Source organism: Thunnus thynnus, chromosome 13, assembly GCF_963924715.1.
Source record: "Thunnus thynnus chromosome 13, fThuThy2.1, whole genome shotgun sequence".
In the NCBI taxonomy this organism is placed as follows: domain Eukaryota; kingdom Metazoa; phylum Chordata; class Actinopteri; order Scombriformes; family Scombridae; genus Thunnus; species Thunnus thynnus.
The window spans coordinates 18,078,490-18,366,847 of NC_089529.1; the positions used below are offsets into that span (position 1 = coordinate 18,078,490).

At 38.8% G+C, this 288,358-nt stretch overlaps 7 protein-coding genes and 4 long non-coding RNA genes across 15 annotated transcripts; 8 read left to right on the forward strand and 3 right to left on the reverse strand.

Moving 5' to 3' along the window:
* Window positions 1-34,883: 34,883 nt before the first annotated feature.
* drd1b (dopamine receptor D1b) lies at window positions 34,884-39,684 on the reverse strand. Its single transcript, XM_067608465.1, has one exon. The coding sequence runs from the start codon at window positions 37,723-37,725 to the stop codon at window positions 36,334-36,336; it is 1,392 nt and encodes a 463-aa protein (XP_067464566.1). The 5' UTR covers window positions 37,726-39,684; the 3' UTR covers window positions 34,884-36,333.
* A 17,683-nt stretch (window positions 39,685-57,367) lies between these two features.
* On the forward strand, window positions 57,368-89,381 carry rad50 (RAD50 homolog, double strand break repair protein). Its single transcript, XM_067608466.1, has 28 exons — window positions 57,368-57,474; window positions 61,530-61,667; window positions 61,932-62,015; window positions 62,333-62,484; window positions 62,598-62,786; window positions 62,873-63,077; window positions 63,236-63,364; window positions 64,377-64,542; window positions 64,800-64,858; window positions 65,232-65,366; window positions 65,977-66,183; window positions 66,569-66,751; window positions 67,048-67,205; window positions 67,300-67,475; window positions 68,099-68,336; window positions 70,428-70,617; window positions 70,997-71,123; window positions 72,894-73,087; window positions 73,411-73,521; window positions 74,040-74,132; window positions 74,334-74,447; window positions 75,279-75,406; window positions 75,669-75,770; window positions 75,997-76,119; window positions 86,037-86,122; window positions 86,223-86,365; window positions 86,634-86,767; window positions 88,219-89,381. The coding sequence occupies exons 2-28, from the start codon at window positions 61,539-61,541 to the stop codon at window positions 88,403-88,405; spliced, it is 3,942 nt and encodes a 1,313-aa protein (XP_067464567.1). The 5' UTR covers window positions 57,368-57,474; window positions 61,530-61,538; the 3' UTR covers window positions 88,406-89,381.
* A 5,552-nt stretch (window positions 89,382-94,933) lies between these two features.
* LOC137195827 (uncharacterized) lies at window positions 94,934-105,602 on the forward strand. 2 transcript variants are annotated; one of them, XR_010931169.1, is made up of 5 exons: window positions 94,934-95,550; window positions 95,787-96,592; window positions 98,825-98,865; window positions 104,124-104,274; window positions 104,631-105,602. It is a non-coding gene; the product is annotated as an uncharacterized lncRNA (long non-coding RNA). The 2 variants fall into 2 exon arrangements; XR_010931168.1 differs by lacking the exon at window positions 94,934-95,550 and having other exon boundaries at window positions 95,737-96,592.
* A 785-nt stretch (window positions 105,603-106,387) lies between these two features.
* Window positions 106,388-127,978, forward strand: LOC137195828 (uncharacterized). Of its 3 annotated transcripts, XR_010931171.1 has the most exons (6): window positions 106,388-106,791; window positions 112,093-112,235; window positions 114,377-114,544; window positions 124,844-124,905; window positions 125,924-126,025; window positions 127,883-127,978. It is a non-coding gene; the product is annotated as an uncharacterized lncRNA (long non-coding RNA). The 3 variants fall into 3 exon arrangements; XR_010931172.1 differs by lacking the exon at window positions 106,388-106,791 and having other exon boundaries at window positions 111,431-113,441; XR_010931170.1 differs by lacking the exon at window positions 106,388-106,791 and having other exon boundaries at window positions 111,431-112,235.
* pou4f3 (POU class 4 homeobox 3) lies at window positions 109,237-111,443 on the reverse strand. Its single transcript, XM_067608471.1, has 2 exons — window positions 111,248-111,443; window positions 109,237-110,867 (listed from the first exon to the last, which is right to left on the reverse strand). The coding sequence occupies exons 1-2, from the start codon at window positions 111,365-111,367 to the stop codon at window positions 109,929-109,931; spliced, it is 1,059 nt and encodes a 352-aa protein (XP_067464572.1). The 5' UTR covers window positions 111,368-111,443; the 3' UTR covers window positions 109,237-109,928.
* rbm27 (RNA binding motif protein 27) lies at window positions 115,922-140,112 on the reverse strand. 2 transcript variants are annotated; one of them, XM_067608469.1, is made up of 21 exons: window positions 139,931-140,112; window positions 138,401-138,519; window positions 137,045-137,172; window positions 136,624-136,703; window positions 135,214-135,425; window positions 134,425-134,760; window positions 133,395-133,622; window positions 130,863-131,039; window positions 129,777-129,923; window positions 129,369-129,522; window positions 128,591-128,744; window positions 127,848-128,081; window positions 127,310-127,441; window positions 126,378-126,503; window positions 126,101-126,175; window positions 125,787-125,963; window positions 125,288-125,392; window positions 121,808-122,035; window positions 121,520-121,603; window positions 121,230-121,349; window positions 115,922-118,800 (listed from the first exon to the last, which is right to left on the reverse strand). In XM_067608469.1, exons 1-21 carry the CDS (start codon window positions 139,987-139,989, stop codon window positions 118,699-118,701), a joined length of 3,177 nt encoding a protein of 1,058 aa, XP_067464570.1. In that variant the 5' UTR covers window positions 139,990-140,112; the 3' UTR covers window positions 115,922-118,698. The 2 variants fall into 2 exon arrangements, with proteins under 2 accessions (XP_067464570.1, XP_067464571.1); XM_067608470.1 differs by lacking the exon at window positions 130,863-131,039.
* A 218-nt stretch (window positions 140,113-140,330) lies between these two features.
* On the forward strand, window positions 140,331-164,518 carry LOC137195824 (leucine--tRNA ligase, cytoplasmic). The gene is made up of 32 exons (XM_067608468.1): window positions 140,331-140,499; window positions 140,884-141,005; window positions 141,452-141,539; window positions 141,687-141,767; window positions 142,498-142,635; window positions 143,185-143,346; window positions 143,568-143,680; window positions 143,908-143,971; window positions 145,195-145,283; window positions 145,445-145,670; window positions 146,012-146,099; window positions 147,127-147,203; window positions 147,410-147,463; window positions 147,603-147,743; window positions 148,294-148,371; window positions 148,582-148,667; window positions 148,931-148,996; window positions 149,230-149,312; window positions 150,260-150,398; window positions 150,959-151,171; window positions 151,994-152,051; window positions 152,441-152,504; window positions 153,902-154,085; window positions 155,101-155,191; window positions 155,475-155,615; window positions 156,453-156,593; window positions 158,775-158,885; window positions 159,131-159,241; window positions 160,500-160,604; window positions 161,740-161,835; window positions 162,460-162,592; window positions 163,428-164,518. The coding sequence occupies exons 1-32, from the start codon at window positions 140,494-140,496 to the stop codon at window positions 163,631-163,633; spliced, it is 3,555 nt and encodes a 1,184-aa protein (XP_067464569.1). The 5' UTR covers window positions 140,331-140,493; the 3' UTR covers window positions 163,634-164,518.
* A 1,205-nt stretch (window positions 164,519-165,723) lies between these two features.
* Window positions 165,724-169,784, forward strand: plac8l1 (PLAC8 like 1). Its single transcript, XM_067608472.1, has 5 exons — window positions 165,724-165,856; window positions 166,260-166,466; window positions 167,080-167,306; window positions 167,550-167,686; window positions 168,035-169,784. Exons 2-5 carry the CDS (start codon window positions 166,441-166,443, stop codon window positions 168,164-168,166), a joined length of 522 nt encoding a protein of 173 aa, XP_067464573.1. The 5' UTR covers window positions 165,724-165,856; window positions 166,260-166,440; the 3' UTR covers window positions 168,167-169,784.
* A 35,474-nt stretch (window positions 169,785-205,258) lies between these two features.
* On the forward strand, window positions 205,259-213,719 carry LOC137195026 (glutaredoxin domain-containing cysteine-rich protein 2). Its single transcript, XM_067607105.1, has 5 exons — window positions 205,259-205,669; window positions 206,158-206,341; window positions 207,298-207,407; window positions 210,444-210,671; window positions 212,482-213,719. The coding sequence occupies exons 1-5, from the start codon at window positions 205,613-205,615 to the stop codon at window positions 212,653-212,655; spliced, it is 753 nt and encodes a 250-aa protein (XP_067463206.1). The 5' UTR covers window positions 205,259-205,612; the 3' UTR covers window positions 212,656-213,719.
* A 58,539-nt stretch (window positions 213,720-272,258) lies between these two features.
* LOC137195027 (uncharacterized) lies at window positions 272,259-273,477 on the forward strand. The gene is made up of 3 exons (XR_010931051.1): window positions 272,259-272,494; window positions 273,012-273,175; window positions 273,275-273,477. It is a non-coding gene; the product is annotated as an uncharacterized lncRNA (long non-coding RNA).
* Window positions 273,478-283,850: 10,373 nt separating this feature from the next.
* On the forward strand, window positions 283,851-287,217 carry LOC137195028 (uncharacterized). The gene is made up of 3 exons (XR_010931052.1): window positions 283,851-284,180; window positions 285,501-285,677; window positions 287,000-287,217. It is a non-coding gene; the product is annotated as an uncharacterized lncRNA (long non-coding RNA).
* The last annotated feature ends 1,141 nt before the right edge of the window (window positions 287,218-288,358 follow it).

Sequence of the window (288,358 nt, forward strand, 5' to 3'; positions counted from 1 at the left end):
TTTTGTATCATTACGTTATTATGAACCCCCAGAGAGAACCCCACTTCCTCAGTCTCTGCAAGCTGTTACATAACAGAAGGTGTATTGACTGCATAAACTAAGGAACAAAGCTCATTTTCACATTGGACTTCCAAGAAAATCAGTTTCATGAAAATGTTATTTGGCGTTTGCATTACCTTGAAGTAACGTTCATTCAACATTTTTAAGTTAGGTTAGTGGTGTGCACATATACTTTCGGGACCCAACCAAAATAAATCTGATGATAATCATAACTGGTGCAAAGAAGCCTGTGACCTATAATCGATGTGGCATTGGATGCTCAGGGTAGGGCCCACAGTAGAAAGTGGGGAGGGCACAAACTGCATAAATCTTTTAGAATGCGATCTGCCTTTTTGGCTAAATAAGGATCATTTAGCATAATTTCCTCAGTCAGGTGACATGCAGGAAACGCATGGAAAAACATTTTGATTTGCCATTTAAAAAGGGCATCCAAGAGAGAAAGAGTAGGAACAGCTGCCCACTATTCCACCCCCCTATGCACACCACTGGCTCACATAAGGAATGAGCTGGGTTCCCATTCCTTGAGAAGTATGGTGCTATCAATTCTGACACATAGCCTTCACTCTGATGCATTCAATACCTAAGGGTTGAAATTCTAAGTGATAGTAAGTTCATTAGACAGGGATATGGAAGGCAGAAAAGAGGGGAGCATAGAAGGGAGTACAGAAATAAAGAGTGATGAAGGGACTGAAGGGACTTAATGAACCTAAAAGACAGACAGTGTACACTTCAAATGAAGGCCAAAGAATGAGGAGAAGGTCATGTTTCCTAATGGGAAGACCTTTAACTCTATGCAAATGGTTGATGTCGGGGCAAAAAATTGGAGGAAAATATTTCTGGCCTCTTACAGGCATTGTCTTCCCATTGAATGTTACTGTAGCTGCACAGCCTTCAGAAGGTATTCAATACCCTTATCGAATTATACCAGGGCTCAAATTTGCAATAAAGCACATTTGGCTCCTAAATGCAGTTTCCTTGGATATGCCTCACATCTTGGCACATTTTGAATTTGCCATTCTCCTTTGTATATTACCTGAGGCTCAGTCAAACTGGATGAGTATTATCTGAGAATGGCTACTATTCTGAGGTCATTCTAACTATTTTCAATGAAAAAGAGTGAAAAGGGGAGTCTGTACTCCAGCCCAGACACTCAAGCACTTTAACACTGTTTTTCTTTCAACAAATTTCCTGGTTTTATTGAGCTCTATGCCTGGGGTCACTGTTCTGACATAGCATAAATGTTAGAATCATTCCCTCTATCCTAATACAATAAGCCAACATCTCCAGCTCTTATGATGCTGCATCACAGAGGTGATTGCATTAGATGGGTGATGAACTGTGTTCAGTTCCTGCATTGGTGTGCTGTTATCTGCAGACCTTATACAGGCATATGGGCCTTTTTCACTCAAGACATTTTGTCATGAGGGTTAAGGAATGAAAACAGTTCTGTAAAACGTCATCTCTTTCACAAGAGGACATGTACTGGTGTACCTCTGCTCAAGGAAAAGAAGTAAAGCGAGAGAGAAAGTCAGCAAGATTGACCACTGTGAGAGAAAGACTACATGAAGACAGAGATGGAGTCAGTCTAAGAACATCCAAGTAGGGGTTTAATTTCCCGTGAGGGGGAGCTGCTGGGATCCTGTGGTCCCCAGTGCATCGGTCTGGGCTGAAGAGAATTCAGTTTGACCAAATGAAACCAAATGAAAACCCCATGGTGACAGACAGGCTAATTAATAACTGATACCCAAGGTCTCAGATGCCCTCTGAGAGGTAAGATAGATACCCAAGGTACAACTAAGATCAACTAGGATACATACAATCAGCAACCAGACTGTATTTTCCAGTGTGTGATGGTGATGTGGATTGTAACGTAAGTCTGTCAGTATAAGACTAGCTGTTAGCAACTACATTTTAGCACACAGCTGCTGTGGGTTCAGATGTTGATGATCACGGAAATAACGTAAGCCAGAAGCACAGTGAGGGATGTCACAACAATAACCCCATGTGTAAGAGCACAAGCGTAGCGTGAGCAGCAGCAATGAGCGCCCCTCAGCCATCCCACTGCCTGAAAGACGTTTGAAGGCAGCTGTCACAGCTGTCAATCATGACGTCACATCCTCTTTATATATTGTTGAATAACTATTTAAAAACAAACTTAGCAGAAAAATTAGCACTTGAACAAATATCAGCGTGATAAGAACTACCTAAAATGACAGAAATTTATTTGACATGCACTTTGATTTCTTAGTTTGGCTCATGTCCCATCAGCTCACTCACTCACTGTTGCTGCTGCTCTGCTAAACGTGCTGCTCACGCTATGCTTATGGTCTAGACACTGCACAAGTGTTGAAGTCTGTTCCTTTTCAAATAGTGTTCCCTCACATTACAATAGTGTGGTACCCTCACTGTTCAGATATCAACAGAACTGAATGCACCAGCGTCCTGTAATTACCGCTTGTGGCAGCAGAAGCCACTGTTGCTGCTGCTCAGCAGAAGTTACATAGTCTTGCTTTAATTACCATAATGCTCTGAATAAAATCTAAGAGTCAGTCAACATAGTGAGACTCTCAAAGTTTCTTCAGCGCCTCAATAAACTGGATAGATTGCTTGAGAGACAGATTGCTTGAGAGTAACACAGAACATATGAATTATCCCAACATATGACTACTGCTTACTGTGATCTGTCTTAATGTTTTATGCCTGGTTGGTAGGATTAATCAAAAGTTTTAGCAGATGCTACATTTGTCTTTGTTTAAAAAGAAAAAACATCAGGATGAATTGATGAGTTACAAAACTCATCAAGTTTTATAAAAGCAGCAATCACCATAATATGCATGTCGGAGCACCATTTCTTTTCCTCAGAGGAGTGCAGTTTCATTTTTGTTTTTTTAGAAAGCGTCACAGTGAGGAGCAAAGTACATCTGTTCAATACGTGAGTGTCTGAAAACTTGGCAAACTTGTATAGCTTTCAACAGAATTAAAGGATTAGGTTCTCTTGGAGGTTGCAAAATTAAACTTCTTACAACACTCCTTAGCAGTGCTAATGCCATCTTGATTGCTTGTGTCTGAGTCTGAGTGTTTCACCTTGAAAAAAAGTTCAAGGCAAGAACTCAAGAGGATTCTTGTCATTTCAGTCTTGTCTCAACAAACATCTCAGTAATATGCCTGGACACTGGATTTAAACACCTTGTTTATTTCCCTGTTTCAATTTATGTATAACACCAAGCATAATGGATACATAGAGGATTACCTTTAACGTCTTTAAAAGCCTTTAAGGAGCCACTCAAATATTTCAATACACATATCACCTTGACAAACTATTTTCAGTCAAGCCGGTTTCAGAAATGTTTCTCATTATTACAATCCTGCATCAAACCCAACTTATTTTCTTCATGTTACTACAGACTAGTCAGCAACTATAATCAACAGGTCAAATGAGACAATAATTCTACCTGTCGTGTTTACTTCTATTCAAGTCGCCTGAATCCTACAGTATACAACATATTTTTTCAATATCAAGAGAGACATTAGACACCATTTACACCTACAGTAACATCCTCAATAGATACAGGCCCTTTGAATTACAGGATCCCTCTTTGCAGTCAAGAAGCTGCTCTGCAGTGATGCGACTGCAGATAAGGTGATGATGGTTATGCTTAGTCTCCAAGGCTGAATGACTGTATGACCTTGAAAGATCAGCATCCAGCAGATGATTGGTTTATTGAACTTGGGAATGATGCTGATTTATTCTGTCTTTATTTTAGATTAGCAGTTTGAATTGTTAAACAGTGCAGCATTATGAACAGCAATGGCAGAGAAATACACAAACACGATCTGCTATCAGTACATACAATCATAGTCTCATGTTACTTGCAACATTAAGACATTATGAGGGAAACATCATTAGCAGACCCACAGGGAAACCCATGAGTCACAACATGTTTATGATCAAGACATCCTCAACCACATTCCTGAGATTATATCATCATTACTAAACACATCAAATCATGTTTAATATCTGTATTTGGCCATATGACATATGGCATTAGGATTCCTCAGAGACAATGCTCACTGAACAGCTAATGTGAAAACAGTGTTGTTTAATGTATCACCAAAACAACTGTTGATGATTGATATTAATAATTTGTATAACATGTTGCTGAAAGTAATCAGTTAATGTGTGAGCAGTCTTATTTATTAACCCAATCCATTATACCACCAGACTCTGTATAGGATTTCAAAATCTTCTCCATAACATTTTTTAATCACATTCCTACAGGACTAAGGCATCTAGACCCCAACTCTCACGCTCACACTACAGTTTTGTTCTTTTCTAAATTTAATCAAACTCCAGAAACAGAGAGGTGACCCCATGAGTTTATAAGATTCACTGGGGCAGCTGAAAATGACCTGCTCTCTGATGAGTATCTTACTGTACCGAGTATGAGGCTTTATTTATAGCAAAAAAGAATTGCTGTAACCAACACATCTATGTAGACTCTATTTAAATTTGCCCACTATCTAAACCAGACATGGTTGACAGATACACATATTTTATCTGCTTTTCCTGCTTAAAGCTTACAGTAAATTTATGTATCTTTAGCAGTTTTCATTATAAATATATATTTAATATCAATCATCAACAAAGCCAAACTTACATTGTTCAGTTCAGTGAAATATATTTCAAATGTGGTACAAGGGCCACTGATTGCAACATGTATAAACCTGGAATACCATTTTTCTGTGAAAAAATAGGTCACAGGAGCCTGCTGACAGTTGTGCTTTCCTCTTGGGTCGAGCTCAGGAGGAAAATAACTGATATTTCAGCTGATACATGTGGACTGATGTTAAAAATGGTTAGTCTAGGACCGGTCACAAGAGAGAAAAACATGTTTAGTCTAATTTATTTTTAGGTGATTAAGTGTGTTTCTTCTGACAAGAAGCATTATTGTTGCTAGGCTCTAGGGTCTGCACTGCAAATGTGTTCAGCTCATATTTTTATATTAAACATTTTCAATATAGATACTGAGCAGGTTGTGACTGTACCACGCACGAATCAACAAGCTGCCTTACAGAAGGAACCTGACTAGTAAGATCTGGTTCATCTAATTCAATTTGTCCCCATATGGGATTACAAAATAGGTTGTTTTAGTAAATGGCTACTTATCATTCTCACAACACAAACACAATTGAATTTGTGTCATTGAGTGTTGACAACTTGTGATGAGTGCCTGATAATATTCATGAGCATTCACAACATATTAAGTTAACATTATGTCCAAGTAAGTTAAGCTTGCTATGCACTCAACACATATTGTCACATGAAAAATATATGCATTGAAATCCATTTGCATTAACCTTGTTGGGAAGCCAATAAAATGTAATTTATTATGCATGTAAGTTATTTCTATCAGTCTGTTATGTGTGTGTGTGTGTGTGTGTGTGTGTGTGTGTGTGTGTGTGTGTGCCTGTCTGTGTTATTTTCAAGTGCCTATCTGGGATAAGAAGGACTACTATCATTATACATTAATGTTTCGCAACAGCGGCCCATACCATTACACCTAGAGTAATAAAAAACACAGGGGGTGGTGTACGGTTGTAATAATTTCTGTGCATGTCTATGTGTGTGTGTGGGTGGGTAGAGAGCAAATAAGAGAGAAAATGAAGGACAGCATGAAAGATGGAGAGGGGGAAGTTAAAAGCCTGAGGAGTCATACAGAGTGCACAGATGCTAGTTGACATTAGAGATAAACCTCTGATCTGCCCCGTCTTCCTTGTAGAACAGGACTGATTTGCAAGCCTGTTCACAAGAGGGAATGACTAAAAAACTTGTATATATCATAATGACCCAAATAAAGGAAACAATGTTGAAAAAACACAGGATTTCTAAATATTCCCAGCAGACTGGTTCTTTGATCATTGATCCAGTTCTTGTGGATAATTTAGAGTATACTGTAGCCTTAATTTTGGTAGGCTAGTTAGTTTTTACCTGTCTAGATTTAGTAAACTCCAAAAAAAATTACCCCGGATGAACATACAGGAGTTATCTGCTGGCTCATGTTTTGCTGCCAAAGTAAATAACTCAACTAAAGAATGTGATTAGATCGTTTGTTGGAGAAAACAGTTGCCGTTCTCTAAAATTCAGCTCAGTGCTCTGCCTCAAAAAACAGCAGTTTCCCAAAAACAAACTCAGCCTATTCATCATAAATAAATTGACCAAAAAGATTAACATGAGGCGATTTGTCTGCTGTTTTTGACCTCTGCAGTGCTACCCTTTTTCCTGACTTTGTGATTACTTTATTATATTGTTTTTGTTATGGTACCTGAAGATTCCCTGGTGTTTCCCTGTTTTTCCCCATCCCTGTGTTTCCAGTGCTCCCCTGTCTGTCTTTCTCTGGGTGCATCCCAAGTCTCTTAAACTGCATCCACGTTTCCCTCACTTGTGTCTTTTCCTTGCGTCTTAGTCCCTCCCACCGTGGATGCAAGGAGAGACGCCGGAAACCAAGCGAGGAGAGAGGAAACAAGGAAATTTGTTTTAAGAGACATGAGACATCCTCTCCTCTGAAGCGTCATGTGAAGCGACGTCCGTTTCTGATGACGGCGACAGCTGATCACAGCTGGATCAGCTGTCAGTCGGCTTTAACAGAAACTTGTGTCTGTACACATGTGCACTGTGCTAATACTAATAAAGGTTCACAGTTATCACCGCTAGAGCAGCTGTTTCCTCTCTGCAGCCTGTTACCTGTTTAACAAACACCTAAATTAAAACCTGCATTCTGCATTTATACTGTGTCCTGCTCAGAGGCACAGGAACCATTTCTACTTGCAGAATGCGTTTATACTATTTATCGATTATTTGCATCTGTATTTTTTGATAACCCTGATAGTGAATTCATCATTATAGATCATTATAGATGTGTTTAACTGTTATTATGGATAAAATTAAAGTCAGGAAGAGTCTGTCTGTCAGCAAGAAACAGTTTAATGGAGGAAATAACATCATTTCACATTTCACATTTCCTACACACCCAGCCAATGCTAGGGTGCTCTAGTTCTTATATAGTGTTAGGGAAGTGGTCATACTAGTCACTCTTGTCACTCTCTACCTCATGGAGCCACCATTTCAGGCCTGCCCAAAAAATCCTGAACACAGAAATGGTGAAAAGCAGTTTAACAGTCTAACTCCACAATTCAGTGCTACATAGTTCACAGTCTTCTCACATGTTTTCAGTAATTATTTTTTAACATGTATAATGTGTTTCAAAAGAAATCCATGACTTTCCCTTACACAGACTTTAATGTCAAACCAACATTTTAGTGTTTATGAGGGTTACCAATAACAAGCTTGATATGGTAATTATGTGAAGTTCTGTGCGAGACTGATCTGTAGATTGCAGTGACTAACAGAGAATAAGCTTCACAGTCTCGCTCAGTCTTCTTTGATGACAGCTTTTACAGCTCTTACTCTTGCAAGTCACACTGTAAATGTGACAGTTAACATAGACTGGGATAATGATGGATTTGGAAGTGATATTTTTTTTTTAAAGTGCTGTGCAAATGCCAAGATAATTAGTTAGTACTACTGAGCAAAATCCTACGTTAAAGGTTAGCAGCAACATTTAGCAGTAACTCTCAGAGCTTTACAAACATAAAAATGTATTCTTTTATTTAATGGCTATAAAATCTGTTTAATGTATAGAGGTGTTGATTCTCCCAACTGTCCATCTTACTACATTTCTCTCTGGGCTCACACGACCTAAAATTAAGTAAAAACCCAACTTTGTGATACCCAACCTCTCCCCTATTAGGGGTCACCACTGCCACTGCTGATAAAACTATTTGAGCTCTTTTAATAAGGCAGCAGCAGAAGAAAATGTAATTCAGATGAGTTTTTACTGGTGGATAATCTCCTCTCACAGCTCATGCGCTTCGGGAATTGAATCAAGCACAGCAAGAGCACTGCTAGCCAAGCTCAGCCTCCCTTCTGCCTCCCCCAGACTCCTCACAGTCTCATCAATCAAGCTTAATCACTTCCACTTAAACAAGGCTCTCCTTTATCCCTGTGCTTGGTAGCTATATAAGCCAGGGAGTAAAAGAAATTACATTGAACTGGAAATCCATGAACTGATTGTAGGTGGATTAGTGGTCTGGTAAGATATAAAACTGAGACAAAAGTACTCAGTTTGATTTTATATTTTAGTCACTCCTGTTTCAGTTAAGAGGACATATGTTAGTTTATTTGGAAACACAAAAAGGCTTCCTGATAAACAACATATAATCCATAAAATAGTGACTCAATAAACTCAATAACCCAATAAAAATAACAGTTATAAGGACAATATTGACTAAGGCATGGCAACCCAACAGCACAACACATCCAGGTTACATGTTTAGTGGCAATATTAGCCCAATGAACATGCATGGTAACTTTTTTTGACAGTTTAAGCATTAATCCAGGATTATGTGAAGGCATGCTCATGGATCAAAAAAGGTCATAATGTTCCCACAATGTTCCTTCTAATCTCTGAGGATTTTAAGAAGTTCCCCTCAGCAAGTTTTTGCTTTACTTCTTTCATTACTGACCATTAACTCACCAGGCAAATGCAATCTCAGTAAGTAAGGATAAGGGTAAAGAAAAGCAGGGCTCTTTGAGATGACCCCAGCTCAAAGCTGTATGCAACAAAAAAATACCTAGAACTGGGTTCAAAACCTGATACTTTATCCAGCATGGATTCAGCAGACCCAGCAGGTGGTGGACCTCTGAGTTGTATAACTCAAAGGGTGGAAGGAAATAAATGGTAGCAAACCTGGTACAAGTAGTTAAACAACAGACTTACAGTTAGCAGTGGATGAAGCTAGAGTCTGACAAACAATTAAGGTAAGGCAAGACGGCAAGAGTCAGAGAAGGCAGCCTGTCTATCCACAGTAGCAGATAACAAGATGACTAAAGGTGGCTTTAGATTGTGCAACAACAACAATCGTGTAAGTTTATTGCATGTCACATCGAGACACCAATAATAAATTTTGGTCACAATCTGTGTTAGACTGCACAATATTGATTTGAGGGATGACAGTTGTACGCTGAATGTGGGGTGAATCATAGCACTACAATGTAAATAGAAAAAAGTATATGAAAGTGGAGAAATAGTGTATTTTCCCTCTGAACTTTATTAAAAAAATGTGTCATTTCATGTCAAATTCTGATTGGTTTGTTTGTAGGTGTGGGTCATAGCAGAAGTCATGTTATGAGAATTTGAATTGTAATTGTCAGAATTTTGCCACAGGCTGTCTTTGCTCGCCAAAGCTCCAAATTGTGTGGTTGATGGACACTGTTTTGGATTGTCAACCAAACATTTTACCATGTTTCCCTCATGAATGTTTACTTTCATCTCAGACAGCCCGAAATTGCACAGTGTAAAGGGGCCTTTAGAGGAATGGGCAGACATGCAGAAACGGCTGGAACTGGGGCAGTGGTGCTGAATGACAGCCAAGAGATAGATGTGGCTCAATGAGAGAATGAGGGATAGATACACAGGGAGGAACAGGAACAGGTGATAGACAGAAGCAGGAAACTCAAGAGGGAGTGGTGGATAGATGAGGAATGGCAGGACCGGGAAAGTTCAACAGTGAATACATGGCCCATAGGGGGAAGGAAGAGAGTATGAAGCTGCAGAGGAGGGCAACAAGACAAATCACCATGTCCTTCTCCTTATTGAAACTTGGTAAATACTGATATTGGAAAAGCTACCAAACACCCAAAGACAAGTCATTATAATGTATATTTTATGTAAACTTGTGTATTTGCTTTACTTATGAACGGAGAGTCAAGACACTTTAAGACTTTTGTTTAAATCATCAAGAGCAATTGGTGACTAAACTAACTGAGGGGAGAATTACAACGGATCGCTGAATGCACAGTGCAAACAAATTGTAAGGTAATAACTGACTAGATTATGACTGTATAGCAAATGTGTTTATTGGAAGAAACCCCTGAACTTTCCATTAGCATAATATGATGGATAGATGGCAACAAACATTCCAGTCCTTTTGGTACAACAAACGTGGAAGCAGTACTTTGTGATTAAGCCATTCCGCACAGTATCATGTATGATTCATTTAAGTGACTAAATCTTATCAAGAAAAAAAAATCAAACAGCCCAGTCAAGATGAGTTAGAAATTGGCATTTCGCCAGAGGAGATGGATATTATGGAGAAAGCACTGCAGGACTACCCTTGAGAAGTCCTGGCATGATGTCAATATAGCTCAGGTTGCAGTAACAGGTTGCTATTTTTGTCATTCACTTGGCCCATTCCATCCATTTCTTCAACCTGTCATTCCCCTGTAACTCATGTCACATATATCACCCTGATGCCAACATTAATCTATCGGCACTCTCTTTCTCTTTTTATCCATTATGTCTTTTACTCTTTGGCTGTCTCTTTCTCAGATAATATTAATCTCTGTAATGAAAAAAAAAACACATTGTTTGCAAATACTGACGTCATTCTTGGAGATAATGTTCTACAGTTTGTATGTCTCACAGGCTTTGCTCTCTAGCCTACATGATGGACTTGTCTAGGCTGAAAAAATTGTCTAAAAGGCCATCTGCTATGAGCATTATCCAGGACAAATGGACAAGACAAACAAAAGAAGGATGACCACTAAATTCCAAGCTCATGTACAAACTCTCTTGCCCCCAACATGACACCTTGGCAGGGCAGAAAGCCATCACTAATAGAGTTCCAGGAAATCATGTAACTGTAGCTGTAAGACTGAATAATGCCTCTATTGTCTGGCTATATATCTGGAACTGAACATGTATAATTAATTTATGATGATATTGTTGTGAAGCTTTTAAAGGAGTAAATCTGCCTCGTAACAGATTTTATGAGGCAGTTTTATAGTCTTGAGAGGATAGGAGTGAAATCACATTTGGAGTGAAGTAAAGTTGCTGTATGCTGAGAATAAAACAGGAACATTTATACAAGGAGGAGATTTATGTTGGCTTTGACCTGACTGGCCAAAGTAGTATGTGCAAATTTCAGTGCAATGCTGTGCAGAGGTTAATGGGCAAGTCTTTAAAGCCCATTAAAGAGCTTTGCCCACCCCATAGTAGAGTCACAAAGTATAACTTTTGATTTCTTTCCAGGACTTGCCTGGCATTTCGCTGTGTGGAGACATAGTATTCCCAGCTAAGGGAGAAGCTGTATTTATTATCAAACCTATCTCTCCATTCCTCTATCCATCTCTTTGACCTTGCTGTCATCCTAACTGGCGCTGCATCTCTCCATCTTTCTTTTTTCTTTGTTTTTGTCTGTTTGGTCTTAGTTTCTCTCTTTTTTCCACTCACACACACACACACACACACACACACTTCTATGTTTATCTTGTGCTTTTCATAGATTAATGTAGAGATCGATTAAAATCAAAGGAAATCAAATTAATTTAATGAATTCAGCTTGATTGAGTAAAGATAAAACAAGGAGACTTGTTTTGAACAGCATATAACACAACACAGTACCAGAGTCTCCATCAAAGTCTCTGTCCAAAATGTGATTATTGTTGACACAGTCACAGGTTGTCCTTTGCCATTTTTGATTGGTTGCCAAGTCTCAAGAAGGCAGGTATTATCTAATATGAGCCTGTCAGGGAGCAGTAGAAGAAAAAGAAATTGTGGCATACTGCTGATAACTCTCTTTGTTGAGACCATGATGGACAGTTTATGACAACCCTCACCGCTGAAGTATGTTGGTTTAGGCTGAATCCAAATGTCTGATCTCCAGACTTGCAAACTGAGCTCTCGTAGACTTCAGTTGTACGTACCTTGACATGTTCACCATCATCACGTCAAGTCTGCAAGGGCGCTAGGCTGCGAGAGGTTAAACATGCACTCTGAGATGGGACTTAAGACTTCCAGTGTTTCCATGATGGAGATAAAATCCTCAACTGAGGACTTTCACATTGTAGATGGACAAAAACCAACCTTTGCCTGTCTAACATATTATAATAAACAAATCCAAGCTATTGAGCTCTTGAGAGGACATTCTCTGATTTGGACAGCCCTCAGCAATCACAGACTTCCAGGAAACATACCCGCAAAGTCTAAGTCTAAGTGCGGTGAAGTCCTGACATTTGGATTCAGCTTTAGTTTCTGTCTACTTGTTAACCTAAATGAACTGAAACCAATGTAGAGCTCAGTGCACGGTTGGTGGCATGAGAGGAGATTGTCGGGCCCAGCTCCAACCACTGGTTGAGTGAGGGAGTTCAGGTAAGGCCTGCATTCTTTCTTGTTGTTAGCAACCAAAGGCATTCAGCATATGTTGTGGCCTGTTAGCTGGTGTAGCCGTAACGCTTACTAAACATCATTTTACCAATACTACCTGTGCCATGACTCTATAGCCAATGCCATGCCACAATACATTTTTATGGAGAGTCCATTGAAATAACCAATTTGAGGACATCATCATATATCATACACCTTTGTGTTGCTTGTGTGTGTGATTACTGAACCTCGAAATAGCTTGGCACATTGGACACCATCACTGTGGGGCCCAATGTAATGTTTGTTTGTCATTCAGTCAGTCTTTTCACTGCAAAACAAAAGAAATTATATGATGTGCCTTCACAGTCTCTGCACAGTTAGTTACAATCATCTCTGTACAACCAATAAATGCTTCTAAAATTTCTGAAGCAATGTGCCATGACCTCAAGAGACTTTTTGAATTTTTGACTCAAATACCATGGTGTGCTGCGTAAAGCAAAAAGTAGGAGGGCTCTCAACATGAATGAGCAATGGTGAGTGTCTGCATGCATGTGATAGAGGGGGAGGCAGTATGCCACAGTCAAAAAGTCAGAATCATGCAGGGTTTTAAACACCATGCAAAATAAATATATCAGAAAGCAAAAAGGAAATGAATTGCCTTTAATTCTTCTTTTGTTATCTCTTCTGTTAATAATTTATGATTCCTTTCATGCCATTGTACATCCTTTAATCACCACTTCTCTTCTTTTAATCAGCACCTTTCTCAGACTATCTAAGTCTTTGGTTTCATTGTTCCTTCCAGCTCTTATATTCTTCTTCCTTTAATTGCTTCCCTATCTTCTTCCTCCAGCACAACCCCTCCTTTATTCCTTTTTGTCTCTCTGCAGTGATCAGTGGGTGAGTGATTCATGTCTCCCAATGACTGTGGCCACTCCTTGACCTTGTTTGCATGTTAAATCAGTATTTCAAGCTCCCATACATGCACACACACATAAATACACACACAAATCAAGACATAAAGGAGACGAAACAGAAAGGGGAGAGACAGATGACAGAGAGACAAACATGGTGTTAGTCATTCGCATATGTCCTTGTAGGCTTTCGTGCCCTTTTTAGTTGTGTCTTGTTCTGATTAACATTCCAAAATCGTTTTGTTTTGTTTTGTTTTGTTTTTGCCTTTGTGGAAACAGGCAATCTGCACTCTTCAAGTTTTTTTTTTCTGTATTGAAAAAGAGAGAGAGTGTCCTTGCTGGATTCTTGGACAGCACATCTTTGTCATCTGTCACACTTTCTATGGCCAGTTTCCCATTTCTAATTAATGCTGCATTCACATGGATTCAGGCAGATGGTAGATGGCAAACCGGATATCATTTTAGTGGACGAGAGCAGGAAGGTAAAATTGAATGAGGCCGGCAGAGAATACCGGCAACCTTGCAGTAGACAGCAGTGCTGTCAAAAGTAAAATAATTTAATTTTTTGTCATCCTCTGCAACAGAATTTACAACCAGATGTTACATAGCTCCCTCACACAAGGAGAAAACATGGGCGATCTGTACAATGAGAAGCTAATAATTTTGGTGCAACAAAGCCTGGAATTATACGATCAGAGTTTGAAATCCTACTGAGATACTACAAGAAAAGCTGACATATGGCAGGCAGTCAGCACAGAGCTAAGTGGAATACCAGGTAGGTAATATCCCAGCAAACATTGAGACATTGAATGACCATTGTGTAAACATCCAATCAAGACGACCCATTATGGTTCAAAAATAGCTCCAAAATGAAAGTTCTGCTGACATCCAGGACATTACCTGGCCATCAGCTGGATGTCAAAATATGTTGTTAACATCAAGGAGCCTATTCCACTATTCTGCTGAGGTTTATGAACACAGCGTGCATTCTGCAGCTTTATAGATCCTATATGTCCAGATTAACAACTTCATATGCTAGGCTACAGGTTCTGAAATGGTCCGACCAATATCCTATCTGTTATACATCTTAACAACATGTCACTGTCAAGATAATCCTAAGAAATGATATATAACCAAACATAGAGCAAACACATTAAGTAACTTAGTTAATACAAGACATATGCATCATTTTACAGAAACATACTGAGTCAATATTGATGTGCAACATTATTTTATTTGGATAAACAATACAGAAAATTATGATCATCAAAAGTACAGCTTTTTGCAGATAAATAACTGTTTGAATTCTTAATGCTTCATTTCATTTGATGCACTTTTCTCCAGTTTCCACTGAGGCACTGGAGGCTAATGCTAATGCTAATGCTAACTCCAGGATGTAAACAGCCGCTGACAGTCCTCGTCAAAATTCTGTGAGGAAAAATGATTGAACTCTGACATGAGTGTTATAGAACATATACGCCAATATAAAAGCAAACTTACCCAACAGCGTTATTTCTGCAGTTTCTGTCCGCAACCATTTTTAAACCAAAATTGGACCAGACCAAATATTCATCAGGAGAAATTGACACTTCCACATATCTATATTCCAAATATGTACACATCCACTAAAAAACAATTTGACTTGAGTTTCATCATTTGCGTTTCATGTGCATGTTGCTGTTTTTGGCATTCGACCGGAACCATTTTTTGGCCGCGGACACGACGTCACTGTCAAAACAATGTTTGCTGGGATGGTAATATGAATAAAATAACAGACATGAAATAATTTTATTTAATACATTTTTTTTGTATTCTCTGTAAATAATATGACATCACCATAGCAACATATCGTCATGCATGTTTCATTTGCCTTTTGTACACTACTAATCCCTATTATCTATTGTAAAGACATTGCTTTGTCTCTCACCACAGATAATAACACTGCTAATCACATTTTGACATCTCCAACAGGTATTGTCCACAAAGTCAGCATCCTAGACAACACGGAGGAGTCCTCTGATGCCTTATAATGACTGCCATTATTTGGCTGTATTGCTTTCCATTGAGCCATCTTTCTAAACTGTCGATATCAGTACTACAGCTGGCACTTGAGCCAGAGAGGAAATCCCATGATAGGGCTGATCTATCGGCACACATGATTGACTAAAGCTACAAATCAACAAAGGCTTTGGCAGCCCTGGTGTATCTTGGGATTCAAAGGTTTACTGTACAGGTAAAGCCACTGTAAGTATACCATTAGCTAGGAGGAAAAAACACATGTGCGAATTCTTTTCTTAAGAAAAAAAACAAAAACAAAAGAACAGCTCTAAGCTATAAAAACTTACCCCTCATGTGATCACAGACCTACAGTTAACATTTGCCTTTTCATCAACCCTAACCACAATCTTTCCTTCACCTTAACTAAGTGTTTTAGTGTCTGAACCATACCATACTTGCATAGTGTTTCTATTTTTCTCAAGTTGTGATATAATGCTTTCTATTCACTGTTAGTTTATAATGATGCTAAGGAAGAAAGAAATGATACACAGCTCATGCTACCTGATTTTCAGAGTTATTAGGTGCAGAGATCACATACATTTTGAGCAAAATAACCTCCTAATGAGAATTATTGGTTTATAAGAGAAATTAGGAGAAAGAGTAAAAGACACACAGCTGTACTTGGACATCCTCATTCACCTGATGCACACTGGGTGCCACTCTTATGAACTTCACCATAGTCTGTCTGCAGCTATTGCTCTTTGCTACACCTGGCTTCACAAAACTAACCAAAAAATGGCAGTTGGAGTTAACTGGTCTCACAAAGATGAAGATATAAGCCTGCTCAATTCAGTCAAGCTAATATATTTTATGTATTTTATATAGCTTATATATATTATATTTTTTATTTTATATTGCTTATATTTAAATTTTAAATTTTATATAGCTTATATATATTCTTATACTGCTATATACTAAATGGCTAATAAAATCGAGTCTGATTTTGATCTGTAAGTGGGTCTATCATTACTACCACATTAAATCACACGCTGATTTTTCTCAATTATAATAACTTTAACTATAGCCACCCAAAAATGGTATGAGGTAATAAATTACCTGCTATGCAAATGGAGGGCAAATGTCTCACACAATGGAAGCAGAGCTTTGGGAAGCCACATTAGCAATATAAGAGTCAGGAGGATTGCAAAGGTAGGCCATTCCCTCTGCAGAGAGTATATGTCTCTGAGATAATAAATCATTATCAAAAAAGGGGGCTCTGAGGGGCTCTTGTCTGTGTGCCAAACTACAAAACAAAGTCTGCTGTTAAGTTGTTTTTTATGTGGCCACAGCCACAACTCCTTCCAAAAACTGATGGGCAGATTTATGTGTCAGTTTTACATAGGAAATTCTCTGCCCCTGGAGACCAGACGTAAAATAATGCAAATGACATTTATATGAGCTGTAGTGAAAAAAGAAACATGATTTAGGCCTATACACAACTAAAATTAGATTCTTAGATAGGAAAATGGAGCATAATATCTGATTACTATAACAGCAAACAAACAGGGGTTATAGTTCGTGCTCACTGAGCTTAGATTTTAATTTGATGTTCAGCAAACTGTGAAATGACTACAAGTTAGCATCTGCATTCTTATTTTAGCTGGACATGTACGTGTGCATTTTGCTGCATTTACCTCAACACCATCTCTACCCTCCACATGCTTCACTCTGCTCTTTCTACCTAAATATGTCAACTGTGGTAAAATTAACTTATTTTTATGATAACAAGTCACATGAAAACTGCTAAGGTTGTTTGTCATACTTCAGAGCAGCAGCATAAAGGTCAAGTGTGGGTTATAAAGAGCAAAGGCTCTTCAAGCATCTTCAATTATTTATATGAGAGTCATGTTCATCACCGTGTGAAACAGTGTGCAGTAAGTGCACACATACACACATCCATGCATGTATGCAAAGGGACCAAGGACCACTCTCCGTTATGCTTTTTTCTGTTGCACTGGAGATTTGCACAAGGTGAGAACGTCTGACAGCCAAATTTGTGATATAATAGCCAGTATGTCATTCCTCTTAGATTTTATGTTTAGTGGCAGTGACATTACACAAGATCACAATGTTTCCATATGTTTTATTTCATCTATATTGACTGATGTGCTTCATGTAGTATTTAACAATAAATCGACAGCCATTTTTAGCATTTGACCAAAGATCCAAAATATTTACAAGAACAAAGAGGGTTGATGGGAATTGGGGTCTCCAGTTTGTATAAAATACAAAGGTATAAAACTTTAATCACAACTGTTTCCTCTTCAAAACAAAACTTTAATAAAATAGCTCTCATAATCTGCGGATATTGTACACCAGGAATAACCCTCTGGTGGCTACAACATTTCAAACCAATAGACAAACCAACCCAGGACTCTTCCATAAGACTTGTTTATTTCAAAATATTTACACAGAAAAATTAGATGAGGAAAAACTAAAAAGTATCATTTGATGTGATAGAAGCACACAGAAAGAACCTCTATTTCAAAGAAGAAAAACTTCAGCAGCAGTGGAATGATTGAACATGACTTGTTTTATTTTCTCTCTGCTGGGTACTGCACACTGTGCTTGTGGGTTTTGATAAAGGAAGCTGTCATAATAGATGCTCAGCAAGATTTACTCACAATAAGAAAGCTGTCCTGTCACAGCAATTAAGCCTGTTCTTTGCCGTGTCTCTGCCTAGAGTTTTAAATTATGTAAGCCTTTGTCACAACAACACCTCAGAAATAACGCTGTGAAGACAGTAAACCCAGCCAGGAACCGACAGTTCATGGAAGTAGCCAGTGAAACCTGAGAATGCTTTCTATCTGCTTTCAACACAGTGATGTTATTAGACATTATACTAAGCTGTATCAACATGTTTTTTAAAGAAGCTTATGTAGATTAAAAGTGATGTTTTCCTTTAGTTACAGTTTCAAACAATTACTGTACAGCTAGTGTTGCAGTGTATCGTATTGGCTTTGACCAAATCACTGTCTGTTTCTGCCCACACAGTTGGTTTATGTAGCCATATGCATGGCGCCTCTGAAGATAACAAAAACTGATTTTTTTTTCTCAAGATTGTATTATTTAATTCCTAATCTTAATTAGATATACATGTTTTAAAAAAAACAATGGGATTACCTTTCTTGTTGTGAATTATTTAATTTTGTGGATTACATTCCTAAACTGATCAATTAGCCAGTCAATCAGTCATGACTGGTGGTATATTAGAATACAGTTACCCAATTAGCTGACCTTGTGGGCCAGCAGTTGGTCAAGCAACCTCAATAAGATAAGATTATGAAGAAGCCCCAGTTAACTGATCTTGATTAAGATTACTTATCCTGATTATATCGTGCAGTTGGCTTCTTTCAGGTGTGTGACACAAGGTTACATTCATAAGTTAATCTTTTCCCACTCATCAAGGTTACTTTTTATACATTTCTGTCTTCTCTACTTGTAACTGTGTTGGCCTAACATCATGCTGCCTTTATTAGAGGTACTCGCTGTAAATACCATAATTAATAATGAGAAAATATCTATGCACTCTGAAATGGATTTCATCCTATACAGGAAGCACGTGCTGCAAGCTAAGTAAGCAATACTGATAAGTTTAAGTAAGAAAGTGTGATTTGAATTCCTTATTTGGAGAAAAGGCAATTTTCTTTGGATTTACTGATGAATATATGATAAGAAAATGTTGAAAAATTCAAGGAAGATGGATGACCAGAGGATGTGCTTGGTGACCTTGCCCAAAGGCATCAACAACAACAAGCTGAGTATATGAAAAAACTCCATCAGTCTTTCTTGTGTGTTGTTCATGTTAGTCAAGGAGTTAATCATGTTGTAATTTATAGTTTCCATTGTTTCCCATTTCCAGCTTCACATTGTCAGTCCTTGGCCAGCTGTCTACGGGAGAACAACACCACTAAACTATTAATTAGTATTAACTCCACAGACAATGCCAGCTCTAGCCTAGAGAGATCTGACCACCTCAAGCAAGGGAACAAAAACATGTCTTGATGATATTATTATTATTCCTCATATCCTCTTTACCCCTTTAAAAGCAGACATATTAATACAGTTTAATGGCTTAATAGTCCAGGCCCTTTGTGGAAAAAACTTGCCAGGGAGGCAAAAATATACTGAATGTCACATATTATTATACAGCATCCCAAATTTATTACACAGTATACCACATATGGTTTCAAGAGAAGATGAAATTCAAATTACATGTACAATGCATCAACAAAAACTGGAGATGCAATGGATGTATTCCTGTATATGATGGCTACAGATATTTTTTCTGAAAAATAACTTGTAATGAATCTTTCATTTTGATTTTGATGTTCATCTCACATACATAAATGTAATAGGTCATCCTGACCTTCATGTAGCCCTTCAGCCCACAGATTCATATCCAGTCTGTTTACATACAGTATGTCTGTTAAGAGTGTGCTAAGTGGAGATGCAGATGAAGGAGTGGGCTGTGTTTTTTCACACAGGGCTGTTTTTCTTAATGCAGATTAATGGTCTGGATGGTTCATTGAGAACTGAGTGAAAAATCTCAGTGGGGTATTTTTGACTAATTGAATAATGTATTCTCTGAGAAAAACAATGTACGCTGTATGTAATATCATTGTCAAGGGGATTTGAATTAAAGAGGGTTTGAGTGTTAGGGTTTGAGTCCAAAGAAGAACACACTGGCTATGCCTCAAGAGGTTTGGGCATAAATCATAATTTAAGAATGAAAAAGGTAAAGAGGAGACGGGTGCTCAGTGTAGCGTGGGACAAACAGCACTGGTCAGGAGCAGATAAATGGCAGCAAACTGCACATAGTTACACAAAGATATGCACTGATACCAGTAGAGTGATACATCCAACATACAGACATGCATATGTGAACACACGGTTATCCCACCATAATGCATTCTCACAAACTTGACCCACAGAGATAAGGTGATGATGGAAAGTGGTGTAGGTGTGTTTGGCTGGACTGGGGATGTGACCTCACCAGATCGAGGTTGTTAACAGACACATAAGACAAAACAATGGAGAGAGCACAACATAATGAATGAGTCCCACAAGTCCAAACCATCTCAAGTCTAGACAATAAATGAAATGCATGTTAAGAGGTCAGTCACTTTTCCCCATTGATAAAGCCTCATTCACACAGAAATGCATGTAGTCCTGTTTCTTGTGCATATTTCAGCCTTCTGCAGTGCATCATACACTTTACAGTCATGCTCCACCTCTGAAAGAAGTACCTCTCTCACAGTCTAGCACTGATCCAAATCTGATAGAATTTTTACTTTCTTTGTCTTATATGTTGTTCCAAAGCCACATACTTTATATGAATATGATAGTGACTTTTTTCTCTTAAAGAAAACATTGAATCTCTAAATGCTTATGAACTGAAACATATATGCATGTTCATGGCAACATATACCTCTGCCAGAAGAGTTTTGGAATCTAGATATGTAGAGCCACATCAGTTTTCATCAGAGTGCAACTGGCCTCACCCTTTATTCAGCTACAAGAGACTTTTCCACATATGAATGTGAAATCCTTGCAAAAGCCACTTTATGAAGAGCAAGAGATACAACACAAGGCCCAACACGTTTAGTGATTAGATGAATGAGATGAAGTAGGAGGTAAGAGGAGAGAGAGGAGAGACTTAAAATAAGAAGTTCATGTTCTATGTTTGCTAACCGGCAAAGTTTGACATATTATCACCTTTTTAAGCTGAAGGCAGGCTTATTAGCAAGTAGTTGCCTATTTAAACATCCAGCAGACACAGAGCAACGTTAGCTTTAATTTGTAGTTGTGTTTGTGTCAACCTGATAAATGTAAGTTCAATATTTACTCTCTTTTTAGCTCTCCAACAACTCCTGAGGGAAATATCTGGCTCATTAGTTGATATATGCTCCACTAAACTCTCAGTCCATGTCTAATAAATCTTTCATTCTCAATGATCTAATTACATCTCATAGCCTTGATTTCATACTCCTTACTGAGACCTGACTTAAACTTGGGGAGTGTTGCCCTTTAGTGGAGCTCTGCCCACACAGTTATCATGTTCTGAATGCACCTAGATTAACAGGCCGTGGTGGGGGCATTGCAGTTGTCTTTAAGCATCATCTCACTTGAACTTCATTCAGTTTTGGTACTTTCAACAGTTTTAAAATTGTATGTGATAACCCAGTTTGCTGTGTAATCATTTATCGACCCCTCAAATTCAAATATGGGTTTTCTCATTTAATTCTCTGAGCTACTGTCCTCTCTTGTCCTTACATTTGATTGGGCCATTATAGTTGGTGACTTTACTACTCATGTTGACAATCCTTTTAACTAATTTGCCACAGATTCTTTAAACATTTCTAAATCTTTTAAGCTTATGCAGCATGCCTCTGGCCCCGTACATAACCGCAGGCACACTCACATTTAGTTTTTACTCTGATCATGTCTCTTAATTCCATGAGTTAGTTTGATCTTGTCTCTGACCACAGATGTCTTTGTCTTTGATGCAGCCTTACAATAACTCAGAAACGTGTAATCCACTCTTATGTCTTTAATTAGCAGTCCACAGCCATGTTCTCCAGCTGCTTTTCTAGTCTGGCAAATTGCCTCTCATTTCACCAATATTAATGACATAGTTAGCTGGTTCAGTGAATTGTGTATATCAGCCCCTGACTGATCCATACACTTCCAGGGCTGTCCCAATTATTAACACAACCACTTGGATCAATGACAACATCAGACAGCAAAGAAGACAATACAGGAAAGCTGAACGTAGTTGGAAAAAATTTAAAGTTGAAGTTCACCACCTCCATATGAAAGACTTATTGATTAAACTAAACCAAACCATTAAAGATGCATGAGCTGCCTACTTTTCTGGCCTGATCAATAGTAATAAACACAACCCAAGGTTTCTGTTTAGTACTATCAACCAGCTTATAAATCCCTTTCTTCCTGCCTTTCCCAACTCATCTTTTAATGACTGTGAAAACTTTTTTTTGTTGACAAAATCGATGGTCTGAGGTCAACTTTTCCCCTGACTGTTTTACCCCCCACCCGCTTCTTCTGCCTTATTTTAACTGTCCTCCCTCCATGATTGCTAAGCAGCAACCAAAGATTGGTTGTCTTTAAATTTCATCCACCCAAACCCTGACAAAACAGAAGTTCTTTCAATTGGACCTGGTAACTTTGCAACTGCAGTTGATCAGTTTATTGGTCCATTTCATTCAAATATCAATTCTATAGTATATGACTTTTGACCATCATGTTACTAAGCTTGTCCAATCCTATTTTCTTCAGCTAAGAAATATTGCAAAAATCAGATGTATCTTGTCTTCTTTGGATCTCAAACTATTAATTCACACCTTCATTTTCTCCCATCTAGATTATTATAATCCCCTCTACTCGTGCTTCAGTCAAGCTGCTATAAATAGTTTACAGTTGGTTCAAAACGCAGCTGCCAGGATAATAACCAGAACTAGCTGTAGGTCCCATATTACCCCTGTTCTTGCATCCCCTCACTGGCTCCCCAATACAGAATAAACAAGATCCTGTTGATAACATATAAGACCCTGCATAACCTTGCCCCCATTACATCTCTGATCTCCTCATTCCTCATTCCACTTCTCAACTACTTCGTTCCTCAAATCTTGGCCTTTTATCCATCCCCTACTCCAACTGCAAGACAAAAAGTGACCACACCTTTGCAGTTTTAGCCCCAGCCCTCTGGAATCATCATCCCCAATATGTCAGATTTGCTGAATCTTTGGAGTCTTATAAGTGACTTCTAAAAATCCATCTTTATAGGCAAGACTTTTTCAAGATCTCCATCCCTGTTGTGTGTTTTTGTTTGTTTTAGTTTGGTCTGTTTTTCATTGTGCCGTGTTTCATATTGTAATTCATTTTGCTTTATTTATTTATTTGTTTATATTTTCTGTGTGTGTGTGTGCGTGTGTGTGTGTGAAGCACTTTGTAACTGTGTTTTAAAATTTGCTATATCAATAAAGTTTTACTTACTTACTTACTATATTCACTTGCTTGTTTCTTGTTAGCGGCTCTGTCTGCTGTTTGGTGTTGGAGATGTAGTGTACAGTGTGTTTTTAGAGCTTTTTTTACTGAGAGAGTGAAGCAAAACAGTGAGGTTCTGGGAGCAACAGAGTCAGTTTATAATTCTTTGTGTGGTCATCTCTATGTAATACTTTATGTTAACATTTATTTTTCAATGCGATTTTTATATAACCATCACACAAGTGAAGAATATGGTCAAAGAAAGCCTGAATATGTCAACACTCTAACTTATAGTAACATATACTTCTGGATCTACTTTGCCCTTTATACAAAGTCTTCCATTCTTCCATTTCTGCTTATTTGCATTAATTGCTGAGGTCTCACATGTTAACCCACTGTCTCTCTCTGTTCTTGCACAGAGGCAGCCACCAGTCCATGCTGACCATAGCAAAATTGATAGCAGAGAGAAATTCAGTTGAAATTGATATCAGTGGAATGACTATGCAGAGTCAGAGCCAATGCATAAAACAGAAAATTCAGGCATAAGAATTAGCAATTTTTTGCAAAGTATGTGCTCTAAGTAAGTTTAAACATCGTTTATGTTTGGCAGAATATATCAATATCTGTGGCTTTATTAATTTCTAGCTCTCATTTATATTTGTTTCGTTTATTTATTTTTTTGTGAAATGACTTTCATGCCCATCTGCAATGACTTCATGGCCCACTAGCAGGCTGCAGCCTTAATTTGGTGAGTCACTGGATTTATCAATGCTGTAAAAACCTGTTTGCAAGTGAAATGTTACACCAAAAACTTTAAATGCAAGTTGTGTATGAGCAGCTTTTTATAATTAGGCAAAGTTATATAGTTATGCAGGTTCAATATGCATACCAGGCTCAGAGTGAGGATATGGCCTAGATAAAGAAAGGCAGTAGAGTGTGTTTATGAATAAAACAGTATTGTAACAAGAATGTAAAACTTTGCTCCTTAAAACCTGAGTTCACAGAGATAGAGTGCTTCCCTCTGCCCTCAGTTTGCCAGGACCTGGAAGGTTGAACATCTTTGTTTTGTCCTTTTCTTTTTTTCTTGTCAATGGTTTTGATCTGCATTTATTCTTCCTCTGGGAACTTGAGACTTATTTACATGCCCTCACCTTTTTATGTTCTTCAGTGTACCTTAATTACATAACTTAATGTTTTACAAGAGTGAGGTAGTCTTACTGAGGTAATAAAAATGCCTGGCTTCATCCATTTCTTGATGAGATAAAACACCTCACACCAGAGGGAATGTGAGTCACTCCACTGCTTGAGGAGAGGAGAGGGGGGAGAAGGAAGAACAGAAGAAGAGGGGTTTGAGAAGAATGATGAAGACAATGGGGGAAAAAATCAGGGATATGTTTGAAATTAGCGTAGAGGACAGCAGAGGGGAGAAGGTTGGGTTAACGTTTTGGCTCTAAAACATCAGCAGGAAGCCATAAAATGTAATTTAGCCCATTAAAGTGATGGCACTAACACATTTTGTTTGTGCTTGAAAAAGTTGGAAGAAGAATAAAATAAAGACATTTTCTTCAACTTCAAAGAGTTGAGTGGGTGTAAGAGTATTAGAGTTAGTGAGCTATTTATATGCCTATGTACTTATTTGGTTACCTAGGTAGTTTGGGCTGTGTAATTGTAAGTATATTGTTTATGCTGTCAACACTAATAAGGTTAATGAGCTAAATGCAATTTTCGTCATGCTAATATGCTCACATAGCAGGTACAGTGTTTACTGTGTTCACCATCTTGGTTTGCTGTGTTATAATTTGTGATAGTTTTTTACGTCTTTTTCCTTCTTCTTCTTACTTACTTCTAATTACTTCTTAAAACTTTGGATGACAAGAGACAATAAGGAGATGAACATGGAGCAGTAAAAACATCATTAAGAAGAGTTTGAATACCTGCAAGCAACCCAGAAAAAAACTGTGATAAGACAGGTGTTTGTGTGTAAAATGTGTGCAATGTGTGTTTTATGTATAAAAAACGATAGAAACAGTATGTATGGAATAGATGTCTGGACACCCTTGAACTAACGGCTTCAAAATGGCTCATCACAGCGAAACTAATGGAAACTACTACTACTGGAAGCTTGACACAAAGGAGATACTCCTTTGTTTCCAGCTTCAAAACAGAATCAGCCCTTGCGCCTGAATCAATAATAATGAAAACAAGGGTTATGATGGTTCCTTTAAAATAAGGTCAGAGTAACTCTTAGATCCCTTAAGACTTGACATGATATTTCAACATTATATTTTTTTACAACATTATAATGTTGTCATCTAACCATAGTGGGGCTATATTTTCTTTTTTTTTCTTCAAGGGAGCAGAGTCAAGCAGTTACTATAAAAGATGCCCCTTATCCAAATTTGCCATACATAATACTTGACTTAATCATTACATTTATGGCAATCGCCCTAGTCATCTTTTGGATAATAAATTAAAAATGAATGACCAATTTATAAATATAGCAACTGTTACATCAGAAACTGGGACCACATTGTTGATTAATCAAAGATTTTGTAATGTCTATAGACAGCTGTATACTTCACATAACAATTCCTCAGCATAGGATAGACAGGGACAATTATTTTGAGAAACTAATCTGACATCACTGTCAACAGCGGAAGCTTGTATATTAGGGGCCCCTTTATCTCTTGATAAACTTAAACAATCTTTAGGAAAAATGAATAAGGGTAAGCCACCTGGAAGTGATGGCATTCATCTGCAGGTCCATTTAAAAATTTTAACCCTTTTAGGACCACCACTGTTGTAGATGTTTAATATTGCTATTCAGAAAGGATCTTTTGGAAGAGATGCAAATACAGCACTAATAACACTTCTTTTAAAAAAGGATGAAGATCCAACCAGTTGTGTTTACTACTGCCCCTTATCTTTATTAAATGCAGATATTAAATTATTTTCAAAGACATTTTCAAGCCATCTGGAGAACCACTTGCCTAAATTGATTAATCCAGACCAAAGTGGATTTGTCAAAAAGCGCTTATCAGCTGACAATTTACATCATCTACTACATATTCTGGATGCTTCTGATAATCTGGCATCATCAGCTATATTGTCAGTTGATGCAGAAAAGGCCTTTGACCATCTTGAGTGGCCTTTTTTTATGGTCTACATTGAACCATATGGGCTTGAGGTCAAATTTTATCAACATGGTAAAATAAAAACCTCTCAGCCAGTGTAGTCACAGGTAACATATGCTCTCCTCCCTTTGAAATAAGCAGAAGCAGTCGTCAAGGAGATCCAATCTCATCAGTGTTATTTATTGGAGCCATTGGCACAGTCCATTAGGTTATCTCCTAAGTATCACACCAATAAAAAAAATCTACCCAGCACCATATATCCTCATTTGTTGATGACATCTTGTTTTTTTTTTCTGAAATAAAGCAATCTCTTCAGTACATCCTCAATATCTTCGAACAGTTTAGCTATGTGTCTAGTTACAAAATAAACTGGACTAAGTCCTCTCTATTACCTTTGAATTCAGGGCTACATTTCTGTAGTTATATGTTACCGCTAGCACCCCCTCTGAGATATTGGGACAAAGTAGTAGTAGTATTATTACTAGGTTTTTATGGGGGGGCAGACGCCCAAAAATAAAACTGGCAAGCCTACAAAGAAAGGAGTTAGGGGGGCTATCAGTACCCAATTTTAAATTGTATTTCCAGGCTTTCGTCCCTTAAAAAATTGGTTTAATGGCAATACTTCAACTCAGTGACTCAATATTGAGTAAGGAATTTGGTGGCACCAGTTCCATTGATTGGCATTTTGATTACAGGTCTTTCTGTTAGAAAATGTAGACTTAAGTATGGTCTAATAAGAGTTTATACAATTCAAAATTTGCAGAAAATAGAAAAGATATATAATTGGAAATCTAAATGGCATGCTAACACACCAATATTTTATAATAGCTTATTAAAGTCTGCGGGACAATATTTAATCTCACTTCAATGACATAAAATTTCCATGGCTTAGGAGACATTATGAATGATACTGGTTTAAGAAGCTTTCATGATTTGAGGGGAACATACAAATTTTCATCCAGCTCCTTTTATTTATATTTACAATTATGTTCTGGTATATGGGCTGCAAGTATTTTGACTGACAGGCAACGTATCACTCATCCAATAATGGATTTAATAAAGAAACTATCAGGATTAGGATGTCTCTTTAATTTATAACACTTTGTTTGAACATACACAGACCCCATTAGTGATAATAACAATATGGAATAAAGACTGCTCTGAATCATCTATAGACACGGCCAAAGTTTGGAGGAATGCCTCTCGTCTCAACAAAATCCAAATCATAAACTAACAAACCTAAACTTTACATATCAAATTGATTTGACACCAGCGTTTTATGATGAATATAACTGCCTCTCCAAACTGTACCCTATTTGAATCAAATGGGGACATTTTTACATATCATGTGGGAATGTCATCAGTTAGAAGTTTCTGGGGACGAATAACAAAATGTTTCTCTGAAACACTTGGTTTAGAGATCAACTACTCTCCAGAATGTATGTTATTGAATGATGATTCAAGAGAGCAGAATTTTAACCACACTGAAAGACAGCTGTTGCTATCAGCATGAACTGTTGCTAAAAAGATGTTGGCGGTTAGATGGCAACCACCGCATACTCTTTCTATTCATCAGTGGAATCTCTTTAATAGAGATTTTATCTATAGAGCTCTCTGTTGCTAGGATGAACAGGGCAGACCAGGTTATGCTCAAGGCTAGGAAGGAGGTACTCAACACAGCTAGAACCATTACATAATTTTTTATTCTTATTTTGTTTCTTTATTTACTTTGCAATGCACTGTTAGGAAATATCCTGCATGTATAGTGGAATTTAGAGAAAGACCCATGAGGATGGGGTAGGAGCGATCAAAGGTGCAGACGTATGCTTTCCGTCTTAGTCATAATGTCATGGCTGTATTGCAACCAAAATGTTAAGTTATGAATTTATTAACAGAAGGAGGAACAAAGGTATATATTTAATTTGTTTTATGATTTCCTGTTTCATTTATTTACCTGTCTATCAATTCCTTGATATACCTATATCTTATGTTATTGACAGAAGTTGCTTGTTGATATACACCTGCAAATCTTGTGGAAAATAAAATAAATAAAAAATTTGTCACAGAAAAAAAATTTAAAAAATGCCACAGCCCCTCAGTGTTGAGCAGAGGCACTTGAGTAATGTTTGAAGTAGCTGTCAAAAAGGCCTCTGAGAATTTGCTGGCAGAGATAGAGGTAAAGACACAGCTCAAGGATATGTTCCTATAAATGGATTGCATCAAATGAAAAGATGCAATAAGATGAATAAAATCAGACCCAAGTCCCATGGGCAATGGGTGATAGACAAGGCTATTACAAAGAACACAAATCTTAAGCATAATCAAGACCAGCAGTTCAGTGATCTGGGTCTTGGGTATCTCTGATGGATCACAGAGGAAATGTATACCAGCATCAGAAAACTCTGTGGAACAAATGTAAATGCAAAGTTAAAGGACATGGAGTTTTTGAGATCAATTGTCTAGATTGCCACTACTCCACTACCATAGCCACATGACCTGAATAGTTTTTGTCAAGCAAAATATATTTCTATATCTAAGTATCTAAATCTGAAAGCAAACTGTTTTAAAGCAAAGTGGCCCATATAGTGACCATGACCCGATACCCCCTCACTGTTTAATTTGCAATGCATGCAGCAGTACGTGTGCATCTAGCAGAGAGCTAGGAGGAATGAAGAAGTGCTGAATTAACATTCAAAGTAGCATCAAAACTGCATGAGACAGAGAGTATTGGAGGGGAATTGACAAATGGAATGACTGAATTTAGCTACTAGCCTGTTGATAATGCTCTGGGTGCTTCTTTCTAACTGGCCAAACAACAATCTGTACCTTTCATTACCACTGAGTGTAAGCTTTATTCATTTGAATTGTTAGAAATTACTCACTTGTGCACACCAGTTATAATATTTCAGCCCTGATACACTGTACCCCCTGAGCTCTTAGAGACCAATGGCTATTGAGAAAATTGCAATCAATTCTAAAAAAAATTCTGTTAGACCAATTGCCTCAAAATAGACATTTCAGCCGCTTGGTCCATCTCTATCAAATTTGTCAGCACATGTGGTGGGCTCTGAATTTCAGAAAGGGTGCTGCCTGCTGTTTCTATTAAGTTGAGACTGAGCAAAGGAGCTGAATGAGTGTTAGTGTAGTTACATAAGCACATTACAGCAGTGCGCGCACACACACACACACACACACATACAAGAACAACACTATGTTGTGTTTTTTCTGCCTGCAGTCTATCATTAACCTTGACTGTATTTCCACTGTGACCCCACTCCTGCCTCTCTCTCTCTCTCTCTCTCTCTCTCTCTCTCTCTCTCTCTCTCTCTCTCTCTCTCTCTCTCTCTCTCTCTCTCTCTCTCTCTCTCACTCACTCTCTGGATCAGGATAGGTTAAATATCAATAAACAGGGATGATACAGGATGTGCCAGTATTTCAAGAGTGCTGGGATTTCATGGGATTTAACTCAATGGTTATTTTTTGTTTTTCGACTCAGACCATATTAATATTTAGTTTCCCATAATTTGTGCATATAGCATAACCTAACTGATAGCTTTAGTTCTCACAAACATACAGTACCACTCTGCCACAGCTTCTCAGTGGACTTAATCACAGTCCAACAGGGAACTGATCAGGCCTTCAAACAAAAGGACACTCACTCAAATAGGACACTCACGGGATAGTCAGGCATGTCTCAATATGTTCTGTCAATTTAAATGATCGCAAAGCTACTTTCAGGTTTCAGGTTCTGCTGAATTCATGTCTCTTGTCTCTTCACCAGAAGTTGTACTAAATAAATCAATTTAATCCTGATGGAAAACATACCTTGCAACCCTCTTTACAGAATATAGAATTGTTAGAATTTGACTGCAGAACTCCTTGTTTACTCTCAATGACAACTACCCCATGGATTTGTGTTTGAGCCTATCAAGAGAAACTTCGGCAACATAAAGAACTTTTTAAATATCAAATGAAGGGACAATTCACTATAAAATTACACTCCCATAGATAAGAGTTAGGTTGAGTCCCTGTACAGTTTGGGAAACTTTCTTTTTCCTTTTTTCAACCACTGTTTCAGCAAGTAATTTAAATGTTGCTTAACCGATTTGGCTCAGTGACTAAGAGTGTGCATAACAGATGTGCGTACCTAACAAGTTTAAATATTGGCAGTGTACTCAAAATAGACACAGAATTGAATTTCTTACATTCAAACAAGAAGTAAATAAGAAAATTGTCAGGGCACTCCAGTCTTAGAACCTATGTGCACTGAGGTAATCAAATCGCTGTGCAGATCTTCTTATTGGCTGCCATTTTGTTTGCAGAAACATACTAAATATCATCAATCTGAAGTGTTCTGTTTCCGTTCTGTCGTTGCTCTTGTAACTACCGTGCAATTAAGAGCACATGATAAACTGATGTAGTGAGTGTAATCAATATGTCACTTAGGGAAGGGAAGGGAAACAATCTGATCAATGCATGTGTAAACATTTACATTACACACATACTGTATGTGCAGTATGCAGAAGGACACTTTTTAATTACATGAGAATACAAGCAATAGAAGTTTAAATGTTTCTTCTCTTTAACAAACTAAGAGCCACTGACTGCAATCTTGAGTTGTACAAGCTCTACTGTCTTGATCCAATTTGATGTTGAAATGACTCCAGAAGTAGGCTATGTGTGTGTGTGTGAGAGAGAGAGAGAAAGACTAAATCAAACAGATGTTAGTTGAAGCAGCACTGGCAGCTATGGAGCAATCAGCCAAGGGTCCGCTGCAGTTCTGTTTCTGTGTTTTTTCTTCTGATTTCATTGACTACACACAGTAGACTGCCAAAACTTAAAAAAAAAAAAAAAAATGTTGGTCAGACCAATCTTTAGGTACATTTCCCGATTTCAATTGACCCTTCTTTAATGTATATCGAGCAAACGCATGGATGTGTGAAATGAGATTAAGCAATAGACTGATCTGCTCACCATCCATTCCTGCCTTACTTTGTTCACCAGGGACCTGTAAAGCAGTACTTTGAAGTATAACTCAACGGTCAGACAGTTTAACCCCGAGGTCATGGGTTTTGTCAAGTCTGTCTAAGGAGTCATACTGATTTTGATTTTATTTTTTGCCTTTAGGTCAAAAGCTGAATAAACAAGCTCCAACCAAGCGAGGTGAAAAGAGATTAATGATCATGACTCCAGTCTTTATGAGATAAAATAAAAAGGTGGATAAATCATAGCTGTGGGCTGAATCCAAATCAGACATTTATACATCGCACATTACAAGGACAAATCTAAGGTTGCAGTGCTTGTTTTGATTGGGAATCATTCTTTTCAGTGATGTGCAGCATCAATTAACAACCAAGAGGTAACATAATAAAAATTAGCTTATTTTCCTTTAATTTAGTGGGTTTTTGTTGTTGAAAAAACTGTGTGTGGGTTGGTGCCCGCATTTAAGTTAACAAATGAGGCGAGGGAGAGAGTAGAGGAAGAGGACATGTCAACTGTCAAGTGGCTGTCGGGTTATGTAAATGCGGGGCGAAGGCAGGAACACAGCGAGGACACCGCGCTCAGGGAGCTGGAAAAAAATATGCGTCACTGTTCATAATCAATCTCCATCGATCCACTGCAGCGACATGATCTTCCAATACCAACTCAGTGTCAAAGGTACAACACCACTCAGATCCAGACATCCCTCTCAAATGAACACAACTCATTGAGCACAGATGAAAAAAAAAATACATACATGTTTATTTTACAAGAAGGGCACATTTTTTTTGTACAAACTGTAAACTAAATACTGTAATAATTCTGAGGATTATAATCTTTGACATCACTTTCATGAATGAACACCAGAAACATGTAAAGAAATAAATATATAAATAGTCAGTGACTGTCGCATCTTACTGTAAAGTAAAATCCCACAATGGAGAAAACATACAGCATGTAAGTTTGCTAAACACATTAAGGATTTTTTTTTTTAAGATAAAAAGCACTTGTGTTCATCACAACTACATTTTGAACATCATTGTACAATACTCTATCCCTGCACTCCCCAACCCTAAATACTGCCATTTATTTTATTTTATTTTTTTTTACATGAAGCTTTGTCACTGAATTGATGTCGAGGTAGGGACTCCATCATTATCCTATAAAGTTTAAGTAAGCTGAAACAACATAACTAAAAAAGCTTCCACATTCCCAGGGCCAGGGATTGTTCTTTGGCCCCTACGTCTGCTGTGTCTCTTGGCCCCACCGTTGTCGTCAGAGGAGGGATTCGTCATATTTGCTTGAGTTGTCATAAGTCATGTAACAACACTGATTGAGAGACCCAGTACTGTCACCAGCTCCCCAGAGCAACTTGCCGGGCAGTCTAGAAGAAAATGCTCTGGATCAAACAAAACATTTCGCTTGTGGGACTGTTTCCTGACATCGCTCTTCTCCGAAATCAAAGCAGTGGCAGCTGCAAAGATGACTCACCAAGTTGACAAGGTGAGGGCTCAGGGGGTGTTTACATGGAGCCAAAATACAGCAGAGATCATTCCAACTCTCAGCTGGAGGTATGTTTCTGTAAATGTATACATACAGCATATACGAAAGACATCTGGTAAACCTGTAAATGCCAATGACGTCACAACAAATGGCAGATTAATCTCTATATCATTAAGAATACCCCATTCCAACCCCCTCCTCCCTCCCTGAATTTCAGCTTATAAAACACTGGATAAATCACAGCATAAGTTACAGTATAGCCACATTCAGCCAAAAATAAGAATTTTGGCAACAATAATAATAAAAACAGTAACAGTAATAATAATAATACAGCCGGGTGGGGCTTTGATTCGGCTCTTTGACTCAAACTACAGAGCAGAAACTGTAGGCCCTGTCTGATTAATAATAAATTCAATCTGTGTTAACATCGGGAACACTCATCAAGTCGACAGAGGCAGCCAAGAGAGAAGAGAAAGAGATAGAGAGAAAAGGAGGGTAGAGGATGAGAGCGGAGGGGGACCAAATCTTCCCCAAGGCAGTTCTCTTCCATGTCCATTCCCGAAAGATTATATGCAGTTCACATTTCATCGTATGTTTGAGCCGGCTTGTGTTTGGAAATAATAGGGGAGTAAATTAAGATGAACTGGTGAAGAGTGAAAAGGGAGGGTCACCGAGCTGATATGGCTGAGAATTTCTAAAAGGCATAGGTCAGAGGGTGGAGAGAAAAGGAGGGACAGTAAATTGTGGCACTTCAAATAGGATTCTTTGAAAAATGTAATTAATATATAATAAAATATAGCTAATCCAAATTCCAGTTCATAAAACTCTGTTTTAAACTCATGGAACAGCAGGAGCCAAGGACGGGGAGGCAGAGAGGACAATGAGTTGCTGCTTTTGTGTAACAAGCCAAGCCACATATTGAGTTAAAAGCACCCACCCCCCCTTTTGTTGCCATCTAGATAGCATTGGATTTTCCAGAGCAGGAAAATCAAATGCTTCGTTCAAGACCAATTGCTTTCTATTGGATCAGCTCTCCCTTTCTCTGATGTACGACAGTTTCATGCCTTCATGGACACACACAGCACATGGTGGACGTTCAGCACACAATGTCAGAAAGCATGTTGTTGAGCATTTTTTCCCCAGCAACACAGAGGGCTAGCTGTGTAGACTTCGACTTGAGTGCTAATTATGTGTGGCCTTGATTATTATGTGTGCCACATGTAGGGTTTTTGTTCACTTAAATTCCTCAAACTCAAAGAAAATTAATTAAACCTGTAAAAAAGAACAGTGAACTATTTAACATTATGATTATTGATTTATACAATAATGGTATAATATGCCATTTTGGGCAATTTCCCTGCATTTTTTTTTGTGTGTGTCCTTTGATTTCAACTTGTGCTAATAAATAAAACTTAAACTCAAACTTGAATGCAAAATTATCTTTTGTAAACTTACTATTGTAAAATGTGAATGTTATCATCAGTGCAAGGACTGGTGCTAAGCACAAACCTGACAATCTGACAAAAAAAATAATGAAAATGTGTCAGGTAGCAGTATTTATACAGTAAAACTGTAAGAAGAAGAGTGACAACTTGTGAGGAGTATTGCATAGGGGCTAACTTACTCAAAAATGCTGATTTCATGCTGTGTTGTTTGTTTGTTTTTTCATCATTACAATGGCAGATTACCAGGAGAGAAGAGGCAATAAAAATATGTCCAATATCTTGAAGGTAATACTCACATGGTGGTTTATCTTGGACTCCACCCCCGCAAACAGAGCAACTGTCACACTGCATGCTCCACATTGCCGCTACAGCACAGCATGGCTCCCAGCATGAACAATTTACAAAATCAGATATCTGCAAGTTTGCAAAAGGTCAGTAAGTGTCACTTGCATTCCAGCTGAGTGATTTCTGCCGCTGCTGCTCCGCCCCCTCTGTCCAAGTGCAGGAGTTTTAGTTTAAAGATTTACATTTTTGGTTTTTTTTTCAATTATGGACTGACAGCGTTTGCCAAAAACAGAATAATTAGTGCCACTTTAAGTGGATAGAGTTAAGACTTAAAATGGAGGGCTGCCAAAGGAGATAGTGAGAGGGAAGCAGACAGAAAAAGAAAAAACACAATGTGAAGGCATGATGCAGGTGTAAAGGACCGTGCCTATTTAGGGAACAGTAGAAAGGAGAGAGGAGGGAAGAGGGAAGAGGTTGACAGCGCTGAAGAAATAAGGGCAGCACGAGAGAGGAAGGGACTTTGCTGGCTGAAGAAAGGAGAGCAGGAAAATGGCAACGAGAGGAGACTAAAGGTTTGTTGAAGAGAGGCAGAAAGGGGAGACAAAGCTAATGAAAGTAGGGAGAGAGGAGAGGAAATAGAGGAAACTTCAGGTGATCCATTCTGATCTGTCCCAGGGGAGCAAGACTGAGGATGGATCAGAAAGGGATACTCAGGAAAGAGACCATAGGATATTGTTAAAGAGTGATTTTCTCTATCGCCCTCTCTTTCTCTGTCTGACACACACATCAGTTGGACCTCTGATCGCATCACGTTTTTTAAGGATCTGGAGATACTGCAAAAGAATATGGTCAGGGTGGCGTGAAACATTTATAGATATATGACAACTTGGCCTATGGTGTCAAAATTCAAACTCAAATTACTTTTCTATTCCTTATCATTTGGCTTATTTGTGGAAAAAGTTGAAGATTCATTTTATGTGCACCATTATATGCCCCCTGGCCTGTTTTAATTTGAATCAGAACAATGTTACTTTGGTGTTTGAAGTACTTTGAACTAAAACACATTACCACTGCAATACAGGTATTTTAATTTTGCAATAAAATTACCATTAGAAATTGACTGAAGAGAAATAACTGCATTAAACAACTAATTATACGGTACCAAAACCAATTTATCCACATTGTTCGCTCTTCCATGAAACACATACAAAGCACCTACCTACAAGACATTTTGCTAATAGTTACTATATCTCCCTCCACTGTATATACTGTGTTTAAGTCCTTCCAGGATAGTGTCGGTACTGTACAGTATACACATGCAGATGTATACATCTTTGTAAATCTAAAAAAATGTATACATGTGCACATAGCTAGTGTTCTGCTTTAATATTCACAATGTCAACATTTATCATCAAATGTGTCAATTTCATCAATAAATGCTGAAAGTATTTTGCAGATAGTTATATCCAGGATAAAGTGCCTTTACTTTAAAACATTCTGTAGGTTTTTCCATGTAGATTTTTGTTGACAGTCTTAAGGTCCTGTATATCCCACTCATTGTGTCGCTGTCAGGCATGTTCTTAGAGATGTCTGTCTCTTTTGTTTTGTTTGCTGTCCTCCTGTGTATGTTTTCCTTCCCTTTGTGCGTACATACATGCCTCAGAGTATTCTGATCCATCCACCTTTCTCAACATGACAGTGCTTTATGCTGTCCGTTCTGTGTTATGGGATTGATCTTTTCCAGCGTGACCTCAGTATCGCTGTCTAAATTCCCAGAGATGGCTGGGGAGAGTTTTTCCATGGCGTTGTTTACCATCCCCACCTCGATCTCCCCCACACATCCGTCCTTCTTCTGTAACTCCTCCTCCTGACACAGGATGCTGTGGGGAATCACACAGCTGGCTGAGTGGTTGCCCTCCTTTGGGATGTGACTCTTGGGCTGATACTGACAGTTGGGGTTCGAGGTAGGGGCGCCCATGTTGTTGTTAATACTGACGATCTCGATGGCGTTGCTCCCCGGGCAGAGCCGGTGGCAGCCCAACAGGATGGAGAAGGCCTTGCGGAAGTCAGCGTTGAAGGCATAGATGATGGGGTTGAGCGAGGAGTTTGCCCAGCCGAACCACACAAACACATCGAAGGTGGTGGAGCTGATACAGGGGAAGTCAGTGGTACCGTCCGGCAAGTTCGGCTCACAGAATGGCACCATGCAGTTAAGGATAAAGAAGGGCAGCCAGCAGCACACAAACACTCCCATGATGACTGAGAGCGTCTTTAAGACTTTGGTTTCTCGTTTGAACGACATTTTGAATGAGCTCTCACTGTCTATGTTCGAACTATTCCCCATGCTGCTGTGACGGTTTTTGGCACTCTCAGCTGCCCGCTCCAGAGCAGATATTCTCCGTATCTGTTTCTGGGCGATGCGGTAGATCCGGGTGTAGGTGACGATCATAATAGCCACAGGGATGTAGAAGCTGATAAGGGAGGAGGAGATAGCGTAGGTCCTGTTAAGGCTGGAGTCGCAGTTGTCAGGGGGCAGATCGCCAGGGTATGTTCCATTCAGCTCTGCGTAGCTGGTTGTCTGAGCTTTGTGCCAGTTGAGCTGAACAGGAATGAAGGAGATGAGAACAGACAGGGTCCACGCCACACTGATCATCAGACACGCCACTTTAGGGGTCATCTTGCGTTCATAGCGGAATGGGCTCGAGATGGCCCAGTATCGGTCCACACTAATCACACACAGGTTCAAGATAGAGGCAGTGGAGCACATGATGTCAAACGCCACCCAGACATTGCAGAAGGCGCCAAATGGCCAAAACCCCACAATCTCTGTCGCCGCCTTCCACGGCATTACCAAGATAGCTACCAGAAGGTCAGAGATGGCCAGGGAGATGACAAAGAAGTTAGTGACCTTCGACCGCAAGTGTCTGAACTTGGTGACAGCAACACACACAAGCGTGTTGCCTAGCAGCGTGGTGAAGATGAGGAGGGAGAGGAAGCATCCTGTCAGCACACGTTTGGACGAGTCTCTCTCTGGTAGCAGCTGCTTGCCATCTCGAACCGTTGAGAAATTCTGATCCATTGTTTATATTACACTGCTAATAAAGTGAGAGAGGGGGTGGGTGATGGGGGTGTCAACAGTCACCCCATCACATCCCCAGCCTGCTGCAGCTGTGCCTCTCTGGGGAAGGGTTTTAGACGGACGGCGTAGCTGGCGGAGAGGTCAACTGTCTCGGCACCAGCTCTCCCACAGACTGGGTCATCCATAGGCTCCTTGTCACAACCACCATCCTTGCACAAGAGCTGCTACAAATATTTCAAAAACATCTCTTCAGAAATTTGCCCCCCAAAAATTCTTGTTCATAAATTCCTGGAGCAGCAGTACAGGCAGCAGACATTCTAGTTTGAAGGAAAGGAAGAATATTCCAGCCGTGGTTTGCAATTATTTTTCCAATCAGCTCTGTAGTCATAAAATAGCAGCAGTAAAAATGATATTAAAAGAAAAGTCCTCGTTCCTTTTTTTCTCCTCTTACTGTATGCCTCAACTGTCAAGCCCTCAGCGAAAGTTTCACATCATATTGTTGCAGAGCTGTTGAGCAAACAGAGGCTTGCCCAATCATTAGCCTTATATACCACCTCATCAATAACTTCTATTGATGGATTTCGCCCTGCGTTTATCTGATTTGTTTAATGATCCTCGAGGCGTGTCCGTGTGGTTATATTGGTGCCTGTATTGACGCTGATCCACCCCGACTGCTAGATGTTGTATTTTATTTTTTATGTCTTTGAATGCAGCTCCCTCTTAGTAAATGCCACAGTCTCCAGCCAACATTTCCACCTGAGTGGCGAGCAAAAAAAATATAGATTGAAAACATCATTCAAAAGTCTCAACTGTCCATTTTGATATCATAGACATATATAATAAATGTCTAATTCGCAACATGTAGGAAAGCACATCAATGCCACAGCTCTTTTTACACGGACATGCCGCTGTAATCCAGATGCGAAGTCAGTTTTTTTTTCTTTTGGTTTAGTTTGCGTGCCGATACGAAGCCAAACGACAAATCAGTTTGGAAAACATTCAAGAGGTATTTTGGCCACCCACCTAAATTATCTCTGGCAGTGCAATCCCTGGATTGAGATCCACGTCTTTGAAACAGAGGCGCATTTTATTTTTCTTCTAAATTTTATACAGCGTGCGCTCCGCTCTGTGGATGTGGACAGCTCAGGACCCGCGGCAACGTCTTGGGTTGGCTTGAAAATATCAAATGAGCTCCGCTAATTGAACAGACTAATAAAAATATTCAGTCCCCCAAAATCCACATCACTTCGGCATACATCCAACTTGTATCTTGGTACCAAGTGAAGGAGAAGGAGCTCACCCTCTCTGCGCTCTCCTCCATGGGAAGTCACTCACGCTCCCCCCCTGTTGCGTCGGTCCTCAGGTGTTTTATTGGTCCTTATGCTTTTCTTTTTGGGGTCATCCTTTGTTGTGCAACATTCAGTTACCCTGTGATGTGTCTGCGGTCTGACTAGCCGGCGGAGAGTGATGGGAATGAAACTCTGGTCTCTCCAAGACCGTTTTCATGCGCGCTCCTCTCTCTCCGCTCAGCTGCTTCCTGCTGCTGTGCGCCACGGTCCCTGCCACAACTGCTCCATCCATCCAGGGATGCTGTGAAGGGTGAAGCCTCCCAAATTCACGCTATAACCCACACCTTTGGTTTGCTTAAGAGTTTAGCCACACAGTCTATGATGACAAAACTTACGTTACAGCAGTGTCAAACTGGGAGAATCTACAGGAGGGAAAATCATGATTTTTTTTTCGGTTTTTAAATTGATTTATATCTGAAATCTGACACCAACTAAATGTCAGATTTTTGTGACTTTCCCATTTACCAACATTATAGGCTGCAACATTAACTCACTTTTACAGATTACAGTACTAATATTGATGGTATTCCTGTCATCTGCTTTCACTTTTTTCTTTGACTTGACCTAAGCCGACAAAAAATTGAATATCACCGATGTAAAGACACAAAAAGAAAAGAGACACTAAAAATGAAGGTGCCATGATGTCCTGAGATGAACTTGTAGCCAGCAGGCATGCACACAGAGGCACAATGAGGCCATCTACTGGATGCCAGATTGCAGGAGATTGTATGAGAGTTGGAGTTGAAGAGACTGAGTTGCAGCTCTGTAACGTCACATCATTAACATGACTAAACAACTCTGAATTAGACTAGAGTCCTATGAGCCACGCTGCAGCAGGAAGAACCATGAATTAAGAGAGACACTGAGTGTTGAGATGTGTGTGTGTGTGTGAGAGAGAGAGAGAGAGAGAGAGGTAGATTAATGCTGTCATGGTGTTAGCTGCCTGGTTGGCCTGGCCAGTTTGAATATTAACTATTTAGCGAAATCAAATCCTCAATGGAATCCGTCCCCCTGTGTGTGTGTGTGTGTGTGTGTGTGTGTGTGTGTGTGTGTGTGTCTTTTTGTGTGTCTGTATTTGTATGCGTACATCTATGACTATGCATGTCTGTGTGTGACCGTGTGGCATATGTGTGTTTACTGTGTGTTTTTTCTACACATGTAATATGTGTATGTGTGTGTGTGTGTGTGTGTGTGTGTGTGTTTGTGTGTGTGAGTAATGCATGTAGACAAGCCAAGTGTAAGAGGCCTGGCAGACACAACGCCCACATTTCCCTGTAGCACAGAGCCAGGGTGTGCGTGCAGCCGACAAAGTTCAAAACAAGACCACGTCACACACAAACACACACACACACACACACACACACACACAGACTCGCTCGCTCACTCACTCACTCACACACTCACACACACACACACACACACACGCACACACAACCAGCCATGCAGGGTAATTTATGTCTGCTCCAAAAAGCAAACAAAATAGAATAGAATAGGGCTCCAGAAATGTCTTTTTGGAATGACTTTGTGATTTTTCACCACATATGTAGATGGGTCACTTTATTTGTCCTTGAATTTTTCTGAACACGATTTCATATTTTTGTCACTTCTCCATTTGTGTTTCTCTTTAGATGTCCTTTTTTAGAAGCATTTTAACTGAGCATCTTTTGACATGTCTGTTGGTTTAATTGAAATTAATGCAATAAGTTTCCTAATCAATGTCACAAAACTTTGGTTAACTTTTCATGATGCCCAGAGAGTGTGACACCTCACCCCCTGACAGGAAGTTAATCGAGTGACTATATTTGCCATTCTGCTGACCCTATTCCTGCAGGCAATGAATTGAAAGAGATAACCTACAAACTCTCTGCAAAGCTTTCTCACCGTGCCTGTGTGGTACATGCTGATCTCTGTGGGGGGAAAGTGCCATCTTTTAATTTTCAAGGATTCAACCTAAACCCAGTTCAATTTTGAAATATTACCACAAGCGGAGATTCAACCATTCAAATCAATATGGAAATGCCAAAGATTTATGGCTGTCGGGGGACCAAAATCTGCAGGGGCCAGCTCAAAGATTAAATTTTGGCACTCACCACAAGTTTCATAATAGACTTGCATATTGAATAACATTCAGCCAGCAATAATCTACACACACACACACACATACATTCGTATTAATGCTATCATAATGAATGCTGCCAGAAGGGATGTGTGAAGCCAAGTTGCATCATTCAGCGCAGCACAGATCAATGTACTGTATATAAAAAGTGGTATTTAAGCTCTAAAGCAAGTTCCTTAAATTATAGCAGATCTGGTATTGCATAAAGACATTAAAGGCACATTCCTAATATACCAAATGTTAGGCAGTTGCCTTCATTTGAAATTCAAATCTGGTATTGTACATTTACAGCACTTCACATTTACCAGAGGCAGACATTTGCCATTTCTCAGTAGCAGGAGCCTTGTTATTTTTTTCTACAATAAGTAGGGCAATTACTTCAAAACAACAGATAAAGAGCATCCTGTGATAGAGATCTGGTTTGAAATTCTGTGTACAGTAATATCTGCATATGTATGTGAAAATGATGTGGCCCTCCATCTAATCTATTCAGTATTTCATGCAAAGTTAGTTATATAATCTAGTGTTTGAAAAATCAGGGGGAAACGGCATCAACAGGATGGCTGGCTGACATCTATAACCAAAGTCAAGTGAGCAAAACAACCACAAACACAGTCAGAAGCATTTTGGCAGAGACAATTTATCAACAAAGTGTATACAAAAATAAAAAAAAGAACAGCAAGAATGTTAACATCTCATCTCAGACTTGACGTTTGTGTCAAAGCTGTATTTGTTCTTCGGTTTAGTACAAGAAATCTCATTTAAACGACGAAAATACTTCTATCAAGATGAATCGCTGCAAGATGACACCGTTTTTCAAGCCTGTCAACAGCATTATATTATTCACTGTGAAATGGCCAACTGAAAATAGCATTAAAAACACAAACAGTCAGACATTACTGAGTCATGCTTTTCAGATATCTTACTGACATGTTTGTGGGGCATTGAGCAGCTCCCATGTGTGTGTTGGTGTATGAGTTTATGTGTGAAAGGTGAGACAGAAAAAGAGTCAGGGATGAATAGGAGACTAATCTGCAACAGATGATGTCCCGCTCTGACAAAAAAAAAAAAAAAAAAAACCCAGTTCAGGGCAAAAAATTAGCACCAGCCACCAGCCAAATGCTGTTAAAATATGTAAGTGGCTGTTAGATTTGCTTCGCTCGCCAGCCAAAGATTTAAACATTCACTAGCCATTTGGCCGGTGGACAAAAAAGTTAATTTTGCACTCTGCCCCAGTTTACAGACTGACCCTCTGTCTTTCTCACTCTCTCATAACACAAACACAAACACACACACATGCTCTCTCTCTTCCAAATCCTCTGACATCCATCGGGTCTCAGGCACTCATGGTTTTATGTCCCTTTTCTTCTTCTCATTGTCTCTGTCTTTGTATCTGAGGATAAAAGACTCAGTGCAGTTGATGAAATCTGGACCATCTGTCACCAGTTTCATTTAATGAAGTAGGTTTATAAAGATATGGGGCACCAGTCACGCAAAAAGGTAATCTCTTAAGTTACTAAGCACACGCACACGCACACGCACACGCACACGCACACACACACACACACACACACACCTCTCCGTCTATCTATCTTTTTATCTGCTGTATCAATCCTTCTAGCCAACTTTAAGCAGGCAGCCTGCCAAGAATGAGACTGTATATCACATTCTTAAAGAAATACAGTCGCAAATTTGCTCTTATTTATTGAATTATGTGACCAGTATTCAGTTTCAATTACATATATGTCATTACAGTGCAATAGTAATGGTATATTCTAACAAGCATGTATGACAGACTGTACGATTTGTTGTATCCGTCAAAATCAGTAACCGATGGAGTTACTGTAATCCTGTCATGCAGATTGCAATATGTTTTGTTAGATTATTCTGCAACACTGCAGTGAGATTATCCAGTGCAGTGTGATTTAGAGAGATTATTTTTTGACAGTCAGGTTTCTTGTTTTTTAGAAAGTAAATGGCACACAGCCTTGTTAGTATACAGTAAACGATGTATTGCAAAAGTTTTCACTGCTTTTGTTATGCTGTTATTTCATTTCATGTCATAATGCATCATTTTGAAGCACTCTAGAAAATCTAGGTGAACGCTTTAAAATAAAATTACACTGTAGTTTGCTAACTCTTCTTCAACCCTCTTAATAGTTCCTTCTAAAGTGCCAAAGAAAAGCAGAAATGGAAAATTTCTCATCTTTAATGTCACATTTGGTTGTGTTTAAACTAATAATTCTGGTAAAAAGGTTTTATTTTCCAAACTTCACAATTTTTTTTTCTGCCAGCAAATCTAAGACCATCCTCCCTTGATGGCACTACTTCAGATATTTAGATGGTGGTGTCACAAATCCAAAGAGATTGAATATGACCGTGCAAACCTGACTTCTGTTCATATGTTCTGTTTCATATGATCTACAAATTTGTTTTCACTATGAATTACATGATTTGACTGCCTGTATCAGAGTTTAACTGACATGTTTTGTATGTTCTTCAATCAGTTTTTCTCCTAAGGCATACCATATCAATTTCACCAAAGCATCAGACAACTAAGGGATGGCTTTTTCTTTTTTCTTTTTTTTTTGTCTTGATCTTGTTATGGCAGCCTGGCAGGAGACCAGCACCTGTTTTGAGACTAATTGAAATTATATGGCCTTCTTTTAAATTTTAAATGCTAAAGGGAATTGATTAATTTCTGTTTTATCTGTCTACCTTTGTGTCTTTTGCTCATTGTCTCACATTCATGCATGTACCAGGATTGCTTCCAGCCAGACACTTCACTAAGTATCGCATCCTTTTTATCAAAAAAGCTTTGCAGCTCATCTTAGAAGCACACAGCTTTAAATCCAAGCTAGTCCAGCTTACATTCTGCTGTAGAACTGAAAACAAAATGTTTAACCTCACTTAAATCCAAGTTAGGGATTTTCTGGTTAGGTACTGTATGTGTATGTGTGATTTGTTATAGCTGCATTAATGAAGGAGACAAGTATGCAGTGCTAAAGCCATTAGACAGTAAACAATGATTAATGAAGCATCTTAACATCTTGTGCTGTTGAAACCTTCTTGACAAATTCAATATGTCTCTTTCTAATAAGGATTTTGAATGTGGCCTCTGGCTGTACAAACTAAGATGTATGAAATCTGTGCCTCTTAGCTGTGATAGCTGAGGAGAAGCAGCCAAGGGGTATGATCAGCAATGAGCAATTAAAGGAGAAAAGGCAACACTGGGCAGCCATTTCATGGAAAATGCAGAATTGGAAATGGCACCGAGTGCGAACAAGTTTTCCTAAGATGATTGTCACAGATGGTAGTTTATTACGACAACAGAATGGAAGTGAGTTGTGCCGTTAGGAGCTGGAAGTATATCAGAGAGAGAGAATAATTGCTCCATCTGAGAGTCTGAGCTGGTAGCTGGATGAGCAAATCAGCTTTAGAAACAAGCTGTGATCTGTGATCAAGCTGTTGCAGGATCACAGTACATACCTGCATGCTGTCACCGAACTTCTAAATACTTTGTGCAGCTTTCCACTAAACTAAAGTAAATGACATGAGAGAAGCTTTGATTCAGATTCAGGTTATTGCCAATATTTTATCAATTGATGTTTGATGTAATATATACAGCACATGGACTTCTAACAACTACTGAACCCAAATTGAACTTTATAAAGTGTATGGTAAGAAAGGTAATACTTTGATCCCACTCAGGGAAAGTAAAATATGGAGCAAGAGGTATAAATTTGTACCTCATCAGTTTTATTTGTATTAGCTGCTGTTGAGACTTGAAAATATTTAAACAAGCTTGTCATTCCTTTGCATTCATCCATCACAGTCTCAATGATAGTATTGTTTCTGATCTGGTCTGAACTGACTCGAGGGAAGGGAATGAACCTAGCTGGACTCTGGAGATCAAAACATCACTCAGAAAGACATCAATACAACTGTTTTCATCTACTGCTGTGAAAGCCAGACTTTCATCAATGCTGTTGTCACTCTCCTGCAGAAAATCTGATACCGGCCATCACAGTATGCCCTGGAGTATTGTCTTTAATAAAGCTTCAGAGGAACTGTCAACACCTGTATGCTTAGTAAGATTGATATCTACAGCTAACAAATATGTTAGTAAAATCACCAAAAAGATGTCAGTAACTTGACATGTATGTGGGATGGTGGATCCAGAGTGACATCATACCACAGTGAATGATGTTAAATGTTCGCAAGCTGACTGCCTGGTTTCACAAACTCCAATAATCGTTGTAATCACTCGGAACTTAAAATGCAAATAGAGAAAGGCATTTCCCCACCATCAAATAATTAATACATGCAGGAGAAATCATGTGCAACAGACAGTAATTTAATGCTACAGTGGAAAATTAGAAGTGCAAGGAAGCATGACAAATGAGCTTGTGCATTATCTTCAATAACTCATTGAGAGATTCTCCTCACAACTAAGGTGCAAAATGTCTTCTACTATTAGTGAGGTTAGTTTAGTATACTTTTGTGTTCAGAAAACGTTTTTAATTATTTATTTCCAAGCACATCTTTTAGGTGCTTAACCTTAGAATTAAGATTTAGATGCATAAACATAGAGAATGAAAAAGCATATTTTTAAGTTACAAGTTTGAAGGTTACTCATTACATACATGTGAAATATAAATATTTCCTATTTGCGTGGTCAATGTCAAGTGTACAAACTCAAGTAATGTGCACAGTTAAAGTTTTTTTTGGTTTTTTTTCTTCTAATTGATAGTATCGTGCTTGTAATCTTGGCAGTGTAAAGAGCTGGGTGTAGTGCTGCTGGTTTATGAGGCATACCTGCTCCTTTACACTTGGATGACAAATACCAAAGTGATAGTCCCTTGTGAGAATGGATTCCTCTGGTTCTCTAGGTTCTCCTGGATAAAGACAATTTCTCAAGAAGAACACAACCAGACAAGACACCAGTCTCACAGTTTGAGAAGCTCTGATCCCTTTGGAATGAATAATCACTTAAAGATTCCCTCACATGTATTCAATCAATCAATCAATCAATCAATTTTTATTTATATAGCGCCAAATCACAACAAAAGTCATCTCAAGGCACTTTTCACATAGAGCAGGTCGAGACCGTACTCTTTAATTTACAGAGACCCAACAATTCCCTCATGAGCAAGCACTTGGCGACAGCGGTAAGGAAAAACTCCCCTTTAATGGGTAGAAACCTCAAGCAGAACCCAGCTCTTGGTGGGCGGCCATCTGCTTTGACCGGTTGGGTTGAGAGAGAGAAAGAAAGAGGGAAAGGGGGGGGGACAGAATAATAACAATCATAACGTCATCACCAACAGCAACAGCCAGGGAAGGATGCCAACAGGACTGTGAAGGACCGCGAAGGCTCGGCCCAGAACCCAGGGTTTCCTGCGAGATGAGAAAGCACAAAAAAAAAAAAAAAAACTCCGGGAAAGAAGCAAAGTTAGTGACATGCATTGATGTTACATGAATGCATACAGATGGAGAGGAGGAGGAGAGAGGAGCTCAGTGCATCATGGGAAGTCCCCCAGCAGTCTAGGCCTATAGCAGCATAACTAAGGGCTGATCCAAGGTGAGCCTGGTCGGCCCTAACTATAAGCTTAATCAATTATATTAAGACAGATAAAAACACTCTGCTTGGAGCAAGTGTGTCTGTGTATGTGTTTCCCACAAAAAGTATAATTCCCACTCCTTAAAATGGCATCTACTCATTCTCCCTCATTAAAAAATCCAGAATCTATGAATATGAAAATATTTTTCATTGCAAAAGTTTAGCTGGACACAAGATGTCTCCTACTAAACTTAAAAGTCCGTTCTCGGTGTATGTGTACTGGAGGCTCCAAGTTTCCATATCACACTTGTATGGGTTGATATTGGACCACGATTTGCTTCCTAAGGGGTTGTGATGTCACAAGTCTTGCTCGTAGGCCCACCCCTAAAAATCTGATTTTCACTGAGTTCAGAGAAACTTTGCACTTTCAGCAGATAAATGTGAAAACAGCCTTCTAGTGTCAAACTCTGCACATACATCATTCTGCACAGTGAAGCTCAAACATTCAACTGTAGGAACAAGAAGAAAAACATATTTTTGAGTGAAGGGAGACTTTGAGATTTCTCTTGAGTTAATCACTTACTCACTCTTCCAGTAATATTAATAATGATACTATTTATTTAGAGAGTACATTAGAAAAGTCATTCACAATGAGGTTAATCACATGTTAGATATTGGACACTATACTTAATGACTGTAAAATCATATGTATGCGCTGTGTGGGCAGTTGCTTCTAGCAGGATTGTCAGGTTTACCTGTGACTGTGATTCTGCACACATGCACTGACATACAAACACAAAAACACAACGTTATCAGTGTTTTCCCTGTTGTTTCTCTTGTACTGATAAAGAATTAATGACAAACAACAAACAAACGTGTCATTTCATATGATACAATGAACAAAAAAAACAGAGAATCAATGAGTGCCTCAGATCAGCAACAGTAAGAGCCAGACAGCAAGACACTGTAGCAAAGTCACCTCTGTTGTTCATAATAATTGCTCCCTCTCTAGATGGCTGTCTTGGGTGAGCTCACTTGGCAACTTAACCTCGGCTGATTTTACGCACCAGCTCATTCTCCATCACACGACTTCCATCAAAGTGGTGCATTGAGCTCGCAGCTGAGATAAGGTAAAAAAAAAACTAAAAAAAAAAAAAAAAAACGATACAGCAAGAGATTCCAACAACAATGGGGCCTGAGGCATCTGCTTAATACAGCCACACAGTGTTTCTGTTCACCAAACCATGTTTGCAGCCTTTTTGTTGACAGACTTGAAATCCAGACTTGAAAACGGCCTAGCTGCCATTCTGTTGCAAAAGAAAAGTACTTTTCTGTCACATCCACAAATATAGTGAGTTGAGAAATGTGTCATTTGTAGTCATTTACCTCTTGTTTGTGAAAGTATATTAGCCAACTGTATGGTTTAATAGCAGAACAATGTATTCAGTAGTTCATCTGAGCAAAATGCATCCTTGGAACAAGGTACAGTATATCCACAAGTTCTGATCAGGACTTCAGAAAGGTTAAAGCCAGCTCTGAATCACCACACAGCTGAGAATCGATTGTGACAATAATGGAATTCACAGTGACAGATTACTTTACTCAAGCACATTTCAAATCTGTGGATGGCCATTTTCACAATGTACTGAAATAAATGTAAACCAACCGCTGCTTGAGAAGTAGGAAGATCTTTAAAAAATCTTAAATCATGAGATATGTTTTAGAAAATGGTTGGCACTAAATGTAAAATAGACACGATTAGTATTCAAGGGGATAAAAAAAAAAAAAACTGGCCATGTCATGCATTGTAAACAGTCTATTGATGTTTTCAGTCAGAGGAGTCTTTCTCCCTCCCCATCTTTCACCCCCTTTTCCCTCCTCCTCTCTCCCTCCTTTTCTTTGTTGCGGTGGTCCGGTTGCTTACTGTTGTGCCATTGATGCCGTGTATCTCCTGACACCACCACCCCTCAGTGATGGGAGGCTAATTTATCTCCCATTACCAGGTCCAGCACATGTTCCCCCCTTTTCATCGTCTTTGTTTGCCTGCGTCTGCTTCACCTGCTCTATCTCTGTCTGCAGTGGTCTCTCTGTGCATGAGTAGCTGGTGTCATAAAGGCTTAGAGAGAATATGTGTAATATGTGTGTCCATTTCTTTCTAAGCCTCTGTTTTTCTCATTCAACAAGTAATTTGTATATTATCAGAATTATACTGACCATTATGTATTGGGCTGTTTGCCACACATAAATTTTCTAGTAAATGATACATTTGTCAGAGCAATAATTCAGTCAGGTGCTCTGGGATTCCAAGTCCCTGCAACAGGCCTTTTTCTTAGAGGACATGTTGACTCAGGTGTAACTAATAACATTAATATTGTCTGCATTCCATTTAGCCATGCCATTTCCAGTCTTGGTATATAGGCTTTTTTCACAGAAGACATATTGACATGTCACAGAAGGAAAAGCTGTGGTGTGAATAATAAGATTAATGATGGCTGAATTCCATTTACGTGCTTTGGTTTCAGGGTCGTGGAATTTGTATGCTGGCTCACTGTCACTCTGTCATGGCTTACTTGGACACAGAAGATGCCTTTTTTCATGTATTTTGCAACAGCACACCTGTGCTTTTCCTATTTGACGAGTGAAACTGTCTGCTGTGAAAAAGGCATATTCTGCATGCTGGACATGTTAATGAAACAGAGCCATGGTTAATGTCATTAGTTACGGTTATGCTTTCCCTGCTAAAAAATGGTCATGAAAAGGGTTGATTCTGAACTTCTTTGTTTAGTGATAGTGTGCTGAGGCTGTCATTCATTATTTTCTTACTCTCTACCCAGCAGTAACTTCTGTCACCTCCACCTTTTCTGTTGTTATTAGAAGAGAAGCAGAGGAAGGTATCTGCTCTGTGGCGGTTTTGCTCTCTCTGTCGTAACTGATGTCTTCACAAGGCTTTTGTATATATTTTTTAAGATATTGAAGTCATTTCTTAGAATAACATTTGTTTGGGAATATGCAGACTACAACAAGTCTGACAAGTATACACATAATTGACAAATTGATCATGTATACCCAAGTCAAAATCAAACTGTCCAACAAGCTGTATAGTGCCACTCATCCAGGACGCTTCATCAGCTTCACCAACGGTGACGGTTGTTTAGCTTACTTTGATATCAAGTTGCCAAAATCTAGACAGATTTGTAGAAGGAAGGTTTAGGCTGATAGGTGATTGGCTGTTGGTGAAAAGCATTTCTTGTGTTTAGTGTTATTTTTATAAGGAATTGGTCTGTATGTATTTCTGTATCATTAACTGTAAATTTGCAAATTGAAAATGCAATGTGCGCTGTCTGTCAAGATTTTTAATATGTTGGGACCTGTCTCTCAACAGACCTCTTGACAATGACAGCTAGCAATATTATAAATGGCTGCATACATCAGTTCTAGGACCATGGTGCACTGGCAGGCTTACTGACACAACTAATTGTCAATGGAGTCATCATTAATGTCATAAATTACACCTGTGCATCGTGCTATGGCAAGTCAAAACCTCCACCATGATACTGCATATCTCTTCACAGTCTAACTTCTATCTAAATGAAATATACTGTATATATAAAAAACAACAACATTTCCATAATTCCATTTACAAAAACATGCATGTTTTAACAAGTACCCCACCAACTCCCAGTATGTGGTGATAAACCAGATGTCAAATCTAGATCTAACATTGCGTGTAGCTATAGTAGTGGCTCAAAAATCCTTTGGGTGATTATTATTATTTTTCTAGTGGTTGTCATAATTTAGAGATGTTCCTGCAACATGAAGCCATGCACCTTCAGAAGCCATGTGCCTGATTAAGTGTCATAAAAAGGGGCAGCTCTGTCAAATCATTGTGTTTTAAAGTTTGACTAAAGTAAATGTCACAGATCTGTCATTAAAGGAATAGTCTGGTATTTTGGGGTATATGATTGTTCACTTTTTTTTTTTGCCAAGAGTCAAATGACAACATAGTAGTCCCATGTTTGTATACTACATAAGTTGTACAGCCAGCAGGTGATTAGCTGTTAGCTCAGCCTAGCATAAAGAATGGAAGCAGGGGGAAATAGCTAGCTGGGTTCAAAGGTTAAAAATAAATCTGCTTACCGGCACCTTTAAAAATTCTAATTTTCTGTAAAATGTGATGCATTGCATTGCAGGACTGCTCCAGAAACATGTCATGGAGACTATGGAATTATTGATGGCACTATATAGTGCATAATTCGAAATTCAGAATTCAGACACTCAAATAAGATGGCAGAAGATATATAGAAGAAGAAGCTAATATAGCCAGCTGTTCTCCCCCTGCTTCCAGTCTTTATGCTAGGCTAATTGTCTCCTGGCTCAATAGATTTATATTTATGAGCTTGGTATCCATCTTCTCATCTAGCTCTCAGGGGGGCAGCAAACAAGCCTATTTCCCAACTATTTGAACTATTGCTTCAAAATAAAAAGTAATTGGCTCATGGCTTGACAAGTTTCAAAGAATCACATTAGTGTTACAGTTCTTTGCCCAGGTCCACACAATAGAAATGAGACTGATGCATTATGTATTGTACAGATTGCTGATGTTATGACTTTGGAATAACATTTTAGAAGTGATGCATGCAAAGTGAACAAGAGCGATAGTAATGCAGCCAATAGCTTTGGCACCAGGGTCATATTCAAGCACACTACTATAATGAATGGCTTATAGGCAGACCCTTGTCACAGAGAGATAAGAACATCTGCAGCTAATAAGATAAATAATACATTTATCTAATTCAGGTGTGCCAATATGCAAGCACTGTCAAGTATCAATTATACTGTCAAGCACCTAAATCAAACATAGCCATTGTTAATTTTATTGGTTGCAGCTGCCCATTATACAATTTGTGTGGATTTGATATGACATTGTTATTAATGTTGTGTGTCACACAGTAATTTATACTCGCCCCTGGCAAGTGCACATACAGAGACAAACACAAAGAGGAAACTTCAGTGACTTCATTACTGCCATTCACAACGAAAATCTATGTATTCATTATCCCCCTCCATCTCTTTACCCATAGCACTTGTTTTATATCCACCAAACCACTTGTCTTTCTGATTAGAAAGTCACCAAGAGTGGGAACACACTCAAGGGCATAGAAGCAAGAATACCAGCTTTTCTCTCTGATAAGCAGTTGCTAAGTGAGCAAAACAACTCCAGTAAGAGATATTTGTTGGTGAATTACTGAATAGATTTGACTTTATTTGGATGCAAAGGAAATCTTTGTATACAGATTAAATAAGAGTACTTGGATATGTTATGTGGGTAGAAATTGGCATGTGTGACATCATTTGATACTCGGTCCACAGCAGTGTACATGTCCACACTGTCAATAATCATTTACAAGCACTGTGATTGGTCTGTATATGCACCTGTGTCTTTTTTCCTGCCACTTATTCAGTGCTGAACACCTTTCTCTTTTTTCAACATATTCACTGATCTCATAGACCATCTCCTCTTCCAATATAATTTCCTTCTTGATAATACCACACAATTCACTTTTCCTCATTTCCAATGAATTTTTAATGTTCACATAATTTCTTTTGGTATCGAAACACTGTCTGCAATTTTGTAAAGGAAGGGGTATGCACAAAATAAATTGGCTCATACAATGTGTCATCTGAACACTTCCATCTCAAAAACTGCCTCCTTCCTCGAAGGCACTGATAGTGTTGCACTTGTTTGTACACATGAAAAGTGTCAGAAATAGTGTATTACTTTCACACATCCACACACCTGGCCAATCACAGTGTGGCATTGGTATGAATATCAGAAAATTGGTTCAGGAAAGATATCGAAACAGCCCCCCTATCTGAGGTCGGACAGGTGTGAGGGGAAGAGATTTCAGACATTGTCAGATGATTTGACATGAACTTCAGCTGAAGTATAATGATGCAATAACTCTGAAACTGACCGTCCGACAAGCATGCACACTTCACGCAGTGATTATCCAGGTGTGCAGAAGTGAGAAAGTAGGCTGGTGTGAACTTTTATCTCAAGTTTATTTTTTCATTCTTTACACAACTATTTCTTTCACTTTTTGTGTGTACAAATGTCTAAAACACTAGGAATATGTTCCAGGAGAGACTGTCTGCGGTTGTCCCCATTTGTATAAGTCATTGTGTCTCGCCCTTCTCTACCACTGCAGGCTTTTCAGCATAACTTCAAATGTGGCCATTTGGAACAGTTATTAACACTGGAGACGTGCTCCGACGACAATTTGTAGAAAGTAGTTTGAAGCGTACTGAACCTTTTAAAGTGACCTCTGAACTCCCTGCATAACCAATACATATGAAGAGAAACAATTGAATCTCCATGAACACATGAACATATAAAATTATTATTATTATTATCCAGCAAAATCTAGTGTCTTTGTTGACTTAAGGCATATTTAGCTGGATCAGGTCTAGATGTGCCTATCATTCATAATATTTAATCCTTGGCTGCCATTTTGACCCAACTTGAGTGATTAAATGTCTATCAAGGGAATATTTCTCTTCATATAACGGGAGTAAAGTGAAGTCAAAAAAGTGTTCAAAGGAATGAGAACAACAGAAACTTTTAGAGTGAACTGTCTTGCATTAAACATCTTAATGAAAATATTATTATTATTGTTTCTCAGATGACAACATTTCTTCCCTTTAATATCATAAAACATTCATAAAACATGTGAAAGAGGTCATTTGATTATTAGTCATTTTAATCTGTACATTTGCCACAGAAAACATGAAGCTGTTCTATTTTTATTTCTTATCCCTGTGAAGTGAAACCTATCGAGTTCTTTTTAGAGGAGACAGCCTACTCCACTGAAACTCAAACTCATTTTGACAATTCCTGACTGTGTGGGAGGCGCTGTGCCAGATATACACAAGCAGCAGGACTCTGAAATCAAAAAGAAGGAAAAAAATGTTTTAAGACATTCCAGCGCTTATCCTTTAAGGCCCTGAGCACATCATAAATGTGAAGTCAAACAGCTAAAAATGTCACTCTGACAAAGCCACACCAAGAAGTAACTCCTCATGAAAGAATGTACTGTGCTTGCTGAGAGATTCATACACAGATCAATATGTACTTATTTTGACAGGCATTGCTCCAGAGAGGTACAACTGACATGTTGTGATTCTTTTTTTTTTCTTTTCTTTTGAGTTAAAAGGTTTTCAGCCTTATTATCCAACATTATAAATCAGGAAATGGATGTAAAAAAGAAACAGCAGGGATGATTGTGTCAAGAAGGGGGCGAAATTCTGCTTTTCAGAACTCAATCTGTCTCTATTTTCGGCTCAAAACCATCTTAAGGCCACTAGCTGAAATGGGCCCGCCCCAGAGCACTCAGTGGGGTAGAAACTAAATCCAGCAATTCACTGGAAAAGAAAAACAGTTGCTTCACACAAAAAAATAAAAAACAATTATTAATCGCTTAGAAGGATTATTGTTAGTTACTGCGCTTTGAAATGTATAATTTTCCGTGAAATGTATCATTTCAGTCAATCACACAGCAGTCCACCCAGAGTGTACTCTGACTCATCATCAAATCAATGAGCTTTTCTTGTCTTTTGGCCTCAAGTCTTTTCAGATCAACTTTCTCTTTCAAGAATCTCACAGAAGCTTTCCAGTGAACGGACGTACTGAAGTTGACTTGCCATCCAGACACCTTCTCGGGATTTAATAAAATATTGGATATTGGCTGCAGTTTTTGTGAAAGGAGTGTATAAAATGTCAAAAACCAGACAGTTCAGTGAAAGGTAACTCTGTCAGTTCGACTGATGACTGCTGTTGACTGTTGGTCAAGAACATCTCATTTATCTTTTTAGAAGAAAAAACTGCTTTCTAATTCTAATTAATTATTTATGTTAATTTGTGTTACTACATCAACATTGTTGTCCCTCTGACTACTTCCTCTTGCTCCCTAGTGCCGCCTGTCTTTTCCACATCTTTCCCCTACTCTGTCCTTGCCTGCTCTCCCACCATATTTTGATGATAAGCAGGAGAGAACCAGCTGGTTCCCGGTTTGTCCGTGTGATTATCAAAAATGCCAAGTAAACCAATTCCATTAGCCATTTAGACAAGCAGGGTGACCGTGGGCATGTGGGATTAGGCTTTCACACTCAAACACATACACATATTAACACACAAATATACCACTAGTGGTCCAACGCAAGACACAAGGTCATGACATTTTCATGTCAGGACAGGATGAAAATAGAAAGAGGGCCATGAGCTGGACAGACTGAGGCACAATGAGTCAGTGGGCTGATAACACAGACAGACTGAATCAGTGGGCTGAAAGCAGAAGGCAGTTTGTGGGAGTGTGTGTGTGTGTGTGTGTGTGTGTGTGTGTGTGTGTGTGTGTGTGTGTGCTACATTCTTTAAAGGGGGGAGAGACAGGAGAGGAAGTCAGAGAGATGATGTTCTCAGGTTTTTAGGGGGTTAGCTGCAGGTGGTGGACACCAGTCCTGCAGGTCCCTGTGGATGTCTGCAAACTGTTCTTCAACCTCAAACACATGGTAAAAATAACTCCTGTGTCTTTATCCCAATTACTGTACATTTATTTCCTCCTTCCCTTTCTCACACACACATACACACACTGTTTCTCTGCTGTCTTACAAGTATATCCTTACTCATATCATCTGTTTTTTTATTCAGTTTATTTTTAATATTAAGTATGTGGAAGAAGAGTTGAGGGAAACTATTTGTTTAAAAGCTCAACATTTCTTTCCTTTGTCAATGTAAATGTTTACAGACCAAATTATACCAGTATGTATCGTACTGTTTTTACATTTGTGCTTGCAATTTATTGTAATTTGTTATGTAAATTCTTGAAATGTGTATTAATTAAACATATTCTCTTTACTGCTCTGTCAAGGCATCTCATCTGCATCTAACTGGCTTATAATAAGTGAAATACTGAAATGGCCAACAGCCTCACAGGAACTGTCACAGCAATACTCCAACAACAGACAAGCAATATGAGGAGAGGAGAAGAACACTATGGTGTGATTCATGAGGTTTGGCAGTGAGGTTTGGCAGCAATGACTTCTCCACAGGGAAACACTGTCCTCTTGTGGCAAATGTTTTGAATTGAGATTGTCAAGAGCATATAATAATGATAAGATTTTACGAGAATGAAAACTGAATGTGTCAAATTCAAAACAGACAAACCTACCTAGATATAGTTCAAGCACAAGCACTAATTTGTTTTGTGGCATTCAAAACTAAGATGGTGCCTTACTTAAACTTTTAAGCAACTATGCACTAAAAGATCAAGCATACCAAGACTAGAAAAGTTACAATTGCTTTGTAATCCTTAAATGATAAGGCTGATGGCATTCTATATTTTTTCCTATTGTCAACAAAGCCCATGACAATAACAATACCAACACTAAGTATAGTATTGCTCATGTAGCCAAAGCCTGACATGGCTCATTCATCTGTGCCATAGATCTCCATTGTTGTCCAAAAACTATTAAACTCAAATTAATGAGCTACACTGTCGCACTAAGTGACATGTTTCTTAGTAGTAATGGGCATGGACACTGTAGTTTGAGTATATCCCATATGCTGCACACCATCCTGCTGCCATAAATAATCCCTGGAGCACTGAATGTGTATTGAAAATACACTGCTGAAAATAGTCCCCAACAAAATGCACTATAGTCTTTACTCATGTTTTAGTAACATTTTCTGAAACTACAGTTCCCAGCTGTTTTAGGATTTATTTTGGGGATGAAGAAGCAGAAATTTTTCAAAAAAGGCTCCAAATGCAGATAATATTTAGATATAGTTATATTAGTATATTTAATCATTCCTCCTGTCCATACTGACCATTAGAAGATTCCTTCATAATGCACTTACAATGTAAGTGATGGGGATCAAATTCCAAACGCCTCCCTCTGTGCAAAAATGCATTTAAAAGTTTGTCTGAAGTGAATATTAAGCTTCATCCAAATTAGTCAAATCAAGTAGATATCTTTCAATGTCACAGTCTTTTCAGTGCAAAATTCCTTGTTTTTGTTACTATTCTGCCGACGCAGCTCAACAGGGAAACACTGTCCGAGGAAGCACAAAGAGGGAATTTGATGCTAAAAAGACTGTAAATGTGGCAGATATCCTCCTAATATGACTAACTCACACTGCTAAAGCCTCATATAAGATTCAGATAAACTTTTTAAATACATTTTTGCACAAAATGACTGATTTTGCCCCCCATTAGTTACATTGAAAGCACATTTGAAGGGGATATTAACAGCCAGTATGAACAGGAGGAATGATTACAGCGAGCAAAACCTCTTTCAGTGCTCATTTGGGCACCTGACTGTTGTTTTAAGACACATTTAAAGAACTGTACACCTATCCTTTCATAAAATAGATGAAAAGAACTGAAAAAAAGGAAAGGTTACCTCTGGTTGGAGTTTACCAGGCATCACAGAGAAAGATTGAGCTCGGCTGACCTTTTGTCATAGAAAAGGAATTAATAGCAGAGTTGATTAGTTGCTGTAAATGTGATTTGGCGGGGATGACCGTTCTATACGTTCACGTTCTATGTCCACGCTCCTAATCCCGGAAGTCAGGAGTCGTCGTTTGTACGTCACATATTGTCACATCCCCTACAGCGCGAAAACTGTACTTTCACATCTGAGCTGCACAACTGTAACAACACTCTGCTGTGAGTTGAATTCTTAGCATAAATACGACTGTAGACTACTGCTATTAACGAAAGGCATTCTTGTTTTACTCCATAGAGGTGCACTCTCTTGAACAGTGTGTTTGTTAGCTGGTACGTAGCAGGATAGCCAAACTTACGTTGTTAGCTAGCATGCTGACTTTAATGTGAGTAAGTAACTTTAGCTTCTCTCACATTCAACTCATTAACATTGGAAAATTAACGACTGTTAACTTGCATGAACAGCTACCTCTCAATACCGTATCCACGTGGTAATACAGACTATTTCGGTGTTTATGTTTTAATTTACAATGAAGTTTTGGAAACTGGGGGGTAGTTGTTGTGTGATTTCCCTTAAATATGTATTTTAACTTCATCAAGAGATCAGCATAGATGAGATGAGCCAGGCCTGCGCAGAATCAATGAACGGCGACCATAGCACAATGCACGCAGGTGTTACAGTGTATTTGGTGACCCATCAGATTGTGTGACCTGCAGTATAAGAAGAAGTACTCAGATACTTTACTTAAGTAAAACTATCAATACTACAATGTAAAAATACACTATTACAAGTAGTAATACTGCATTTAAAATCATGCTCAAATAAAAGTATAGTATTAGTATTATTAAGTAAGTATTACCAGCTAAATTTACTTAAAAGTACTAAAGTAAATACTAATTTTGCAGAAATTCAGACACATTTTCTGCAAAATAAGTACTTTTACTTTAGTATTTTAAGTAGGATTTTAAGTGCAGGACTTTTACTTGTAATGGAATATTTTTACATTGTGGTATTTATAGTTTTACTTAAGTAAAGGATCTAAATACTTCCTCTAACACTGCAGGTTACAGAATATGATGGGTCACCAAATATGGTGTAACACTGGTTAGAATTGTGTCTGACTTGGGTCTTGTGTCTAATTTACATCCCAAGTCCCTTAAATTGCATTCATGTTCCCTCACTTGCGTCCTTTCCTTGGATCTTAGTCCCTCCCAACCAGGATGCATGGAGAGACAGAAGGGGTGCTTTTAGGAGTTAGGAACCCCAGGTGTATCCTACGCGGAAGTTTTTTTACACCCCTTTGATCGAATGAGTTTATTGATTGGTCAGCTAACTGTTGTTGTAATACAGTAGATTAGCAGAAAACTACCTGTGGAACAGGAATGATGGCACCAACAGCAGCTGATCATATTTATTCATAAAATAAAAATGACCAAATCATAAATCAATCACAAAAACACTCTTCTAACTTTATTATTGTTCTTCATAAGCCAAAGGGTTCTCCTTTCTTCTTTTTGGTTTCAGTAGGCCTATATCTCAGCTCCTTCAGAAAAATATGATGCCAGACAGCTGCACGTCTCCTATAAAATCATCCTGAGCCTGAAAGGGACGACAGACTTTCACAGACTAGATAATCAACATTTTATTAAGACATATTCTGCAGGCTACAGCTGTTTTTGTTGCTCCTTTATGTCGATCGTGTTCTTTCAGTAATTAACAGATTTAAGTTGTCTATTTGTGTTTATTTATTCTGTGACAGACAGACGCTGCTATAGATCTATAATCAAATGGTAAAAATTGGAGCAGTTATCAGGTGTTTTTCTTCCAGCTATCACTATGTAGAAATTATTAAGTAAGTGTTAATTATTGTACATGAATTTTAAGTTTAAAATGTGACATGAAGATTCTCATCTGTACATATGTGCAGCTCTGACAGTCTGAATACTTAACAGATTGGCTAAAAGATATGTCTATTTCTGTTTTTCCTCCCCTCTTGCATTTTGAGTGGGTTTGATTTGTGTTTTATTTTATTTATTTGTTTGTGCATTACAAAATACTTTTTATACAGTATGCACACAAAGACATATAGGCACGAAACAAACTTTTACCTGCATATACTCAGCTATTCATTCATTTAAAATAAATAAAGATTTGTGCAGGAGAGGTAGGAAGCTAAAAGGTTATACAAAGACCTCTTGCAAAAACTCAAGACAAGATAAATTCCATAGAAAAAATAGTCATTTTGTTTTATTTGAATTTCTTCATTTCGGGAATGAGATGTGAATGAGTTTGATTCATCTGATGGCAGCTGGTGGTCGACATGTTGACTTCCAAGTAGTGATCCACTCGCTGCAGTGGTTAAATTTCTATGTAAAATAGCCTATTTAGCCTAATATTGGAGATTACAGAATAAATGCTGTTTTGATTATTACAAGGTACTGGGTAATTTTAATGGACTGTACTCTTATCATACAGAACATAATTAAGACGATGTTTAGTGAGTAAAGTTACTACAAGCTTGATTAGATTGATTTGATAACATTTTATTAAATCAGATGTAAATTTCTGTGACTTCCTGTATATTCTAGGCTGCTGGAAACTGTTCAACTTGACTGCAGCTCTTTGTCATTGCCCCCCCCCCCGCTGCTGCCACCTGATCCCGTTCACTTTCAAGTCGAGGCCCAGTTCATCTCAAACAAGCCTATTGATCTTTGTTAACTGATTGAAACTGTGCAGGGGACACTTATTTTGATTGTTCCTGTACTTGAATCTAGAGCCACAACAATTAGTGGATTAATCAATTAGTTGCCAACTCGTTTTGTGTCATTTTTTAAGAAAAAATGTCCAAATTCTCTAATTCCAGCTTCTCAAATGTAAACATTTTCTGGTTTCTTTAGTATTCAGTGACATTAAACTGAATATATTTGGGTTTTGGTTGGACGGGACAAAACAAGACATTTGAGGATGTCAATTTGGGCTCAGTGAAACTGTCATCAACATTTTTCACCATTTTCTGACATGTTATAGACCAAACAGTTAATTGATTTATAGAGAAAATAACTGACAGATTAATTGATAATGAAAATAATTATTAGTTGCAGTCCTACTTTAATCCTGTTTATAACAAAACCATAGGACATATGTGGATTAGAGGTGATATAGTCTTAACTGATGACAAATAAAACACAAAGTAATTTAATAGTAACATTTTTCACCCAGTTATTCCTAAACCGTTTCATGTCAAGACCCTGTTCACAGACACTGGGCCTGTTTCAGCCACATTCAGTGTCTTTTGCTACAGGACTTGACAAATGTTTGGACTGTGTTTTAAGAGATAGGAGCAGAGAAAGTGAAACCTCTTACCAATAACAATTAAATTAATATTGTAATAGTAAAAAGAAATAGTAATTTTGCTTGGTATCCCTGGGACACACTCAGTGGGAGTACTTAGGTCCCATTTTGGGAACCACAGGTACCCTATAAGTAATATCAAAGCAAACTCAACTGCCTGCTGTGCTGAGTTGTCAGACATAATAAAGGCTTTTAGCAGATGCATCACTGCACAAATAATGTACTGAAGTCAATGGATTATGCCAAGTGAATGTTAGACTGCCATTCATTCAAAATGTACAGGATAAACAACATGTGTTGCCCAACTGCCCTGGCTGTGTCCAATGCTTTTGATTAAAGATGAAACTCATACAGATTACATACAGAACTAACACAGTTGTACAGAGTAAATTGGGATGAGTTTAACTGTTGACCGAGATTGTTCATACTGTGGAGTTCTTACATACAAATGAGTTGTACTATCAATTGCTTGGTGAAAAACTTGTCAGAATTGTCTGCAGATCAATTGGTGTCCCCTACTGTTCTTTGATTGAAATACAGCCGCTCAAAAAAAAAGAGGAAAATTGTGTTCACTTTTTCAGCAAAGTACCTTTTAACAATATAAAGATTCTTTTGTAAAGGCATTTTTTGCTAAAAGAGTTATCAGTGTAAATTAGGAGATATAATGTGCAAACAAACAACAACTTCAAAACCCATAATCTGCAGTCAGCAGATTAACTGATATTTCTGGTAACCGCGACAAACCTGTTTGTCTATGTGGCTGCAGCAGAATTTTAAGGTGGTATTGCTCATTAGAAGTCAGCAATGCTCCACTGCTATATGTTCTTCAGCTAATCTCAGCGAAATACTTGGCATGGTCCATCTTGTTTTCATTGCTGCTACTGATTAAAGTTCAGTGTCTCCCTTTTTTCTGTTTTTCTTTCAGAAAGCAAAAATGTCGAAAATAGACAAGATGAGCATCTTAGGGGTGAGGAGCTTTGGGGTCGAGGACAAAGACAAACAAGTCATCTCTTTTTTTACTCCTCTGACTGTGCTGGTTGGACCCAATGGAGCGGGGAAAACGGTACGAGAACTTTTGAATGAGAGTAAAGGTTGACAGTAAAGCGTGACCTCTCGAGAATGAACAAGACAGTTGACAGTATGCCTCTGAGATCATTCAGAGATCAGTTCATTGGAATAAGACTTGCTGGTCTGATGATCTGTCCTCTTTTTTTCATATTTTGCAAGTGGCTACTGCAAAAGTTTGGTAGAATATTACTGAATGATAAATGCAACTCTCATGTTTTGATTCTTGTTTATTGTGACTCCTTTTTATTTTTGTTTTCAGACTATAATTGAGTGCCTTAAGTATGCGACATCAGGAGAGCTTCCCCCTGGATCTAAAGGAGGTGCATTTGTTCATGATCCAAAGGTGAGCTCACTCTGTTGTATCAGGGTTGGCACTGAATGAGTTTCAGTAGCTGAATTTATACATTTTTAGAGCAATTTTCCATAGGATGTCGTTCTTCTTGACTACTTTACAATTTAAATTCTTCTATAATAAGCAGGTTAGGTTATTTTACTCAGTCAGTGATGCATTGGGCATCAAAAGTTAGTTGACTCTTAACTCCTGTGCTAGAAATCTTTATCAGCATGTGCCAAATTCATCTTCTACAATCCTGTCTGATCTTATGTGAGATGTATCAAGGCGATCTATGTTAACTTAAAAGTCATGCTGTGTGATTCCAGGATGCCCATGAGACGGACGTGCGAGCACAGATTCGACTCTTATTCACCGACGTCAAAGGAGAGAAAGTGACCATCCAGCGCTCCATGTCCTGCACTCAGAAGGCAAAGAACTACTCCTTCAAAAGTTTAGAGCAGGTCATCACCAGATTAAAGTAAGCCCAAAGTCTGAAGTTTCTTGACCTATAAAAAAATCGATTTTTCTTAACTGATATTAATGTTACATAGCCCCTTTCTTTATGTGTGACCTCCATTGTCATTCATCCAGAGACGGTGAGAAGGAAAGAAGCTTGTCGTCCAAGTGTGGTGAACTGGACCGGGAGATGATTTCTGCACTGGGTGTGTCAAAACCTGTGCTGAATAATGTCATCTTCTGTCACCAAGAAGAGTCTAACTGGCCGCTTTGCGAGGGTAAAGCACTCAAAGAGAAGTTTGACTCCATCTTCGCTGCAACCAAGTAAAGCCAACTCATTCTTACATGTTCGTGTTTTTTTTCGTATATCTCCATTAGAAGGACTCTGTATCACGATCTCTTTCTCCTAGGTATATCAAAGCTTTGGACACGATGCGACAGCTGCGTCTCAAACAGGGCCAGACAGTCAAAGAGTGTCAGGTGGAGCTGCGCTACTTGAAGCAGAACAAGGAGAAAGCCCAGCAGATTAGAGACACCGTGGCCACAAAGGAGGCTCAGCTGATGGCCTCTAAAGACAACGTCCAGCAGATAGAGAACCAGATTGATCCACTTGAGGTGGGTTAATGATTGTGTGTTTGTGTTTTCTTTTCATCTTACAGCTGTAATCATCAAACATAGTGCATTTGACCAAACAAACATTTTAGATATTTGACTATGAAAGTTAATTGAAAGGTCTGTAGTACAACTGTCATGTTAATCAATTTCTTTTTCAGAATCGACTGACAGATATTGACTTTAAACTGGGGAAGGTGATGAAGCTGGACAACGACATCAAAGCTTTAGACAGCAGGAAGAAACAGATGGAGGAGGACAACAAGGAGCTGGAGGAAACCATGGAACAGGTAACAAGGAACAATATGTACATATGCTAACAAATATCAGTTTTAAATTTTTATGATGGAAAAATTGAAAAGAAATCATTTTATGGAGAGCTTTGATGGAGAGTTTGAATGGAAAAACAGATGCATGTAGGAGGGAACACTGGTTTCAGCACCAAAATCACTGCTCACCCTCCACTGATTGTGGAGGCTAAAATGTTTTGGGAAATATAACAAGAGGTTTGAGATAATTAAAGATGGATAAAAAGAATGAGAGGGAAAATGAAATGCATGAATGAAGATTAGGTTTAAAAGAGGAAATTGCAGCAAGTTTGTTTTTCTAACACTTGCTTAATAGTACTCCAGAGTCCACTCTGTAAGAAGTGTCATTATCCTAAATGGGGAACTAATAAAAAGACTGAAGATGGTGAATGAGGCTGTTGTAATTCTGTAATGACAAGCCAGTTCATCACTGGCCTGTAATGATATGAATGTCTTTGACAACAGTTTGATGTGTCTGCTCTCTGCCAAGAACGTCTTCCTTCCTTTTGTTTGGTACTTCTCATCCATATTCACGTGTGTTTTGAAGAGTGTTTGTTGTTGTGGGGAAGTGAAAGTGTCACTGAATGTGACAAGTGTCACAAACAACATGGCTTTCTGTTTCAAAAGTAGTTGTAAAACATGAAACAATTCAAATCAGAATGGAAGATCACCACGAGGTGCTTGTTTTGTGCTGTAAAGCAATTAAACATTTCCTGTGAAATAAAATTTATAGATGCTGTCAGTTTTGTGGCCAGTGATCTTGTTTGTTTATTTAAGGTGCACAAATTCTTCAAACTTAATGTAGTAATCATGTAACACTTGCATGTGTACACCTGTAGTAAGTGTATGATATGTTTTTAACCAGATCCATAAGTGCATATATTTTTATCACGGATGGCCCCTGTGGAGTCAAACCTCTGACCCTGACAGTTTGTAAATATGTACTCAGTGAGCTTCAGAGCCACACTAAGCCAGTGAACTGTATCTGCGGCAGGTGTTCCAGGGCTCAGACGAGCAGCTGCAGGAGACGTACCAGAACCACCAGAAGACGGTGAGGGAGAAGGAGCGGAGGCTGACAGACTGCCAGAAGGAGCAAGAGAGAGCTGGCCGGGAATGTCAGAGACTCAACAGAGTCAAGGCTGATCTCCTGGTAGAGCAAGGTACACTTACACCATTTAATTAATCAGGTTTTTAGTCTTACTTTTTTCTTTTAATAGCACACATTCTTGAATGCCCATGCACAATAGCAGAATCAAACCTAGAAGCTGGTTAGGACTCGAAACACTCCAACCTTGGAGGCCAGAAAAAACCATAGAGATTGAGAGATGGACATGTGGACAGACAGGTTCATAAAGAGAGATATTTTCAGAAGACTAAATAAGACTACTTAGCTGCTTTAATCTCACTCTTTTCACAGGTCGTCTACAGCTGGAAGCTGACCGCCACACTCAAAACATCAAAAACCGCGACACTCAGGTGAGAGAAAGAGGAAAAAAAACAACTGTGCATTTTACTGCATCACTAAACACACTCATACTTGTTTTATAGGGATGCACTTAAATCTTTGATGACATCTAGTTTCTGCTAAATGAATCTAATTAACTTCTGAAAACTCCCAACACAGACAGCCAACAATTAGTTTAGTTTTACTAATGGTCCTTTCATTTCTGCATGTACCGTAACTACTAAAGACTAAATATTGTTTCTTATACAGAGAAAAAAATACTTTTGAGAGGTTGACAATATGTTGAAAATTAAACTGTAACCACATATTAAGAATATTTTTGAAAAAATACACATTAGAAGTGCTCACATATCTCTTTCACTCACTTTCTCCTCTCTCTTGCAGGTTCGCTCTTTGTCATCCTACCTGGAAATGGAGGGCTATGACCGACCGCCCTTCACAACTCTTCAGCTTGAGAGCTTCAATCGTCATGTCACACAGAGACTGGAGCAGGAAAAAGAGACAGTCAGTCAGGTTATGGTAAGAAAACCTCTGTTTTATTTGTAAAACAACAAAGTCACACCATTTCTCCTCCTCATACTGGACGGGATGTTCAGAATCAATTAAGTACCACAATAGAAAGCATCTGTTTTGACCACACATATTTTATTTGATTGTCAGAGATTTAAGATATACATTTAAAATGTGCAAGGGTTTTGGAAACTGGGTTTGTCTATTAAGACTGGTAGTCGCGGCATAGAGATGTGGCTTCATTATGTGAATAGTATTTGTATATTTTTTGCAATGTGCTGGAACTCAAGATCAAGATCCAGTAACAAGGTTCCTAATTGTTTTTTCAAGTCGTCATTTTTTTCCAATCATTACAGGAAAGGCCTACAGATGACACACTGAGGCCAGACAGTTTTATACCTAAACATTTTGCACTGCCTGTGATGCAATATTTCTCAAATTATTCTTATCATCTTAATCATGCTGTTGTCTTAATCTAAAATGTATGTGTCAGTTTACATGTCTTTTAAATTTTAATTCTACCTGCAGGAGGATTGTCAGGAACAGTCAATTAGACCAGACCATGAATAAATGTGCTATTCATGTTCTTATACCTCCTCATATTATTCTTTCTACTCAGGCGGACCTGCAGGAAAAGGAGCAGCAGAAGCAGCAGTCCATTGATGAAATGAGAGATAAGAAGACTGGCCTGGAGAGAACAGTGGAGCTGAAGAGAGACCTGCAGGGAAAGAAACAGCAAGAACTGAGGAACGTCAGGACAGAGCTGCAGAGGCTGGAGGGTTCGTCTAGCCGACTGCAGGAGCTGGAAAATGAATTGGCAAAAGCAGTGAGTATACAAACTGTGGATATGACAAGGCTCTCTTAGGTAGTGTGAATTTGTGTTAGTTGTGTATAAAACAGTGTGTCTGCTTGTCTGTTGTTTTCTTTAAGTCACTCTCCTTTTCTCTTTCTGCTAGATAAGTTTTATAAAATACTGTACTAAGGACACCTTATATGTATACAAAAGTACGTGCATATCTTTCCAGGAGCATTAAAGAAGGATTTTTTCTATTAAGTTTCTTTTTCCTTTAATCATTTTTTTTTTTCTTTTACTTTAAGAATCTCTGTCATAATGTACTGTTAAACCAACAGATTCAACATACAGCTCCCTTTTATTCTTAAGGGTTGTGTATACTGATGGCACCACATTTTTTTTTTTTTTTTTTTTGCAGGAGCGTGAGCTGCAGAGCGCAGTGCAGAGCTCCAATGTGGAGGAGCTAAAAGTCGAGGTTGGGGAACTCCAGAGAGAAAAGGCTGAACTTGACCGCACACAGAGACAGCTCGACCAAGAGATGGCGATGCTTAACACACACACATCTGCACGCACACAGATGGACATGTTGAAAAAGGACAAGGTGATTCATAACCTATTTTGACTAGAAGGCAACTAGTGTTGAACATTACTTATGTTTCTGGCCTCAGACTTGTGCTTCTCGCACTTTTAAACTGTTGCAAAACATCAGAAATACAAACTACTGTACTCTACTATTACTTAATTCCTCTACCTCTGTCTTTGTAGAGGGTAATAACACTAAGCGAGTGACTTTGGTTGGTGGTAATTTAATGCTTTTCTTCTTCCCTTCTTCCTGCTCCTGTCGTCTTTTCTGTCTCTGTTTACTCTCCTCTCACCTTTACTCTTTTCTTCCTCCAGATGGAGAAGGAGGAGCAGGTACGTAAGATCAAGTCTCGCCACAGCGAGGATCTAGTGTCATTGCTTGGCCACTTTCCCAACAAAAGAGAGCTGGAGGACTGGATCTATACCAAGTCGAAGGAAGTCAACAGTACCAGGGACAGACTCACCAAACTCAAGTTTGTATGATTTATTTATATCTATTTACCTCTTTAAAAAAATCTCTTTTTGTGGCACTGACCAGTATGATGTTGTGGTTTTCATTATTCTCAGTAAGGACCTGGCATCAAGTGAGCAGAATAAAAGCCACATTGCTTCTGAGCTGCGTAAGAAGGAGCAGCAGTTAACCAGTGACGAAGAAAAGTTCTTCAATGTGTGTGGCAGTCAGGATCTGGAGCAGGACCTGGGCAAACTGCAGGAAGATCTGGAGAAGATATCCAAACAAAGAGGTGAAAGCTCTTAATAAAAGAAAATAAAAGATAACAAACACTAATATGAGTGAAGACTTGGGGAAGAGCTTTATGGAGAGTTGAGATGACATTTTGAGTGGAACAAAAAAATCGACAAATCAGCCAAGTAAGGCCAAGCACTCAGTGGATGACGAGACGTGTCCCAAAGAAATCCAGAATCTGCATGTTGCTGCTGCCCTGATTTGAAGGGGTCCATGTGCCTCTGTTTAAATTGTGCTCTTTATGCTCTTTACTTCATTATTTTGAGTTTAAAGTTGGTGACTCTGTCAGAAATCACTCCCTATTTGCTACGTAGGGTACTATATTCACCCTCTGCTATTTTATTTGATTGCTCTAAGGGTGAGATTTATGCACTATACAGTGCCCTCAAATATTCCCGCAGTGAAAAAGAAAAATGTTGTGTCCATAGCATGTACGTTACTTTTTATTCAGCATCCCACAATACAATGCTTGCTATTTGGTAGATCTGTGAATCTAACAAAACCAACATTATGTCAAGTGGGGGTGCTTTAATCCTAGTAGTAGTTCTCCTCGAGATATAAGTAGTATAAATGAAGATATAATAAATAAGTTCTCTCCTTCTCCACTTGTTCTTCTTATAGCCATGCTAGCTGGAGCCACAGCAGTGTATACCCAGTTCATCAGCCAGCTGACAGAGGAGAGGGAGCCCTGCTGCCCTGTGTGCCAGCGGATGTTCCCGTCAGAGTCTGACCTGCAGGAAGTAATCAGTGACATGCAGTCCAAACTACGCCTGGTGCCAGACAAACTGAAAAACACTGAGCAGGACCTAAAGAGGAAGGAGAGGAGGAGGGATGAGATGATGACTCTTAGACCTGTCAGGTATTGTGTAATATGTGTACCGGACTTTGGTATACAGAATTATCAAAAAAAAAAAATTGAATGCACTTTCAAATAGGGCTGCAGCTACGAACATCAGTATCAGTTCAGCATCAAACTCTCTGAACCTGACAATCCAACAAGCACGCCCTCTTGATTATACCCCTATCTATGATGACAGACTTTTTTCCCCACCTGTGGTCGTTTTTATAACGATTTCATTATCAATTCATTTTGTTTCATAAAGTGATAAAATGATTGCTGGACTTTTTAAACAGACTTGATTTTAATTGTTTCTTTTAATTGTGCAAATAATTACTACATTGTACTTTTAGTCCTGAGACCAAAAAATGATGAACAGGTGTCAAGCTCTACACTACCACAAGGAATCTCTAGCATAACACACAGTGGATGAACAGCACACTGACATGTCAGGTGTGCTCAGGAATGGTCTTCTGTTTTGTCCACAAATACATTTTACATCAGCTTGAGCATTATCTTTATTGGTGTATGTACCCATTAGAACATCTTGCACTAGGTTACATTAATTACGAATGATCAAGACAATTAAAAATGGTAAAGCAGTTAAAAAATCCCTCATGTATTCATTCAGTCACCTAGTCGTACCACACTAAAAATAGATATTCAGCTGTGTTTATTCAAGCAACATGACATGTAGAGAGAGGAGGATGAGTTCTCATCGGCTCGCTGGGGCTGTGTACCACATAATTGTTATACTGAATTTGATTTATAAAAATAAATAAATAACCATGAAAAATATGTGAAGGATAAAAATGGAATTCATCTTTTAAAAATGAAAACTGTCAACAAAGTCTTCTACTGCCGATTTGACAGACAGACTTTATTTTCATAGTTTTCCATAACCTGTTTAATTCACCTTCTTTCTGGAAAATGAGTGTCAATCTGTGTTTTTGGTAATTGGCCTCTTTACGCCATTTACACCATTCACATGTATGTGGAGTATAAATTATTGTTTCATTAAGTTATGAAGCAAAGATGTTATGTTCCTTGTGATTCGATGTCATTCATTTTCAACATGAAGAACAAAAAGTATTCAGTTGATTTTTATATTCGTTTTTATATTCAATTTAATATGAAATATTCAAAGGCACTTTCAGATCTGATTAATTTGTCTATATTTCTAGATTAGGAATATAAGACTGACTTCCTCTTGTTCTTCCCCTCCTTCCGTTTCTTTGTTAAAGAAAATAGAGAGCAGCTTTTATGAAGTGTACTCCACTAGATGGAGCTAGATTCTCATTTGAATGAGATTTTATCTTTTCATTCTCTTCTCTGTCCATTCATGACCCGAGGAGAACCCTACAGTCAAGAGTGTAGTGAACCAACAGCTACTCTCTTTTTATATCTAACCTTTCAGCAAGATGAGAGATATTCAAAACATCCATTTTATGAATTGAGCGTGAGTAAAGTTCATTCAAAAGAAACGAACATACAAATCGGAAGCATGAAAACACCATTACATAACAGTAGCTTGTAAAACAAAAGAAACTAAATACACACTGATTTAATTGACAGTCCTATTAGCTTGTTGTTCAGGGGAATGGTGAGCTGAAGTAAACTATTTATTTTATCTTTGACATAATGCAATGTTGAAAGCCTGATAAACAAACCAGAAAAACTATGAGAAAGATTACAGTGCTCTGGATCTGGATCCTGGATTTTACATGTGCCAATTTAGTGGAGACTTATCCAACTGCTATTCTCATGGTAGAAAAAGTCCCTCAACTTAGACTGAAGCATCTTAAGTTAACGTGATACATTGTCAGAAATGAGTTTGCTTCATTTATAGCCCTTATTTTGCTTGATGCTAGATGCATATGAAAGTGAAAGTTAGTCAAGTGTTTTAAGTGAACCTTTAGAGCAAAAATTGTAGATAATTTAAAAGGTTGTGTTGAAACTTGTGGGGTAACTCTAAAATTCTGAGAGGAAGTGGGGATTCATTCATCCATCCATCCATAGGTGAGCTTCAGAGATATCAGTTACCTGAATAACTGCAGGGAGTCAAAGACCTTTTACTCAAAGTATATTCCTTTTCTCTTTCCTGTCTCACAGGCAGTCCATTGTACAGTATCAGGAAAAAGAGTTGCCTGAGTTGAGAAACCGCCTGCAGAGTGTGAACAGAGAAATTGAGAGGCTTAAGAGCGATGTGGAAGAGCAGGAGGCTCGGCTGGGTACCCTGATGTCAGAGGAGGAAACAGCCAAGGCTTGCCTGCAGGACATAACTCTCATGGACAAACACTTGGTACCATTCTCCTCTCTATTTCAATCTCTCTAACCACCTATGTCTCTTTACATGCTGTGCACTCTGATATTCAATAAAGACACAGCCAGTACCTGCCTATGTTCTTTTAATTTTTCTTCCACTCTCTCTCTCTTTGAATCTTTCCAACGTCTCTCCTCTTTTCTTTTCCTTGTCTGCACCGCTTCTCATTTTCTCTGTTTTTCTTGATATCTAAGTTGCAAATAACAGCAGCATCAAAGAGGAAAAATGATTAAATTAGCACCTGAGTCGTAACACTCACGAGTTTTGGGTCATTAAGAAACATCACAAGAGACTGCATTCTGGAAATTGCTGTACACCGATTTCTTCACTTTAATGTAAACATTTTTTTTCTTTCCAGATGGACCTTAAAGAGGTGGAGAGGAAAATAGCTCAGCAAGCAGCTAAACTCCAGGGAGTAGACCTGACCAGAACCATCCAGCAAGTCAGTCAGGAGAAACAGGAGACTCAACACAAGCTAGACACCAGTAAGATGATATCACACAGGCATACCTACGTTTTTATACAATTTGCATCATATGTTGTAGTTTTTCCATCCCTGCTGCTTTACTACTCAGATGTACTGTAATTGCTGAGATATAGGGCTCATCTCTTTGTTTTGCTTTTACAAAGAGAGATGTTGGTTGTAATTTTGACACTGACTTTCATTTTCTCTTCTAAACTCAAAGAGAAATTAGATAGTCAAGTCAAAATGGACTTGTTTCAAAGCTTTGCATTGGCTTGTGTAATATATAAGACTTGTTTTATTTGTAAGTTGTAAAAAAAAACATCTTCTAGACACACAAACATATACACACATACGGAAAGACAAACATATACACATGTATAGGCAAATATAAGGAGATGTAAAGCCAACTATTGTAAATTAATAGTGTTTGAGATATACTCCTACTTGTCCAGTAGGTGTACAGGGGACATTTGTAAAGATGAACAGACATTACATAAAAAGAAGAGATGATCTTAGAGTTGGTCAATGATAAAAAGGATGGAAAATGTATAATCTCAGTATGACTTTCCCCCAAAAAACTGATGATTCCAGTTACCTGTAAGACCCTCGTTGAATAGTTGGTTTCTATTGAAAGCAGTGAACATTTTCTTTTATTCCACTTGCATCATTGTCCACAAAACACATTATAAAAGCTTGTAAGAAAATGGTCTAAGCTCAAAGGTCCACTCACTAGCTGTCTCTTACTAGACAGATGTTAACATTCTTCATTTCAGGGTTTTGATGGTCTTCGTTCATCAGATGGAGTTGGTTCAGGTATCATTACGTAACGGAAGTGTGGACTTTTGTTTACGTGATAACTCATGTATGGACAGAGCAGTGCAGACCAGAGACATCCTTGTTTTTAGCATTATCTATATAATTTTTATATATTAGTCTTGCTTCAAAAATAGGTGATATGTCTCAACAATGTGGATGTACTTTAGCCATTTAGTAGACGAAAGGTTCAGAAAATTGAGGAATGTGTTTTTCCTACCTTTGGCCACAACATACTTTTGTCAATAATAAACTCGGACAGTTGACAAATGCTTAAAATAGGTAATAATCAATTAAGTGATTGATTTGATTTATTGATTGGGACAGTGTGCAGTCTTAAATGTTAAAGATGCACTGCACTGGAGTTAGCTTGAAGCTAATTTGCATCCATGGTCACCCACAATCAAAACATACAACAGTACAACAGCAAACAGTACAAAGCAAAAAAAAAACCCCAAAAAACCCCAAACAAAAACAAAACAAAAAAAAACACACAGAACACACCATACAAAACACAAAATACAAAGCTACACACAACAGCAAATCACATAGACCCACAATGTCAATCAGAAACTAACAATGCAAACTAGACTCAGTGGTCACACAGCTGATTGGTCTTTAGTAATGTTTTTAGTTTGGCCTTGAAGGGACCAGCATGTTTTCTTTTATCTCTACATTATTTTTCATCAATTTTACATCAGTTACTGTATTTTCAATACTCATTCATTACATTTTTGTGTGACAACACATTTGAGAGCAGGGACCATTTTATAAATCTCTTTATAAAGCCATCATTAATCTATATATATAAAAACCTATGGTATACTTTGGAAAATCTCTACACTGATAAGCACTTGTTGGTCCCTAGCAGTTATTGCACAATTGTACATTGTTGACTTCTCATCAGGACTGAGATGGTAGTTGAAAGATTGTATTTTTTTTCTTTGCCTATTTGTAACCATTTGTATCCTTACAGCTTCCAGCAAGATGGAGTTGAAACGTAAACTGATCCAGGACCAGCAGGATCAGATTCAGATACTGAAAAGTGCTGTGAATGAGACGAGAGCAGAGAAACTCCAGCTGAGCAGTGATATGCAGAAACAGCAGCAGCTGGAGGAGCAGTGTGTTGAATTCACCACTGAGATACAGACCTTAACCAGGGACATCAGGGTACATTTTGTTGTTTTTGTTTATGCCAGCTTCTTCTTTCAAGTTGATACAAACCTATTAAGACCCTCAATTTCAGTAGCTCACACAAAAATATACAGGGCACAGAAATTTTTTTGAGTGTGGGGGACACAGTGGAATTTATTGGCCCCCTTCTCCAGTAGGTGTTGCAGAGATTCAGGTCTTGATACTGTGTATAGACATGCTATTTGTTGTAAATTTTCTTTTCGATGATACATTTTCATTTTATTTACATACAATTTATGTCCTTCAAAACAGTTCAGTGTTTTCTCTCCATCCCTATTTCTTACTTTGTGTCCATCCAGGACGCGAAGGAACAGCTGTCCCCTTTGTCTGCCGCTCTGGAGAAGCTGCAGCAGGAGAAGCAGGAGCTGGTGGAGCGCAAAAGGCAGAAGCAGGAAGAAGGGCAAGAAAAGGTGGACACATTCTCCCTTTTGTCTCTTTTCTGTGTTCTGAAAAATCAAATTTAGCAGCAAACTGTCGTTACACTGTCATGAAGCTGGACTAGAGAGAGAGCTTGTCCTCCTTTCTCTCTTATCTCTTTACTCGTTACTCCGTTTACTTTTGATTGAACTGGAACAGGTGACGATGGCTCTTTCCTGTTCTTTTCTGTTGCTTTTCCTTAACACGCAACCACTGGATATAATAGTGTAATTTTCAACAGTGAGATAACATTATTTTAAAAAGTTAAATCTACTGTTGTGGCTCTATAGTTAAAAAACTAACAACCAAATTAATGTAATGTCAAATTATCAAGAAATGTGACTGTAGTTAAGGTTAGGGTTAAGAGTGTATTCTGACAGTGATGGCAATACAAAAAATGGTAAGGATGGACTAAAAGCAGTTTGACAAACCTAAATGCCTTCTGCTACATTCTTTGGATACCTTTGGGTATCTTAATCTAGTCACTATTCTAACACTTTGTTACTTACAGATCGGTTCCATTAAAGAGAGAGTAAAGGCAATCGCCACCTTGGAAAGAGACATCACCAAATACGTGGATGAGGGCAAAGATGAATACAAAGAGGTAATATGTGTGCCACTATCATACTTGATACATCAGTTTTTCCAACTCTTCAATTGGTCATTTTGTAATGGACATTATTAAGCTAAAGCTTTGGAATAAAAAGGTAAATAAAATATGCAGAGAAGCTCAGGTCTAGTTGTGTTAGATGAATCATTTTGAAAGTATTCAACAACAACAATGACACTATTTATTGTTTTGCAGCAAAAAGAGTCTGAGCTTCAAGAAACCAACACCCAGCTCCATGAGGCTGAGAAACATAAAGAGAAGATCAACAAGGAGATGGGAAACATCCGTCAGGACATAGACACTCAAAAAGTAAAAATCATCATTATCTTCATTCTTATCTTTCAGTCTTGTTTTCTGCCACTTTTTAAAAGTAATTTCTAAGTTTAACAATCTCCACAATGGCTTATTATCGTGAAAGTGCCTAAACTACTCCACCAATCCAGTTACATTGTACTGGTTGGTGCAAAGTATGTCAATATTATATTGATATTGTGATATGAGACTAGTTGTTGTCTTAGATTTTGGATGTCGTAATATCATGATGTGATATAAGTGTTGCCTTTTCCTGGTGTTAAAGGCTGCATTACAGTAAAGTGATGTAATTTCTGAACTTACCAGACTGTTCTAGCTGTTCTTTTATTTCACTTAGTCATTATATCCACATTATTGATGATTATTTATCAAAAATCTCATTGTGTAAATATTTTGTGAAAGCACCAATAGTCATCCCCAAAATATTATGTCAATATCGATATTGAGGTATTTGGTCAAAAATATTGTGATAATTTATTAGGTCCATATCGCCCAGTCCTACTTTAACATTCCATACTCCATCCAGTTTTACAGTAAAACACCCAGTAGAGTCTGGATTTCTGGCACAACTGTTTGCAAGGTACATGATAAAGGAAAGCAATATGTAAGGGTAAAATCTCCAGTAAAATATGTAGCAGCTTTAAAAGCAACTTTGTCAGACTGACGCATTTCATCTTGTGGCCTTTATAAGGGTTGACCCTGAACAACACCTACCCGGCTCCTCTTCTATCATTACTTTGTAACCTACATTGTCCTTTGCCATTTAGTCACATCACGGTATTCAGGTAAGTTGTGCTTTGCGGGAACTAAACTTTTTTAATTTTTTAGGTCCAGGAGCGCTGGTTGCAGGACAACCTGACCTTGAGGAAGCGTGTTGAGGAGTTAAAGGAGGTGGTGGTGAAACACGAGGCTCTTATGAAAGACATGGGCAATATGCAAGTCTTGCAGCTACGCCAGTAAGAGCACTACATCGTTATTAATTGTCTGCCAGGTCAATCAATATAAAATAGTGATAAAAGCGCACCAAGCTGCACAAAGGTTAACTGGTCAAGACAGTCCCAATATCTTTTTACCTCAGCAGTGTCACACTTTGATTAAGAAAGGTTACTGTTGGATTTACATCTTGGTAGACACTCCAGTGAAATCAGGGTCACACCAGTGGTAATATGAGAAGTTAGTCACAGTGTTTTTACTTTGTTTCTTTCTGTGATTGTGCAGAGAGCGACGTGAGGCAGAACGCAAACTGGAAGACTTGAAGAAGAACCGCAGCATTGCATTGGGTCGTCAGAAAGGCTTTGAGGAGGAGATAATGCATTACAGGTGAGATATGCAGATCTATTGTTAACTTTATATAGTACATAGTTGAACTTCTCTGTAGTTTTTGGGCAAGAAACACACAAGTAATTGTTTCACTGCTTTCACATATCCAGCCCTCTGACTGCCATTACTGGTGAATTCTGCTTCATATTAATATTAATAATATAATATATTAATATGATTGTTTTTTTCATGAATTGAACTTGCTCTTTGAATTGATTGCTTGCAGGAAAGAGCTGCGAGAAGACCAGTATGAAAAAGCTGATGAGCGATACAAAAACAAGATGATCACAATGAGGACAACAGAGCTGGTCATTAAAGACCTGGATCTCTACTATAAGGCCCTTGATCAGTAAGTGTTACCCTAATATATACACACACACTTATAGCAGGCATTAACCACAAAATATTTCTCAATTCAATTAAAGTTAAACTAATTATGGATTCCAATGGAGCATAGGTATAAATGTAAGGGTGAGTGTTGTTTTTCTTTGTTTTGGAATGTTTTGAATTATAATCAACAGTTTTGTTGTCTGAACTAACAAACACAAAGCAATTACTAAGACAGTTTTCTCCCATAATTTTTATACTTAAGAACTCCAGCTGAAATCAGTTCCAGTGTAAGGTGATAAACCTTGAATCAATTTTACAATAATACCTTGAGATTATTGTATATTGTTTCATTGTATTGTATATGTACGTGTAGTGTCTCCCCTATAATTGTACAGGAGTACAAGTATAACCCCCGCCAGGCCAAAAAAATATTTTTTTTAATCCCAAAAATAACGCCAAATATCCATTCATTTGGAAATCAATAGGGTTTGGGAGTCTCTGTGCAATGCATGGTGCAGTGCTGCTCCAAAATGTGAATCAACCTCTGTGTCATTACTTGGTAAACACTTGGTAGTGTAGCTCCTTTAAGGAGTGGGGCAGTGTGTAGCAAACGTGCGGTTGAGAGAGAGAGAGCATGTGTGTGATGCTGAGGCTGCAGCTAGGGGAGTAACCCACCTACCGTCAGAGAGCAGGCAGGGAGCGGGAGAGTTTCTGTTGAAAACAAGCACCGAGACCCGGGGAGACATGAGAGTAGCTGCTCGCTAACAGCTACGTGTGTTTCCACAGAGCGCAGGAGGGAGGACAGACGTCTCACTCCGCTACTCTGTGCTGCGACTCTGCTGTTTCTGCAAACGGTCACAGAGCAGACATTTTAATTTACAATTGTAGTGTCTGTCATCCAACTAAGTATTGATAATACACTTAGTATTTTACAAATTAGACCCAGCTAGCCTGCTGCTGCCGCCACCCCAAAGCAGTCAACGTAGGGGAAATGCTAATGTGAATAGTGACACGAACTGAAACAGATCTGAATGATTTCATGATAAAACCACAGAGGCTATATGTGTATGCTACAGATAAGCAGAGAAAATATTTTATTATCAGAACCATTACATAAACCAACTGCACATGTTTTATTGTACTGCAGTGGTATTTGACTAATGTAGGTCTTATTTGAATAGTATCCATGAGTTTCACAATAAATTGCGAGACTTCTCCAGTACTTGTCAAAAGTTGTTGGACTGAACATTTGTTGTGAGAGAGATCAAAAAAATTGTGATTCACCAGATGAAAGTAGAACTTGTTGTGTTTTTAGAAACTTGGGCGTCATGTTTCAGTTACAATTGAAAAAAAATTAACTGTGTACCAAAAACAAAAAGGAAACGAAAATATTTAAATAAATCAAAGATAAGCTAGTGGTCTCGCATACGCATACGAGCAAAATGAGGTCAGTCAGTGGATTGCTGACTAGTAGTTCACTATATTATTATTATTGCAACTTTTTCTTCATCCTTTAAACTCACACGCTGTGGAGTTGCAACATAGTATCACAATACCAGATATGAACACATAAATGGCATCTCCACACACCACACTATGTGCCCCTACCATAGTGGGAATGTGGTGCAGAAGAAGCAAGAACAATACTGTAAATATGCAGAAGGAATAAAGACAAAGAAAAGCATGTCGTATATTAATTTACTTTGAATCAACAGCTCTAAAATTCATTCTTCCCATTGTATTGCAAGTATGCATACAAATGAGAACACTGCAGAATAATTGTATTGTTTGAAAAACAAAATAGAACAATAACACAGATTAGTAATTCACTTTTTTAAACAAAGCCAGTTACCTACATATGCTGTGTATACAGTACTGTATGCTGCAATTTCGAATCTTAAGTATTTAAGGATCACTCTCAGATACCAAATATGGAAATGTCATTAACTGCAATTTAGAATGATATTACAACACTTTATCATCTCTGCGAGACACTTACAAGCACTAAGCTTTGGTAAGACTTGGTTTCTCTTTAGCACAGCATTTGCCTAGTAGACATCAGTCCGTTGCACTCCTTATCCGGTCCTTTGAAGTTAGATCACCAAATCAACCACAAAGCTTTTTTGCTTGTTAATCAGAAAGTCAGCTACCTCATAGTGGGGAAACTGAGTTAAAATGATGATGTAAATGCTCTTGTTCCGGGCAGTTTATTTGGGGCATTTGGAATTAATCAGGTCAAATGATATTAATTTTGAGATATTAGCTTTATCTCATAATAAATAAGATGTTACCTAGTACAGCACAGTGGCTTTTGGCTATTGAGTAATAGCCTCAACAAGAGATACGATTTTAATAATTTCCATAATTATGAGTGTCTTAACTTGCTGTAGCAAGTTTAGAAGTTTAAGCTGATGACTGTTGATATCACTGTCTTTCTGACAATTGTTACCTGCAGATTTACTCATCTGTTACTGACCAGTGTTAATTTGTTGCATTGGCAAAATTTGCTTGTTAATATGCTCACTGTATACTAGTGTCTGTACTATTTATGCTTGCCCAAAATGGTTTTATGGAAGAGGAAATGCCACTCTATATCATTTTTGATGTTTGAAAAAATAAGTGTGTGGTCTGTGCCTTCTTTGCATTTCATAAAAGAGTAACAGAGTGGCAAGTCTGTTTCTACATAAACAATCTAGGTAATTACCTCAGGTCAGCTTGGTAATTGAGGCATGTAAATGACAGATAACTAGTGAACATGTTTGTTGGAAAGTCCCAGTTAAACTTCTCTTAAACACATTATATCATTGCTTTAAGATAATTACCTTAAAGTTCTGAATGTCGACATTCCATGTTTTTGGGCTGTGAAGCAGCTCACTCTGTCAGTCTGTAAAGCTAATGTTAGTGCAGTTAGCTGCAACTATGAAACTATTATAAATATATGCAATGCCACTTTTGAGTGTCATGATTACATTAGCATGTTATTGAATGTCCAGTATACCACTTATATAACAGTTTAATAATTGTATGTTAAAATAGTTTTATTTTTAAAATCATGTGTTGACCACAAATACAGGCCTGAAGCTTAATTTATAGAACATAATTGGCCCTGCTACATGTCATGTTAAAAAAATGAAAATTTAGCCAATTTGGTGCAGCGGAGTTTGATTGTCTACATTTGACTACATGCTCCTCTGAATCAAAATTGGAATCAGGCTTTATTTACCAAGTACATGTATATGTACAGTATCAGTCAAAAGTTTGGACACACTTTCTCATTCAAGTGAATGAACCTTGTTCATAGTGAATGAATCCAAAGCACCTTCATTCACTGCAAGTACAGCAAAGCAGTGAAAAAAAAAAAAGGGGTAAAGGCATTACATGTTTCCGCAGAAGTTCAGTTTCCTTTTGTGTAGGTGGACGACACAGGGAGTAAGTTACGTCAGTAGTCATCACTTTCAACTTTCTCCTACCTTCTTTCATCATACCATACTAGAAAGTGTGATGATAAATACATGAAGGGCTTGAAAAAACCTTCCTTTTCGTTATGTTTCATCGTAAATGCAATGTGAGAAAATCTAAATCATATCAAAACTCATATGGCAAACCATTCTTATTGTTCCTGGATGTATGGATAAGGTTGAACGAGACACTAGCTGAGGATAAATAATAATAATAATAATAGTTTTATTTATATAGCACCTTTCAAGAGCAGACGTCACAAAGTGCTTCACAATACAAACAAAAAAAGGAGGGGGTGGGGGAAGAGGAATATGTTTGCTTGTATGTCATTTATCTTAACAACAAAGAAGGCAAGAAAGTTGTTGCATTCATCAACTGAGGAAACTGGAACAGCAGGTGACGTAGAAGAGATAATGTTACTGATGGTGTCAAACAGGATTTTGCGATTACGTCATCTATTTGATGTAAAGTTAGAAAAGTATGTAGCTCTGGCATCCTTAACCATGTCATCAAAATCTGTTAAAAGTTATTTTAAATACTGATAGTGAACTTGTAGATGGGTGGATTTCCATAAACACTCTGTTCTATGACAGGTTCGTTTAAAAGAGAGAATTATGTCGTTCATCCAAGGGAAGGAATTAATCAGAGGACCCAATGTTGTCTTTGTAGGAGCAACTTTATCCAGGACTAAAAGACAGTGCTCATAAAAAGATTGTACTTGAGAATCAGCATCACTATTGGACATAATAACAGGAGTGTTCTAAAAGGCAGCAGAAACTTTGCCGCTAGAGATAGTGTAGGATACGAAAGTTAATTTCACGACAAGGTAAAATGTCCAACTTAAATGGCAAGTCAAATAAAACACAATTATAATCTGAAATGAAGAGATCCTCTGGAAAAAAAACAGGATCAACATTTAAACCAAGAGTGAAAACAAGGTCCAGAGTATGCCCTCTGATGTGTGTAGGGCCTGTTACATGTGAATGAGATTAAAAGACTCAGTGATATGAATAAAACTAGAAGCAAATTTATCAGAAGTGTCGTCAATATGAATGCGGTATCTTTGGTACACCACGTCTGGACAATAGAGATACCAACAACAAGCACTGACGTTGGATGCCACGCCTGGGTGTGCATGCCTGACCACCTGGGAGAATGACAGTGGTGAGGTGGAGCCCAACACTGAGACCTCCGTTGCTGGACATCTGCTGCTCCTGGAAGTGCAGATTATTGAGAGGGACCAGGCCGAGGATCCTTGTGCTTGGTCCGCTGAGAACTGGGGATGGTGGAAGATAGCAGCGTCCCTCTAGTGGAGGAAACTCCTGCAGAATCAAAATGTTAAACTTGTTGGCTAGTAGGATGTCCAGAGGCGGAGGATGGGGAGACAGGCGCTTTGCAACAAGTTTACCCTTGCAGGCTATAAATCAGTGCTCCGGTTTAGGTGGAGTTGAGCTCACCGGGGCCTTCACTCTACCCCCACTACTGAGAGACTGTGCCTCCACTGGGGCATGACAGAGAGTAGAGGTGGCCATTGTTTTGGGCTTTGCTCCCAGGAGCAACCACAGATCCTCAGGTTGGGCTGAAACAGCCCCGGGCTCTGGAACTATTGAGGTGATGGAGCCGGACCACAGAAGAGTGGGATTGTTGTCTCTGGTCACATTTAGGTTACTGCAGCCAGAGGAGCCCAGGAGTGCGAGGTGTTTTGCCTGGGCCGTGGCGACAGTGGAAAAGAACAAAACATGTTACTGTGTGTAAAGGTGTTACCGGTGATACACGGTGTTTGCGCACATTACTTGCCCACCACCACCACCATCATTTAGCTTTTTTTTATAGAAATAAAACCCATTTATTTCATTTTCACGTATCAGCGCCCATGTTCATCAAATAAAAAAACTCTAATTTGTAAAATACTAAGGCTGTATCAATACTTAGTCAGGCGACATACAATTATAAACTGAAAGAGTCAGCTCCATCTGCAGCAGCAGCAGCAGAGTTGCAGCACAGAATAGTAGAGTGAGACGTCTGTCTTCCCTCCTGCTCTCTGCTGTAAACACACGTAGCTGTTAGTGAGCAGCTGCTCTCATGTCTCCTTGGGTCTCTATGCTTTTTATTGGCAGAAAATCTCCCGCTCTCTGCCTGCTCAACCTGCTTTCAGTGTGTCTTTTTCCAGATGGCAGGCGGTTCTGGTTCTAAGTGGTGGTTGTCCTCTGGCTTGTCCTCACGTCTGTGTGACGATGCAGCCTCACCGTCACATACGCACTCTCTCTCAACCGCACACTCATTACACATTGAGCTATTAAAGGAGCTACTTGTATAACACATTTTAGTTTAGAAAACATCTTGAAATAATTTTTTTTTTTAAATCCTTGATGCTTAGGCCTGGCAGGGGTCAACTCAGGCTGCGGAAACCCTGCATAGGCGGCATGGAAGGAATGAGTGAGCCTCTGTAAGGAAGTGTGAGCTCACCGTCTCAGATACCATCTCCCTGTGAGAGCAGCAGCATAATTTACCCATATGTGTGGGTTAGTTAAGGCATCTGTGTATGCAACCTTATCAAGATTGCAAGCAGGCCTTAGCAGTCCTCCAGCAGTCTATATATCCAGGTCACAGTTTCTGTTTGAATACACAGAAAATGGTTTCATGGTGAGATGCTTTGATTTGGGAGTGGAAAATAACAATATGAAACTCACTCTCCCTCACTTTGCAACAAATTGTCGTGTGTGCATAATAGGTCAAAACCTTGAAGGCAAAGCAGTGACTGTCAAGTACTGTAGAATGACTGAGTCAAAACTGATCATCTGAGTGCGTCTGTTTTTTAATTGTTTGCTTATCAAAGTGAACCTATAAAACTGTGATCTGCAGACAAACAAAAAGCTTAAATCACATTTTATAACATGTAGACGTAAACATTGTAGTTGTCCTGTTAACTCCTCAGAAACAGCAAAATTTGCCGCTAAACCTCTTAACTTTTGTACTGAAGTTCTTCTTAACAATGTAGTACAAAGTCGAGAGGTTGTGATATGTAGCACAACAAGCTAGATGGTGACTAAAAATGTGATCACTGTTATTAGGTTTTGGAGCTGTTTCTAAACAAACTAACGGGACTGTAATCTCCGGGCCAAGGAACATATCACCTAGTTCAACTGTGTAGCTCATTGATGAGCTACACAAATCAAGCTGTGGATACAGACACAATACTTGTAAATAGGATCAATTAATCATTGGATTGGCTCTGCACATGAGATTTGTTAAAAAATAAGAAAAATATAGAAAATCGCCAGCCATATCCTTTATAAGTCCACAAAAAAGAATAAATAGTATCTTCCAGCTCTCTGTTCATTTCATTTAAAACCAAAAGACATATTTCACTCTCAGACATTTCAGTTTTGTTTGATATACCTAGTGTACAGCTTTCCACATATTCCACATAATACTGAAACAGAATGCATGTTCAAAGCAAGTTACCAGCAGGTTAGTGGGTCATAGATAGTGAGCAGTCACTGTAAGTGTGTGACATGGATGAATTATAAGAGCTGGATACCGGACTAAAAATGGCACCCATTCAGTCCCATAGGAATTGCTCAGCTCGCTCATACGCCCAAAAAAGTTTCTAGCTTCCGAGTTTGCTTCTGCGTTATGCGGCCCACTGAATATGGGCAGTGTTGTTTCCCCCGCTGGCCCTGCCCACAAGTTCCCGCTTGGCCCATAGACTTTACATTGTGATGACATCACAGATTTTTAAATCGCTTTTCTCGGCTCAAGGAAAGTTTTACAAATATAAAACCTTAATGGATCAAAAATTCATAATAGAAAGAGTCATAATTGACGTTGTTTGCAGTTCAAGGTGTCCTGTCAACAGTTTTACAGACATCTCTTTTAACATGGTGGTCTATGGGGAAAATGCTTTTTGGTCCGCAGGGGGATTTTTCGCTGCAATACCGCGAGTGGCCTCTGCGAAAAATTGGTTGCAAGGCTGAGTGGCGGCACCATATCCAGCTCTTCTTAAAACATCCATGGTGTGTGAACCAAATACTTTCTCTGGTGTTGATGTTACAAACAAAATTTCTGCACCATTGAAATATTGGTGCAAAAAAAAAACACTTCAATAATTCAATATCAAGTTTTCAAAACATTCAGGTAGTTAAAATAGAAGGATTGAAGTGTCATCTATTTTTTGCAGTAAACAGCAGAAAACCTGAAAACATGGTTGCAGTATCAGATAGCTCACTGCATATTAAACTCCCTGACTCAATCCCAGTCCCCATAAACTTAATACTGATGCCTGATGTGGAACTATTTTGTGTCTATGCCCAATGGACACGCTCAAAAGTAAAACATTTAGCTAGGGGTCTTAGGACCATTGTATTAGAATTGCTTGACAGTTGTTCATTTTCTCAATTTTGTTAAGACTGTATATTACACTTACAGTTAAAATATAGATTCTGGCATATTTGCAATCTCATATGTCTTCACCTACTTGTTTTCATCAAATATTTTGGACATAAAATGATTTGATAATCTTTCGTCATCTGGGAAGTTTCACTGACAGCAGCACTCTCTTTTTCAGAAACTCCCCTCCAACAAAGCAGTGGGTGTGTTGTTTCAGACAGACAGATGAGTTTAAAGATGCCCAAACATTTCACAGCATTTCATAATCATGAGAATTTTACAGATATGGAAAATTATCTCCGTCATAATGATTTTATCTTCTGGCGCAACACTGATTCTGAAAAAATCTTTAGGTTAACAGTTGAAACGTGCCACTTGCATGTATTTGATTGGCTGCACCTTACAGGATGACGCTGCATTGCAATGTGTAGCTTGGTCTAGCTTTTTTGCTGGACGACAAATAGTGGCTTTATTTAAATGAATGAGAGAACTGTTTTCTTTAGGCAGGGCTAATGTCGGTCTGAACGCAATTTTAGAGGCTTACTCAATGGCAAACTCAGTGGTGGCAATGAGGGAAGTGAAGTTCTCCCTACCCAGATTCATGCTGCAACCTCCCAATCATAAACATATATATAGCACTTAATCACAGTGAATGTAATTAGGTTTTTTCTAACACTGGTCTAAAGAAAAGTGCAGTGATTGTGTGCATGTTGTCTCCCACTCAGACATAGGATCATGAAGCTCCTTATTACTTTATAGTAGGCCTTCTAGTAGCCTCCCTCACTAGTTTTCTTATAGTAGGGACTCTCAGTTTATGAGGATTCACTACTCTAGGTAGACCACACTGAGTTGTGCTATTCAGTTTCTCAGAAATTTATATGAACTTCCTTTGATTGGCACTTTGATTTGTTCAAAATATTCTGTTGTGAACAAGATGTAGTTTTTGCCAGGAGATTAGCAAACAAAATCTGTGTATTCAACCTCTGACCAATTCACATCATATTATTGTCTCTTTGAAGTCTAATTCCAATAGGAAGTTTTAATCCTTGACTTCCGTCTGTTTCATAAGCAGTTCTGTAAGAAAGATACAATAGGTCAGATGTATGAATAAGGAGTCCTTTATTTGTGTATTCAAGCCATATATGGGCTGCAAATGAAGAGCCATTGGTTATATGTTATCACTCTGGTGTTTTCAAACCACATTAGAGTTTCTCGTCATTTTGCTAGATGATAGACAAAATGCTTCTCGGTATGCAGGAAAGCAACTTCCAGTTGGCGGGTGTTGTATCTTTGACATCAACATATATCTTTGTCATGTATCAGCAAACTTCTAAAACTTCATGATGCTTATACATTTGTGTCAGTTTGAATTGTGCAGTTTATGCGTGCATAATTGTGAGACACACACTGTGTGTTGCATGTGGGTTCACTTTTTAATGATCTGTGGTATTCTGTAAATGTCTTCCTCTGGGATACCTAGTATTAGGTAGGCTACATTTGGTTACAGTCGCACAGTTATTTCCTGTTTCACTGCACATTTTCCACTACCCCACCAGTTCAGGTCATTTTACTGGAACACTAGTTTGAATTGTGCAGTTTATGCGTGCATACTTGTGAGACACACACTGTGTGTTGCATGTGGGTTCACTTTTTAATGATCTATGGTATTCTGTAAATGTCTTCCTCTGGGATACCTAGTATTAGGTACATTTGGTTACAGTATTTCTTGTTTCACTGCACATTTTCCGCTACCCCACCAGGGCACATTAAGTGACACAAAACTGTGTCATGTGGTGTGACATATCATTTTATTTTTAGGTGTACATCTCAAAATGAAAGGCTTTATCCACAGGCTATATAATTTGGTTGACTTAGAAAAGTCAATATAAATTTTATATTTGATGTATAATGTGATATTTATAAAGACAAACTTGTCACTATATTCATAATCAAAATGGAAATGACAATCAGATAAAGTTAGACGTCCAACAAAACAATGTCTGGAAGATTCCTGACTTTTGGGAGGGTAAACATAGTATCTATTCCACTGTTGGGTTTATATCTGTGTTTACTTTCTGTTTTCCTTAGAACCATCATGAAATTCCACAGCATGAAGATGGATGAGATCAACAAGATTATCAGAGACCTGTGGCGCAGCACCTACAGGGGTCAAGGTGGGTCTCATCTAGAAAAATCTATAATTTGTATGCCGTACATAGTTTCTAATCCCTCCCTCTCATGATGCTTCCCCACTTCTTCTTACATCCTCTCTAGACATCGAATACGTGGAGATCAGGTCTGACGTAGATGAGAACTCGTCCGCTGGAGTGAGGCGAAGAGTGTACAACTACAGAGTAGTTATGGTGAAAGGAGACACAGCTTTGGATATGAGAGGACGCTGCAGTGCCGGTCAGAAGGTATGAGAAAATAATTACCGGTATTTCTCAAGTATTAGCACATATATCACATAAATAAATTTTCAAGTGAATCATGATGTAAGCAAGTTCAAAAACAGGGGGTGCCATACATCAATTTGAAATAGCACATAAATAAATAATGTCTGTAATACTTTTAATACAATAGTTTCTTAAGTTCAGGTCATTTTATTGGAACACTAGATATCTAGAGTTCATATGTTTGTTTGTTTAGTTCATTCCATCTTTCAAAATGTGACTGTGTGTCTAGGTGCTGGCATCCCTGATCATCCGCCTGGCTCTGGCAGAGACCTTCTGTCTGAACTGTGGGATCCTGGCCCTGGATGAGCCTACTACCAACCTGGACCGAGAGAACATTGAGTCATTGGCACATGCCCTTGTAGAGTCAGTACACAAGCACATACAATGTACTCATATACTTGTGGTGACCCTGACTGACATAATGACCCTGACTTCACTGTCATTATGTTACTCTCAAGATATCAAAGTTAGGTCTAATTAAGGACCTCACAATAACACACACAGTGAACGTGCAACACACTAGCTTTTAATATATAAGCATCTTCACCCGTGTCTTCAGTTGTTTTGACTTTAAGGCTGTTATCAGACTGATAAAAGCTCTGCAACAACAAATTGTAAAGGTCTGTTGCTATAGATACCATTGAAGATGAAGTACTCCAGGAAGTCTGGAAAAATCTGCCTGTGTCAGTGCTTAAGTAGCATTAGAGTGTTTCAGTTTAACATTCGACTGTGATGAGGCAAAAGTTGAGTTACAAACAAATTTTTTGCCATACAGCTCTGTATTATTGCCTTCTTCAGCTGTAGCCAGTGTCTTGTTGAAATTAATGAGGAGCCTGAGCTTTTTCAGAATGCTATTGTCAGTCTGAACTTTACTGCCTTAAGCCAATTACAAAAGCAGGGGATGTTATGAGGTGCTATCTAACAGAATCATATCAGTTGAAAAGCACAAATCTATAGTAAAACCATAAGAGATAAGAAATAATAATTTGTTCCTTAGTTAGGTTAGTTTAAAGTTACAACAAGGAACTTTTAACTGGTTATGAAACTCATTTTAAAAAAGAGAGCGAGCTGAGAGCACAAGGGAGACAGAGAGAACAGCGGTAGTCAAGGGAGCTAGAGAGTGAATGAAGAGAGCAAGTGGCAGTGCAGCAAGAACAAAGGAGTGACCTGAGACATAAAACGTTATTTTCTGATTGTTTCACAGTGGTTACATTCTAAATCACAAATAAATACACCCACACCTCTGCGCAACCCTATAGGAACGTGCCACATTGCCAGACCTGGTGTGAATGCAGCCTTACATGCAACCGAGGTGTATGAATGTAACTGAAACAAAGTTTACTTATCTTCACTATCGCCATATTACAGTGATTCATCTCACATAGCCATGAATAGATACATTACCTCACTGCTATGCATCCAGCAAACAGCTGCGTTTAAAAAAAAAAAAAAAAGAAAAATAGTAGTAAAAAAAGTTGCTCACTCTTTCACTCACTTCCAAAACAAAAGCATACGCTAGCTAAGATCTTTATAACACATGGTGGTGTTGCTCATGCAAAATGATGTCTTCATTCTGGGAAAACACAACCACTTTTGTCCACAGGGGCCCTAAAATAAACACAAAGTTCCTTGTAGTAAATCTAACTGACATGCCAAAAATTTTACATATAGACTGGGATGTACTGTATGTTTTACCAGTTGCATTACCCAGTAAAAACTGTCTAATGTGACTTATAGTGTGACTTGTATGAAATTTATATTGTCTTGCGTAACATGTACTTCCTCATCCCTATTTCATCTTGCTTGTTCTGCAGAATTATTAAGAGCCGCTCACGCCAGCGTAATTTCCAGCTGCTGATCATCACCCATGACGAGGACTTTGTGGAGCTCCTGGGGCGGTCCAGCTACATCGAACACTTCTACCGCATCCGTAAGAACCAGGACCAGAACTCTGAGATCACAAAGTGCAGCATCACCTCCCTCTCTTCCTACCTCCACTGAGCAAACCACTGACCTTTTAACAAACTGTTTTGGAGCTACAGAGAAAGCATATAGATCAGATTGCTTTCATTGGGTTCATCAAAGTTCATGTTCAGATCATTTTGTTTAGAAACAGGAATCTGCATGCATCTGCACCGCTGATAATACATGATAATACAATATTTCTGGGTTTTTGAAGCATGAAGAAAATCTACTTTCAAGTCAGTCCCATCTATTGATGCAATGGAAAATTACCTACAATTCTAAACTTACCCAAACCTGGATAATGTTCCTGAGATTTAATTTATCACCTCAACACAAAGTGCAGCCTCTGTCCTGTCTTTATCTCTGTCCCACTTGAAACTTGAAATTTCTCGAACATCTTTGAAATCATCCTGTGTTGATAATGTTTCTTGTTAAAGTCACTGTTCAGTCACTAAAACCTAATTTGTGCTCTACACTGTATTGCTTCTGCCTACAAGAATTCCATAAATCCAATACTTCCCAAATACATCTTCTGATCTCTCCTATTTAAAGGTTATTTGGGTGTTCACAACTGGGTTTAGTGGTTAGTTTTAGGATGGCCCTGCTGTTTGATTAGACATGAAAACACAAAAATATTCATATACAAACTGACACCAAAGGGTTAGGTTCCTTATCTATAGCACGAACAGCATCCAGACCTCAGTGTGACGCAGAAATGAAACCCTGAGTGAAACAGTTATCTAATTAACTCAAGCATGTGTAGTTCTGTTCATAGATATTCAGTTGTAAAAACCTTGCTTCAATTGTTAAAGTGTTAAAGAGACCTTCAATGGATTTTTACATCATCATTTTGAGCTTCCATGTGATGGCAGGCAGTGGCAACAGTAAGGTGTGTTATGCTTAAAGATGAAGTAATAATAATGCACTTTGTCGATACAGTTATATTTTCATGTTCAAAATTACGACTTTGTGAGCTCATAAATTTCTGTCATTAAAATACTTGTGAAGTGAATAGGCTATTATTTATGTCTGTCTGACTTTCCTTTCTTTACTATTATGACAAGAAGCAGTATCCGGTTCAGAGAAATATAGCTCAGTTTTGACGAAGTAGCTTGTCAACCACAGTGTAATCAAACATCTTATCTCAAACACACTGCAGACTCACTGCATTTGCTTTTTTGTAATGAGGGGAAAAACGCGGCCAAGGCGTGGGCAAAGCAAGTATAAATGTTGTGCTGTCAACTAAGACATCAGAACAAGCTGCAAGCTGACAATTGAGTGATCAATTCAAGAGCTTCTTGAAATTCTTGATATAGCCTCTTCCAGAGATTAACCACCACCGAGCTAGTATCATGAAGATGATGTTTCTGCTGGTATCTGCTGTGGCTCTGCTGGTCAATCCAGCTGTTGCCAAACCTCATCACAATGAATATAACCTAAATCGTATAATCGACCTGGCTCAAAAATACAATGACACTAAGGTAAGACCTCTTCTATTACTCACAACTGTTTTGTTGCTTGTTCATTTATTTTTGCAACAATGCATTTATCTTGTTCAAGCATTTTTGTCAGAAAGAAAGCCTGAAGTAATTATTTTTTCTGATATTTTATGCAGGGACTCTTTGTGGAGGATGTGTCTCATCTGGCTGAAGGCAGTGGCAGATGTGAGGTGAGGAGAGTGTTATGTCTTTGACAGTAGCACCAGTATTTATTGACGTATAGTCTTGTATCCACATAGGCACCAGAAAACACTGTAACTGAAGAGGACATTGTATTGAAAATAGCAATGGCCATTTTGAATAATTTCATATGTAGCTACGTTTATGGCTTGTTTTTAAAGGCTAATACATTCTTGCTTATGTTCCATACAGGAGAGGTTCTTCTGCAAAGTGCATGACATACTGTATAAACACAAAAAGGAGGAAAACGTGAAGGAGATTGTGAGGAACTTGAAGATGTTTATCGATAACCAAAATGTAAGAATCCCCTCTGACATCACATTTTAGGTTTAGATCTTATACTAAAGCAAATGCAGCAGCAATGTAGATGAACATCATTAAAAGTGCACTTAACCAATCTGATCACTTGTCTTTCAGTTTGAATGCAAAGAGGTAAAGGGGGTGAACTCTACAGGAACCACCATTCAAATTCCTAGTCTTCTGAAACATCTCACCACCTGCATCCAGCACAGAAACCTTGTAGGGGAAAAAACAAGCCGCCCATGAATACCTCCCAGACCTGCAACCCAACTGGCAGACAGTGAATAACTTGAGTCCACTTGAGGTCTTTTTTAATTATTTCTCCAAGAAGTCTTAAAAAAAGAGCTATTTATTGAGGAATATGATATTTGTCAGATATTGAATGATTTTATGTTGAAGTTTATTTATGCTTTAAAAAACAAACATACGGGTAAAATAAGTTGTTACTGAAATTGGGTTTTTTAAAATTGTGTTTTATTTATTTTATTCTTATATATATTCTGTTCTGCGTCGATTGCATGTCTGTCTGTCCTGGGATTTTTTCTTTTTTAGGAAGCTTGTCTTTATTCAAATCGAGGGTCTAAGGACAGAGGATGTTGTATAGCTGTACAGACTGTAAAGCCACAGGCAAATTTGTGATTTCTGATATTGGGCTACACAAAATTGAGTTGACTTGACTAGGAGCATCTATACACAGGACAATTACAAAGATTGATGTCCTCTGAGTTATCTTCAACCTCATTTATATCTGCAGTCCCTTGGCATGATACATAGCTAGCACAGTTCAAGAAAATACAACAGTTAACTCCAGCAAAATGTAATAGTCATTTAAAAATATTTAATCTTACCTGTCAGGTTAGCTGTTTTTAATCAGCATAGCAGTCACTATAGCGACTTGATGAAGTGTCTGTCTTCAGGTCTGAACTCAGAACAACTTTCCAAGTAGAAAAATGAAACAAGGAAGTTGTGACCCAGATCTAAGTGCTATCATATACATCTATATATTTATTATTTTTCATTGTATTTAACATAAGTTAATAAGGGTATTTTATATATTTGAATGACATATTTATTGTAATCCTATCATACAGCATTGAAATAGTTAGTCATCATTTGAAGGGTAGTTTTTATCATGTTTATTTTTATTTTTTGTGTTTTTGATGATGTGATTCAACAGATTCATTCCATCATGGTTGAACAACATTTAAAGTGAAGATTGTAGTTCTTTCATCTCTTGTGCTGAGAAATTACCTATTTTATATCTCTCTTCACTTCTTACACAATTTACACTTCTCATCTTTAAATGCATTATAATTGTAGCAGTGACCTCATTGTGTGCTAAGTGGCAATTCAGTGTTTTATAACCCAAATTTAACTCGATGTTTATTGAACTGAAGATGGATGTTTGTAATTGGTATGTACTGTGAAAAGCCTTGCAGAATGGAGAAATAAAAACGTGAAAAAAAATGCTAAATGACTCTTAGAATTTGTAGAGCACCCACTCCAGCTGATTGTTTAATTAGAGCCGCAAGCAGCGTTGAACGGGCCTTTGCGCATGTCAGGCCACGGCACAGTCGAAGGGGTTCTGTCAAGGGCATGTAGATGTCTTCAGACCAGGGCTGTTTTCAGACAGTGCAAGAAGGAAATAAACATCACTTTCTTTGTCCACTATCTTGCCAGCTGCTGGGGCTGCTTTGCTGCAATTTCGCAGCAGGTGCTATTCAGCCAGTTTTATTGCACTTCTATGTGACGTACGTTTAACTGTACATTGTTATGAGTACTTGCTGGACAACTTTAGTTTTTCACTGTTATCTAACATTGCATGAAGGAGTTAAATATCATTTCCTGAGTCCACTATATGGTGCTAGAAAACCACTGACTCAGTATTGAACAAAAATAAGCGTGATTATGATTTTTGCCATAATCGAGCACCCCCTAAAAACAACAGAAATTTTGATTTACATACACACACACACACACACACACACACACACACACACACACACTGAGTTTAAATATGTATGTGATAAATTGTAAATATATATGTAATGAATTGTTTTCTTTAAGGAACTGTTACTTGAACATTTTTCAGTGTGCTCCTAAAGTTATATGTGTGCCCCTAAGTTATTTTCATTTAGGAGCACATGTACTCCTTGAAAAAAAAGTAAGGATTGAACACTGCTGTCAGATGTGTAGAAACACTAAGTAACTGGGGTGTGGCGCAGTCCAAGGGCTTCCGTCACGGGCATGTAGATGTTTTCAGACCTGGGCTGACAGGTCTGACTTTACCCATACTCCACTTTCTTCCCTCCTTCTCTCTCTCAGCTGGAGAGGAGGATTGTAATAGTCTTCTTGTGAAATATCCTCATAAATCCCAGGACTTTGGCCAAATCTTACATTAAAAATCAAAGTTTTTTGTAGGAATTTTCGTCACTAATCCATTGATACAGATTTCAAAGTGGTCAGACTCATAGTTTAGACATCAGAACCATTTGTTTGACACAAAGTCCATGCCTAGAGATTGCCTCCCCATTGGTTTACATTGTAAGGTGTGATGTGGCACTACAACTTTCAGGGCTTATCATATCTAAACCGTTAGAGTTATTACAAAGTTTCTTATAACTTTTTTTCAGCACAGTGTGATAAGTCATGTATCAAAGTTTGAAGCCGATACCATTAACGCCCTAGGAGGAGATAGCGTTTATTCAAGGTCCAAAATTGGCACAAAGTCATACTTTCATGGGTGAATCATGGACTTCCTGTTGGATTTAGGTCAGGGGTGTCAGTGTATGATTTGTAGGTCTTGATGACATAAATAATTGAATTTTGGTTCGATCTCTCTACGACATTCCTACGGGCTGTGGCAGCCAATTTAGTGACATAGGTGGCGCTATAGAGCACATTTTGGCACTCTGGGGGTTCATTTTTACATTTTATCATATTTTTCACCAGACCTGATGTGCGTTCCAAATTTTTTGAGTTTTTGAGCATGTTTAGGGGGTCAGATTTAGGGATGAAGTGGCGGATTAATAAAGAAAGAATGATAAGAAAGAAACAAACACATGAAATACAATAGGGTCTTCGCCCCTTTGGGGCTCAGGCCCTAATAAGAAAGAAACAAACACAACAGATACAATAGGGTCTGCGCCCCTTTGGGGCTCAGGCCTTAATAAGCCCCAAAGGGGTGAAGACCCTCTTGTATCTGTTCTGTTTCTTTCTTTCTTTCTTTCTTTCTTTCTTTCTTTCTTTCTTTCTTTCTTTCTTTCTCTTTCTTTCTTTCTTTCTTCTTTCTTTATTAATCCGCCACTTCAACCCTAAATTTGACCCCCTAAACATGCTCAAAAACTCACCAAATTTAATTTGATAAAATGTAAAAATTATCCCCCAGAGTGCCAAAATGTGCTCTATAGCGCCACCTATGTCACTAAATTGGCTGCCACGGCCCGTAGGAATGTCGTAGAGAGATCGAACCAAAACTCAATTATTTGTCTCATCAAGACCTACAAATCATACGCTGACACCCCTGACCTAAATCCAACAGGAAGTCCACGATTCACCCATGAAAGTATGACTTTGTGCCAATTTTGGACCTTGAATAAACGCTATCTCCTCCTAGGGCGTTAATGGTATCGGCTTCAAACTTTGATACATGACTTATCACACTGTGCTGAACAAAAGTTATTAAAAACTTTGTAATAACTCGAATGGTTTAGATTTTGTAAGCCCCGAAAGTAGGAGTGCCACATCGCACCTTACAATGTAAACCAATGGGGAGGCAATCTCTGGGCATGGACAAACTGGGGCGTCTGACGTCTAAACTATAAGTCACACCACTTTCAAACCTGTATCAATGGATTTGCGACGAAAATTCCTACTTAAATATGATTTTTAATGTAAGATTTGGCCATAGTCATGGGATTTCTGAGGATATTTCACAAGAAGAGTACTCTGAAATCCTTCTCTCCAGCTGAGAGGGAGAAGGAGGGAAGAAAGTGGGGGGATGGGTGTCACGGTTAAATGCAGATCATTTTTGAAGGATACAGCAGAAAGGTCTATATACATACAGTACATTTATACAAACTTTGTATGAAGTTTGGGGTCAATATAATTTATTTTACAATAATTGTAGGTCTTATATGTATAATCGGTGGTGGGGATGACCTATGAGGGGAAGGGAAAAGTGGAGTGAGGGTGACTGTTAAGTGATAAAGTGCAGTAGAAAAATAAAATCATAACTAAATTTTGTAGCTCTGTACTGCAGGTTTTCCTCTATTAAGGCCTGAGCACCTAGCGGTTCGCTCACACTCTCCCTTCAAATATATAAGTATTTTTCTGTGTCCAGCTGCAGTTATTTATTGTTTCTACACATCTGAAAGCAGTGTTCAATGCTTAATTTTTTCTGAAGGAGCACATGTGCTCACAAATGAAAAATTTTGGAGCACACATAGAAATTCAGGAGCACAATGAAAAGTGTTCAAGTAACAGTTTATTAAAGAAAACAATTCATTACATACATATTTAAACTGTTTGTGTGTGCGTGTGTGTGTATATAAATCAAAATTTATGTTGTCCTCAGGGATGCATGATTGTGGCAAAAATCATAATCACGATTATTTTTCCTCAATATTGAGATCAGGTATATTTAACATGATTAGTTTTTGACTCTCATTTTTGCTGATTGGTTATGGTGATATAGCACATATTTTTCCCACTTGGCTGAGGACACTATTACACCTGCAATCATATATTGCACTAATGGTCAAGAAAGACAATATATGAGGGAAGAACTCAGGAAGACTAGAGTTTTTGGGCTCAGCATTATAACTTTAATGAACATGCCAAGTGAGTGGAGCAGCAGTGTTTTCGTCTTTTTGAGTTTATTATACGGACAAGATTAATGTGTAGGATTTAATTTTTGGTCCACAGTACGAAGCGTAGGGTGACTATAATGTAACTAATATGCTGGTTGCCAACCGCTGTTATAAACCAAAAAGATGAGAAGAAAAGGTATTTTCAAACAGAGTGATACATCCTGTCAGCCGACGGATTTACTATCTGTGCAACCAAACACAGCAACTCCTCCATGGACTGTTTCACCATGATGGTCCCGGTGTTTCTTCCGCAGGCTTCATTTCACTTAACTGACCGACAGACCCCCTGGTTCTTCCCACTTTAACCTGAATAACAAACCAGGGCTCGGTGGTCCGGTTGGATCCAAACAGAGAGCCGGGGCTGTTTTTTCAAACAGAGTGGTACATCCTGTCAGCCGACGGATTTCCTATCTGTGCAGCCAAACACAGCAACTCCTCCATGGACTGTTTCACCATGATGGTCCCGGTGTTTCTTCCGCAGGCTTCATTTCACTTAACTGACCGACAGACCCCCCGGTTCTTCCCACTTTAACCAGATCAACAAACCGGGGCTCGGCGGTCCGGTAGGATCCAAACAGAGAGCCGGAGCTAGCTGAGAGCCGAGCGGAGGCTAACTGGTTATGCTTCCTTCCGGTCATGCTGCAGCTAACGCTCTGTTAGCCTTATTAGCGTCGCCACTTTCTGTATCCGTCGTTTCAACTTTAAATCCCTCTAGCATTTCATATAGTCTTATGGTTGTAATTTGCCGACGCACAGTGTGCGAGTAAATTATTTTTCCACTTCGCACATATCTATTTTTAGGTACAAATGCCAGTGAAATACTCGCACTGTAGAGCCCTGTGACAGTACACATTTCAATCAAACTTTGACCAGGTCATGTGGGTTAAAAGTGCACAATTGTGATGACACAGTTGTGGGCAAGTCAGCCTTATATGACAAACATCATCCGATTCACATGAAATTTTCAAGGTGTGCTCTACAGTTGATACACAGCGACATGATGTTTATTTAATGGGTGTTTTCTAGCACCACATAGTGGACACAGGAAATGATATTTAACTCCTTCATGCAATGTTAGATAACAGACAACTAAAGTTACACGTCTTTGTCCAGCAAGTACTCGTGGCACCGTACATTTAAACATACGACAGACATGAAGTGTAATCAAGCAGATGTCCAGAGCCATGGAGACAAACTTTGTGATTCGTCAGCTTCCAGAAAGTCACAGAAAACGCCATTTTATGGACGTGATTGGTGCTACTGGTGGCTCCATTACTGGGCGTCGTGATGGCCTGATGACGTGTCATCATGCAAGCTTACAAAAACAGCCTGCTTGAGCTTGGCTCTTCCTACTTGGTCACACCGACATCGAGGTAAGACGTGTTTTCATCTCTGTTACCGTTGAGACTTGATGTTTCACCATGACAGAGGAAGTTGCTATAACTTTATTGTACATGCACCAGTCTGCACTAAACTTTACATGTTTGATAAGAGTCCCGGCCTGAACACGTCTACATGACAATATTTTATCAGTGATGCACCTGGCTGAAAAGCGCCCCCTACGAAATTGCAGCAAAGCAGCCCCAGCAGCAGGCAAAATAGTGGACAAAGGAAGTTATGTTTATCTCCTTCTTGCACTGTCTGAAAACAGCCCGGGTCTGAAGACATCTACATGCCCGTGACAGAAGCCCTTCGACTGCACCGCGGCCTGACGTGCTCAAAGGCGCGAGGGCCCGTTCAACGCTGCCTGCAGCTTTAATTTCTTTTTCTATACGACTAGTGTTGAAACACAATGAAACAGTTTGTTATTTATTTGAAATTGTTTGTAGAACCACTTAATGAGAGAAAACTATGTTTGCCCCTTGCCTTGGTTTGCATTACAAAATGAATAGATAGTAGATTTGAAGGTGTTTCCCCCTTCATCCAAGAGGCTTCACTATTGCCGATTAGCGGTCAGTCCAAAGTATTTTAAACCTATGCCTCATGTTTAAAATGACTCCTTTTCATTTTTAGCTAGCTTTGCTACAACAATAAAATAATTTGTCAAATTGGCAATAAATGTCGGCTTGCTGCTGCTTATGGAACATAATCACTGCAGCCATATGTGAATCATGATCCACGTATGGCTTCACATCAGCATGTAATACCAATGGTATGACAAATATTCTATCGTCTCCAGTCTTGTGCCCATTTTTAGGGCCTGAGCCCCAAAGGGGCGAAGACCCTCTTGTATTTCGTGTGTTTCCTTCTTATTATTTCGCCACTTAAACCCTAAATTTGACCCCATAAACATGCTCAAAAACTCACAAAATTTGGCACGCACATCAGGTCTGGTGAAAAATTTGATAAAATGTAAAAATTAACCCCCAAAGTGCCAAAATGTGCTCTATAGCGCCACCTATGTCACTAATATGGCCGCCACGGCCCATAGGAATGTTGTAGAGAGATCGAACCAAAAGTCAATTATTCATCTCATCAAGACCTACAAATCATATGCCGACACCCCTGACCTAAATCCAACAGGAAGTCCGCAATAAGCCCATCAAAATACAACTTTGCGCTTATTTTGAACCCTGAACAAACGCTATCTCCTCCCATGGTCTTCAAACTTTCATACATGACTTATGAAACTGTGCTGAACAAAAGTTGTTAAAAACTTTGTAATAACTGGAACGGTTTGGATTTTATAAGCCCTGAAAGTTGTAGTGCCACATCACACCTTACAATGTAAACCAATGGGGAGGCAATCTCCGAGCATGGACTTTGTGCCAAACAAAGGCTTCTGATGTCTAAACTATGAGTCTGACCACTTTCATACCTGTATCAATTGATTCGATAAGAAATTATCTACTGAAATGTGATTTTTAATGTGAGATTTGTCATGGGTTTTATGAAGATATTTCCACAAGAAGAGTACTTTAAAATCCTGCTCTCCAACTGAGAGGGAGAAGGAGGGCAGAAAGGCGGGGGGGTGGGTAAAGTCAGACCTTTCAGCCCAGGTCTGAAAACATCTACATGCTTGTGACAGAAGCCCTTCGATTGCGCCATGCCTCAAACAGTAAAGGATAGAAAACACATGTAATTTCAAGATTTGTAGGTCAAAGTCTCGTGACTCATTTAAAGTTCAAATGAAGTTTGTATCTAAAACTATGTGGAAACAGTAAATGTTCGAAAAAGTGTGGGTTTGCTCTCACTCTCCATTCAAATATATAAGTATTTTTCTGTGTCCAGCTGCAGTTACTTATTGTCTCTACACACCTGACAGTACACATTTCACTCAAATTTTGACCAGGTCATGTGGGTTAAAAGTCTTTATTTTTCTAAAAATAGACTTGATGAAAATTAGGAAGTTAATTTCTTTTACACACAAACTCATCAAAGGTTTTCCATTTATTTATTGAAATTAAAGTGAATGGGCCCAAAACTTGCATAATTTTGATGACACAGGGTTGAGCAAGACAAACATGTCTTACCCTGCAGAAAATTTTTATCCTCACACCGTTGAGATTTGATGTTTCACCATGACAGAGGAAGTATTCATGATAATGAGAAAGAGGAAGGAAATCAAGTCTTTTAACATCGTGATATCTGACTTCTGCTCACAGATCGAGGACGAGCATCTTAACAGACAACGTCCTTCTCTGTTGTAAGTAGAATATTTAGGGCCTGAGCCCCAAAGGGGCGAAGACCCTATTGTATTTCGTGTGTTTGTTTCTTTCTTATTCTTTCTTTATTAATACGCCACTTCAACCCTAAATTTGACCCTCTAAACATGCTTAAAAACTCACCAAATTCGGCACGCACATCAGATCTGGTGAAAAATTTGTTAAAATGTAAAAATTAACCCCAAAAGTGCCAAAATGTGCTCTATAGCGCCACCTATGTCACTAATATGGCCGCCACGGCCCGTAGGAATGTCGTAGAGAGATCGAACCAAAACTCAATTATTCGTCTCATCAAGACCTACAAATCATACGTTGACACCCCTGACCTAAATCCAACAGGAAGTCCGCAATAAGCCTATCAAAGTACAACTTTATGCCAATTTTGGACCCCGAACAAACGCTATCTCCTCCCAGGGCGTTAATGGTATCATCTTCAAACTTTGATACATGACTTATGAAACTGTGCTGAACAAAAGTTGTTCTTGCTTAATCTCCATCCCACTTAAAGCCAGAAACAGTTTAGTGTATACAAAATACAAATGTGTGTTATGCCAAAAGATAGGAAATTATACAGTAGTTTGTCATTTCAGTTATAACCATATGTTGGTCAAAATTGCCATTCTCTTGGTAAGCTCATAATGTTGCGTCATTTATTTACTTGTAAAACACCCATCGCACACCAACTCAAGTGACTGTTAGAATGTTTTAGTTCCTTATATGGCAACCAAACATATAGCTCCAATTCAGAATGTAATGATATATTGATAGATATAAAACATTTACATCAGAAAAGAAAAGGCTGGCAGAAGTACCAAATTAACTCAGTGTTCTGTGTTGCAGAATTTTTTGTAGATATATTGCTTCTGACTGAAAATGTGAGGTGATGAAATTTTGTAGTTCATGTGCTAAGCTGGTTGACTAAGGTAATGTAAGCGTTGCAGTTGTAAAGTAGCACCAGTATATTGTACTTGGGACACATACTTGTGTTTTAGAAATACTGAGGTCTTGAGTCCAGATTTCACAAGCAGAACCCCACCCACATGAGACTAGAGAAAGAGAGAGTATTGAAAAATAAATCAAAAAAAATATTTTCAGTTATATTTTCTGTAAATTGTATTGCCCTTATGTGGTGGCCTCCTCTACACAAAATGCAAAATCCTTAATATTTTAGTTTATTTACTTTTGGCTTAAAAAGTATCAAATTTTAAGGTCTAAAATAATTCCCAGAAATATTACTGAGGACATGACCTCAGTGGTAGCTACGATCCTGTTTGTTTGGGTCTATAAATTATCTGATAGTAACTGAAGGGTGATACGTTATAATAACGTCAATTGCAAAGTCCACAGAAGCTATAAAAATTATGCTCTCTGTAGATAATTACTTTTTTGATGTATTTGTTTTATGTAATCAATTATGTATTGTTTTATAATTTGAAATTAAATGTGACATGGGTCAGTTAAATACTTCTCAGTATTACATAACAATGATCTATCCTCCTTTATTCATAGTTTTGCACATATGCTCAAACCTTGTGCAAGGAAAAAGTAAGAACATAAAGCAAAACTATGGACTTAACTGTAATTAATAGACATATATGTTGGGAGATTTTAGCAGCATGTATTTTTGCTGCACAGCCTTTGCCTGGTTTATGTTTAAAAGCCAATACATTATTGCTTATGCTCCATACAGACATAAGTCCATCTGCAAAGTACATGAGATCCTTAAACAGAAACACTTTGGTCAATCGAAGGACAAGGAGGAGCTTGTGAGAACTCTGCAGATGTATAATAAAGGCAGTAATGTAAGAATTGGAGGCACTGTGTGTGCAGAAATCTCTGTTGATTAGTACATGAACAGTTGTTCAGCTGAGCAGCACTGAGATGCTGCTCATATAGTGTGCTGACACTGATAGGCGCGTCCTGATTGGCCAGCTACGTACATGCAAATTTCAGTGGGCGATTGTGTGCGTATGATTGGAAGACCCATAGAGTCCAGTAGAGGACGGAGCTTGTGTGAGATAGAACTGGAAGTTGATGTGGTCCAGACCTGAACGTGATCAAATAACCTGCTTATTTATTAATGTTCATTGTATTCAACAATGAAAGTTTTATATACTCGAACAGCATATTTATTGTTATTGTATCATTCAGCTATCAAATGCAATTCTTCTGTGTACACAAAAATAAATCTCATTGTTCATGAGCATGTATGCAAATACTTTTGGCTGTATGGCATTTTAGATAACTAAAAATTAAATATTCATGCTCATCATAGTAACTCACTCACTTAAAGTAACTGACTTCTTAAGAAAGTCTTACAGTGTTCTCAGTCATCTGAAGATCTTGAATGCAACTAAAATTTAAATGTATTCTTAACTGCAAAATAAATGAAACTGTTTCAAATTTAATTGAATTCAAATAGGTGAAAATATTTGTAGAGAGTAATTGTAGAATACAAAAATAAATATATGAAAATATATCAAATGAGCCTTAGAATTTTGAACTTGCTGCTTTAAACAACGTGATCAGTCGATTATTTACTTCATGGCCGTGGGGAACCACACAGTTAAGTATTTTGTTATTTATGTGTGTGCACAAGCACTGATGGCCTTTGAAAAAGCAATGCGGAAACGTTTAAAAGTTCAAATGATTGTTCAAATATTAATGATTCTGTAAATCATTCAGTTCACAAAGAACTTCTGAAGAACCCTGTTTTCGTGGAGTGCACTCAACCAATCGGGGCACCTCAGAAATACATTTCTGTAGATGCTCTCTGCCTGGCTGTGGTGAGCTGGTTCCCCGACTGACTGAGGAGCTCTCTGAGAGAAACATGTTTCACCACTCTTTTCCCCCTTGCCTTGGACAATGTAGCCGTCACTCTGTGACTTGATGCAATGTGAGAGCTATGGGGAGGATTGCTGTTGGTGGTGGTTGGGTCTCTGTGTGTCGTTCAGCTGTGTGTATGTGCGTTACTGAACCGTGGCTCCCTCATTACTAAATAAAGAGAATCACTCTCCTTTTCAACACTGCTTTTTATAGAACAGTTGGAATATTCCCAATACTTTGTATAACCTTCCCTCCCATGCTTTTCTTGAAGGACTTTCAAGGACAATAGACTCTCAGATCAATGTATTATTGTGCAATGAGAAGATAAACTTCTGCATGCTCAGTGGGTCACTGCAACGCATAGTGATTTTTTTTTTATAGACTGTTACCGATGGTGGACAATGTACAAGTAACACAAACACTATGTAAAAATACTCTCACAAGTAAAACTCCTGCATTCCAAATCTTATTCGAGTACAAGCAAAATTAACTTTTAGGTATGAAAAGTTACTGACACATAGGTGTGTAAGCAGTCCTTCTATGTTGCTAGTCAAGGGAAATCTCATTTAAACTGCTATACATATACTATTGATGACTTCCTAAATGAAAATGATCATACATTTTGGTTAAAAAGCACAAGTACGTCAAAACTGTTTAAAGATCACCTCCAGACATGTTTTATAATATATAAAAATACTCTGCGTGGGATCTCCTCCTTCTCCCTCATTGAAAAATCTATAAATGTGCAAATATTTTTTAACTACAAGACACAAAATGTTTCCTATTTGACAAAAAAAAGTCCATTCTCAGTGTAAGTGCACTGGAGGCTTCAAATTTCCATGTCACACTTCTGTAAGTTACACACTGGACCACGATTGCTTCCAAAACAGTTGTGATGTCACAAATCCTGCTTTTAGTTCAACGCCTTAAACTCAGATTTAAGGTGAGCACAGAGAAACGTTCCTCCTTCAGCAGACGAATGTGAAAACAACTTTCTGGTGTCAAACTCATCACACATACATCATTCTGCACAGTGAAGCTCGAACATCCAAGTGAAGTAAAATAAGCAAAATAAATTTTTAAGTGGGAGGAGACTTTAAGTAAAGTCCTTGAGTAAATTAACTTAATTGCATTCTACCACTGCAGAGAGCCAAACATATCGTTTAGAGATTGTGGATATACTATCATGAATAGTACCGCAGTGCACTGAATATCTAACCGAATAAGTAGAAACCGGCTGCAGTTGATATCCTCTAAAATCATATTTTCACTCTCTGATTTCTGGAATTATTGGATGGCTGAAGGAATGGTGTGTGCTTCTAACTCGTGCCATGATGACATGATCTGTAAAGTTGTTGTCACAGTTTAAATAACTAGCTTAAGGTAAACCCAGTAGAGTTAAGAGTAATGTTTTTCTGCAAAATCTCAATAAGTTACCTTCTTCTGATCCAGAAAACCTCACTGCAGAGATGCACAAGGAACACAAAAATATGAAGATCAGTAGCAACCTCAAAAATTCACAGTTACGCTTTGTAATAAAGTAATTTAAAGCTGTCATTGATATCATTTGGCATCAATAAAGGATAGAATAAAATTTTATATAGGTTTATTTGACTTAAGTTTTGGTTATAGAGAACATTATCAGCTACTAAATCCCAAGCGGTAATGCTTGCAAGTATGCAAATGAGCTAGAATCACCCCCAAGGCAATATAACCTGACCTGTTATTCAACCATATCACACCAGCTTTGTTCTTCTTCCTGATCTGATGGGATACAGCAGGTATTATGCTGTCAACCAAAGAATACTGACTGCGTCAAACATCTCTCAACAAGAGTTCCAAATCTTTTCTCAGTATCCAGCATTATGTAAACACACATCTCATCAGGTGTGTAAAAGGCCAAGCTGATCCTAGATGATTACACGTATTTAGAGTGGCTTGATAAATATCGTTTTGTTATGCTCTCTTCCTCCTTGATCTGTACACACACAGACATACGCACTCAGCGCTGGCTGCCTCTGCTGCTTCTTTTATTGTGTTCCTGGTCGATTAGCCTCGGGGCTGTCTTCGGGGCCTGGGACCGGTGGGAGCAGACGGTGGGGGAGGGCGGGTGGCTGCATCTGCTAGGGGACCTCCTTCAGGGGCCCCATTGTGGCCTGGCTCGGTTTTCATGTCTGTCTTCAAAGGCGCAGCCCCGTGGAGGGAGAGAAGGGAAGACAGTTCATTGACACTGGTGTTGCCATTGTTATTTTCTTGTGTGCCCTCACTCCGTACGCGGTACCTGGGGTGACGGAGCATGTCAACACCGAACTGCTTTTCACTACCTTGTTTACATGTTTTTCACCCTCAAGGCTATCACAAACGCAGAATGTACACACTCATTTTACTTGTTTTTTTTTTTTTTTTTTTTTAGCAAACTCTGACCTTTGTTAGCAGTATGATTGGAAAAAAATGTTGATGATTCATCTCGGTTTAACAAGAAAGAAGAAAACACACTCATATGTTTCCATGGCCTACTGTACTATTTATATTCTGAAGAGGACCCAACGAGGTTATGTAATCAAGTAAGTGCTTGTAAACCTTCTGTAACTCTATTTCAATCACCAATTATAGCTTCCTCCCACCTGATATTGCATTTACAGTATGTAAGTTATACAAAATAATATTGTTTCTTCTGCCCACACATACAGTCTTGGTCTTTGTGGTGGAGCAGACACATGTAACAATGGGTGGCAGCAACATTTTTGTAAACAAACCAAAAGAAGCAGCACTCTTTTCGTGCATGATTTGTGTTAAAGCCATACCACAATATCTGATATTTCAGTTTTTCTTGTGCACAAATTCAACATGAGACACATGTGGATTGAAGAGATAATTAAGAGGACTTGACTTTGGATTGGATGATGTCCCCCTTGTGCAGGATGGTGAAGCCTTCCCGTATCTCCTGTCCTCTGGCTGTGGGTCCTCCGGGCGCTCCTGCTGTCACAGCGGTTTAGTGTCACAGTGTCCGGGCCGGCAGGGACGCACTCACCTTGACAGGATCAACTCGGAAATAAAATGGCAGACATGTCGGCCGTCGGGGATTCTTTCTTTCTTTCTTTGGTCTTTTCTTTTCCTTCCTTCTCTATACATGTCATTTCTCTCTAGCTCTCCTTTCTTTTTTATCCATTTCTCTCCTTCCCCCTTGTTCCTTCCATCCATTCTTTCTTTCTTCCAACTTCCTTTGTGTCCCTTTCATTTCTTCCCTCAGTTTTTCCTCTCGTTCCTTATTTTGTTGTGCTATCATGTGTCCCTTTTTTTTCCTTAATCTTGTTCTTTCATCTTCTCTTTCTTGCTGTGACCCCTCTCTCTCCTTCTTCTGTTCTTTAACTAATTCCTCCTCACAATTCAGTACTTTTTTCTTTTGCTTTCTCCCTCTTTCCTCCATCTTGCTATACTGCAGCTACATTTTCTTGGAGAGGATTATTATGTTCAGCAGACTGTATGTTGATTATATCTTCATATACTGTAATCTGGGTTTCTGTGCAGACCTGCACCTGACCAGCTAAGTGCTTTGTAGAAAAAAAAAAAAAATCACGCCACAGTGAGTTATTTCTGGCTGGGTTAATCTTATTTCTCTGGGCACTTTGATAATGGAGAGGACTTGAATTATGAATGGAGTGTATAATACTGTTCTTCAGGCCTGCTGAATGAATTAAGCAAGAGCTTATAAGTGAGTTTCTTTGAGTGTCTCTGATATAATGCCCCCACGCCCCTCCTTTGTCCTTTCCAATCCCACACTCTTGTTTTGTATTTTTGGAATCAGAGCAAAGATAAACACTTCAGAAGAGCTCAGTCTGCGGTGGGAAAATACTGACAATAAAATGATATGTAAAATATATGCTGAAATGTAGACCACTCTCCTGTCATACCTTATAGCCAGAGGAGGGATCTTTCTCACTCTCCCATCTCTTCATGTGTGTGCATACATCTCAATAGTCTCTGCATATTGCATGGTGTGTTACTTAGCAGACAGTTTGACCTCACACACAGACTATGAGATGTTAAATGTTTCTCCATGGCAGAAGTTCATCGGCCTCCCTGCAGAGCTGATGCTTAGTGTGATAACGGGTTAATAATTATCTCATGTGAAGAGATGTTATTTCAGAATGTAGTACTGTAGTGTTTTAACTCATAAATAACTGAATCAATTTATTTGATAATATCTAAGTAACAGCTACATGGGCCAACATTTGGCTTTAAGTGAGCTTTAAGTTCAGAATGCTGTGAAGAAAATTGAAAATACTCAACAACTGTTGGCACATTTAGTTGTAACACCATATTTTCATTATTTAGGATTCATTCCAGTATTTGTTTCAGTATAGTATATTTTTGATTAAATAATTAATCTTTTAGCCTATAAAGCCTGGGAAAATAGTGAAAAAAATACCCATCACAGGTTACCTACAGGCCAAAGAGATGTCAGGCCAAAACCAAAAAAATATTCAATTTACACACAGAGAAAAGCAGGAAACATTCAAGAGGCTTGAACCAGTGAATTAAAAAATGAAAGTAGCAATACTAATTACAAATAAAAGTATACAAAATGACATTATGGTACACTGCAAAATGTACTGTACCAATCAAAAGTTTGGACACATCTCAAGGCATGTCCAAACTTTTGACTGGTACTGTAATTAAAATGCTAAAATAATGCACAAGTACCTTGGATTGTGCTTAAAACAGTACTTTGGTAAAGGTACTTAGTTATTTTCCCACTACTGATCTCCATTAGCTGAGGGAATAGAGAAAGAACAGGAGCTACAGATAGACAGCATCTCCCACTACACCTTTAAAAGACATCCATCATGCAGGCCTCAAGTTTCCAGAGAGTAACATAATCTCATTGTGTGTGTGTGTGTGTGTGTGTGTGTGTGTGTGTGTGTGTGTGTGTGTGTGTGAGAGAGAGAGTGTGTGTGTGTGTGTGTGTCTGTGTGTGTGTGTCCACAGGTAGCCTATGTGTGTAGAAGTCAGCAACAGGTTCATCCTGAGCTGGTTTGGCTTCTGATGATAATAGAAGATGACTAATAGAGAGCGCAGAGGTAGCTGTCTTCTTTTGCTCTGGTCACACTCATTTGTTGCTACTGGCATTGGATGAATTATTGAGTTTGGAGCGTCTTGGCTCCCACCCTCCCCTCACATTCCCTCACTCCGCTCCCAGGAATGACAGCCACAGTGTGTGTGTGTGTGTGTGTTACAGTTAGAGTAAGAGAAAGTGTGTGTATGTATGTGTGTGTGTGTGTGTGTCTGCATGCATTCTGCAGCAAATAAACACAGCTTTCATCCTCATTCTGTCAAAAAAGGTCTTCTTTGCATGGGAACATCTCAAGCAAACACACACACACACACTACTGTCTATTTCTATCACACCCCTCTTCACTTTTCTCTGTAGCTATCTTTCTCTTTCTATTTTTTTGGGATGTGTGTAGAAGGTTTTTTGTTTGTTCGTTTTTTTGTTTTGTTTTGTTTTTGAGGGCGAGTTGATTGTTTATTTCTCTCTTTAATTTCCACTCTTTCTCAGTTTTTAAGTTCAGTTTATTCATCATCAGTAGTTTGAACTATATATCAATTCATATTTGTTTGATTCAAAACGAGGTTCACATTAAAGGTAATACACAAATTTGCCCCGTAGACCAACTCACCTCCATTATTGCATGAGAAAATGTAATATACCTTTGAGCTGCTGCTGAATAATTGACGCGCCCTCAGTCGCCACATGCTGTTAACGCTCACAAGCCTTCAGCTCAACTTACCACATATCCAGTGCGTTATGATATCAATACGGGTATGACAAAGATCAATTATTCACACGGCGAGGCTCCTTTTTTTAACCTCACGTTTACGTCAGAAAAAACTTCATTGAACACGAAGACGCGGGACTTTTTGATGATCTAATCGGTGTCATTCTTAGAGGGAATAACGTAAAAATAGTTTCCAAATAAACACGTCATTAAAATGTGACACAGTTTAGAAAAAGGGCACATTAGTGGTAACAATAAACATTTGCATTTTAGCTCGTCTCCCCCTTCATAAATTACAGACTGCAATTAATCACCTCTCAACATCAAAGAGAATATTAATGAACGCGATGTAATTGCGGAGTATCGATCTCTCTCAGGGAAAAATCACACATCCGCAGGTCATGTTGACTGAGAGGTTTCCGGCGGAAGCTTTTTATTTTCAGAAATGTTTGGTTAATATTAAGAGAGAGACATAGTTCATCAGTGTGAGCCGATACTAGGCAGAGATTAAACAGGAATTATGAGTAAAATGACGGCCTATAGAGTCAAATACGCGGAGAAATAAGGGAAATGCAATAAAGAGGCATGCTTAATTTAAACGAAAATAACAAGACTTGCACAGGTTAATAATAATAATAATGATAGGCCCAATAATAATGATGTAAAATGGCAGGCTTGGCCTATGTTAAATGAACGATAACATTTTTGAAAATTGCACAATAATAAAGCAGGAATAACAGCAATAATAATAATAATGATAATAATAATAATTAAGGATAAATACTTACTTTGTCAAACGAGAAAAACAAACAAACAAGGAAACTAATACCATAATTTTCCTTTTTCCTCGGTCAACCTGTTGTGTATCCTGTTTTTCTCTCCCTGGAGTCACCAGAGTTCCCAGTCACACTTCTACTCCCAACTCCTCCACATTACTTCGTTTTATACCAATATATAATTAATATTGCATCATCATGACTTAATAATTTCAAAACCCATGCACGACATAACCCGGTGACACGAGGGCATCCATAATTAAAAACGGCACTAATTAGAGAGGAAAGGGGCCATTAGTGGCGTGTAGGAGACGCGAATTCAGCGGTGTGAAAATTACTGTGCAAATGTATTGTCCGCGGTGCTTATATCATATACGACAATACATATTTCATCCCAGTAGAGCTTTGGGAATTCATAAATAAAACAGTCGGGTGAGTTCCCGTAAAACAAACAGTTTACAAAGGTTTTATCGCCCATTGATGCGTTGATAAGAATTCATAATTTTCAGAGGAAAACGCTCTGTGTGCTTTTTCTCTTTCTTTTTTTAATGCCTTTTAGGCCTTGTTCAGGCCGTCGCCTCAGGATTAAAATAATACAATTTAATAAAGCACAAAAATAACAAAGTCGCTGCTTCAGAGGAATTTTAGAAAATAACCAATAATTTATTACGTTTAAACTTCACACATTTTTTTTTCCAAGTGAAATCAAGAGTGAGGATAAATAAATAAATAAATAAATAAATACTTAAATTAGGTGATGTAGGCCTTTATACTGTGTATATATCTGGGCTATATAAATATATAGCTCACCTGTAATGCTCCAAAAACATGTTCACATCAAAATACTCAAATATAGCAGCAGCCAAAGCCACACGGATGTGCTTCATATATGACAGTGTCATTTCCATTTCTAAATAAAGATAAACAGACTCAGTGTGTCATATACCATGTGAAAGTATTATTGTAGGTATTCTTTTTTTTTCTTTTGTGCGTAAATTACTATTACACAGTTCACGGAAAGAGCAGATTCGTTTGCAAAAATCGTGGTGTTGGTTTAAAAAGGTGGGTGGATTTTTGAATCCTTCATTCCACTAATGTCTGAACTTATGGATAAAAAAACTCCCCAAGATAAAACAGGTGAGAACACGGTTGTGAGCCAGTGATGTGGAGGATAAACTCTGATCTCAACCAATAATAGAGACAAATTTAACTATCTTTTCACACAATTGTCTTTTTTAAGAGACCCACTCTTCATTTAGCATTAGTGTAACACCACTGATAATTAAAACAGCCCATAAACTCCATTTTATGATTTTTTTCTAAAAAAAAAAGTGAGTTAATATCCCTGAATGTGACAAACAGTCAGGGTGGATTTATGCTGGAAATTCATGTGTGCAAGATACATAATCAACAACATAATAATCACCCCTTTCACAGATCTATAACACAGTCTTTTATAAGTCCCATTTCAATAACAAAATCGAAAAAAAGTGCAACAACGAAGAGTGAGTGACACGAAATGAAAAACTGAAGTCTTTTTTTTTTTTTGAGATAATCCCAGTGAGGAGCTGTTGATAAATCCCTGTTAGTTAGGCTACTTAGGCTATTATTAATCACTCGATCAAAAATGTAGTAGGCTATGTTATTCATGATGTGTGAAACTCAGTGCACCGCAGAGTATTTCATTCGTTTCTGTTTTTGCCGCTGGTTGCAAAACCACACTCGAACCACATTCTTTTTCAGGTCCAGTTTTTCGGCGATGGCCGCAATTTTTTCCGAGGAGGGCCGCGGCTGGATGGCAAAGTAAGCCTCCAGAGAGCGTTTCTCCGGCGCGGCGATGGAAGTGCGCTTTCTTTTCCTCTCGTTCCCGTTGAAAAGGTCCGGCTTGTTGCTTTTCTCCCGATACGCAGCCTCGGCTTCCTCCAGCCAGGCCTGGAGAACTGGCTTGAGCGCTATCATGTTGTTGTGGGACAAGGTGAGGGACTCGAACCTGCAGATGGTGCTCTGGCTCAATGACCCCACTCCGGGGATCTTGAGGTTGGCCAGCGCCGACCCGACGTCCGCTTGGGTCACACCGAGTTTGATCCTCCTCTGCTTGAACCGCTCGGCGAAGGCTTCCAGCTCCCTGGGATCCGACTCTACGTCGTTGACGCACGCCATGCCGCCGTGCACGGACAGGGAGTGAGGGTGGGCCATGTTGGCCATCGCCTGGTGCAGCTGCCCCATGGTCTGCAGGTGGTGGTGAGGGTGCTGGTGGTGGTGCGCCGGCGTCATCCCGGGAGGCTCCGGAGCACCCATCCCGGTCACGGCCAGGCTGGTGGAGAGGTGGTCCAGTAGGTCCCCGGCCTCCAGGGTCTGTCCGAGGTGGTGGTGGTGGTGGTGGTGGTGGGAGGCGATGGTGGAGGGTACATGGGAGATGGGCACGGTGGTGGAGGAAGAAGAGGAGGCTGAGGTGCAGGGGACACTGCTCATGGTATGGTAAGTCACGTCTGGTTTGAACGGGTGACTCTTTCCGTGAGAGACAATGCTGTCAGCAGCCGCCAGAGCCTCTGCCCGTGCCAGCAGGCTCTCATCAAAGCCTCCGAATATATTGCCCTGCAGCTGCAAGCAAGAGTGCGCATACTGGAGTCAGTGGGGAATTCTGTCAGGCAGCTCTCAGGATCTAAAAAACATTTTCCAAAGGCAAGCAGCGCCGAGGAGAGGAGAGAACCCTCCTCAAAGCGCAGGTCATAAAAATTAATATGAAAGCAAGAGCATTGCTTGAATAGACATGTGGATGAGAGAGGGGGGTGAGAAGAGGGGGTGGGGGTGGGGGTGGGAGGGGAAGAGGGGGAACACAGACAGAGGAGAGAGAGAGATATATATATCGGATAGAACAAAGTCCTGTCAAAACAACTTTACAGACATTTCCAGTGTGATATTGTTTCCCCTCCTCTCACCCCAGTATACTCCACAGCCATTTCCCCCCGACCTGTACGTACCTGCGGGGCGGGCAGACAGACTCTGCGCATGCCCTCCGAGCCTGAGTGCAGGCCGGGATACTTGGGCTCGTGCAGGGCCGGGTGCATGGAGAAATGCTGCTTGCCGTTCATGGTCATCATCCTCCTCCCTGCAAGCACCTCGCAAGCAGTGTGGCCCCTGACATGAAAGCCGGGGAGCGGACAGCTACAGAGCTCCTCTGCTCTCCTTCAACAGACTGAGCTGTTAACATCGGCAGCGCCTCCCGGCATCCCTCTCTCCCTCTTCCTCCCCTCCTCCTCCTCCTCCTTCCCTCCCACCTGCTCCTCTGCTCAACTTACAAGTTGAAAAATGTTGTCCTCTGTGCGCAAGCGTCGAATAATAAACTCAACCAATATCACTATAATATTCTATATTCTAGTGACGTAGTGCCTGTTTTATATAGAGTACTTGTTAATAATCATAACAGTCTTCGTTGCCTGTATTATCACTGCTCCTAAAAAGAATGGAGTTTGATTTGAACTCATTCACAAGTTTACGCACATATCGTTTCACCATTGTTACCTCAGCATATATTAAATATGTCATTAGAGGGCTACTAGGCTACTAGGCGTGTGTTAAAAAGCATAAAACATGACAGTTTACTCACTATAAAACCATGGATTCCTCCACAAGTGTTCCCAATCATGTCAGCACCATGGACAGCGCAGCACCACAGCGCTTTAAATGCAGGTTGCTCATGCGCTGTCCATGGTGCTGAAACCTATAATAGCGGATAGATAGATTCAATAAAAGATAAAACACACTGTAGGCTAATTGAACAATGGTTTTGGTGTTACGTGCTTCATATTGTGTCTAATGTCTGCAGGATGCTGACCAGTTGACCTAAAGGCCTTGTCCTGGTCTCCTCCCATGTGAACGCCCATCCTGAGGCTGCTTTTACAGACTTCTCATGTGGCTGCCTGGTTAAAACTCATGAAGCTGAGGTGGACGGGCCGAAAGAGGAGCCAGGTGGGCAGAGGCGAAGTGATGACACAGTGGGTCCATCCGATCCTGCCGGCCACCTCTCTGGTTCCCCAGACTCTGAATAATTTAGCAGCATGGTGGCAGGCATCCATTACCCCCGTTGGCATGTTCTTATTCATTACACAGATTAAAACAGCCAAGGTCTTTTTCTCACCATGTTAACCTGTTGCAGACTGGGGAGCCAAACTTTAAGACATGCATGTAGGCCAGCTTCTTTAATGGGGACAGGGAAGAGAAAACACATCTAAACTGAACTTTGATTTGTGCATTCTGCATTCTTTATAATTTCAGTGAAAATGATGAGGGTATCTTTAAAATTGTAGGCTAAGTTTGGTTGAGATCTTTAATCAAAGACAGAATGTTTTGATTTAATTGAGGAGTGTAAATGTGAAATGTTACTATAACAGTATCCTATAGGAAAAGGCCATAGACAAGAAGCTGTCAAGCAGCATGTTAGTCTGAATAAAGCATGAAATCCCTTTTCTCACCCTCTAACACCCCTCTACCCCTCGTTTTTCCTTAATAGCATAGCCGGGACCATTCATAATTTAGTGGTCATTGTTTACATCTCTGTCATCTGTTTGCTTTTCATACCCTGAAAATCACATCTGACATGTTTTTTGAAGAGCGCTGTCATCTTTGTGGCCAGATGTGACCGCCAGCTCTTCTCTTCTCACCCCCATCTGGCCTCCATACAGCTGCAACTCAACTCCAACAGATGACCTAAGTACTATCACGGCATTGTGATTCAGTAAAAGCTTAAGCAGCCTACTTTTGATTATATACTGGAAATTCCATTCATATATGAGTTTGATTTGCTCAAAAATAATATTTGTCAGTTTCTCAACTAATCTTAAATTAAAATATAGGCCTGCTTACTCATGTGTTTAGAAATCTTTAACAGCATAAAAAAAAAAAACAATGTCTTACATTTCACGTTTTTCTGTTTTCTGTCTATGCATAGATGTGAGTAGACTTCAAAACCTGGCTTTTAATTGTTTGGTTATTTCTGGTGAATACTGAAAATAACTCAGTGTATGTCCCTATCACCCTAACCCAAAACTGTTTTTATCCTACTAAAGAAGCAATATTCTAACTGCTAAAAATGCTCACACAGCAGCAGGTGAAATGACTGACTTATCGCAGTGTTTAATGATATGTGAGGACTTCAAGCGCCAATACAATACAAAGGTAAAGTGGCATAAAAGAACCTTGTAGTAGTGTAGTGTACACTCACCAGCCACTTTATTAGTTTATTAGGAACACATCTGCAATCTAATGCAATACAGTACAACAGCTCTGCCATAAATTCTACATTTACGAATCTTATACACTTTCAGTTTCTGTTGACGTTGTCAGAAAGGTGATAATTCTAATTTGTTTATTATTGAGGTGGTAGTGGGTGGTTGGTGGTGTACTGGAGTGCATTATATTGAAAAATGTTGCTAATATTTTGCCCCCCTCATGTATGTCACTATTCAATATGAACAAAAAATGTGATGCTGTCTTTTGAATATTATTTTCAATACATCCTCATACCAAAGCGACAGAATAGGTCTCCTTCCAGTGACTCCTAAGACAACATATGAGTGTTTTCAGCGCTCTCTAGAGGATGGATGGGGACCAGAAGAACGACCCATATGACCGTTTTATAATTATAATTATAATTATAATTTTTTTTTTTATGGTGATTAAGGTCTGGTTAGGTTTAGGCACAAAAACCACTTGTTGAGGATTAGAGAAAGATAATGGTTTGGACACACAGCGACTTGTGGTGAAAAGCACTGGTGAAATACACTCCTTGTGGGGAAAAACACAGCCAAGCCACGATTAGAAGCGGGAGGCGAACAGTGCCCCCCTGCAGCAAAGGCCACTTTTTGCCAACTATTTTGCCAATTATCTAGCCAACCCCCCTACCGGCCTCCTCCTGATAAGAAAGTCACCTTACATTCATGTCATCTGAACAGCGTCACTTCCCTGGGTCATAATTACAACGGCTACTAGATGCGTAAACGTATTATAATGTAACGTATTAGAACGGGCTGATATATTTTTATTTCTATTCTTATCTCTAAGTTGTCAAATTCTTTCCATTACTTTTGATTCATCTCTATATCTCTTTTCAGTTGTAATGGCAGGATTGGGCTTCCATATAGGCCTAGCCCAGTCTCCAGGAAGGAACAAACACTTGGTCACTATAGGTCGCCGTCGAGGCCTCGGCTCGAAATCCTTCCCCTGAGGACAACTGAAAGTTCTTGCTGAGACTCTTGAGTGTTTTCACTTGACTTCCTAAAGTAAGAAATGCTACTGTATTATTCAGTGATATTTTAATGTCATAGTCGCTGGTGTGGATTTATTTTTGGGGGCGTGGGAGTCAAAGTGAGTGTGCTTGACTCATAATATGACTTCTCCATAGTGGAGGAACACGACAGAAAGTAGACCATCCCATTAGATTTAATATGCTTATAAGTGTGTTCAAACCCCCAGAATAGCTTAATTAAACTTTCATAATGTAAAGTTTAATCAATAGTTACAGCATATGTGTGCCTTATTACCATTTGACCTAACTACTAATTCAGAGCCCTGGATTGATTGCTGGGATTGATTACACTATGGACATGTTTCTGATTGGCTGGCAGATGTCTCTTGAAATCACACAACAGAAACACCTCAAACATTGATCAGGTCAGGTCACCATCCTTTAAATCAGTGCTACTGGTCCAGTAAACTTACTTGTTCGCTGACTCTTACTGGTAAACTCGACCTAACCATGCAACCAACACCGAACAAACTTTAAAAAATGGATGATTTGAGCACAGCTTCTCTTTTTATTTATGGTATATGGCTATGGTATAGGTACAATAACGCACTCTGAAGTGTTCTAATATATGAGAATAACAGATGAGATGACTTCTTTTTTGTTCATGTTATTAGCTAATGAGGAAATCGATTGCATTCACAACAGATGCATTTAATGCAAGTTACTTGTTACACAGTGATTGCACACAAGTGATCTCTACTTAACGTTATGTTTACCGCTGTTGTCAAACACAGAAAACATTATCAAAACATGTGCAACTTCTGAAATGAGACATTAGACTATTTTATGATCATTATAATCACTGTGATTAGATAAAACAAGAAGATGAAGAAAGGTCCAAAGGGGCAAACACATTTGAAGCTTTGCGCCCCATGTCACTTTTAGTAAGGACACAATTAGATGACTTCTCATTTAAGTCATTTTTGAGAGGAAAATAAGGGATGGAAAATTAAGAACTACAAGTACCCGTTTTGGGCAACTTTAGTACATTCTACAACCAGTTAATTATGTTTTCAGTATGTTTTAATGCCCTAATTGTGCTCAAATACTTTAAGAAAGAGTAGCTTTCAGTTATAAGTTTTCTTTGAGCCTTTATTCCTCTCTAAAAGAATCTTTTGGGATTAAAGTTACTACTTTGTTGAGCAGCAAAGAATCAGAGGGGTTGGTTAGTAAGTCACACAGTAAGTGTGACATTTAAACAGTTACACTTCAAATGCTGTTCTCATGTGACCTTATGTAATTAAATGAAATGTAAGTATGACACTATAGTACTCTATTCATGCAACATAATCAATTTGCTGTAACATGCCTCTATGAAATAACACGCAAAATGAAGGAGACCACACAAGAGTTAAAGGTAATATTTTCTGGAATGCTTTTGCTTGCATTTTTCCCCCTTGCCAATGTTGACTTCTTTTTGGGTCAATTTTCTTTCTTTAACTCAAAATGTTTTTTGTTTTGTTTTTGTTTTTTTTCTCTCCAATTAAAATAGTTTTTTTTTTTTTTACTTGTATTTTTTTCTTTTTTCTCTCATCTTCTTACAAGCACCCCATTCCTCCATCTTTATTGGCAAAAGCAAACATGCTAGTAAATTAGAAATCCATTTTTTACAAACATAATACATGAAGAAAATACATCCACATCCTGCAAATATAAACAGTAACAAATCCAAAACTATTATCAATAAACATTTTACATTTTTTTTTACACTATTGTGATAGTAGCATACAGAAGATAGTACAAAAAGTGGGAGAGAGACCTTCTCTGAATCCTCACTTAAACAAGCAAGAACCCTGCCAGTATAGGTTTGTCCTTTTAAAACTGCCAATGACCTCATTAAAAAGAAAAAAAAAAAAAAAGAATCACACGAGTAAATCATTAAAGTACAAGGTGCCAAAAGAAAAAGCTTCAGCTTTCCATCGCACACCTGAACGTCACTGTGACTGGCACAGTGATGGTGGAGACAAAAACATGAATGCAAAGGTTTGAATGAGACAATGAGGTCACTGGCAGGAGGCTTCTCAGTTATCAGTCAACAGTGAGATATGCAATCCAAACAAGAGCGCAACTAACATTGTAGGTGGGAGGAAATAAGTTCGGCACCCTTTCACATGAGCACATTAAGGAACAAATGAGACGAATTCTGTTGCACCTCTATGAGCATTTTTCTCATTTCATTGCTACTCACAATATTTACATGTATGCAGATGTAAATACAGTGAGTAGATGTATATTTACATGCAGATTTGTATAAAGTAGTGAGACTGCTACAGTTAACTAATAAGTTAACGTCTCTCCTTGGTTTTGGTGTTATTCAGACTAGTTATGTTACTGGATGTGATCAGTTTAGTTGAATAATGATGAGCATACATCTAACAACATTTCATTAGGTGCATGTAAACAGTTATTTGTTTAAGGACAGCAACAAATATACAAATTTTAACTGTCAAAAATGTATCATTTTGCATCTAGTACATTTCCATATGACTTTTAATGAATTTCATTCCTCCCACCTTGAGGATTCTAAAATACAGTATACAGTATGTAAAGAAGGCAAAACACAAAAAAATATCGTCGTGAAAGGTGCACATTGTGGAAGCAGATGCTTGCATTTGTAGAGTGGATTTAGAGCACTGTCTGACAATATTTAGGTGCAGGCAAAGCTGCACTAATGCGCAAATAATATCTTGAGGTGCATGACTCCCAGTGCCTTTGTTTTGCGCAGCTCTGACTGTTTCCTTAAACGAAATGAGCTACTTAAATGACAAATTTAGTGAAATAACAATGTGGACTGGTTTTAACAAAAATGCACAGTTCTTGCGAATAAGCAGAGACGCTAAGCACTCTTGCTTGACCTTTTCTACCTGACACAATCTTGTCATTCATTTAAAATGACAAAAAAACAAAACTCAAAAAACAACAAAAAAAGTACAACAGTAATTTCTCTTTCAAGCATTTACAAAATTTACAAAAGTAAATCACAAATCTTGTAAAAATTCAGCCATTCGCTGATTGTGTAAGGCAAATTATATATATATATATATTAAAATCAACTGTTCAGTATTACATTCAAACACCTGTCTATGGATCTCACATTTTTGAAAATGGGTGATCTGATCCTTGTCCTGTCAGGCCCTTTGGATGACCAGGAGACAGAATAAAACAAGTGAAAAATGTCACACACTCTTAGAAAATGTAGAACACCCGTCTGAGTGTTTATATTTACAGAGTGGCACTGGTCACTGAGCGAGCAACAAAATGTAAGCGGGGAAAATTTGAATATTTACTACAAGACTGTATGTGACGTGCATGGACACGGCAATTTGTAAACATTTATTTGGGTTTTTCTATTGCACTGGTATCCTTCTGTACCTGCACTGGCTCTAATATGGTAATGGTACAGTATCAGCACCTTTGGGTGCTGGGCAGGCTTGGCTGTGTTCATTTATGGGTGCAACATGCACGAACTAGCATGTGTTCATGCCAGCACACAGAGCCACTGCCAAAAACATTTGGATCTTTTACCACTTTGGGCTTACCCATGCCAAAACAAACTGAGCGAGTGAATGGAAAACAATACCATACTGTGCCAATATCGGTACGACACAGTGTATTTATGCAGTGGAAAAATAAATAAATATCTCTCTGGTAGCAACAGAGAACGTACTATTAGTGATGGAATGGTTGTCCCTGCACTGAGGACAAGATTTTTCAAAAACTGGTGAGAAAAGAGCTTAAATACAGTATGTATAAAAATACCTATTCACAGTAGACACAAATGTTGTGCATTACTGATATTAATCATCTGGTAAGCACACTGAAACTTACATAGGTTTTTCTATCTATAAGAACAACTTAACATTTATCTTTCTCAGCAAAAGTGAGATGTTTTAAATAATTTTGTTTAGTTGAGGGATACAAAAACTGCAGATCCTCTAAAACTCTTTTGATGTACAACTAAAGTAAAGACATTTTTACTTCGATTAGAGTTTAAAATTACTTAGTTTGAAAATACTGAAAAGGAAAAAAAAAAAAAGTGAGTTCTGCTGTATTGATTTTATCCGCACGTCGGGAAAAAAATAACCACTGATTTTGCTGGAGAGCAGGTGATGACGAATCACGATGCCTTCATCGTCTCCAAGATCGGCTCTCATACTCGTCGTCTTCATCGTCATCCTCCTCCTCTTCTTCTTCCTCCTCCTCGCCAGGCATATAAGAGCTAGCTTCCTTCTGTTTGAATGAAAAAATAAAACACAAATCTAGTGTTTAGCTTGATGCATTTATGACATCAGATTCCTGAACATTTAAACTGATGAGATGAAGTGTTAAGGTCACATATTTGCTTCTTTCAGTCAGATAGGAGCAGACCTCTGTTGTGTCAGCGCTATATCACATGTGAGGAGGTTTTCAAACCTGGACCACTACCCTTCTCTTGGCACAACCTTCATGCGTGAGAGAAGTTAGTTAATTAGCTGGTTAGACTTCAGAAAATAGCATTTTGCCAACTTAGCTGTAGTTTTGAATCTTTCCATGACAAAGATTTTGTTCCACCCAGCCAGGATTGAAGCACGTCTGTAGGCAGTAGCTGGATTTATTAAGTGAAAAATTCAAATCTTTTTGAAATATTTAAAAACTTCACATAAGCAACAGTTGAGTGTTTCCACATTGACCAAAGTGCTTGCTGGTTTTGCTAAACTATCCGAGTAACCCTACTATCCCTTTCTCTCTGAGGATGATCATGTTGAATCCTTGTGGTGCTTGTAACACAAAAAGTGGTGGCTATTGCTAGTTAAACTGACTAATGAGTCACCCGTTGAGCTTAAAAAAAAAAAAAAAAAGGGTGGAAAACTTGCTCTACAGTCTTACAGTCTGAATTCTCTTCAGACTAAGTTAAAGCTCTTTGAAGCCCATGTTCTGACAAACTTGAGCTCTGTGAGAAAAAATGCATTCAAGTGAATGTGGACAGTCTATTGATGCAGCAGATGTGCCAACAAGGAACCTGCCTCAACTTTTTTCTGGTAATCAAATACATGCAAGTTCACATTCCTGTTAGATTTGTAACATATGTTGTATTTCTGTTGTTAACCTTTGCGACTGTGGCATAAAAGATAAAATGATTGTGGTCTGACAGGTTGTAAAATACTGTCTTAGAATATTATAAACCACTGTGCAGTGTTTTGCCATCTGTTAAGCCTTCAAACTAATGGATCTGTCACTCCAACTGGACTTCCTGGATTGTATTTTATTGTCTCATTGCTGCCTGAAGCAACATGCCACCAGCAGTGCAGCCCTTTGCATTTTTTTTTTTTTTAAATGCAGAACTGTTTTTCAGTCTGAATACCCACTAACTCAGGCTTACAGTATATGGCTGTGCATGCTGTTTCTGCTATTGTGTGACATGGCCAACTGGCACCACTTAGAAACCACTTCCTCGCTTAGAAACCACAACCATGTGTGTTTGTTGCAATGTGACATCTTGAAGTTGTTTGGATTATTTACACACTGTTCTTAAATTCATTTGCATGTAAAACAAAGCTTCCTAACATCCGTTTCTAATATTCTGTCACCCTCATATAAACAGGAGTGAACATAACATTACAAACATGTTTCAATATAATGAACTACAACACCTCTGACACAGCAACAACAAAAACTAGTCATCATAATCTTTACAAAGGAGGAATTAAATGCATGGTTATTTTTAGGCCTACAACTCACCAATATTTTCATTATCGATTAATCCATCAATTATTATCTTGATTAACTGATTTGTTGTTTTCTATAAAATGTCAGAAATGTCTGACTAACAGCTCACAACCCACAGATGTTCAGTTTACTGTCAGAGATGACTAAAGAAACCAGAAACCACAATTTTTTTCTTGAAAAATGACTCAAACTAGTTATCACTTATCAGTTGGTGAGTAAATTTCGGGGTTCCGGTATCCCTCCCCCAGAAAAAGACTAATCATTGCAGCTCTAGTTGTTTTACTGAACTACATTAGGTTGTCAAGGTGTATTTAATAAACAGGAAACTCAGCGTCATGGGCTACTGGTGCTCTCTAAAACACTTTTAGTTAGTGATGCCTCTCACGCAACAGGCCTATTATATAAAAATATTAAATTGAAGTCAGAAGGGCTTCTAGTGGCTCCGAGTGGATCAGCAGTCAATGGGAATCAAACCAAATCACTTAAAATGTCCAATCTTGCATAAACTCATATTTTCAGAATGATTATCATACACTTCTAAAAAAAAATTATATAACGCATATTAATGTGATGGGATCTGCCCTTAGGTCACAAGCAAGACTGCATTCTCAAAAACACAACCCTAACCATGGTTGGAAAATACAGTATGAGGATTTCACCTGACAGTAATGCAGTTTTACTCAAAGGGCTAACATGCTCTTAGTACTGAGAGGCTTGCCCTGATTTTCCATTGGGAGCTGCAGTGAAAAATTTAGAAGCACTGGAAAGAAATGTACAAGTAAAATCTGTGAATATAACTAAAACTTCCAAAAGTTTTCCCACTTAGAATTTTAAGTTGCACTGTACATGGACTTCGGTTTCTGGTTTCTAGGTGGCTGAATGTTATTAAATGAAAACACATGAAGCCATGTTGTAAATTAAGCGTTCGGCTTCGTGTGTGTGACGTGTCGTACCGTATTGTCCTCGTCTTTAGCCTCTTCCTCCTCTGGCTCTGTTGTGACAGAAGGCGTCTTGGGCTTGTACCAGGAAATCTGCAGCACTCGACCTTTGAACTTAGCTCCCTGGTTGGCTGCCTGGAAACAAAAGAAGAGGACAAAAGCAAGTTATATATAAAGCTTTCTATGATTTTACACCAAAACCAAAAAAAAACTTTTTAAATGTTACTATTTCAATGATTTCATGTGATTAGAGAGGGGAAAGCAGGGAGAAAGAGGCGGGTCAGATTTGGACTCTTGTGACTTACATTCTCTGCTTCGCTTCGTGTCTTAAAGGTCATGACGACACTGTTGGCGTCCTGGTCACGAAGATCCTCAATCTCACCAAATTTCTAAGAATAAAAGAGATCAGTGTGAATTTCAGTAGAATTTCTCAGTCATCAATTTGATTCTCATCATGTGCGGTTAATCAGTCTATCATCAGTGTGCATCCTCAATCAAAACGTCTAAAAGAAAGTTAAAACACATTTTTAAACGGTAATATTTTACTGTGAATTATTGTATTATTGCAGGGAGACCTCCTGCCTCGTTCTCACCACAAAGTGCGGCATTAGCTCTTCCTTCTCCTCCTGAGTGACACCTAGAATAGCCAAGGCTCTGGGTCTGTGGTCTACAACCATGCGGTTCACGGCCCCGCCGCGAGCCATCATCTCCCGGCTTCGGCCCCTGCCGCGGCCGACATGCATCGCGCCGGGCTCCAGCGCCATCTTCCCTCGGCCCCGACCTCGACCCGCTGGGGGCCGAATGAGACCTAGTCGTGTCGCCTAAGGGGAGACAGATAGGGAGGTTTAGTGTTATAAAGAAACTGACTGGCTGCTGCTTCTTTCAAAGCGCACACACACACACACACACATAAATACATGGGCGCCACATGGCAGTGTTAAAAAAATCATTAGAAACAGATGTGGAAAACTTAGCCAGACTGTGTGGCTTGCTGCTGTGCTGTTGCACTTTTCAATGTGAAAACAAACATGCCAGGAAACTAGGAGTGTTTCTTATTTATCATATGTGTAAAACAACAAAAATTCAGGCTTAGTGAGATAAATAAATAAGAATTTGCACAGTAAGTTGATGGAAAATCATAAAAATATATTATAAACTATTACAGATTTCCTTTTCTTCTAAGCTTAAATATTCCCTTCACACTTGTCTCTGGTCTCCTACTCTGTCACTTTCTGGCCTTTACCATTAGCTGTCACTCCTCCATATTTAAAGTGACATCTCCTTGCTTCTTAACCACTCCAAAACCTCACAACCACTCTCTCTTCCATTTGTCCCTCCCTCACTTCTCCCTCTAATTGTCATCCCACGATTTTTCTTACAAGGACCAACGGCTCAAACTTTAATGAGACGGGGCTCTATCAGTGTAAGACCTGTGTCTGATTTGGCTTCGTTAGCGGCTGTTCCTCTGGGCTTGCTTTAAGTGGCTGCAGTTTAATGTGCAGAAGGAGGGTAAGGTTGGGATGGATGGGGGGGGGAGGATATGCATTTTTAACTACCAGCTAATTTAGGACCCACAGGGATAGAGGAAAAAAAAAAAACATGCTAGGCAGGGTGTTGCTAACAAAAACTATGTTCTTGTTAGGCTGATCTTGTGACACAGCTGACCTCGTCTGTGTTTGTGCTCTGCTAGTTTAGATGGCAGAGGAGATTTGGGGCAAGTCTGAGCTGACTAAGTGTTGTCTTAGATGCAGCCTAGAGCTTTTTTTGGGAAAAAAAAGAAGACTTGAACAAACCAACTGAATATATTTTTTGCTTTCACAGAGCTATGTACTTTTTTTTCTGTTGTGTTGTAAGAAATAATCATCAACTCAAACAATAACATATTTACAACTCAAGATTCAAACAAATTTTTTTTTGAATACTTAATTCTTCGACATCTGAGGATTTTCCCCTCATGAATCAAAGAAAAACGTGCATGATTGCATGTTGTCCATATTGTACATATTGTTCTCCAGTGCCTTCATGTGCTCATCTGTAACTCAAAAACAGTTGATGCCATATCTGCCAATCATATATCAATACATGCGTAATTTCATTCAGTTTTCTGTTTTCATAAAATATGCAGATTTAATGATATCTCTGGAAAGACACTTTAAAACTATGGGAGGAGATACAAATAATGTTATCTCAATGATTTATAAGTAAAGTTGTGCATAATTATTTGTATGTCCTATAACTTTCGTTGATTGATAATTGTTATATTTCTTTACTTAAACTCGCAACAAATGGGTAAATATTGGAACATGTACAGTATATATCTGCTAAAATGACTACTAAGGACATTTTTTAAAAAAAATTAAAATACATGTATAAAAAGTAGAATAATGGCCTGAATAAAAGTCACAAAACCAAAGGGGGGGGGGGGGAATCTTTTTTTTCACTTTTGTGGACTATTTAAGTGACTAAGGAAGGAATCTAAATTAACCAAAAAGAAAGTATTAAAAACACTTCATTTAAGAGATTTTTGGCCACACAACACTGACATAAGTTTAAGTTGATATTGAAAAACTTGTTAGCAAACAGTTGCTTATTTATACATCCTGCAGATACATACATACATATCTTCTGATTCTGATCTCCACTAACTCTTGAGAAAAATGTCTGGTTCTTTATCTGCTAAATGCAACAGCAAGAGTCTAACTGTCTGTCTGTCATTTGGTGCTGGGCTGGTAGCATGCAGTGCATTTATCAGATCTTTTTTGCTGAAAACAATGCTGATGATTAAAGTTAAGGTTGGAGGCCATAAAACCAAAACAATGAGTTAAAAGATGCCAACAAGATCTGTACAGCTGACAGGAAGTGCAGAGGTGGGTGTCATTTTCAGTGGATTTGTCACTACAAGTGACCCCTTTCACATCATACTTACTCATGTGATCCATTGTTAATATGAAAATATTGATTAAAGGCACATTAATTATGTTTTATAAACAATCCCATAGATATTGTGTTGTATACAATACTAATACCATTCATTTTTAAAAATGTCAGTATTAAACACCGACTAACTGAACATAATTCACTTCGTAGTGCATTATTTCCTCTTTTCTACTTGTATACAATCAGACAGTACTGAGTGATATGAGTGATCTTGTCTAACATTTATCTGTTGTTGGTTCTTCTGGTGTGTGTGTGGATGTGTGTGTGTGTGTGTGTGTGTGTGTGTGTGTGTGTGTGTGTGTGTGTGTGTGTGTATGTTTGTTGCGATGAATGCTTGACTGATTTATTTTGGATCAGACTGCCGTCTTATCTGCCAACTTCGGAGGCATTTCCAGTTATCACTCCTCTAACCGAGCTCTCAAGAAAAATGCTAATAAGATACTGTCACTGTGCGTGTCTTTGTGAACCTGTTTGTGTCTCTAAGTTAGCTATCTTTTCAAATCGTTGTTCTGCGGTCACGTAATCTACTGTGTGCTTGATGTAACGTGGCTTGTTCTACATGGGATCCAGTAAATGACTATATCGCAAACATGGAGTACAAATAGTCACATATATTTTTAAGCCGCCAGCATGAGAACCGTTTTGGCGTTTCGTTTCTCTCACTTTCTTTTACGGTTCTCTCCCTCTAATAGGCACAAAAAACTCACTGGCCCGTCCATCCAGACCACTCTCCTGGGCAAGTGTGCGCGGTGAAGTGTGTGTTTTTCTATCTGACAGGTAATGGTTTAACTGTTAACAGCTAACTGTAGTTGTTGTCAACCTTGTGTTGACCAGAAGCTTCAAGTTCACAGCAACTACACTTCCTGCTTGAGATGAGCCAGGTGCTTCAGAATAAAAGCAACAGCGGTTCCAACTTCATTCATTTCATTATAACAGCATTTTATTTAACTTTATTTTGACGGTACTTTATTTAACTCTATTATAACAGTAGTTTATTTAGTAGTTTAGTATTTTAGTAGTTTAGAGGAGATTTAAAAATATTGAGATATATATTGTGTATCCGATATAGCCTTAAAAATATCGCAATATTATTTATAGGCCATATCGCCCAGCCCTAGTGTGTGCAGATGTATTACCTCCACCTGTAGCTGTCCCAGTTTTCTCTTCAGGTCTGTTGTGTCCTCTCCAGAGCTCATCTTCTTGTGAAAGTCCAGCTCAGCATCCAGTAGTTCCTTCTGGGCCTGATCAAATAACGTGAAAAATGAGAAATTGTTCTGTTCGCAGAATCAGACAGATTCAGAACAGACTTAGCAGCACAGTTTGCAAACATGACCCAGCATGTGAGCTCGGTTTACAAATAAAGCTGAAAATAGACATAGTCCGATTAACTTGCAGCCTTGGGGAGTTTAAATTTTTGTGCATTTTCTATTTAACAAAGTCAATCAGTGAAAAAATATCAAGTGAGCTGGTAGGGTGTATTTTGAGTGTTAATATCTACCAACCCAATTCACCCACAGTTTATACAGTTACAGTATCTCTGGAGCAAGTAAAGGGGAACGCTGTGTTTGATTGTCTTTGTTTAAAAAGGTGACAATACAGGCCATCATTTTCCCTGCTTCAAGGGCCTAAACTTACATCAGTCTTGGTCTTGGTCTGGTTGTGGTTGGGTTTGGCACTGGAGACCTGGGAGGCGGGGTTCATTTCATTCTGCAGCTGGGCGATCTTTTCCGTCAGCTCTTTCAGCGTCTTCATGATGTTGTCTCTTTCCGCAGGTTTCATCCCTCGGTTCTTCTCAAGACGGTTTATCAACGCCTGGAAGAAGAAGGACAAGCAGTGAGAGAGAGGGAGGAGCGCAACGCATGGACAGAGCACAGGTAAAAAGAAAGGGTGAGGAGGAGGAGGAGAAATGGCAACAGTTCAAGAGACAAATTAACAGGAACGGGTGTTACCTTCTGACACTCAATCTGTGTCTTTAACATCTCTTGCTTCTTCTTTCTCATGTCCTGCTGGAGTTTTAATGCCTCCTAAATAAAAAATAAAGACAATAAATAAAAAATACATTCACTGAGATTGAAAATACACTTGCTGTTTGTGGACATTTCATTTCCTAGACCCTCACAGTAAATGATAGCCTTCTTCACAACGGTGGCCCGAGAGAAACAAATAGCTGATCCTAGCTCTGCTCTTCTCGTACAAGTCATGTATAAAAAAAATTACGCAACATGCCTGTTTCTTCTTTAGGACTTCCTGTGCTTCAAGTGCTTTTCCCGTTTTCCCAAGGCTCTTTGAGGACGACTTGAGCGCTGTGGAAGTGTAGGGGCCCTTCTGGGTGTTTGTCAGTGCAGGCGCCCCCTAAGTGCAACAAAGAGCGAGAGATAGAGAGAGAGAAAGAGACACATTTAGGTCATCAGAATAAGCTTGTAGAACGTGCAGACAGACACAAACATGAAATTACTGCAAAACGCCAACACAAAACGCCATCACATCTCAGCATGCATGAAAACAAATTATTATTAATTCTCTTTTGCTGTCCTGATATGAGTGTCTTCTTGATATTCCACCTCCACTGTTCAGCTTTGACTAGTGCAGCAGCACTGATGACAGAGAACTGGCAGACAACAATCTCCCTGTTATCTGGAGAGATAGTCACTATAATATTATACTGAGAAAATCAACATGACGTTACCATTGAGTTGCTACAACAGAACATATGTTTACTATGTAATGATAAATTAAAACTAATACCGAGTTGGATAAAATCCCAAACACACTTCTACTTCTTCTATTACCACTGTTTATTTTGAAAGATTTTCACAGCGAGAATTATTAATATTTGTTCCAAGCAACCGTCATTTACTCAAAACAGAGCTGAGCTGTTTCTTCAACCACATTTTGACAAAATGACGACTGAAACAAAGCTACATTTTTGGTTGAGTATCACTTCAGGCTTTCATATAGTGAGAAAATCTACCAAAAAAGTAATTTGGCCAACTTCTCATAGATTAACATTATCTGTATTTCGCTGAAGAAATCGATAAGTGTGGAATTCAGAGCGTGTTAAAATAAATAATTTACTTGAAACAGCTATTTCACCCACATCTGGCATCACCTGACACACACACACACACACACACACATGCATAGAGACAGAGACGTACAGTGACAGCGTCTGTGTTGGGGTTCAGGCTGTCTGGCTTGGTTGTAGCTGTGGTCCCAGCTGCTGCTGGCAGGCGATGCTTGGGCACAGTCTTGTTCAACACGTAGGCAGCTGGATTGTGCTGCTTGATACCCTGCAAATAAAAGTAAAGGGAGAAAAAAATCTTAAATCTTATGTAGGGTTTCAGAAATGCGGTAAGACTAAAGGTGTCTACACAGGAGGCATTTCAGGTGTGTTTTTCAGTTGTATGTTTTGCACGCATCGGGCGGAAGAGATGCACATCTATTTTGATATATTTTTACGCTCTGACTCAATTTTTTTTCATTTTTATGTGTGCTACTAGTGATTGTGTTTTGGGCTCATAGTACGGCCAAAATGCACGACACTCAATACTGTGACTGAACGCGTCCTGTGAGGACACAGACTGAATACTGAGAGTGACTGCCCACAAACCGCATCCTATGTAGACACGTTGTAAAAGATTAGCATGAAAAGTTGAAATGACTTGTATAACGAATGTTCCAACTCCTCATACTTACCTTGTGCACGTTGCTGTGCTGCGGCCCCTGGTTAGGCACTGAACCTGTCACCTGGCTCCCCGAGCTCTGCTCCTGCTGCTGAAGCCCTGCGGTGTTCGTGCCGGGCTCGCGGTGCCAGTACACACGGATGAAGCGGTTGTTGAGGACCGCCTCTGTGCTGGATATGGCCCGTCTGGCTTCTTCGTTCTTTGTGTACTGGATCAATGCTGCCTCTGGGTCTCCGCCAAACACCACCTGGATGGAGAGTAGAGTGTGTATGTGATGGAACAAATCATTTTGCAGAGCTGAACTTCATGAGCCTGGTGCTGGACATTGAGCTACTTATTTATGTGCAACACATTCAATAAAAAAAAGAAATTGCTGCAACCACAATACCCCAACCAGTGGATCATTTAACACACAGCATTTACATTTCATTATGTTTAAAGGGGTTGAACTTTCTGTTGGTCTTCACTGTGTATAACAGTGCTAGCCATTTTCAAAGTTGTGTTGAGTGTAAAATGCTATGTAAACCATATGTGATACAGTAAATGTGACTTCCTGTTACATTTTGTCCTGCACCTGATGTAAATCCTGCACTGTATGTCTGTAATAAATCTTAATAAATGCTAAATTCAAATTATCATCGATAGACAAATCTAAGTTCTCCTATTCTCAAATTTCCAATACTTCTACCACTACCGATCTTGCCTTCACTTAGTTTTCTTCCCTCCCTTTGAAGGTTTACAAATGATGTATTTTACCTGGATATTGACGATGGTTCCAAACTTGCTGAAGTGCTCGTTGAGCTTGGTGATGTTGTTGAGCTCACGTGGGATCTTGCGCACCTCAAGCTTAGTGTTCACATAGTGATTCCTCTTGGGAAAACTGCTCTTATGTTGGTTGTTGAAGTTTGGCCTAAAACAGAGAGCGAAAGAGTGTGTATGTTTTTCTCACAAGAGGAAATACTGGAAAGCTGAGCGTCTCCTTCATACTCAAGTTCCTACAAGCTATATAACAGTTGAAAAGGAGGACCACATGTCAACCTGCTGGACACTCAGGAGGGATTATGGGTAGAGCCTTCGCAATGGAACAGCATCCTTGTCATGTAGATCTTTGCGTGCGCCCGCTTCCCACAACAGAGACAAAAGACAGGCTCCTGACCTATGAGTCAACTTGCCTAGAAACGAGGCTGACTTAGCAGTAACGGGAAATGTGACGAGGCACCAATTTGTTTGATCAAATTTCAACCGGCCAGCTAGTTTCTTCACATTTCTTTATAAAACAAGAACCTGTTCAGTGAAGGTATTAAGTGTCTTTGAACACCTTGAGGTCTCCAGGTACGGCTAACATATCCAGAGACAATAATGCATTTCAAAGCTACATGCTCAATTTCAAATAAAACAATCATTAACTACTCCTGTATGTAAACAGAAATGTTATCCAGCCTTGTGTGAAAGTGTTTATTTCTGTGGAAAGTCAAATTTTAATTTTTTTTTTTTTTTGGAGTGGAATTTTTTTAAACGTGTGTAAAATTCTTACTTTTCCATCCAGGGTTTTTTAGCTGCTGGTCCTTCGGCTGTAGTGGATCCCATGGTTCTCTTCCTATTGTCCTGCTCCGTGTTGAAACGGGACACATTACTTCCAGGAGTGCTGGCTGTAGTGGCAGGCTCTGTCTGGATCACTATGTTGGCAGCTTGAAGGTGTAAACATAGACACAAACCAGAAAAGTAATCATTATTAGGAGCTTTTTCTTTTCATTATATCCACCACAAATCTGTCCATCATCATTTATGTTTGGATCCTGCTCCCAGTTCATTAGAAATAAGTATTAACATTAATAACTTCAGTCATGCTCTTCTAATGAAATAACATCAGTCTGACAGCACCTACTGCCCAGGATTACTTTTGGGGGTGAGTATGAGTGCTAAGAAGGCCAATACTTGCTACCTCTGGAGCCTTGTCCTTCATTGGAGGTGAGGCCGATGAGGTTAGAGCGCTGGGTCTGCACGCGAGGAATGAACTGACGGTACTGGTTACGACCTGCTGCCGTCAGGCCTGGGGATTCTGGATTATAGCCCTCTGGATCATAGTTATCTGATGTGTAAAAATGAACACGCACATAAAAACACACACAAGCTGTTAATACGAAGCGATTTTCTAACAGTCATAAAAACGTGAAAAAAACTAAGAAACACAAAAAATGTACACGGAAGATAAAATTACACAATGAAACCAAGCAGTCCTACATAGATAAATAAATACTGCTTGGTAATCAATGACTTATCTAGTTCACAACAATCTGGTATAATATGTGATGAGTTTAAATTTATCCAATGTAGTGACAGCAACCTGTGACACTCTATATTAAATACAACTCTAGGTAGTAATTAAAATATGTAGCATTGACAAAAATATATACAAATGCACAAATAGATAAATTAAGGATAGACAAATATAGATAAATTAATATTACATCACACCTGACTGACACAAAAGCAAAATTTAACAAATGAGACCTTTCATGACAGTTGTGATTTTGGCTATACAAGTTGAATTAAGGTCAAAAACCTCAGTTTGTAATTAACTCAAAATAGACCCAATCTGTTTTAACTAAGCCCTAGCTTTTCTGTAGAAATGGAATTATTCATGAGCAGAATTATGGGAAAAGCGCTCAACACAATAAGACTTAAAAGAGCTGATGTTAATTGCTCGGAAATACTTTGTCTCTCAAGTTAATAAACAGTGCTGCCCTCTGGTCAACAGCTGTTACTGCAGCCTGAAGCGAGACATACATCACACCCATCATAAACTGGCATACACAACGATGTTACACAGAAACCAACTTAAAAAGAACAGGAAACAAAAACACCACAAAAAGAAACTTTCATTGACTTAATCACTAAGTAACTAAACTAATAAAGCAGAAAGAAAAGGGCATTGTTATAAATAAATGGAAAAATCAAATGATATTCCACAGCATGTCGCCTCCAAAAACACAGTCCCAATCGGAATAGGAGAAGCATCGCTGCTTACATTCAGACTGGACATATTGGGGACGAAGTGACACAGATGAAGACGAGCAGGGAGGAGGTGGAGGAGGAGGAAGAGTAGGCGGCATCCCTACGCCAGGCGGTCCAATAGGAGGAGAAGAAGCGATTGCCGATTGGTGGCTGGGGGTATCAATTCCACTGGTTGCTATCAGTGGAGGTCCTGAGGGAGACACAAGCCCAAGCTAATGTCTCAGGTACATCGCAGGCATGACAAGTGAGTCTTTAACTCTAGAGCAAGTACTGAAACTGTTAACTTTATTTCATGCCACACAAGTTGCTTAAATATGACAGTGAAGGTGGCAGAAAGTGGAAATATCTGTCCAATGCTTCAACACATGCTTCTCAATAAACAAAAATATTTTGCATCTGATTTATAGCAAAACGAGGGGAAAAAAAACAAACTTCAAGGGAAGAATGCCACTTCAAGAACCAATATGTTCAAAGCAACTCGTATTCATGCGGCAACAACAAAACAAAGGTATCTGAAAAGCTCCTGCAATGAGGAGTATTACTAGTATGTAGGGAGGGGAAATAAGATAAATAATTATAATAGTAATATTAATAATATAGTTTTCCTTTCATTTATTTTCTTCTTTGATGCAACTTAAACACATTCTAGCATTTCCACCATATAATTACAAAAAGTGCATTTGTGTTCTATATTAGGAATATAGGTAAGTGATAAGCAACATGATAAGCATATAATGCCAGTTGGCAGTGCATTAGTTACAGTACTATGCTCACTTTGGGAGACAGGAACACTATATTTCTCTGTAAAGTCTTCATATGAATACAGAAACCCTTCATAGTTAAATAGCTGCTTTACAAGCAAAATGTTGTCAAACCAATTTTCAAAAAATAATGATTTCTTTCTATGTGATATTGCCATTTTTCCATAAAAAACATTGGTGTGGACAACAGTTGTGCTTATATAGAAGGGACCAACACATAAGAGCTTGCCTTTGAAAGTTGGACAGTTTGGGGCAAATTAATAAAAAATTAAGACCACCTTCTTTTTTTAAACGGTAAGTTTGGGATAATATTCTACATGCTACCTGGATCTTTTAGAAATCTTTTGATCCAGTTAATTTGCATAATATTGTTAAATTGTTCAATATTGTATAATATTGAATGACAAAAAGTCCAAAACATTAAGACCTCCCTCTGTTAGAGAAATAGACAGAACCTCCCTTTTTACCTTGTGTGGCTTATTTTTTTACGTTAAAAAGCCTGTCTGAACAATAGGTTTTATGTTTGGTGACATCAAGGGAGGAAAAGACATAAGAGACTTGTTTTTGTATAATGGGCTGCTCAAGTGGCCCACATAGCGACCAGCCCACTGGGATTTCTCCCATGCTCCCGATGGCCAGTCTGACTCTGCCCCGGACTCTCAAGACAGATGTTGACCAGCCGGTCATCTCATGAGTCAGGCTGCTGGCTACTAGCAGCTGAGATGACAGGCTGGCAACTGACCAGCGGCTCCTCACATCTCTGAAAACGTCGGCGCAAATTTCCAAATCTGCATTATTTGGATAAACTGACAATATATTGGGAATCTAAATGGTTACTTTCTTGCCTAAAAAAGTATTAAAACTTAATAAAGTGACATATTAACGGTCCTACAGTAAAACCACAGCTTTTGGCCTGGCTCACAATCACCGCCATTTGATGCGAAATGCATCATGGGATACTTGGCAGTCCCTCAGTCTCGCTTCATCAGTCAGTGACTCAGTGATGGACAGACATTCAGGTTTGTAGGGCTGGCACCGCTGTTGCAGTCCAGCCAAAAAAAACAAAAAAAAAAAACAAACCCTTTTTATAGCTGAATGTGTAATCCATGTAAAGAGAGAGCTTTTCAGAGTTTTAGACATAACGCAGTCTCTGCAAGTTATGCTGATGAATGCTGTGTGCAGCAACACTTGATTTCCACAATAAAAACTTCTATATACAAGACAAATTAAAAAAGGTCACAGAAAAGAACCAAGGTAATGAAATTATACCATTTAAATTCACCATTTACTTCCACCGCTGTATATTTAAAATACATTTCTTGTCTGACCGCTCTTAGTCGGCTTTAGACACGGTTTTGGATAGAGTTTCATATTAAATTAAGGACTACTACGATTTCTGATCTGTCAAATTTGATCTGTGCACCACCACACAGTTAATATATTCAATTCATTAATTCATTCATTAATTAATTTTAACATATAATTACAATATTAGACTTAATTGGTGGTGGAAGCCAGAAAACGGGTAAAGAAATGTACCTTTCAAAACATAAACAGCTATGAGCATATTGATAAATTGACAAGGGAGCAAATTACAAGAGACATGGAGGCAAATTGTGTCTCATGGGGTAACCGAGTGCTTAGGAGCAGAATAACCAAAGTTGTTTTTTCCCACCCCCCTGCTGGGAAACATTTTGTCCCAGCTGTAGATATCAAAAGTCACCAGTCATTTTGTACAATTGTACAAACCACTGAAAGAATTACTGCTATCAAATTGTACTTACCAGTCATGGGGAAGACACCCGGTGGTGGTGGCTGGCCGTACGGGGGCATCGGAGGTATCCTGAGGGAAGGGGGTGGCTCAGTGATCGGGGGCATGGGCAGGCCGGCGGGAGTCATTACAGGTGGGGGCGGGAACGGAATCATGCTTGGTAGATTGACATCATCGACGATGAGAGGGTCATTGCCGTGGTCAAATGGGCAAAGGTCACCACGGACACAAAATCCTTTTTCTGTGTGAGAAGAAGAAATAAATATCATAAAATTGCCCTTTCAAATACTGTATATATGTACTCATTTTAGAAGTCTAGGACACCATAAACAAACTAGACAAACAAACAAAACAAATCTATTCCTCCAGGTACTCTTGAGTATGTATTCGTAACCTAATTCTTCTAAGGGATTTGGGCCCCTGGTGGTCAAGTACAGATTCAGAGAAAAATATGGTAAACATGAAGATAAGACCAAATGAAATAAACAAGACGAATGACTGTCCAGGTTCAAAACAGCTAAGACATACAGTGCATGTATTTACCCCACAGTCTCATTAAGGAACTGGGTCCCTAGTGGCTGTGTTTGAGCACTGTGACAAATAGTATGCTGCAGAGACAGACTGTAAGTTTAAACCCTCATGTGTCTCTGTGGAGAGGTGGGTGACAGCCTGCTTGCTTTCCTGGCTCTCACTGGGGACAAGAGCGGGAGCGCTTAACAGTGGTCATTAGTGATGACACTAAACAAGGCAATCAATAACCCTCGTGGGAAGATAATGATGGAGTTCACGCAATAGCCAGAACATACTTTATAATGACTACATCATATACTACAAAAATAGACTCAACATTAGTTTTGACTTTCACTCTGGTCTCAGTTTTCAATGCACATATAATATCTTCCTTATCTAAGTGCTGTACACTGCAAACTGCTATTAACAAATAAAAAGCCTCTGAGATGAAGGAAGGAATGTTTGAGCAAAGAATTGATAGAAAATATGTATAAAAAAAAGAAAAAGGAAAAGAGGATTCGCTCTGTTCCTACCATCGTAATCCCTGCAACGCTGTTTGAGTGACGCGTTCTTGTTGCTGAATGGCTTGCCAACATTATCTTGCCTCTGTGCGCCATAGTAGCCAGACCAGCTGTCTGTAGTGCTATCAGGCATGTGAGCCGGTGTTGCTACAGGAATGCCTCCTGAGACTCCAGCAGAGGACGAAGAGGAGAAGGGGTGCGGAGGTGTGGGCAGGGGCAGGAGAGGCGACGGGTGCTGCTGCTGCTGCTGCTGTTGCTGCTGCTGCTGCTGCTGCTGGGAGCCGGTTGTGGTGGAAGAGTTGTAGCCGTCGGTATCCTTCCTTTCTACCTCAAACTTTGACTTGAAGTCTGTTAACGAAAACCATAAACAGACAAATATTGAAACAAAACAAGAATAAGTATTACAGTAGAGTAGTGGAGCACAGCCAAAAAAAACAAAACTTGTTGTCAAACACTTCAGTGCAGATTAACCTTGAGAGTGATAAGGCCAATTCCAGCCCGTGTTGTTAAATCCCCACTGATGTACGTGCAAAGCTGTCCACATTGTTCCTTATCGATAACAACTTCCAGTAACACTGACAAACAATCCAACAAAAAAAAAAACAATACAATCGGCTACATCCAGTACTCCGTTCAGTCTCTCCTCAACAAGCTCAAGCACCTCTGTGTGCTTCACATGCAGCTTGTCTCCAGCAGCACTTTAAGGCACAGTTAGAGAGGAGCTTCAGGTACTTCTACACTCCTGGGTCCGCTCCCCTGTGCTGTTGTTGTTGCTGTCGTGTCTGTGTGTAACTTTCTCACCTCTGCCTCCTCTGTGCTCCCTGTCCCTGCTCTTTCCTCGGCTGCCACTCCTGCTCCGGCTGCGGCTCCGGCTGCGGCTGTAGCTCCTCCCACGGGGGCTGCCCCTGCGTCGCTCATGGCGCTCCCGCTCGCGGTGGGAGTCGCCACCGCTTTTCCCATGCCGATCGAAGTCACGGCGCTTGCGCTCATCTCGCCTCCTGTCGTCGCGGCTCCTGTGTGGTTAAGAAGTTAGAGGGAACACATTTGACTTACTATCTTTATGCCTGTTTTAAATGTAACAGTCAGACAGACATATTTTATATGTCATAATTGTAATGACTATACAAAGTACGTAGACATGGAACATTTATATCTATATACATTAATATATACCTTGGAAGTAAGTTGTCATATAGTGGCCTTTATCTAACTGAAGTGAAGAGGGAACCAGGCTTTTAGTTGAGAAATGTTGTTTTTATGCAATTTCCCTTGTTTCAATCATATTTTAGTAAAAAGTTTCCCCACTTTGAGATCTCTTCCAAAGCACTATGTTAAATTGCTGTTACTGCTGCCTTCTGAAAGCTTAACACTTTTCTCTATTTTAGATTAAAACTATTACAGCATTTCAGGGGGCAAAATCCCTTTCCTCCCCTGGGAGGCTTTTAGTGTTAAACATCTACAGGAACAGTGCACTACAGCGGAGGACTGATGACGAGGGTTTTGGAAGGGATGATTGAAGGGAAATGAGGAGTGGGAAGTCAATGCATAATGTGGCTTGATGACATAAATAGACTCGAGAGACAGGCTGAGTTGAGAAACAGTTGGAGGACCATGAAAGTCAACCTTCGGATCGCAGACGGGCCAAATGACTGATTGATTGATCGATCTGTGTGTTACATTTCATTAACAGCAGCATTTACGCAGCGAAAGGACACAGAAAAGTAAAACTTATCAGGATTAATAACAATGGTGACAAATCACATTATTTCTATTACAAAGAAAAACTCAAGTGCAAGTGGTTAGTGTGACATGACAATGTTGTTTAACTGGCTCGATTCTGAAAAATATAAATAACAGAGCATTAAACACCTCAACAGATGTTGTATTGTCTGATCTGTTAGGGACTGGGTGTATTATAGACAACAGAAAAGCTACTGGACACTGGGGACATTATAGAGCTAAAAGCGAGACTCGTGAGATTTGAAACCTACCATGCAAATACCCACATGTTAAAATCTCTATGCAACTAGACCATGCAAAATGATGGGTTTTTAATCAGCAATAAGAAATGGAGGCTCTGTGTTTTGGAAATTTCAACATGAGACAGGGGGTTAGATGTTCTACATCTCACATGCGAGAATACTATATGTATATGCTTAATGCTTGGTCATTAAGCTGAGGTAAAACATGTCACTGGGGGCACAGCCAAACCTGGACTCGTTGAAGTCAGAGCGGTTTCTCAGAGGACTTCTCCTTCGCCTGTTTTCTCTCTCCTCCTCTGGAGTTTCAGCCTTGAGGGAAAAAACCATTATAACTTAAAACTCTTTCATGTTTCAAAAACAGAAGGAGATTTAGAAATACAAAGATTCCTCTCAGTCTGAAGAGAATATTGGTTTTAAGTCAAGATACTTAAAAAAAAAAACACTGTATCTTACAATATAGAATATGATGTTTATCAAATAATTTGATCCAAAGCCCCATATAGACACAGAATAACATTTTTTTGTGTTATGCTCTACCCACTTATCTATAAAAACCACTTTAAAGTTGTTTTAATATGTGGCAAGACTGGCAAACTATTCATTTTCAGAGATCAAATGTAGCCAATAAATTTCTCATTAACTCTTCTTACCTCCACAACATCAGATTTGACTGCAGGTGGTTTTATCTCCTCTTTAGGAGCTTCCTTGGCAGCAGGATTTCCCAGGTAGTTCTTGGTTGTCAAACATTCAAAAAGTTTATCGACAAATCCTATTGTCTCTGCAATGACAAAACGAATCATTTGTATAGGTTTAATCTTTCACTGGAATTATGTGTAGTTTTGCTGATTTTCCCTCAATAGCAAAGTAGGCCTACGGCATGGTGTACACTTTCATTCTTCCTGGATCACGCAACACTAAATATTTCTCTGCTCCTGGCAGCACTAAATATATCCAAAGTCTAATAAACACTAAATGAATAAACACAGCAACAGCACAGAGATGAAACAGTGAAACGTTGCTTGATAAAAATTTAACATATTAGAAGGACAGAACTTCAATCAGCAGCTTTTTTATTAAAAAAAAAAAAAGAAAACACAGACTTGATTTGTAGTTTTAAAACCCAGAATTCTCAACAGTGGTCTCAACACCACCATCAAAACACTAAACACACTATGGTCCTTTTGTGATAATGGTACTGTAAAATAAAAAGGAAAGTAAAACCATTCTATCATTTCAACTGTGCAAGGAGAGACAACAGTTTACTACTCCTTGTTATACAATCTAGAAACATTATGGGGGAAATTGAGTGCTTCCTAATAATGTAACACACCCTCTGGTGGCCATACAGTGGACTCACAAGTGGTAGATGGTGATAATGTACCGCTGATTGCATTTCTAAGTATAGCAAACAAATCTATTGCTGCTTTAAAATGATGTCTGCTTGCTGACTGCAAACTACATACAGTGCCTGATCATCAAAGTATGAATACTAAGCCTTAACCCTTAGTAACACATCTGACTTCTAAGGGATTACTGGTGCTAAAAGAGCATTATTTGGCTATCTGAGGATATCTGAACTTACTTTTATCAATCAAGTCAAGTCTGACACTGTTGGTTCAGTTTATTGTGTCAGTTACCTAACTGATGAAAGCCAATACGTCTTTCAAAAATGAAATCCTGCTTTGTTTACGATCAACAAGTTTAATTTACAGCTCCCTTTTTCTGACCCAATCCTCCTAAATTTAGCCACAATTTGCAAATATTCAGTTCACTGACGGACCTCCATAATGCTATCGGCTGCAGTCCCAAAAGGATTTATGACATAACTGTAAAGCCTCTATTGACTATGGGATGTATGAGGAGAGTAAACTGTATGCTTTTCCTCACTTTGCCAAATGATGAAAATCTCTGCTGGAGGAATGCCTTCTGCACAACTTTCTTGACCGACAAGGCCTAGGATCAACATCATATGTGTTGCATTCACAAGCTTTCTGTGGAGTTCATACCTTTTTGTAGGAAGACATCAAGCTGATCAGCACAGAGTGCTTTTAGCTCCTTCTCCGGTTTGTCCTTCTTCACAAGCGCCACAACATAGTTGGCTAATGCAGAGGGGTCAGCATCACATCTGTAAATTAAAATACATGCATTCTCTTACCTTAACAGTGTCTTACATAAACAATACAATGCAAAAGGAAAAAAGGCAATGAAGCTTTTGCCAAAACATAAACGGACTGGGTGTGGCATCCAGCGGCTATGTCCAACAGATCATGTGTCAAGTGAGATCCCTAACAATGCCTACAGGGCAGAACACTACTTAAATAAACTTCAGAAACAAGCTTCCAAACTTTGAAACCAAACTGAAGAAAGACTTCCTACCATATTTTCTACTTTACAAAACCATTACATGCCAAGACATCATGCCAAATATCCTCTTAGCCAGCATGTACTGGGACTATTACACTAACATTACAAACACACAAAGCACCATGACAGATGTGAACCAATGGAAACTGACTACATAACAAATAAGCTCATATATTGTGCAAGACTATAAATGCTAAAAAAAAAACAAAAACAAAGAAGAACGTGCTTTGCAAATAGGGCTGCCCTAAAGGATTTCTTATCAATGTGACATGAATGTACCTAATCTAATTAGAATTTGAAAAGTATAAAAAAAAAAACGTCAATGAGAAAAAAATTCAAGCTAACAAAGCCACCTCATTAATATTCAGCAAGGGTCCATATGGAGCACATAATTCCCCCCTTTTCTTAAGAGAAGGCAGAAAGTGCAGCACCCTATCACCACGTAACGTAAAAGCATGCTATTATATGAGAGACAGTGGGTGACTGTTACTGCCTCACCTAAACAGTGCCTGTGTGTAACACCACCTATTGCATTCAACATTGTATAACTTCAACAACTCCTCTTTGATTATTTTGTTATATATTTATATCAATACATGCATTCATGTGCGTTCTTTGGCAGCATCTGTGTCATCTGGTAATTTACTGGGTAATTTGAAAATTTAACATAAAACAGAGATGGAGAAAGAAATGGAGTGTGTAACTATGGTAACTCATACAGCAAGCAATTCTTACATTTGCTGCCAAAAGGTTTGTAAAGCTCATCTATAACTCAGAGTAAAGATATATTCCAACAGAGTTAATAGTTATTTTAATTTCAAGCAGCAGCATACAAGTTAGGCTATCTGTTGCAGGCTATCTATGGCTACAGAGCTGCGATAAAGTTACATTATCGTGAGCCAACTGGGCTCCGTGCTTAACCACCCTAAAATAACAGTGAGACAAACATAGGCTACACTGTGCACAAGTTTCAGTTCTCCATTTAATGAAAGGTCCACTGTCTGTTTTTGCAATGAAAGGCCAGCTAGCGGCCACGGCGGTTTGCTAACTCGTGCAAAAATCTACCATCAGATTCTAGCGAGCCCACATTGATACCCGGCTAACCCACTGGCTAGCTCGCTAACGTAGCTACGTAGCATGCAAGCTAAATGTCATTTCAATTCAACACTTACATTGGCTCCAGGAGTTTTGCCAGCCACGACTTCAAGGCTTCCACATTCTCTATAATCATCGTGAGAAAGACTATAATACTGTCTATAAAATGAAAGTGCGTTTTGATAAACCTGCTTTCATCGTCTATAAATTTATAAGCTTTAAGGCCTCCTGTCTCTCTTCACTACTGCAGGTCGGACAAAGTGTTTTACGGCATGGCAACACAAGTCGAATTGTCGTAACGCAGGCCAGACGACGGACGTTAATCATAACGTGTCCTTATTCAACCACGATTAATTAAATTCCTATACGCAGCTCTACAGTTGTTTATTAAAATATGTAGTATTAAACAAAGTATTCCTGCAAGAACCCAGGACCTACTTCACTAAAAAACAAACGATTTTATGTCTTAAAAGTTCAACGGACTACATATCCCAGAAAGCAATGTGAGAAGCGGATTGTGGGTGTCATCAGCCGGGCACCGGTGGCGTGGGTCTCCCTTGCCTTGACAGACTGCAAAGTATTTCTCCTGTCTTTTCTGTCTACACAACAGAATAATAGATAACTGGTAATTTGGGTCAAGATGGCGGTAGGTCCAATTCTCTAATTTTTTGTAGTTTAGAATGATTGATTTTGGTTAAGAGGCAATGGATACGTGGTATTTCACTACATTAACTTACTGTAGCCATTAGCTACGTTAGCTAACATGAGCTAGTTGTCGAGCCTACTGCAGAAATAGACTTGAACTAAGTCTGACTCAGCTGGACGAGATTACAGCTGTTTTCTTGTACAACACGTTAACAGTTTTTCTAACCTATTCTGTTCTATCCTATACAATTCAGCTCGTTTTTTTCAGGAAACTAATTAATTGTTTTCTTGACGTGTATTGAGTTGTAGAATAATCTGTCAGTTCACTTTGCAGCTATTTACTCTGGTCTAATGAACTATCCTCTTACTCCTCATTGTGTTCCAGGAGAGGAAGGGAACAGCAAAGTTGGACTTTTTGAGAAAGATTGAACTAGAGATCCAGGATAAATGGGAGAAGGAGAGAGCATTTGAGAGTGATGCACCGACAACAGTTGGGGAAAGCACAAAGTGAGTAGCTGCCTGATCTTTGTATCATAAAGACGGACCATATGTTCTATTTCTGAAGAGTTTTATTCTCTTTCGCACACATGATCTTGGAATTACAAACATCTGAACAGGAAACAATTCACATACTGTAGATTGTTGTACTCAGGAATGTCAGAGCAGATTCAGGAGATTTACCTCCTTCATTCCTGATGCAACAATGAGCACACAGTCTATTTGACATGTATTGTAGTAGGTATATATTGCAGTTTTTATTTTAAAACAAGTCATGGAGATGTAGGTGAAGCAAAAAGCTTAAGCTGCATGATGTCACATACCCAGGGTGAGCTTTTGCCACTAAAGGAAGCATATATTTCCCAGTTCATTACCTCTACTTAGAAACATATATGAGATTGCATACCCTTTTGCTCTCTAATACATATTTTAATAAGCTGTTTCCTTCTTTCCAGCAAAAACAAGTACTTTGTCACCTTCCCCTACCCGTACATGAATGGCCGCTTGCACCTTGGCCACACATTCAGCTTGTCAAAGTGTGAGGTAAGATTGTATACAAAAGCAGAAAGAAATGAAGACTGAGACACTAACTTCTTCTGTTAGAACCTGTGACAGTTATGTGAGGAGCAAATATTCATTTTAAGACTACTGGTGTCTGAGTTGCTGCTGTTCATTTTTTTTTCTTTGCAGTTTGGTGTTGGTTACCAGTCTATGAAAGGGAAGAAATGCCTCTTTCCATTCGGGCTTCACTGCACAGGAATGCCAATCAAAGTGAGTGTTTGTTTTGTTTCTTCAGTCCATCACATAACTGCAGTGTGTGTAGTTGCAAAGAATGGAGTAGGGCTGAACAATTAATTGAAATTTTATTGAAATCACAATATGGCCTTCTACAATTTTCAAATCACATGAAGCACAATATTTGTTGAAGGCAAAATGTGTGTTATAATACCATTTTTAATTAAATATTGTGGTGCTGCAGAGATGTCCTGGCCTTCACATCATATTCTACAGAAAACATCTTTGTTTGGTACAGATCCCCACAAAAGTCATACCATAATCATTCAATATATTTTTCAATGAAAATGAGAATAACTGTAAAAATGATCATTACCTCTAATATCGCAAATCATATCGCAATTGCAATATCAGTCAAAATAATCGCAATTAGTTATTTTTTCAAAATTGTTTAGCCCTAGAATGGAAGTAGTGTAAGAATTTTAGTTATGATAATTGTTGGCATTGCTCCAAAAATCTATGTTTGTGTGGACGTATGAGCTGACATAATCATCTCACACTACATACTTTTCATAATTTTCCTGCCCAATTTAAAGAAACAAAACAACAAGTGGTATTCATCATACCGATGCTACATTTTTACTGGCATACCATATCAACATTTAGGAGGCTATTTCTGCTACTAATTTCCTGTCTTCAACCCTCTCACACACACACTGCCGTGTCCTGTTGTCCTGTGTTCATAAATCCACATTTTATCCACCAGGCCTGTGCAGACAAGCTGAAGAGAGAGATGGAGCTGTATGGAAACCCTCCACAATTTCCAGACGAGGAAGAAGAGGAGAAAGAGAAGCCCCAGACATCTGATGAAATCATCATCAAGGATAAAGCAAAGGGCAAGAAGGTTAGAATCTGAGGGACCATATTGATGGCATTTTCCACATAGGGATGAAAAAAAACTGAATTTAGTTTATGTTCTTATCATTAACAGATAGAGCTCATTATGTCAAGTTTTTCTTTTTAGATAAACTACATTTAAATAAATGATTTTTCTTAAAAGTTTAGTTTGTCTCTTTGAGGAAGCATTCATATACTTATGCAAGAGAACATAATTTACTGTAAACTATGATGAGCAGTGTCTTCTTGCAGCTGACAAATCCACTGCAAAATCAGTGAAGATAATATGGTGTAGTGTTCCTTTAAAATAAAACAGGGTTTAATCATGTGTAAGAATAATGAGTCATATTAACAACTTAATTTTATTCTATGAAAGGTATGAGTTTAACTGTCCCAAATAATACTCTTCATCAAACATACTGGACAAAAATGGTGCTTTATACTGTTGTAAGCATTTCTGTTTTTGTTTGCTTTCTTATCTACATAATATTTAGTTCACCATTCACAAGGGATACTTCCACTTACAATATTCAATTTTCTCTTATTCCTCTTTTAGAGTAAAGCAGCAGCCAAATCCGGAACCGCCACTTTCCAGTGGGACATTATGAAGTCTTTGGGCCTGAATGACCAGGAGATTGCCAAGTTTGCCAATGCTGAACACTGGTTGGAGTATTTCCCTCCTCTTGCCGTCAAAGATCTCAAACTGATGGGAGTTAAGGTAACTAAGTATAAGAATCTAGCAAACACCATCTTTGTCTGTTGTTTGTATCTGTCTTTCACTCTGTATTTGTTTCTAACCCTTTATACAGTAAAATATGACAACTAAATGTATGCTTTGATTCACATTACTAGGATGTATTGACCCTGAGTACAATTAGTTTAAGGTATACATTTTAATTGATCGTGTCTAAATCCTGATGTCATGTTGTCACCTCACAGGTGGACTGGAGGCGTTCATTCATCACCACAGATGTGAACCCTTTCTACGACTCCTTCGTCAGGTGGCAGTTTGTCACACTTAAGGAAAGAAAAAAGATCAAATTTGGCAAAAGGTGAGGTCATTGAGGTTTGTCATTTGTTCTGTAGCATGGTTCTTTCAGCAATACAGGGAAAAGTCAGGGTAGTAAGAATTTTGCTAAAATGCACCACATTATAAAATAATCAGGACAATATTTATGACATTGCAATTTTTATTTTAGTTTCAGGGAGTATAATTTGATATTGGACCATTGTGTGTTCTTTTAGTTGTATAATATGAATGTCCCTTACTCCTGTGCAGGTATACCATCTACTCCGCCCGGGATGGACAACCATGCATGGACCATGACAGGCAGACAGGAGAGGTACATTCACCTACATCATCGGACCAATTTATTAACTGTGAAAAACTAAATTGTGATGTGATTATACAGTATATAACAAAACTGAGTGCATCCCTGGCCGATATCACTAAAATGTTAAGTAATTTACAAATCATTTCCATTTAATACAATTTTGTTTTTAGATAATACCCAAGAAGAATAAAGCCAATTCATTTGAAAAAACAGAATGTTTGACTAATTGAACTCTAATGAAAGGTCCATATTTAAGAACAAACTGCAACAAAAGTCAGTACACCCTTCATTAATGAGACTCCACCCCTTTATTTTATCGTCCTGGGCATGAATGGTACCTGTCTTGCCCAGATCTGTTCTGTCATTCTTCACAGATAATTATTTTCAGCTGCTCTTTGCTAGAGGATTTTTATTGCTCTCCCTTCCTGTTTAAAATTCCCTAAAGGTGTTCTGTTGGATTCAGATTCAGGGGACATACTTGGCCAGGTCACAGTTTTCACTTTTTTCTTCTTTAAAAACTTGTATGTGATTTTTGCAGTGTGTTGGGGATCATGTTGGAAATTTCCTCTCCTGCCAACCTTCTTGAGAACGATAGTCATCTTTTCATTCAGTATTTGGTTATACAAACTAGCATTCATAGTTCCATCTATAAATATCATCTCCCCTAAACCTTTTACACTCATGCAGACCCATATCAGCACACTCCCACCTCCATGTTTCACGGTCAGCACTACGCAATCAATGTGGTTGTTTGTAATTACAAATAAGATCGACTACCCTACACTTCACCCTAAAAATAATACAATTACTGTCAGGTGATAAAAATTTTGAATCATTTAACATTTTAGTGATATCGCACAGGGGTGTTCTCAGTTTTGTTATATACTATATATAATCAATTGTGCATCTTAAAGAAAAGATGTATAAGGGACAACACACCTCACATTTAAAACACTTGACCATGGGATCACTAGTCATTTTATTTGAATTACTATTTTTGTTTATTCCATCCTGCAGTTTTGTGTCGTTGAGGAAAAGTCCACGCACTGAATTGACTTTTGTGAATGCTTGGTTTACTGAACTTGGCACAAAATCTTGTAATATCAGAAAAAACAACTAAATCCCTTAAAACTGTCTCTTACATTTAAATGAGGTTATCCGATTTTTTGTTTTTAACTGGGAGATGTATTTAGTTAATTTGCCTCTAACTAATGTGTTTACATCACCTGCAGGGAGTTGGGCCTCAGGAGTACACTCTCATCAAGATGAAGATTGTTGAACCGTACACAGCAAAATTCAAGTCCAAAGTCTTTTATAGCAGGTAACAAATCACACGTAACACTTCACTGCCAGTTATTCTTATTAGGAAGGATACCTTTCCACAGACAAGTTTTGCATGAATAATTCTCATCTTGATAACCACAGTACCATTAACTCTAGATTTGAAACAGAAGTAAAATGTTGAAACCTTCCTTCCCGCAGCGCGATGAAAGGCAAGAACATGTACCTGGTGGCTGCCACTCTGAGACCAGAAACCATGTTTGGCCAGACCAACTGCTGGGTGAGACCTGACATGAAGTATGTCGCCTTTGAGACAACCAACGGTGACATCTTCATCTGCACTGGGAGGTCTGCAAGGAACATGTCTTTCCAGGGCTTCACAAAGGAGAATGGAGTGGTGCCAGTGGTCATGGAGATACTGGGACAGGTACTGCCTTTTTGCACTTATTGCTTCCAGCCAAGGCAAATAAATTCTAATTCTAATATTAATTCAAGCTAATGGTGTAAGGCATTAGCCTGATGTATGATTTGAATGAAGTAAAGCAGTTTGCATTTACAAAAGTTGCAGACTTTGAATTTAAGAGGTAATTTTGAAATGTAAAGACAATAAGAAGCACAAGATTTCATGTCTATAGCACAAAAACTTACCAAACTGGTTTCCTGATTACTGCAGTCACATTTTCCAAGCAGGATGGGGTACGGTGCCTCCTGTTTGTATTTAGAGTAAGTAATCACATGTGGCTCTCCATCATTTTTGCCCCTTTCTAGGATATCCTTGGCTGTGCCCTGAGTGCTCCTCTGACCTCCTATAAGATCATCTATGCTCTGCCCATGCTCACCATCAAGGAGGACAAAGGTACGAGTGAAGAAGTTGGGTAAAAGGGCAAAGACATAGATACATCTAGAGAGGTGTATCTCTCTAGATTGTGTTGTTTGATTATTTATTTATTTTTTTAATATTTTTCAGGACAGAAATCTGTCTGTTGAATTTGCTTAAAGCGTCGTAGCTTTTGAAAGGCTTCTTTGACAGCATTGCTCACAGCAGTCAGAATGCCCTTGAGTGGAGGTACCATACTCATCTTTTTTTTTCACACGCCAACTTGAATGCCTGTGAAATGTGGCTAGCTGTTGTTTAATAGTTCAACCAAACCTACTTGAAGTGTGTCAGGATGTTAATATCAAGATAATTTATCCTAGTGTTTATTACTTTAGATATTACTCTCTGCAGAGAAGCCACACAGAGCTTTATCCCTTATTCCTCCTTGTCTTAAATATTCTTGGCAGAGCTTATGGAAAACTACTGGGGAGTCTCAAAATAGCAGGCCAAGGTCACTATTGAATTTATGAAGTCTTCCACTGTGATGTCAAAGGATGGAAGTAATGGCTGCTTTTTTGCTCCTGAGGGAGAACATTTGTAAACATATGACATTGATCTAATTGCACTCAGATTGCCTCTGCTCTGTTAGAAGTCAGTACTATGTATTCCTCTGCTCTTTGGTGCTTGAGGGGTGTAGTTTGTTTGTATTCATGTGTCCTGTTGATGAATTTTTGGGTTTGAAATGCCAGAATTCAAATAAGAATGGGTTTTTCATGGTTATGGAGAGCAATGCACGAGGGTGAATCCGGGTCATCCTATGAAATGTATCAGTTTCCACACCATGTTTATTTGTTTTTCCCCTCTTCAACAACTGTAATGGTGGCCTTAACCCACTATTAGTTGGTTGTTCCAGTGCCGCTGTTCAACAGTGGAAGAATGGGGTGGCAATGGGCACTTCTTTGCTTTGAATGCGTGTAATGTAAATTACAGTGTCGGTGAGAAACAAACTATCTGTTTTGCATCAATACCTCTCATGTGTCGGCCTTTTTGTCTATGTTTTCCTCAGGTACTGGGGTAGTCACCAGTGTACCTTCTGACGCTCCTGATGACATCGCTGCTCTCAGGGACATCAAGAAAAAACAAGTGAGGACACCCAAAAATAAATCTGTTGTATTGAAACACCGACAACAAAGCATATATGAAACTTGTGGCGATATTCAAATTTTAAATTGTTTTAATAGCTTATGCTCTTTAATTAGGCTGCCATTTAAAGAGACATCCACTGACGAAGCATGCACTACATTTTGCAGTGTTAATAATGTCTCTGTTAATGCTTGCATTCCCGAAAGGCCCTGAGAGAGAAGTATGGAATCGAGGACAAGATGGTGTTGCCTTTTGAGCCGGTAAGCCCATTTCCTGAAATCTGTTTGATTATTAATAGTCATGTTAGATTTAACCCACCAATTCTAGTAAAAAAGACACAAATATGAAAACAAATTCAGTCCGAGTTGTTAAATTTGTGTATGTGTGTGCACATGTCAGGTCCCTATCATAGAGATCCCAGGCTACGGGAACCTGTCTGCTCCTCTTGTGTGTGATGAGCTGAAGATTCAGAGCCAAAATGACAAGGAGAAACTGGTTGAGGCCAAGGAGAAAGTCTACCTGAAAGGATTTTATGAAGGGGTGAGTCAATTCATTGGTTACTGAGGAATAAAACTAGCTACATAGGTCAGCAAAATGCAGCCCCTCTGCAAAAACCCCCTGTGGATTTAACTTTAGGTTTGAAGCTCGTATGATTTATCTCTCAGGCACAAACCAAGCAATTCACATTTTAAGGCTAAACTAAATTATTCATTAACTGGCTGTTGGGTATGTGTTGCCCTCAGACAGTTTGGTTCTGTCTACTACTCAAAAACTGTGCATAAGTGTGGGCTGGTTTTTGTATAATATGATGCACATACAGAGACAGGGTTTGAAAATTGTATGTATTTATTTTTCTGCTAATCCTAAATTCACAAATTCAGTTGCCTCCACTGTCAGTAGATTGTACATTTCAAAGAAATAAGAAATTAAATGCAGGTGCAATCTGCAAGGGACCATGCAACAGCACATTTGCTCACATTTCATTCGTATACACAGATATACTGAGTATGTGTTTTATAATTGACAGAACTGCCAGAAATGTGATTGAAATGCATCAGTATATGTTACTGTGAATGAATTCCTGTCTCAGATCATGCTGGTTGATGGCTACAAGGGGCAGAAGGTCCAGGATGTCAAGAAGCCCATCCAGAAGATGATGGTAGAGAAGGTAAAACACTAATTTGTTTCTTGTGCAAAAACATCTTCTAAATTAAAATAGTCAAATAACATGTGTTAGAAGATTTTTACATTCTGACTTTATCATAGATATTGTTTGGTGTCTTACGTCTGCCCACTGTTACAGAGTATCTGAGTCGCCATGTATGATTCGATTTATATCAATATTTAATGATGTAGGCTGTGTATTGATCTATCACAGGGAGAGGCCGTGATCTACATGGAGCCAGAAAAACAGGTCATGTCACGTTCAGGTGATGAGTGTGTGGTGGCTCTCTGTGACCAGTGGTGAGTGCTGAGTGAATTCTGATCACAAGAATCTTCTACACATTAAATATTAACGTTTGTTTCTTTTGTAAAAGGAAGAAATGTTATGACCTCAGTGAATCTGAGGCCACATGGCTTTGTGATTTTAAAACTACTAGATCAGAAGTGAATTTGGCAGTTGTAGCGTCAGCCCGATGATTTTTAGATATGTCTTTTCAAAAACACAATGTCCGATGTCATTGGACTATGTTTGGATATGCTAATATTGAATGTATGTCTTTCAGGTATTTGGACTATGGGGATGCTGAGTGGAAGCAGCAGGCCAATGAGGTCCTCAAGTCTTTGGAGACGTAAGACACTGACCTCTGATGAACTGAATTCCTTTGTGTGTGCAGGTCTAGAAAATCTTGTACGAAGTGTGGAAAATGTATTTTAATCACCCTTTGGTTTTTGAAAAATGTGAAAATATCATAGCTTGTAATTATTAAACTGAAAACAAAGCTTATCTTGCCAAAGTCTAAAAACACAAATAACCATCTGCTTCTGTGTTTGTATATGCTCTATTTTGTAAAACACTACACAGATTTTGTGAGGAGACCAGGAGAAACTTTGAGGCAACTTTGGCCTGGCTACAGGAGCATGCCTGCTCTCGTACTTACGGGCTAGGTGAGTGTTTCTATGGTGTATGTGTGCAGGATTGTGTCAGTTACTTTCGTTTTATTTGCTGCCTCTTCCAAAAATAGCATTGTGTCTTGTATTAAGATTAAATCTACCACCCTGCAAAAGGTGAACTAGTGGTTACTGATGGTTTTGGTCTATAGATGGAGACAGAGTACTGATGATAAAGCACCTAGCAACAGCCTGTCTTTCTGGTCATACAGGAATAGATGCAGACTGAAGGCCAGCTGGCATTCAGAACTAACCAGTCCAGTGCAATCTAAGCCTGTTGTAGACTCCTACTGTAGAAATCTCTCCACACATTTTCAGAATATGAATTTCACCAATCAGTATATCAGACTAACAGTTGAAACCTACGTAGATATTTTTGTAAGGCGCAGGTTGTGCAGATTCCTTTCACTGCCTCAGTTGTTGAAGCAAAGAATACTTTTTTGATTTTCAAGTAAGTTTTAAAGTAAGAAGAAAGTTTTTTTTTTTTCTTAAGTGAAATGTAAATGAATCAAAAAGTAGGTTTTGCAAAAGTAGGTACATTTTCATAACAATGTATGCTCACTGGAAACCTGAACTCACAAGCTTCGTGCACTTGAGACTGAATGAGTAATATGTCCTCGTTTTTCATCCTCTGTCTTTCCCCTAAAAGTTACCAGAAAGTAAAATTTGAGGAAAAGGAACAAAAAAATGCCACTTCTGGTTTGGTTGAGTTTAGTTAGTAGACAATAAAGATTTACATCTCAGTTTGTTTGCCAAGGATTACACAGTAAACCCAGGATTTGTTCTATCATTTTGGTATTTTTCTTGTTACCAGCATGTAACCAGCTTAACAAGACAGCGAAGGCAACAAAATGTTGTGTCAGTACAGAGGACACAACGGCTGTTTTTCCTCATTTTTTTTCTCTTGTGTGTGTGTCTATGTGCGTGCCTCCTGGTTACCATAGGAACGCGGCTGCCTTGGGACGAGCAATGGCTGATTGAGTCACTATCAGATTCAACCATCTACATGGCTTACTACACTGTAGCCCACCTCCTCCAGGGAGGTGTGCTCAGTGGACAGGAAGCCTCACCATTGGGCATCAAGTATGGACACACACACACACACACACATGCACACACATGTCTTCACATTAGAATGAACAAGGATTAACCACTAACTGATGCACTCTCTCCCGCTTTTTGGTGCCTCTCTTTTTCTTGTCCTTCTCTCTCTGCCTTCAAACAACAATGGATATGATTCATCTGAGGGAGAAAGACTCCAATTTAATAGATAAATGTAATGATTTCAAAAAGACAGGCATTGTTTTTCAGTTTTTTGTTGTTTTTTTTTTTCAAAAAGTCGTATTTTGCTGAGTATTCATCCATGGAATAAGAATAACAAAATAGATAAAAACCAGCCCTCAGTGATAAATGCTGCATTTCAGAATCAGTTCATAGCCTAATGTTCATTCAAGGATCCTCAAATCTGTTCCTCTGCACTGAGATAAAATGGCAAATAGAAGTGAAACACTGCCTAACACCGCATTACACAAAAATACACACTCACACACTAGCAATTAATAACTTCTTTTCACCTTGCTTCAACCCAATGCATCTTTCTGACCTTGACCATTTTTGTCTCTCTCTTTTTCTCTCTCTCACAGACCAGAGCAGATGACCAGAGAGGTGTGGGACTTCATCTTCTTTAAGACGTCTCCTTTCCCCAAGACAGACATCCCTAAAGAGCATCTTCAGCGACTGAGAAGGGAGTTTGAGTACTGGTACCCTGTGGACGTCCGTGTGTCTGGCAAAGACCTGGTGCCTAACCATCTGTCTTACTACCTGTACAACCATGTGGCTATGTGGCCCAAAGACACGTAAGTTTGACCACTCAACCGACAGAATGTGCAGAGAGTTTAATGAGGGGCTAGATTCATAGCATGTATTATAATTCATTAGCATCCAGGCGATTTGAGATGTAAGGAGTGGGTCTGTTTATTGATGAAAGAAGTATAAATAAAAGTTTTTCTGGCATGACTGTGATTTTGTGGTGGTGTTTACAAGAACAGTGTCAGTTTTAGTGTTTTAGATAAACAGTGGTGTGATATAAGTGTTGATACTGTCTCAATCGAAGAAAAGTGACAAGACTAACCAATCAGGGAAAGTTACTCATGTGTGTTAAGAGTTGTAATTGCCAGTGATGTAGGTGGCAGAAAGCACGACATGGTTGCCTGGATTTGGAGGAACATTATCAGACTGAAAACAGAGCTACAGTACATTATCCAGTTCCAATTTACTGCCACTACAGTGGTTAAGAATAGACTACACCGAAGTATTGAATGGGTTCTGGTTAAGTCCTAGTTTTAGCTTATTTTGACTCACTCTTGACTTGTCTGTACTCAGTCTCAGACTGTGTTGCATTGCAAACACATGTTTGGTCTATGGAGATGTATATTAATATTGGAGTAATGTTAACATCGTGATATTGATTGTAGTGATATCGCCCAACCTTGTGTATTGTGTGCATTCATTCTGCTGTGGAAAGGGGATTTTATTTTCTTTGTTGAGCTCTTAAAAAGTATTTAAATTGATTTCAAAAAGTGTGCAGCAACCTTAGATCAAGGTTGATGTGATTATGATGATGATGATGATGGTGGTGAAGATGAAATCAATGATTAATTCATCTCTCTTGTCCACAGTGGGAAGTGGCCACAGGCAGTGCGAGCCAACGGACATCTGCTCCTCAACTCTGAAAAAGTATGTCAAAATTTAATGATGTGAACGTTAATCTGTATGTATTTATATTAATCTCTCAATTTGTTATGAAGGTTGTATGCTCAGAAGAAAAGATCTGGTCCTTACTGACAAATTGGAAACATTAATATAATAATATTAACATTGTTATATTTTGCAGCAAGCTTATGTGTTTAATAAGAATCTCTTATGTGCCAGTGATTAGCTAGTGTTTGATTTTTTTTAATTACTTTATGTGCTGTTGATTTGTACTTCTTATCCTTTTTTTATAGTTTTAAACACAGACAGTCTGTGAACCAATGCTTTTATTCCACAATGCTTCGTAATGAAATTGTGTGGGCGGGCATGCTCCAAAGATTTTAGCCGCTAACATCTGTTTTTCCATTCACCAGATGTCCAAATCAACTGGAAACTTCCTCACTCTCAGCCAAGCCATTGAAAAGTTCTCAGCAGATGGTACCCTGTGTTTCTTCTTAATTTATCTCCCTTCTTTCTTATCTTCTTATCTTTTACTCTTCTCATCTATCACAATTTTCCTCCAGTATCTCTGTCATGTTTCATTAAAGCATAAGAAAAAAAAAGACATCAGGTATACATTTAGAACAAATCACAGTGTGCTAGCGTAAGCACGGACCATTACACTTTATTGTATGATAAACATCTTTTATCCCCTGGCAAAGATAATTAGAAAACGCCCCGTTCTCATAAGCTATTTGAGGTGTTGATATTGGGTTCTATGAATGTGTATTATAGATGTCAGATCTCTTATACTGCGCTGTATATAATGACTATATAATTATGCTTTAATCACAATGTAATCAACAACATGTAATCAAGGCAGCGTACATTTAATATGATCTTTCCACCAGAAGCAACTAATAATTGTCCAGCAGCTGTATAATATTACTGCAAAAGAAATATTCCTATTAATCATAAATCATCATGTATTTGCATGATCATCATTCCAGAAAGGCTATATCCCCTGTTGGTGTCTCCACAGGACAATAATTTTTTTTTTTGTAGGAACTTGACAGGAAGAGAAGATTTTGTACTGAAGGAGTTATAAAATTATTTTTCTGAAAATGTCATTTAAAACAAAGGTCTTATCTTTTCAGGGTTCTGTTCGGACCAATTAATAATTACAATCCATTTTAAATTTTGTTTTTCATCTTCATTTGCTTATTTGGTTTTATTTATCTTGTGTTTTCCAGCCATGACTATTTAGTGTTTTTCATTTATACCTGGAAGGGGACACTGATTAACCTTACACCTCAGGTTTAGTCAATCCAGCCTTTTTCTTTTTTTTGGTTGTTATTTCTACCTTCTTCTTTGTTTTTATATTCTGAACGAGCTGAGAAATAGATTGGTGTGTCTGTTTTGTCTCGAGAAGCTGCCCTGCTGTGGGAGTAAAAAACTTCATGGTTTGACAGCAGATAGATGCATTAAGTTGATTTCCTGTTCCTGACTTCTTATAGCGTAGAGTGATGTCTGCTGGGTATTTGAAGGTTTCTCAGACTGTGGAATTTTCCACAAAGCCTGTTCACTTGATTGTTTAAAAGTATTTTGCAGAAGAGAAAAGAAATACTTTGTTGGAATGTTTGCATTTGTATCATATGATCATGAGGACCCATATAGTTAGATATTTAATTACAGCAAATCTCAAAGACATGGGTGAGAATGGGGAGCACTGAAACATTAGCTAAAAATCTGTGAGTTTTTGCTAAGGTATGATAGAAAACTCAGTCAAAGTACACTCTGTCTTATCCTTTCAACATGTTATCTGTTGTTTTGTAACTGTTGCTCATGATTAATTTCCTGTTGTTTTAACACACTCTCTTCATTTCCTCTCTCAGGTATGCGTCTGGCTCTAGCTGATGCCGGTGATACAGTGGAGGATGCCAACTTTGTAGAGACAATGGCTGACGCTGGCATCTTGCGCCTCTACACCTGGGTGGAGTGGGTGAAGGAGATGATAGCCAACCAGAACAACCTGAGGACTGGACCTGCCGATACCTTCAATGATCGGGTCTTTGCCAGGTAGATGATGCAATTCATTCAGAGCGGGTGGATTGTGGATTGACAAGCTAGCAAGATGTAGAGATCACATAAATTATTATTGAATTATTAACTTTCACAATAAGCAAGGCTATATACATGCATCTCCAGCATTCAGCTCAACATCATTTAATTACATGGTGCCATGTCGATGGATGCAGGAATGGACACGAGAAGCATCGAATGGTAGTTAAGTAATAAACAGAAATTTGGGCTGCAAATATAAAAATGTTGGAAAATAAGGACTAATACCCATCGTAAGACCCAGAGCCCAAAGCGTCTTCTTCTTTATATACTGATGATATGAGAAAGAGAAATGCTGCAGATGTTCACACTGGTCAAACTGGAACCCACAAATGCGTGGCATTTTATTTTGATAAAATACCTCTATCAATTAATTAAAGAACTAGTTTGAGATTTGCTTTCTCGTTGACAGTTAGAAAAAGATTGAATAAGAAGATTGATATCATGCTCACATTTATCCATTCATTGTCCAGGCTACATCTAGCAGTCTGTTAGCTTAATATAAAGACTGTAAACAGGAGGAAACTGCTAGTCTGACTGACCAAAAGTAACAAAATTCACCTACCAGCACCCCTGAAGCTCATGTATTATCACTTTATATCTCAGTCTATACTGAGCAGAAAAAGATAATACCATGCTTAGCACTGGTTGGCTACATCAGTTTACATACAAGGTCGTAAAGTGGAGGGATTTGAAATTATTTAAGTGAGTCAATTTCTTTTTACATTGCAATGCAGTGCGATTTCCTGAGGTTATGTGAACTGATTATTTAATAAGTAAAAATAAGATGACCAGTTGGCATTCAAGGGAAAGAAATGAAATTGGGCTACTAGAAGTGGTTCAGTCCTTCAGAATTTAGATGATGCCCTCAGAAAATCATGACTTTCTTTTTGATTCTTCACTTTTCAATGCTGGAAAGTGAATGGTAATCTTACTTTGCAGACTGATTGAAAGGATTTTATGTCCTGTCTAGTGAGATGAATGCAGGGATCTTGAAGACAGAGCAGCACTATGACAGGATGATGTACAAAGAGGCTCTGAAGAGTGGCTTCTTTGAGTTCCAGGTAAATTAAATCTCCTTTTTGTAAAAACAACTCTAATACTCTCTTATCTTCATATCTTATAGATGAGTATGTTTTCCATCCTCCATTAGCATTTTATGTGATCATATTTTGAATACTGCAAAGACAGATAAAACAGTAGACAGAGCATGACATGACTTAGGATTCAAATGTCAAATGAGTGTGCAGTGAATTTACTGGATTTAATAATGTATGGAATAGTTCAGGAATCGCCCAATAACCCATGATGATGATGACCTTTTAAACCGTTGATGCGTGTATGCAGGCAGCAAAAGATAAGTATCGAGAGCTGGCCATTGAAGGCATGCACAGAGACCTCGTCTTCCAGTTCATAGAGAGACAAACTCTGCTGCTGGCCCCCATCTGCCCCCACATCTGTGAATACACCTGGGGTCTCCTCGGCAAGGTAAGAAACATATGGATTTGGCATCATACCGTGGGTTTAATGTTCTGAGTTGCCCTTGCAGGTTCAAATCTGACTTCGATCCTCTCCTCCCTTCTGTATTTCATGTTTATCTCCCCTGTATACATTAAAGTAAGACAGAAAACAGTCCAAAAGAAACATTTAAACATCCAGTGTTCATTTACATCCTTGAGTACACCTGGGATCAACAAGGCAAGAAACATACCAGCTCCATGTAGGCCTGCAGTAGCGCTGATCCCACAGCTCATGTACCTGTGTGAAATGGCTACTAACACACATATATTCCCTCCGTTGGTGTACATGTCCACCAGGAGCCTGTCTTTACACTACGGGCTTCTTTTTTTTTTCATCACTATGAAAGGAATACACACTCTGTTGCACGCTCCCCACAGCACAGAGAGCCAAGAATATTTTTAACACTCGAATTTATGAATATGAAAGAACACTGCTGTGCTAGAGACAGGTTTTTTTAGTTGTCGCTTAGCAACAACAAAAGTCCCACAACCAGTGTTTTTCTCCAGTCATGTGTTCAGCACCACTAGCTAAAGAGCTAAGAGGCACTCGGTGAACTCAGAGGTACACACATAAATGTGGGATTCTTACACATACCCAGTTAAGGTTTTTTTTTTTAATGAAAGTGGTGTAACCTCTGGCTGTGAAATTAATAGGATTCTCAAACTCCAGTGGACCTCAAACATTTCTAGTTATCCACACAAAACACATTTTTATACCAAAAATGCATTAACAGTCTTTCTCCATCACCCATCCCACCATCCCTCCTTTCCTCTCTCTCTCTCTCTCTCTGTCTCTCCTTGATAGTCCGGTTCTCTGATGAAGGCATCGTGGCCTGTGGTGGGTCCAGTTGACGAGATTCTGATCCGTTCCTCTCAGTACCTGATGGAGACTGCACACGACCTCCGACTGCGACTCAAAGCATACATGCTTCCTCCCAAAAACAAGGTAAAGATATGTCATGCTTCACTGCCACTTTACTCCACTCTTGTAATGGCTTTTTAAGTAATTGTGAAAATTAAAATAGATTTTTTTTTTTTAATTGATTGCTTTGTTTTTTAATAGTTTTTGTTTTTGTTTTTTTTAAGTCCAACACTTGTCTGGAAGTGTTCATTAAGTTTAGTAATTAAATTGGAGTCTTTTCTCCCTCAGGTGTTGTTTATCACTTCCATGGTTGTTTGATGAGGAGCACAATGATGCAGAAAATAATTAAAACTGCACAATAAGTAGCTTGAAAAATTTCAGAAAACAGCAGCCCAAAATTTGAGTTCAGTAGCACTCAATCAAATCTGAATCCAGTATCCAATTCACTTATCTAATCTGAATCCTTTCAAATCACTTACTGAACCTTTTTTAGGTTTATAAATAACTATGAACTAAAATCAAAGAACTAAAACTCTTTGCAGGATAACATATTTGTTATTTTGATAGTTTTGTGCAGTCTTGATTTTTTTTTTTTTTTTTTTTTTTTTAAAGAAAGAAAGTAGGACAAGATTCAAAGAGATTTCTTTGATGGAGAGCTGAACAAATCCACATATTTTACCAGCTTGGAACTATTTGGAAGTAGAAAGGACTTACCTTGCGACTGACTGACATGATGTTTTTCCTCATGGTTCACAAAAATTATGTTTTGAGCCAAAACATTACCTACCTTAAATCCTCCTCTCAGTGTATTCAGTCTGTTTTTCCAGTTCCAGACCACTTTCATTGTGTTAAAGGTGCAATGAGGAGTTTTAAAAAGTTGTGTTTGTATTCCATAACACATTGTGTGTATCCTGAATGCATTTCCTTCCTCATGAAATATTTGCTAATCTGATTTTTAAAATTTCAGATTAGCAGCATTGTTTAGATTCATGTTTACTTGCTAGCAGCCTTCTTCCCTGTCCTTGCTGGTGCATTTCTGCCACTTTCAGATCATTGGAATAGTGTGAATGCTTTGGCAGAAAGGTGTATCACACCACTCATGTGCATGTGCATCCTTGTGCGTACAAATAAAATGGTGACTCGCTTGTAAAGACATGGCTCCATAACCCTTCTTGTGAGCATGCTTACAAAATATGTAGGAATTACCTTCTCTGATGGTCAGTACCTCTTAGTCTGACCACAGAGCATGTGTAGTTTAGTGATGTTGTCTCCCTCTGCCTCTGCCATGGTAATCTGTGTCCTGTTAGATACACTTGAATACCTAAGTCTTGTTGTGTTCACAGCAGGAAAGTTAGTCTATTGTTTGTTAACAGTTAGGCACTTCGATAACTGGCAGTAGGCAGCTGGGAGAAAAGCAAAACAAGTATTGACAAGATTTGAGACAGCCAATATCTCTGGCTTCCAGGCCGCTGTTATTGATTTGCTGCAAACGTTTTGTTGCCGTGGAGGCAAAATGGAGGGATGGTGGAAAAAGAGGAGAAGAGGAAAGACATGAGAGGCAGTCTTTTTATAATAATGATGATAATAATGTTTTCAATATGTATGACATGTGAACATAATTACACAAGATACATCTTTTGATTTTATGAATGTGTCTATATTTTAAAAAGTTAATTAATTACCAAATAAATGTGTGATTAATGGTTGATTTTTCAGAAATGCTGTCAAGGGCTTTATGTGACCTGTGGACTTGAGCCTTTTTTCACCAACAAAATAGAGATATTCACCATCAGTTCAAGCACAGTAACACAAATAACATCAAAATCTGAGTCAACAGCATCGGATATGATGAAGTCCTTGGCCACTGTAAAAGCAAAATGTTCTTTTTTTGTGCAGTATGCCTATTAAGTAGTCTTTTTCTCATTTTCATAATGTTTAATGTATAGTGGAAATGGGCTGTCACATCAAGACTCATTGTGGAAACATGCATACAGGAACACATACAGTACAGGATTAGAGTAGACATGACAGCTGTCACGTAAAATAATTCATAGATGCCCATCTTCATAGCAGATGATCACATGCACGTACACGAGGAAAAAAAAAACTACTGGTTTCTTGGAACACTCCTATTTAGGCTACTTACCCTGAAATATATACAGTCACTGTACTAAATGAAAGCAAAACCATCAAAGTCTTATGTACCTAGACTATATAGATATATTATTCTTTTCTTAATGTTTTTATGCTGTTTTCCTCCAACAGAAAGGTGACTCAAAGCCCCCAGCCAAGCCTTCCCACTGCACCATCTATGTAGCCAAGAGCTACCCTCCATGGCAGCATAGTGCCTTATCCCTGCTCGGCAAGCACTACAAGGTGAGGAACATGCATACACAGCGGTAATGTGTGACATACGTTACAAAAGCATAGTGATGGACTGAAATCCTCACTCCTGTCCGTTCATATCCTCACATTGTATCTTAAATGATCTTATGAGTTATGCAGTGTTTTCTTTCAATTACCATTTACCCAATATATCTCTTCTCTGTTCCTCTTTGGCTCAGTGTCTCACCTGTCTGTTTTTTCTTTTTTTCTTTTTTTTTTTCTTGGCGTCTATCCAGAGCAACAACAAGGTCCTTCCAGACAACAAAGTGATTGCGAGTGAGCTGGGAGCTCTGCCTGAACTGAAGAAATACATGAAGAGAGTCATGCCTTTTGTGGCCATGATCAAGGTAAATCTAGGGGAAGAAGGTCGACAGTGTCGTGGCATTTGTGTGTCTGTTTAAGACACATCCTTTTCCTTCTCCACACTTCTCTACTACTAATATTGGCAAGGAATCGATGAATAGTTTGTTGGGTTTTTTTTTTTTTAATTTTCTTAACACCTTTATTATAAATAACTGATTTTTTTTTTGCGCTCTACATTGTTTATTGAGGTTGTTACTAGGAAGCTGTTTACTTAACTTGTCTGTGAGGTGGCTTATCATGTGTGTTTGCACACAGCTGTACTTCTGATTGGTCTACAGTCTTCCCTGGTGATTCTACTGAAACTTTGCAGTCTGAATCTTCAAAAGCTTTTTTTTTTATATTCTTCTTTGTGCCAAACAATGACAAAACTGTAGTCAATACAACAATACCAAATACATTCAAGGAATACATGGTCTGCAAGCTTCAGCATGTTATTGATTTAAAAGAGTACAAAGCGAACTTTTGCTCGATTTTACCAGTTCGTTTTCTACATTCATAAAAATTTCAATGTTTTTTTTTTTTTTTTCATGAACAACTTCAGATGATGATGAATTCCTATCACATTACAAACTGCTTTATTTCTAATTTAGGTGTTTTTTTTAATCTAGTAGCAGCATTCACCAAACACATCCTGTCATAACTGGATGGTAAAAATGACAAGTGTCACTGCAGTAACTGTTTTTTTGTTGTTGTTGTTGTTTTTTATATTAAGTTAAACTGTACATATATACATTACACTTATGGTCAAATTGCTAATAAATGAACAGAAGCACAATACTTTTTAAAATTTCAGTCATCATGTCTCCCAGGTGCTTAGGGGTTTGTTCAGGTGCTGCTGTTTCACTGCAATGATCAAACAGAATGAAACTAATAAATAGTCATGATGAGTTTTGTGTTTGTCCATGGTTTGCCTCTCAAGCTGGTCTTTCAGCTTTCAAGTTGTTTTCTCTCCCAGCTCTTTGTTTGATGGTTTGTTTTGGCATCTTTTGCTTAATAATCTCATGATGACAGCATCAGCATAACAATGAACGTTGTGTGTAATGCTGAATTATAAACTATAATTTTATTTCTTCAGTAGGTGGATAGAATATAGCATTTCCTCCTATTCTTCTAATTGATGGGTTGAAAACCGAATACTAACTTCCTGCACTTTCCTCAGGAGAATTCAGATTATTTATTAATTCATGTCCATCATTCACACTTGTGTTTCTGACTATTTGGGTTCTGCTTTGTGTTCTGTAGGAGAACCTTGAGAAGAATGGGCCCAGAGTTTTGGATCTGGAGCTGGAGTTTGATGAGCGGGCAGTTCTGATGGAGAACCTGGTCTACTTAACCAATTCTCTGGAGGTATGTTCCAACACTCCTCAAATCAGACATGACATGACATTTACTGATGACCCTGCTCAAAAGGTGTCTGTCCCAGAGGGGATCCACAGAGCTGAGTGAAACTGGTGATAAAATACTAAATTTATTGATGTTTGACAACAACCCCGAGCTACGAATCAGCTGTAGCTGGCAGTCCAAAACATGAGCATTTAACATAAGTTCACTTGATTCTGTTTGTCTTTACATGCAGTGTCAATCTGTAACATGCAGGTGCAGCATTTAGGTTACCTCAGAAATACCTCGGCTTTAGAGCTGAGTTTCACTACCTCTGCAAAAGTCAGTTGAGACAAACCTGAGCTCAGCTGTCAGTCAGCAAATCCCTTAATACTTTTGTCTGCACAGAAGCTTTGCCTAGTCAGAAACAGAAAGCAAGGTTCCTAAGACACTTTTGTGAAACCAGCACAGCTTTAACTACAGAAAAGGAAAATTGTTCATAATGCACATCAAAGTAATACCCTGAATCCAGTTCTTGTGTTTCTGAAAGATCATAGCTAAAGAAAAGCCTCCACACTAGAGAACAAAATGGCACTGACATATGCTGTATCATTTAGGACTGAAAAGGGGAGATGTATTACTTACCTCACAAACCAACACTATCATCACTTCAACTAGAGTGAGCTTAAATCTGTCTTTTGAGAATCAAACACGGTAGACTTGAAAGGTCCATGGACGGTCAGTGGAGAAGTGGTTTATGTACCAGATGTGCTTTCAGAAGTTTCTGTGGGCATTTTGTTATCTTTCTCCAGCTATGAAAACTGTTCTCTGTTGAATTCAAGCCAAAGTTAGCCGCCATGCTCTGTGAAGGACAAAACTGCACGCTTTAATGTCTTTTCAATAGTATATGCCAGTTTTTTAGAAAGGGTTTTCTTGTTCTCAACTAGTTTATAATCCCGGCACTCTATGTACTCTCACACTGAAATACCATCCCTGATTTGAAATATGTGACAGATTAGTGTAACGCCAGATGTTAAGTCTCAGATCACTGCAGGAGCCTGGTTAAGACCACTGACGTTTGCCAGTGTGCATACCAAACACACCTGTATACACACTGTCTGTTGGACTGGACTGATCCGCTGATTATCGTTCTTGTTCACAGTTGGAGCAGATAGACGTCTTGTTTGCATCTGAGGCTGACGACAAAGTGAAGGAAGACTGTTGCCCAGGGAAACCATTCAGCGTGTTCAGATCAGAGGTAAATGCTTTTGGCTTTGTTTTGGCTGCTCAGTGCAAGGTGTGTGTGCATGTGTAACGGTTCGTGCATTGGTCCCGAACCATTCAGTACTGGATGTTCGGTTTGGTACGTGACTTAACTTGGTTCGATATGCTCCCTTACCCAAACAGTTACTGTTTAGTAATCCACTTACTCCAACATGTGGAACAATTATCATAGCGCTTGAGTTCCACCCAGAACGTTTTGGCAGTGCACCACTTACCCTGGTTACCCTGGTTACCTATCCTCATGTAGTGTCGCTGTTGTCATTATCATTAAAATATGTGCCGTTATCCTATATTTAAATGATATTGCGTCTCCTCCCCTCTCTGTGACAGTCGGCTTTTCTCTCTGCCTTTGAGTGAAGCCGTTCAGAACAACGATAAACACATTTGACTTCCAACATGGTCAAACAGCACGTTGTAAGAACGAGTTCTGAATGACCATAAATCAGCAGTCAGCAGGTGTCCTGACTCCTTGCAGGAAACAGAAGGGTTGTTTTCCTTTTCCACTGCAGCACAACTAAAGTATTTCAGTAATAGTGGTTGTTTTATACTGAAATTGACAGTTAAATTGTGTGTCTGTGTTACGCCTCTCTCTCCCCAGCCCGGAGTGTGTGTGTCCCTGGTCAACCCTCAGCCGTCCAACGGCTTGTTTTCTGCAAAGGTTGACATCCGCCAGGGGGACAGCAGAGACAGCGTCATCCGGAGGCTAGCCAAGGTCAACAGACTCATCAAAGGTTAGTATGATGAATGGGTATACAGCAGAAATTTATAAATTACCGTAAGGAACCCAAAATAACCTTATACAAAAGACTGTGATCAAAAAAGGATGAAAACATTCGCTCAGTTGAGATGAGAATGTTACTGAACTGTTGAGTCATTGTTTACAAGGGAGAGTATGTGGAAAACCTTTTTATCAAACATCCAGGTGGCCTAGCTAACTAATTATGTAACTGCTGTCCAACAACCAAATCTGGCCTGGAATTATTGTTCAATGTCATCTCTCCAATTTCTCTCCAATTTCTTTCCAACACAACACCATCGTGCATGAGGACTGGAGAAGGGAGCGGCGCCATAAACTATACTGTGTTTAATGTGATGACAGGCGAATATCTCGACCAGTGGTGCTTTTCAGCTGCTCCTTATTGTCTTTCATGTTACATGTAATTGTGCAGATGTTTTCTAAAGAAACAGTAGAATAAATTTGAAGTGCGTTACCTTATATAAGAGTTCCGTGTGAACCAGTTTGCCCTGTAGCCTGCTCTCCTTTTCACTCCTCTCCTTTCTGCCTTTAACTTCTTTATCTCTTCCTCCCCATTCTCCTCTCTTCATCCTCATCTTCCCATCCCTCCTCTTTCCCTTTATCTCCTCCCTGACTTTCCCTCTTTACCGACATCCTTTTCTCTTCTCCCCCACCATCATTTCATCCCTCCACTGTATCTCTCCCCCACCACATTCCCTCCTTTTCTGTATTTCCTCCAAATCTCTCTCTTCCTCCCTCTTTTGTCTCTGTCCGTCTTTCATTCTCTGTCATCTCACCTCTGACCCCTGTGACTTCCTCCCTTCCACCAGATCTGTCCAGAGTGAAGTTGATGAGGTACGAGGACCCCGTGCTGGGGCCTCGCCGGGTGCCCGTCCTGGGACAGGAAGAACAGGGCAAACTGCCCATCTCCAACAAATCTGTGTTCAATGTCAATCTGGAAGAGCGGAAGGTCACTCTGGCTGACAATGGTCTCTCCGTAGATATCGGGGATACTCTGGTTTATCTGATTCATTAGAGTAATATTCTCTCTCACACACACAGACACACGGGGGCACATTCAGCAGTGAATTATTTGATAAAGGTTCAACTGCATCATGAAATGTTACCATAAAACAGGTCATTATGACTCAAAGCCATAGAACACTGACTCAGAAATTTCTGTAAGTTTTATAATTTATGTTTCTATATTCGCACCGTTTGCTACCGCACATGGTGTTAGATCTGACAGATATGCTATATACTTTTCACTGTCGAGCATCTTTTCACTGCTGAATGTGACCTCAGGGAATATCTGGAATTAATGGGACCTGAAAAGTTTGCATTTATCTTCCTTTTAAAAAACAAACAAATTAAAAAAAAAAAAAAAAACACATGCAGTTTCAGTATGTTTAGATCTGGGTTTGGTTGGCACAAAACAGAGATCGTATAGATACTATTCCAAGACTATTTGGTCTTCAGAACTCATGTTAGGGGTACTTAAATGTTAATGGTGTGAAAAAACCTACAGGTGAAAATTGAAAAACATCCCAAACCTTTTAATTCTCTGTTATGGGAGGATAACACCAGACTTTCTATTTTATAGCCATCTTTTCATTATCTGTTAGATCAAAGCTTATTTCATTTTTTTTTCTTGTTGTTCCACTCTTTTTGCTGCCTGATATGATGCATAATAAATAAGCAACTATCTGTACAATGAAGCTTTTAAATAAAGTTTTTTGAAAGGGAGTGAACAAACATCTACTACCATGTCCTATTTTGTCACTGGCCAACCACTTTTTTTTATGTTATTACACTTTGAGACTGCTATTGCATCCTTCTGAATGCCTGTTGTTTTCATATAGACGGTAATGTGTCTGCTGTGTTCTTTTATATATTAAAGGTGAGACATATTGTTCCCTCATGTTTTGTCAGTCTGTCAGACAACTTTCTTATTTTCTAGCCATGGATGGTGCATGTCTGACTGGTGCTTTTCCAGAGAAATAATAAGACCTATGAAATATTCAGCCTCTTTCTGTTGTTTTTCTCTCGCCTGCCTGTGCTGATTTATTCTAAGGACATAAATAAGATGAGTGTTCCCCACAAGAAAAAGATTCATCTCAAGAGTGTGTCATGGTTTTGGCAAAGTCACTGGACCTTTGCCCCGATAGTGTAGATAGTGACTCTTCTGATAAGGATGATGCATACAAAGTGTAGCTGTGGGGGCATACAGGTTCTCAGAATTCAGAAACCCACAGGCAATATTTAATGACCTGAAGTGGGGATATGCAAAGGTGGAACAGTCAATAAACTTAAAATAAAATATTAACAAAACTAAATTATTCCTCATTATTATTCAGGTCTGGACACTCTTAACCTGAAGGTAACTGGGCAAAATATTTAAAAACTGACACTGTACACAAAATAGAGATAAAGCAATTAATTCTTCATGTGTTAGTGTAGTGTTTGGTTTCAAATATACTGGCTCACAAAGGCAAATATACTGTATATATATATGTGTGTGTACCAAATTTGTATCTAAAAATATTTTAGTTGTAGAAAATAGACATCGCCATCGTATCTCTCAGTTCCAGTAGTGTTGCAAGGTGTTGGCTCTGCAGGTTATTAATAATACCATTTCTCTGTGGTTCCCTGCTTCAAAGGCTTTGGAGAGAACTAAACTATTACTTTCCATCAGGGATCACTATTATTCAAACAACCGCCAAATCACCCACATTTTTAGAAAAGCATTTATGTTTATTTTTTCTTTAAAAGACCCTGTAGAACAGTAATCCTTTTTGAATGCACATTCTGTGATGCAAGCTAAGAATTAATGTCAGTATAATTCTTGCAATACAACACTTTGTGTTACATTTTATGAATGAATTGTGCTATTGGAAATCTATATAGAAATACAGAAAATATAAATCATCTTGAAAAGGAACTCAACTGAGCTCTAGTGGGAGAAAAAGGCACCATGCATTAAAAATTTCTCCCAGCTTTGGGTTGTGACACTATGTGCATATGTGTGAACTGTCTGAGACTCCAAAGCCATGATAGTTTCACCACCATGTAAAACTCCCCTCCCCTCCCCTCCCTCTCTGTCACTCACACAGATAGGCCTACATATATTAGTCCACATTTAAAGGTCAGTGTCACAACACAGGAAATACATAAATGAATCCCCTCTATACATGAGCCACAGGTGTTTCTTTGGTTGAATGTATCTTTCACTTCCCCGCTCTGTGTTTCTGCCTTAAGGGTGAGTGTAACATTTATTGTACTATTCGTCTTTTTAAAACATTTACTAGGAACAATGCACATAAGTAAGCTGTGTTTAAATGCCATGGGTCAAAACAAAAAAACTTTGAATTCTTGTGTGTGAGCTTATGTTTGTCATCCACACGTCTGCAAATGAAAGTCATTTATTTCTGATATCTGTCTACATACTTTTTACAAGATGTCAGTCCATTCGGGTATGCTTGTGCATTTGTGTTAAGTGTATGCATTCATTCACATCTATTTTATGCTCGACATTCATGTTCATGCACCCTGATGTGTATCTGCCCTGTCTGCATTTGCTGTATTAGCGGGGGGGGGGGGGGGGGGGGGCAGAGTAAAGTCTCAGACAGAAGACAGCTACAAGACTTATCTCTGTCACACAGCTTCTGGCCGAGCCATCCGACTGCTGGTTTATCTGCTCCGACACACACACTCTCGCTGGGGAAGTGTCACCCCCCACACCCTCCTACCCCCAGCCCCACCCCCACCCCCACCCCCCTGACTCCCTGCTCACCCTCTCCTTCTCTTGCCTCACCCCTCTCTGGATGCCAGGAGCTTCTAGTTATGGAGCAGACAACAGTCACACACCAGTAAGTGTTTCTTTGTCCCATCTGGTACACAGTGTTGTCACCAGTGAGCACGATGGAATTACAGCAAATGGCTCACTTATCTTATTCTACTTTTTCATGTTACTGTGTTTCCTCTTAATCTTTTTCTTCTTCTATGTCTCTATGATTAATAATAACACATATGAAACAGGAGCATTTAATCTATTGTTGCTGCAGCGCTCGCTCTGGTGCTCCTTGCTACTTTTTTTTATACTTATTTTGATTTTACCTTCACTGCATTTTGTGGTGATTAAAATGTTGCTAAAGGCCCAAATCAGATGAATGCAAAAGTAAATGCTGTAACACATGCAGTATTTTACCAGTGGTAGGATAGTAGGATGAATTAGTGTAATTGTGGTGGTGTGCTGCCGACCAGCTGCGTATAAAACATGCTGCTCTAGGAAAAGGAAATTAGCTTAGAGAATGAAATGAATTAAATCCCTGACTAAATCCGTAGACTAATTGAATCTGAGACTATTTATTTTAATATTAAGCCTGCAGTTGAGTATCAGTGGCATGCTAGAGGCTTGATAAGCCCTGGTGAATTTATCAACCGTGTATCTAAAAGATAGATTCATTACAAATCTAATTTCAGACCCAGACTATCCAACACTTCAGCATCAAAGATTCAAGAAGAGGAAGTGGGGGGCTTCACCACAGGAAGTGAGGAGAACTGGAGGTTAAACATCGCCCCTGCCGCAAGAGACCCGATACTCACACAGCCTGGCCTTGGCATCACCACGACAACCATTACCACCATCACACAGACGGGAGGAGACTGGAGCACTGGCCTGTTTGACATCTGTGGAGACAAGACCACATGTAACATGAACACACAGCTAGAAATTCTTAAAAGTACAGGGCTGTCAAACATATATCAGAATTTAAGGTCTTAGTCTTCAAATTTTAAGATTTAAGATTTTTCTACAAAATTGATTTTGTGTAAATAATCGAGAAAAAAATGGAATTGGATTTGACTGAGATGAAATTGTTTATTTTCAAGGGGAATGATTGCTTCTGTCACAAACTCTCACACGTTGTGCTGACCTGTGCCTGTGATTGCAGGTATTCTCGGGGCTCTGCTGCCATGCTGTTTAGAACTGAGTTTAGCTCACCAGTATGGCGAGTGTATGTGTATGCCCTTCCTGCCGGGATCCACCTTTGCCATGCGAGTTGGAATCAGGGAGAGGTACAAGATACAAGTGAGTGTGTGTATTCACATATAAAATTTACCAATTTATCAGTGGGAGATGAAGATTTCTGTTGCTGTTAAAGCTTCCTTGAACACAAAAACATGTAGACTTTTCAAACCGGTTCCTGCTCACATTAGCATCACCACACATATATAATGTAACTTGAAAAACTCACTCTACAACCAACGCAAAACCAATCGCTACCAAGAAAGTAGAACAATAACAGAAACTTTAACTTGCCTGAGTTAATGTGCCGTATCTCTGTTCCTGTTTTTATGTGTTTTCATTGATGTGTTCCTGCTGCATTCTTGTCTTGTCTGCATATGTGCTTCTGCTTGTGTGCATATTTATCCACAGGGCAGTGTGTGTGAGGATTGGACCACGGTGTGCTGCTGTTACCCACTGGCTGTATGTCAGATGATGAGAGAGATGAAGCGGAGGATGAAGACTCAGACGTATCATGTGTCCACTGCCCTTGAGTGCTCCTGAAGAAACTGAAGACAGTAAATGAGGCCTGTCCTTCTATGATTCAATGCAGACCACAGGATCAGCTGAGATCACTGGCATGAATAGTATGAAGAATCAATACCATATAATGCTTGAACTTACCTTTCATGCCCCTGGGGACACACTGGATAATAAATCAAGCCTATCCTACAACATTCAAAGAAGACTGCAAGGACGAAGTTTGATTAATAGCGTAAACAGCAAAAAGAAGCAGAGCTGCAAAGTCTGAACCAACTTAACACTGCCTTGGAGGACTTCTGCTTAGAAACGATATTATGAATACACTTGTAGAGGCAAAAAACTCATCAGATACATTTTGTATTGGATGAAAAGCAGGTGGCTAGAGGCACGCTTATTTGGTTTCAGTAGCTATCACTATCAGCAACATCACTAGACATCTGGTATAAGAGTCTGTCAGACATCAGAAACTTTCACAGCCAACTTTCTAAATATGTTTACATGCATTCCAGTCTTAACCCAATAAAGGCAATTCTTCACTACTGTAACTGTAACGTAAGCAGTTTTACCTTAATCGGAATCCATCATAATCAAAGTCATTAAAGCCGCTTTAATACATATAGAATTTAGTTGAACATTTTGAGTCCTTGGAGAATGTTAACATCTTTGTTTGATATATTTAAAAGGTCAGTTCACACAAATTCCAAAACAATATATTTTCCCACTACCGCAATCTCGGCATGTTCTATTTTGCTCTTTCATTTGTCTAGTTTTTGAGATATTAACCTCAGAAACTTTGGCAGCCACCTCACTATAATGGAGGTGAATTGAATTTTGTTTGTGCTTCTCAAAACAATGAAAACTTATTGAAATACTCAGCAGCAAAAAAACAATGTCCCTTCTTCGATAGAAAGTGGCACCTTTGAAGTAAGTGAGAAATCTTTGTGTGATATGGGAGAGCTGACTCTTTGATTTTGGCTTGCATGCCAAAGGTCACCAGACACATTAGCGTACTCTGTCTCTCTCAGACATGAGGGGAAGATGAAGTGAAGAAACATAAAGCGTTCTAGACCTTGGGGCACAAATTGTGCAATGGGGGCATAACTCAATATTAGGGACAATATCTATAAAATCAGACTAATAAATCTCATTTCCAAGGAACATTTAATACTACTTATGTAAAGCCAGAGAAGCACATAAAAACAGCATGCTAGGTCAGGTCAGCAATGCTTTTGAGAGTTGTTTTATTTATTTCAGAGTGTGGGTTGAAACAAGTCCACGAGTTCATTCGGTATGGAGAACCACCTGTCTGAAAAACCCAACATACAGGCCACTGTGTAGCTCTGATTACAGTCAACAGTTCAAGTACAGTCTGAAGATAATAAAGCCTATTTCCATATTTCTGTCACTGTTTGATCCTTCTATACCTTGGCTCAACCTCAGGCATTCAATCATATTATTAATCCAATTCCTGATTGCTGTGGTTCCCAGAACTTGAAATGCCAACCAGCAAGAACATTGTGGATATGAAAATGTTATTTATACAGAAAGCAGATGGGTCCTCAAAGGGCAAATATGTAATTTGTTACTCTTATGGATGTGGTCACCCCCCCACACACACCTGGCAGCTGCAGAGAAAATGGGTTTGGTGTCAAAAAAGAGAGAGCTGTGAATTATAAAATCAAATCATGTTACACATACAGTACATTTCATGGAACTAATCTGATGTACATGGGATGAAAATAAATATTTTTAAAACCCTGCAATTCTTCAGAAGTGTACACATATCTGATTATTTGCTCATGTTGTTGTTGACTAATAAGTATCAGAATGATGGAATAATGCCAGCTTGTTCAAAGATGATCCACATTTGTCAGTAAGGATAAATTATTTCAGATTATAGTCCTTGCAACATACAATTAAGAACAATAGTGTGCATGATATTTCTGTCTATAAATGCTTATAAAATAACTTTGCTTTGCATTATGGGTGGGTTCATCCACCAATTTATGTCCCAAAATGTCCCAATTTATTTTATTTTTTTTGCAAATGCACTAATTCCAATCCCAGCTGAAAAACATAAAAAAAGAAAAATATGTTCACATTTGTGTAGACTAAATTATGGCATACTGGCATAGAATCAAATCATACTTATTAAACTACCCAGTATATATAAGGTACAATAGCTACCAGTCCTCACCTATGTGTTGAAGTAACAATCCTTAAACACTTCTCTAAGTTTCACATTGGCTGTGACTTGAACTCAAAATGGTCCCTGTGATAATAGTGTCAGCGATATCTTACTTATGTCTGCATTAGGCTCCAGTGTCTCCTAAGCAGCCTTGGGTGGATAAATCCTTCTTCAGCTCCACTACTCTCTGTCTACTGGGGGATGTTAGTGAGCAAGATCTGCCTCGAGCAGAGCTGCCTTCAGGCACTGTAGTAACATCTTTCCCCCCCGTGCAATGGCCAGATGTAAATGCTTCAGCATATCTGGACTGGGTCGGTCAATTGGAAATATATTTGCTTTGCAAATCAAATACACCCTTAAACTGTACTCCGTACTCTTTTAAACTTTATATCTACATTTACACAGACTTTCTTTAATTTTGGACCTATTAGTTGCAGTTCTTAACTGCTATTTGCCATTACAAAGCATTTCACCACAGCTTTCCTCTGGCTAACCTGAATTATGTGATAAACAAGCAATATGTAATACGTGCTAAGTCAAAGTAATTTCTAGTTTTAAAGAGTCAGTTCACCTAAATTACAAAAAACATGTTCTACCTCCTACCTGAAGTGGTAACTATTTGTGCAGGGTTTGATATTTCTGCCTCCAACCCAATCCAATGAAGATGAACATATACTTTATTTTTGGTGCTCAGAGCATTAAAAGACCCCAAAATTCAACATTTCTTTAAAGAATCAGTGCCTTTTTTACACTGGATACTACATTGCTAAACAGTTTCATTTGAACTACATTTTATTTTAAAAAAAATAGTCCCTATGAGTCCCTATCAGTGAGATCTGTGGATGATCCAGAGTAACAAGGAAACTGTTTCTGTAGGGAGATATTGATGATGATTTTTTTAAATGTCAAAATTCCTGTCACCTGCACTGCATTACCATGAACATTGTATCCACACTCACACACACACACACACACACACACAGCCTTGCCTTACGTCATCGCTACCGGTTACACCTCCATGTCTGAACCGTTGGGGGGCAGTCTTGTCGCAGATCTGAGTCTCTGCTGTCTGTTTTCTATTCCTGAAGCTGCTCAGTGGGGTGGAATCAGTCTCAAGTGCTGATCCAGGGTCAGATTTGGGATTTCCACAGCCGTTGTAGAGGTCAAGATTTGGAACAGTGAAGCCCATCTTAAGTCAGCAGTCGGACAGGGACCATAAAACGTCTCTGCTGAATGTTTTTTCCTGCTGTTTCAGCATGAAGACGACTATCTCCATAGATGCATCAGGTGTAGAGAACAGGCTGTTATCAACAACAGCCCCTCGGTGAGGTGTGTGTTTGTGTGTGTGAGTGGGTGTGAAAATGTGTGTGTATGTATGTGAGTGATGTATGCAGATGTATTTAGAAAGGCTCATCCCGTGATTGTGCTCATTGCACGCTGTTACTCGTAAAGAGAAATCACCACTAAGCAGATAAAATACAAAACACAGCACTGGGAAAAATAGATCATACCCTCCCAAGTTGCACACATACCACAACTGAATAACAACAAGCTGTGTTTCCCAAACTATGCACTGACATTTCTGGAATATATTTGTATGTATTTCACCTCTCTCCCTTCCCTCCATGACCCCTTTCCTTCAATCACCTCATCTCTTCTCCTTCCTTCACTTAACCTTTTATTCGTGTCCCCCTTTTATTCATTTCTCTTCTTCTTCCTCTCTTTCTGACCTCTACTGGTGTGTGTTTGTGACAAAGAAGAGCGTAGGAAATAGAGGAAAAAGAGAAGTGTAGAGAGACCTGCTAAGCTGGAGCAGTCGTCCCCCTGGTGATACTTCTATCCAGGACAACAAGCACCACCTGGGGTTTACATAACACACACACACACACACACACACATACACACATATATATATAGATGGAAGCTTGGAATTTGTTGGCACCGCTCTGCTCCTCAGACTAAGCAGGCAGTTTTTCTGAAGACTTTTTTCTGAAGACAGACAGGAGGGGGATTTCATTGTAGGAATGATTTGACTTCAAAAACCACTGTCATACATAGGGATTATAATACTAGAGATTTGCCTGCTTTTGTAGTTTTTGTTCCTCAGCAGGACTTTTCTTCTATGCTAAAGAATTTATCCTTAAATTCCTTGCGAGACAAGAAAAGGGAGGATCATTTTTTTCTTGATAAAAGCTGTGTGTCCTTTGAGGTCACTAAACAGTGGTAGCTGCCAGAACTAGAAAACATGGCAGATGTCTTTTTTTCCCTCTTGTGTTAATTCAAATAAACAAATATGGGCTGTGTGTACAATTTGGTCATTGAACATACTGAAGTATATGGTTATTATTTTAGAAAACAATATCAAACCGGTAGCAGTAGAATTCAGTACCAGCAATACATTACTTACATATTAATATAAATAAGTATTGGTCGCTTATATTAAATTTGGACACTTGATCTGAAGATGAAGAATTAATTAGTACATCATAACTGAATACAGTTTATATGTAACTAAGCAGAAACACCAAATAGCGAAAGGATTTAACTTCAAAGTAACTTAATCACAATTACAAAGGCATAGGCATGTGGAATTAAGTGAAATTCCAATTAGAGGTACGTGTCAACTTCAAACAAGTCTGATGTGACCACATTTATATGTGAGCTGAAGCAACATGAGGCAAGTAACAGAGGTCACAAAAGGTCAAATAGTTTAGGTTTCTTGCAGAAAAAATATATTTATGAGAAAGGTCAGGACTAATGCGTCACAAAAAAGCTTATTTTCAGATTAGTTTCTTAACACCTGATCTTTTCTTCTTGCAAAAAGATGCACAATTTGATGAAATGGTATGTCCTTAGGCACGGATGCCTAAAGGGCCTCCTTCCACTGTGACTCTGTGGTCACATTTTTGATTTCTCCCTGCAGACTCGGTGGACCCATATTGCATGATGTCAGTGCAGAGCACTAAACGTCCAGCAGAAAACCTGCGGGGATAAACACTCCCTTTGATGGTGTCATGTTGGTTTCTTGTGACAACTTCAAAGTGAATGTTTAGGTCATCCCTTTAGCTTGCCAGAAGGACTTTTTGCCCTTTCACTATGCAATGAAAAAACCTTAATAACAGTCACTTTGCACAGAGGCTCTTGCTTCTTTAATCCCTAGGGGGAGCTTGGTGGGCCCATTCAGGAATCCATTTAGGTAGATGTTCCCATTCTCCAGGGCTGATAATACCCACACACACACTGATGAACAATTCAAGCATGGTTTTAAAAACCACACTGGTGACCGGATGACCCTGATGAAACAAGCTGATTGCATTGGTTAAACAATAAAGTTGTTCTATATACTACAAGTGTTGCTGGAGGTTTGACCTCTTTGACTTCTTTCCCTTCTCCGTGCACCATGGAAGTGGGTGAAGTTGTGCCAGAAACCCCTATTCTGGTTTTAAAACCACACAGTGGTGTCAGGTGTTCTTCATAACTTCTCCAGTCATCAGATGTAAAGAATAATTTATCTTTAAAAGGTTTTTTTAAATAGATTTCTTCTTCTTTCATTCCTTAAAGCCCTAGATTTTGGGGCCTATGAGAATGGTCCCATATCCCACTAGACACAGATCAAAATTGGTGTGATATCAAACCAAGTGGACTGAAGCTGTCTGCAAGGCTCCTTTATACATCATATATTTCAGTGTAGTCTTCTTTAAACGAATAGTTTGCGTCTCCCAAAATGCTGAACTGTTTCTGATAGAAACCACACATTTGTCTTTTTAATACTTGTTGATCACCCTAATTCCATAAAACTTTATAATAAAGTATTTCTGGATATAACATGTAATGTATATACATTATAAACTTAAGCAATTAGTAATTCCTTATTATGTTTTAGAATTTGTTTGCCACTGTTTTGCAACTGTTGAATTGATTTGACAGAAAATACCACCCACACAATATTTCAAAAGGTTGCTAAAGCTTTTGTTGCCATGATATAATATAAAAGTAGGCTATGTGTTTGAAAACTTGCAGCATTTTTGTTTATTTATTGTCACAAATCTTTTCATTTTTACTGTATCTATTCATCATATTTGCATAGGAAACAGGACCCCCCAGAAAAATGGAAAAATGGTGCAAAAAAAAAAACCTTTATTGTTGCACCACATAATACAGCACAGTGTAGCAGACATTGTCAGTGTAGACAAGACCTAACGTTGTCCCAGGGGATGTACTGCTCATTATCCACTCTATTTCCTGCTGGCTGATGTGACATAGGAGGGGAGATGGCATGCAGTCCTGACAGAATGACGCTTCACTTTAAGCTCATGGGGCTTGTATCCTGTAATATCTCAGTGCAGCCAGTGGGCAACAGTAGAAGACTGCTTGCTGGAAAAGGTCAAGTTCACTGTGACTTGGAAAAAATAAAGGTTTAAAAACAACTCCGCCAGTCAAAAATGTAAGCCAGGACCAGAAAGTGACATCTTGCTTATTTTGGCTAGCAAGTCAGCATAGTGTCCATGGGAATGTCAGTCTAAATATTCTAGAGGGTATTATTAGATTTTACAGGAATTCTGGCTCCATTGTTTATTCAAAAATAACAACACATTTTGATAACTAGTCCATATCAATCCATACACTGTAATAAATTACTTCAAAAATACAGCCAAATTCTAACAGTAATGTAGCCTACAGTCTGATGCTTTTTTGGAGCCAAGAATGACAGCAGGCTACCATAAAATTTGGTAGAAATGGTACAATGCAGTATTTTTATTTTTGCAGTAGTAATGGGGTGAGCCACATGCAACAATCCATGTTCAATCATCATTCATCTTCCTTTCCTTGAATCCAACAAAAAGGTCAATAAAATCATACTGATTCATTAAAATACATCTGTGATTCTGGTTATTCAATTTGTGAGCTAGCTTTAACTTATGCTAACTTGGTATAATCCTGGCAAGCTACCAGCTGCAGGTCTAGTTTTGTTTGTGTCTAGTTTTGACTGCATTTTGAGTAGCCGGTTAACATCGCCTAATATCAACATTAACAGCCTAATTTTTATTTATTTATTTATTTTTTTTGCATAGTTGGCTAATTAAAGTAGTGGTGTTGTATTTTGTTTCAGCCTTTCATATAAATTAAGGATTAAATCTGAGAGGGGAAGGAAGGCCAGCCATGGAAAGATGGACAAGCAAGATGGTCCAAAGACCTGGTGTATTTTGAGTGGCACTTCATAAAGGTTGGATAAGTGTCCCTTCATGTTTGAAATGTTTCTCTGCCCTCAAATATTTTAATTTCTCATTCTCCCTCTCTCTCTGCTTGATTTTCACTCTTGTCTATATCTCATGCAGCGAGCAGTCAGCCTGGACATCCATATCCAACCCTCAAACAGAAGCCATTTTAAGGCATTGCAAGCCATGTTATTCTGTATTCTATTTAATTTGAATTTTTTTAAAAATAGATTACAGTTTGTCATACATTGCTGCCTTTTAATAAATGTTTCATTACATAAAAATGTCTCTTGCCTTATCTTCTTCTGTGTTAGGTGTTTTAGTGGTTATGCATTTTCAAATGTAAAACTAAGGTGATTATTTGTAGACCTCAATTTTGGAACACAAAGATTAAAGAGACATTGTTATTTACAGTACATATCTGCAATTCACAGTAGTTTATATACATTTTCAAATGAAGTAAACTTTTAAGTAGTTTACTGTAAATTACAGTTAGAAACAATTAATGTAGATTACAGTAGCAACACTAGAAATACAATATATTACTGGAAAGTCTAGTTATAGTATTACACGGTAAACCTCATATTCTACTGTTATAAATTTTACAGTAATTAACTGTTTAAATAAATTACAGTAGTAACCCTGTAAAATTACAGTAAAATACTGGCAGCTGTGGTCGCCAGTATTTTACTGCAATTTTACAGGAAATTTTCTTACATTTATTTTTTTTGTCTATCCGGCTTTGTGCTTGTCAATCTCACACTTTGCATATTTATGCTATGCATGCTACGCATTTATGTACCTTTGATTTTTAGTGCATCATTTGCACACAAAATGAGCATGTAAATATTTAATCCACATTATCCATTAGTTACATCATAATGGAGTCTTAGTCAATATTTTGTACTTTTCTGATGCCTTGCAAAGACAAGCTTCCGTCATGCTGTCGCCCATCATCATTCTTTGGCTCGAGAAAAATTCCTACAGGCTATTTTCAATCTGTTAGTCCTGTCACATTGGTTTTCCTGTACTGTATCTCCTTTATGTCTTTCCATACAAATGAACCTAATATCATGTGACCTGTACTGTATGTGTGTGTATGGTGCCCCACAGCTGAAATTACATGAAGGGTTGTTACAGGCTGGCATGTGTTGCATAGTGCTTTTATCTCTACGACACACGCGCTTCCGCAGTCCTGCCATTGATGTAGGTGTTCTTTCATCTGCTGGCACCTCAAAAGTGTGTGTGTGTCTGTGTGTTATTACTACATGTCAACAGGCTCCAGTGGCTTGGTAAGTGTGGAAAAATGTGTAGGTGTGTGCTGCGAAAGCAGTCGCAATGATGCAGAGAGGAAAAGAGAGTGAGTGTGAGAACCAATGATACAAAGTCTTTGGAATTCATCTTCTCCTTCCCTCATCACACTCCCTCCCTCCTACCGTCCTTCCTTCGCTTCTTCATTCCTCCCCTGTCAGACTCGTGTAGCAGTGTCAGATGTGGTCTAGAAACATTTCTTTTCTTAACTACAAAAATATCAGCTCCAGAATCCTGATGATTAAACTACAAATGCCTCTGACTCTGGCATGTCTGCAACTGCTGGCATGATAATTATGTCACAGTATTAAAGAATCTACACTATAATAGCCTGTAGCATACATCTTAATTCAACTGGAAATGCAAATGAAGATGTTGGGAATATGAGTGACATGTTTTGGTGATGTGTACTGTAGTGTTCTCTCTGCAAATAATTGCTCCATATGACATAAACAATTAATTGTCATTCTGTCATTCACATTGTAATGCACTTACACACACACACACACACACACACACACGCACACACTAAAACACCAGCAAAATAACTGATGTGTGTGTGTGTGTAAATGTAACTATCGGACAAAACTTATTCACAGTCAAATTAGGTCGTATTCTAACATTACTTAATTGGTGTGTCAAATGCAAAATATGGCACTTTCAGTCATTTCAAATAGGTCCTTTAGTGTTTACCCTGTCAATGTGAACAGCCAATAGGAATAAGTGGCCTCCACCCGCACTTAAAGAAATAGTTAGATATTTTAGGGAATGTGTTCATTCATGCTTTTTTGTTGAGTTAGATGAGAACCTAGCTTAGCATAGGTTCTACAGACTGGAAGCCAAGGGAAACTCTGTCAAAAGTTTAAAAATAAGCCATATAAGCATCTCTAAATCTCTGTAATTGCCCCATATCTATTTTGTTTAATTTGTTCACAGACAAAAATGTAAATAGACAATTTGTGATTTTAGGGGGAGTCACATACTATTATTTCTTGGCAGCTTATCTGTCTGCCCAGCAGCTCTGTGCAGCGTCTCTGCTGGTTGCCTTGCAAACTCACAATGACAACAAGGGTCTAGGATGTCACTGCTCTCGGTTAAGAAATAGTTAAAACCTCCAGTCTTTCTGTGGAACTAAACACTCAGAAACAGTGAACTGGTTGTAGATAGTGTCGCATGCTCTATCTGTCTTAATAATCATCCTTATCCTTGTTTCCATAGATGAGAGCAGCACATCAGGGTACTTTGCCCTTGCGTCATGCCCCAGCCCCTTTTTGGGTGAAAACAGTCCCTCTAATTTGCTTTGTGGTAAATGCAAATTATGAGATAAGCTATTAGGAGCCGAATCCTATGGCCAGCCAAGCGAACAATTATGTAATGTCATTTCCGGTGTCATTATAAAGAAAAAATGAAAGAAATAAAGGTTGATGAGTGTCATCGCTAACTGCTAAGCTAAAGTAACTAGCAGATCTGAATAGCATGTAACCAACTGTGGGATTAGCAAGAAAGTCACTAAAAGAGAGTGCTTGAGCAGAACTAGTGTAAATTTAAATGTACAGCAGGTAATTTGCCGCCGTAATCAAGAATATACAGTAGCTAAGTTAACTTGGTTGAGAGCAGCAAAAATGCTGTCAGTAACATAGAAACACCGGCGACAGGAAGTGAGACAGTACACTTACTGCAGCACATTGGGTCATAATTTCATCTGAGCAGAGGTTAATGCAGCATTTAGACAACTGACAATTTGAATTTGGATTATTATGACGATAATCATGACATAGAATCACTTCAGGGAACAGGCAAGTGAAGCCGTTTTACTTGGTACTTATGTTTCAACAAACCAGGGGAAAAGCGAGCTTGCTGCAGCCAGTTTGTTGCAGCCAGTGCTAGCAAACTAGCTGTTACAGGCTAACATGAAATTGAATGCAGCATTAACTTTCACTACTTTGACTTTGAACATTATAACTGTTGACTTTAACATCATTAACTAACCTGTGATGTGAAGTGTTTGCCACAGACGTATCCCACAGTTTACCATTTTCATAATCTCTGTGGATGGCCTGAAGCCACAGATCTCTTCTTTTACTGTCCTTTGCTCTTTGGGGAAGTAAAGCAAATTGTAGACTGGGTTTTTTTTATTGTTGACATGCAAAATACGACACAGCAGCTTTTAGACATGTTGCCACAAGCACTTTTACAGCGCTTGTTTTCACCCAAAAGGTCATTGGTTATTCTGACGACAGGGAAGTGACCTGCCTGCCTGCTTTCCTGTATGCTCATCTGCAACACAAAGTGCAATCTTTTATTCATAAAGTATACATTAAACCCCAATCTGTATATGATAGTTTATGGATGTGGGTATGCCCATGATTCCAAGAACTGCGTGCCAGATTACCTGCAGACCACAAAAGACACATGTGGGACCTATTATGCTTTTCCTTATTTTTAGTCATATAAATAATGTTACAATGTCAGATGTTCATATTAAACGTGGCAAAAGTGTCAAATAATGAGGTAAATGTATGTAGAACTAATCCTTGTGCGCAAAAAGCACCGGCCTCTGAAAGCTCTGAATAATTGGTTTCCAACGTTTTTTTCTACTTTTAGCCTGAGCCAACGTTGGCATGTGAGGGATTTCTTTATATAGTCATCTGTTCCACACACAGTGTGTGAGTTCACTGCTCTGCTCCGCTAACATCATGGCATTTTTCCATTTTTTTGAGGGTAGTCACACCGAACCATGACTCAAATTGAGCTGGCACACTGTGAATGTTTTTCCATTACACAGCATGGCAAAGTAAAATAAGTTGTTTATATGTTGGAGGTGTGCTGGTCATCTCCAGCTCTTCATCGAACATCATCATCACTGTGGCTGTTTCTGCTTGTACTATTCCTCCTTGCATTCTAACTGATCTGCTGAACAAATATCTCTAACTTTTTACTGGTTTTTTGCACTGCTAAGGAAGCTCTGCTAATTCAGTGAGGAACACATTTAATTTTCTGTAAATTCTTCACAATAAAAGTCTCCCACTATTTAGTAATTTAAAAGCTTTTAATTTGAAGCAGTAAAGCAGAAAATGTTGGGTTTGCATCAGCAGTAACTTAACAGAACTCTGATATGACTGCCCCTTGGCAGGCTACCAGAAAGCTGGCTATTCAGAACAGAGTGAGCTCATCAGGAGGAGGGCCTCAAATAGACAGGAGCTAAAACTGCCTGTTGAGAGACAGAGGCTGAACTGAGGGGCTGCATAAATGGCCGATATATGATAAATAAGGGGTTTTTTGAACTGTGAATCATGCAAAGCTACTCTAATAGAGTCCAAAAATAAAAACATAGAGCTGGGAATGAGCATAATAGGTCCCCTTTAATAGATTCATGTCTGATTAAAACCAAAAGTACCCTTTAATTTTAACTAATTGAAGTACTACATGCTGAATATGGTGTCTTCCGTTTGGTTTATCTTTAGTTGACAATGTTCAGCCAACCCATTCAATCATTCCTTGATGTGCCTTGTATTTGCTGATGTGGATTTTTCCAATCAAATATTCATACAGAGTGATGAAACCAGATTCACTGCTTCTTCAAGGATTTTCTAAGAATTACCAAGAGATCAAGCAGCCGTCTGCCGATTCTTGTTTTTTCCAAATAAGGTCCTTGTTTGTTGATTTGAATTTCCTCTGGGACTAGAGCTGGAACATTAGTCAATCGGCTTCCATGTCCAACACACAAAAAAACAAAAACATTAATTAGCAACAAATAAAGTGCCTATGCATGCTTACACACACACAAAAAGAAGAAATGTGCATGGTGCCAAATGTACTAGATTCCAATAGAATAAACAATAGAATAAAACATCAAAACAACAAGTAGCTCTGTGGAACTCATTAAGACATACACACACACACACACACACACACACACACACACAAGCACAATGGCAGATGGACCAGGGCTTAATGCAAAGACTTTCAATAATAAAATGTCAGAGGTTCCTCTAAGTGTGTGTATACTGTATAGTGGAAGCTGATTCTGTATGTTACTGAATCCATCCAAATCTGAATCTCAATATATTCCACACAAATGATTTTTTTCTTTCAATTCAAAATGATTCTTTACTTAAACACCTGGAGTAGTCTTCCTGTATGCACAAGCATTAATGTGCTCTGTTATAAAGAGTGTTTCAATAATGTTCAACCTTTGCATAACATTTGAAACGAGTGAGGATTCTAATGTAATTCAACAGAATCTTGCACAGAATTAAACTAGAACAGGAATTTCTCAAACACAGGAACTGTTTGACAATCTGTTATTGAATTACATTATACTCTACCTGCTTATCTGTCTGGGGTTAAATTTTCTTGCCACCTACATACAGTATACTCGTAAGCAGATTAATCCTTGAAAATGATAGTGCATGTGTCTGTGCATGCATGCGTGCGTGTGTGTGTGTGTGTGTCTGTCTGTGTGTGTGAGAGAGAGTTACAAGGAGAAATGAGAATGAGAGAGTTGAAAGATGAAAGCTGGTTTCCATCATTCAGCATGATAGCAGGATATTAGCCACCCCTTGTAAATGGATTACCTTATCACAGACCTCTAGATGACTGTGTATGTGCGTGTGTGTGTGTGCTTGCTAGTTGTCATTTAGATATATAACCAGAGAATTTTCCTTACAACTTGACGGGTTAGCATATGCCTTTCTTTTTCACCTGTCTCCCTTACTCATACTGCCTGTCTCACAATATTCATAAATTATATACTGTGTTCTTCAACAGGAAATTACAGTTTTTAATGCTGTGAGCACCACAAATGACATCCCATTCATATTTTCTTGCATTTCTTGTAGAAGAGGCAGAAATTTGGAGACGGATATCTGACGGCCAAAAAAATGCAAAACTGTCAACATGGATAGATACTACTAGGGTGTAAGTGAGAAAATATGTTTTTTTTGTTTGTTTGTTTTTTGTAATTTGTGTGAACCAACTCTTTAAAGGCTCAACACACCCATGGTCCAACCCATGCAGATACTTTTACTTATTTGCCTAATTAGTCTTCTTCTATGACCTTGTAGGCGTGTAAAGATGTGCTTGATCAACATCTCTCTGACTGTATTAGTATTGTTGCACCTGTTTGGGTGGGAAGTTAACACTATTTTAGCCAGAATCAGCACTGGTGATTTGTTTGTGAAAGGATGGCTGAAATAAATGTAAATCAGAGCCACTACTTCTTACTGGTCTATAAAATTTGGTGATCATAAAGTTTAGTGATCATCATGATCATCTAACAGTGTTTATTTCATACTTACATTTCTCTTAACTAATGGTCAAGAGCCATGCTAGCAGCTCTGTGAGGTGGACTGACCAACAGACTGACACTGCCATCCTCAGAAAATGCTACTAGCATGGCTAAAAACCTAATAGAGAGAAAACAGAAACACTAACATGGCATTCATTTCCTTATTTGTGTCAACATGCCAGACCTTTAATTAAGCTCAGTAGTATGATTCACCATATTGTAACTGACCTGGATTAATCTCCCTTGGCAATTATGTTTTAATATGAAGTAAATAATGATGATGGCATCTTTATAAACAAGGTGTCCAATCCAGCCCATCTCTGTGTTAATTTAAAGTGGCCTACTTGCAAATTGGCAGCTATCAGGCATCCTGTATCCCAATATTCATGAAACATGTGTTAAAGAGACAGAAACTAATTCAGAACCATCCTATGAGTCAAACTATAATCATAGTTATTTTTAAATCCAATTAGATTAAAAACAAAAATTGTAACCTACTATTAAATAATTGTCAGATGTTTTCATAGGTATTAATACTGTACAAAAAGTATATTTTGATTGTTTCTGTTATTGAAGGATTGCTTACATCAGCAGGCTAATATGAACAGTGAACACAGCAGTGAAATGGTCAGATAGTTTTAGTTATGATCAGTTGAGAAACACACAAATCTGCAGATTTCACATCTGTCTAGCTATTCACTTATTGATGTGGTACAGTTTTGAGCTCAAACAACTTAAACCCCAGTCAGTCACTTTTGTTATTGTGTTATATTCCAAACATTGATATACAATAATGACAATATAATGACCATATTATTTTTTGAGATAGAGACTTAGGTCCATCCATCCAGGATTTTGCTATAGTTGCAAAACAGTGGATTTTATTGTGAATGTTCTAGCCGAGTGCAACGTGGTGTGCTGCAGTTGTGTTTGACAAACATTAACATGAATTCCAGAAAGTTTCTTTCTGTAATGGAAAGCTTTCCAGAAATGATCTGACCTGTGTCTGATTTGACACACCTCAACAATCAGACACTTTTAAAACAAATGTTGAAGATAATGTGCAACTAGAGGCCTTGATCTCCCTGTGTGAGACAGCTAATCAAAATATAGTCTCCAGAGTGTGCACAAGTATGGGAGCCTATAAATAAACCAGAACCAAACTGCCTGTCTCTCTTCAAAGGCAGCCCAGGCTGGGATCGTGCAAGCGTGTCCAATCTACAGTGCCTAGGCGATGCAAACATCTTTTGAGGATGACATGTCAGTCAAACGAACAGGAAAACAATGAAGAGCGATGAGGCATAGAGGAGACTGACTGGTTGAGGTGTCATTCAAAACACTGAGGATACACACACATATACAATGACACAAATGTGCACATATGCAAACGTGTAAATCTAGACCCACAAATGCCCTGAGCATGCACAGGCAAAGAAATGGTCTCACAAATCTATATGATTTTACCCATTAGAGAAACCCAACTCACATACAGTATGCAATCATGCATAATAAATGAACATGTGGAGAACAGCACTCAGCAAAAACATGTGTGCCTTGCCATTCACACATGCACACAGTGAGGAAAATGGTGATTCACTACAGGGATGCTCACATGAGTAGCGTCTGTAAGAGGACATTTTCTGAAGGAAACGAAGAGGAGAGAGTGGTAAAAGTGCCAGGTAAAGAGACATATAAAGAAAGAATAGTTAGACAGACAAGCAAAGGCAGCAACGAAGCAACCACACTTCAAGACGGAGATTGACTGGGATAGATTGTAGCCACAGTGAGAAAGAGGAAGTGAGGTACACAGTGGCAACAGGGATTCAATTACAAAGTGCTGTTCTGACTCCCACTCCCTGGGACACCTGCATACATCCGTCTGTCAGTGGCAACAACAGGATGGGAGAAGAGGGAGTGTGTGTGTAGCTAGGTTGTGCATATGTATGGCTGCAGTACATTGTACCATATATGTGTGCGCCATCTCAGCATGGACTAACAACTGTCATGGTAACTTTTTCTGTGGTCGAGGTGAGTCTGGCTCCAGGCAAGCCCTGCAGAAAACAGGGAAATAGATGGCAGGCTCCATCTAATCGACAAAGCCTATATCAGTCATCCTTTCATTAGTACAGCTGAGAACGGTAGGAGGAACGAGAGAGACAAAGTAAAGGACAGAAAAACAATGGGGAGACCAAAATAATAGATATGCCCTATAAAGGATAGCAAGACAGAAACAGACAGAGACAAAGACAGATAGAGAAATATTTATGTAAGAGAGAGACAAGAGGGGAAAAGAGAATGAATAGCCACCAATAAGCTCAACATCCTCTTCTTAGAGTTTCACTGACAATCTGAAAAGGGGGAGAGAAAAAAGCTTGATAATTCAAAGTTGACATCTGGTGGAACAATGTGTAAAAAAGGTATGAGCAAGCAAGGATGAGAAAGAAAGATGACAAGCAGAGAGGCAGAGGCATAGAAAAAGAAACTCGGAGTGAATCAAACGCAGGAAAACCAAATGACAGCCAAAGTGTACGGAGCCTCTCAGATCTTACACATGACAGACAGGAAGGTGAGAACTCTAGGATGTTAATATATTTAAAGAATTGATACAGTATGTCCTCATTGTAGAGCTCAATGCCTCTACCTCCCAGTGATGATAATAGTACCTATATCTGAGTGCCGCTTTGTACAATACATCTTAATTGTTCCTATAGTGTCTTTATTAAAAAATTAGTAATGCTGTACACTGGTAATTTTATGAACATTTGCATTTGTCACACTATGACTTGTGGGATTTGTGGTTAGAGGGGTAGGGTGTGACAGTGCTGTGTGCATCAGTGTCTATTTTGATACTTCCTACTTGGGGGTGTAGTCTTGACCTTTAAGCATCCACCTTTTTAATTCCACAACTGTCAGCTGTTCAGGCTGGCACGCACTCAGTGCAGCCTTGTTCATTGAGTGTTGCTCCGACACATCAATGCTGTCATTCTTTCATTCCATGAACCTCTGTTATTAGCAACATGCTGTTTGCATGAGATGCTGCTGACAACACTGTAATTTAAAAGCACACAGAATTATAGATAGATAGACTGTGATATGTTGTGTCATTTTATGACAAGAATGTGTTTTGAGACAGCTAGTTGAAACTGTGGTTGTAGATGAATTCGCATGAATGTTGAGGTCCATTTAATACATTTCCACCACATCAAAGGTCCAGTAAGGGTGCATTACATGATGACATTTCAGTACAAAATCTCCAGAACTCTCTACATGAACAGAATTTCTGCATTAACAGGAGATGTGACATCTTTGTTGATTTGATTTTACAATTATTCTGCTGGAGTCTTGATATCAAGACTTCAACTGGTTCAGATTTGTGGTTCTTACCTCAGTGTTTTTGGGATAGTTTTGTTCAAAACAGACATTCTTGGTGTCGTAGTGGCGTTTTGCATTCCCACCCTTCATTGCAAATCAAACACAATGGTCTTGTTTTCCCCTTGGGCAAAATTAAAGCATATTTCTCAGTGCAGTCATCCTTAAATGCATGTTTTTCACTGTCAACCTTTATCAACCAGAGCTCCTACATTCCACAACAACCTCGCTAACTGTGGTGACTAGTGGGTGGCTGAATGATGACAGCTGAGGTGACGTGATAGCAATGTGTCACTCAGAAGAGGTCCGGGTCAGGTTGTGGTTAAATTTCATTCCCGGTCCAGATTAAATTGTTCTTCAGTTCAAATCTGGACTAGAGGTTGCCTATTGAGTATGTATAGTATATACATTTTAAATTTGCCATTTGTTGTTGATATGTCTGGTCCTGCAAGACTACACTACTGTCTGCTCTGTCCATGAGAAATGTATTTGAATGAGAGGAATGTGGCACTAAAGGGTTTGAGGTCTATTTTCCAATGGAGACAACCATGCCAGAAATATGAATTTTGCCCTGGTACTGCCAGGCACTTTAGACTAATGCTACCATAAAATGCCCTTTGCTGTTATTTATTACAAAGGAACCACCTTTTCCCCTCACTATGCCAATGCCATAGTGATAGCAAGCTGAGAGAGATAACGACAGAAGGTGGGTGAAGAATAAAAAATGGAGGTGAAGAAAGGTCAAGGAATTAGATAAAGTGGGAAGGGAGGGATGATAATAAGAAGGCAGAAAGGGAAAAAAATGAAGTGGAAGGATAAAACAAAATCTTTTCTTGCCATTCTTGCCACTCTTGTTAGATGACTAACATGTCATCTTTATGTAGGCCATTTGAATGTTTGTGATGCCAGTGAATCTTTTTAATGGCAGCAGATACAAATTCAGTATGTTGACAGAGGAAAAGTGGTGATAACATTATGGACAGGCTGATAGGCTAACTGTTTAACCAGTAATTATTTTTTTAATGTGTAAAATATGTGTTAATCTGTGAGTTGGTGATGGCTACGCTCTGCTTGGGTGTTGAATTTATCATCACACTAAGGTCATTCAAATGAGTACTAACATCTGTGAAGGAAAAAAAAAATCAATATCTTCAAATAGTGCCTTTCAAAACAACTGTCCTTGAGCATCGTTATCGGCTCTCTTCCTCACTGAACATGATCACATCCCTGCAGCAGTTTAACCCTGATTAGCCTTTTAAAATGGAATCTAAGTAGTTATAGCTGTTCAGGATAAAATTAGGTTGCTGTGTAAAAGGGCAAGTTAGACAATTATGTCTTAGTCTATGTTTCCTGTGGTGTGTAATGAACACAGTGTAACGCATATGGAAGCACTTCTTTGGGGCAGTTTGCTTTTCTTACAGTTTCAACTGTTCAAAAACTTCTAAACTACAAAACAAACAAAAAACAAATAACATACAGGATATATATATATAGCTTTTCTAATAGAAATCAATTCAAGACACAAAGTGATGTAAGAGTTGGAGAGTGATTTTTCTGCATGCCAGTTATCTTTTATTCAGTAAAAAGTCCATTATGTTGATCCCATTGGGCTTCATTACACCACTTTGTACTGTACTCAACATTACATACTGATTTATTTGACTGAATTTCAAATCTTATACTTCAGGAATGATCATTTCCTATGTATGTAAGAGAACTGCATTAACAGCAGTAGAAAAATTGAGCAGGAGATATGCTGGAGGAAAAAAAAAGTTCTGGTGACATGGCAAGGTGGAGGTACTATTTATTTCAGCCAAGGTCAGGAATATGACAAATTTTGGCAGAGAAACCTGTTTCTGGATAATGGCATAATCCATCACCTTTGCTCTCTCTCTGATATACGGAACCATATCTCGGGAATAGTTTGGATGAAATAAGCATTCAGACATGATCAGAATGTAATGCATTTTTACAACACACTGAGCCACTGTTTTCTCACGGTGCTGACAAACCGTCTGATAGAAAATATATTTAGGCCACATAATGAATAATTTCAATATGATAAAAATAAGATTCCATCTGAAATACTTGCTTTTGTCACTTTGCAAAATCATTTTCATAGCTTAAGATAGTAGAGAAAAGTTAATTATGATACTTTTTTTGATTACAGTCAAGTCAACATTGCATTGTGCATTATCACACAAGAGTGTCTCAACACACTTTACAAAAAACAATGGAAACAACAGCAGAACTAACAAACAATGCAACTGATAGAGGAAGCAAATTAAAATAGGTAGAGATAAAACATTGAGAACAATGACAATAAAACCAACAGACTGCAAATAGAAAATTAAAAAAAACAAACAAACAAAAACCAAACAACCAACCATATGATTACTGGTAATTAATGGTTATACATTAAACTGTAGGACGGAGAAAACAGGTGTCGGAATAAGAAGAAAAAGGGAGGTGCGTTGTGTATATGGTAAAATGGGATCTGAAATGTAACCAGCTGCTAGCCCTTGTAGTGCTTAATAGGTCTGGGTGGGTACTTTTAAAATCAGCTCTGGTGCGTATGTGCAGCCAGTGGAGAGAGATCAGAATTGAGGTGATGTGATCAAACTTTCTGGTTCTGGTTAGGATTCTTGCAGCAGTGTTCTGGATAAGTTGCAGGCTATTGATAGATGACTGGAGCCAGAGAAAAGAGGATTACAATAATCAAGCCTGGAGAAGACGAATGGATGGATCAAAATATCTGTATCACCTAATGAGAGAAATGGGCGAATCCGGGCTATATTATGGAGATGAAAGACCTGATGTTGCATTCAAATGACAAGGACGGGTCAAATATGACACCAAGACTTTTAAATGCTAAAGCTGAACCCTTGATGCCTAACTATATTTCTTTTATTGGCTATCACTGAAAAACTTGTGTTCATAATGAAATACATGATACTTAAAAATTCATGTTAAATATTGTGGAAAAACTAGTTGAAACAACTTGATATTTACGAGTAATCAACTTAAAAACTTGTGTTACTTACTCAAGCTCTTTTCTAATACCTTTCAAGAAAGCAATGGAACATATGTGTTACTAAACATTTGCCTATTATCACATGAAGACAGGAAGTGAGATTGAGTCATGTTTCTGCCAACCTATGGTGGATTTTAACTAAATATATTTACTCCAGTACCGTACTTAAGTAAAGTTTTGAGGTACTTGTTGACGTCAGTATTTCTATTTTATGCTACTTCGTGCTTCTACTCTTCTACATTTCAGAAGGAAATATTGTACTTTTAACTCTGCTACATATATTTAGTAAGTTTAGTTAGTTATATTTCATTTTTTTATTATTAAGACTCTCCATTATCTTAAAAACTGTAATGCATTGTAATATACACTCAGTGAGCACTTTATGAGGTGTGCAATCTAATGCAATTCAATACAACAGCTCTGCCATAAATGCAACTTTTACAAAGCTTATACATTTTCAGTTTTTTGTGAGGTGATAATTCTAGTTTATATTTATCACGGAGGTCGTAGTGCGTGGTCATGATGTACTGGAGTGCATTATATTGAAAAGCGTTCCTAATATTTTGTCCACCACATTAACAAAATACAAACTGAAAACGTATAAGCTTCATAAAGGTAGAATTCGTGGCAAAGCTGTTGTATTGGATTGTATTAAATTGTACAGGTGTCCCTCATAAAGTGATTGGTGAGTGTAGATAGATTTTACAATTTACAAAAGCAACTTCTCCTGGAAACACTGCCTGAATATCAACCATTTAAGCATCACATTGAAAAATGTTTTGTGAGGAATGTAATTATGTTATCTTTCTCATGTCTCTCAGGTCCCTCTTTCATTGTGAGATATGTGATTGTTACAAACTAATTACATATATTCTCATGTAATGATGTATCTATGTTACGCTGCTGTTTTGGCTAGGTCTCCCTTGTAAAAGAGATACTGTATCTTAAGAGCTTCAGCCCAGTTTGTATAACAGTCCACTGGGAAACCTCCCGGTACATCTGATGGCCACTCTGCCCTTAGTTGCAATAATCAGAATATTGTCTCAGCCTGATTAGAAAGCATGTTAATGTGGTTTCAGAGACAGAAATATCATCAACTAGAAGTATAACTGTTGAGAAATTGTGTCAAACTCTGCAGATTATGTATTATGTTATTTTGTAATAATGAAAGCAGCTGATTTTCCTTTTAATAATTATTTAAACTTTTTAAGGGCCCAAGGATACCCAGTATTTCTTCTTCAGTCCATCCTCAAACTCTTTCTGCCTCATTATCCAACCATCCCTCTCTTCATTTCTCCCCCACTCTGCTGCTTCTTTCCCCACTTCCTACGTGTTCTGTCACTATGGCTTTGTGTCATAGTCTATCTGTGCTCGGTAATCATGCAGACAACCATGTGTAATGTAAGCTACTTTTGTAGAAGGGTTGGTGCAATACTCAGCCTGGGCCCAGGAAGACCCAGCTTTGTAAGAGAAGATTCAGAGCATCAAATAATGTCTAAGTCAGAGGAAGGCAGCACAGTTGTGTGTTTCTGAGGGTGAAAAAGAGAGAGAACAGAGAGTAAAGAGGGAAGGAGAAAGAGTAGACCTGGGGGATGTGACAGTGTGACAAGCAAATCAAGTTTAGAGGGAAGAGAAGAGAGAAAGATCAGGGACTGAAGGGAGGAGAACAGCAGAAATGGGGGTCAGGGTGGAGGAGGAGGTGAGGACAGGAAAAGAGTTAAGACACATCATTCGCCATGGTGTTACATTAGTCAGTTCAGCTCAGTGCTGTCAAAATTTATCAGTGGACTGGAAAGATGATAAGCGGTAGCTACAGTGTGTACCATGTATTTAAGGAGAGTGTATACAGGAGGTATAAAGGAGCAGTGAGAGTTCCAACTTACATCTGCAGCAGCACAGGCTCCAAAAATCTGGTAAATTCAGTTAAATCATATTTAGACCTTAAAATAATAGGCTGCTTACTCACCTTTTAATGACAAATATTGTCCCTATTAACTCCAGATTATATTTACTATTATGCTTAAGTAAATATATATATGCATTTCTTGTTTTTGTGATCGTTTATTTTATGAATTTTGTATGTGATAGCCAAACACAACATGTACAGCAGTAACACTACAAAACAACAGCTTCAGAAAAATGAAGGAGAATCAAGGAAAGAAGAGACAACAAAATGGTTAGCCTCAACATCCATCTAAGACAATACAGCTACTGGAGCATAAAATGTTACCACAGAGATTAAAAAAAAAATCATTACCACATATTTATCCATAACAGAAGGTTCCTAATAGTAGTGGCCAGATCAGTCCATGCTTGTACAGTCTTCAGATGGGCCTTGTTTAACCTCACAGTGAAACATTCGGTAAGAAGCCAGTAATCAGGGTTAAACCAAAACTGCATATTAGATTTGTTAGCAGTAATAGACCCAGAAAATTGCCTCCTCCACTCACTGTGTGTGAAAATTTTGTTTTAGCATCACCTACTGTTTTTTCATTGACGAAAGTAACTTGGCTATAACTATAATTCTTTTAGAGCATTAAATTACCAAACAAGTGAAAGCAAAATATATTTGCATATGATGAAAATAGCATCATGACAGCAGTACCTCTTACTGCCTTTCCAACTCAGTCTCACATCCAAATGTGTAATAGCTACATTGATCCACAGTGCAAAATGCATTAGTTTCACAATAACGGATCTAAAATTGTGAGATGCCCACACTTTTTTGGCCTATTCATGACTGTCAAGTTTCTGTTTGCGAATGCAATACTTTCAGATAGTTTCAGCATTAAAATGCATTTTGATAACATTTCTAGTGAGAAATGTGCATTTTATTTTCATGGTCTTTGTTCAGTGAATGTATATAATGTTTAGATTGTCAGTTATTACAAAGATTTTTTTAAGGCTTTCTTTCTTTGTTATGGTGGTTGCTATGCATGCTACTATTGCTGAAAACATGTAGTTGCATGTTGTTTGAATCATTGTCTTTGCGTTGGGTAGTTATCTGAGCTGTTATATTATTTGTGTTATTTCATGTATCTGTTTAATAATGTTCTTTCAATAAAAAACTTTTTGATTTTAGAGTGCCCCAGGGATGAGTTGAATTTGAAATTCAGAATTTGAAGCTTTGTGAATGGCTGACTGGAGGACCCGCCCAGTATTTTCCTCATTGCCACCATGTTAAGGTTTTCTTTTAATGTTATCTTTAACATTTCTCAACACAAAAACACAAAAGTGTCCTTGATAACTCAACAACATGATACGTTAATGTTAAGGCTCTCAAATTTCTCCTTCGATTCTGAGAAATAAAGTTCTATTTGTCAGCTACAGAAGAGCATTGTGTTATGGGCAGACTTGACACGTTCAACTACTGTTTTGGGTCTGCCGTGGGTGAGCTTCATTCCATTTCAAATTGCTGCCAGTTGGCCGAAACCCAAATTCGAATGCCACTATCTCTGTTAAGAAAAGGCATTTTGTAGCCTGTGATTGTGAAATGTGAAGTTGCACAAGTTTATTTTTTTGTCGTTATTTGTGATCTGCAACTAATCCTCTTTTCGGAGGGTCAAGTCTCAAAAGATAAGAAGACAGGGGCAGAAAGGAGGGGTGTGCCATAGACTGAAAAAATTACACTTCTCTCAGATCTCTCTACCCACTATAATGCTGGCTAATGTGCAATCACCTCGAAACAAACTGGATGAACTACAAGCCATGGTGCATTTCCAGCATGACTACAGAGATTCCTGTATTATTTCTTTGTCGGCTGGCTGACAGAGACACTGACAGTGACTTAAACATTGATGGCTTTGGTACACCCATAAGCCTGGACCATGACTCTGGGATGACGGGTAAAACACAGAGCAGGGAAGTTTGCCTCTACATCAACGAACTCTGGTGCCATCGGTTACTGTAAGGGAGAGACTATACACTAAAGACATTGAACTGTTATACATCCCCAGTACCCACCTCAAGGGTTTCCCCAACTCTTCACTATGGTGGTGAACACCATCATTTATGTTTTGATTTATGTTTTGGGTCAGCTGATCACAACTTGGTGGTGCTCCTTGTTTCAGTTTATAAAACCATTCTGAGAAGGGAGAAAACACAGACGAGGAAGGTTAAAGCTTGGACTGATGATTCCATCCAATGCTTGCAGGGGTGTTATGACTGCACAGACAGGAAGGTATTTATTGACTCTTGTGCTGATATAGATGAACTAACTGATGTTATCAGTAGCTATGTCACCAGTGAAATCTGTTAATGTGTATCCAAATAATAAACCCTGGGTTACAAAGCCACTAAAGGCCCTCATGAATGAGAGCAACAAGGCATTTCACGTGGGGAATTTAATTGAGAAGCACAGACTGCAGCGTGAAATCAAATGTGAAATAAGGAGGGCAAAACAAGACTATAAGAAAATGCTAGAGAGAGACTTGAGTACAAATAATTCGGGGTCTGCGTGGGATGGAATGCACACAATCATTGGAGCTGCAGCAAAAAGCAATAGGAGGGTGGATATTGATGGGTCTAAATCTGATAAGCAACTGGCAAAGGAATTCTCTCTCAGGTTCGATGTTCTGGATTTTGCAAATGAAATTGAAGCTGTGAGGTTGGAAAGTGGGGTGACTTGTCCCCACCTGACCCCCTTTTTTTTGATGAACAAAGCGTGATTAGGACCTTCCAGTGTAGCAAAGTCAGGAAGGGTCTAGACCAAGATAGGATAGGTGGTCATCTGCCCAAGTCATGTGTTAAGCAGCTTGGACCTGTCTTCTGTAACATATTTCAAATGTCACTTAAATAACGGACAGTGCCTTAACTATGCAAGCAGGCCACAGTTGTTCCTATAGCAAAAGTCAAACACCCCAAGGTCCTTAATGATTTCAGGCCAGTTGCCCTTACATCCCAGGTAATGAAATGCTTTGAGAAACTAGTGAAAGAGCAGTTGGTGTCAAAACCCCAATCTCTCCCGGAGCCATTGCAGTTTGCTTACAGGCATTTGGAGGGCTCTCTTCTAAAATATTTGTACAAAATAAATATTTGTAAAAACACGCCACTTGTGCTTTTCCAAATACCTTATTCGGATTCGGCTCCACCCCTATCTGAAACAAATATGTTTTGTGCTGTGGACCAACTTAGCTATTACACATTTTGATGTGAGACTGTGTTGGTATTTCTCATGAAGCGTAGCATTACTTCAGTCAGAACACTGAATTCATGCTTGCATTGGCTGATTGGAATCAGCAGTTCCAAATTGACTTAACAACCATTGGTTCATTGATAACTGTGTGGCCAGTAATTATACATTATAACCTGACACTATCACTGTTTATATTGCTAGTAAAAGCTCATACAAACACTGTTAGCTTCTGCAGCCCCCTCCACCACCCCAACCTCATCCATATAGTATATTGTTGATTTAACTAAGGTTGTGTTCATGTGTACTTATTAAGGGAGGATTTAACTCAGCAGAATCCTCATTGCTGCTTGGATTCCCTGAGAGATCCCTCCAAGAGCAAAGCCTTTTTCGCCAGATCTAACCCTTTGCTATAAATGGTCAATCCCTTGATGTAAGTGTATCTGACTGAATTTTATTTTTCGATTTCCTGCTTTGATGGAAAACCTTTTACATCTAAAAAAGTTCCATCATTCCCCTCCCCAATGTTTATAGTTCATTTTTTGATTTTTGATTTTCTTTAAAACACATTTCACTTAATATTTTGGCTGTCGCCTTCACATCTATTTCGGTATGTTTGTTTGTAAAATTTACTATAGTTAATATAGTAATATACCTTACTACATGTATGTTAGCAATAGCAGTACTTGTAGCAGTATTGTAGTAGTGTCTTATTTTTTTATGGAATGTTTCATTATTTTATTTTTCTATTGCCAACATATTCTCACTTGGCATGCAGCCTTTAGCTTTTTAATTGCTCATGTACCACTTTCCTTTTGGCACACCAAAACTTGCTTCACTTCAGCTCTGGCTGCATTGTTGAAAGTCTCTGAATTTTTTTATTCAGATGTTCTTTTGTGTATGTGTGTGTATTTGTGCGTGTGTGGTGATATTTCTTGTTTTTGGCTTATCGTACAGGATTCAGGAGGAGATGGACAGGCTAAGTAGACAGAATGTGCAAGCAGACAACAGAGCCAACCAAGAGATGGTAAGCTGCTTTTTGTTTTTCAGAAAAATCATTAGCCATGAGAAGAAGAAAAAAGTGCACAAACACACAGAGGACTTACTTAGAAAAAGGGTTATAAAAAATAGCAAACTGCTTGCCTCACTGCTTTGCTGCTCTTATAACCAGTCAAGCATTGTAGTTCAGAGGCTTACCAGCTCCAGAAGTGTTTCTCTCTGTTGCTTCTTCTCTGATGTGTCAAAGATTGAGAAATGTGTCTCATATAGACTGTTGTTATTATTGACATACAGCACACATTTACAGGAATCACAACAATTAATATAATATGTATATAACAATTATTATATTTGTTATCTGAACTCCATAGTGTTGCATTCTGCTCTTTTATTATTGTGTTTACGTCTGTATTTTGTATTGTCCTATATTTTGTATTATATTATATATGTTTTTGTGTTTTGTGAGGAGGTTGGAATGGAAAAAACCCTCCAGTGATAAGATTCAGCAGCCTCTGCTACAATAAATATGAGGTGATGCTTGTTATTTTGTCATTTCCCTGGCATAATCCCATTGTGCATGCTCATGTTATTATAAATGTACAACAATATCCCACTAAAGCAGTGGTTCTCAAAGTGGGGTCCTTGAGGGGGTTCCAGGGGGTCCCCAGCAAAAAGGGGAATAATTTTATTTTCACTATAATTCCATCCATAAATAACACAATGACAGAATGTATGACTATTTTGGTCATGGGTTTCATACACTTTCTGTAATAAATAAACATCTAAAAGCAAAGATCTTATCAGAGGGGGCTCCATGGTCTAATTTGTGTCAGTTTAGGGGTCCTTGACTTGAAAAAATTTGAGAACCGCTAGGATTCTTGCTGCTTTTTGTTTAAATGATTGCCACGGTAAATCTGTCTCTCTGTGTCTCCACATTAACAGTTCATGTATATTATGTTATACCTGTTATCATCCCTAAATACATTATGCAATATGAGCTCCATCACTCAGGTACAGGATATGCTTGCTGCTAGCTATAGATCTTCATCTAATCCATTTTCAATGTTTGGATGGTATGGATTGAAATGGAGAAATAATAGTTTTGGTTTCACTGTGCTGATGATAATGCATTTGGACCCGAGTGCACAAGACAAGCCTCATTGAGCCCCAAAATTAAACCCAAATGGAGGTCTATTCCCCAGATGTTATAATGCAACGTGTACATGCTAACTATTCAGGATGTGTAAATTAAAATTGAAACTATCTAATGCCGTATCCATGAACCAAGAGGGTGCACGATGAGTGCAGGCTGCATTTCTTTAAATCTTTTTTAATCTGCACACAGTTAAATAACATTCTCACTGTTATTTATGCCTCAAACCCACCTTAGCTACTGTCTCACATCCTACCTTACCCTGGCATCAATGGATGTTCATTATAGTAGTCATTTTGCGTTCATAGCAACATGTTTGGAAAGTTTGATTATTTACCCTTGAGGGTTCAAGAGTATCACACTTGGCAAGTCTCACCATGAGAGCCTGGGGCCAGTACATACCCTTGCCACCCATTTCTGTAGTGTACTCTCCCTCTTTCTTTCTCCCCATCTCTCTGAACTTTTACTCTGTGTGAGTAAAGCGCACAAAGTCAAAAAAAAGGAGGGAAGGTGAAACTCTCACTTTTAAAAGACACCTACTTATTATTTTGGCTGTACTATTTTTGACGCACTCCCAAGGGGAAAGGTATTGACTGACTCTCATATCAGCAGCACCTATATTCAGGCAACAACGGAATAGAGATCAGTCAGAAACACTGGCTTCAATTCCTCCATAATGGTCATTATCCTGAAGGCACATTGAGGCCAAATTTTTTGGAGACTTACAATTAATCTGCTGACAGTGGGAGAGGTGGAATTACTCATAGTGTCACATGAGGAGTTCACAACGGTGAACTGTCCCCTCAAGACTCAGCAGACAAGGAGGTAATGATCGCTTGGTGTTTACAACAACAACAACAACAAAAAAGACCTTTGGCATTTCAAATGGAAACCACCACTATTTTACATTCTCTCTCTCCTTCTGCACCAAACTCAAATTGCACTGTTTGACTCTCTTGCTCTGCCCTCAGGCAGCTGACAGGCAGGAGGGAGGAGGAGTACAAGAGGAACAGAATAAAAAGACAAAGATGGAAGGAGAGAGGAAGTGAGAAGCTGCAATTGGAAATGGATGGGACTATAATGGGGAACCAAGGAGAGTTAAGGAAGGAGCAATGAACTACAGATGAACGTGAAAGATCATATTTGCCTAAATTACATCTGAAGACACTAATGTCTCATCTTTTCTGAAGGTTACAGAAAAAAATAAAAAAAAGAAGATATGCACCCCAGATAATAGATTAGGGCTGTGGTTCATCTAATTTACAAAGGTCTTTTACACTGGTTTCATTCATTTGTGTTTACTGACAGTCACACATTATGTTAAAAATGGGAGGAAGCAAGACAATTCACACACAACTTGATAACTACAAGGTCCAACTATCCACTACATAAACATTGTATGACACTAAACAATATGCTAAAATACTTATACCTTTTTTCTTAAGATAAAATACTACCATCACCTCTGACTTTTCTTACAGCAAAATGATGACTAGAAGTAGAAGTAATTCTAAAGCGGTTTGACTTGTCATCTCAACACAAAAAAGCATACATCATAATAGCAATTAACATATAAATTACATAACATATGGTACTCTCATAGTGCATAAGTTGTCCAAGTTTACAAAGTGACTTAAATGATGACAAAGCAAAAACCTTCAACACTGAATTAGATTAGACTGTCATTTAAAAAAATCTGTTCCACAGCCGCAATGTTTTAAATAGAACTACTAATGCATTTAAACTTCATTATCTTAATTACAGTGTCTATCAAATGATAGATGTTGCAAGTCACAGTCAAGTTAATATTTAATATTTCACTGGAACTGAATTTCTATCTCATTTTTTAATTAGCTGTGTGGTGGTGGTGTTTAGCTCCCATCAAACCTTAAGCTCATGCAGAAACTTGCAGCTGGGATGCTACAGAGGCCCCCTGTGACCTCTCCACTTCGCTCTAATTTCATCCTCAGAAAAAAGTTCTCCTCAAAAAATGATGCATGACTGTCTCCACCAACTGCAATCCCAGCTAAAATGAGATTCAGGACAGCAGTGGGGGAATGGAGGCAGGGAACTGGCAGAAATCAACAGATACTCCCACTATGATTTATAAAAGAGAAGGATTTTGTTGCAAGGCCCATTTGAAAATCTTCATGTGAAGTGACTGTAGTTGTCTAGTTATCTGAAAAATGAATCCAAGTTGCTAATATACAGAACTCTGCCACTCAACTTTATCAAAAGGTTTTACATTTAAGAACATTGTTAAGATGAAGATTTTAAATGCTCATTGATTTTTTACAAACAAACTAAAGAAACAAACATTGGGTCGTTGTAGCCAATTTGTACGTACAACATTTTGAAAAGATTTCCCTGTCAACAGCTCCTACCCCATCTGGTGCTGGTGTGTGGATGACACTTTCACTGAACTGCTGCACTGCTCCAGTATTGACAGCTTCATCCAACAATAACATCAAGCCACAAATCAAGTTGCAAGTCAACAGGAAAAAAGAAGACACAGGGTTCATGTCAAGCCTGACATGAGCACAAATATCACAGTGTACAGGACACATAAAATATGCACAGAGACATGAAATATCTGAGGTGAGGATTCTCCTACTCAGAACAGAAGATCATTTTAGTGAAGAGGAGGGCAGAGAGAAAAAGGTGTAGTAAGGGCCAACGAAGATTGAATGATGATGAGAATCCTACCCCGACTTAAGACCAAGACGGACCCTGCCAGCTCAAATCACCAGAAGCAAGCCAGTGGGACTCAATTACATGGCTGGGCTGTCAGAACATCTTGCCAGACACCTTAAGATCTCTGCTGGTACACCTTAAAGACAGGACCCTCCTGAGGGCAAAAACTGAAGTTGTGCATGACGTTACATGCAACACGTGTGGTTAATGCTACATTGGTGGAACCAAGCCCCTCATAAACAGTGCTGAGCTGTGAGGTGATTTTGGCAGTAGAGGCCACCATTGGAACGGCATGATCACATGACGTCCAGTGTCCCCAAAATACTCTTTCCCATCATTACAAAAAGAATGTCTATAAAACTATGAAAATTTTTTCCCATAATGACTTTTACGCATATGTATTATGAGAATTTGTTCCATTAGGTGAAAAGTCTCCAAGGGCTGTATCAGTAAATTAGGCCATTCCATTCATGCAGTATCCAGTTCTCTTATTACATCCATTGGTGAAATGGCAAGGACCCTGCAAAAGACACTGAATGAATTTGAATGACAACAAATGACAACTGAACTCCACCCGCATTTTGTCAAATCTCCTCCATTTTTGCTCAATTTCCAAACAGAAAGAAGGGAGTTGTATAACCCAAATGATAGATATCTAATCTTTCAGTATTGACAGAGATTAGTTTTATCTTTCTATTCCAAACTCCTTTGTAGCTGTCATGTCAGAATGTGTCAGGGAAAAAAGTTGAGATAGGCAAGCCTTTCTTATTAGCATAATAAAGGATGTCAAAGACAAATGCATAATTCATTATTCTTGAACCTGAGTATTAAAATGTCACACAATTTCTGTATGCCAATGACAGGGTTGTGAGAGACTGGACATTTTTTGGAACAGTGTAAATGGGCAGTGAAGTATCTCTGAAATTACGTATCCCTTGCACTACTTAGATAATTCAAATTTCATCAGGTAGTAAATTTAGGCAGTCAAAATTTTATTTAAATGTCTAAAATACTGTTTGATTAAAAGATCAGTGCAGATGCATTCCTTGCAAGTTACCCTGTGTAATTCACTCTTTCAATCTATTCATTCATTATTAAAGTTAAGTCAGTGGAAATTGCGAATTTTGAAATCTGTTGAAACATCAGTTCGAACTTCTGATGCTCTTTAGGATATACCCCAAATCTATTCAGCAGCACAATAAAATCAACAGGAGTATACAGAATTGACTCCATAGACTTACATGATAAAACAGAAACCAATCTACTGCAGGCAAGAATGATGAATGTGGGAATGACTGGAGGAGAGAGACTAGCTCGTAAAGACCACCCTGTTTATTTGTTTGAGAGTGACTTGGGATTGGTAATCATAGGGGTAGCTGATTGGTCAACTGATGGTGTGCACAACTTCAGTACTCTTCCTAGACTAGGACAATACTCCAGCAGTTAGAACTGCAATCTTTGGTATCAGTTGTAGAGATGAAAAAATACCACAAACACATGTGCTTTATTGCTACCATGAAGCCATAAAACGTAAACATCAAGGGAATTAACAGCATGGCCTGAATGTGTCTCTGGAGAATCAGAATGAAAATCTATATCAAATGAATGAAAGAAGATTAGCTGTGTAAAGGGAAGAATCCAATAGGGGATCAGGAAAAATCCCGGTGGACTCATAACTATGGGCCAACTGAAAATATTGATCCTTACTGCAGCCTGAGCCTGTACAGAAGATGTTTGGTTAGGTGATAAGATGGAGGCAAGAAGATGGATACAATATCCAGATAAATTTTTCCCCTCAGAAACTAGAATGTTTGATTTTCATGTGGATGTCTGTGTGTTCCTGATGGCTTTGAACAGTTCCAAATACCAGAGTTGTGTTTGTTTGGTTGTTTGTTTCCAAAAATAACAATAGGAACAAAGAAAATTGAGGCAGCTGCCTCAATCTCCAACTAATGGTTGTCTTTGCTTTGGAGAAAGTCGTTATTTCGAGAGGGTCTGGCTGCATTGCAAAGACAGAAATGGCTGTGGCAGATGTCACTTGAGGAGAGGGAGTTTATTCTGGATTAAAATCAAGTAAACAGACAATCCTTAATCCAATAAAAACACAATGGCGGCCCAGGAAAAGCTGAAGATTAGAATGTATGTCCAGCACCACCAAATATTATATGGATTGAAAAACAAGGGCATCTGCATTTGTACATATTTTGATATGTCATCATTAAAAACTTGTGTATTATATATTTATATATTGAAGAAACATTTTTTTATTTTGTCATTCATGAATGACATTTTACATTAGTACTGTATGTCTTCTCTCTCTCATAGAGGAGGTACTTATGTTGTGTTTCCATCAGCTGGTGGGAAGCTCACAGCCATGTGTTGAACTGTTGTGATGTATACTGAACAAAGGCTTGTAAAGTGCCCTCATCTTTCTGCTCTCACTAAATCACTCCAGAAGCATTTTTAGCTTGTTTAAAAAACTATAGAGTGCATCATTTGAACTTTCACAAGAGTCATTCTGGGAGGGTGTTACACATCAGCATTAACTAGTAAAAAAAATGGTTGCTAGGCAACATCTGTTGTGGTGTCCAATCAAAAATAATCTCCTATGTAAACAAGAAGTCAACGTAGCATCAAAAGCTGTAACATTACATTGGACATTAGGGGTCCAAACAAATCTAACTGCTAATCCTTACTGTATATTGCCTCGTTATTATGTTTTATTTATATTTCATATGTGTGTTTCAGAATTTGTATTATTCATGCAGTTTGAGAGTGGAAAACAGTATGAAATATCACTAACAATCTTATTTTGTCAATCTGTCTTAGTTATGTTATTGGCATACTGTTTTGTAATTTGAAGTGTGTTTTCATTGGGTCATGTGTTAATCACGTTATGTTTTTGTGAAATGTAATTAAAAACCTTTCCAATATATATAATTGCAGTTGTAGTTAGATATACTCACCACATTATTACTTTTTCAGTCAGTGACTCAACACTTACACCTGGCAGTTAGTAAGTGTAAATATTTAGTAAAAACTAATTTCTATTTAAGAATTAGTGTGTGTGTTGAACCTATTTTAATGTAGTGATGCATAAATCTGCAACTGGCTTCTGATGAAGGGAATAATGTAAGCGGAAATGTTACACAATGAAGAGGAAATCAAATGTCATGATTTTATTAACTTTGATAATGAATTCTTTGCAGATCCTGTCCTCTATTGCCATACACTACCTTCCATAATAAGTCTGCAAAGTTCTAGAAATGTACTTTATGATTATGCAATTTTTGCAAATGAGTTCCCTGAGGTGTCACGTTTGTTGTTCATCCTCACTGTCTTTCCCAATCTCTCTTCCCCCTTTCCCATCAAGCATTATAATTGGTCTAATAATTGTGTAGATGACAGCCTGTGGCTGGGGCTCTCTGCACAGTGTATTACTAACCCAAGTGCTTCAACCTGTCACTAATTTCCATTATTCATCATAGGGAGAACTCATAGTGCTCTCTCCACAGCTCCCCTGTTCAGAGATCACTTTTATCTTTGTTTGTTTGCTGCTACAAGACCCCTGCACACATTTCAGTTTCAACCTTTTCAGGAAAATGTACAAAAGAGAGCGTGTGCTTGGGGATTTAATATTTGTCTTTCATAAAAAATACCAGATTGGGAAATTGTGCATCTGCAAGTAAAATTTTAGTGTGTTACATTTAAGCAACTTCTCTGTAAGACATGAAGCTGTAGCAGAGCAAATGTGGCAAGAAAATACAGTCTGAGTACTCCTCCTCTTCCTCTCAGCTGTGTTTACATCCCATCCACTAATGACCTTTAGAGCAGTGGTTCACAAACTTTTTCACATCAAGGACCCCTAAACTGACACAAATTAGACCGCGGACCCCATTTGATAAGATTTTGTCAAAGGGTCCCAAATCTGATAAGATTTTTATTTTATGTATGAAACCCATGACCAAAAAAGTCATACATTCTGTCATTGTGTTATTTTTTGCTGGGGACCCCCTGGAACCCCCCACAGACCCCTGGGGTCCCGGACCACACTTTAAGAACCACTGCATTAAACAATGCACCCAAAACAATTTCTCGCTTGACTGACCATACTTGCTTGTTCTGATATCTGATTAAGCTGACTTTCGGTCAGGGAAAAGACAAGCGAGGGTCTCTGTCTATTTGCATTGCTCTCCCTCTCACTCTCTCTATTTCTCTCTCTTTTTGAACCCTCCATTCTCTCTCAGCTCTCCAGTCATCTGTAAGGATAATTATAAGATTGATCTCGACATGCATGGGGGTTAATGACTCCCATTTGTTAGATTAATGTTTGTTCTGCAAAATGGCCACTCGAAGATGCAGAAAAAGTTGCTAATTCGCAGTCTCAAAATATAGATAATAAAACTTTCCAAATATAACGGAATAATTCAAATATGTATGCATTTATGTGTTGGATGTTACAGGCGCTCACAAATGAAAAAAACATGTAAACACACATACACATTGAACTAAAATCTTAAATTAGTCTCTGAAATAGTGATAAAATTGTGCTTAAAAGGATGCTGATGTGTGTGAGCATGAATCATTGCCTATTAGAGTCACACAGGCCAATTCTGGAAATGGCAAAGAACAAAATTTAAAAACCTGGGTGGTTCTTTCTTTCATGAAAAAGAAAAACAATTTCTTATGAAAGGCCTAACCCACTTTTTGGATATTTTTTATTTTATTGAGAATGCAAGGTTTATCAGCATTGTCCTGCTTCCCAGACAGTACAGTGCACTACCAAATTAGAGAGCTGTCCATTGAAACATGATTTCAAGTTCATAAACTGAGACGGTGAGTTCCTTTTTCGTTCCATAAAATGTTTTACATGTAAGCATTTCAATTTCAAAAGGAAAGATTCCTGACAAAAGTTATTTGACTGTAAAAGTACAAATGTTTGGTCAAAATTGATCTCATTCAGCTTATTGAGTATAATAATGTCACAGTATAAAAAGCACAGGTGTAAATTATAAAAGTAATTATGGCTGAATTCCATTTAGCTGCTTCAGTTTCAGGGTCCTGGTATTATGCATGCTGGCTCATTGTTCCAGTGTGACAATGATCCATGGCTTACTGGGACACTTGAATAGAACAGAGCCATAGTTAATGCTATTAGTAGCACCTGTGTTTTTCCTACAGCATCAAAAAAAGGCTACTCTGCTCTCTCAATTACTGGTGGCCATGGTTGAACAGTAAGTCAGTTTTCATATTTGTTATCTTTACTTTCATCATAAAAGACTGAAAGATGATTTCACCTGTATGAAATGCATGCTTTGGCTTCATTAAATTGCTCACTGGCATGCTAGTGTATGAGATAAAGTCTCATTTCACAATTTCATGTCATGAGTTATAAAGTATGAATCTAATGATTGTTTATTAAAACTTGAATTGGCTAATGTTTCTGCATATAATTACTAAAGGTAAGTTAATATGACTGTACCACACTATGAGTCTTTACACTCTGTCTAATGCATGGTAACACTTCCTATTTGTCACACTAGTAGGTTATTGAAAGTTAAATACAAGATAAGGATAGTAATTGACCAAATAATTAAAGCCATTACGCTAGATTAGAGAAACACTTAGCAAATGGTAATTTAGTTAAAACACGAATTGTATGACTCATCACTTCACATAATTACACTGTAGAATTAGGATGGAGAACAGTTTAATTGTGTGCTTTCCAGGATTTCTTTATAAAATTAAATGCTTTTCTGTAAGTTAATTCACTTAACTGTACAGTTTTACTTAGTTCAGTAAAAATATAATATTCTTTCTATCCGTGTTACCCATCTAAGCTGAAATATTTTTCATTTTACTTTATATATAGTCATTTACATTTAGTACATTGGGTGCCTATAAGAGGAAATGTTGCAAATACTGGATCACTCTTGCTGAATTTTATATAAAATGTTTCTTGAAAGCATCATCCCCAGAAATGATGACAACATTTAAGGGTAGATCCACAAGATATTGCAAGTTACAGATAAGTTTTTTTGTCCGTACTGAAGTTTATTTCTCTTGTTTTGTCAGTGTTACATAAAGGACTTTCATTTGTGCTGTAAGTCTATTTGATCTATCTTTCAGTCTTCTTTGATTCTAGACAAGGTCCCTGTGCACTGTCTTCTTGAGAAAAGACAGTTAGGTATATGAAATAATCTTTTTTTGTTTTAAACACCTGAGATTCCCTATAGTAGACTCTTTAGACTAGACTTTTAAAGAGACTGACTCAGACTCCACTGAGTAATGAAGTAACACTCTGACGTTTTAGCACTCAACTAAGAACTATATTATTCACCTTGCACAGACACATCCGTTACACACAGAAACACACATTCAACCACACACACATATGAACGATACAGAGAAACACACTAGGAATGCAAAAATTCACTCTGATCCAACTCTAAGCTTAGTATATATTTTGATTAGAGTTTTGATAAGGGTTTTCAGTGTGACAACGGCAGACATAAATTCTCATGTTTACTTTTCAACACTGATGCACTCGGCTCCAGTCCAAAGACTGGCAGTCCCACAACTATCTAACAACTCCCACACACACACATACACACACACACAGCCTCACTCTCTCTTTCTCTCCTTACACACACAAACACAGAGCTGCACACAGGCTTCTACTGCCTTCTATTCTGGTGATCATAATTATTTGATGGCGGAGCTTCTGGTTTCTCAACCACGCTTTTGTACACACGATCTAGCTGTGAATAATTTAACATGGGGAGCCAGAAAGGTGGGTCCCTTAAAACAGCAGGTACAGTCAAACTCAAGAAGCAGGAAACACGGAAAGAGCTTTATCTTATCTAGTCTTCCACCCACTCCTTACACACAGCTTTTCAGTCGGGCTCTCATATCCCGTGCTTCCATCGAGTTGCATATCAATCCATTCTTTCATCCATCCATCCGTACATCCTTTCATCACACCAGGCACCACGGTGTCCAACTGATGTCAATTTGCCCCAGGTAAGGAGCTTTTTGGATGGACTGACACTTCCTCTGCGTCCCCTCCTCAATCAGTCACCATGGAGGAACTCCAGAGAAAACTGAATCAACGCTATGAAGGCACCAAGCCCAGAAAGGTGAGTCATTTATGGGACCACATTTGTTCAACTTGATGGGTTTTGAAGTACTTTTATAAATGCGCCTTGTTGAGGAAAATACAACATAAGTAAATTTAGGTACCAAGATTTCTGTTTAAATGGTTGTTATATGCAATAGTTTTACTATCAGTGGCATATTGACTTTACATTTTAGCACATAACTAGATGAAGCTGTTGAGGTTGAACATAGTTTTCTTTGTCTAAGTTCATGTGATGTTTTTAAACTGCAAACTGAAGGTGAGAATGAGACTGGATGTTAGCTTGTATGTTGACATGCTACAAATGTTTGTATGCACTTCTCTTGTCAGATCAAACAGCATTTTTTTCAACTCACAAATCCTCTTTTCTATGCTAGCAAGCAATACAAATTTATCTCCATATAGTACTTAACATGTCAATGCTTCCTCTCAGCAAAAACCTTTAGAGGAGTGGAGTAAAAACATGTCTCATTTAACTCAAAACCACAGGTCAGGTTCAAGCTGGCATCGTCCTACAGTGGTCGGGTCCTGAAGCACGTGTATGAGGATGGTCAGGAGCTGGACAGTCCAGAGGAGAAATACCCTCACAGCTTCGTCCACCGCAAGATCCCACCCAGTCACCTTGAGATGGAGCAGCTCTGTGGATTTGAGGATGCTCATGGGGACCAACAGGGTTGGTTGTTATCATTGTGTAACATCCTGTACTGACTGTCTTACTTAATATGCATGACTGCATTGAGGTTTGTTTGTTAGGGCTTGCGTGTAAGCAGGTAACCATGGAGACCAACAAAATCCGTACATTACATTTATATATGGTACTCCAGCCTATGCGGTGAAGTGGTTTGCATGAGATTGTTTTGGGCACGGTCGCCTGAGCATGTTTTTGCTTTACACTAATGAAAATGGCTATGCATTAGTGTGTTTACATTTACTGTGTGTGCATACAAAAACTGCCGGTGTGATTTCAAACATCTCAAGTAGCAAGTGTCACAGTAATCTTTATGATGTTTAAGGTGAACATCTCAAGATTACATTATACTGACAACAACATCAGCATGCTCTATATACAGTAAATACAGTATCCTTTTCCAGCCATTGTTTGTTTATTGATGGAGAAGTAGCCCATGCTGAGCTGAAACTGTTGGTTCTCTCATCCAGTTGTATAAGAAACACATTGTTTCTGCAGTGTTGATGCAGTCAGAATGGCAGCTAAAATAAAATATAGCTCACTATTAACCTCACAGTTAGCAAGCAAGGAATCATAGAGGCACATGCAAGACATCAATCAAACTGTGGAAATGCTCAAATATTGAGCTATGTTGGTATACTTGTTAAGATTTTTAAAATATAATTAGCATATAGTACAGTAAGACACAACATTTATTAGCTGGGATGCTATGCTGGCTAACACAGCTAGTCTGGGTTGTGACAATCAGGTAGGTAGAAACTGGTAACTGATAAATTATGAATGGGGTTGACTGATCACTGCAGTCCTCAGAGGACTAGCGTGACTGCCAAAAATAGTAAAAAGTATGTGCTGTTTGCGGATTAAACCAGAAGTTGAGTCTGAAATCTCTGGTACAGGTTCACACTCTACCTTGACATGAACATATTTTATTCTGTATCCAGGTGTCTATCCTCCAACAGGGCTCATTGCCCAGAGGATAAACGTGTACAGAGGAATGGGAAGCTACAAGCCTGCTGCAGGCAAGACTGACGAAGCAGATGGAGATGCCAAAGTAAGCAATGCAGCTCAATGGTTTTGATTCTTGCTGAAGTTTAATATTAATCAAAATGAGAGAGAGAAAATGATTCCCCAATAGAACTGTCAGTTTTCACTGTCTGAATGTGAAGTGGTAAGATGTGTCTTAATTGCCTTAATTAATTTGTTAGTGCAGTTCAAATGAACTGGAAAAATAATCTCTCAATTGTCGTGTTGTGTGTTAATTAAAATGCCCATCATGGCAACATATGGTTTATTTTATGTGATACTAAACTGAAACAGAACAGTATCATTAACATCCTGATGATAATTTATGTGTGTGCGAATTGCCCTTTTCAAATAGCAAACAAATGATCTTTTTCCTCACAATAGAGGTCTATTATCTGGTCAAAGAAGCAATATCCTAATTTTGACACCTGTGATAGATTTATGCTGATTGTGCCCTCTTTCCCTCTGTGCCCCATCTACCAGGGGTCCAGCCCTGACGTTGCACACCTGCACACCCCCAATGCCCAGTCTAACACAGGGCATGGGCCTCTCTGCACTGTTTGAGTTATAATGAGAGATTGAAATTTCAACATCTCTAAAAAAGATGAGGTTCATAAAAACTGTAACTGAGTTCATGTACTGCATCTATTTTTATTTAAAGGGTAACAAGATGGTTTTTTGATTTCCTCTCCACGAACTCTAATAGCTTAAAATCATATAATCAAATGAGCACAAAAATTGATGGGAAAATCAAATGGTGTCAGAGCCTTTTCTGTAGCTTCCCAGAATTCAGCATTTCCCCTCCTTATTCTGTTGTGTCTTCTTAGTCTGTTGAAAGTTTAAACAGAGTAAAACACATTTCAACATCATTGAATTTGAACTGTGCCTGACCACTTGATGTGATCCAGTGTGTGTCTGTGTTTATGTGCATGGTGGCATGTGAAGTTTATTGGATTCATGTATTTTATCTTTCCTGTAAGGCTCTTTGGATTATTTGTACTTTGTATTAATTTCAAGTGCAATTTAGCACTAAAGAAACATTGTCAGTTCAACGTGTACTTATTTATACATGCTATGCTAGAATTATTGTTTGCTATCTCAACAACACCTACAGAAGAAGTCTTTTAACACCTTAAATTATAATTAGGAGTTTGTGGCACTCTTTCAATGGTAAATTACTAATTTTGGAGCATAATCAGTATGCAGTGTCTCTTTGGACATACTTACATAAAAGGAATGATAATAAGAAAGTATCACAGCTTCTCGGAGAAAGAATTGGCTTTTATTTTTTAAACCCCACAGAGCATTGCACGTCTACATATGCTGAAAACCAAACAGAAACACCAAAATAAACATGTACACAATTATCAGCAAACACAAAGTAATTTGATAATTAATTCATGCAACTTTAGAACAGAATAAGTGATCAAGATTTAAAATAGAAAATGAGACAGATCCTTGGGTAATTAAAACATCAACTGCTGCTCAGAGAAAATGGTACAACAATTAAAGAGGAACAACAACACCAACAAAATTGTTCATCTGACAGGAGAAATACACTTTTACTGAGCTGCTGTGACAGTGGCTTCATTAGTGCAGCGTGCTGAGAGGGAGGTCAGCTACATTGCCTGCTGGCTCAGTGTCAGCTTCATTCTTTTATCCTCTAAACAAAGTCATGCTTGTCCTGGTGACCAAGGCCAGTATTTATCACATTTATCAGTGGATGACAGCAATCTGGAATTAGTGGGCATCATTGAAAGAATGGCACAGTGGTGCTAGAGGAGAACCCCTATTGTGCAAGGTCTATTGACTTCCTTGCTATACGCCTTTAGTGCTTTCCTCTGTCTGTTTTATAATAAGAGAGATTCACTGAAGCAAAATGTTCTTCATCTGTGTTTCATTTCTTGATGTTTTAACAGAAAGTAAATTTGGAAAAGTCAGAAATGCTGTTAGTGATTAGCAAAGATACCACTGAGTCCTTGGTGACAAAATGCTGCCCTTTATAGTACATATATTCAGAATCCAAATCAGTTTAATTAGCCAAGTATGCAAGCATACAAAGAATCTGTCTTGGTGTTTTCTCCCACAAATGCAACATAGAAGAATAAAGAATGAAAATATAGCAAAAGCAAAATCTATTTACAGAATAGAATTATAATAGTTGTGAAATGGGATATAAAACTTGAAATTAAATATTGACTGTGCAAAAGAAACATGGACTGTGCTATAGAGGAAGAAATGAAGGGTATGAAATATATGAAAGTGACAAGTGCAAAAATTAAATGTGACATGTGCAATAAATTATTAAATTATATAACAGCGGAGGTGGAATGCCATGTACGAAGTAAAGTCCAGTTTGATAATTTGAGTGACAAGTGCAAAGATTAAATGAGGGATGTAAAATGTAAAGTTCAGTTTGATAACAGTACAGTCCAGCTATTTAGTACAGAGCAACAGCTTCTGGAAAGAAGTTACTGTTTCTGCTGGTGGAGGTTTCTTATTGTACATTCCCATAACAAAAAAATAGTTATTAGTAATGTGCATTTCATCTCTGGACCAATGTGGTTGTTTTGTTCCCATGGATAACCGAATGTAGTGAAATGCAATAAGTAAATAAGTGCAATGAATGGATGAGGACATAAATAAATAAACATCAATAGATCCTATTTTTGCCAGTATCAAAGGGCTTCTCGGCATCTCTCCAGGCTCCAGATAATTGTGTTTGACAATCATGCAGATGAAAAATCTGTGTTAAAAGAGGAGTTAGAATCCTTTTTCTCCTCCACCAGATGCCTCAACAGACCAGAACACAGCATATGAAGCATGTTAGTTTTGCACAAGGAGTGTGACTCCTCAGCATGCGTTCAACTGGAAAACCTCTTCTCACCCACACATACTGTAAAGGCAACAGCTAGAAGTGGGCACACTCTCTCACAGTGTTGCTGGAATGAAATCTGGGAAATATAGGACATATCTAACACAAGCAGAGCATAATTAAAATACTTAATCTTGCATCTGGATGCACCAGATGTTGTCAATATTTTCTATTTTCTGTTTCCTTCAGTCCTCAGTTTTGGACTTTGGCAAGATAATCATCTACACCAGCAATCTGCGCATCATCAGAGCACCACCGAGGAAGCCTGAAGCTTTGCGGCACCATGTAGTGCCCCCTGTGGACTTGGAGGGATACCCAAAGGCCAGGGAGAGGGGGAGCAGGAGGAGGGCTAAAGCGCTTTGTACACAGGAGGGAGAGGAGAAGGAGGAGAAACAGATCAGCAACACAGACACCAAGGTAATGGTGCTTGGCCAAATTATTCTCAGTGGTGCAGTAGAGTTTTATTACCCCATCTCTGTTGCTTGGTACTCTCAATCTCACCATGTTACCCCCCCCCCTCCCCTCCCCTCTCTCTGCATATGTTTTCAGCCATCCTTTCCTGACTGTTTCTTTGCTTTTAAGAGACTGCAGGATTGTATGTGCAGCCATACTGTTGTTATTTGAAACTGTTAACAGAGGGGTGTTTGCTCTCATCTCACAATCTCCTCCGTGTTCCCTTGTATTGTCCACTTTATTTCTACCCCTTCTCTTTTCTGTTCCTCGTTCCCCCTCCCGCTGCAACAACCACCATCCCGTTGTCCTAGTGTTATCTGTCAACTGTGAACAGATACTGATGAGTCCACAGTTTTACTCTGCCCTTGCAGCATTTGCCTGCCACTTATCAGCCTGCAAGGATACCCGGCTCACTATTATTCCCTCCCTCTCACCTCCTTTGCTGATTACTGTTCTCTTCCTCGCACTCCCTCTATCCTTTTCTCACCTCTCTCGTTATTTTCTCATTTTCCTCTGCCTCTTGAAAAAAAAGTTCATTCTCAGCTTTTTTTTTTCCCCCCATTATTTAGCAATCTCACTGCTCTTTGTTACGTTCTTTCCTTTATCATGTTTTGCCTTTGTTTCTCAAACTTCAAAGTAGTTCATCTTTCGTTGTCTTTATTTCTAGCACACGGTTTTGATTTCTACTTTGCATGTATGCGCACAAATTCTGCATCTGTTTACCCCCTTTTCTACAGTCGCTACAACAGCTTATCATCACAATATAGCGAATCAATCACTTTATTGCAGCCATGTGGCTATCCAGTCGTGGACTATAATGACACACAACTATGTGTGTTTTTAACATGCTATTTGTAGAGCATTAAGTGGTCTGCTTGAATTGTGTAAGAGTCTTGAGTGGATTATTATTCCAACACTGTTACTGACTTTGAATGGCATCTAGTTTGTAGCACCTGAAGTATCAAAAAATTACACTTTTAACTTAAGCATCATATTTTTCCAGAATTATTGTCCTGTTTATTTAGGAAAATCTACAGATCTCATTGTGCAGAGCTTTCACTGTGAATCACGACATCCAGTCATTTGAAAGATTTAGATGCATGGTATTCTTATTGCACATCTCTTGTGATTATCCTCATGGTGTCAATAATCTACAAGCAGCTTCTTGTTATTGTAAATTTTGCATTAATAACCTGCTGGCTATAAAATCGACTGGCTGGTTCAACATAATCCTGCTACACAGCTACAACACTGGATTGAAAATAATATCTGAAAAAATCCTCTGTGTTGTTAATGTTGTTTATTGTTTGCCAGCAGGCAGGCCCGTTAAACTAAATAGCTGTGTTAATGCTGGCTGTTTATGAACATGGCTTAAGGTGTTGCAAGTTAATCAGTTTTGAAACAGTTGGTGTGTAAAAATGAGTAATATGTTAAAATGTTTAAAAACAGTTTCTCACACAAAGCAGATGTATTGTATCTTATTCAAAAGTAACAAATCCCAAACTAACCTCTAATGACTAATCAGATATTAGTATTCAATATAGCTGTGTGATACAGTTGATGTGATATCTAATATACATGGCTGACAAAACTTCCCCTCTCTGTGAACTTGCCCAACTTAACTCAAGCTCGATTCCTATGTTCGTTGCCCTTCTCACCCATTCCCATCTCTTCCTCCCCTTTTTACCCTTTGCTTCACCTCACAGTTCCTCTCTTTCACCTCCTCTTTCTCCTCCTCCTCTTCTCTCCTCTAATGTGTTTCTTCTGTCTCCAGGAGGCCGACAGCTGCCAGCATTGTGGCGGTTCAGGCTGCGCTCCATGCTCTCTGTGTCACGGTAGCAAGCTGTCCATGCTGGCCAACCGCTTCAATGAGTCCATCAGTGATCTGCGTTGCCAGGCCTGCTACCCCCATGGTCTGGAGAAATGCCAGTCCTGCTCCAGCAAATAGCAGCATTTGGCTGACATCCATGCTTGGCATACAGAGAGTGAATGAGAGAATGAGAGTGTGTAGCTATGAGTAAGAGTGTGTCCGATGCGCTATCGGTTTGTCAGAATTGTCTCAGCGGCAATATTGCTCTAATCCAAAATGTTCTTGGTGGGGTGTTTCGAAGCACTACTAGGAAACATAAGCCATCATTGGAAAGGGGAATTGTGACTGTGCAGCAGGCACAAAATCATAAAATACAATTACTGTGTGCAGTGAACATGGCTTGTGATAACACAAACACATAATCACTTTTTTGTTGTCACATTATTTTGCATCTGTGCCCCTCTCCTTGATAAAAACCTTGGTTCTACAACGGAGTTATCATTTAAATTAAAGTGATGCAAACATTTTGCATTCATTTTATCTACTGGTAAGCTGCCTTATTCCTATCTTCCTTCTCTGTTCGCCGGAGAGAATGAAGCCTTTTATATCTCAGCATGATGTACTGTATGAGGATAATTGATGCTTTCATTTTTTTTTGTTTCAAAAGAGAAGGAAAAGAGTCTGAGATGGAAAAAGAGAAAATGAAATACAGACCAAGTGAGAGATCAGAGTGAGCAAGACAAAAAGAGACTGTTTAATAAATGGTAACAGCATAAATGATGAGATTATAATTAAAGTGCACCCCACCATGACATGGATAAATGCACTACTGCTTTGAGAAAGGTGGTAGCGTGATGCAGAAGCAGTGTTTAGCCATGTGAATTCAAACTGACCGTAGCAACAACATTTTTACACCACATTTCAAGCCTACAGAGTATAAATATATCAATTTTGGGTGGACTATCACTTTAATAACTTTTCACTTGTGAAAGAGGTAAAGATGAGATAGAGATAAGAAGACAAAGGAGAACCATTAAATAGATGACAGCAGTACTGTAGGCCAGTTTAGGTGGTTAAATGATGTGATTATGAAGATGTTTTTTTAATTGATAGTTTCATTCTCAGGTTATTGCCATTCGAACTTGATTCAAAGCTTTATCCAGACAGTTTTGGTATATGAATGAAATAAAACACCTACTTAATTTTCAATGCCTCTTCTTTTGTTGTGCCTGACAACTGCTGGTTTAAAGTGTAGCTTGTGCTTTATTTATTTTGTTGTTATAAACACTGGATTATCATATGGCTCAGACTAAAGCAGGATGCATTGTATATTTCTTCATTTATTTCTGCACATCAACAGCCCCAACTGCCCATGAAGACTGAAATGGCAAGATTGAATGTAGCAAGTCTAGTTGACACAAAATAGTAAAGCTCATACACAGTCAGCTTATGTTCACCAGCAGTGTGCTTGAGTCATGGATTCAAGTCTTACTTCTTTACTGAGCTTTATATCAGTCAGAAGTGTCACTATCATATCAAACATGTTTGATTTTTATGACTGCAATCTAGACTAATCTGAACATGCTGTTGTCAGAGCTGCATCATAAATATAAAAGCAGCGTCTCCAACTGTAATGTGTGAAAGTCACTTCTTAAACGTTTGATGTCATTTTACAATGGGCTGGGAATGTTTGTTTGAGTGTTTTACCAGCTTCAAACAAAATGAAACATAACCATAAAGACAAATGCAACAATTCCTAGTCATTACATCTTAGTCATTACACCTCAGTTCAACTGCAATTAGCCACAATATTTTGTATTATGCCATTTCAGGATGATTTAGCAGAAAGGAAAAACAAAATTAAACATTATCACCTCAATAGCAAAATGGCTTTATTAGTTTTCAAATTGCCAGCTCTGAGTGATCAGAGTCATGCAATTATGCCTTTCTTCTGTGGCAACATCAGCATCTTCCAGGTTTACATTAATCCACCATAAATTCTCCTCACAAGGTTTAAGCAGCAGATAGCAATGTTAACCACACAGAATGTGTTATTTTTTTGTTATGCTTTTGTTTCACTTTTATGTGCAGATGTGTGCTGATGGAGCCCCTGGTTTTCCTTTTCCAAAACAATAAAGTAACACAGCCTCCTCTCATATGCCTACCTGCTCTCTAAACAAATATGAACTGTACTGAGCCATAGGATATATTGCAGTTGCTGCTGAAATGGCATTTTTCACAACTATCCTTATGCTCCGAGGCAAAGATGATCAATCAAAATCAGTGTTCGCAGTGGAAAGCACTGACCAACATCCTCTAATGTGCAGTGGCCCAAAGTTACGCCAGAATAAGCACCCCAGACCATTACAGCCCTCTATCCCTGCCTCTATACCCATCTTTGTGCAGCCATTTCCATTATTTTGTCTTATTATGTTAGATAGCCTCACATTCAGTTAAAGAGCAGACTATATGGCTTATCAGCCGCCTGGCCAAAAGTCCCATCAGCAATCAAATTCCTGCTATTTCTGGAATGAGAGGAGGAACCTGAATCTCCAGTCTCCCTCGTCTTCATTCTACTTTCTCACTCTTGCTCTTGCTGGCTGACTGGTCTGCCTAAAAATCTGCCACCCATACTGAAGTCAAAACTGAGCCGTTTAACTTTTTCATTTGAGCCTCCATTCTCACTTAGTATTCCACAAGGGAACCAAAGTGATGGAAAATTGGGTCACAGAACTGTTCTTGGCCTCCTCTGTCCCACAGGGCCTAAAGTGATAAGGGAGCAGGTAAACAAAGAAGTGTTACACTAAATACTTTTCGTTTGAAGTGGTCAGGAAAGGGCCATAGAGACAAATATAGAGAAATAATCGTTGGAGCATGAAGATCACTCACTGTGTAGTTGTACTACATCCAATACTATATTTAGAACAGGAGCAGGATAGTGGATTCAGTAAAGAAAAAGAGCAGAGAGTAACTGCCTGCTGCATTATGGCACCCAAACTTTATCAGTATGATATCACCTAAATAACTAATGATTAATCAAGCAAATGCAAATCCTGTTAACATTGTTAACTTCCATTCTCAAAGTAATCACAAGATGAAGATAGAGAAATACAGTATAATATGACAACATTGTAGAAGATTGAACAATTGTGCATGATCAGCTAAATCACAACTTCAATATTTCATCAAATAAAAATATTTAAAATCCCTCCAAATAACAAATCATTTATAAGCTGTAGCAGCAAGGATTTTAAGGAGGAGAGGTATACAAGAGCAGCTTAACATCAAAATCCTTATTGAGGCCATTGGGAGACAGGTTCCTGAGGAAATTAATTTACAGTAGGTTTCACATAGAAGGAGCCGTTTTTCATAATCCCCACCTCTTTCTGGGCTCTTCACCTCCTCTCAGTGCACTTACATAATGAAAAAACGGCTTTTGATGAAACATGCATTTTCAGTCTAATAAAATTCAGGAGCTCCTTTCTTTGTCTACTTATCTGTACCTGTATTAGTTTTCTTAGAAACACCTGGAAAATATGCTTAGTAAAAACAAACTCACTAAATTTGACTTGACAAATAGACAGAAATTCAATGTTGTTGACAGTGATCATCTAATAGTAACACAGAGCTCTTAACCCACATACAATCCACAGTCCTCTAAAACAATACATTACAGATCTTGCAGGCTTCTACTGACTAATGCACTGACTTGACTTTTGTTTACTGTACTTTGGTGTGAGGGCAAACACTCTCACACATGTGTGAAGCCACTATATCTCTCTGCTCGTGATATATTGTGGAACATTCCATAAAATGATAATTTACTTGAGATTTCCATTACCAAATAATGCTCTGTTTAATCACGGCAGCAGGCAAACAATGGCTTATGGATACAGAGGAAAACACTTTCTCCAGAGGCAGCATCATCATTTATGATGCATTATATATATAGGATCGCTTATAACCCATTCATAATATACAACATAGGAAGCAGACTGGGAGCAGACTGTGTGCATTAATCAGAAACTCTCAGACAACAATATTACACAGTGTAGAAAAGTGAGCCACATTTAATCTGCAAGTACTCTAATTTTCTATATTTGGTTATTGATCATTCTGTCCTCCTGTCTGTGTCTTTTTAACTCACTCCCTTTCCATCACTTTCCTTTTATTTCTCAGCACATAATGATGAGATGAATATTTCTTACCCAGCTAAATTAGCTTATAAATTGCCATAAGTGCACAGCTTGGTGTAAATTATGGTCCGCACACTGCCCAGGGATAATTTCTGGGGGGAAAAGATGTCTCGCACGATTTCATATGTATAAGTATAGCTAAATATAATAATGTTAAGTATTAGTGTTTTATCTGGTTGCTCTCAGTGCTGAGAGACATTACCCCGTGCCTTCTCCCTTCTCCACTACATCACCCTCCCAGCAGGATGTTGTAGTGATTAGAGAGACTGTCCCTCAGTGGGAAGATCAAGCTCTAAGCCTCCATCACAGCGAACACTGACCCTGCTGTAGCATTTTTTTTTTGGGCAAACACTGAACATCCCTTTCATAGAGGCTGACAATAACCTAATGTTTTTTTTTCTTCAAATGAACAGTGTAAACTCTTACCCTCCAGATTTAATTAATAATCTATGCAAGAGAGGAGTCAAAGATTATAATAGAAATACATATTTATATTATTCATACGCATATATCATTCATGAGGTCAGTAACATCAGTTGCTAGTGATATATAATCTTGTAATGTAATTTTTATTGTAGGCATGAATATTTTGCCCCACATTCTTACTATATTAGGGTATGAGTAAGCATATAAATATCTTTTTATCCTGAGCTCAAGGATCAATTTACACCACATATACATGTTTCTCATGTATATGTGTCTGTTTATTCAAATGTAATAATGGAGTTACTGTGGTCTCAATACAACTTTCATTTTTAGCCTCTAATTATTTCCAGTTAACAGGTGGCTCATATAAAGTTAAAGTCTTTGTAAATCTTGCAAATAATCACGTGAATTTTTCACATCAGAAACACAATTACACTATGTAATTTTCAGATATTTTACATGTGAAAACACAAGTTTCAAATATGATCCGTTTTATAAGACAATGTTGATAATCTCCCAATGTCATGAGCACATAGAAAACAGTTTCACAATGTAAGAGGACATGTGAGTTCTGTCTTGATGCTCTCTTCTTACAGGGTGTTGGATTTTCTATCTACCTTGTGCTATAATTGTACTTGATGCATAATGGATGCTAGGGTCACACCTTGTATTAGCAAATGAGGTTATAGCCTACTATCAAATATCACTGTGTTTGTATTACACTGATACTTTGACATCATGTGTCCTGATGCCAAATAACCTATCTGCTGTGGGCCACTGCAGTCATGTCTGTATGAAAACACCCAGAATACTAAGAGCATTCTTAGTCTGTAGTGTCAAAGAAGAGAAGCGACTAAAACTGGGATGAATCTTTCAAATTATACATCCCTGGATTTTGTTGAAACTTCAAATGAATTTATCAATTCCCAGCTAAATATAGCTGCACACCTGCTCCTGCTGCGTGTGTGAAAGATTCAGGAAGTTAACTCCTTTTACTGCCTTGAATTCCCATTCTGGAGGCTTAACTGCAAAATTCTGTGTTCATTTGCATAACGAAAGAAAAAAAAATCCTATGCTACTACAAGACACAGAGAATGTAAAAAAATGATGCAATTTGTGCAGATGATTTGTAAACTATTGGTTTACCTCTGTGATGTCTGAAATTGCAAATGATTGGCTTCATGTAACTTAGCGAAAGTCAAATTGTGCTTACTCTATTTATTTACATTTTCTCTCTCTAAGTATATCTCCTTTCCTTTTCCTGCTTTCAGCTTAATCAGCTGACCAAAGAGGTATTGATACTTTCAGTTCAACCAATCAGATTTTGCCACAACCGCTGAGTCTTGTTGCTGTCAAACTTTAAAACTGTTCCTTTTTCTGCTGCTGTCACCTGCCATTTCAGTGTCAGATCAATGTGACTCATTTCCGCCCCGTTCACCTCCAGTTTCATCAGAACCAGATGTCCACTGGTCCTTCCACTGAGCTCATCAGAAGTCCTGCTCCACATCATATCCATCCAGATCTTCAGCTCATCACTCCCTCATCACAACTACCAATGTCTACACTCCATCATGGGGATATTCCTGTACAGCTCATGACTACCCCTGTAAAATGATGACATCAGAATGGTGTCTAATCGCTAAAGAAGCCTGGCATATCTCTTCAATCTTTACTGTTGGACAAATTGTGAAATAAATCCATTTAGTTACTTTCAAAGACTCTCTTCTAATATAGTCCTTCCTGATTGAAATATTAGCATGTGTGGTGCAGCACTGTACTGTAAGGCGACTGTATGGAGTAGTGTGCTTTTGTGTGACAGGAGAACAGATAGAGAGATAGGGAGGGTATATTTAAAGTTCATTTCTAAAGCGTAATAGGTTTATTCATGGGAAATTTTAATTATATATAGTTAAAGTTAAAGTGATCTGTCATCCAAGAAGTTAATTTACCTAATATCTTTTTATAAGCACATACTCTACTGCAATAGTTTTGATATTGATTTTGTGTTAATTTCCAGTAACAATATTGTCTGTCAGGAGTCAAGCAAAGTTGAAGTACCGTGATGTTGTTGTAGTGTCACACAACCGCTTATGGAGGAGGTTGGGGTGGATGATTGGGAATTGAAAGCATGTCATTTTGGCTGTTGTTCACATCTCATGTCCTTCCAACAGTCAACGTTGTTGTTTTTTTTATACCTGCAAATGTTTTCCTAAACTTAACCATATGGGTTGCTTCAGAAGGCAGTGATAAGCAATTTATTTTGATGTTTAGTTTGGAGGACTTGTCTGACATTTGTCTGACACTTGTCTGACATAGTTTGTTGCAGTATGGCAGTGGTAGATGCCACCCCCATAGATCTCTGAAAAGCTGAGTGAAATGGCCTAAAAGAAAAATAAAGACCACAGCAATTTTCACCAGGAAAATTTTATAAGTCGAGTCTCTTTGGAAATACATAATAAATGGAGTGTTACCTAAAAAACTATAGCAAAGGTAATTTCGGTAATCTTTTTTTTTTTTCTCTTTTAAATCCTTCTCAAGTGATTTTTATTACTCCCAGATAATTGGAAAATAAACTGCATCAACTGAATGCAAGAAGCAGATCCTTGAGGCTGCTGCCTGGAACATCAACACATTCCTACATTGCATATGTTACCAAGTAATTTCACAGACATTATTTAACTGGAAAATTCTAGACAGTGCATGTTTTATGGTGCAGGCACAAAGAGAAGAAAAACAACTAAAACATGCAGTGTCCTGAAACCAAAAGGCAGGTTTAATCATTTATGTTTAAAAGACCAGACATCAAAATGTCCCCCCTAAGCAAACAAAGACCTAAATAATCACAATCTCAGGCCCGACTGCTGCAACATGAACCACAGATTTCATCACATACTTGAATATATATCAGTCAAAATGGTTGTCTAAGCAAAATCGAAAAATAGAATAACTGAATTAAAATGCATGGAGCTACATTTTCTTTCTCTCTATCCCTTTTGTTCATGAACTTAACTACCTGGTGTAAAAACCAATGGCTCAAATTTTTTCAAAAAGAGTTTTGACTCTTGTATAATTGAAAAACATCAAATCTACCAATTATAATTCAGAAGTCTCCAGGGACAAGAACTCATCTGGACACTTGTGCAGAAAATGACTTGTAGATTGAAATCTTGTGAAACTTCCTTGTTGTCAGTCTTCAAGAAAAAATATGGCAGTCTCTTGCATATTTGTTATTCTGTCCGAGACATATCAGACGGAAGAGAACCATTTATCTCATAAATGGTTATCTATTTGGCGAAAAAGCCTCTGCTCCTGGAGAGTCAATCTAAGCTGCATGCAGGATTCTGTGGGGAGTGCAACACCGCAAGGGCTACGTTGAACAGAACCCAAAAGACACATAACACTGAGATATGGGATACACAAAATGCACAAAGCAAGAGATACCATCACTTAGTGTGTTAATAGGAACTGGAGGAGGTGCGGCAGTGGAGACAGAAATCAGTCAACGCAGACAGTGTGCAGCAGGTAGCAGCAAAGCATTACCAGCAGGGCAGTATTATGAGAGTGCGGGAGTGCCAGTCAGATCATAAAGACGGGCTCATTGTCTTCAATGTGATTGGTGATTTGTCTGACTGTGATCAGTGCTTGCATGTCAGCTGATGCTGATTAACTCAATGTGCATGCAACCACAGTGCTCTTTCAAAATTATTGTGATGCGTCATTTGTAATTATCTCAGTTACTCCTTCACTGAGCAGACTTTATGTTTGTTTTAACCCTCTGCTGAGTATATGGGGTCTTACCACCATTGGTCTTGCAGAATGTTAATATGAAAGCTATTGTTCCTTCTTTGTCTGACTGATGACTAATGAAACATTTTTGTCTTCTCCATTATTCACCTCCGTGATACAGCATTTCTGTCTGATTCTGTCTGTTTGTCTGCTTTCAGTTGTCTATTACCACTTAATGTCTATTACACAATTCTATCTCTTCCTATGTTGACTGCAACTGGTCTTCTATTTATAGTACACATCTTGCAATAATGAATAAATAAATAAGTAAATATACCTGAATGTCAAAAGCAAAGTGGTTCCAATCCTCTAACCAATTTTCTAACTGCAAAGTTGCAGCTTCACTTCAGTTCAACTACAGTATTTCTCCATCTCTTTTTTCACATTGTTGTGATCACCCAGCCATGCATCAGACTTGTTTACTTATTTAACTCTTTTTGTTTTACGAATCACAATTTGGCACATATTGCCCTTTTCAGGATAAAAACTACAAACCATCACAAAAAACAAACAAACCAGAAAATACATAACATTACATATTGAATGTTTCACATGAATCTGAAGCTATGCTGCTGTTTCTTGCTCAGCATGCATGTGTTACATTTTGTGTTATTTGCAATGTATTGTAATATGTGTTGTATATAATATATAATATATGTGTGTTGGCATATAATAATAAATTTTGTGGTTAGAAATGTGTAACAAACCTGAAGTGGAATCTGTTGGCTTACTATTACCGTGATGAAAGATACAATTCATGGCTCATTCCTGGGCAGAAGAGCTGCTACTCAATAGGTTTTTTAAGCATAACACAGAGGTTCCTGTAGTTCAGAATAGAACATTTCATGCTTGCAGATGTGGTTATGCATCCAGCATAAGCATGAATAGCCCTAAGAGCTTAAACTATTTTGAATCAAATCAGTAGCAAAGGATAAGGACACCGAATACTGGCTCAATAATAATGTACCATGTGTGCTAAAATGCAATATGCATGCATCTTTAACGCTGGTGAGCTGCTAAGTTGAGTGCAAGATTGTCTGGGAAACAGAGGGCAACTAAAAAGGAAAAGTCAGCGCACATATAGCTTACTTGTATAATATTGCAAGGTAAATAGAAAGGATTCCTGCAGTTAAGACTAGCAGGCAGTGATGTGCTCTTTGGACCCCTAAATGTGCTACATGGAAAGTATCTAACAAGCTAACAAGCAGACACAGTAGGCTGTCCCCCCCTCAGTTTATCAAGCTTCATGGAAACAGCAGGCCAAGAGGGCCGGTGTAAACAACGGCTCAGTGTCACAATCAATTAAATGTAGCAGATACTATAATAAAGACAGACAGTGGTGATGTGAAATGATAGGTCAGACAATGAAAATGGTGAGGTCATTTATTTTTATGTTCCTATACTATTCAAATCTGACATGAGCCTATCAATATATGTTTGTATAAAAATCTGACCTGTATACTGAAAAATCAAGACCACATCCAATATGACTGACAAACCAAGATTGCATTGACCAAACATAAAACTGTGTTCCTGAGGATATGGCATTGCTACTCCACCTTAAAATAGTGTATTTCTCCTTCAACTCTGAAACCATACAATCTCAGACAATATGAGAGCTGCCATCTGCTCCCCCATAGTATTTGTTTTTCTTTTCACAATTAGAACAGTGAAATGAGGAATTATGAGAAATAATTTGAGCTTCTAAATTACTTTTGTCCCTTTCTAGTGAAAAAAGGTAAAAATTTACCCATAAAACAATTCCCTAAACATAGCCACATGTCTAACCATGAGGCAGTGAGTCAACCAGGCTATCAGTTGCCACCGGCTGCCAGTGCTACAGAATAATCACCATAATCCCACCACACCAGCCTTGGCAGCCGAAGCCAAGCTTCTCGGAAGGTGCTCATCTTTGAAGAGCCAGAGTCCAATCAGCAAAGGAGATGGGGGTGAGGCATCAATTTATACCCTGTTGGGCTGCTCTCCAGCCTATGTTGGAGAGAGACAGTGAGAGACAGACTGATGGAAACTCAGAGACAGAGATGCTGTGATGGTAGAAGCAGCTGCAGCAATAGATTACATTATAAGAGACAGGCTGATTGATACAGAAGGATGGTTAGTTTGGATGACAATGGCTGTTGTAAGAATAGTTTTCGAGAGCTTAGGGGGCACAAGTGTGTGGTCTGAATGATTGTGTGGGTTTGTGTTATTCAGTATGTGATAGCTTTGGGGCAAATTAAAATGGTTTGCTGTGTGGTTTTTACCACCAATTGCTTCCTTAGTGTCCATGCAAAGTGGGTCTATAATCTTTTAACAGTATGTCACCAATGAGGAAACCTTAAGGAAGAAGGCAAAAACTTTAGGTTACTTGCATAACCCCGATCTTCTGGGTAGAACGCATCGGGAACGCGCTTACGGCATAACCTCATCAGAAACTCCTATTGCATTCTGCCAGCCAGGATTGGCTGGAACTAAGCGTGTCAGTTTCAGGGAGGGGGGAGACCCTTCCCCTATAAAAGGGCTTGACACTATGCTGCCAGTCATTTAAAAATGCTCACCTCTTCCTCGCTATGAATAAGCAAGGAGGGTGGTCTGGTGAGACACTCACTCGTGCCACTCAGAGAACCGGGGTCACGCAGGTAACCTAAAGTTCTCTTTCCTAGCATTTGTTTCATGTCACACATTGGGAAATACTCTGGATTGCTGGGCAGATGTTACCAGGGGACCAACTGTCCCGAAATGAACCTTACTGAGGCTTAGCCACACTAAGCACCAAATGGGTTAATGGGGGAACGGTGACATCAAGCCTATAGAACCTGGCGAAGGTGGGGAGGGATCTCCATTCAGAAGATCCCTCTGAAAAGGGCCCACGAGGTGGTGAAACCCCTGGTGGAATGTGCACACGGCCCCTCTGGTAGCTGCAAGCCCTTAGAACTATAGGCTAAAGCGATAGCCCCCAGAAGCCAGTGAGAGCTGCTGGGTTCTTTGCCCAAGACGCAAAAAGCTGGTCACTCCCCCCACCCCACCCCCACCCCTTGAATAAAAGCCACTCTGACTGTGTTTGGGAGGGATGATTCTTATTACTCTTTTCTCTAGCAGGGAAGAAATCTCCTCCTGTAGGAAGCGAGTGGTTTCGCCTAGAGCTTGTGACTGAATTACTCCCCTGAATTATGGGTGCGTTAAGGCATATTGAAGCCTATATCCTCTGCTTAATGTTCTCATAACCCACTCTGAGCTTGTGCATTTTGACCAGATTGCTGTTCTCAGTGACAGGGGCCTGACAGGCCAGTCTGTCATACATGGAGTGACAGCCCCCTTGCCCTCTCTCATGGCATAGGGGCGTAATGCCACTTGTTTCGTACTGTGCATGCATGAGACGTGACACTCTTGGCAGGATTGTCTATGCCCAAGAGAGGGTTCACTCTCTCTAGGAAATGAGTGACCAAGCTGTTTTGTCACAATGGTTTTATTTTGCTTTTCATTATTTTTAACTGCGACTTTGTCACATTGCCTGAATACAACAGTTGGGACAATTTTAATTCTGTGTAGCAGTTAGAAGTGCTTGTGAGACATGCTTTGGGACCATTGAGGATTTCCACCTGCTGAACACTGTCTCTGCTGCTTTTCATGGGGTGCTGGGCTGGTTCAAACATCCCGTCGTCCATGTGCCAAACAGAACCGAGCTCTATGAATGTGCTTGTGAACAGAGCCGCTGGAGCAAAAAGCCAGAGAGGGGACAGAGCTGCCTCACTCACCACTATCAGGCCAGCCACTTCTTCCTTCTTACCACGTGAGTGGAGGTGGGAGGCAGTTGGTCCCTTCCTGAGGGAAAGACTTTTTCTGCCACAGGCCTTTCTGCCTTTGGGCAGACTGGAGATTCTGAAAGTGAGAGGTGGCCATCCCACAGCCTGAGCAAGGGATTGGCAATGGGGGTGACAGAGGGTGCACTTCTCAGCAGACACAGCTTCAGGGCTTCATCCTCCCTCTTTCTCTCCTCACATATCTTTTGCATTGACGTGACTGCCATAGAGGTTTAGTAACTACCAGTTAGTTTTTAACTAAATCTACTACCGAAACTGGTTGCACCACGATTACTTGGGGCATAACCTAACTAGTTTGGATGTAAAGTCATAACAAAGGCAAATGGCCAATCAACAATCAAAGATAGAGTTCCATCATTATGGTTACCGTGTGCAATAGCTTTCTGGCTGGCATGAGCCACTTGGTATCGTAGCACATCGTAGTAAACTAGATCTAGGTCTCTACTGGATTACTGTATTGCAAAATGGCATGCAATTAATGAAAAAATTATGCTGTGCTGCTTTTTTACCATTAGTGAGCATAATTCTGTGACATTTTATGATTTACACCTACCCCAGGGGCATGTGTTAGTTGTTACTTAGAATTATGTTATAACTTATCCCATGGTGCAACCGCTTTTATTTTAGTAATGCATTAATCACAACTCAGTAATAATTTACATTATAACTAGGCTAAATTTTAACTTACACACAGCTGGTGCAACAGGCTGCAGACCTTTAATTTCTTGAAATACACTAAAACCTTGGATGAATGCCAAGCTTCTATCTCTGCAAATACTCTCTTTGTGTGTTTGGTGTGGCTATTCTTACTCTGTTGTTCTTTTTTTCTCTCTCTCTCCTGTCAATTGGCCCAATTGAATTGAAGTGAGGTGAATTGCAAGCTGTTCTAGCTTGCCAACTTTATAGCCTGCAGACTGCTTTAGAGGACATCCTTGATAGAATAAAGTGAATTCTAAAGCAGAAGTGACAGTGACTCGTTTACACTGAAGAACCACTAGTTATCCCTGAGACTGCTCACTTCATTATCTGTGTAACAACTCTTTTGGGAGGTAATGGAATAAGGTATGAATTGTGGTGTGTGTGTATGCCAGACAGTGCTTCTGTATCACAGCTCTCTTCATGGATAGGAAGATGGGGAAAAAATCCTCTAAAGACAAACTTTGAATACACCAGCTTTTTTGGTTTGTGTGACTAGAAGATTGCCTCTGTCAGTCCACTATGTTTAGCTTGTGCCTAGTACTCAGATATACCTAATTTTACACCTAATGTTAAGCCAGTGGTTCCCAAACTTTTTCTGTCAGGCTCATTTTTAAGGCTCCCTTATCTCCAAAAAAAATATGGATATAAGCACACACACATACACATATCTTTTGATGTAAACCACTACATAGAATCAATTTGAGAAATTGTTAATAAAATATATATTTTTTAAATGAATAAAAATCTGAAACTTTAAAAGGTACTTTTATATGGCTATAAGAGTATTCACACAACATGCATTTTTCTGAAGCCCAGGTCATTGGTCATCATTGGAATCACTTTGTTCATAATTTACATCCACACTGAACATTAAAATCCACTGGACACAATTGTTACATTTTTATGAAACAAATTTTCAACTGTCAAGAAAGAACAAAGATCTTAAATCACACAACAAAGGCCACATATAATGAGGCAATTGTTTACTCTTTCATCTGGGAACAAAATTGATCATGATTAATACATCATGATTTGTACAATTCAGCTCTGCAGGTGACAAAGATTGAGCAAATTGTTAGTTCATTTTGCAATGATTAATCAGAGCAGCAGTGTGGAAAGGGGAAAAAAGTTCAACTCAGAATTTAGAAGTTAAAATTTGGGAAAAGTAAAATGAAATGACTCGGTCACAATCAGATGGGGATGAGTGAGGAAAAATGCATCATAGACACTGGGGTAAGCAGCGCTGCTGGCAAAACACCTGGCTGAAGTTAGTCTGATAATCAACAGCTGGACACATGTCTTTTAGAGATTATTTTATGGAGGTTTCCATTTTTTCAGGTGGGTTTCAGAGGATCGTGGGTTTCAGGGATGACTCTCCGGTATTCAAGCTTATTTAAGCTAATTTGTTGATGTACCTGCATAGTTTCTTCAACAAAAAAGACATAGTCTTCTATGGGACATTACATTAAATATGAAGCTGACACGTTTTCTGCTTCATCATACAACTTTGGTTTAGGATTCATCTAAATATGAAATTGTGTATTATAAATATTATGCACAAACTCAAGGCTCAGTGTAGGACACAATTGGGAAAATAAAGTTGCCAAGTTAGTAATCAGTTTTATATACTTCAAAGAACTGAGACAGGGATAGGGAGAAGAAAAACTCACAGACAGAGAAATCTGGCAGAGATGCATTGTATCCAGTATTTTGGATGTTAGAAATGGTACTCTGGAGACACTGTGGGTGCTGAGCTGACTCTGATTTCTCTTTTTTTTTGCTAAGTTAACTCCAGCTAGAAGCAAATCTGCAAGGTGAGCTGAAGTGACAGCAGGAGAGGCTTGAAAAAGTGGAGGAGTTACTGCTGAGAACAGGACTGGCTTTGGATCCAACCAGAGAGCCAGCTGGTGACAGACTATACTTTATTTATTTCAATTAATTCACATTCTCAGCCAACATTTATGAATGAGGTGATTGTTTCTGTTATGAAATGGATACAAATAAGGTGCCAAGTAAGAATGTTGGGTTCTTTGACATGCAGACAACATAAGACCTCTGTACGTCATGGAACTGATTTGTATTTGGGAAAACAACAGTGAAACAAAATGAATTCCTTTGAGCTACAATTTACCAGATTTTGTAAGGGAGAAAAGGTGAAAGCACACTAGAGAACTGACTTAGATTGCCCATGTTTAGGGCTATCTTTTGTGCAGTGTAAAGCGTGTAAAACCAGGAGGGAAACAACCCAGGTATGCATTCACAAACATAGAAAGAACCCGGAAAAGAGATTCTGCATAGAAAACTAATTTTCTTCCTGGTCTGAGCTGGGGTTAATCTTCTTTTGCCAAATGCACTGATGTTGGTCCCTTTAACCACTTGAAAGACTGAAGAAAAATTAATATATGCCTGAGGAAAAGCAGAGTAAGCAGAGTGTCTAGTCCAACTGGTTGGCTGCACATGTTTTTCAAAGTGACTTTTTGCTCTTAAGATGTCAGGTATAGCCAAGGGACCTGGAAAACGGTATGAATTCATTTGTAGCAAGGCTTGTAATCAGAGAATTGGGCTCAGGTGTGTCTCGCGCCTTGTGTCGGTTGGATAGTACATCATTCACACCAATTGGCCGTACTATAAGCTTGATGCAGTGCTATCTGAGTTTGCTCGGGGCAATTTCCACAGTTCAGACTGCTGTTGTTCCCTTTGGGGAACATACTACCATTTAACACTGGTGTGGTTTAAGACCTGTATCAGATGAAGACACTGCGCTTTGGTGTGCGCATGAATCTCTGCGGTCAACAGCAAATTCAAGCTGTGATTCTGTACCTCTCTCTCTGACATGTGCCTTTGGTGTACCTTTAAGATCTAAGCAGGGGGTCTTTGAAACTGGGCTTCCTAAAAACAGAACTTTTTGTCAGTGGTGATGAAAGGAAGATCATCCATTAGGAGCTAGAATACGGTGCTCCTACATCATGATTTGCATTTAACAACCACTCTCTGTTCCAGGGATATATATATATATGTATATACTGCAGAAACTGCAGAAATAGATTGATGAATATATTTATCATGTGACAGACACAGATTATAAGTGTTGTATTTTAAAGGGCTGGTTTGGAGGTCATCAGCTAGTCGAGACAGAATGAGACTAAACTACTTAGAACAGAAATTGTATTACAGTGTGATTTCCAAAATCACTCAACAGAAGATGTATTACAGGATGTGTGAAGGGGTTTATTTTCTGTGTGAGTGTGAGCAAGCTCTGCATCTTGTTGTCTATATACATGTGCATGTTGACCGAGTTTTCCCATTCGAAGTCATGCAATCTATATTTCATCAGTGGTGAGGGCTCTTAGGTCCCTGGTTATTACACTGTTATGGGCCCCGAGTAACAGAATGACACCGATACATAATGTCACCTCTGTGCCCTGTTTCTCAGAGGGAGTGACTGGAATCTCAGAAGAAATGTCTGTTTTTACTTTATGGCTGAATGTGAAATGGATATCTCAACTGGTTGTAACCTTTCCGGTTTAATGACCTCATAAAAGTAGAAGATTCCTGTCGTAAGCTTTTATCCTGCATGGAACATGTTTGTCTTGACTTAGATTACTATGTCTTCTCATTTAAACAAGACGGACAAAGATTGATTTGCCTCTGTATGGTGAATAAATATTTGTACTGTTCTCTTCAGCAGAATCCATCATTGTGCCAGACCTTTTCTGTGGCGACATTGAATAGATGTGTATTACAAGGCACAAGTGACTTAAAGTAAGGACAGTGAAAGGAAGCAAGAAATTGCTAGATGCTAGAGAAACAGATACTAGCGATGTTCAATTCATTCCATTCTCAAGCCCTTTCCTTATCTGAAACCAAATCAAATTGTAAATGTAACTCAACAAATCAAACAGTCACTTTGATTTCAATATACCTGCTTCTCAGCATCCTCTGCTCTATATTCTTCTTTCATTTATTGCCTTATTTGCAGCAATGAACATGTTATTCAGTGTCTGCAGGGATGCAAGAGACTATAATTTTCAACTATGCCCTTGTTGAAAAGATTCCTATTTTTTGTCTCTTCTCTTTAATTTCGTTCTTGGCAAGAAGTGTATGACAGTGCAGAGGATCGGGAAATCACTGAAACCAGGAACACAGGTGATTAATGAGTGTTTGCAGAATCGTGCTGAGAATATAGTTAGCAAATACTTACACGTGTGTGTGAGTATTTGCTGTGAATATGCGTATACTTGGCAATATGAGTTTGTGTGTGTGTGCTTAAGTGCATGTCTAGTTTTCTATTACAGTCAACAGCTGTGTTTTCAGCTCAATCATAGAGGAGATTAAGTTGCAATAGCAACTACGTGCTCTTGAAAGGTACTCAATCAGTGTGCAGTATCTTAATTAAACCCTTAATGAAATTGTTGAGTGTATTAATTACAGTAGGTAGTAGGTAGGGTATACATGTATTTTCATAAGATAATGAACAATGGCACTTATAAATTCAATGCTTTGCTATAAAAAAAGAAAAATCTCATCAAAGCTTTTGCAGTTCTTTATAGAAATGTCTCTTAAAGGGGGAGAATTCCTATGTACACATTTAATGATAAAACATGAGAGACAAAAATGAGTGAAGATCCCTTAGATATACAAACCCTCTAGGGTTGCAACTAACAATAATTCTTATTATCAATATTTATAAATGCTCTCTCTACATTTTAACACAAGATTATTTTTTAATTTAACCCACACTGAAGTTAACATTAACTCATCTTCCCCCAGGTAGTTGGTGTTACCAGTAGGACATCTCTCACTGGCTTCCCCCTCACCAACACTGCCAAGACTTAAATTATTTTCAAATGTCTCTCTTAAATAAATCAGAAATATTAATATATTTGTTAAATAAAGCTTAATGATAAATGAAAGATGACAGGAAGGCAGTGGAAATCCACCCATGATCTGATTTCATGTTGCACATGGTGCATATAGTTTTCACAACAGCAGAGCACGATTAAAAGACTCGAGCTAGAGGTGTGCAGCCTGTCATCTGTTGTTCTTCATCTAACACCTTACTGTGGCTGCTCTTTCTTGTTCAATGACTTTTTGTAATATATTAAACTGATCCGATGTCACAACATGTCAAAAATGACCATATCTTGTTTTATAGACAACAAGATAGATCCATCAAAAATGTCACTGATGGCAAATACATTATGTTTCCTGTGACTGCTTTTCAATAAAAATCATGCTGCTTTTCACTAGTTGAATACTTTAAATGTTAACAAGCAGCGATAGGAAATAATCCGTTAGCAGTGACTAATTACTGCTCTGATTTGGCTTTAGGAGAGTGAACAATAAACAGTCAGTCTGATATCAATGAGAAAGAATAAATAATGAAAAACAGGAATGCTGGATTACATGCATGTATCATTTCCTGTGAATCCCTTATGCTTGTGAAGGCATTATGAATCCTGTGTGGGAATGGCAGACTAGAGGTAAGAGTAAAGAGGTAATGTAAAAACATTAAAAGACTATTGCTGAAAAAATGGCAACCATATATAGCATAAAAAATTGTGTTTCTTGAAAATGAGAAAAAATTAATTTGTAAAAGCAGTCAAAAACTGTTATGCAAAAAGTTCTCATATGCTTAACATTTTTATTACATTATAGAGATGTTATCACATGTATTGTTATCTATATGTATGATGTATAGATGTATTGTTATCTATATTAAAGACCCAGAGACAAGTGATATAGGATAATGCAGCAATGTTTGAACTGCCCAGAAAGGCAGTGGAGTATACACATTTTTTAAAACTATATTTGGAGTGTCAACAATAAAGAAGGAACTCGTTGCCCATATTCTCGAGAGCATACATCCTCTGAGAACTTTTACAGTTACACACCCACTGTCCATGGAGCCTTGCCATGGTGAAACTGCTAGAAAAGGAAAATGTCAAATAAAAATAAAAAATGGCTTCATGACTGTATAGTCCACTGCATGTTGCTTACGTTGGTAAAAAGAAGTACTCTTAAAGTTTGGGTAGAAAGTTCAGGGCACTTTGGTTTTTTAAATCAATTCTTCAGCTTTCTATTTGAAAGAATGTGTATTACACTGTATGGTAGTTCTGCACTCTGGAGTCTCATAGCTGTATCTGTGGTCAGAGGACTCCTCTCTCTTATTCTGTTAAGTTTCCTGGAGATAAAACCTCAATCGATCAACCACACATCCTGCCACTCTCTCCAACCCCTCCCAGGGTTTTAACCTATACTGCTCAAGCATGCTGGAGACTACACTCAGCTGCTGTCTGTCTTCGTCTCTCCTTTACCCCTGGTTCTCTCTCTCTCTCTCTCTCTCTCTTTTCTCCCCACAAACTCATTTAATGCATCATTTATTTGTTTATTAGCTACCTGACAGCAAAGCAGAGTTGTTGGGTATTGTGAGAACATGTCTTAGAGATCAACTCAGAGCAGAATCCGCCATATTCTCTAATGTTTGCAAATTCACATCAAGCACAGCTGATAACACGATTAGTTGTGAGATTTACTCCATAACAGAGAATTGACTGATTGCAGAGGTTGTTGGATGAATAACTTTACCTGCTTAAGTTTGTGCTGTGAGCTTGGTAGAATGCAAAGCAAAGCAGCCAAATAAAGTGACGGCTCAACATACTGTGACTGACGGCCGCCTGTAAGGGCCATTCTGACTGACTGATGCATGCTTTGACAGCTGAGCTCACATTTATCTTTGCTTTGCATTGATATATGTCTCTATGAACATGAATGTATGTAAATGTATACATCTGCATTCATGAGCCTGTCTTAGTATCTTTTTGTTTATGTGGAAGAGTTCAAGGCTGCATCCATCTATTAGTGAGGGTCCTGATGTGAAGGGGAAAAAAAGGAAAGTAAAGATGATTTCTTGCCAGAGCTGTAGGCACTCTTCAGCTACAGACAATTATTTATTCAAGTAGGTACCACAACTGGCAGCATTTTTCTCTGATGGGAGTCTCTGGTCAATACAATGTATTCCTGAGGGTCTAGTGTTAGCACAAGAAACCTCGCTCAGCATTATCTGAGGAGAAAACATTTGTTCTCAAGATGATGAAAATGGTATTTCATCTTAGGGCAAGCAACTAATTATAGACTGCCTGACAAAACAAAAGGAAAACATAACTTTGGTACAGTAAAGCACTGTTAATCAGTCTTAGTAGAATACTTGTTTTGAACAGTTTTGTACAGTACTTTGTTTGTCACTAGTGATACTGGACTTAAGATTTTCTCCTCACTATTTTGTTAGGAAGAGATTTCAAAAAAGTGGATATGCATTTGAAGGAAACTTTGTGATGTCAGTGTTGTCATGGGGCAAGGAACGATTGGCTAATATCATTTGGGCATAATAAAAGACATGAATTCTGAATTAAATTCATGATGACAGATGAACTGATTTACTCTCTGGGAATGGTGGTCCTTCATGTTTATCTAAATTTTCACCTCTTCAGCTGAAAGAGTACATAATTACTTTTTTCCTAAGAGTTGACAGAGACCTGAACTCTCAACATTTTTAATTTCTTAACATTTCTCTGCAGTTGACAATTTTCCTATACAACAATAGTAATGCTCTAGTAATTTTCAGTTGTCTTACAGTATTTTAATGACTGTAGTAAAAAGCTGCTGCAAGTAGAATGCTGATATGCTAAATGATGATATTCACTGTAGCTGTTCTTAAAGAAGACTGAACATTTAATACTAATAATAACTTAAAGTAAGAGCAATCTTAAAAGTTGAATGGGCGGAAGATTTCAACATATTCTTTTTTGTCTTTTTTTTCTTGCTCTCCCTTATAATTCTGAGCCAGCAATGCTTTATATTTCCTGTCAAATGTGCATGCCACTGAGTTTCACTGGGCTGGAGAGCTGGATAGATTCTCGATTTGGGCAAATCCCATATGTGTGGACACAGATTAGCACACACATACAGACAGACAAATGCACTTACCCACACAAACATCTACCATTTTAAAATGCACCCAAAGATTTGCAGATACACATATCCAGCAGAGAGATAGGGGTGTGTGTGCAAGCATTCTCCAATGCATAATATTCTCATTTACAGTATTCATATGGATTAATTTAGTTTCGCTCCTCTGAAACATGAAAACAGTGTGCAATTACAGACCTAACACTTCTAACACTTCCTCTACACTGAAGTTGTTTATTAGTATTTGTGTGCACTTTGGCATTGTATCCTTGTCTGTGCTTCTCCAAAATGAATACCCCATCCATGCAACATTTTACTGTATGATTTTAATAGCTGTGTTCAGATTTTGGAAGTGATTTTAATAGCTGTGTTCAGACTTTGCCGCCAGAAAATAAAAAATTCAGTATAGGTCTCAGCTCAGCTCTTTGGCCCTCTAATAGGATGATCTTTCTTGTAATAAGCCCTGCCATTGTTTACCCAATTAGGGAGAGCACACAGTGATCGAAAGTATCTCCCTGTAATATCAAAGGTTCCATTATGTTAAACGGGAATGGGTCTGCATTTAATCGATAAATGATTCATAATAAGACATCTGTTAAATTATTTAGCTTCCTCAACTTTGTGAGACAAGACTGCATGCTAGTACTACTTTTAATTGTGTCATATATCATTCAGACTTGGCTGGTTTGGAATGCTTTAGACTGCACCCATCTTTGGAAACAAAAACACAAGTAAATCTGTTTGGAGTTTTCATGTTAAGATCTTGAAGTAGTATAATAAACAATAAAAAATATACAGTAAAGTGTCCAATGTGAAAAAAGACAGTTGAGGTTAAATGTGGCCATCCGTTTTGGTCCTAAAATAGCCATTTTTCTGCACTTAACTGGAGCATATACTGCCAGCTGAAGACTGTCATGTTAAGTGAGACAATGCTGCTCATTCAAGATTTCCATCTGTATTGCAATAGACCTCTAAAAGCCTTAATATATAATCTAATTCACAACCAAAATATTAATTTACAAGTTAAATTAAAAACTAAAAAATGATGCACAAACGTTGAATATTCAAGGTCAAAGATTTTGTGTGATGAGTGGCTTCATTGTAATGCTGCTTGGTATTCAAGAGGAAGCCTAAAATGTTCTCATCAACTTTCAGTGATGCATTATAAAACAAGTGAAAAAGAAGCTCAGAGCCGATCCGAAATTGGACCTTGGTGCAGCCTGATGAAATGGTAAATCTATTGGCTGAGAAGCGAGGAGCAGAGCTGCGCTCAAAGTCTAACTTTTATCTGACACATTAGTGCAGTTTGAGTGAGGGACAGGGGGGCGCACACCAGTATGGATTAGGGGAAGGAGTGAGGGTAAAGGAAAGAGAGATAAAAGATGCAGTGGATGGAGGTGGTGCAATGAGAGTGCGAAGGACACATTAGCACATGAGACACATGATGAACAGAATTTCATGCTCTTGTGCTCCAAATGCTACAATATTAGAGTTATGTATTTCCCTAAATGTTGAAAAAATACTAAGATTGTCGGAAAAAAAGATTGTTATCTCTAACACAATGAGAATATTCTGGTTCTTTTGTGAGAAAAGGCCACAATCAGAAGTTTCAAATAACTGCTGGCTTTGCACCAGACAGGACAAATCCTGTTTGTTATTTACACATTTAAATTTTTCATCTTATCAAATTTTTGATGTGAAGGTGTTGAATATTATTCTCAATATTATATCTTAAATTAAAAAAAATAACTTGGTGGTGGTGTGGTGTGGGCGTGCACACACTACTACTGATACAAGGAAAAAGGGGATTATAGTATAAAAATGTAGAACAGAGACAGATTCCAACTGTACAACTTCAGCAACATTTTAATCCTATAATACCAAAATATCTGAATTTGAGATGCAGAGAAAGATTTTGTGTGAGACACTTTGTCCAAAAAAGACAAGCTGAATTGGCTTATAGTTTAAAACATCTGCAGTTATGATAATTGCATAGATTGAACTTCCTCTGTTCGATCTAGCTGTCTATATTGTTGTTGATGCTGCTTTATCCTGTGCATGTGTCTTTAGTTTCAGTGGGGACTATGCTGGTATGTGCAAGTAAATTATTACCTTCAGTGTAGATGGCTCATTAAAGAACACCTAAAGTGAAAGTCTCAGTTGTCCATTCCTCAGCGAGGGGTAATTTGCAGAAGATGAGTCTACCACTCTCCATGTCAATAGGAAGCTAATTGTTGTTTGTTTGCTTTCTTTTTTTCAGGGATTTGAAGACTTCCCTCCAGCAGGGCACTGGCGGCGGTGGTGAGATGGGGGGAGGGAGGGACAAAGAAAGATACACAACCAGCAAGACAGAGAGAGACAGAGGGAGAGACAGAGAAAGGGCAAGCAAGATTGTGAGATAGTCATTATTGCCTACACTAATGAGAAATTAATTACACCACAGCTGGCTGTGCAGACTGTATTACTAGAGGCTGAATGTAGGGGGCAGCATGCAGCATCAGTAAGGCTTAGAGGTATCTGGGGATTTGTGGACCACATTCAGAAACTGTGGATGAGAATCAACAGCTGATGGCAAAATAGATTTTTTGTGATATTATAAAGCCTTTTAGAATAAAGTGTGAAATCACAGAAAAAAACCTCAGGAATATAAAGTAAACAAACCTGAATTGAGAGTACCACAATGTTGAAACAGGGTTTTTTATGCTGCTAAGCTCTTACAGACTCATAGTCGCCTCTTCGTCATTACAGCTGGGCTAAAGTGCAGTAATGCATATAGATGTGCATGTTTGACATTTAATATGGATGCATATTCTGGGATTGAAAATACATCTGCAAAGCTAATACGAACTGCCAGTATTTCTGCATACTGAGGCATCATTACCCAGGCAGATTCAGCTTTGAGCTTGTCATTTCAGGCTCTCCATATCTTCAATATCCATTCAAATCTGACATGAAATAAACGAACGGGCATTTTGTTTCTTTGTTGAGAGTTGATAAAGACAGTGTGGTTACACAAAATAACACAGATACAAGCATACACAGGTAAGGAGACACAGACTCATATGAAAGACCAACACAAACTCACACCACATATACACAAAGACACATAGGAAGGAGGTGCAGCACACACACATACACCACCTGGAACAGATACAATGTCCGATAAAGCTTTCTGATCATGACTTTGGCTGTGGACAATAACTTTTGGGTTAATTCCAAGTCAAAAACAAAATTAATTCTAAATTCTAAAAATGAAAAGATTTTTTTGCACAGGACAACCATAATATAGTGTATTTGGATGCTGAACTGCATCTGTTGTAGACAATGTATAAGAACTGCACCACTCAAAAACTTGAAAATTGTAAAAATTTGATTTGAGGAATTCAGCAAGACTAAGAATTGGCTCATAGACAGTAAGTTGTTTCTTGATAGGGCCAAATTAGAACATACTTAATGGGTCAAAACCCAGGTTTGACCAGTAGTGTCCTAGATAGTGAGATTTTCTTCCTGCCAGACCCTCTGGTAGTTACTGTATGTAGGATGTTCATCAGATAGTAATCTGGGTGTAGAGAGCATGGTATTAAGGACTGTGGGGAAAGTGAACAACAGAACCAGATTTTTGACTAGAAAAGCTAATTTAATCAATTAATGAGGACTGTTGGACAATTCACTTGTCTTGAGTTATTTTACTCTGACTATCTGATCTGTTTATGGTTTTAAGGTCTCAGGAAACACTTAAAGTCAAACTACAGATCTTTCAGAACATGTTAGTCAGGTTGTGTTGGGCTTGAACCCAAGGGCGCATATTGGCAAACAGCAGTTCAAGCAGCTCAGATAGTTACTCTTGAGTGACAGAGCTGTAAAACTACAACTCAGTGTGGTTCCCAATATTTATAACAACAGATCATTTGAGTATATCTCAAAGACTACTTTTGTAGAGTTGTAGAGGAATTTATGTCCAGCAGACTGTGGTTGCCGAGATTAAATACCAACAAGTTTATCTGTTCCTTTACATTTTGTGGTGCAAGGAATTGGAATAAGTTACCTTGGCAACCACCACAGTTTTAAAAAGAAGATCACACAATGACTTAAAAGGAAAGGGAAAGTGTAAGTGTACCATCTTAGATGAAGGTTTTATTTTATTGTTGGGATGTCTGACTTGAAGTAATTCTATTGATGATGATTGTGCTAGTTGTGTTAGTTGTGTTAGTTTTGCTGTTGTATGATTTCATCCAGTCACCTAGACTCCTGCATGTTTGCTATCTTTACTTCAAGGACAGCAATTGAGATGAAAGATACATCCTGCAGATGAGCTGGGATGCATCATCAGTGATGGAACCTGGGGTCATTGGGTGTTTCAGGTCTTTTAACATCAGACAGCCTCACCCAGGTGACCCAGCCGGGGTCTTGTATCCCAGCAGCATTCGCCAACGGATCTGCCCTCCCAATCCAAAGCCACCTAGTGGCTCTCTCTGCAGCTTCAGTAGCAGATCTGATGGCCTTCCTCTTTGCCTCTCCAGTGATTCCCAGTAGCATAAATGCTTTGCAGAGTGAATGCCTTGCAAACCTTGGCAGCCCAACTCCACAGGCTCACAGTGAGTTCACCAGTCTTGCCCTCTGCACTCTTCCACAAGCTACGAGTACTTGGTGTGTGTCCTCTCATTGGCCTCATTCATACACTCTTCCCAGGGCACTGTGAGTTCCAGCATGATCACCATGATGGACTCTGAAATAATGATCATGTCTGGTCGAAGCCATTTTGATGTTATCTGGACTGGGAACTTCAGCTGTTTGCCCAGGTCAACTCTCAGTTGCCAGTCGGTTGCAGTAGTGAGGAGACCAGGCTTTGCTCTGGGTTGTAGGTGGGGCTTCTCTCTGGCTCTGAGGAACATGATGTTCTTTGGCTGGTGGTGGCACTTGCTGGTGTTGATGACCTTGAATACAATCAGTTACTGCCTTAAGCACTTGGTCATGGCGCCAGTGATAGCGCCCATCTCCAAGTGCTTTTGGGCAGCTGCTATGACGGTGTTCCAAGGATTCCAGAACAATGAGGGCAGGAAGCAGTCTCACTTTTGCTCCAGACGTGAAGGTTTGCTGGACTTGGTAGGGCATTGTACACAGCTTGGACTATGAACCCGATGTGATGAAAGTCTGCTTGATAGATGTTGGACCAGGTGATCTTTCATTGCAGGGCACTTTCCAATTTAGTCCTTTGTTGTCCCGTCCCCACCATCCTGCTGTCTCGGCAGATGCCACTTTTTGATCATTGGATTCTCTGTACTGGAGAGCTTCCATGAACTCTTCAGTGAAGCCACTGATCAAGCGCTGCAGGATGTTACTGGTGCCATACAGAGCAGCACTGCTCAGACCGTGTGTAGGCCTTGCCATGTTCGCAAGTAGCTGCTGATCTTCCTCCCCAGGGACCCAACTGTTGTCATGGGCACTGCATACAACAGCAGAGGCCACAAGATCCAGGGTAGTATGGAGTGCTGGTAAATCCAGGTGTTGAACCTCCCCGGCAAGCCTGTTTGTCCACCTTAGTAGTCAGTCTTGGACTTTATTATGTTATCCTTCTGTGTAGTTGTGTGTAATTTGATGTCCTCCTTCTAATTATGTTAAATAAACTAAACTAAACTGAAAGACTCTTTCTGTCTCACCCACTGCTAAAGTGCTTATCTACATGCAGTGTGTACTGGCAGCATTGTAGCCTTGCAGCTAGAAACACCAGACCTAGCAGCAGCAACATGTATATGTGATGCCCTTGAGCAAGACACTGCACACAAGCTACCCTGTAAATAAGAGCATTAGAAAACTGATAAAATGCATGTGTCTGTTTGCACAGATGCATCTGTGCAATTATTTCCATGCCGCTGGTCAGTGGGCAAGAAGGGCCCCGGTAGACTTGATATTCAATTACACGATGGAGTATTTGTGAGGCGAGACCGATGGCGCTGTAAAACTGCTGCATGCTCTGAAGGTATGCGCCATGGTTAATTTAGCTTTCATAATGAGATGGCCGAGAGGAGGAGGAGACTGTGGGGGCAATGCATTATAGTTGGCGGAAGCAGTGTAATATTGCAGATGTAACTTAAACACATGAGCGACACAATAAGACAGAGGAAACACTTATATTTGCAGCAAATATACTAAATATCTTAAGTAAACTTGTTTGATTAAAAATGTCTGAGCAGGGGGAAATATAAATACAAAGAATTAGAAATAAAAATAAAAGTACACAAAGCAGAAGAGAGAAGAGGAAAAAAGTTATGGTAGATGAGGTCAGGTTAGATAGATAAGAAAGGGCCGCAAGCACTGTGTTTGTGCTCTTCCACCCTTCTATTATAGGAGGGAGGAACAGATCAGTACCTGTGGAATCAAGCCATTTGTAAAATACACACACATGTGCACACAACAACCTCTAAAGTAACAATATTGATCGCAATAAGCCACTCCCACTCACTCCATTGAACATATTGTAGGCTGTCTATGGTTCCTGAAGCAAAGAGCAAGAGGGAGGCACTCATGACACACCTACTGTATATAAATCTAAAGACAATGGTACAACAATTAGGCTTTGAGGGGAGAGAGAGAGACAGAAAGTTGTTGAATATGCTTTAAGTTATTTCCTCAAGATTTTGCTAATGTTCTTTTAACATAAATGGACAACATCTTAATAATAAGAATGTTTTCTGAGTTAATGTCCTTGTAAAGTCCTTCATACCAACCTAAGGGTAAGCTGAATATTTTTTGGAAAACTGAAACATTTGCACTGTAATTTACATATATGCAATAGCAAATGATAAGCAAATGTCTGTACTTTACCTTGCAGCTATGGGTAGACTAAATACCCATAATTCCTGAACTGGCCAGAAACAGAGAAGACAGGCCAGTAGACTTTCTGTAGGCATTGCAAAAATGTCTGAGAGGATTTGGAGAGCAGCCACACTATATATTCTATGACAAAATACTTTGGTGGTTGAATACTTTGGTTCTCTGTCTCTATGAGAGACAGAGAACCAAAGTACTGTTGTTTCCAACAGCATTCATCAATCTGAATATAACAGTGACTTGTTTCATACAGGTAATTGTCCCCTGCTGTGACACTCTCTACACCACTGCAAGGGCTTTCAGGGCTGGAGCTATAGCTGGTTGTCTAGCTAACAAGAATGATCCAATTGCCTGAGTTTCTCTCCCTCTCTCTCTCTCTCTCTCTCTCTCTCTCTCTCTCTCTCTCTCTCTCTCTCTCTCTCTCTCTCTCTCTCTCTCTCTATATATATATATATATATATATCTCACACACACACAGTACAGTAATGCACACATGCATACTTTAAATGATTCATGTTTAAAATGGATGCACTGTAAAATCAAATGCATATACAGGAAGTGCACAGACATTTACTTACACACATATGCACACATTTCTAGGCATGCCTGCACATATTAGACTTTTGTAGCCTATATAGTTTTAACAAAAAAAACATCTTATTATATTTACTATATTTACAGCCTTTTTTTCAAGGTACTGCGATGACTAACTTGAAACATGGAACCCTGATGGGAAAGCAGGAGTGATGACTCAAGCCAAATACCGTCGACAAGTATATCCAAATATGCAGACTTGACCTTTTCTACGTTTTCTGGATATTAATGGGAGGGCCTAAGATTCAAACTAATATCTTCGTCTGGCCAGGAGTCCTGTTTCTATGCAAATAAGTCAAAGCTAATCTTATTTAGCTTGTGTTATTATTATGATGCATGAACACCTGTAAAACTAAACAACTTTTTACATTATCTAGAGGTGTGCCTGTTGTCTTGCATGTGTGTTGTGGCAAAATATGATCTGAGTGCGCGAGCTGTTAGCATCCATGACCAGAATAAATCAATGATCCTGAGACTATCATTGCAAGAAAAATGACAGTATTTGTTGTTTGTTCAGATGCCTAAAATGACAATGTTTACATTACCTCTAGTGGCTCTGTGAATTACCGAATGACTCATGACTAAGAGGGAAAACTAATATCTAACAGCTTTGCAAGACACTGACAAACAGTGGCATCCTACTGATAGGGATATCAGACCAAAAAACACTTGTATGTGTTGTGTTGGAGGGCAATGACAAGTGGATTAATTATGGTTTAATTTTGAGGACTTGGTAGCCCTACCATGGCTAGTTTAAATCTTATGATGTGTCTGTTGGTTACTTGACATTAGTTAATGAGTAATCTTTTTTTTTTTTTCAATGGAGTTTCATGCTAATCCAAGATCTAAAAAATGGAAAATCAGGATGACAAATAGATAGATAGATAGATAGATAGATAGATAGATAGATAGATAGATAGTGACACATCCCTTATTTTTTAGAAATTTCTCCTAACATAACCACTTAGGAGCTATTTTTATCTTTGGGATTTTTTGTGACTATGGAACCTGATATAACCACACACTTCATACTCTACAACACGTGTGGTGCATGAATTTAGAGCAGCCAGTCACCAAAATACAAAATGGTGTGGGTGACCGCACCCAAAAAAATGTGAGGCTGAAAATTCCTGAGTGTCAGGTTTGATATGAGTTATATAATTTCCATTTTCCCCGAAACATTTAGCCTAATAAATAATTTCCAGTGTTCAAAAGACACCCAAACCATATTCTGGGTTATTAAATAATTAATTCACAGTTAGAATATCTATAAATACAGACAAATAATTAATATATAATATAAACGCACTCTGCCAGTAGAAGTCGTTCATGTGCCTCTGAGCAGGACACAGTACACAGAATGCAGGTTTTTATTCATGTGCAGGTGTTTGACAAACAGGTAACAGGCTACAGAGAGAAAACAGCTGTTCTTGCGGTGATAACTGTGCACCTTTATTAGTATTAGCACAGAGCACATGTGTGCAGACACAAACTCCATCAAAAGTTTCTACAGCTGTTAAAGCTGACTGACAACTGATCCAGCTGTGATCAGCTGCTGCCGTCATCAGAAACAGATGTCGCTTCACATGACGCTTCTGACGAAAAGATGTCTCATTTCTCTAAAAACATATTTCCTTGTTTCCTCTCTCCTCACATGGTCTCCACGCATCCTCAGTGGAGAGATGCAAGGAAAGGATGCAAGTGAGGGAAACATGGGCGCAATTAAGAGACTTGAGATGTACTCTCTCTCTCTTACAGACATTGCATCATATCCGAGGCTACAGTATGAATGAAAGCTTGTGGATTGACAGAATGTTGGCTGGCCCTTCAGACACAATTATCTCACAGTTGACTGAGCCAGGTGTGTGCAATCAATGAGTCTAATTAGGAGGTTGTTTACCAAACTGCTGATATGCACTGGCCTTTTCACATTGTTTTTCTGGGGCAGGGCGGACTCATATGGGGATACAGACTGCATAATTTCACCTCGAAATGAAGCACATAGCTACAGCCAGCATCACACATACAGGACACACACAGTGCACACACATTTGAATGTACACTTACAAACACAGGGTATCAGATATAGTGTAGACCTGGCTGCTAAGTTTTTGTTGATCTATTTGAAGTCAAATTGTGGCCATGAGAGACTCTCTGTAAAGAGAGACACAAACCTGCAATTCCTATGGTTCCATCTGGCTGGGTCTTTAGGGACTGAATAATATGTCCTGATGCGATGAATTTGGACACAAACTCACACAGTACATTTTCCAAAAATGTTTTTCATTTTGAAAAATGCACTCACCCTGAACATTTAAAACTCCACCTGGCACTCACTTAAGGCTTATTTATAGTAGGTCGCTCAATACTTTTGAGAAGTGTTGCTCGACAGAAATTAAAGAGTCACACAACGTTTTCAATTTCTGCTTCAGCGAAAGGTTAAACTAATTAAAAAAGCTCACAAGTTATCTAAAGTTGCAGACCAAAATATCAATAAGGAAGTTCAGTGAAAACTACAATCTCCATGGCAACATTAGTAATACTACCCAATCACATTGTGCAACAAATATGACTGTGTCCGTGACGTAATGAAATTCTCCAGGTGCGCAACTTAAATGGAAAGTGTCGAGTGACACTTTTTTCTGTTGAAAATACATTATTTCTGTCAAGCGACACTTATCAAAAGTGTCAAGTGATCTACCATAAATTACCCTTTTAAATTACCCTTGGATGTACAAGAACTCATACATACTCAGCGGCTAAGGATGCTAAAGAAAGCAATAAACTGAATAGTCTTGACTTTTGGGTTAAATGAATGAATTGCATTAAAACCTTGTCAACTGGACAATTTCTACACTATAGGGCTTTTCACACTGCATATTCTTAGCCCACGGCTAAGAGTTGACCGTGAGATAATTTAGCCCCTTTTCACACACACATTGTTAACCTAAGCCCAGGACTATACAATTCCCACTGCACTTCTACTAGGCCTGGATTAAATATCCACTGGAACACACAACTTATGTTTACATTGTAGAATGACATGTGACTACTCCATTGTTTACTTTAGCCCTGTTTCACACTGGCACCTTGTAGCCCCATGTTTAGTCAATTTGCAGGGGATAACCCTGCAAACTTGGACTAACCCTGTTCTGGAGCAGGGCCAGAAAGCCCTAGACAAAGTCAGGGTTAGCCCACTTTGGAATGTACCAGGATTGTGCCAGTGTGACAGCTACCTTAGCCTGGGACTTAGAGGGCTCTAAGAATGATTTTAGCCCTGGGGTAAGTGCAGCGTGAAAATCACTTATACATCTCTAGCTATGATATGTTTATGTACATTCATTGTGTAAATAAGACAAAGAACAACCATTTTGATCATATTTGTGCTCTCCCAGTGGTTAACATTGTCACCTCACATTAAAAGGGTCCCAAATTCAATCATGACCCAGCTTCCTGGGGTTCCTATGGGTTTGCTCCAGTTTGTTCATGCAATGTGCATCCAAAATCACACCTCTGGGTCCAAGTTGAGCTTAGTATAACAATATGTTGGTGTCAGTGCATTCAGTTTTGTCTTAGTTTAAGGGTTGAAAATATGATTGTAATCGCAAGTTGTGTCTGGAAGGTTCAATTAAGGAGGCAGTGGTTGGAGGTGAGGAAGATGAAATAGGTGAGGGCAATACAGACCGCAAAAGAGAGAGAAATAAAAGAATCAGAAAGATCGTGACTGTATCCACTTACTGTGGATTTATTTAACAAGGGAAAGAGAGAAAAAAGAGAGGAAAGAGGGGTGAAGGAGAGGAATGCCTATTCCCCTGGGTCTGAACAAAAGCCTACACTCGTTTTCATCATGGTGAAAGATGGAGGTAACGCAGAGTAAGTCAAAGGAGCAGTGAAGTCTTTCTGTGCAAGTGTGTGTGTATGTGTATTTATGTGTGTGTCCAGAGAAGAATGTCATGGTTGACCAGGCAGACATTGTGTGGGCTGACACAGCGGGCAGTGAGGGCGCCAGAGCTGGAGAACACATTTAGTCTCAGAAGGCTGCTTCTGTCTCAACCTGCTGCTCAGCTACTCTGAAGATACTGGCCTTTGATTCTTTCTTTCGTTCTTTTCCCTTTTCTCTCTTTTCTTTTTACTCTTCCTATAGCACACTTTCTCTAGCTTTTTTTCTCCTTCTTCTATCTTTCTGTATATTTTTCTGTGTTTTTCTGTATTTATTTTTTCTGTATCTTTTCCCTCTTCCCCTCACTCTTTCAACTTTACTGTCTTACAAACTGTAAATCTATCTCTCTTTTACTCTCTTCCTTTTTCTGTTTGCTTTTCTGTCTTTTGGGTTTAACCTACATCCAGATTCATCGCAGCAACTGTGTGATATGTCACCAACAAAAACAGTGTCGCTAAGTGCTTGCAAGGGCATTGTTAGGCTGCTACATGGTTTCAAGAATGTTAGTAGATACGTTCTCATATGTTCAAGTTGCTAGTATTAGCTAAAGTGTTATGTGCATAGCTATTTGGTTGTGAGGATGTTCACTATGATTATTAGGGTGTTTCTAGGAGGCTTTTGGATTGTGCACAACTTACATTGGTTGACCACTTAGTGCAGCCTGAAACATTTTGTCAATGATGATAATCATTATGATGATCCTAAGTGCTTTGAATTTAGGTGATGCTCAAAGCATGGGTAAAATCTCCACCCAAAGCAGACTGTCTTCAAGCTGCATGTGACTTGAACAGTCTGCATGAGAAATGAACAGCCCTCATCACTCCAGATTTTGAGTCTGCAAGTGTGGGGAGGTCCAGACATTTGAACTCCTGTGTTTGAATGCCTGAGAGAAACAGACAATTGTTTTCTTCTAGTTATTTCTTTATTCTTCATGTTCATAGAATTCAGTGATATGCAGTTTGGTTTTTGCATAGTTTTTGCATCCATACCAATAAAATCTATTTAATTTGACAGAGAGATACACTGAAAGACATTTGAATGTTCAGTACAACAGCGAGAGACTTTGCTGCATTGTAATCTTTCAGTATCATGTTCGCTGCTGAGCAAACAGAATTAATATATACTCTAAGTAATTGAAGAATCACTTAATTGGTGTTAGTAGCAGTAGAAGTGGTCACAGAAGGGGGGGGAGAGAGAGCTGCCTGTATATTTGGGGCTCCAGCTGAGTGTCAGTCTGTGTGCCTATAATTAAAACTGCTGAGTCACATTTTGTAACTTCAGTTTTGTTCTAAATGCAAGAAATGCAGTCGTAGCTCAAAATATATAACTTGCATCACCTAGATTCATTTTTTAAACATTTGGACATTATGTTTGAACATTTCACAATTGCAACATTTACTGTCTATTGCAGTATTTTGTTATTATGTATTATGTGTCAGTTACACTGGGAGAGAATGGCACACAGATAGTCACGTTGATTTTGACAAAAAAGTGGCATATTTATAATCACAATATGAAAAAGAAGAGGATAATAGTCATGCACTTTTCCACTATTGATGTTCTGAAATTGAAGTAGGTTCATTTCAATACACATAAAACTATTTCTCTTTTTGTTTTGTCTCTGTGAATATATTGCAGTTTTTCATTTTGGGAAAGTAAATGATGGAGTCTAATCTGACATTTCTCTGTAGGTTTTAGGGATGTGCAGAGGGCCTGGTATTTTTATTTGTATCTGTATTTGTTGAGGCAGAAAAATTATTTGTATCTGTATTTGTATTTGAATAAAAGTGGAAATAAGCTTAAAAGTCCTGTTTTTGTTTTTATTACACTTTTAATTTTAGAAAAAAGTGTTACAATGAGTGTTCATGAATAAACTACCTTACAAAAGAGGTCCCCACACCAGGTCTTGAACTGGAGTCTCCCAAATCATAGACAACTGCGCTGACTACTGAGCTAAAAGTTTACTTATCGCCTCATTGCAGACAGACCTCTTCCTATTTATACACCCATAACACAGAGACAGCACACCGCATAACATGTAGGGAGGAACTTCAAAGGCAATTATTGCTTTGCACTTTTCAGTAATTGCCTATTTTTTACAACCTAACTTCATTGAAAGGAGAAGTGGAACAACAGGTTATGGAGAGTCCCTTGGAAGCACTTTGCATGTGTTAGTAGCTCAGCTTTATCTCTGGGGAAAACCCCCAACAAATAATTTTTTAAATATTTGTATGAAACAAATATTCGTATGAAACCCACTATTTGTGCTTTGCCGAATAATGTATTTGTATTCGGGCACACCCCTAGTAGGTTTACTGTAGTGTTTTACTGTATGTCATGCCACAGGGGAACTTAGACTGTGACTTACTGGTCCATTTTGATGCTCCTTGGCTGTGGGAAGAAAATGCTAATGAACAGCGCAACACTAGCAAGTGCTCTTCCTCTATTTGCAAAAATGATGTGATGTTATTTTCTGCCAGAGGAGTGGATAATGGAATTTGTCTTCCTCACTGATCTCTTTCTGTCTTTCAGTCATATGTCTTTTTTTTCTTCCTGCCTCCTCTTCCTCTCTCACTCCCCTCCTTCTCTCCTTTATTTGTGTTTGTGTGCATACTGTTTTGAGGAGGTTTATTAGCTATCAAGTGTAATTCATACATATTTCCTGCTTCCTAGCAGACCCAGCAACAATTCATTTTAGAATATGAATATATGAGAATGGGGAGAGAATGGGGTCTGTCTGTCACAGAAAGATGTTGAATTCCTCTGGTTTCTGCATTGAGAGAAAATTGGTAATTTCCATCACGACTGATATCAGGTTACAGATTCATGGAACTGAATTATAGAACAGGAATGACAAAGCCACCTGGCATTTATATGCTATGGCGTGCTTTTGTTTGTTAAAGCAGAGTGTGTGTAAAAAAATGGATCCTTTTATTCTGTAAAATCTGTTCTTCCCCAACAAACTGATTGAGTTTCATATAAAATTTAGCCCAACAAACAAGTACTATATTTGAACTACAGAGCCATTGGACATGTGAAACTAGTTTGATTCCCCTTCTGAATGCACACTACAAGTATTAATATGTCATAGCTGTTGGGTTAAAAGCCTTTTAACTGTTCTATTTAATAACACAGACACATAGTATGTATGATAAATGGTTAATAACACACTATAATGTTGTTGTTAGCAGACATAAGTATTAATTTATGTATTTGTCAACAATTATATTATATTAACCATTTATTAAATGTTTATATACTGCTTATACATGCTAAAAGGGAGACTTAAAGTAAATTAATACCATATATATATATACATATATACACATATATATATATATATATATATATATATATATATATATATATATATATATATATAAAAATCTCCCTCTCAACCCCCTCCCATGGGGGGTGGTGGTGTGTCCTCTACCAGAGGCCTGGGAGTTTGAGAGTTCTGCGCAGTATCTTAGCTTTTCCTAAGACTGCACTCTTCAGGACAGAGACCTCAGATGTTGTACCCGGAATCTGCTGGAGCCACTCTCCCAGTTTGTGGGTCCCCAGTGCTCCAATTACCACTGGCACCACTGTTGCCTTTACTCCCCACATCTTTTCTAGCTCCTCTTTCAGCCCTTGGTATTTTGCGATCTTCTCATGTTCCTTCTTCTTGATGTTGCTGTTACTTGGGGTCGCTACGTCTATCACCACTGCCTTCTTCTGTTGTTTGTCGATCAACACGATGTCCATTTGGTTAGCCATCACCAGCTTGTCAGTCTGGATCTCGAAGTCCCACAGGATCTTGGTGCTTCTCAACCACCTTAGGAGGTGTCTTCCATTGTGACCTTGGGACCTCCAACCCATACTCAGTGCAGATGTTCCTGTACACTATGCCGGCCACTTGGTTATGGCGTTCCATGTAAGCTGTTCCTGCCTGCATCTTACACCCTGCTATTATGTGCTGAACTGTCTCAAGAGCATCTTTGCACAGCCTGTACCTGGGGTCCTGTCTGGTGTGGTAGATCCCCGCCTCTACTGATCTTGTACTGAGTGCCTGTCCTTGTGCTGCCATGATTAGTGCTTCTGTGCTGTCCTTAAGTCCAGCCTTTTCCAGCCACTGGTAGGATTTCTTGATATCACTCAATATATATATATATATATATATATATATATATATATATATATATATATATGGTATATACAACAGGATTAGTTATTGGCCAGTGACTGCAGACGCAGTCCCAGTATCTGCAATGACATATCGTACATGGATCCAGCATCTAATGTGAAGTGCAATCGATCATTCTGTCAATCAATTAAAGTAACGTTGCAGCAGCAGTATGTGAAGAATAAATTAAAGAACTTTGAAATATGCTCTGAAGGACCCCAGTGAGGGGGAAAAGTGGAAAAGCCATCATGTAATTAGTCCATTTGAAAAGAATGATAATGAATGGGATTGTCATGTAGGCTGCTCATTTGAGTCCAATAATGGATCATATAATTAGCAAAGGGGTAGAAACACTGTCTTTTTTCTCCACTGTAATTAATCTTTTGGTTGTACAGAGTATCCACAAAAGACCTTAAACCTCATGGACTGGAACTCAGATCTTACTTCTCAGGCACATATAATAAGGCTTGTGGAAACACATTTACAGTAATGGACTTAATGAATTACATAGGCTCATGAATTAAAAAGTAACCCACTAAGTCAGAGTAAATCATTCATTACTTATAGTTATTTTAGTATTTATAGATAACTTGTAATTCATGAGAAGAAAAAATCCAGAGTCCAAATTAAGTTTTGAAAGTTCAAGCTGCCTCATGCTTGTTTGAGTTAAGAGCTTTTCTTGCTGAACTAGAATCATTTGAGGACTGTATGTGATTCAGAAAATCACCCCCCACAGCTGTGTTTCACATCTATGTCTAGTCTATGTCACACTCACATGACCCAATCCCTAAGATTATATAATTGAGTCGTAATGATCTTATATTGAGCCTGCTGAAAGATAAAATGTGCTTGACTAAAATGCTGCCCTGCTGTCATTTATCTTCTGCATCTTCATTGCTGAGTAGACATATTAGATTAACTCTCTGCAGCTAAAGAACCATCAAAGCTCCCTCAGCTTCATAATACTCAAATTAAAGTGTGGATGGTTTATTTTAGGCCAAATGTATTTGGCAGGTTGCAGAGGAATCTTTACTTCACAGAGTACAGATGTGACAGATTTGCATGTGATTAAGAACACAATTATTACAAATCGCAGGTGGCAAGGTAATACCTGTCCAGAACAAATGGGGCTATATATGGGAAATTAGGTACCAGGCATGATTTGAGAGGACAAATGTTAACCCAACAGTTCTCATGAATACAACAGTTAAACGCAATCTTTAATTTAGGCATCTGACAGTTTTTTAAAATCTTTGTCATAACCTGCTCATATAGTCACCGACAAGATCTGACAAATGCTTTCAGAATCTGGACCCAAATTTGAACACAATAGTGAAGACACAGTTTTACTGAAAAGTCAGAAAAGTTGAGGGGCTGGTGCGTAACAGACAATCAGCAGCCTTTAGGGTAAGATGAACTGCAAACATAAGACAGCAGACAGACTGCTGCAGAAGGCTGTGGATGCTGACTGATGGCAAACAAGAGGTAGGGCACGGGAAAGGAATGGCAAGTAACTGCAGAGTGTTCTGTAGCACTGTGGAAGCTGGAGGACCAAGTTAGAATTCATTATAACAGGAGTCACTATAACTTGCTGGAAACTCTAACCTTGTTGCAAAAAAAATGTATGGTTAGGAAATCAGAGCGGCTTAACGAAGAGTGGCTGGAGATGATGCCTTAAATACTCTAGAGCTTTGAGAAACATCTGGAGAGTAATTGAGGGAATGCGGAGCAGGTGAGGCAATTCAGTGTAGATTGACAAATTATCATGCGATGCTACATGACTACCCATGACACAATGGATATTATATCATGCAAGGTAAAAGGGTTTCATCTATGCCAAAAAGCCCTTCACATTGACATTTCTTTGGTTTTCTTCCTAATTTAGCAACTTTTCAACTCAGGAAAATGTATTCCCTCCAACTCAACTGGTCCTCTCAACACATACTGTAAATCTTCTTGATTAGCTGTCTATGATGCAACACTGTCTAGCCTGAGGCACAGTTAACTGGCATCAGTTCAAAACAGATGCTGAGCATCAGATGATGAACATACTGAATTCTGGTAATAAACAAAAAAAGCAGCGTTCAATTGTATTGAGTGGATCTCGTGTACTGCATGTTTAACTTTACTTACTGCTTTCTGCAGTTTTTGCTATAATCTTCCTGTTTTCCTTAAATTTCCAGAAAAAACAAGGATTTCAAAATGATTATGCATATATACACGCACACGCATGCACATATGGACCCCTACACATAGCTGTACTTCACTGACATAAAGGGTTCTGCAACCATGATTTATAGTGGGGAAAGGATATGGAAAGGTGGCCTATCTAACATTTGATGCTTGAAAAATGACTCCAACGTGAGAGATTTGTGTTCACAATATATCACATCATTCCCCACAAAACTCTGATCCTCCACATACGCAACTGCCAGGCGCATTTCTTCCTTAACAAGGAGCACACACACACATACTGTTACATGCTCACACACACATACTTTTGCGCATGCATATACTGATGCACACACAACTCCCCATACACAATCATATGCTGTCACTGCAGCATCAGCTAGCACAAATGTAAATGATAAGGGGTGGGGAAGCACTTGCCTTTATGCTCCTATCATGACAGCACAAGCAGTTAAAACAAATGGTTGGACTGAGCTTTGCATACATATGGAGATCATTTACATATCTAACATGTGTATTTATACAGTGAATAGGCGAAGAGGGAGAGAGCTGCTCCCAAACACAAAACATACTCTCTCTCTTTTTGATGTTTTTCATCCTGCTGCTCACAAAGCCATTTCCCATGTCACTTTTTATAGATGCATCTTTCTTGTTACAGAGCAGCAGTCCCATGATTTAAGAATTACGGCGGCAATACTGCAGAATAAGAAACCAAACCAAGATGTTGTCTGTAGAAGGACAGATGCATTCGTCACTCTGAGACCAGAGTAAAGGGCAGCAATGGGAGTAATTATCTGTAGTAAAAGGCAATGATGTGTGGCTCTGTAGAAGAACCACATAAGAAAAGACACTGTGAGCTCCATGACTTCTTCATCAACTGCATTTAGACTTATATAAGTAGTGGGAAATGTTAGGGAAACTTTTATAAGAAGGCTTGAAAATAATAAATAAAACAAAATAATCAATCAGACCTGAGAGACCTAAATGAATTAGTGAGGGTGGGCTGGGAACATCTGGCAGAAGCCCCTTTCCATGAGGTCTTCAACTCTCATCTCCGAAGGAATTTCTCCTGTATCCCCAGGGAGGTTGGGGACATGGAATCCAAGTGGGCCATGTTCAGGACTCTGTTGTGGAGGTGGCTGCTCAGAGTTGTGGCCGGAAGGTCATCGGTGCCTGTCATGGCAGCAACCCGAGAACAAGCTGAAGAAGGAGGCCTTTCAGGTCTGGCTGGCCCAGGGGTCTCCTGAAGCAGCAGATGGGCACTGAAGGGCCAAAAGGGTGGCAGCTCAGGTGGTTTCTGAAGCAAAAACGCGGGTGTTGGAGGAGTTCAAGGAGGCCATGGAGAAGGACTTTCAGAAGTTCTGGCACACGGTCAGGCGACTCAGGAAGGAGAAGAAGAGCTTAGCCCAGGCTGTTTTCAGCAGGGGTGGAGAACTGCTGACCTTGACTTGGGACATTGTTGGGTGGTGGAAGGAACACTTTGAGGATCTCCCAAACCTGACTGACATGCCCTCTGTGGAGGAGGCAGAGTTGGACAATTTGGGGGAAGCCTCACTCATATCCCTGGCAGAGGTCTTTGAGGTAGTCAGAAAGTTCAGGTGCCAGGTGTGGATGGGATTGGCCCTGAGATGCTGAAGATTCTGGACAGTGCTGGGCTGACATGGCTGACCATGGTGATGGTTCCCATTTTCAAAAAAGGGGACTGGAGGGTATGCTCCAACCATCAGGGGATCACACTACACAGCCTCCTGGGGAAAGCTTATACCAGGGTGCTGGAGAGGAGGCTCAGGCCAATTGTCAAACCTCGGATTCAGGAGGAACAATGCGGATTCCGTCCTGGTCGTGGAACAGTGGACAGGCTCTTCACCCTTGCAAGGATACTTGAGGGGTCATGGGAGTTTGTACATCGAGTCTACATGTGCTTTGTGGACTTGGAGAAGGCTACCATTGTGTCCCTCGGGGCATCCTGTGGGCAAAAGCTGCTGGAGGGAACTATAAATGATAATTTTTTACTGAGGAATGAAGTCTGGTTTTACTGTATGAAGAATTGCGGGTAATGTCACATGTCTTTTGAATAATGTCAGTCATTTCTACATTTTTCACACCTTTTAACCAGAAAATGCATTCTGAACACAAACACAGACTAAATGACATAATTTAGTTTCTTTTAAAAGAAAAGAAAAGTTTTGGTTTAATGTAAACTTTAGATAAATTAAGCAGGATGTAGCATGGGGGCAGTAAGAAACTGAAACAGAAAATTAAAAGAAAAAATTCTTATGTTGTTGTTGGAGTTTATGGGGACTTGAATTATATTGAAATGAAAATTACTTTTTCATTTGTGTTGTTACAGGCTAATTCAGATCAACATTTGTGAAAGTGACTATTGTTTGATGTCCTGCACTGAAAAATGCAGCTCTTATTCACAAAGCACTGAGTCACTGTTGCAGACTAAATCTCTCTTCTTTTAATACTCCCTCGTTGTCCTCTTATCCTGCATCATTCGGAAATGTACTGAACTGAGAAAGTGAGATTTCATCAAAATGCTGCTCCATGCAACTTTCACTCAAAACTAAAATGAGGGGCTATATAGTAAAAGTTATTTGTATTACATGTGGCTGCAACATACCTCTAGTTTACTTTCTTACAATGAACCAATTAAACCAGCTTGGAATCAATAGGATGCATGCTTGTTATTCCTTGACATGCATCTGTGCTTTTTCGATCAGATCAATCAATGTTTCATTCTGTCTTGCACAAATGCATACTTACACACACAATGAATGCTTGTTGCAATGAGAGACAAGGCAGGAAAACATAATGTGAAAGTCACAGAGGGCAAAGGAGAGAAGAGAGAGACAGACAGATGAACGACGACAGGCAAGGAATGAAACAGCAACAGAGGGAAAAGGAAAGAGGAGGTGTGTGTGTGTGTGGGTGGCAGAAATATCCAGTGCAATTAGGTCATTCTGAATAATTGGCTGCCGGAAGCTCTCATTAAAACCATCTCAACTTTGAGGCCTTTGATCAGCCTACGGACTAAATGTAAATAGTTCGCTGACCATATAGAAGGCAGAGGGAAGTTAAGTTCACAAGAGACATAATTTCTACTTAGTGTTCCTGAGCCATATCATTATTGACTAAAGGAGATGAGTGCATCCTGGTCACTACTGTCATCAATTTCATCATGTCAATTGATGGATGCACTGATCCGATACTAATATTGGATATCAGGTCTAATAATGACTCAAATAGCTGGATTGGATATTGGTGACAATGAGGCCGATCTCGGCTGATCCATTATCTAGAAAGGAAGACACACTGGGGTGGCCTGTAGCGCCATTAGATGCTTTTCTCCTCTCGGAGCCGGGTTGCTGCTGTTGTTTCAGCATTGTAAAGCACAAGGCTTAATAGACTGTACAAAGTGTATGCTAACTTATACGCTATCTTTAGTAAATAGCAGCTGTCCCAAGGTGCCTGTGTAGCCTCAATAAGACTGGCTAATGTAACTAATCTTGCTGGGGGAAACCAGTCACGTGTGGTCTAAAATGTAACATCAAAACACCTCTGCTAATTAAATCCAATGTAACATAGAAGTTAAAAAATCTATTATCTACTTTATAACAGCATTCATTTGTTATTAATTACACACAGGTAACAGATCGGTACTCGGTATCCCCAGGTATTGTTATCTGGACTGAAAAAGTCAGATCGATGCATTCCTAATTACCACCTAAACATTTTTGGAGGAACATTTTTACATATAGTCCAATAAAAAAAACAAAAAGTTTGGCAGTCCTGAAACTGTATATTCTCCCACTCCGGCCCACAGTACCAGCATGAATTGTGTGTCAAACCTTCCAACCAACTTGTGTGGGTGCGTATATGTGGCTGCTCTAGGTTTTTATTATGTCCACCTACTTAAAGCAAACACAATAGGCTTTAGGTTTACTGTTAACAGTTCCCAGTAATGGAATGATGTCTATTTGATGTTTGGATGAGAAAAAAAATTCACTTACATACCTGTTGCATCAATCAAAAAATTAGTAGATGATGCATTGTTACACTGCCAGTCATTCAGTATATAAAATTATATTTGAAAACCACCTCCTCAGTTAAAGGACAAGGCTGGTAATTTTCAATATTTTTCATATCGTCAATAAATCTCATGTGTAGAGCCGAAGCAACAATAAATTGATCCTACTTACAAGTACTAAAGGGGCAGTGTGTAGAATTTAGTGGCATCTAGTGGAACAAACTTGGCAGAAATGGAATATAATATTCACAAGTATGTTTTACTTGGTGTATAATCACCTGAAAATAAGAATTGTTGTGTTTTTGTTACCTAAGAATGAGCCCTTTATATCTACAAAGGGAGCGGGTCCTCTTCCATGGAGCCTATCATGTTACACTGCTATGTTTCTACAGTAGCCCAGAACAAACAAATCAAACACTGGCACTAGAGAGGGCCTGTTTTTGCGAGTTTTGTGGCCACCATAAGTTCTCCTACATGCTTGGAAGGGGAAGGGGAGGGGTATTCAGTTGGTTGCAATCTGCAACCTAGATGCCACTAAATCCTACACACTCCACCTTTATGAGAAGGAATTACCATTGGGAGACTGAAAATGTGATCGCTGTTATTAGTCTTTGGAGCCGTTTCTAAACAAACTACCCATATTCTTGGTGGTGGAGGAACATGTCACCCAGTGCAGTGGTGTGGCTCATTGTTTTTAATAGTTTTTGGACAACAACAGAGGTCTATGGCACAGAGGAATGAAATATATCAGGCTTTGGATGCACACACAATACATCAACTCAATTGTTGGTTCTCCTCTGCACATGAAATTTGTTGACAAATACAAAATATAGAAAATCACCAGCCATATCCTTTAACAATTGTGAAACACAATTCAACATGCGGAGTCCAACACAGTTAGCTCAGGGCAACTGCAGCACAAATACAACTGTGTCTGTCTGTCTGTCTGTCTGTCTGTCTGTCTGTCTGTCTGTCTGTTCCACCTGTTGGTATCAGTGGCTCTTTCTGCCTCTCCATGTTGTACTTCCTCAGTGATGTACAGTGGCTCTTACAAGTAGCCTACACTCTGACTCTGACAACTTGTCATAAAAAATGAAAAATCAATTGGCTCTCCAAAATATAGTTGTCAACTGCAGCAGCAAACTGCTAAAGCGATGCCTCCAGGCGAAGAGAAGACAACAAAGTCTCTCTCTGTTAACATCAGAAACCCCTGGAAACATACAGAGAACATAGGCTGGCACTCTAGTACTCTACATTATAGATCCACTGCAATATGAAAAGTACATGTCCGTAGTTTGAAAATAATAATTTAAGGTGTAAAATGTAGCATCTTCTGCTTCTTAAACTTGAGATGACGTTTTACACCACTTCTAATCATCCTCCTCATCAGGTTCTATTTGTTTTAAAGAGGAAGAAGAGCTAGCACCACATCTTGACAGGTGCAAATATGCATTTCAACTATAGCTATATACATTTGACACAACTGAGATATAACAGAGAAACTGAAATCCTATTCAATCGAATGAGAATTTGAAATGCTGTAAAGATGGGTACACCCTGCCAGTCTTTCCAGTTGTTTTGGCTCTTGATCACTGTGATGTCTCATTATGAATTAGGACTGCAATTTAAAAGTGCCTTTCTAGTCTTATCAACCACTCAAAGCACTTTGCAATACATGCCAACATTCACCCATTGACACACACACTAATACACTGATGGCAGAGGCTGCCATGCAAGGTGCCAACCTTTTCATCAGGAGCATAAGTGCTTCTTATCCAAAGCATCTCACAATGTTTCCATGCTAACCAATTCACACACACCATTTGGGTTCCAGTATCTTGCCCAAGGACACTTCGACATGCAGACTGGAGGAGCCGGGGACCGAGCCACTGACCATCTGATTAGTGGACGACTCGCTCTAACTTCTGAGCCATAGCCGCCTGTCTTAAAGTCACTCATCTGAGCTCATCTCGACATCATACCTGTTATCACCCACAGCTCAGTCTATTTAAACTAGTCCCTTCACAAAATGTTACCAAATGTAACAGTCAAAAATGTACCTTTAAGACATGTGTATACTGTGTTACCTAGATACGAGAGCAGAAACGTCATCAGACAGCGCCTTGTATTCCTTGAGTTAGTTGGGTGGTGCACATGCTATGGATGGATGCATATTGTTGAGCTCCTACTTCCTTTTGTCTCTCAACTCAAGTGTAATGTTTAGGTTACATGTGGCCTCTGTTTTGTTCATGTATGATAAAATAGTAACTGTTCAACCGAACTTGGTAAGGTTGATGGGTAATAATGAACAAGCTTTGTGGAATGTCAGTACTTGTGTGGATGCGAGTTTTTGCTTATGTTCTTCCTCTACGCTCTCCAAGCTACCTTAACCTACAAACACTGACCCAAACTGTTACACATTGTAATAAACAGAAACGCTTGTGTGAAAACACCCATAACCTCTTTCTTAGGGGTTCATCTGGTCAACTTTAACTGTTTGAAGCCATTATATAACATTTTAGTAGAGATACTTTTTTAAATGTGATGTTTAATTGCAAATTCATTTCATATTCCTCAGGTTCCCCCACATGAGAGCATAAGAATAATTGTTACCCAGTTTAATTGCAGGCTTCGGTGTAACTTCACTGTTGATAAACATCATCATGAGAGAGATTTGCCATCCCTAATTGATTTAATATGCTTGGAAATTAGTATCATTTACTTGGCAAAAAAGCACTCTCATCGCCAATATAGTCTGTTACTGTATCTTGACATCTCTTTCATTTAGTGGAGGCACACAGAGTTGGTAGGAGGATGTTGTTATTATATTAATAGACAAAGACTGCTCAAAAGCTTAATTAACAGAAAGGAAACATTTACTGTGTTTACCTCTCAATCAAACTCACACTAAAAAGGAAGTGACCAATCTTTTTTACATCCTTGCACCTTTCTGTCAATAAATATTCTGTCTCCTAAATATCTTCTGATTAACTGATCAATAAAGGTAATTAACAAAATTCACTAAACACCAAAATCTCATCTGTCCATCCTATAAAAAGAAAGAAAGAAAGAAAAATTCCGGCACTGCTTTATGAACACAAGAATATATGATCACATCAAGATCATGGGTTTACATGTAGTACATGCACATGCACATGGGAGGATATCATTACAAGCTGCAGCAAATCCTCTGATTTTCTTTGCCACAACATATTAATAGTAGTAGTACCTTCACTAGTTGTTTAATTTCCCACTTCCTGTCTTCTCTCACACCGGGCTGTTGTGTATGTATTCATACACTGGCATCATTTTTAGAGCAAGCTCACAGCTATTAGTTCCCTGCAAGTTCTCCTTGGGGAATCAATTCTTTGAAGATTGAACTAATAAATGAAAGCTGCACCACATTTTTCCACTCGTCTTACTTTCTCTCACTATCTCTCCTTTCTTTCGTGATGCATGCCAGTCCAGAGCCAAGCAAGCAAATGAACCCATTTCACAAATGTTTCACAAACTCCCATTTTAGAGTTATACAAATATAAAAGCATATAACATACAGTAAGCCTATAATACACTATATTGCCAAAAGTATTCACTCATCCAACCAAATAATTGAATTCAGGTGTTCCAATCACTTCCATGGCCACAGGTGTATAAAATCAAGCACTAAGGCATGCAGACTGTCTCTACAAACATTTGTGAAAGGAGCCCTCAGGAGCTCAGTGAATTCCAACAGGGTACTGTGATAGGATGCCACCTGTGCAACAAGTCCAGTTAGGACATTTCTAAATTCTAATTCCTAAATATTCCACAGTCAACTGTCAGTGGTATTATAACAAAGTCGAAGTGATTTGGAACGACAGCAACTAACCCACGAAGTGGTGGGCCACGTAAAATGACGGAGCAGGGTCAGCGGATCCTGAGGTGCATAGTGCGCAGAGGTCGCCAACTTTCTGCAGAGTCAATCGCTACAGACCTCCAAACTTCATGACTCAACTTCAGATTAGCTCAAGAACAGTGCGTAGCGACAGTCATGGAATGGATTTCCATGGCCGAGCAGCTGCATCCAAGCCATACATCACCAAGTGCAATGAAAAGCGTCTGATGCGGTGGTGTAAAGCACGCCGCCACTGGACTCTAGAGCAGTGGAGACGCGTTCTCTAGAGTGATGAATCGCACTTCACCATCTGGTGATCTGATGGACGAGTCTGGGTTTGGCAGTTGCCAGGAGAACGGTACTTGTCTGACTGCATTGTGCCAAGTGTAAAGTTTGGTGGTGGAGGGAGAATGGTGTGGGTTTTTTTCAGGAGCTGGGCTTGGCCCCTTAGTTCCAGTGAAAGGAACTCTGAATGCTTCAGCATACCAAGAGATTTTGGACAATTCCATGCTCCCAACTTTGTGGGAACAGTTTGGGGATGGCCCCTTCCTGTTCCAACATGATGTGCACCAGTGCACAAAGCAAGGTCCATAAAGACATGGATGAGAGAGTTTGGTGTGGATGAACTTGACTAGCCTGCACAGAGTCCTGACCTCAACCCGATAGAACATCTTTGGGATGAATTAGAGCGGAGACTGAGAGCCAAGCCTTCTCGTCCAACATCAGTGTTTGACCTCACAAATGCGCTTCTGGAAGAATGGTCAAAAATTCCCATAAACACACTCCTAAAACTTGTGGAAAGCCTTCCCAGAAGAGTTGAAGCTGTTATAGCTGCAAAGGGTGGACCGACGTCATATTAAACCCTATGGATTAAGAATGGGATGTCACTTAAGTTCATATGCGAGTCAAGGCAGGTGAGCCAATACTTTTGGCAACATAGTGTATATAGTATTTATAGTACAATATATTCTAAACTTTTTTTCATTATTTTCATTCATCAACATGGAAAACAAATCAGTGAATACTTGTTGTTCCCTCTGTATTTCAATTCTCTATTGTTCCCCCTGGTAGTGAATACACACAAATACACATATACAGTGCACAGTGCTGCAGACAATTAAAAAGTCAGAAAAGCATTACATTTAATGTGTTTCAAATTATTAAAGCTGAGATAGTGTAAGGTATTTGTTTGATTTGTTTTCACTTCTTGTTTAATAATGGAACATTTCTTTTCTTGTCCCTGAGCAAAGAACAGTGCACACTAAACTGCTCCATCGACTCCATGTACATCCCTATGGCATCAATGCATGTGATAGATATGCAGTAGCACCAATATCAATTACCATGTGAAAAGTGAGAAATAAAGCTTTTAAATCTTCTTTAATGGTTAAGCAATAAACTAAGAATAACATGAGTATGGTTAAGGCCAATGGGACATCAGGAATAGTGCTGTCCAGCTAATGCACAGCACCGTGATTTCTTACATCTTATACAGATGGTAAAAGGCTGCCTTCCTAACACCTGCTGTACATCAAGAACCAGCACATTTAACAGCCAGTTTACCACCTCCTCTGTAAGAAAATTGTGTAAGGCTATTAAGGCTTAGGAAAATGCAAATGTTTGGATATTTTCAGCCCAATTTTGTAGGCATACTGCAGAATGTTGTTTTTCATTTTACATTGCCAAAAAAGCAAACAAGTTCTCCATTTAACATACAAACATGCAACGTCAAGACTGGGCCAAGAAATACCTGAAGACAGATTTTTCAAAGGTTTTATGGACTGATGAGATGAGAGTGGCTCTTGACGGACCAGATGGATGGGCCCGTGGCTGGATCAGTAATGGGCACAGAGCTCCACTTCGACTCAGACGCCAGCAAGGTGGAGGTGGGGTACTGGTACGGGCTGGTATTATCAAAGATGAACTAGTTGGACCTTTTCGGGTTGAAGATGGACTCAAAATCAATTCCCAAACCTACTGCCAGTTCTTAGAAGACACTTTCTTCAAGCAGTGATACAGGAAAAAGTCTACATCTTTCAAGAAGACCATGATTTTTATGCAGGACAATGCTCCATCACATGCATCGAAGTACTGCACTGCGTGGCTAGCCAGTAAAGGCCTTAAAGATGAAAGAATAATGATATGGCCCCCTTTCTCACCTGACCTAAACCCTATTGAGAACCTGTGGGCTCTTCTTAAACGGGAGATTTACAGTGAAGGTAAACAGTACACCTCTCTGAACAGTGTCTGGGAGGCTGTGACTCCATGGCTTGTGACTGTTATTGAAAAGAAGGGTGGCTATATTGGTCATTGATTTTTTTTTTTTTTTTTTGAAATGTCAGAAATGTTTATTTGTAAATTTTAAGTTGTTTGTTTATTATTCTCACTTTAACAGATGAAAATAAACAAGTGAGATGCATAATAATGCAAATGAGTTGCATAATAATTCTGCACACTAATAGTTGCCAAATAATTGTGCACTCATAGATATTCTCCTAAGAAAGCCAAAACCTCACTTTTTCTTTCTTAAATATTCAGGTTTGAGGGTTTATTAACATTTTGGATTGACCGAGAGCACTGTAGTTGTTCAATAATAAAATTAATCCTCAAAAATACAACTTGCCTAATAATTGTGCACACAGTGTAGATCCCTGTGTCGATGACGAGTCCCCCGCTCCATCTGGTTTCCTGCCACTGCTGCCTGACTGATTCCTCACTCAGCTGGCTGGACAGCAAACAGGAAGCTGCAGCCTCTGTTGGTGCAGGATAGGGACACCCTGGAATATTTAGAGAAAATTTTCTAGCTGGGGGTGCAGCTTGCAGTAGTAACTAACAACCTGGGAGTGTTGGGCGTCACTGCATCTAATACACCGCTTGACGCATGTTTGAAAGTTTTGTGCACAAAGATATAATTTGCACATGTGTAAACATTTTTTGTAGCTGTGGAAATATTTTGTGTAAGTGTAATTAAAATTTGTGCAGGAATTTTTTCAACAGTGAGGTTTCACAAAGTCTGAGAGACAGACACACAAATTTCCTACTTTTGTGTGCGACAGTTAAGTTACATAATAGATGGACACACAAATTTCCTACCTGTATATGCGACACTGAAGTTACAACTACAAACTGCAAGTTACAAGTACAAATTTTGACCCTGTTTTTACATCTGAATTTGACTGGTCGAACATAGTCCAATCTGTCCAATCAGAGGGCAGATGGTTCCTTGCGTTCATCCCCTTGCAGGTCTTGAAAGTTTGACGGTCTCTCCCACATCCCAGGTGGGTTTAATTAGGGCCTGACAGTACACATGTCAATCAAACTTTGACCAGGTCATGTGGGTTAAAAGCCTTTACTTTTCTGAGAATAAACTTGATGAAAATTAGGAAATGAATTTGTTTTACACACAAATCTCACACTCATCAAGAGTTTTCAGTTTACTAATTGAAATTCAAGTGAATGGGCCCAAAACATGCATAATTTTGATGCCACAGGTGTGAGCAAGACAGACATGTCTCACCCTGCAGAAAATTCTCATCCTCGCACCGTTGAGATTTGATGTTTCACCATGACAGAGGAAGTTGCTATAACTTTATTGTACATGCTCCAGTCTGCACCAAACTTAATATGTTTGATAAGAGTCCCAGCCTGAACACGTCTACATGACAATATTCCATCAGTGATAGAAACTGAAGTGGTTGCTGGATGTAAGCGGCAGCAAGACGCTGCCTTATATACTGTTTGAGACACATGTAATCGGTAGGCGCATCCTGTTTGGCCGGCTACGTACATGCAAATTTCAGTGGGAGATTGTGTGTGTGTGATTGGAGGAGAGTATTACCCGTAGAGTCCAGTACAGGGCTCAGCCTGTGCTTATAGAACTAGGGTTACGATATCTTAACCTTCATCATGGAGTATGTTTATCGACCAACGTGCACATTAGCTAGCACAGGGTTTGAATCTCTGTTTCTTTCAGTTGGGAGGCAAAAATGTCAATAATGTGAATAGAAGCTTATTGTGTCTTCTTAAGAAGCTGATGAAGAAGATGACAGCCATACTGGTGTCATCTTAAGGACCACATGAGAAGGCATCAGCCACAACATTGTCACAACGCCAATGACAGCCATACTGGTGTCATCCTAAAGAACACATGAGAAGGCATCAGCATCAGAACACATGAGGGTTGTGATCTGTAAAAACTACAGGCTGCAGAGTAAGCCTCGAAATGCCAGAGGGCCCAGAGCATTGCTAGGGCTTCTTTTTTGATTGTGCTATACTTACACTGGGCTGCAGAGAACTTCTTAAAGAAGTAACAAAACGGATGATCAAAGGAATCTTCCTGTAGCAATACAGCACCAGCTCCAGTACCACTTGTGTCAACCTCCAACTTGAATGGTACTGCAAAGTCTGGAGCTGACAGCACTGGGGAGCTACAGAGAAGAGTTTTGACAGTCTGAAAAGCCTACTCGCACTTTGTTTCCCAAATCAAACTTTTAGTGGGGCTAAGGAGATCTGTCAAAGGGGACACAATGGAAGCAAAGTTATGACAAAACCCTCAGTAGTAACCAGCTAAACTTAGAAAATGACTGAAAAATGATGCAGCTCCTGCTTAGTAGTGGGAACAAGAAACTTAGCGATGGCGGTTACCTTAGCATCTACGGTACACACTTGGCCCTGACCGACCTGCTTGCCTAGATAGATGATGGTAGCCTTAGGAAACTCACATTTTGCAAGGTTCAAGGTTAGAGAGGCCTCTTGCAAACACAGAAGCACAGTGGACAGGGTTTCCACATGAATTCAGTGGATTAGACTACCACTTCATTGAGCTATGCTTCACAGTTTGCCACTCCAGACAACACCCTCCACATTAGATGCTGAAAAGTGGCCAGGGCATTGCACATCCCAAATGCCATGACGGTATACTGCAGGACATTGTCTGGGGCAACAAATGCAGAAATCTCGGAAGCACAGGCTTTCAAGGGCAATTGCCAGTGCCCTTGAACAAGTCTAACTTTGTGACATAGCGAGCAGCTCCAACTCTGTCTGTGCAATCTTCCACGTGAGGAAGAGAAAATGAATCTGGCTTCGTAACACTGTTTGCTTTCCTGAAATCAGTACAAAAGTGTGGTGTCCCATTGGACTTGTACTAACAAACACAGAAAGTTCCAGGAGCTTGAACTAGGAACAACAAGTTGCCATGCTTTTGTAAATACTCAACCTCTTTCTGCATTTGAGGTCTTATTGAGGGGCTCAAATGGTAAGCATGCTGCTTAATAGGAAGACAATCACCAACATCAATTTCATGTTGCAAGACAGTGGCTTGGGTAGGTATATCTGAAAATAGTGCACAATGATTTTCAATCAGCCCAATGATGTCACTTGTACGGGAGCCAGAGTGATGAAACACATTGCTTTCCAAATCAATTAACACTTGGGAATTCTGCAATCGATCACACAGAATAGGAGAATCTTGCATCACTAAGTCATCTTCCTGGGGAAAATAAGAAGGCAACACTGAGGCTAAAGCTACAGGAAACAACTAAGCTGAAGTGGATATATCTGTTTCACTAGACCTTGCAACATAAAGCTTCAGCGTGTTCACATGGCACACAAGAGCCTTGTGTCCCCTATCTGGAGTGCAAATAATATCATCTGTTTCACTCAGTTTTTTTCTTAACCAGATAAGGATCCCCCATAATTATGCCCCTGGGTGGAGCCATAGACATTTCTGAAAGGTTCACCAAATCTTCAAACTTATGTGAGTTGCAACACAAGCAGGAAACACTGCAGGCAACTGGGATGATAGATCACCCTGGTTATCATCAAATATAGAGCAAGTTGGATAGAAATACAGAGCCAGAATACGAATTGGGACAGGCTTCTCCAACTCAGAAATGGTTACTGAATTCATCCATATGGAACGGCACAAAGGGGTCATGCTCATGCCTGTCTTGAACGGACTGACTGAAACCGTTTTCTACACTAGGCAACTGACATGGTACTGAAGCTATCTACTTTTTTAGCTTTTTACTGAGAGCATGACAGTCAGCTATCATGTGACCAGGCTTTTTACAAAAAAACCCAATAAAATAAACAAATTCTCTCAAAGTTTCCATTGCTAGAACTAGCAGCCTTTGCAGTGAAAACTGAAGAATGAGGACCATTGCTACTAGTTTTAAAGCGAGGAGTGCAAGGGGAAGCATAACGCTTAGTCTCACAAGATTTGTCACTAAAACTATTTTATGAGCCAAGACACACTCATCAGCAAGCACAGCAGCCTCCTCAACCTTAGACATTCTCTGCTTATTGAGATAGGTGGCAGCCACCTCAGGGACATAATCTTTGAACTCCTCCAGAATCAACTGTTGAAGTTTCTCTCTGGTCTCAACTTTTTGAGATGTGCACCACCTATTAAACAGGATTTCCTTCTCTAAGGAAAATTCCACAAATATCTGCTTCTCAACCTTATGACAACCTCTGAAATGCTGCCTGTAGGCCTCTGGGACCAACTCATAGTCATGCAAGGTGGTTGCTTTAACAACCTCATCAGAGTTTTGAGTGAGTGTTAATGAGGAATACACCTCTTCAGCTTTACCTATCAGTACACACTGCAACAATAATGTCCAGACGTTTTTAGGCCATTCCAAAGTGGTGGCCACACACTCAAAATGGGAAAAGTATGTTTCCACATCCTTCTCAGAGAAATGAGGAACTAAACTTATGTTCCTACCAACATCAAATCAAGGAGGGGAGACAGACGATGTATGAGAACTAGCAGTGTCAGTTTCAGATCTTGACCTAAACTCTGATTCCTTCATTTTCTCTTCATGTACTTACCACAACCTCTCCATTTCCAGCTTCCTCAGCTCTTCTCTATCCCTTGCCTCAATCTCTAGCTGTTTTATCTTGAACTGCAGGTCCAATTTTCGTAAGTGTACAGACTGATCATCTTGAGTCTGCAACTTTACCTGCTCTGTCTTGCCAAATTTGTCATTAACAGATTTTTCTTGTATTTTCAATTAAAGACTATCTTCTGTAAAACAAAATGTTTTACTCACTTAAGTCTGACTCTTCATCAGACTGGCTAGACTCCCCGGGCAGTACTTCCTGCTCAGCGAGTACAGTGGCTATCTTAGTTCTAAGTTCGTCTTTCTCACAAGAAGTTGGAGTAATTTCAATATGGTAATACTATGCGATGGACATGAGCTGTGCTTTGGTACAACAAAAACTTGATGTAGAACAAACTTTTACAGCAAAAGTTACAGGAAAGTACTACTGGAGGCAGATCACAAAATAAGCTCCTAACTAGGTAGCTACAAACCAGCACAACACAAAGTAACACTACCACACAGAACAAGCGCTACAAACTTAAGCACAGTTAACAAACTACAAACAAACCAGTGCAACACAAGGTAACACTACCACACAGAACTAAAGTGTTATGAAACAAAAGCACAGTTAACATTACCGTAGGCCTACACAAAACCAAAAGTTAGCAATAAAAACTTACAAAGCACTCGGCTGATACCAGTAGCATTTTCCACAACTATTTCAGGCCACACAGTATAGAAATAGCATTAACAATACTGCCACCCTTACATGAGACAGTGCAACTCAAGCACTAAACACTACTAATCTTCCCCCACTGAGAAGAAAGTAGGTCACACAAAATGTAGTCCCTGCAAAAAGCATATGACTACACAAACACAAAGCTCACACAGACTAAATGAAAGCATGAGCACTGGCAATTCTTACTCAAACTGCCAGACTAATCAGGGTTACAAATGTTCTAGAAGAACAAAACTACAGCCTAGCATTTAACAGGAATTACTGCGCGTAACAAAATAAAATGGCTCCGACTCCCTACATTCACACAGAATATGGTGTGTGTGACCAAAGGCCAGCGAATGCCACCACATGCTATTGCTAGATTAGAAGTTGACATTTCTAACTAACCTAATCGAGAACTTACTTGGTTTCCTCTCTACATAAGAGACTGCAATTCTATCCAACTAGAACTAAACTAGTCTTCATCGGCTTTCTCGGGCACGCCAGGGGGCATCCTCGGGTAACCACACAAAAACAATGAAGTGGTGATGGTCACACCAACACTTGCAGGCTTACTTAACCAGGAAAGCTCTAAAAATGAAAAAAATCTACCTCATGTGGCAACATCAGCATGAACCCTCTAACTAACAGAAACAAAATAGAAAATAAAGTTTTAGAGGTACAAAGATTAACTCACCCACTCCAAGCTGAGCTTTGAACAAGCCCTCATTATGTTATTACCATCTCGAAAGCCACAACATAAGGAGGGACACGACACCGGGTTAGATGAATACATTTATTTACAAAAAGGATAAAGTAAGAGAATAAACAAAAAACTGGCTCTTGTGTCAGGGAGTTAAGAGAGAATGCGGGAAGAGGAAGGAGCAACCTATGTAAACCCAGCTCACATCTTCACACAGGTGCCCCCAGTCAGTCATCAGTGAGCTGCACCTATAACACAAAGACATAAAGCAGACACACACACACACACACATATACATGCAAGCAAGCAAAACAAAACAGGACACAAAATGACACATAAAAGTACAATAATGCCTTACATGTATGAAACAACCAACCTCAATCAACTTTGATTCATCTTCACTGTTTTGTAAAAAGTTGACAATCTGTTGTGTGTCCCTTAACCCCCTGCTTCTGTCTCTCTGGAAGAACGGGGGACACAGTCCTGGCAAAGGACAAAGATTAAACCAGAACATGTTGGCACCTATGACAATTATAGTTTGCAAATGACCATGCAACCAAGTCTCCTTTCTACTGGGACCTTTTCTCTGAGAGCTTTTGAGTCTACAGTCTGGCCATAAGTTTCGGAAAACAAAAGTTGTCAGGGTATGTAGTAACCCTTTACACTTAAAACGGGCACTGAACTCACTAACTCTGCTACTAAGCCCTGCTGCCATACTATGTCACTGAGACTTGAATCCATAATTTCAAAGTGAACCCCAGTCTTCGCTGTCAAAGTCCAGCCCTTTGACACTCATGCAAACGATCACCAACCACCCCCCAAAGGAACCTAATTAGTGAAATAATCCAGTATAACATTTGGTTGGAATTCAACTTGAGGGAATTGTGGGGACCAAGAGTACCAAGTCAACACTTCCCTAAAGAGAGCGTTCCTCCTCAGTCATCTCAGGAAAAGGGAACAGAAGCATGACAAAGCATCTTCACAGTTTGAAATGAGCTTTGTGCTCAAGTTCATGCCATTAATTAAGCCACACAGGTGTTTCCTCCACCTGTTTTTCTGTTCTAATATAGAATAGCTTTCTTTGGTCACGTTGCCTTTTTCACATAATGAATTTCAGGACTTCCCTTCCCTTGGGCCTTTTACATCAGCTGACTGACCATCTGATCCTATTGGATAGTTGATGTCTATCATATTTTGGTAGTGAAACATTTTCTCAAAGTCTTCATGGAAGACACACAAATGTTTAATGAGGACGACTACTGCAAACTGTAATTGGACAACTCACAATGATGAATTACTGACACTGACTGCAATCTGCACAAGTAATAGTTGTCTAATACTGAGCTTCTGTTGTGTGAGAGGCAGGTTGCAAGCACACCAAAACTCCTTTATCATCTTTTCTAATGGAAAACAAATCAAGGATTTAAATGTTACTTACATATGAGACAACCATATTTGTATTCTGTTCAGACACTTATTTATTATTTACTGCCAAACTGGGTGCATAAGAGCTTTAAAAGGAGAATTCCCTGTCTGAATTTTCACTTGGACTTGGAAGTCAAATTTGTGCTTTTAAAAAAATAAAATGCTACACTTAGCCTAACCCAACAGTAATATCCCAGAACCGTGAGACTGTGTAACATTTAGCCTCTGACAAGAAACAGAAGGATCAATCTGTTCCCTTTTCACCAATAAAGCCATGCACACAATATAAAAAAAGCACATGCACTCGTGGCTCCCCTTTTGGGAATACGTCCAACAGAAATCAATAGTTCCCTTTGAGAAGTGCAGTACATATATGCAACAGTTTGTTTCAGAGTCTACAGAGAGAGCCTTTCTATGCTGACACACATCCTGCTTCTCTGGCACAGAGATTGACAAGGTTCCTCCCACAGTGTTTCCCAAATCACACACACGTAGGCAGAGGTTAATAAGGTGTAGGTGCACCTCACTGACTGAGTGGACTGCTGCTGCTCTTTCCATTTACTAACATTTCTACCTTGTCCCACCAAAAACATATTCATATTGTTTTTTGGTAAACCAAAAAGAGACAGCAACATTATCAGACCATATTTAAATCTGCTTTTATCTATTCTCCTTGATGCCCTTACTTGCTCATTCTCTTTCCCCCTGCTCCCTCTCCTTTCCTAACCATCCCCACAAAATCACCCCCACCTCACTCCATGTTTATCCCGCTGCAATCTCACACTCCTTCCTACGCACCGATGTCAGTTTGTCTTCATGAATGTGTGTATTCAGCTCTTTTACAAGAATAGTTGTAGTCCTGTTGCCATGGTGGCTTGGCTTGTTTCATTACCAAATTTGTCATTACCAGATTTTTTTTTGTATTTTCAATTAAAGACTATCTTCTGTAAAACAAAATGTGTAAAATACCTCAAGAGCTAAATGCTTTATATTTTCAGAGCTGTATTAATTGATACCGTCAATTAGAAAAGGGTATATTAAACTTGAGGATAATTTGAGGTAAGCCATGTGGCTTTTCAGAATGGAGAACAGCTTTTGTGCAAATCTTGGCACAGCTTGTACTCTTTCGCCCATGAGAATAACTCGGCAGAGGGAGTCAAGTGTTCTCTTGCAGATAATCGGTTGTTTCAGCTTTAAGCTCTCTCCAATAGCCAAATTGCTTTGTGACCACAGCATGACTGAACTACTGTCCCTCTTTCACTTGCTGATGAAGAAACCAATCGCTTGCTTTAGTATTTCAGAGAGCCGGCTGCTATTATCAAGTTGCACAAATTAATCTTTTGTAAATCAGTCCTGTGGAGTGTGTTATATGTGCTGAAATGTGCAAAAATTGTAAATGTGTATGTGGTCAGCTGTGTTTTCTTCTAGTTGTGTTGTGTTTGTGCTGTCTGTTGATGGTAAAGGTCCTGCACACCTATTACCCACACAGGTGTTTTCATTTATTTTGGCTGACCAGACCTCTTCTCAAGTCTGTGAGAGTGTGTAGGCTACACACTGTTTGAGTGGCATCTCCCTTCCTCTCCTGTTAGTTATCTTGCACCTGTTGGGGTGGGACAAATTACACCTTTACCATTCTAATTAGTTCAGTGAATCTGGTGACCTCATGTACACCCAGCATAGTTTTGCATACCTTCAACCTGAGTAGAGGTCTAATCAGTCAGAATAACTGAAAACTCCTGTGGGGATGAGCAGGGCCTTTAAGTTAAAATAAGTGGTTAGTTGTTTCCTTGTTAAATGGGCCCATAATTAAGCACCACCTTTTCTCATTACATCAGTCTGTTTGCATATTTAGATGAGGTAAATATTTCACCTACTAAAATGCCATTCTCAGGCAGAAAAAGCTAGGAAACTGAAGGACAATCCATTGAAATAGTCATAAACTGAACAACACATCCTAATAATTAAATGATAGTATAGGTCTAAAATTGAACCGGCAAAAAACAACCTATAGTTCCGTTTACGCCATCTAGCAGCCATATTAATGCACTCCAGAATGACCCATAGGATCATAATATGCTGCTTTCCAAAACTGTTACCAATCTCTGTTAAAAAATAATTATGTTTTATAATGTGACAACGCTGTGGTTAAGGTCTGGTTAGATTTACGCACAAAAACCACTTGGTTAGGGCTTAGGAAAGATCATGATTTGGGTTCAAATGATCACTTGAAACGAGTTTTATACGTGGCCTGAAATTATGACCTATTTTCTTGTGAAGACAGGCTGAAACTGAATGTGATGAAAGCTTGAAATATGTACTTGGTAATCCAGATGAGATATGGTAACGGAGTTGTGGGTCTAAATAAATGAAACATTTATAACGACACTTCCCTAAATGAACAACCCACGATGAAAAAGAAAAAAATACTGTACATCTCGGATTCTCTGAATTTATGTAGTACAATGCATACATTAGTTATACACAAGCATGGCCTGTATGTTGTCAATAATGTTTTTTTTCAATTCAGCATTGTTTACCAAACTTAAAGGACTTGCTGTTCAGGTAATTTTCCATTTTGGTCCAGCTGTTGTTTATCTCTTTCATTTCAGGTAAAGATTTACCCCAACACATCCTTCAGATTCACCCTCTTGATGCATGTGCTGTCTAGATTGGAAATGTACTGCAGTTCCTCCAGTGGGTCTTTCCCAGGTCTCCCAGTTGCATGCACAAAATAGTCCTGATTAGATGCCTGAACCACCTCACCTGGCTCCTTTCAATGTGAAAGAGCACTAGCTCTATAAACTCAGAGTTCCTCATCCTATTCCTCATCCTGCCCAGATGACACTCTGTTTCTTAATACTGTCGCTACATTGTACTGTCATTATGAAGAGGAATGGATGTTCCCTCCATTTAAGAATGGAACAGATAAGGGTACAGTGACTGTGGATGCAGCACTAATGTGTCTGTTGATCTCACACTCCATACTACATACCCTGACAAGAACAAGACCTGGATATGCTTGAAAACCTTCACCTGGACCAACCACTTTCTCCCAACCCAAAGGGGGCATTCCACTATATTCCCTATGGTCTCACAGTTGGAGGTGCTGATCCTCATCCCAACCACACTTGAATGAAAACTGTTTGCGTGCATACCAACAAGACTATGGCATCAGCAAAGAGCAATAAAGTGCAAAAATACTAACGCCGCCAAAGTAGACACTTTGGCAGTGCAAACTGCTTACAGATTAAATGACAAGACTTGGCATACTTGGTCTTGGCAGAGCCAAATACATTCCTATGCTTAACTCGCTGTCAAAAATGTGGGCAAAGCTTTCATACAGCCTATTGGCTGCATCTCCACACAGAGAATGGCAATCAGGGTCAGGAGATCCTCAGTCTTTTTTTCCACCACCTGATTCCTTTATTCCCCACCCTTTATGATACTAGACTTCCCTACCTCCCCATCTTAAGTGAGCTGATGGTTTCAAGAAACTTTTTGATGCAAACTGAAATTCTTTTGTCCACAGTCTCCAAAATGCTCCCACACACAGGCTTTTGCTTCTGCAACCACACAAGCTGGGGTCCCTGTGGTCTGCAGGTAGCTGTCTGATATGTCAAGACTTCTTTTGCTCCTGAGTTTCAGCCTGATGGCTTTCTCCACAGGTTTCTCCATGCTACTGCTGCTGCCATAAAAGGCACCAACAACGTTCTGACCACAGCTCAGAGCAGCTGCTTTACCAAAGGAGGCTTTGAAATAGGTCCACTTGGATTTCTGGGTTACAGTAAGTGTTCCGGTTAAATGCTCAAAGTTTTATTTTAAGATACATAACTATATGGTTTCCCTTAGGCAATTAAGGATTGCATTGCTACATCTCCAGGAATACAATTTCTTGGAACTCTTCATCCATGACATCTTGATAATGACTTTGCATTTAGTGGTCTAATCTTTTTTTAAGTGACAGGTTTTATAAACTGTCCTCAAGCCAGCAGGTGTTCCCCTCAAACAGGATCATAAACCCTTCACCTGTGTATCTGATTGGGTCTGCAGGGTGGATATCCCCCCTTAGCAGTCCTTAACAGAGAGTGATATCTGAATGACCATTAACAAGACATCAGTCTCAATTCAATTGCCTTCTGGGATTATAGCTTGGTAATAAATTATGCCGGGATCAGACTACACGATATTTTTGTCTTTCTCGATGGTCTCTGTGTCAGATTAGGTGTTACATCTGCTCCTGCTGTCTCCCCTGACACTCCCTCCACTTCAAATTATGTTTCTTTCTAAATGTCACTTCCCAGTGGCTCCCTCTTCTCCCTGTGTGAGTGGGTGTCTGTGATTGTCTGAGTGGAGACAGGTGTGCTGGAGTCAGAGCAGAGCCCCGCCAGCTGCACCTAATCCTGCAATCAACCCTGCCTATACATTCTCAGCTCTGCCACATCCACCAGATTGTAGCCTCTGTTCAGTCAGTACTACACTTCCAGCCATTTGTTCATACTGCAGCCTTTTGCTAGCTACCCGTTGCTTTGTGCATAGCCTGAACCTATTTCCCTCTCCCCTGCAGTTCTGTGTGCTTTGCCCTCCGGCCCCTGTCTCCTAGACCTCATCTCATCTTGTCTACTCTGTTCTCCTAACCTGGACCCACCAAGCTCCATACTTTACCTTTGGGGTCTCTGCCTTGCTCTACTCTGAACCATTCCCTGGGCTTCACTTGGCTACCTCAACCCTGCAGTCCTGAAAATAAATACAGTTTTCACTCCAATCCTGTCTCTGGCCTGTCTGTATTCGTACTTGGGTTCACCTGTTTAGTTGTCCTGTAACATTAAGCAATCATAGTGCTATAAATTCTTGCTGTGTCTTGGTTGGAAGACTGGCAACCCCGACCAATCATCGTTCGCGACCTTGCACAAGTTCATAGGTTATCAGGGAGGAGGGTCAAGAAATTGTCAATTATGGCTACAGAAGCACTATGTGTGATACCAGCAGTCTTGTGTTCCGAAAAGAAAAGAAAGAAAAATCAATTGTGGACCAGTTCCTGGGTGTCATAAAGAGGACAATAAGGAATGCGTTAACATGTCAAGAACATTACATAAATGCAGCTAGCTACCAGGTTTGCTGTATGTAAACAGAAGGTCTTGTTTACAGAAAATGATTGGGTTTTGGGAAATGTATGCTCTGGTAAATGAAGATACAAAGATATGTTTTAATTTTAGGTGGTTTCAAAATCACTATGACTGAAGCGCGTACATATATAAACACCGACAGTCAAAACTGTCCAGCAGCTGTCTGGCCAAGCTGAGCTGCATTTGACTTTGACTTTCTGTGCTGGTGTTAACATATGTGCATCAGAGAGGACTCTCTCATCCTATTGGTCAACGTAAAGTAACACATCATAGGAGATGTCAAACTAGGCAGAAAAATACAAAAAATTCAGACTTTTCATCTGAGTCATTGTGTCATTCTTCAATTATGTCACACTATAACGCCCGTTCATTGTTCCCAATGTTCATAATTGGGCCTGATGCTGGAAATTTGACAGCGACGACAAAATCGTGTCAAAGTCGAGCTGAATTTGTGTAGACTGTTAGGGAAATGACAACTTGTGTGAGCTGATGGTAATTCACTATGTATGCCAGCTGTCAAATATATGGGCTGAGGTCTTTCTTTGATCAAAGCTTATGAGGGATTTGATGGGGTGTAGTAAAGATAGAGAGAGAGAGAAAGAGAGGAGGAAAGAGGGAGAGGTTATGTAGTATATTACATACTGTAGTGAGGATACAAAAAAGTCCTTTGTGAAAGAATTCTTCAGTTTTCTTCCAGTTCTAAAATTGTTCCCTCACTACTGTGCACCCTGTGTTCAAATGAAATAAGAGGTTATAGATGTGAAAAAAATACAAACAGCAATTTTAAACATATCAGACTTGCATAATTAATAGTTCCCAAAGTTCAAGGGTCCCCAGGAATTTTTAGATCTCCAGGTAAGAAAACTGAGTGAGAGGTTAAGAAGATAGTCTTCCATAGTTCTGTTTCCACCCACAAAATGTTAAATATTTAGAAAATGTTAAATGACCAAACACAGTATTTAGTATCTTTCTTGTGTTTTAGTCAGTTTACTAGACTAGGTCCAGTCACGCATACTTAAACATTTTAAAAAACACATGATGTGATATATTAACTAAGGCAAAAAAGTTTCTAGTTTCTACAAGTTGATTTTGAATAGAAGCTGATGGCTGCCTCCAAGTCAGAAAAATGAGAAGTCATGGTACAGTATGGCAAAACTAGTTGCCCATAATGCAAAATACACAGAATATATAGAAATAGACTAGAACTTGCAAAAACTTGAGGGAGTTCCACGAAAAAACATGACATTTTCATGGACATTTTGAATTACGATAGAATGAAAAGCACAGGTCTTACTAATAAAATTAACAATAGCTCTGCTCTATTCAAGTACTCCACACACTTGAATAGAGCAGCTAAATGGAGTTCAGCCATCATTAGTTTTATCATTTACACCTGTGCTTTTCTACTATGACATTTCAAAATCTTCTGTGAAAAGGGCTTGTAGTATTTGTCATCCATTCAACTGGAGAATAAGTTTTAGATCAGAAGGTCTGTTAGAACCTGAATGGTAAGCCATAAGAAACAATAGGGAACATGTTTTTGCCAAATATCCCCACTGCTTTCTAAACTGAAAGTCATCTGTGATTTAACTTGATCTGATCCCTGAAAAAGTTCTGTTTTTTGCTGGTGATCCACAGGAAGGTTTACATTGTCAGTGCTTACTCTCGCATAGCCAGGCCTACAGTGATGTGCCAAAGCTGGAGTAGGGTCTGGCTGCACCCACTATCAAATCTGCTACAGAGGAAAAAAAATGCTCTGGCTTGTTTGTATTTCTTTAAACCAGTCACAATTGTCTTGGGCAGCACTAAGCCCAGGATGCAGCGACAGTGCCCTTGCAAAAAATAGTATCAAGAGGAACTTGAGTCCTCGCATTAAAATGGCTAAATCCCTGCAAAAGAAAATGTCACATAAAACACGAAAAGGTGTATGTTGACTTTGTGATACAACTTTTACTGATAAAAAAGACAAACATAACTTGCTATTTCCAGCATGTAGGTTGCTAGCTCAGAGGTTATTGTTGTTGTTTCCTGCATCGACAGGGATTTTGAAAACTGTAAGACACAAGGGGAGGAGAATGCCGCCTGAAATAGCACGCCAATGGCAGGCTTATACCCACGGTGTACATCTGGGAAGTCAGACTAGTCAGTGTTTAATCTCCAACTAGCACATTAGTATGTGGGCTGTTATGGCCACTTATACACCTCTGTAGCACACCTGCAAGATTACTGTTATCATCAGAGTGCACGCATGTCATCCATTTAGCACAATTTTAAAATCTGTCCCTGTACCTTTTTCAAAAGAACTGTCTGTTCCTGCTCTCAGAAGACAATAATATTGGCTTCAGCGTTGACAATGAAAGCGGCTGGCTCCCTCCATATTTAATAGCAGCAAAAAATCTATAAACATAATCTTCAAGGCAATTAAGCACAATTAACAGGGTCTGTAGTTTCCTGTGTTCTCACCATAGTGCGCTCTGACCATCATCATTCTTGTCTCAGTCTTTCTTTCTCTCTCTCTATGTCTGTTGGTTCACCCATTTCTGTTGACAACCCTATGAGCCAATAGTATCATTCAAACGTAGTGACCGATTAGTGTGAAGTCTTTGTCTTCACTGCAGCTCTTTGCTGCTCGAAGAAGGTGACAAAAGAAAGTAGTTGAAGTGAATTGGGGCATAATGAAAGGTTAGCAGTTTTTTTCCTTCTATAGTCGTGCACATGTATACACATTTCCTTTAGAGTGGAAGTTGTCCTGTGGCAAACATCCAGTCCTGAAGCCAATTGTTTCTTTATTTCACTATAGATATGCCTACTGTAGATGACATTGCATGTAAAAAATCTTAAACGTTTTTTGTATGTCTTTTTGAGACTGTCACAAAAAAACCTGGATGCAGCTCACTTAATTTCCTGCCATGTTGGGCATTTTGGCACGACACACAAAAAAAGACACTATGAGCCTTGAAACCATCTTGCTATGAGGTTAGCTCACCTAGGTAGAAACACAATATAACATAGTTGCAGCTTTTTATGATTTTATGTGGTTGTTTCCATTTACTTTTTCAGTGTCATACCAAGCAGCTGAAAAGAGGAAGAGAACCATCTGCTTTAGTCTGAGGCTTTATGTGAACTGCTCAATTTCTTTTTTTTGCATTTCTAAATGGAACAGATTCTTTTTTTTTACGACCTTGGTGGTTTACTTCAAACACTCGAGCCAGTCTTTTTCCTGTTTTTTGACAGAACTGAATTATTGAAGTTTCTAGAATACCTTCCTAAGCTGACTGCATTTAAATATGAGATTTCCCTATTTGTATTTTCTCAAAGTGTACACACTTGGGATATAATTTAGTGTGTGAGTACTTTATCTTGACACTGACATAAGTCAACACTTAGGTGCAACACTTGTAGAAAAACACACTCAGCTACTGTACATCACTGCATATATACAAAATTAAGATAAAGGGAAATGAGACATAGAGAGAATGAAACAACATAGTCAGCTCTGTGATTAACTGTGGCCATCTTTGGAGTCTGGACATGTGCAAAAGGAGGGCACAAGATGAAAATCTATACACAAAGGAGACAGAAAACAAAGTAGAGAAAAACAGAGGGACATATGGCCAAGGAAACGAGTCAACACAGGAGATATAAAATAAAGTGAGAAAGTCATGAACAGCACTCCAGTGGTCAAGATAATTGCCAAAAAAGTGCTGTGAGACAAATGCATCTTGAGTCAAGAGGTCAAAGAAACAGCATTTGGGCTTCATATATCTCCAAATGGCCATTATGAGTTAGATCAGGAGGAATCAGATACACACACACACACACACACACACACACACACACACACACACACACACACACACACACACACACACACATACTGAATAATGGCACAAATACATTAATGCTAAAAGTTAACTCTCCTGTTTTCCTTTGAGACTTTTTTTATCCCTTTGGCATTTTCATTACAAGGAGAGCCAATTATAGTGGTGTAGCCTGAATCTAACACATTATGTAGTCTCTAATATCAGTGCAATATCAGCACCCAGAGGAGAATGAATCGGACACTATTAAATATTGTATTTGTTCTGCTAGTTCAGGTAATCTTGGGATAAAATGTAATAACGAATAATTCAATCTCCATTTATTCTCTGTGAAATTCCATTCTCCAGTAGTATTGAATGAATACGCTGTCATGTACTTATAAGAAAATTAAAGACTATGTAAGGCCTTGAGTTATTATAGTACCTACTTTGTCCTTATCAAGGTGGCAATAATTCTAAAAAGGAGTAATCTTGTGTAAAAATAATTGATGAACTTTTAAATTCTTGATGATGATGATGAGCGATTATTTCAACACATGAGGGAAAGAAAAGAGAAGTTACCCAATCATGGCTATAGTTCTGTATGTGAACTGTAAGTGCTCAGCAGAAATGAATCCGATCAGGCTAAAATGTAACATGACCAAGCTGAATATTCTATACTATTTTCACACTTATAAGGGACAAAATTGGCAGCATCATGTGGAACAATCAATTTATTTGAATACTGTGGAGTTTCACTCTTCAATAAATTATGTAAATTAATTTCTGCATGACACTGATAACATTTGAAATTATAAACAGACTGCATGTCTGTTAGAAGTTGGTTTGGTAACTGTAATTATTTATACAATATATGAAGAATTTTTGATTGATTCTATTATTCTACTTCATCCACAGCATTAAATAGCATATAATTATGGCGCTGTTATCCAAAGCTGCATGAGGCTTTGAATAACAGTACAAAAATCTTACCACAATTATAGTCATTCTTAACATAAGTGACCCCAAATGAAATTGAGCTCCATATGAATTGTCTGTTCAACCAATTGAGCCTCAGTCTGCGAGTCTATTCTGCGCTTTTTGCTTTATGATATATAATTTCTTCCATTTTACATACAACCTCCCAGTCACCTCAAATGAGTATGAGGCTACATTCTTTGAACCTGCTGCATGTCTTGCCACGTTTTTAGAATATGTACTTGCTTTATGTTTGCTGAAGAGATTTGTCTTATTTCTCAAATGAACACATAGCAATATGCTAATGTGCGACTGACGTGTGGATTAACAGTGCAGACATTAATCCACAACAGTATTCAACTCATATATAGCATGAGGCTGATGCTCTGCATTTATGGACCTTTGGTCCTGATGGTAATAGAGACAGACGAACAGGCAGACACAGACCTCTACCTTTGGCAGTAGAGGTTTCAAGAGAAACAGAATAAATAATGCACTTTCTCCCTTAAGTACTTCACTTATGTTACCCTTGAGCAGGGCACTAATGAGAGAAATCAGTAAGCTTTTTAAATTTCCAAACCAAATAGTTATTTTTCTGTTGGTTTATGATGTTGTCGACTCAATGAGCACTTGAGTACACATGAACTGCTGAAATTTCTGCCTTTAAAAGTCACTTTTTCAGCCTTGTTTCTGTGTTTGGGATCAGTAAAGTACCTTTGCACTCAGATTAACTTTTTTAACACAAATGCATCCAGCTACACTACAAAACTGCTCACGCAACACCTATTGTGCACTGCGATGGCACTGTGAGTGCAGGGTTTGGTCAACACACAATGTAACACAAACCTGGTCAGTTTTAGTATTCTGTTCATCTGTGCTTCTCTCCCAAGGGGGTGAGCATTGACTTTGGCAGATCACTTTCTCTGGAAGAGAAATTATGGATTTATTTGAAGAGACACAAATAAATGGTGTATACAAACTCCCCCCCCCCCCAATGGAGTGTGATAGTGTAATTGATATTGTAGAGCACTGGAAGGTGTGAGAGAAATTGAGTGTCGAGAACGAGGCAGGAAAGAGAGAGTAAGTGAGAGAGGCCGGTCCCAAAAAAATAAAATAATCTAATAATTCATGTTGGGAAGCTTATTGGGATGCCAAAATGTGATCATTGGGGAATGAAGTTTCAAAAATAATGCTGGAAGAAAGGATGAGAAAACAGATGTGATCAGTATTTCCACCAGAGACAAAATGCTTACTCATGCTGGGATGGCCACATATCTCTCGAGCAATCCGGTGTGACTTTGAAGAATCTTTGCAGACATTTTTTCAAGCCAAAGCAAAACGACATTACAATCCAGGTCACAAATCCATTACACTCTGTCTGTTTCCAAAGTGTTTTCTAGCTCTGAGTCACGGCTAACCTGACTAATCAAAGGAGACATGAAAGTGTTGCTCCTTTTGAACCAGAGTCATTAGTAGCAGCAACCTCAGGGACTCAGTGCCATTGCTAACATTGCACTGCCCGATCACAAGGATAACAGCTGGATTTAACCAGTGCTGGTCTGACTGTTGAGCAGAATTCTACACTCAAATTTCAGTGCACGGCTTTGTTTGGCTCACTGATGTCTCCAGCTGGATGTCTGCCTAAGATCTCATAGCCTCAGATGCAACAAGACTCTTTCATTGGAAAATCTACACTTGTGTGCTGCCAGAAGTATTAGCATGGAGGAGTCAAAGGAAGGAAACTTTATTTGTCCAGCATATTTCTTACACAGGTAATTCAAAGACATTAAGCCTTATACAACTGAAGATACGATGTGAAATAGATAAAATTTTGCTTATTCATTAGAAATAGATTTTATATTTGTATAATCATGATTAATTATACTGTTTAAGTTAAACTGGAATTAATGTTTCAATGAATATTAAATTGTTTTAACTTTATCTATATTCTTGGGAGTTTATTGTGGTCCTTGGTATGTATATGAAGGTATTATGTATTGTTACACCTGCCCCCATATGCAGTTACAATCTAACATTGCTTGTAAAACATTTGATGACTGTAACACAGATGAAGTTACCTACATAAAAAATATATCCAAATAGTTTAAGAGGTTTTTGAGTAATGACATCAAAACCACTAATTGTTACAGTTGCTCCCGGTCTCCCCTACACCTAGCATTCATGCACAAAACATCTATCTACTAAAGGAAGGAATCTCTGTCTGTATGTCCTTAGCATATCTCTTGAACCATTCATTGGATCAACTCCACACTTGGCGGGTGTCTGGCAGGGGAACAAAGGGAGTGCAGTAATGAATTTGGTGCACTTTGGACATGCGATACATTTAATATTAATAAACTTCGAATACACCAGTGCTCAATAAGCCGCTCCACTTTGTGCAGGGGCAGGGTTGAGCTTCAGGGCTCTGCCGCTCTAAAGAGAGAAGAGTAGACAACAAAAACAGGGCTTTTAATCAAGAATGGACACTCTTACCCTTAATTTCCTTAATGTCATCTAAAACAAAAAAATCAGATTATTATTATTTTAGTTTTTTTTTATTAATTTGCATATTGTATAAAACAAAAATTTGGGGTCGCCGACAGAGCACATGAGGAAAATTGTATCTGCTGCATCTGTGTCTGTCTCCTTCAAAATCCCACCACTGCTGAAGGTTGCTTTAAGCTTTTTAACAAAAACTGCTCTCTTTTTGTGGCGAGGACAGTCTTGATTTTCCTGTTAATTAAACATTCCAATAAAAAGTGGCAATCTATGGCATATCTTATGATAAGCAGCCATCATTGTGATGTTCCTGCACTTTATTTCCCAGAGATCACTTTTTTTTCCATCCACTATACATCGGTACAGACAATTGTCAGCTTGAATTCTATCCAATTAGTTACAAGGGGCTTGTATAATTTGTTATTATTCCTCTTGCCTTCTCCTGTTATTGGTATTTCAGATGGAAATCATTTCCTGACAGTGTGATGATACACCATTTTCTCCAGGTCAGATGAGTTCCTGTAATTATGTAAATTGCAGTGGTTTCGTGGATTGGGAGTTCACATTGGTCAGGAGGTTAGAGAGAGGGATCACGGGCACTGCTGTGGTTCAAGGTACTGTCAATGCCAACTTTATGAGTATGCATTATGCCCCTGTAAGTAAGTGATGCGGTAGAACCAAGTACTGTGCAGCACAAATGTTTCTCAAATGAATGACTACACGATCATTCATTGCAGACTTTGACATCTACTTTTTAACATTTTAACATTTGAGTCACCAGCCGCCACTGATATATATTTATATATATATATATATATATATATATATATATATATATATATATGTGTGTGTGTGTGTATGTGTGTGTGTGTGTGTGTGTGTGTGTGTGTGTGGGTATATATATACATATTAGTTAATCTTCACACAAAATATACAATTAGCATGATATTAAAATCGAAATTAATCAAATAGTAAGCATAACTGTATAGTCTAAACTGAGTTTAAATAAATGCCCTGTAATGGTTTAACTGGAATGCAAGGTTTCCATGCAAGGTGATCCAGAAGAAAATAAAGTTGAAGTGAGGTGTCTTTGACAAAAACGAGAAAGCTATTGACAAAAATCACAAAAGCTCTCTTGGCCATTTCACATGTGCTTTGCTTGCTGATGGCCCCTGACTGCTGATGGCCCCTGACTTAAGCTAGTCATTTTCTTCAGTCATCTACTGTCAAGGTGTCAGGCTCCGATATTGGATCATTACGTGAAATGATACTATGCAACATCAGTTGAGCATTAGCCTGCACTGCAAAACAAATCTGAAAACTGATGAAAAGCTATTGAGAATTAAACTCACCAAACATGAGAATATCAAACCTAAAACTGCTATTTTTTTTTACTGTATTTGGAAAGCCTGCAAAACTGAAAGTCATGACATTTTGGCTACCAGCAGTTCCTGTTTGCACTATACAAAGTTACTGTTTGTACCCGTTCAGAGTGCATTATCTGTCCATAAATTAAATTGTATTATTACATTTCACAATAATGACCCACTCACTGTACATTATCCCTTACTTAGATTACATCCCCCCTGTGTACACAAGACTGTAGATTCTTAATGTGGTTCAGAAAAGAATCAGAGACCAAGCTGAACCTCTTATTAAGGCAATAAGAGGAGAGTGTAAAAATGTATGAGACCTCATCACATGAACAGTAGATGATGTTATCTTTATCTCTCTCACATTCTCACTCAATCTCTTTGTTCATTTTCAGCCAGAAACATGTTAGATTGCATGAAGAGTTCTGTAGAGGCGTTTAAAAGGCTGTGAAGGTGTTGTCAGTAACCTTGTCATCTTTGGTCTGGCTCTCCCACTGTATCTGATAAGACTGCTGAAACCTCTCTCCATCTGTTTCCCATGTCTGAATATAGGCTTGGTGCTTTAGCTAACTGACATTTGGAGTCTCTCTCTCTGTCTGTTTTTTCTTTGTGATGTATAGCCATTTTATAGGAGTATCCCACTGTTCGAACATCCCACACCATCAAAAGGACTGAAGATAATAAGTATTCAATGTCCGTGAGAACATCCAAACAATCTCATCCCATTTCTTTAACCTTGGTTGTTGTAAAGAAACTGCAAAACTCACTTCAGACCAGCATCAGTGGGTAATCTGACCAACTGGTGATGTGTGTAAGAAGGGGGATTTAAGCACAGCGGCTCTAACTGCAAATCTAACCAAGTGTAATAATCTTATATTTAGATTCAAAATCTAGTTTTTCTTGTTTTTAATATGAATGGATTATCTTGTGCTTTCTAAGGAAGTTGACTTCCTTTGACTTCAAGTAAATGCCACTTGCCTTGTCTTGATAAGCAACTTTGTCTCTGAGTTATTTTTAACTTGATACAAGGGACATGTCTGTAAAACATCCGCTTCAAGGCTAGAATCCTTATTTTAAGCAGTAGTATGTCAAGACAAAAAGCTCTGTGGTTAACACAAGTTATTTTCCCAGTTGGTAAAGTTACGAAGAAACTTACAATTCAAACAAGAACAGTAAGGCTTAAATTGTTTACATCTCTTTTAATGATTATCATACAATTTGTACATTGCACAATGGACTGATAGTCAACATAACACCCTCCCCTTAAGGTATGGACTAGAAATAACTGATGGTATATATGCATAACATTGACTCTTGAGGTAGGTGAGGACAGGATACAGTTAGGACCCCTACCTAGTGTTGGTAGGGGCTGCCAGCAACTCAGTACCCCCTTCTCTCTGCTTTTAAGAAACCTCTCTTTCCCCTATTATCTGGTCTCTTTAAGCAAGGGGTATGCCTATGTACAACTTTTTTTTTCTTTTTTGTATATAATTTTAAAGTAAAACTGGCAAAAACAATACTGGACAAAGAACAATATTTCTTAATTTCTGAGGTTGTGATGCTTTGGAAATATCAGACCAGTGGTTATTTAGTTTTTTGAAAATGATTGAACTGGAAAGACGATTTTAAGATAAATGAACACTAAAGGAAAATAACTTGAATTTGCGTAGCTGTGGACTTCATGGAGACAACTGCTTGTAAGTATTTCAATTTAACGTTATTTTGGTTTATCACCCTAAAAGTAACGTTAGTAAATGATGTTAATGTTATGTGCCACATTTTTCCAAAGAGTTTTCTATCAAATGCTCTCTGTCAAACGTTAGCTAGGCTAGCATGATTAACTTTAGCTAACTACTTTTACTGACATGACTAATGTTATAATGATATGATCAAATAATGTAGCCTACATAAAATTGCTCTGCTGTGAGTATAATGATTTTTCTCTTTTTGTGTGTGGTAATTGTAACATTGGGTTAGCAACTTGAAGAGGTATTTCAGTTGTGGACATTTCGATAAATTTTGTTAAACTTTGAGGTCTGTGGCACACGCTTTAGATGCAAGCTTTGATCAAAACTGCCTGGTATTGGTCATAGCATATGTTATGAGTCCTTGTGTGTCCTGCCATCATCCAAGCATCCTCTGGTCATTATTGCAGTGTTGTTGGTAGAATCGTGCTTGATGGCGCATGTTTAGTTTGGGCCAAAGTGGCTACATTGAGGTGTCTGACATGCTCAGAGCCACACCAGAAGCTAGCCTAATGCCAGAAATCAGGTGGATCATTTCCTCACCTGTCGCCAGTGTCTGACATCAGCTTGGTTTATCTTAGTTTATTAATTGTTGTCGTTTCACTTGGTATTTCAGATTCATGTTGTGTTCACATTCTATGTTTTTATACAATGGCTTATTCACTGTACTACTGGCCATGGTCAGCTCCTCTTTAACATTGGTGTGTGTTCCCCCTTTTTCCTCCATTTTCTATGTTAGATCTCTGACATTAGATCTCTGACGTTACTTCTGTGATATTCAGACATGATACAGTATATTCTCTCATTTTTTAGACATTTCTGTAAATTTTTCAGCATTTTGATAATCAGTTGATCTCTCAACAGAATTTAGTTGAGGAAATCTCTGATGAGATGTGTTTCTGTGGCTTTCTCTTTAAGATAGAATAAGTCCTAGACTAACCACATCCCAAAACTTAGGTCAGATCAGCATGAAAATTCAAACTACTATGCAATTGAAAATACTCTACAACTTTGCCTCTGGGACTACCCATGTATATGTTGTGTGATTTGAATTTATTAGTAACTTACCTGCCAATTTCCAGTTACTAACAGTTACTCTATAATGCTATTATCAGGTAATTAGCATCAGCAGCACACTGTAATTTTTTAAGAGTGGGCAAACTCAATTCACAAAATTTAGACTTGTACATGAATTTAAATTTGTATTACCAATATATTTTACGCATTCACAGAAACACATTGAATCACTTGTGCTTTCTGATTTCTTTTCAGACATCCACCTCCTTATAACCCTCATGACTCCCTTGTTGCTTGCCTACTCCTACATTTTCTACAAGACAGTTTTGGGAAGAACGTCAGAGCGTACAGAACTGCTCCACTCGCAGTGATCTCCAGTCAAGCACCAGCAGTAAAGCCCCCAGGCTCCATCAACATTTCCTAATTAGAAAGGTATGTTGCCTGTTCTCTAATTTAATAGTTCCTATAACTTTATTTTGCAGCCCTGGAGTAATTGCGTCGTGTGTGCTATTATGCTTATATATTTTGGACAGTGCATAATATGTTAAAGGGGAATTTATGAGGCCATAAAATGTTGCTATGAGCTCTTGTACCAATATGAGGTTTTAATTATGGTTCATAACTTTTAGCAATGCTAGAATATAAACCTCATTACGATGTAAGAGCTAACACAAACATTTTATGGCCTCATAACGTCAGAGCCCCATTCATTGTCTATGGAGCAGCCCCAGCATTTGCATCCCAATTACTTCACTGATTGGAGGGTTCTTTCTCTGATTTCTTGCTTTGACTTAGTGATGCATGTTCACAAATACTGACTGAACTTTCTTTGAGCACAGGAAGAACATATGTGAATTCTTAAAATGGGTGGCATTCCCATTTAATCACATGGCTGCGATTAATTATGATCAATTATTACGCTCAATTATTAGTTCAAGTTAAACACATCTTTTTTGTCTGAATTGCAACTAAAGGTATTTCCAAGGTAGTAGTGGTCACTAGAGGGTTTAAACACCACCACTACACTATGACCCTTATTGTCTTGTTTTTCCCTTGTGCAACTGACAAGTACTTTTTATATGCCCTCAGCAACATTGTCAGGGATATTATAGATTAACCCAGACTGCTGTTGCCACACTATCCAGCCAAACCTTCAGTTCGCTGATCCAATAACTGCAATCGTTTTTATTTTACTCTTTCATTTTGCTGTGCACATTCAATATCCCTTAGAAGGATAAACATTTGATTTGGTGATCCCATGGCCTCTATCTAAGTGAAACAGTCAGGCCAATTTTTCAAGTTGCACCAGATTATGTACAATTTCCCAAGGTGACATTAAGATGCATGCTGTTTCAGGGATATACACACTACACACATACACTGTCGTTCACAATAGCATAGTTTTTTCATGATTACACTACCTTGGGCGCTGCATGAAAGTATTTTTTGCTTTTGTGCTTTGTTTTCAATTACACAACACCTAATGTCACAGTCAAATTTCCTAACACAAACAAGCACAATGCATTTGATGTATCCATATTGTTTTAAGCTGGACAAACCATTGCTTTGTTGGAGGCACTACCTTCAACGTTTCCTTCCCCAACTGCCCCACCCAAAAAGCTAGGATCAGCAAGTGAGGCACTGTTCCGTGTTCTTGAAGTGAGTTTCAGTCAGTATCAGTTAAACTGAAATTAACTTGATATGCCTGAGGTTTAATTTTGCTCTGCTTTTTGTCTCTACTTTATGGCTCCCAGGCATCTGAGGACCCCGATATGTTTCTCCAGAGATGGCCCCTCACCAGTCTAGTCCTCCTGGTAGACTCTATAACCTCCTCCTGGCTGTTGGCACAATGCTGCTGATGATCTTATAATGTCCTTTCTCTCACAATGGGTGTTTGCACAATAAGACTGTTACTGGTGTGTAAGTTCTTTCCTGACTAATTTCAATTCAATAAATGTTGACGGAAATTTCACTTGCAGCCCTGGTGGTGATTCCAGTATAATCAGTTTCCTGTTTTAAGATGTATGCCCTGAGATTAAAGACTAGTTTTAAATTAAATGTGGGTTTAGGCCTACCTATTTCAAGATGAGCCAAGTTGTTCTAGTAACAGTGTAATCATACTCCACTAGTATTAAGTAATTTCCACTTAAATTAGTGATTTATTACCTATTTCCTTGGCTTCCATTTTTTCAGTGTGCTACAATTAAGAATGCAAAAAACTGAATTAAGAATTATTTGTTAATATTCAGTGTATTTCATTACTGTGCTGAAGTCTGATCTCAAGTAATTTGATCTTAAAACCTACTTAGCCTACTTATTTCTAGACTGGAACAAACATATTTTAAGATTTCTTAATTTTTCTTCTTCAAGTAAAATTATCTTGCTGTATGGACAGATAGTTTCACTAGCATTAAGTTATTTTCTCCTAAAATGCAGTATTTATTTCATGTATTTTAACTAATCTTCATTGCAGTGCAGTTAAGCCAACCACAGCATCGTAAAAAAGCCGAATACGAAACAACCATTGCAGTGATTTGGGACTTGCTCACCTTTAGATCCACCTTTAATAACGCTGAAAGGTTAATTGAAGCAAAGTCCTAGTATAAATCTTATAGAATATATGGGATCTATTTTTAATGTATGTTGGAATTTGGTTCCCCAGTCAGGTGAGGATTACGACTCCACAGGTTTTGTCTTGACAATTATTCATGTGTATCTGAAGCAACAATTTTGTTTTTCCAAAGAAATTAAATTAGATAAGACTTAAATATGAAGTACAGGGAACATTTATTGTAGTGACAAATTTGTGAAAAAAGTATGAAAAATGTTAATTTTACTGTAACAACAGCGTACAATGACACATACCTTATGGCACAAAGACAATATACTGTATGACACCTTGCATGCCATGTATGCAGCAAAATATACTGTAGGTTTCATTAAGAAAATGCACACTCAGAAGTTAGAAAATTGCATTAGGTGATATTGGACAAAAATATATTTAAGAAAGAAAATTATATGAGGAAATAAAATAAATTGAGAGCATAAGTTCAGTAATAAATAACTCAAATTAAATTCCTCACTACCATGAAGTCAACATCAGTTTTTTTGTT

Excerpts from the sequence above, each read along its gene's own strand:
- pou4f3 (XM_067608471.1), bottom strand. The coding sequence starts at position 111,367 with ATGATGACCATGAACGGCAAGCAGCATTTCTCCATGCACCCGGCCCTG. Across the intron at positions 110,868-111,247 it reads TCTGTCTGCCCGCCCCGCAG|CTGCAGGGCAATATATTCGG; the intron begins GTACGTACAGGT and ends TCTTGCTTGCAG.
- rbm27 (XM_067608469.1), bottom strand. The coding sequence starts at position 139,989 with ATGATTATAGAGAATGTGGAAGCCTTGAAGTCGTGGCTGGCAAAACTC. Across the intron at positions 128,745-129,368 it reads AAAAAACCCTGGATGGAAAA|GCCAAACTTCAACAACCAAC; the intron begins GTAAGAATTTTA and ends TCTCTGTTTTAG. Across the intron at positions 128,082-128,590 it reads GAACCATCGTCAATATCCAG|GTGGTGTTTGGCGGAGACCC; the intron begins GTAAAATACATC and ends CTCTCCATCCAG.
- LOC137195026 (XM_067607105.1), top strand. The coding sequence starts at position 205,613 with ATGGAGGAACTCCAGAGAAAACTGAATCAACGCTATGAAGGCACCAAG. Across the intron at positions 207,408-210,443 it reads AAGCAGATGGAGATGCCAAA|TCCTCAGTTTTGGACTTTGG; the intron begins GTAAGCAATGCA and ends TGTTTCCTTCAG. Across the intron at positions 210,672-212,481 it reads TCAGCAACACAGACACCAAG|GAGGCCGACAGCTGCCAGCA; the intron begins GTAATGGTGCTT and ends TTCTGTCTCCAG.
- drd1b (XM_067608465.1), bottom strand. The coding sequence starts at position 37,725 with ATGGATCAGAATTTCTCAACGGTTCGAGATGGCAAGCAGCTGCTACCA.
- LOC137195824 (XM_067608468.1), top strand. Across the intron at positions 149,313-150,259 it reads CTCTCGTACTTACGGGCTAG|GAACGCGGCTGCCTTGGGAC; the intron begins GTGAGTGTTTCT and ends TGGTTACCATAG. Across the intron at positions 154,086-155,100 it reads AATGATCGGGTCTTTGCCAG|TGAGATGAATGCAGGGATCT; the intron begins GTAGATGATGCA and ends TGTCCTGTCTAG.
- rad50 (XM_067608466.1), top strand. The coding sequence starts at position 61,539 with ATGTCGAAAATAGACAAGATGAGCATCTTAGGGGTGAGGAGCTTTGGG. Across the intron at positions 62,016-62,332 it reads CATTTGTTCATGATCCAAAG|GATGCCCATGAGACGGACGT; the intron begins GTGAGCTCACTC and ends GTGTGATTCCAG. Across the intron at positions 86,366-86,633 it reads GCTGCAGTGCCGGTCAGAAG|GTGCTGGCATCCCTGATCAT; the intron begins GTATGAGAAAAT and ends CTGTGTGTCTAG.
- plac8l1 (XM_067608472.1), top strand. The coding sequence starts at position 166,441 with ATGGAGCAGACAACAGTCACACACCA. Across the intron at positions 167,307-167,549 it reads CTGTGGAGACAAGACCACAT|GTATTCTCGGGGCTCTGCTG; the intron begins GTAACATGAACA and ends CTGTGATTGCAG. Across the intron at positions 167,687-168,034 it reads GGGAGAGGTACAAGATACAA|GGCAGTGTGTGTGAGGATTG; the intron begins GTGAGTGTGTGT and ends ATTTATCCACAG.